Consider the following 256,960-nt stretch of genomic DNA (forward strand, 5'->3'; position numbering starts at 1 on the left):
CCCTTCCCATCAGCCCTTAGTGGAGGACTGCTTCTGGAGGGTGTTCATTTTTCAGCACTTCCAGCTGTGGGCATGACCACATGGGTTCCAGAGGTTAGGATGCTCCTTGGCAAGACCACCTTGCAAGTTTGACAGCCAAAAGTCGAGCAGGCAGGTTTTGTGGGGCAATGGGCAGATGCCAATAGCAAGCACACACCATCTTTAGATTTCAGGTACATCTTCACTCACTCCTAACAGGAAGCTGGTGTTAGTCTGGGCTTTCCATCACAAGTGATAGAGACCTAACTCAGGCTGGCCGAGACAGATGTAAGAGTTTATCAGTTCATGTCCAAGCATTTGCATCTTCAGGTAAAGCTAGATCCAGATGCTCCAGTGGTGTCAACAGAAACTTTCATTTTTAAGGACTTCTCTGGTGGTCCAGAGATTAAGACTCTGCACTTTCACTGAAGGGGACACGAGTTCAATCCCTGGTTGGGGAACTAAGATCCCACAGGCCAAGCTGCATAGCCAAAATAATAAATAAGTAAACCTCCATTTTTTTAAATGAAATGCTCTTTTTTAAAACAAGTTTTATTTATTAAAAAAAAAAAAAGAAACGTTTTGGCTGCACCCCTTAGCATGTGGGATCTTAATTCCCCTACCAGGGAGAGAACCCACACACCATGCATTGGAAGGCAGAGTTTGGACCACCAAGGAAGTCCTCAGGAACCTTCGTCTTTATTATTGGCACTTGTCCTCAATTCTGGAAACTGTCCAGCCATTATTTCTTTGACTTTTGAAGTTCTCCCATATTCCTTCCTTCTGTAACTCTTAACAGAAGACTGTTGGTCATTCTTTTCATCATTTCTTTCAACCATCCTTTCCCATGCTTCATCAATTTATATTCCTGAGGTTACATTCTGGGTGAATTTCTTGACTCAGTTTCCCAGTAACTGATTCCCAGTAACTAATTCTCTCCTCAACCATGTCTAATCTGCTATTCAGACTGAGTAATGAATTTCAACCAGAAGATTTTTCATATCTGAAAGTTCTGTTTGATTCTTTCCATAGCTCCCTGTTCTTTGTCCAGTCATTCCCACTCTTTCAGAGTAGTTTCTACTCTTTTTAACTCCCTTTAATGATTGTCTTTCATTGGCTAGTTTTTGTTATTGGTTTGTTATATTTTTATTGTTCTGTTATCTCGAATCTTTGTCTTCTGATATTTATATGTGAATTTTTTATGATTCTCTCTCATGGTTGAGCCTTCTTTCCTAGGGATTGATTTTTCTTTTGTTTTCATGGGCACATCTTGAGCCATGGTCGCTTTGCTCTATGTGGTTCCTGAGAAATTCTTGTACATTTTTTTTGCATGTGTATGAGTCTAGCCTCAATTAATATCTTTGCTTGCAGCTCCTGCAACATCAGATGGTATAATTTCAGACACCATACTCAGTTATGGGGAAGGGGTGGGGTTCTGATTTCCAGGGAGACATTTTCCCACCCAGTGGTCAGAGCAGAAACGAGCATCGTTGCTGTGTCTCTGGCCCAGTGGGTAGGTTTTCTCATCTCCCTGTGTGGAGAGGAATCCTAGCTTTATGTTAAAGGTCTCATGCCCTTCGGACACTTGCCCAGGTGGGTATCAACATCGCAGCCACTGGCTGGTGGGTCTTCTGAATAGTTCTACAACCCCTCAAGCAATCTCAGTAACAGTTACCTATGTGTATCACTGTAATATGTCTTCTTTTTAATTTCTGATTCCTAGGAATTTGCATCTCTTATTTGTATTTTTTACCTAGTTTTTAACTAGTTTATACTCAGTCATCTGTTGAGTATGACATTCTCTGTTGTTGTGACATTCTCTTAAGAGTCTTTCTCTCTCACTATGTCAACTTTCTCTCTCCTGTGCTGGCCTCAGATTCCAGCAGCTTGCTTAAGATTGCAACCACTTAGGTGGTGCAGGAGGGCCACTCCCCATTCCAGGCTTGCATCCCAACTCAGTAGTCACAGAGGAAATAAAATTCTTCTCTAATTTCAGCAAGAGCCCAGAGATCACATCCCATTGGCTGGTTTGGATCATGTGCTCCTTCCTGAGCCAATCACTGGGAGCCGAGGAGTGGAGTGTTGTGATTGGCCAGAACTTGGTCACATGCCCACTTCTGGAACTGGAAGGGTGGGATCCATCCCACCCATGCTCCTTGGACTTGGAATGGAGGAGAGACATGGGTCTGAAAGGAAAATTAGTGTCCTAGCTCCCATCAGAAAGGAGGAATGAAAACTGGATGGGCCAAGTAGATGTTCATCTCAGAACCTTTAGGTACTTTAGGTCCCCTGCACGTGAAGCTTCAAGTTTTAAACTTTCAAAGATGCAAACCTGTGTTTGCATGTGCAATCACATAACTTAGTTCGTGTGTCTGGTGTCCATTGTCACGTGTGCGCCTCCTCTACAAGGGGTTATGCTTTTGTGTACTTTACTGTGCAGTACTGTATAAAGTATAGAAGTGTAGTATCTTTATTTCAAGCCCAGGACGTCTGGAAGCAAGTGTAAAAGCAACAGTGATGTAGCTGATACTGTACTGTACTTTTCAAGTTGCTGTACTGTAAAGTTAAAAATGCTTATTTTTTGTGTTTGTTTGCTTTTTATGTGTTATTTGTGTGAAAAGCATTATAAACCTACCACAGTACAGTAGTATATAGCCAATTGTGTTTGTTGGGTACCTAGGCTAACTTTGTTGGACTTATGAACAAATTCACTCTTGGGACTGAATTTGTTTTTATGTAGGGGACTTACTGTATTCACATTCCCACTTTCAATCGGGGGAAACTGAGGCCCAGAAGAATTGGTTTAAAGAAAGATGTTCCCAGGGAAACAGTGGATCTATGCATTTAGTTCAAAACTCTCACTTCAAACTCTCTGCCTTTTGTCATGGGGTCCAGCGGCCAGGATTCGAAGAAACACTGGATCCTTTATCCATAGCAGACCCCTTAGAGTCCATTAGCTCTTCCCAACCACAAGATCACTGCCCCTTTCCTTCCCTACTCTGCTTCTTGCTTCTCCTTCGTAACATCCAGTAGACTGTCCAGTCGGAGTGATCCTAGTCATTTCACAGCCAGAGCCCACACATCTCTCTCCTGATCTCCAATCACCTTCCCTTCTCCCTGTCATTAAACCAAACATTGAAAGTAAAACTTAGCACATCAAACTTATGCAGAACTAACATCCCAGCCCAGCTCCAGGAAACATCCCAGCCTGCCATGATAAACAGCTGTGTATTGCTTTTTTTTTTTTTAATTAATTTTTATTGGAATTTAGTTGCTTTACAATGCTGTGTTAGTTTCAGCTGTAGAGCAAAGTGAGTCAGCCGTATGTGTACATACATCCCCGCTCTTTTGGATTTCCTTCCCGTTTAGGTCACCACAGAGCACTGAGGAGAGCTCCCTGAGCTACACAGTAGGTTCTCATTAGTTAAACCACTGTGTATTGTTTAGTATCTGTCAGTTTTCTCTCTAAAGACTATTCAGTGACTGGCACGTGGCCTGACACAGAAGAGGCTTTTAATACATGTCCCTGGAATGATCAGATGAATGAAAATTGGGCCACTCAGTGCCTGTTCTTAGAGGACTGGGAAGAATTCCAGACACAACACAATTGTCTCCTGTAGTCCCTGGCCTGGTCAGTGACCTCAGAGTCAAAGGCAGCCGGGAAACTTTTAACTAGCAACCATGGTTAAGACTCAAGCAAACTGCCTGGACTCAACCCCAATTCTGTCAGTTAGCTCTGCAAACTTGGGCGAGCCTCGGGTCCCTGCCGTGTTTCAATCTACTCACCTGCAGAAATATGGATAATAGTATCTACTTTGTATATTGATGGGAAGATTAAACGAGTTGCCAATGAAAATGACTTAGAACAGTGGCTGGTACCCAGGACTCACTATGGACATCTTAGCTACCATCACCCCCATGGTAGGTAGAATAACGGTACACCAAAGACTGCCACGTCTAGTTCCTAGACCCTGTGAATAAGTCACCTTTTGTATCAAAAGGGACTTTGCAGTGGTGATTAAGGATCTTGAGATGGAAAGATTACCATGGATTATGCAGAGAATGGAATACACTGGACTCAATGTCATCACAAGGGTCCTGATGAGAGGGAAAGGTGGTACATCAGAGTGAGGGGCAGGAAATGCGAAGGCTCCAAGGACACGCTCAAGTGAAGTCTTCCCTAATAAATGCAATGGAGCCTTAATTCAGTGAGGGCTTTTTATGGGGTCTTTTCCCCCGGTAAGGATTATGCCGGCGCTGTTATTGCCTATCTGCGTTTGTTCTTGTTTCAGTTAAGCTGACTCTCAGATCTTGATATAAACCCTGGATGTTTTTTCCCCCAGCTTCATCAACCACCAGGTCTGGATTTTTTTTTTTTTTAGGTCTGGATTTTAAGTCCTGCCCCTGAGTCTTTGGGTTCTCCTCTAGGATTGGTAGGGGTAGGGGCAGGATGCAGGATCCTAAGAGAAGAAGGGTCTCCCCCATTCTCACCTCCTCCCATCCCCCGTGGATTTTCTAACTGCCTCTCTCCCCACAGGAAGCTGTGGTCAGCACTTGGCTCCAGTTCAGTGATGGCTCCGTGACGCCCCTGGACATCTACGACACCAAGGACTTCACCCTGACAGCCACCTCCCTGGACGAGGCCATTGTGTCCGTCCCCCAGGCCCGCTTGCCCAGGTGGCCCACTGTGATGGCCGAAGGCGAAGGCCAGGGACCCTTGGTCCGAGTGGATCTGACCATCGCAGAGGCCTGCCAGAAATCCAAACGGAAGAGCGTCCTGGCCGTAGGTGTGGGGAGCATCAGGGTCAAGTTCGGCCAGAACGACGCCGACTCCAGCCCCGGCGTGGACTACGAGGAGGCTGAGATCAAGAACCACGCCAGCGACCGGCGCCAGAAGGCCCAGGAAGGACCCTTCTACGGCAGCTCCTCCGCGGAGCGCGAGGAAGGGGTCCTCCGGCGGGGCAACCCCACGGCCAAGTCGCTGCTGGACAACAAGGTGGGCAAGAACAGCCGGCTGGACGGGGGCCGGCTGGCGGGGGAGGGCCAGCTGCAGACCATCCCCATCGACTTTGCCAACTTCCCGGCGCAGGTGGACCTGCCCCAGGCGGGGGGCGGGCGCGGGGCCGGCGACCTGGTGCAGACTCCCCGCGGCCTGAGCGATCTGGAGATCGGCATGTATGCCCTCCTGGGGGTCTTCTGCCTGGCCATCCTCGTCTTCCTCATCAATTGCGCCACCTTCGCCCTCAAGTACAGGCACAAGCAGGTGCCCCTGGAAGGCCAGGCCTCCGTGACCCACTCGCATGACTGGGTGTGGCTGGGCAACGAGGCGGAGCTCCTGGAGAACGTGGGCGATGGGTCTCCGCCGCAGGACGAGCACACGACCGTCATAGACCGTGGGCCGGGGGGCTTCGAGGAGAGCAACCGCCTCCTGCTCAACGGAGGTTCCCAAAAGCAGGGGCAGAGCCAGATCCCCAGGCCGGCCGACTCGGGGGGCAAGCAGGGCAGGGACCAGAAACACGAGCCCCTGCACTCGCCCACCTCCAAGAGGAAAAAGGTGAAATTCACCACCTTCACCACCATCCCCGCCGACGACGGCTGCCCCACCGTCAACTCCATCCTAGGCGGGACCGAGGAGGACATCAAATGGGTATGCCAGGACGTGGGCGTGGGTGCCCCCAAAGAACTCAGAGACTATCTGGAGAAGTTCAAGGACAAAGTGTAAGGCCCTCTGGTCGAAGGACCAGCGCCTGGACGCCCTTCTTCTAGCTCCACAGTAGATCTGGGGCTCAACAAGGACTCTTTGGGGCCCGTCTTCAAAACTATTCATAGTTGGAAGTTCTGAAGCCGGGAAGGGACAGTTTTGTGATCAAAAGTTGATGATGGCAGACTTTCTCAAGCCGGCAGAAAAAACTCTGGGAAAGGAGCTGATGGAGACATTTTAACTGCACAAGGCCAAATTAGGAAGGTTATTTTATGAGTCAAAATATAACCCAGACAAGCTACCAAAAAGTATTTGTTTAAAAAAATGCAAAAAAAAAAAAAAAAAGAGACAAATAAAAAGAGACAGAAGTAATCATGTTTATATTTCTAATAAAGGATCGAAAATATAAAACTAGGGCCTGCTTAGAGACATTTTCCATTTTAATTCAGTTTTCTTTTTCCAAGGACAGCCTTTGACTGTCACCCTGGGCTTGGGGAGGAGACATTTCTGAATATGGGTTGTCTGTTGGGATAGACTTGAAGATTTTTACATCTTTACTTAATAATCTTTTCTTTTTCCATATTCTCTTTTTTTCCCCTTCTTTTTTTTTTCTTTTTGTGCCTTAGATTTCCATTTGATTTATGTTTAATGTTTATTCCTGAGGATCAAATGGTATATTTTCCTAAATTAAACAAGTTATATTCCTATACAGCAGATAAATTTTTAGAAACGTCAGTTAATCCATTCTTTAAGTATTATGTTTGATGCTTTGCTTTATCCCTCCAGCCTTGTTGATATCTGTTGGGGTTTCTACAATTAGAGAGAGTTCTTAGAGCCTTTTGGGGGATGGGGGAAGGTCACCTTCACCCTCCACAGGGCCAAACGCAGTGGGTGGGACAGTGGCAGAGGCCAGTTACCCAGAGCCCAGCCAGGGACCCCTGACCCCTCAGTGACTCCATCAGCAGTGCCCTAGGGATGCTTCTGTCAGAGGAAGATGAGGTCAGAGCCACAAGCTGGAAACCATCCACACCAGTAATCAGCACCAACCTCCAAGGGCAGACCTAACCCAAGACACGCTGATACCATGAAATGAACAGGGATCAAACAACTGTTGGAGGGCTTTTCTGTTGTTTTTCTTACTTTGTTGGGCAGGGCATTCCAGCATAAAGGGAAAAGACAAAAATCTATGTTAGATTGTCAATCAAATGTGTTTTTTTAACAGCCTAATTGTGTAGCAGCACATTGCAAAATGCATTCATCCAAAGTGAAGCGTGATCCCATGGACAGTGGAGCCTGGCAAGCTATGGTCCATTGGGTCACAGAGAGTCGGACACAACTGAAGCGATTTAGCACACACAAAGTGAAGCCTGTGAGGCAGAGAGAAACTAGGGTCATAAACCCTCAGAGTCCCGTCTGCCTGCAGATGCTGGCAAGGAAGACTCCAGGCGGTCACGTGATCCTCTCAACGTAGCGGTGCCTGCAGCTACTGGGGTTGCTTCCTGTTTTTGTTTTTGTTTTTTAATTACTAAAAGTAATAGCTAAGAAAGGGTCCTGGAAGCCTCATAACCTAGGCTGGACCTTTTCAAAGGATATTTTTAGCACATACTATAGACAGTAAAAAGGAGCTATTTATTTATACCTGTGATGCCAATTGTCATTAAAACATTTTCTGTGGCTTGACAAGTCCGTGTCTTGTGGGCTGTCTCTTATTTCACTTAACTCCTATTACGACTTCTCCCCATCAAATGTACAACGTGTTGAAGAAATAAACCTGTCTGCTAGGCAGGAAGGAAAACAATACTCTGTTTGTTGGCTTGTTTTCCTCTTGGTTTCTTGGCTGAGCCACAGTAATTCCTCATAAGGGAAACATTCAGTCATCTGTCCGCTGTCATCTACACCAGGGGTTCTCAAGTGAGTGTGCTTAGGTTCACCAGGGGAAAATGTACATTCCTCAAGAGTTCCTGAGTGATGCTGATACTGTTGGTCAGAGGTGCCACGCTTGTGAACTTCCAATTTACATCAAACATGAAAGAGAGCCTTGACATCAAATGGGAAACTGTTGAAGCTCTCATCTGGGGAAAAGGTGTACTTTTATTTTGATTGGTTTTGCATTTGTTGTTGCTTGAAGTTTCTGTGGGATTGTGGTGGCTGTTGGCTGGTTGAGAGAAGAGAATTTTTTGGTTGAAGATGAGGTATTTTTTAATAGCTGTTTTATTTTTCAATTTTTAAAAAAGTTTGAATAACTTTTAAAGATTACTTTCCATCTGCAACTATTACAAAATATTGGCTACATTCCCTGGTGTTGTAGAATATATCTTTATAGCTTATTTATACCCAATAGTTTGTACCTCCTAATCCCCTCCCTCTATATTACCCCTTCCCACTTCCCTCTCCCCACTGGTAACTACTAGATTGTTCTCTCCAAGTCTGCTTCTTTTTTGTTTTATTCACTGGTTTGTTGTGCTTTTTAGATTCCACATATAAGTGACATCATACAGTATCTGTCCGTCTAACTTATTTCACTAAGCATAATACCCTCCAAATCCATCTATGTTATTGCAGGTGGCAAAATTTCAACCTTTTTCATCTCTGGGTAGTATTCCATATATACTTTATCCATTTATCCACATCTTATTCATCCATTCATCTGTTGATGAATACTTAGGTTGTGTGCATATTTTAGCAATTATAAGTAATGCTACTATGAACATTGGGGTTCACTCATCTTTTTGAATTAGTTTTTCTGTGTTTTGCAGATATAAAGCCAGGAGTGGAATAGCTAGGTTATAGGGTAGCTCTATTTTCAGTTTTTTGAGAAAACTCCATACTAATAACAGCTTTATTTTGACATAATTCAAGTAACATGAAATGGACTCATTTAGAGTACACAATGGTTTTTAGTATATTCACAGAGTGGCATCACATCAATTTTAGAAAATTTTCGTCATCCCCAAAAGAAGCTCCATACTCATTAGATTCACTTCCCATTTGCCCAGAACCAAATTCTCAGCCCCAGGCAACCACTAATCTACTCTCTGTCTGTATGGATTTGCCTGGGCTCGGGGGCTGGTGTCTATATCATTATGGGGGAGTCTGTGAGAAGCCAGTGGAATTAATATGTTGTGACTATTTCTTAATTGAGGCACCAGATAAGTTCTATGCTCCCTCGGTGTGCCTGTACATAGGCAGCAAAAGAAAACCCTGCAAGACCTTTGTGTGGGAACCACATCCGCTCCTAAATCAAGCTGTCTACCTAACTAGCTGATGTTTTGCTTTAAAAAATTCAGGCTTTACATAAAGAGAAAGAGGTCCGTGGTTGACTCTAATGCTAGTTGCTTCATTTCTGCCCCAAGTTAACACTCTGAAAGGGCCAGCTGCTGGCCTTGGGCAGATACCTTTGTGGTCCACTCAGTTCAACTGAGTGACCCAGGTTCTGAGCACCCGAGTCGATGAGGATGGATGGCAACTTCTTCCCTCAGGGAGCACTTCCCTCAGGGAGCACCCCTCAGGGTGCCAGAAGAGCTAAGAGTTCACTGTGGGGCCAACGGATCCCATTGCCCCTGGAACCGTTCTGGTTTTAAAACTGGAATCTCACCAGAATAAATGGAGTGCTTGGCTACCCTGGTCTACATTAGTGACTCCAACAATCATTAAAAATTTTCTGTTGATCATTTCAGGTGATCAGGGTCTCATGGCGTCAAATGTCTCTTTTATTGCAAATGTAAGACTCAAATATGACTGCAGCTAGGGAGGGACACAGCTCCAGTATTGCCAGACTCTGAAACAAAGTAGGACAGTCATCAAGGGTGTCTACTCCCCTTCCTGGCTGAGTAACAGCACTGCCCCACCTGCCAAGCCCTTGAGACATGAGCCTGTGACCCCACCAAATGAGTCTGTAGGTGTCTGACCGCTGATTGACTGCCCTGGATGGGTGTCAGCTCTCTGCTGTGAATAAGGTCACAGGTGAGATGGGTGTGTGCCATCTCAAATAGGTGCTGCTATTTTACAGTGATGTGAGCCTGTCAGACTAGGAGATGGACAAAACAAGAGCAAGACCGTCCAGATAGGCTGTAGTTCTTCCTTCCTGTTAAAATGATCAAGTAGAACAAAGGTGGCGTGGCTCTTGCATGTTGGTCCCATGATTCATTTCTCACACATTTGCTGAGCACCTGCTGTGTGCCTGGCCCTGAGCAGTACACCAAGGATGGATCATTAACAAGACTTCCATGTGCTGCAGAGGGAGGCAGTTATGGCCCAGAATGGCAAGGGGCAGGGGGAGGGGGGCAGCGCCTTCACCCCATTGCTCTTACGTTCCCATCAGCTCGTCCACACTCATCTGTAGACTCCAGCCAAACTGATGGTGTCTCAGAACACAAGACTGAAAAAAGAAGCTGTCCTTTCTCATATGTGAATTGTTTTTGCTGTTTATTCTCTAAGTTATGTCCCACTCTTTGTGACCCCCATGGACTATAGCGCACCAGGCTCCTCTATCAATGGGATTTCCCAGGCAAGAATAATGGAGTGGGTTGCCATTTCCTTCTCTAAGGGATCTTCCTGACCTGAGGATCAAACTTGTGTCTCCTGCATTTCAGGCATGTTCTTTACTACTGAGCCACTAGGAAAGCCCTCATATGTGAATAGATCTTAATATTACAAGTAACCCTACACAACTCGGGGATTAGGGCACTGACCCTCCCTGAAGTGAAAAATCCAAGTATAGCTTATACTCTGCCCTCCTTAGCCATGATTCCTCCTTATCCAATCAGTAGATTCAACCCGCCTGTCAATCCTAAAGGAAATCAACCCTGAATATTCACTGGAAGGACTGATGCTGAAGCTGAAGCTCCAATACTTTGGCCACCTGATGCAAAGAGCTGACTCATTGGAAAAGACCCTGATGCTGGGAAAGATTGAGGGCAGGAGAAGAAGGGGATGACAGAGGATGAGATGGTTGGATGGCATCACCAATTCAATGGACATGAATTTGAGCAAACTTTGGGAGATAGTGAAAGACAGGGAAGCCTGGCGTGCTGCAATTCATGGGGTCACATAGAGCTGAACACAACTTGGCGACTAAACAACAACCATGGATCTTTCAAGACTGTAGCATTCACTATTGGAAAAATCATATACAAGTGGACCCTCGCATTTCAAACCCATGTTGTTGGAGGGCCAACTATAATATTTATTAGCATTAATTCTTTATTAGTGTCAATAATATGTTATGACAGTAATTTAATAATATTAACAATAACTACAAGGATAATAATAATGAGACTACATTTAATAAGTCTGGGGCAGACTCAGTGTTAGACATCCTAAAGTGTATGTTGTTATTCATTTACAATGCCTCTCCGAGGCAGGTGTGTTACCCCTCCCCCAATATTAGAGATGAGGAAACAGACTCAGACCATTCTTCTCAAGGTCAAGACTGGGACTAGCAGAGCCAGGGTTCAAACCCAAGGTCATGTCTCCAAAGACTGTGGTCTTAGTTATTACACTAATACAAGCTTCATGTATGTTTTCTTGTGTTAAGAATGTAATAAAACTGCCAAAAAGAGTAATTCAGGGTCATGACACAAAATCCAGAAAATGAAGAAAAGTAGAAGAAATAAATAAATAAAAAGGCCTTTGGTCCCTCCTCCTAGATAAAAATTAATATCTCATGTTTCAGTGTTTTTTCCAAATAATGGACATAATTTTCCATAGTTCTATTCATATTTTGAAAGTATATCATTATCAATATGACTTTTAAATTATCTTTCTGATTTTAAAAGTAGCCCAAGAGTACTGTAAATCATTTGTAGAAATGACCCAGTTCACCCCTGTTGGAGCTTTGCTAATGTCCTCCTAATGTTTTTGCCCTCACATTTCTTTTTTCTTCCACGGTTGAGATCAAAGTGCAAATATTGATTCTTAAGTATAATTAACAGGAAAGTTTCCACAGCCCTCGATTGGAGGTGATCAGGCTCCCAAGTGGGTAGAACAGACTGTGGGCTGCAGAAGAGGACCCCTCGGGGGAGGGGGAGACTGAGGACTACAATCCAGCCCAATTGTTGCTCATCTATATGCTCCCACCTGGAGGAAAAGCTTCAGCTCTCCTTTGAACGAGAGTACCATTTGTTTCAAGTGCGCAGCCTCCGCTGCACTTTCCAAAAGGAAGCTGCACTTTACAACTTTCCCCCGAGGGCAAACCTGGAAGACGAGTTGAAAGGAACTGAGGTTGGCCAGCTTGCATCAGTGAGTAGCCGGCTTTCTATGATGGTGATGAAGGACTTGCTCTCACAGAAGAGCTCTTCTGGACTTGCCTAGTGGCTCAGTGGTTAAGAATCTGCTTGCCTGTGCAGGGACTCGGGTCCCATCTCTGGTCCGGGAGGATCCTACCTGCCTCAGGAAAGCTAAACCCATGTGCCAACAGCCACTGAAGGTCTCGCGCCCTAGAAGCCCATGCTCAGAGACAAGAAAAGCCACCACAGTGAGAAGTCCGCACACCACAACTAGAGAAAAGCCTGCATGCGGTAACAAAGAGCCAGTGAAACACAAAAATAAATAAGGAATTTTTTCTAAGAAAAATAGCTCTTCCATAGATAATAATGACACAAGTGGCCAGAAGCCCAAAAACCAGCTGTGTCAAGGCACTGGAGAACAACTGCGCTTGAGACAAGCTTCAACCTGGGACCTGAGACCCTTGCTGCAGTGTTGGTACCTGGACAAACAGTTTCTCTAGCAACAAAATACAAAGAAACTATAAGGGACTAAAACTAACTGCGTGCATGTGCAGTTGGGGCAAATTATGGACCACAAGACACAAGAGACCAAAAAAATCCAACTGCTGCTTCGGAAAAAACCAGAGCAAATACAGGGTGTCGGGAGCAAAGCAGGGTACTTCTTATGCCCCCTGCACTCGATACCACCTAAGGGGTGGGCAAACCACCTAAGCCACCCCTCCAGCCTGACGTCTGAACACAGCCCTACCCTCACCCCATATAAGGAACCGGCTCACTCCCAACTTGGGAAGGTGGTGAGCAAGGAACTTGTTGCTTGTTCTCACTCCCTCCTGTTGTAGCAGGGGCTGCAATAAAGCCTTGTTTGAATTTCTTGTCTGGCCTCTGATCAATTTCTATTTAGTAAGGAGGCCAAGAACACTGGTCCGCATCACAGGTAATTGAGAGAGGAGGCAAAGATCCCAGAGAAGGGGGCTGGGTACTGAGGCTAGGCCCACATTGGCCACACACTATCTCCTTCGGGTGTTATCTATGCATACTATGTTGTTCAGAGACTGCAGGAGATGTGACATCCCAAAGCTTACAGCAGGCTCACTGGGCTGAGCTGACAAAAACTATATCCAGGACGTCGGAAGCAGCAGGGAAATAAGGGTCTGAAATTCCTGAGATAAGAGACTTGCAGGGAACTGAGCCTAGCGTACCATTTCCTCTTCAGGCCTTTGCCAGTTCCTCCACTGGACATGAGGTGGCTCACTGGTAAAAAAAAAAATCTGACAGCAATGCAGGAGATGCAAGAGACGAGGGTTCAATCCCTGGGTGGAAAGATCCCCTGGAAGAGGGCATGGCAACCCATTCCAGTACTCTTGCTTGGAGAATCCTATGGACAGAGGAGCCTGGTGGGCTACAGTACATAGGGTCACAAAGAGTCAGACACAGCTGAAGCAACTTAGCACACACACCGCTGGACAGGAAACTAAGAAAGCAAGATAAGGAGGCATTCAAGGCTAAGCTGTGATATGAGTGAGCGCCTATAACTCTGGGTAAGGGCCACCCTGGGAGGATGTAGATCCCAGGCATATTCTGGCATCTGCACAGGTAGGCAAAGTGGGATTAGCTAAGAAAGTCTCAGGTGCTGGACCTTGGAAGGGAAAGCAGATGGAAATTGGGCATGTGGGGCATGATACCCAGAGATCTGGATCTGGGCACTCTTCATTATGAATATTAATCAAATCTTCACATAAACCTTTTTTATTTTTAAAATTTTTATTTATTTATTTTGGTTGTGTTGGGTCTTCTTTGCGGCTCATGGACTCTGTAGTTGTGGTGCACAGGCTTTGTTGCTCCGAGATATGTGGGATCTTAGTTCCCTAATCAGGAATCAAACCTGCGTCCCCTGCACTGCAAGGCAGGGTCTTAACCAGTGGATCACTGAGGAAAGTCCTCATACAGACCTTTGCAAAAGTTTCAACTGTGACAAAAAAAAAAAGTGTTCAGTGGGGCAAGGACAGTTCTGATGGAACACTCAAGGTGACCATGGAGGTCAAGGAAGGCCACTCTGAGGACATGAATCCTGAAGCATGGGATGCCCTAGAGGCACTAGGATGTGATCCAGATAAAGCACCAGGCAGAGGGAAGCACAGACTCAAGGACCCTGCACAGAGAGACAAGCGTGCGTCAGGGACCAGCCATTGAAAAAATGCGTGGCTGGGAGAGATTGATTTCCCAGAGACATGAAAATGGATTCACACAAATAAAAAATTCACCCTCTCTTTCCTCACAACAGTGGAGGACACAGGTCTACTGGGGATGGAAGCCAGAGGTCCAGATAATATGTTGGCTCTTAAAATGGGCATTTTTTTCCAAGTGTTTTGTTCAAGCCATTGGTCAAATACTAGTGTTTTGGATTGGTCTCTGCAGCTCAAAACTTCCAGCTGGAAGAAGCAAAAATTGGGTGGTTTTCCTAAGTGTTGGTTCAGAAAGGTTTAGTAAGCCCTTCTAATCAACAAACAAATAAACAGGAAGAAAACCCAAAGGCTCTGAGAGTCAAGTCCTATTTCAGGAATTCTCTGAGGTGGAGATGTTTGCTTAAAAATTTGGATCTACAAATGAACTTATTCACAAAACAAACAGACTCACGGGCACAGAAAATGAACATATGGTTACCAAAGTGGAAATTGGGGGAGGAATAAATAAGGAGTGTATGTTTAATAGATACACATTACTATACAGAAAATAGATAACCAGCAAGGTCCTACTGTATAGCATAGGAAACTATACTCAGTATCTTGTAATAACCTGTAATGGAAAAGAATCTGTAAAAGAATGTGTGTGTGTGTGTGTGTGTGTGTGTGTGTGCACGCATGTGTATGAAGGCTTCTCTGATCACTCAGCGGGTAAAGAATCCACCTGCAACACAGGAGACACAGGAGACGTGGGTTCCATCCCTGGGTCAGAAAGATGCCCTGGAGGAGGGCATGGCAACTCACTCCACTAATTTTTGCCTGGAAAATCCCACAGACAGAGGAGCCTGGTGGGCTGCAGTCCACGGGGTCCCAAAAAGTCAGACACGACTTAAGCAACTGGCATGCACTCGTGTGTATATATAAATATATGTATATATGTATATGCTGTATATATGCATATGTGAATCATTTTGCTGTACATCTGAAACTAACACAGTATTGTAAATCTATGATAATTCAATTAAAAATAATAAAAAATAATAAATTTGGATCCAGAAGGCTTTGCAAAGTAGAACTGTGAAGAAGAGGAAAGTCAGGTTATCCTGTTACCATTTTCTTTTAGGGAGAACATTAGATAATGTTTCAAAGAATGAAGCAAATTATGACATTTCTTTTCCAATTTATAGTCTACCAACCAAAATGTTCTGTCCAAAAAAGCCTTTTTGTCCTGCCTCAAAGAGGGCATTTGGGTGGAAAGAAATTACCAGACTGTGAAATTTCATTGATTTAAAAAATTCAGGTTAAGTTCAGGGTCCAGATTTGCATTTTCTCTCTTTTATGTGGTGCTCTGAGTGAAGTGTGGGATTGGAAGAGCTGGGCCAGGTTGCATGGCAAGAACACAGTCTCAGGATGCTGTGGCTTTCAGAGTTTCAGCCCTGGAAAGAGAGAGTCGTTACACAAAATGTAACAGTCTAGGGTTAGCCTTGATATAGTCAGGAAAACCAGGGCGCCGACAGGATGAAATTCACTCATCTGTTCATTCAATAAATACCTACTGAGAACTTTGTGTAAGACACTCAATAGATACACATTAAGTAAGACACTTAATAGATACACATTACCATATGGAAAATAGACAACCAGCAAGGTCCTACTGTATAGCACAGGAAACTATACTCAATATCTTGTAATAATAAGCTGTAATGGAAAAGAATCTATAAAAGAATGTGTGTGTGTGTGTGTGTGTGTGTGTGTGTGTGTGTGTGTGTGTGTGTGTGTGTGTGAGGGCTCGGCAACCCACTCTAGTATTCTTGCTTGGAGAATCCCAGGGATGTCGGAGACTGGTGAGCTACAGTCCATGGGGTCACAAAGAGTCAGACATAACTAAAGCAACTTAACACGCACTCATGATCTATTAGCAAAGCCTGCTGGTCTTGCATCTTAGATTGAGTTCCTCCAGAAGCAAAAGCTAGGACAAGGATGTAGGAGGAGTGATTAATTTTGGGAAAGTTCATTTGAAGGAGGCACATAGCTAATAGATACATATCTATTAAGACTTCAAAAAAAAAAAAAAGACTTCCCTTGTGGTCCAATGGTTAGGACTCTGTGCTTCCACTGCAGCGGGTGCAGGTTTGATCCTTGATGAGGTAAGTAGAATCCCATATACTGCATGGTCAAAAAAATAATAATAATAGCACTTGTCTACTTTGAATAATAGACAAGAGGGTTGGTATCTTTATCCACAAGGAGCGTATAGTCTTGTAGGGAAAACAGGTAAACAAACATGAGCTAAATCTGAAATGTTGCTGGTAAAGAATCCGCCTTCAATACAGGAGATCCCAGTTCGATTCCTGGGTCGGGAAGGTCTGCTGGAGAAGAGATAGGCTACCCACTCCAGTATTCTTGGGCTTCCCTGGTGGCTCAGCTGGTAAAGAATCTGCCTGCAGTGCAGGAGACCTGAGTGCGATCCCTGGGTTGAGAAAATCCCCTGGAGAAGGGAACAGCTTCCCACTCCAGTATTCTGACCTGGAGAATTCCATGGACTATATAGTCCATGGGGTCGTAAAGAGTTGGACGCGACTGAGTGACTTTCATATCAGACTGTGAAAATACAGTGCTATGAAGGAAATAAACAGAGTGGTGAGGAATCACTGGATGCCAGACGTGAAGGGTACCACTTCCCACAGGGTAGGCATGAGACGACACTTAAGTTGAGAATTTAGTATTAAATCCAGCTATTCCTGGGTAACAAGACAAAGAATAGTAGGTGGAAAGTCCTGAAGCAAGAATGAGCAGATTGTTGTATTTGAGAACTAGAGAAATGCCAGTGTGTCTATGAGGCAGAGAGTCCAGAAGGAGAAGGTGGAGAAGGATGCCAGCCCAGAAGGGCAGAGGAAGTGGATCGGGCATCATGGGAGGCCTCTGGAAGGTTCTAAACAGGAGAGTGAGTTTCCCTGAATGGTGCCAAAAAGATCAGTAGCATCACAGGAGAGGAGAGCTTCAGGGAGAGATTTCCATCAGAACAGAGCTCATCACTCCCTGCACTGGCTCCCTTCCTTGTCTCCTCTCGCTTCCCCAGCTCCACTTGGGTGCCTCCTTTGAATGACCTTTCACAAAATTAATCACTCCTCCCACATCCTTGTCCCAGCTTTTGCTTCTGGAGGAACTCAATCTAAGATGCAAGACCAGCAGGCTTTGCTAATAGATCATGAGTGCGTGTTAAGTTGCTTTAGTTATGTCTGACTCTTTGTGACCCCATGGACTGTAGCTCACCAGTCTCCGACATCCCTGGGATTCTCCAAGCAAGAATACTAGAGTGGGTTGCCGAGCTCTCTTCCAGGGGATCTTCCCAACCTAGGGATTGAACTCACATCCTTCATGTCTCCTGCATTGGCAGGCAGGTTCTTTACCACTAGCACCACCCTAGAGTTAAGAAAAAGGAAAGAATGCTGTGACTCTTACTTGTGCGACTGGCCAACAGCCCAACCATTTACTAAGATGATGACTGATGATTTAAAACAAACAAAAAAAAACCTCCAACAAACGGCTTCTCTAGAAATTCTGTGGAATTTTCAAGCCCCTAATCAGCAGAATGCCAGTTCTGTGTGGAATCAGGGTCAGAATATCAGGGATGTGGGGTCATCATCCTTCCTCAATGTGTCACTGTTTGTGTTGTGCATTTTGTGTGTATTTTTAATAAGCTGTCATCTTATTTCTCAACATTTCCTGTGTCTTTCTACCTGGTATAAGTGAGGTGCCTTATTCAAGGGGAGTCTACGATCATTTCATACCCAGGAAAGTAGACATAAATTGCAGCAGACCCTGCGATTATATACAAATTTGAGGACTAGGATTACTGGGATGCAAAGCATTGTTTAAAAATCGACCAGCCGTTTCCCAATACAGAAAGATCAATTACATGAGAAAGAAAAGTTGTAATCACTCAAAGTTCAGAAGCAGCAGATAAGATGCTGTTCCTCATTTCTACCCTAAATTATTACTATTCCCTGTCTGTATCATGGACACTCATGGCCTCGAGCTGGCATGGAAAGTTCTAGAATCTTCTACTTCTTAATAATTGACTTAAATAATAAATAAATGACTTCAGTAAAAGCATATGGGCTTCCAATTTAAACAATCTCAAGATATGAAAACTTATTTCTGATGGAGTGGCTTTTAGGCCACAAACTCAGTATGTAAAAAAATATATATCATTTCCTTTTTTTTTCCCCCTCTGTAACTGAAATTAATTTTTCTTATGAAGTCTTTTACCTTTAGGGACAAAAACTTAATTTCAAGTAATTCAGATTTTCCTCCTTGCTCCCCAAGGATGCCTCTAAGACTCAATAAGCTGAAGTATTACCAGGGGAGTGGAGGATGGGGACCATGTCGATTGGGGCCACGTATCCATATAGGCATCTGCTGAGTCATTCCTCATCCCAACACAACTTTCCTCTAGGTCCAGCTCACGTTCAGCTTACTCCCAGGCTGCTCTAGGATCCTCCAGGATTATCCTAATGCATCCACTCCTTACCAGATCTGAGGAAAACTTGATGGAGCTAGGGAAGACCATTCCCCACTTCCACACTACTCCTACATGCAACAAAGTCCTTTGCAACATATCATGTTGGTGGCTAAGGAAATTCTTTGAGGTAGGTTTTAGGTATTTCTGCCTTAACAGAGCGCTTCCCAGGTGGCGCCATGCTAAGGAACCCACCTGTCAATACAAAGACTGAAGAGAGATGGTTTCAATCCCTGGGTAGGAAAGATCCCCTGCAGGAGAACACTGCAACCCACTCCAGTATTCTTGCCTGGGGAATCCCATGGACGGAGGAGCCAGGAGGGTTATAGTCCATAGGGTCAAAAAGTTGGACACGAGCAATCCCACTCCTGGGCATACACACAGAGGAAACCAGATCTGAAAGAGACACGTGCACCCCAATGCTCATCGCAGCACTGTTTATAATAGCCAGGACATGGAAGCAAACCTAGATGCCCATCAGCAGGTGAATGGATAAGGAAGCTGTGGTACATATACACCATGGAATATTACTCAGCCATTAAAAAGAATTCATTTGAATCAGTTCTAATGAGATGGATGAAACTGGAGCCCATTATACAGAGTGAAGTAAGCCAGAAAGATAAACACCAATACAGTATACTAACGCATATATATGGAATTTAAAAAGATGGTAACGATAACCCTATATGCAAAACAGAAAAAGAGACACAGATGTACAGAACAGACTTTTGGACTCTGTGGGAGAAGGCGAGGATGGGATGTTCAGAGAGAATAGCATTGAAACAAGTATACTATCAAGGGTGAAACAGATCACCAGCCCAGGTTGGATGCATGAGACGGGTGCTCAGGGTTGGTGCACTGGGAAGACCCAGAGGGATGGGATGGAGAGGGAGGCGGGAGGGGGGATCAGGATGGGGAACACATGTAAATCCATGGCTGATTCATGTCAATGTATGGCAAAAACCACTACAATATTGTAAAGTAATGAGCCTCCAACGAATAAAAATAAATGGAAAAAAAAAAAAGGTCTCTCCTAAAAATAAATAAATAAATAAATGCACTGAAGTATTAAAAAAAAAAAAAAGTTGGACACGGCTGAGCAACTGAACATTCACGCACTCCTTAACAGAAATCGAATGATTGTAGAAAAACTAAGATGTGTGTATCACAGACTTGAGTTGAAATATTGCAATCTGTATTTGCTACATTTAATTTTTTAACATGGCATTGATCAATCTCCATCCTCAAAGCTTTGCTCCACTAAAGGACCCATAGAAGAGTCTTTAAAGAGGAAACATATGCGCTATATTTCTAATGTGATTTTTGCTCAACACATAATATTCAGGAACATACCGGCATATAGAGCAAAGTACACAGGGTTACAGGAGGCAGGGTTAAAGATAAAGCGGATTATGAATAGGCAGTGCACTTTGGGATTTATACCCTTAGCTCAACATTTAGGACTTAAGATGCCTCTGGAGACCTCACCTGAATTCGGGCAAAAGTCAAGATGAGAAGTGGCCTGGGTGAGCTGTTGGTTTCCAACTAATTTCATTTGTGTGAAGGATTCAATATATCCTTCTTTTCACAGATGGTGGTCAAGGCAAGATTCAAGAATCAAACAGACCTTGTGCCAATCTGATTCCACCACTTGAATGAGTTAGAATGTCTAACTCAGTCCTATAAGAAAGAATTCTTCGGAACAAACTCTTAAATTCCACCATTATTTACAGAATACTGTATGTATGGGAAAATGTTGAACAATATTTAGTTAGTAATAGCTAGTTGCTCAACTTTAAATTGAATTTTGTTGAGGCATAATTTACACTTAATAAATAAAATGCACTCATTATTACTATTCATTGTGATGAATTTTTATGAAAGGTATATATTTGTGTAACCACTATCACATTCTGATTTCTGTTGTTTCCCATGATGTATTTGACTTTTATCCACATTGTGTGTATCAGTAGTTCATTCCTTTCAAATGCTGAGTAGTATTTCATTGCACGACTACACAGTTTATCTGCTTACCGGATGAAGAATGTTGCTTCTAGTTATTGTCAATAAACCTGCTGTGAATATTGGTGTAAAAAAAAAAAAATTCCACCATTGTGTTTGTAATTTCAGTTGGGAGTGGCCCAAATAAACCTTCCAAGTTATTTTTAAGGAAGACGTACTGATGTTTCAGGTATAATGGTGATGATGATGATTAGAATAATAATAACAACAACAACAATTTCTGGTAGTCTGAATAATGGCTCTCCAAAGATGTCAGCATCCTAGAAGCTGTGAACTTTTCCCCTTTCTTGGCAAAAGGGACTTTCCAGGGCTTCCTTGGTGGCTCAGTAGTGGAGAGACCGCTTGCCAGTGCAGGAGACACGGGTTCGATCCCTGATCTGGGAAGATCCCACATGTCACGGAGCAGCTAAGCCCACAGCTATCAAGCCTGTGTTCTAGAGCCCAGGAGCCGCAACTGCGGAGCCCAAGTGCTGCGACTACTGAAGCCCGCATGCCCTGGAGCCCGTGCTCTGCAACAAGAGAAGCCACCGCAATGAGAAGCCCGCACACTGCAACTAGAGAGTAGCCGCCACTCACCACAGCTAGAGCAAGCCTGCACAGCAACGAAGAGCCATCGAAACCATAAATAAATAAAATTTTAATTAAAAATAAAAGGGACTTTGCCGATGTGATTCAGCTCAGGGTCTGGAGATGGAATGATTACCTGAGATATCCAAGTGGATTCAGTATCATGACAGAGGTCCTTCTAAGGGAAAGAGGGAGACAGGAAGGAGATAAAGAAGAAGATGTAACAAGGGAAGCAGACCTCAGAGGAATGCAAACGAAAGATCATAAGCTAAGGAATTCGAGGCTTCCTCCAAAAGGCAAAAGAAACAAGGAAACAATTCTCCTCTGCAGTCTCCAGAAAGAAAGCAGCCCTGCCTACACCTTGATTTGAGGACTTCTGAGCTCCAGAACTGTTTTTTAAAGTTGCATTGTTTTAAGCCACGGAGTGTATCATTCCTTACAGCAGCAAGAGGAACCTCAAATCCTACTTCATTCCTTACAGCAGCAAGAGGAACCTCAAATCCTACTTCATAACGGTTGTTACGAAGATTTGATGTTCCTAGTAACAAAGAACACTGAGAGAACTATGTATGTGCTGGGTCTGTTTCAAGCCCTTTAAAAATATTTACTCCTTTTATTTTCTACAACAAACCTATGAAGTAAGTAGTAGAATTATTAGTGCTACCCTTTTGCATATTAGAAAAGTGGGTCAGTGAGAGGTCTCACCGCTGTATCTAGCTATTTATCATCTAGCTATTTATTAATGGAAGGTGAAGTCAGCCCTGGAACAGGGCAGCCTGGATCCAGCACCAAGCCCTAACCACTGCGCTTCACTGCCCCTCACACAGAGCAACACGAGAGTCAGCTATTTAGCACTGCATACCTGGTGAGTGTTCAATAAATGCGAGCGGTTCATGAGTTTGCTCTGATCTCTCTGAATCAGGGAAGGATGAGGCACTGCCAATTGGACTTTTCTTGGACCTGAAGCACAAAAGCAGCTTTGAAACGAGGAGTCAAGGGACTGCCCTGGTGGTCCAGTGGTTAAGATTCCGCCTTCCAGTGCAGGGGACACGGGTTCAATCCCTAGTCAGGGAACTAAGATCCCACAGGCCGCAGAACAGCTACGCCTGAATGCTGCAACTGCCAAGCCCATGCTGTAACTAAGACCCAACACAGTCAAATAAATAAATGCATGAATAAAAATTGTTGAGAGTGGAGTCAAATCCCCAGACCTGCAGACCTTACTCTCACTCCCTCTCCTGACCCTGCAGATTTCCAGCTGCAGGTTAGGAGACACTCTGCAAAAAGAAGGTGAGCCATTCTCCCTGCCTGGAAGGCCATGTAGCAAAATCCTAGTTGAGGACCACTGAGTCCATTGTTTGGGAAAGATCTTAAGCTCCATTTCAATTCTGAAATGAAAGGTCAGAACCAAAGAGTCAGCCATAGAGAGACTAAGCCAGATTACCTGTGAAATCTCTGAGTAACTGCCCACTGGGACTCTATCCCATCTTCACTCCCTCCCCTAATCTAACACCCTGTGTCATCTGCTTGGGTCTGTTTTCTCTTTTTGGTTAATTGAAGAGTCCTGCTTCTTCTTGAGCAACCAATGAGATAACCACTCTTCCTGGCCATCAAAGTGCAGCCACCTTTTGCACTTTCTTGTCCCCCAGGGCTGCTAAGGTCCCTAGGCTGCTCTGGCCAGGTGGGCAGGTATTGGGTCACTCCCCAGATGGTGAGGGAGTGAGAAAGGATTTGAGAAGTTGAGGGCTCTGTTTTCTAGACAGAGCCCTCTGTAAGCGTCTGAGAAAATTCTGTGTGTCCAGAGGCTGGGCAGACCACACACAGGCACATGGCCACCCACGCCTGCTCTGACACACGCATGATGATCACATAGAGCCAGTTGCTTCCAGCTCCAACCTGCTCAGGACAGACTCTTTGTTGGGAAAGTACAGACGATGGATTGGGGTAGGGACAACTGTCCTGATGAGATGGAGAGGACGTGGAATTCTAATGATAGATCAAGGAGAAGGTGATGGGGGACTTTGTACAATTCAAAAGCCTGGATTTAAAGCCGCATCTCTTACATATCCTGTATTGCCAGGTGGGTTCTTTACCACTAGCACCACCTGGGAAGCCAAACACTGAGAGCACATCTCAATTTGGACTCGTCATGTTCCAAGGGCTCCGTGGTATTTGAAAGAGTTCAGAGTATGCCACTCCAATTATTTTGAGCTGAAAACAATTAAAAAAGAACTTAAACATAAGCAAAACTTGCTGTCCTCTCCCTTCGGGAACAGCAGGAAGACTCTGAATCACCAGACATGACTCTAAATAGAATCTTATCAGCCCAGAGACAGCACCAGGGGAATTTACATAATAAACCTTACTAACTAGTCCTTTCCTCCTATTAGTTTCCCCTGTATATTCACCTTCAAACAATGTGCTGTCTCTAGAAGCTCAAAGTCCCTTTCTTTTGTCACATCACTTCCATACAGAATGACTGTCTTTTTGTTAAGATGCTTTATAAACCTGGACTTTCCAGGTGGCTCAGCGGTAAAGAATCCGCCTGCCGATGAAGAAGACACAGGTTCAATCCCTGATCCAGGAAGACCCCACAAGCCACAGAGCACGTTGGCCCCTGTGCCACAGCTATTGAGCTTGTCCTCTAGAGCCTGGAAGCTGCCACATGAGAAGCCCAGGCACCGCAATTAGAGAGTAGACAAAGCCCATGCACAGCAACAAAGACCCAGCATAGCCACACATAGAAAATAAATAAAGAATTTTAAACATTTTATTTATTTTTTAGGATAATTGCTTTACAGAATTATGTTGTTTTCTGTCAAACATCAACATGAATGCTTTATAAGCCCAAGTTCTAATCACCCTTTTGAGTTACTCATCACTAAGTTCTTCCCGGTGTATGTGCAACGCACACACGAATAAACTTCTGTGTGTGTTTCTCTTGTTACCCTGTCTTCTTGCAGTCTGGTTTGCAAGGCTCCCTCCAGCAAACTGAGGTATCTGCAGTCATGTCCCATTTGTTCCTGACCCCGATTGGTGTGCCCAGGTCTGAATAATTTTAAGCATGCCCAAATAATGAGGGCTTTTTATCTTATCCAATGTGTGCCTGCATTTCTAAAGAGCTGGCTTTATGACTTCCAAAGAGGTACCTCTGGAACTTGGTGATTTCTCCTCATTTGGAGCAATTAAATGAAAAGGTAGAAATTCCAAATGCAATGGCAAGAATAGATCAGAGAAGACAAAAGAGAACAGCAATCAAAAGAGCTCCTTTCTCACTAGCTGAGCAAATTCTGCAGCTTTAGAGAAGGCATTGTCTCCTCTTTGGTCTTGATTAATTTGTCTCTCTTCCCATTTGAATAGAGTAACTCATCTCGCTTACTTATTATTACTTATCATTGAGGGGAAGTGAGAAGAGGTAATGCCAAGCAATTCAGACTTGGGGAGCAGGGAAAGAAGAATGAATTTTTTTAGTTTATTCAGTCTTTTATTCTATATTAAAAATTCAAATAAATGTGTTTTAAAAAGCAGGGTCATACCACACTGTTTTATAATCTGCTGTATTTCAATAATGACAGTTTTCTTGGAATCATTTTAAGTAGCTGCATAGTATTCTATTATGTGGATATAGTACAGTTCATTTAAATCAATATTTTTGATACTTAGGTAGTTTCCAATTTTATGTTGCTATAAATGGCATTTCAGTGAGCATCTTGAGGCTTTACAATACAAATAGCATACACTTTTAGTGTCTTAGGTATATACTGTCAAATGGCCCTCCAGAAAAATATATCAGTTCTTGCTCCCAAGAGGGATGGTATTTAACGTGAACTTAGGGATGTCAAAGAATTTCTCTTCTGACCCTCTCTTCTTTGCCTCCTTGCTGTTTTATTTATTGACCAGTTACTTAGGGCAAAAGAAGATATATAAAGAATCAATAAACATCTCGAAAATGGTCGAATGATTGCAAACGAAAGGAGTCTATCATCTGTCCTCTTCCACATTGGTAACGATTATTATTGTGATTGCTTTACTGAAGTCACTCCAAATCGGGGAGAGTGTGGAGACAGGAATGTCACCCAACAGGCTGATGGGTGTTTCAAAGTTGTAAAACATCTGGAGAGCAACTGGCCAATTTTTTAAATGTGGATAAGCTGTTCCCAGTGATGGACTGACTGCCAAAGAGAAACAGACACATAAAAAAAAGCAAGGATTATTAAGAGCAAGCAGATGAATTGACCAGGTAAGAAACCAAGATGTTTCAGAGAATAGAAGAGAGCTTAAGAAATCCTAATTACCATTTTCAAAGCAACTACCTAGAAAATAAGACTATGACAAAGAAGCAAACAGGTAACAACAACCAAAAAATTGCTCTTGAAAATTTAAAAGTAATATTGCTGAAACTAAACTAAAAATTAAGTTGAATGGCTGGAAAAAGAGCTGGAGGAATTTTCCCAGAATATAGAGAAAGGCAGCCACTATGAAGAGCTGCTAGAGCTAATGGAAGGAAGGGAAAATATCAAAGAAACAATAAAAATTTCCAGAGCAATAGAGAGACATGAATCTTAGAATAAGAGTGTTCATCTCTTGGAAAGAGAATACATTTTTAAAACACCCACATTATCCTCATGAGATTTAAGAGCTCTCAAGATGAAAAGAATGTCCTAAAAGCTACAGGAGGGAGAAAATTCACCTAGAAAGGAATTTAGAATCAAGCTTGCATCAAACTTCTCATCAGCGATGCTCAATGCTACAAAACTGTGGAATAATTCTTTCAAAAATCTAAGTAAATAGATAACTAACAAGGACTGAGTGTATAGCACAGGAAACTATACTCAATACCTTGCAATAATCTATAATAGAAATAATATGAAAAAGAATATATATGTGTGTATAACTGAATCACTTTGCCATACACCTGAAACTAACACAGGAAATCTTTTGGGGGTCTAGTAGTTAGAATTCAGTGCTTCACTGTGTGGGCATAAGTTTGATCACTGGTTGGGGAACTAAGATCCCCTAAGTGTGCGGGGGAAAAAATTAATCGATTAATTTAATTAAAAATTTTAAAACCCTAACACAACATTGTAAATCAATTTCAATAAAACTTCTTTTAAAATTCTAAGAAGAAAGTCTCTTTGGATTTAGATATTTAAGCCTTGCCAAACTATCAGATAAGGGTGAGGGTAAAGTAAGGTCATGTTCAAATATGAAAAGACTCCTAAATGCAGCATATTATTGATGACGTAAGTTGTGGATGAAGATGAGAGTGAAACCCCAAAGACAGAGGACCCAAGAGAGGACAGAACCAACCTAGGCATCCACTAGAAAGAAAACTGCTTATCTCTGCCATAGGGGAGGGAACAGTCTCTTAAATTAAGTGAGAAGTCAATGCCTCACTGGGGAATTTCCTCAGGAAGAAAAATGGAGGGATTTATTTTAATATTCCAGGAAAAGGAATGAGGGGAAAACTGAAAGATCTTGGCAATGATATATCCATGAATGGATATATGTGTGTATATATATATATATATTTTAAGTGTCAATCATACCTCAATAAAGTAGTTTTAAAAAAAAAAAAAGAAAGAAATGAAAATAGGTATTCACACAAAAACTTGTATACAAATGCTCACAGTATCACTATTTACAATAGCAAAGAGACAAAAGCAACCCAAATATCCATCAATAGATGAACAAAATGGCCATGCAATAAAATATTACCCAGCCATGAAAAGAAATCCAATTCTGACACATCCTATGATATGGATGAACCTTGAAATTCTGATGCCAATTGAAAGAAGACAGGTTCAAAATACCTATATTGTTAGATCCCATTTATACGAAGTCAAGAATAAGCAAACCCAGACTTTCCTGGCAGTCCAATGGTTAAAACTTTGCTCTTCCAATGCAGGGGACATGGGTTTGATCCCCAGTTGGGAAACTATACCAAGTGCCCAGCCAAAAAAGAGAGGAAAAAAAAAAAAAGGCCAAGCCATGGAGACAGAAAGTAAGTCGTTGTTGCTTGGGGCTGAGGAGAATTGGGACAAGAAAATCAAGGGGTATGGGGTTTCTTTTAGGGATGATGCAAATGTTCCAAAATTGATTGTGGTGATGCTTTTCCAGTTCTGTGGATATACTGAAAATCACGGAATTGTACACTTCTTAAAAAATGAGAAAATCTGATTTGCCCAGGTCACGTTCTATCTGAGCTGCTGTTGTTTAGTCACTAAGTCCTATTTGACTCTTTGCAACCCTATGGACTGTAGCCCACCAGGCTCCTTTATCCGGGGGATTCTCCAAGCAAGAATACTGGAGTGGGTTGCTATTTCCTTCTCCAGGGGATCTTCCTGACCCAGGGATTGAACTCATATCTCCTGCATTGGCAGGGGGATTCTTTACCATTGAACCGCCTGCCACAGTTTAGCAAATTCCTCAATGACTTTCATCCTCAGTTTGCTCAGCTGTGAAATGGGAAGATGCCTAACTTCAATGTCACTGGAAAGGTGTTCTCTTTTCAAGCAGCAACACATGTAGCCCAGGGCCGGCTCATTTAAATGACTCAATGAGGAGGGGTATTATTAGTAAAACTCCTAATTTCAACAAGGAGGAAACATGTGTTTGTTCTTTTGTTTTGCCATGTTGAGACTGGATCAGAAGACACAAAGGTGCATCCTGGGGATATAGGCATGTGATAAACTGGGAATTTTCTACGATGATTTGTGTCCAGCAAAATCTACCATTTTTGTCTTTGTTCCTGGTCAGAAAGATTGAAGCAGAGTTATCTCCTGTGAGACTTGTCAGACCACAGGACCCAGCTGGAGCAGGTTGGCAAGTGCAGCACATGTCTGCTATACCGGTTTCCATTTTGCAAGGAGCCTGCAAAGGGGGGTTGACTGTTGGCTAATTTTTCCATTTTCTCTAATGATCAAACTCAGCTCAAGAGAGAGAGCAGAAACATCAACCTGAGTTCTATGCACCCTTGGCCCAAATTGTCACCTCTGGATCTTTAGATCAATCAAAAAGAGCTTTTCCACCAGAAATAGTGGTTTCCGGCGTCTCCCTGGTGAAGAGAACTATACCCTCTTTGAGTAACGGCTGCTTTTGCCATCAATAACACAGGTCGATTTCTTCCCCTCTTTCCTTTAGTTCTGAAAATGATGAATCCTGCAACAGATGTGTGATTTTCTATGAACTGACCACTTTCTTTCTTTCTTGTAAAATTTATTTATTATTTTAAAATTTAATTCATCTAATTAATTTTTATTTAGTAAAGATCTTAATTCTCCCACCAGGGATGGAACCTACATTCCCTGCATTTGAAGATGTATTCCCTTTTTTTGTGTGTGGTGGTGGTGGTGGAAGAGGCATTCTTAACCACTGGATCACATAGGAAGTCCTGAGTGGACCACTTCTTTTTTTAAAATTTCTTACTTTATTATTTTTTTAACACCTTAAACCGTTTTTATTGAGGTATAGGTGATTAACAATGTTGTGGTAGTTTCAGATGAACAGCAAAGGGACTCAGCCATGCATTTACACATGTATCCATTCTCCCCCCAGACCTCTTCCCCCGACCATCCAGGCTGGCATATAGCATTGAGGATGGCACATGTACTATACCATTTTCAATTGGACCGATAGCCCCTTAATATTAGCAAAATGCCACTACATCCCAGCCATGCTCATCATTGAATGAGTGTGACAGGCAGATACAACAGTGTTCTGCGTCAAGGAGGACCTGAGACTAGCATTTAAAGGATCCAGCTGTGAGAGGAGGTCACAAAAACCAGGGGACCAGACCATTAGCTTTAGCAGTGAGCACACAGGAAGCCCAGCAGTACCCTCCCACCTGGACACAGGGTGGGGGGGAGGGCCCACACTGCAGGGGGGACTCTGATCTGGCTCTCCTCCACCTGGGTATTATTACGGACCTGTGTCCCTCCCAGGAGAGGAGGCTGCTATGTGATGAAATATAATCTCGCTCAGTTTTGTATGTTGAAGCCCTAACTCCCAATCTCTCAGAATGTGCCTGTATTTAAAGATAGGCCCTTTAAAGAGACAACTGAGTTACATTAGGCTATGAGAGTAGCCCTTAATCTAATGTGACTCGTGTCCTTATAAGGAGAGACGATTTGGTCATAAAATGAACCGCCAGGGTTTCCCTGGTGGCTCAGTGGTAAAGAATCTGCCTGCCAAGGCAGGAGCTACAGGTTCAAACCCTGACCCAGGAAGATCCCACATGCCTTGGAGCAACTAAGCCGGTGGGCCACAACTACTGAGCCTGTGCTCTGGAGCCCAGGAGCAGGAACGACTGAGCCCATGTGCCCTAGAGCTTGTGCTCCGCAACAAGAGAAGCTACCGCAATGAGAAGCCCACGCACTGCAATTAGAGAGTGCCCCTGCTCGCTGCAGCTAGAGAATAGCCCACGCAGCAATGAAGACCCAGCACAGCCAAAAATAAATACATAAAATAAAAAAGGGACACCAGGGTGGGCACACACAGAGGAAGACCACATGAAGACGGGGCAAGAAGGCGCCCATCTGCCAACCCAGGAGAGGGGCGTCTCAGAAGAAACCAAACCTGCCGAGACCTTCATCGGCCTCCAGCACCATGAAGAAATCAATTTCACTTTTTAACCACCCCAGGTGGCTTGTAAGATCTTCGTTCTCCATTGAGGGATCAAACACGTGCCCCCTGCAGTGGAAGCACAGAGTCCTGACCACTGGACTGGCAGGGCATTCCCAAGAAATTAAATTTTGTACTTTATGCCAGTCAGCCTTTGGTATTTTGTTAAGGCAGTCAGAGGAAATTAATGCCCATGGGACATGTCCACTAGGAGTTTGGGGCTCCTCTCTGGATCATATTCCATGTATCTGGACCACAGGATCCCCAATATGACAGCGCCAACCTTACTTCCAGGCCAGCAAGGGCCTCTTCTAGAGGCCAGCCTCCAAAGAGGGGACAAGAAAGCCTGCATGCCCAGCCCTGGGGGCCAATATCTGCAGGGGGTCTGAGGAGAGGATGCTTCTGCAGGACAGGTGGTACAGGTAAGTCCTCTGCAAGTTTGGGAGAAAGATGTGGGAAGGAGGAGGTTGGGGGTGGGGGTACTGTGGGCCAGCTGTCTGGGGCCAGATTTCCTTGTTCAGACATTTTCTGCAGGTGACTATGAAGAATCTTTAGGCTATCCAGTCAAGCCTGACGGTCTCGGTTGTCATGAAGGCACAGTGTCAAGGTCGAGGGATGGCACACATTTCATTTAACGATTAGCCTGATCAGTGCAGAGATAGAGACATAGAAATCAGACATGGACCTCAAGGGGGAAAAAGGGGGTGGAATGAACTGGGAGACTGTACTGACATATATATATACTATCAATACTATGTATGAAATAGATAACAGTGAAAATCTGACGTATAACTCAGGGAACTCTACGCAGTGCTCTGTGGTGACCTAAATGGGAAGGAGATCCAAAAAAAGGGGGATAATATATATAGGTATGGCTGATTCACTTTGCTATACAGCGAAATCTAATATAACATTGTAAAGCAGCTATACTCCAATGAAAATAAATTACAAAATAAAACTACATAAGATTAAAAGTAAATAAAACTATATGCAATAAAAATACATTAAAAAGTAAACAAAACTATAGACAATAAAAATAAAATTTTAAAATAAATGAAACTATACACAGTAAAAATAAATTTTAAAATAAAGCTATATATAATAAAAACTATATGCATAAATTTATACATATAAATTTATTTATCACTTCAGTGGTGTCCAACTTTTTGCATGCTCATGGACCATAGCCCACCAGGTTCCTCTGTCCAAGGGATTCTCCAGGCATGAATACTGGAGTAAGTTGCTATTTTCTTCTCCAGGGGATCTTCCTGAACCAGGGATCGAACCTGCATCTCTTGAGTCTCCTGCATTGACAGGCAAGTTCTTTACCACTCGCGCCACCAGGGAAGTCCTATATACAACATCAATTTATTTATATACAACAAATAAAACTATATACAATAAAATAATTAGTTGATCAGTAACATTTAAATATTTACACATAGTATGTGGGCCTCCATAAACGCTGCTCCTGACCCCTGCAGATGTTGGGAGTCAAGCCAATAGCATCCAGCTATTGGAGTTGAGCTGGGGACCCTCCCCCTGGCCTTGGGCAGCCACGTTCTCATCCTTCTGATGCTTATTGAGGGTAAGTGGGGCCCAGAAACATTGGTGGATTCTCCCGCTTTTTCCATCCTCTTAAAAAGAAAGTCGGCCTTAATATAACCAAACTCTGGTGAGTTACAAGTGATATTAACAAAGGTCCATCTAGGCAAAGCTATGGTTTTTCCAGTAGTCATGTATGGATGTGAGAGTTGGACTATAAAGAAAGCTGAGCGCCGAAGAATTTATGCTTTTGAACTGTGGTGTTGGAGAAGATGCTTGAGGGTCCCTTGGACTGCAAGGAGATCCAACCAGTCCATCCTAAAGGAAATCAGTCCTGAATATGCATTGGAAGGACTGATGCTGAAGCTGAAGCTCCAATACTTTGTCCACCTGATGTGAAGAACTGACTCCTTGGAAAAGACCCTGATGCTGGGAAAGATTGAAGGTGGGAGGAGAGGGGACAACAGAGGATGAGACGGTTGGATGGCATCACTGACTCAATGGACATGAGTTTGAGTAAGCTCCGGGAGTTGCTGATGGAAAGCCTGGTGTGCTGCAGTCCATGAGGTCACAAATAGTTGGACGCAACTGAGCAACTGAACTAAACTATTTGAAAATATGAATGGGAGATCCCCATTTGGGAGCAGGGAATAAAAGCAGGATTTCAGTCAAGGAGGTGGATCTTGTTCAAAAGAGCTAGCCATTCATTTGTGGTCTCTGTGGTTGGCGTTATCAGCCAAGCAGGGTTGCCATGGAAACCCCTTTCTGGCCCCATGGCCAGTATTCTGGTCCTTGTCATCCATGATGTCCAAGTGCTCATTTGATAAAAATTGTAATGTATTCTAATTAATCTGAGGCTGCCCCTGCGTAATTGCTCTCCATTTAACAGTGCACAGTATGCCCTGAGCTTCTAGTTCAAAGTGGAACTTTGCCTTTCTCAGGAGCAAAACTCAGTTCAGCCACATGTTCAGAGACATGGCCCCCAAAGGGAAGGTCAAAATTCTTTTTCCTCTGCTTCTGGGTATTGTCCAGCTGGTCTCTAGAGTAAGGCCATAGCTTCTGCGTTATTCACTCAGTTGTGTCTGACTCTTTGGGACCCCATGGACTGTAGACTGCCAAGCTCCTCTGTCCATGGGATTCTCCAGGCAAGAATACTGGAGTGCATTGCCATCCATTCATCCAGGGGATCTTCCCAACCCAAGGATTGAATGGGTCTCCTGCATCGCAAGAAGATTCTTTACTGTCTGAGCCAGCAGGGAAGACCAACAGCTTCCACGGGCTTCATTAAAGGTTTCCTTCTGTGAGAAGGGAGGACAGATTATAAAATGAGATTTCTTCTACCAGCAGAAATATTTATTGCACAAATGCCAGGGGTCACAGTGGAATCTGTTCAGTTCCAAGTGCGGGCTTTCAGGATTGCAGACTTATCATTCAGTTTTGTAAGCATCGTAGAAAACAGGGAAGTGAAAACAATGACTTTCCCTTAGAAGCACAAACTTGAGTGTAAATATTAAACCTTTGGTGAATTGGCAAAAATAAAATGAATTCCCAGATCGCACAGAGCCCTTCAGTCCATACCCCCGTGTGTAAAAAATCAGGTTTCAAAGGAGATATCTGAGCTTAGAAAAACAACGCTCAAAGTGGCCACCTCCAAAGCAACGTTGGACCAGGGACAACTTTGCCCAAGGTGAAGTCCAGGTATGTCTTCATGTGTGTGTGCTCAGTCATTCAGTCATGTCCCACTCTTTGTAGCCCCATGGACTGTAGCCTCCTAAGCTCCTCTGCCCATGGAATCCTCCAGGCAAGAATACTGGAGCGGGGAGCCATTTCCTTCTCCAGGGGATCTTCCTGACCCAGAGATCAAACCCACATCTCTTACCGGTCTCCTACATTAGCAGGCGGGTTCTTTACCCCTTGAGCCACCTGGGAAGTCCATGTCTTCATTTGGATGGTGCTTAATAACACCAGTGCCTGATTCATTCATTATAATCCAAAAGAAACACGACAAGATTGCTAGCAGAGAGCTGAGAATTTGAGTGGAAGGAAAAACACATAAGAACAACAGAATTTGAAATTTTGAGGGTCAACCAAGATTAAAAAAAAAGAAGAAACAAGGAATGAAGCAAAGAATGGAAAGTATGGCATTAATTTCTGAGGCAGAAATTTTTTTGGTTCTGAGTAACGAGAAATCCAATGCAAAATGGTTTAAGAGAGAAAAGGAGGGCTGTGACTAGATACAATGAAAAGCTCATCAGCCTTCAGGTATAGCTGAATCCATGCTCTCCTGTGAAGTCCTCCAATTGCTGTCACCCTCTTGGGTTCTCAGTTCTTCCTTTTTCTGCGTTAATTCCAAGCCCAGGCAGGCAGAATGATGGCCCCCAGAAGCGTCAGACTAACTCTATAATTTCTCAGTTGTTCTTGTTTAGTCATTAAATCATTAAGTCTTCGTGCCCCCATGGCCTGTAGCCCGCCAAATTCCTCTGTCCATGGGGATTCTCCAGACAAGAATACTGGAGTGAGTTGCCATTTTCTCCTCCGGGGGATCTTCCTGACCCAGGCATCAAACCCAAGTCTCCTGCATCTCCTGTACTGTCAGGCAGATTCTTTACCACTGCGCCACCTCAGAAGCCCATCATCTCTCAGGACCTCCAGTGAAAAGAACCATTCTTTTTTGGTAACCATTCAAACAAAATGCTCAGAATCGAATTTCTTTAGATCACAGTATTATGTGTCTATTTATCAAGCCACTGCAGGGTCTAAGCATATTTGATGCTCTAGTTACCTGGGTCAAATGCCTACCTCCAGAGCCAAGGAAAACTCAGATTAAAAGTGGGCTTACTCCCCTCCTCCACAAAGTATAAGGTTTTGTTAACAGAAGGACAGAGATTAGATGCAGACCAGATGAAGATGGTCCAGATTTACCAAACATCTTAGCACTCAGAACATCAGTGCCCTTCAGGGGCCGTGACAGTGCTCACCTGTGAAGCCAGCACTGCTCATAAATGAGTCCCACTGTGCTCACTTCCTCTACCCAACCAACACCTGGAGAATGGACAGTTTTGAACATCTGCATCTTATTCACTGCTGGCCCTGTTCTCCACACACAGGCATTAAAAAAAATAATGCTTGTGTGTCTAGATAGAGGATTCAGAAGTTACTGAACAGAAGTGAACACACGTTTTGTCATTTCTTGCCTTCGTTAATATTTTTGTGGTTTTGACAGCCAGTCTTTAAGAAAATGGCAAATCCCTCTTTTCACTTTCCTTTTCTTTGCTCCCTCCATCCCCGCACCACCACTCTGATAGCCAGCGATGCTGGGAAAAGATAACAAGATCTTGGGTATGCTACAGATGCATGGGGTTTGGGGCTGACAGCTCTGAGATGCTGTTAGATCTCTCAGGGGGAGTTCTGCACGTCCTCACTGGGGCAGCGCTGAAACAACTGATAAAGTTGCGTTCAGCCTTCATCGGAGCAAGTAACAACCTCTCCAAACAGAAAGTAAATCAATAGCACTTGAAGGCTGGGTTCCTGGTTCAGAAGCGGAAAATGGTAATCACGTTCTCCTCTCTGATTCCCTTTTGCGTCTCTGCAGATATCCACGTAGAAGAGTCAGCAGAGGAAATGGTGAACCGGGAGATGAGTATATTTAAGGAGGTATTTTCACTTACTGAACCAGCAGGACCCTGAGACACATTTTATACCATATTTTTACAGGAGTCAAAAAAGCATAAAATAGTGCTAGCTTCTCATGGTTTTCCTTTGCTAAGTTCACACACACACACACACATCCCAGTTCCCAGATAGCAGAGCCTCCGCAGTGCCAACAAAATAACAGATAAGCAAAAGAAGAGACAACAGTCCATCAGCCGAAAGTAATATTTTAAGAATATCTTCCATTGGGAATTTCCCTGGGGGTCCAGTAGTTAAGACTTCATGCTTCCAGTGCAGAAGGTGCAGGTTCAATCCTTGGTGAGGGAACTAAAATCCCACATGCCTACAAGACCAAAAAAAAGCTTTTGTTAAGATCGAGTTTCTTGGTCACAGGTATCAGGAGTTGACTAGCTACTGAGCTCAAAAAAAGTGTCCTCCACAGCTGTTGGGGAACTCACAGAACCCTGGGCAGGACAAGAGAAGCAGTGTGGAGGCTAAGATTCCAAGAACCACATCCAACGTCACACAGCAGACCCAGTCAGACATGCAGAAACTGACATTGCTATTGCTAGTCCACGGAGCCCTAGAGAAGACCCCCCAGCTGGTACAGAACTCCCCCTCCCCCCAGTGATCCCACCTCTGCCCCAGGAGCATGTCCCTGCATCACTGAGAGAGGACCAGAGACACTCCCACTGCCAACAGCTACACCCTGCTTCAGCCAACAAAAATGGCAGTGCTAGGCTGAGCTTTATTCATGGTGTCCACGTTAGAACCCAAGTAGCATCGAGTAAATCCCAGTGATTCAACTCAGGTGCTTGCCCTTGTTGGGAGAGGCAGTGCCGCAGCCCTGGAGCATCTATCTCTGTGCGTCATTGCTACAAGAATTATCATACCCTGCTACTGAGTACTCTCAGTAGCTAATCGTGTAGGCAACCAAGAAGGTCATTATATACATGACCTTGGTGAAGAGGGTAAGTGCAGCCAGGCACCCATTTTGGCAGAAGATGGCTGCTGGTCACAAGGAACTGTTGTCTCCATTCATAATCTTAGTATTTTTCTAAATATAAGAAGATGGAAGAAATTGGACTCCTAAAGTCTTCTCCTGAAAATGTCTATCTGAAGGCCTGTTCTGCCAGTTTTTCACAGAGTATTTCCCTCCTGATCTCCACTCTGAACTCCTTTCAGGGTGTGTCGAAGGTCAGTGGCTGCAGTGACCAGTGACTTCATCCCTGTAGAACCAGATGGTGAGTGACAATTTGTAGTCACTTGCTGTGAAGGGAAACATTAAGAGTAGACCCCAGTAGGGAGGACTCAACTCCTCAAAACTGAGTTCCGAATCTCCTCTCTGCTCCATCTCTGTACTGTACCCTTCCACCTGGTTAGCTCCTCTAAACCTCTCTACCCGCACCCCCTCCTCTGAACCCCACAAACTTAAGTCCCCTCTACCTTGCCCTGTTCTTTTCCAACCACCCTTCTGATGCCCTCTGAGACTTTGGCTGGAAAACATAGGACTTAAATGGAAGATCATAGGGGTGTTTCCAGCCAGGGTTCTTGGCCTTTCCCAATCAATAGAAATTGATCAGAAGGCAGACAAGAAATTCAGATAAGGTTTTCCTGGGGCTCCTGCTGCGGCAATGAGGAACAAGAACAAATAACAGGTTCCCTTGCTCACTCCCAGTGGAGGGGAGTAGTAAGTTGGTTCTTTATATGGCGTGAGGGTATAGGTGTGTTCAGGGGTCAAGTCCGAGGGGAAGCTTAGGTGGTTTGCCCACCCCTCTAGTGATGTTGTGTGTAGGGGTTCTGTACAGTACCCTGCTTTGGCTCCCAACGCCCTATTTTTGCTCCCAGCTCCTCAAAAGTGATAGTAGGGTTTTGGGGGGGGATTGTATCTTTTGGGTTCAGAATTTGCCCCAACCGTGCATGCATGCAGTTATCTCTAGTCCTATATAGTTTCTTTGTTTTGTTGCTCAAGGAGAGGTGTACCCAGGTACAAGCTTTGCAGCAAATGGTCCCAGATCCCAAGCCTGTCTCAGGGGCAAAAAGCAACAAAAATTATTTATTTGGAGATATGGGTGAGAGTCATGATCTGAAAGGTTTGAAATACATTTTCCTTTGCTTTGTGGAATTGAGAAAAGTAATAAAATAAAAAAATATATTACTCTATGGTTATCACATTAGTCAGGGTTGTCCAGAGAAATAGAACCAATAGGGTCTATAAAGAAAGAGATAAGAGGAGATTTGTTACAGGAACTGACTCAGGCAATTACAGAAGCGGAGAAGTCCCACAATCTGCCATCTGTTAGCTGGAGATCCAGGAAAAGGCGTTAGTCACTCAGTCGTGTCTGACTCATTGCGACCCCATGGAGCGTAGCCCGCCAGGCTCCTCTGTCCATGGAATTCTCCAGGCAAGAATACTGGAGTGGGTTAGCCATTCTCTTCTCCAGGAGAACTTCCTGATCCAAGGATCAAACCTGGGTTTCCCACATTGTAGGTAGATTCCTTTTTTTTTTTAATTTATTTTTAATTGAAGGATAATTGCTTTACAATATTGTGTCTGTCTCCGTCATACATCTACATGAATCAGCGATAGGTGTACATAGGTCCCCTCCCTCCCACCTCCCACCCCATCCAGGCAGAATCTTTACCATCTGAGCCACCAGGGAAGCTGGTGGTAAAATTCAATGCAGATCAAAAGGTCTGGAAATCGAGAGACTGATGGTGTGGGTTCCCAGTCTGAGGGCGCTGACCTGAGCAGGAGAAGATGGATGTCTCAGCCCCCCAGGGAGACAGAATTTACATTTCCTCTGCCGTTTTGTCCTTGGTGTAGGCGATGAGGCCCTCCCACCAGGTGAGGATGATTTTTTTAAAATTTTTTTGCCACAGCAGATCTTAGCTTTGGCCTTCAGGATCTTCAGTCTTTGTTGCAGCACATGAAATCTTTAGTTGTGGCATGCAAACTCTTAGTTGCGGCGTGTGGGCTCTAGTTCCCTGACCAGGGATTGAACCTGGGCCCCCTGTATTGGGAGTATAGAGTCTTAGCCACTGAACCACCAGGGAAGTCTCTGGTGAGCGTGAGTATACAGATTCAAACGCCCATGTCATCCAGAGACACCCTCACAGATGCCCCTAGAAGTAATATTGACCAGATACCTGGGCATCCCCTAGCTTAACCAGTGAGCACATAAAATTACCCATCATATTGGAATTCCCTGGCGGTTCAGAGGTTAAGACTCTATGCTTTCACTGCAGGGGGTACATGTTCGATCTCAGTCGGGGAAATAAGATCCCACAGGCCTCGAGGCTTGGCCAAAAATAATAAATAGAATTAAATTAACCATCAGAGTGATGAGACCCACACTTCTTCTTTTTTTTTTTTATTTATTTTTTCAGTGGGTTTTGTCATATATTGACATGAATCAGCAATAGATTTACACGTATTCCCCATCCCGATCCCCCCTCCCACCTCCCTCTCCACCCGATTCCTCTGGGTCTTCCCAGTGCACCAGGCTCGAGCACTTGTCTCATGCATCCCACCTGGGCTGGTGACCTGTTTCACCATAGATAATATACATGCTGTTCTTTCGCAACATCCCACCCTCACCTTCTCCCACAGAGTTCAAAAGTCTGTTCTGTATTTCTGTGTCTCTCTTTCTGTTTTGCATATAGGGTTGTCGTTACCATCTTTCTAAATTCCATATATATGTGTTAGTACGCTGTAATGTTCTTTATCTTTCTGGCTTACTTCACTCTGTATAATGGGCTCCAGTTTCATCCATCTCATTAGAACTGGTTCAAATGAATTCTTTTTAACGGCTGAGTGATATTCCATGGTGTATATGTACCACAGCTTCCTTATCCATTCATCTGCTGATGGGCATCTAGGTTGCTTCCATGTCCTGGCTATTATAAACAGTGCTGCGATGAACATTGGGGTGCACGTGTCTCTTTCAGATCTGGTTTCCTCAGTGTGTATGCCCAGAAGTGGGATTGCTGGGTCATATGGCAGTTCTATGTCCAGTTTTTTAAGAAATCTCCACACTGTTCTCCATAGCGGCTGTACTAGTTTGCATTCCCACCAACAGTGTAAGAGGGTTCCCTTTTCTCCACACCCTCTCCAGCATTTATTGCTTGTAGACTTTTGGATAGCAGCCATCCTGACTGGCGTGTAATGGTACCTCATTGTGGTTTTGATTTGCATTTCTCTGATAATGAGTGATGTTGAGCATCTTTTCATGTGTTTGTTAGCCATCTGTATGTCTTCTTTGGAGAAATGTCTGTTTAGTTCTTTGGCCCATTTTTTGATTGGGTCATTTATTTTTCTGGAATTGAGCTTCAAGAGTTGCTTGTATATTTTTGAGATTAATCCTTTGTCTGTTTCTTCATTTGCTATTATTTTCTCCCAATCTGAGGGCTGTCTTTTCACCTTACTTATAGTTTCCTTTGTAGTGCAAAAGCTTTTAAGTTTCATTAGGTCCCATTTGTTTAGTTTTGCTTTTATTTCCAATATTCTGGGAGGTGGGTCATAGAGGATCTTGCTGTGGTTTATGTCGGAGAGTGTTTTGCCTATGTTCTCCTCTAGGAGTTTTATAGTTTCTGGTCTTACATTTAGATCTTTAATCCATTTTGAGTTTATTTTTGTGTATGGTGTTAGAAAGTGTTCTAGTTTCATTCTTTTACAAGTGGTTGACCAGCTTTCCCAGCACCACTTGTTAAAGAGGTTGTCTTTTTTCCGTTGTATATCCTTGCCTCCTTTGTCAAAGATAAGGTGTCCATAAGTTCGTGGATTTATCTCTGGGCTTTCTATTCTGTTCCATTGATCTATATTTCTGTCTTTGTGCCAGTACCATACTGTCTTGATGACTGTGGCTTTGTAGTATAGAGACCCACACTTCTAAGTAAGCTCAAGATGGAGATAGGTGTCTGTGTTTTGAGGTATGTGTGGTGGTGGTGGTTTATTCGCTAAGTCGTGTCTGATTCTTGTGACCCCGTGGACTGTAGCCCGCCAGGCATGTGTAAAATTGTTGAAAATACATCATGAAGATTATATTTAAAAGATGAGGTGTGATTACAGATTTTATAATGTTTTGCTATGATTTTTTCCTGAGAATGGGCATTCCCTATCTTCAAAGTGCACTTATCCATAAGCCTATTGCTTGACGATTTTCAGGAATTGGGCAGGAAAATGAAGGGACTCTTTGGGATCGAATGATGGAAGGTTCTGGAATCTAGCAGGTCTGTTCTTCCATCGGGCTCCTTGAGTCTCTAGTTACATTAAGAGAACTTAGAGCTTAGGCTGTAGTTAATGTGAATTTGAAATATGTGAAAAATTTTTTTAAAAATGTGGCAACCATAAATTGTCAATAAAATTTCAATTATCAGCAAAATTTAAAATAACATGGATCTCATAAATGTTTGAAAAATCACATACATTTAAAGCTGTCAGATAAAGTCAGTTGTGTGCTGTAGGCTGTCCAATGACATATTTTGCTTCCATATGTTTTACCAGGTAAACAGAATTAACCACCAACATCTGTTAGGAATCTTGAACTGAATGTCAGGGTACTCCAGGCCTTTGGAAATGCATTCTCTTCAAAGAGCAGTTTTCCTAAATTCTCATGCATGTAGTCTCGGGCTTCCCAGGTGGCTCAGAGGTAAAGAATCTGCCTGCCATGCAGGAGACACAGGAGATGCAGGTTTAGTCCCTGGGTTGGGAAGATCCCCTGGAGGAGGGCATGGAAACCCACTCCAGTGTTCTCACCTGGAGAATTCCATGGACAGAGGAGCCTGTGGGCTACAGTCCATAGGGTGGCAAAGAGTTAGATATTATTTAGCTAATAAACAACAACATGCTTATCGTCTCAAATGCAGAAATACCCTGGCCATTAAATCTTTGAAAACATTCTCAGTTGCAGTGAAGATGGGGAAAATATACAAAGGAAAACAAAATATTTTTGACTTCTCAGATAGTAAAAGATGATGACAAGATAATATGCCGGGTATAGTACCTACATTGTTTGCAATCACGTAAATGGATCGGATTCATTTGGAGGGCAGCTTAGGAATGGCTCCAAGTGTGAAAGGGTACAGGGAGTGACTACTGATAACTTGGTTTCTTTCTGGGGTGGTGAAAACTTGCATTGGTTGAAATGATTGCACAATTATGTGAATGTACCAAAAACTGTGCATGCATGTGCACTTGCTCAGCCGCTTCAGTCATGTCCAACTCTTTGTCAACCTATGGACTATAACCCGCCAGGCTCCTCTGCCCACAGGATTCTCCAGGTAAAAATACCGGAGTGGGTTGCCATGCGCTCCTCCAGGTGATCTTCCTAACCCAGGGGTTGAACCCACATCTCCTGCATCTTCTGCATTGTGGAAAGATTCTTTGCTTACTGAGCCACCTGGGAAGCCCAACAAAAACTATAGATTGTCAGTTCTACTCTAAAAAGTATAAAAAGGTATTTGAACACGTGCAGCTTTCCTCCACTCTTCTGTATCACAGAATATAGTAAGTGGCTACTTTATCAATTTCCCCAAAAGTGCGATATACACTAACACCATTTTAGATGCATGGGAGAAAAGTTAATTTATTACATACAATGGATGCCTTAGGGCAAAGGGTGTAATTCTCGTGGAAACCCTAGTTGAGAAAGCTGTGGATTTCTAAAATGCTGGAAAATTGGAAACAGCCTAAAAGTTTCAGCAAAGGGATAATGGTTGAACCAACACATTCACCTAATGCACTAGCCTGAAGCTATTCAACAGAATAATAGAAGTAGCTATACTGACCTACTAATATTTCCATGAAAAACTGCTAAGCTTAAAAGAAAATTGTACCATAATGAGATACAGCTTCACACCCACTAGAATGACATTTATTTTAACAGGCAGAGTAAAACAAGTGTTGGCAAGGATGTAGAGAGGGTGGAACTCACACACTGCTGGTAGGAATGTATAATCGGATGGTCTCTTTGCAAAACAGTCTGACAGTTCCTCAAAAGTTCAAACATAGAGGTACCCTTGTGCATGCATGCTCAGTAGCTCACTTGTGTCTGACTCTTTGCAACCTTACAGACCAGAGCCCACCAGGCTCCTCTGTCCATGGAATTCTCCAGGCAAGAATATTGGAGTGGGGAGCCAAGCTCTCCTCCATAGGCTCTTACCATCTCAGGGATCAAACCCGAGTCTCCTGCTGTCTCCTGCATTACAGGCAGATTCTTTACCACTGAGCCCAGAGCTACCCTTGTGAACCAGCAATTCTGCCCCTTGGTATATACTCCACAGAGACGAAGACACACGTCCTCTTAAAACTTTGTACATGAATGTTCATAGCAGTGTTTTTTATGTTAGCCCCAAAGTGTAAATAACCCTAATGTCTATCCACTGATGAATGAACAAAAAGTGGTATAACAATACAATGGAATATTACTCAGCCAAAAAAAGGAATGAAATGCTGATACATGCTATAACACATGTGAACCTTGCAAATGTGATGCTAAGTGAAAGAAACCAGGTGCGGGGAATTCCCTAGCCATCCAGTGGCTAAGACTTTCAGCTTCCAATGCAGGAGGCAAAGGTTTGATCCCCGATTGGGAAGTAAGATTCCACACTAGCCAAAAAGGTTTGTTTTTTTTTTTTAATTAAAAAAAATGAAAGAAATCAGGTGCAAGAGTTCACATACTGTATGATTGCATTTATATAAAATGTCCACACAGGCAAATCCAAAGGGACAGAGACTAGGTTAGTAGTTACCTGGGACTTGGGGGAGGGCAGTGTTGGGAGTGACTATTGGTGGCTACGGGGTTTCTTTCTCAGCTGGTGAACATGTGCCTTGATTGTGGTGATAGTTGCACAATTCTGTAAACACACCAAAAGTCATCAAACTGTACACTTTAAATGGATGCCTTGTATGACATATGAAGTGTCTCAATAATGCAAGCAAGAAAGTTGCAAGTGAGGGATTTCCCTGGTGGTGCAGTGGTTAGGACTCCAAGCCTCCACTGCAGGGGGCACAGGTTCAATTCCCCAGTGGGAATTGGAATCCCAGCATGTGGAATCCCACATGCTGCACAGCACAGTCAAAAAAAAAAAGTTGCAGGTGAAAAAGACGAGGCCCGGGGAAATGAAGGTTCAGAGGCAGGACTGGGCTTGGTTCTGTGCTGAAAAAATGCTGGAGTTGGGAAAGGAATGCATGACAGCCCACACAAGTCTCTTTACCATGCATAAAAAAACAATCAACATATACATATATGTATGTGGTAGATCAAACCAGCCTGGCAGAGTGTTGATTCCTGGAAGCTGAACGATGAACCCATGAACATCACTGTACTACTCTACAAAATTTTTTTATTGAAGTACAGATTTTTTTAAACTGAAGTACAGTTGATTTAGTACTTCCAAGGTGGCGCTAGTAGTAATGAACCCACCTGCCAGTGCAGAAGACATAAGAGACACGGGTTTAATCCCTGGGTTGGGAAGATCCCCTGGAGGAAGGCATGGCAGCCCACTCTAGTATTCCTGCCTGGAGAATTCCATGGACAGAGGAAGCTGGTGGGCTATGGTCCATAGGGTTGCACAGAGTCGGACACGACTGAAGTGACTTAGCATGCACACACACGCACATAGTTGATTTACAATGTTTCAGGTTTACAGAAAAGTGATTCAGTTATGCATATATATATATGTATATTCATTTTCATATTCTTTCCCTTATAGGTTATTACAAGATATTGGATATAGTTTCCTGTGCTATATAGTAGGTCCTTACTGTTTATCTGTTTTATATATGGTGTCTACTAATCCCAAACTTCTAACTCATCCCTTCCCCTCTTTCTCCTTTGGTAACCATAAGTTTGTCTTCCTTGCCTGTGAGTCTCTTTCTGCTTTTTAAATAAGTTTATTCGTATCATTTTTAAGATTCCACATGCAAGTAATATCATATATTTGTCTTTCTCTGTCTGCTTTATTTCACTTAGTATGACAATCTCTAGGTTCATCCATGTTGCTGCATATGCCATAATTTCATTCTTTTTGTGGCTAAGTAGTATTTCATCAGATATTTGTACCACATCATTTTTATCCATTCCTCTGTTGATGGACACTTATGTTACTTCTGAGTCTTGTAAGTAGTGCTACAATGAACACTGAGATGCATGTGTCTTTTCAAATTAAGGCTTTAGTCAATTTACTTTTTAAATTTTGTTAGGAAATTCCATATTGTTTAGGAAGATTTTTTTCAAGTAAGACAAATAACAACATTAAGATTATAATTTCCTCTTAGCTAAAGTAATCACAATAATCCATATATAACTAAAACATGCAAAGAAGGTTGTAATCAGTACCAGTGGTTATCTCTGATGTGCTGGGCTGGGTCATAACAAGGTACCCTCATTTTGTAATTTATACATTTTTTCACTGTTTGAATTTTTACAACTAGTAGGCACTGTCTGAGAACAAAAATAGAGATTGGGTATTTTTAAATTTAATTTTTATTTTATACTGCAGTATAGTTGATTTGGGCTTCCCTGGTGGCTCAGATGGTAAAGAATCCACCTGCAATGTGAGAGACCTGGGTTTGATCCCTGGGTTGGGAAGATCCCTGGAGAAGGGAATGGCGACCCACTCCAGTATTCTCTCCTGGAGAATCCCCATGGACAGAGGAGCCTGGTGGGCTACAGTCCACGGGGTGGCAAAGAGTCAGACACAATTTAGCGACTTAGCATAGTACACACACGGTTGATTTATAATGTTCTGTTAGTTTCGAGGGTACAGCAGAGTGATTCAGTTATACATATACATATATCCTCTCTTTTTTAGATACTTTTCCCAGATAGGTTTGCACAGAATATTGAATTCCTTGTGTTATAAAGTAGGTCTTTGCTGATTATCTATTTTATATATAGTGATGTGTATCTGCTAATCTCGAACTCCTAATTTATCTCCCCACCCCACCGAAGCTTTCTGATAGGGGATATTTTTACTTGCACAAATAAAGCCGAGAGCACCCCAGCTCCTAGTCCTCCTGTGCTGTGTCCTCAGCTGGACCACATGTGTTCAAAGCACCTTGCAAAGTTCTTGTGTGGTTGAAACGGACTCACACACCCAGGCACTTGGCCAAGAGCAGCAGAAACCATCTCTTACCTCCCCCCAACCTTCCTTCACAGAGGCAGCGATCCTGCACAGAATTTTGACTTTGGTGAATGGCCTGCCATTCACCCAAATACCACATCACCATCTTTCTTCCTTGTGATGTGTCCTCTTTGCCCTAGCCCCTAAAAGTCCTTCTCACAGGAGTGAGTCAGGTGCATCCATTATATCTGGGAAGTGCATCTGGGAAGTCATAGCACAGGTGACCCGTCAGCACTGGAACACCAAATGGTTCTCCAGGGGTCTGAAAATTATGACTCTCCCCAGGTGTCTGCCCTTCAACAAACCAGCATCCGTACAGACAGGCTCTGACCTTCACAAGTTTGCTGAGTGCCAGGGAGGGTCAGGAAAGTACCTCGGGCTGACACAGAGCCCAAGGCCCTGATGTTGACTCAGACGTGATTATATCTTACAACTAGAATCCTACCTGGGTGATTTGTGGCTGGACCTGTGACTCTTCTCCAGCCTGATAAAACGATGCCGATAAAGGCTTTTCCAATCCCATCAAGGAAAACAGATCACAGCTGGACCCACCGCCGACAGCGAGTTTTGAAAATGAAGGACATTCTTTTTCTTTAAATGAAAGACTTTGTCAAGGTTTATGGTGAGGCAGGTCTAAATCACCTTGTAATTCATTCCCACCAGGGCCCTGGAATTAAAGTAAACGCGTGGATAGCCAGGGTGGAGCATGGCCTCCATCATTCCCGAGAATGTACTTAGAGATGGAAAGTGATGAGCAGGTGTGGGGAATATTTTGCACCCAAGGCAAAACTAGTCTCATCACCAGGTAAGGAAATATCCCTCGTCTTCCACTGTCAATTTCATCAACATTGCCAGAAGCAAAAGAAGAGATTTTCTTTTTGTTGTGATTGTTGTGTGTTCATGATCAGTCATGTCCGATTCTTTGCGACCCCCTGACCTGTAGCCCACCAGGCTCCTCTCCATGAGATTTTCCAGGCAAGAATACTGGGGTGGTTTGCCATTTCCTGCTCCAGGGGATCCTCCCAACCCAGGGATAGAACCCAAGTTTCCTGTGTCTCTTGTGTTGGCAGACATATTCTTTTACCACTGAGACACGTGGGAAGCCCGTTATTGTTGTTAGTGTCCAACTGCAAAAAGCACTGTTGCTCCGTTAAAGACTGGATCCAAAAGGGATGAGGCTTGAGAGGAAAATAGCTGCTCCTTGGATTTGGTGAGACATACAGGGTGGCCCGATGGGGATCGAGGTCCTTGCTCTGCCACCATGTGACAATGACATCCTGAGACGTGGCCTGGATCAGACAAGCATATCCCTCAGTAAAGCCCCCAGCCCTTCAAATACTCACTCAACACTTTAAAAACTTTTCTGTAGGGACATCCTGGCAGTCCAGTGGTTAAGACTCAGTGCATCCACTGCAAGAGGCGTGGGTTCAATGCCAGGTTGGGGAACTACAATCCCACATGCCTCAAGGAACAGCTAGAAAGTAAAAAAAAAAAAAATAAAATAGAGAAATTAAAAAAATAAAAACTTCCCTATTAATCCATTCATTCATTGAAAGAGTGTTCTGTGTGTAATGCTCATTTCTAGGCAATGAGGGTGCTATAGTAAACAAGACAAGCAAACTCTCTGAATTCATGAATCTGACATTTTCTGGGAAAGACAGATTGCTAAGGAAGCAACTAAGTAATACTCTTAATACAAAAAAAAAGTTATATTGTTAGCTATACCACCAATGTGAAAGAACTTCAAAAATATTATGCCAAGTGAAAGAAGCTACGCACAGAAAGACATCTGTTGAATGATTCGACTTATATGAACTGTCCAGAGGAAGCAAATCCATAGGCAAAGAAAGTAAGTCGGTGCATGCCAGCAGCTGGGGGAGGGGGAATGGGGGACCGCTGGTGGGTCCTACTGTCTTTCTTGAATGATGAAAATACTCTGAAGTTGGTGTGGGCATGAGATACATGTATATGTATGACTTTGATGTTGGCATGAGATACACGTGTATGTGTGGCTGAGTCTCTGCTGGCTACCGGAAACGATCACAACGCTGTTGATCAGCTATACACCAGTACGAAGTGAAAAGCTTCATAAAAAAATAAATAAAAATAAAATTGAAAACAATTTTTAAATAAAATTGATATGGACATGGATACGCAAGTCTGTGAATGAAAGGAAAAAACCATTGAGTTGTGTACTTTAATAAGGTAAGATGCAATAGACATGAACTATGTCTCAATAAAGCTGTTAAAAGAAAGTGATGCCCTGGAAATAGGTTCATCTGTGGTGACCTAGACGAGTGGGATGGGGGGGTGGGAGAAAGGCTCAAGAGGGAGGGGATATATGTATCCATATAGCTGTTCACTTTTTTGTACAGTGGAAACTAACACATTGTTAAACAATTATACTTCAATTTTAAAAAAATCTATATACCTGAAAAATAGAGAAAGACGGTGGTGATGGCAGCTCTATGTCTTTGCTGAGTAAATGCTGCCCCAAGACAATGTGACTTAATAACTGCTTATTGTTGATTCTGAGCTTATGGGTCAGTTCAGGGGTTCAGTTGATCTTGGCTGGCTGCCCGTGAGTCTGCAGGCAGCCAGAGAGGAGGCTGAGGGTGGCGATGGCCTCACTCACCTGTCTGGTCGTTGGCATATTCTTGGCTGGGCAAGGAAACACGAGTGGGCCATGTGTCACCTTCCACCAGTCTGATCGGGGCTCATGGTGCCCACAGGATTCTGAGAAACAGTGTGTGAGGCTTTTAGAGACCTTGAAACGGACAAATATCACTTCCTCTACATCCTTTGGACCAAGGCAAGTTCCCAAAATAGCCCCATATCAAGAGTGGAGACTTTTTTTTTTTTTTTTTTTTTGAGAGTGGAGACTCTTTATTAACAGCTCTATTTGGCTATAATTCACATACCGTCTAATTCATTCATGTAAAGTGTCTCAGTGGCTTTTAGTACATTCACAACTCTGCATCCATCACCATGATCACTTTTAGGACATCCTTATTAGCCCCAAAAGAAAATCTTCACCCTTTAATCTGACCTCCTAACCCTCTAATCCCCAATCCATGTCTGTGCAAGCCCTAATCTCCTTTCTGTCTGTATGGATTTGCTTGCTCTGGGTGTTGGATAGAAATGGAATCTAACAAACAGCACTGGACCTTTTGCATCTCATTTCTTTCACTTTACACGCTTTCAAGGCTCATCCATGTTGCAGCCTGTATCCCTACTTCATTCTCTTAAAAAAATTTTTTTTTATTTATTCATTGCTGCATGCTGGCTTTCTCTAGTTGCAGCAGTGGGGGCCACTCTGTAGTTGCAGGACATTGGCTTCTCATTATGGTGGCTTCTCTTGTTGTGGAGCATGGGCTCTAGGCATGCTGGCTTTGTTAGTTGTGGCACATCGGCTCAGTAGTTGTGGCAGACCCTGCTTCCCAAAGGACTTGCATAGTGGCTCAGTCGGTAAAGAATCTGCCTCTGATGCAGGAGATGTGCGTTCGATCCCTGGGTCGGGAAGGTCCCCTGGAGAAGGGCATGGCTACCCACTCCAGTATTCTTGCCTGGAGAATCCCATGGACAGAGGAGCCTGGCAGGCTACAGTCCACGGGGTCACACAGAGTCAGACATGACTTAGCAAACTAAACCACCACTGCTCCCCAAAACTAGAGAAAAGCCTGAGCAACAACAAAGACTCAGCACGGCCAACGGAAATAAATCAAATTATTATTTTTTTTAAAAAACAAGAGGGAAATTCAGACACAGAGACATGGGAGAAGTTGAGGACAGCAGAGACCCGAGTGATGAGTTTACACTCCAAGGATTGTCAGCATCTGGTTGCCAGGACCAAGCCTACCGCCACCTTGACTTTGGACATTTAACCTCCAGACTGAGAGGGAGTGAGTTTCTGTTGTTTTAAGCCACTGTGCTGTGATATTTTGTTACGGCGGCCCTAGGAATGGCATGCACCACGAATTCCAAAATTTTGTTTTTTAATTCCTTACACCATACACAGGGACAGGAACGAGAGCCTGTCCGGAGATCAGAGGTGGAGGGGGGAAGGCTTGCATCACACCCTCCCAGCCTCACTCTCAGGCCCTCCACTCTCAGAGCATCGCTCACCCCCCCCCCCAGCTCAGCTCACCTGTGACGGGACAGCGTGTTTCTCTGCCAGCGAGTAAGTGACCTTCGTTGTGATGACTAGAGCAAAAGCCGCCGCACGCTCATCTCTCCTGCCAGGACAGAGCCTTTTTATCGTAGGAAAGAAAATATACGGTTTCTCATTTTAAAGGATTATGGGCCGTGGATGCCCGCTTTCTGTACCTTAGAAGCATATAAAAATGTGAGAGCGATGAAAGTGAATAACTTGAAGTCTGCATACGATAAAGTAATTTTATTTTTATTATAAAGCAGTTTGGCTTCAGGTGACAAAAAGATGTTAATATTTGGGAGGGCTGGAGTTTTTCCTTTGGTCAAGGACAAGGGTTGGTTTTAGGGAGGGCATTCAGTTACCGACAACTGAAGCTTTGGACTGACTCTTCAAATACAAACTTGGATGAGCTTGGACATCTTAGGGAATGGAACCCGTGTATCGTTATTATCACACAAAACCCTGAGCTTGTCATATGCTATCACATGATATCCTGAGATTGTGTCTCCAGGGTTGACAGTTGATCTGTGCCCATGTATGCACACACACACAAACACCTCACAAACATGCCCCCATGCAGATACACACACACATTGCACGTGAATTCACATACATACACATAGATATGAAAAGATACATGTGTATACATACACATAGGTGCATGTGTACATGCAGACGCACAAACACACGTGCACACACATGCGCACATGTACAGACAGAGTTGTTTAGTTGCTAAGTTGTGTCCGACTCTTGCAACCTCATGGACTGTGGCCCGCCAGGCTCCTCTGTCCATGGGATTTTACAGGCGAGAAGACTGGAGCGGGCCACACACACAAACTGGACAGTCATAGTCCGCACACACACATACATACAGATGCACAGACACAGGCACCCATAAACACACATGAACAGTCATGTGCACACTCATATACACACACTGACACTTGTGCACACACACAAACATAGATGTGCACACACGCGTGCACACAACTCTCCCTACAGACCACGTGCTCCCAGATCTCACACCCGGTAGGTGTGTTCAGTGTGCGGTGGTATGGCGCTCTTCTTGGGATCTTTACTGGAGACCCCAAGAAAACGTGGACCTCCTGAGGCCCTGTTGCTTCTCCTCTGACTATGTGTACATCTTCTTTGGGAAGGGTCGGAAGATGGAATTCCAAATCATGATAAATCACGTGGATTCAGCCCCCACTCCCCACCACCACCCTTCTTCCTGTAGCCCCGTCACCTGGGAAACTTGCAGGCAGGGACCCTGATGCTGCGACTGGGACCAGGAAGATCAAAGAAATCAACAGGACACGGTGCCCAGAGGCCTGCGGAGAAGACGCCTCCCAGCGGAGTAAGCCTAGGAGATGGGGCCCTTCCGCCTCGTGGAGTAATTGCGTGCATGCTCAAGCGTGTCCGATTGTTTGCAACCCCATGAACTGTAGCCCGCCAGGCTCCTCTGTCCATGGGATTATCCTGGCAAGAACACTAGAGTGGGTTGCTGTTTCCTCCTCCAGGGGATCTTCCCCAATCAGGGATCAAACCCACATCTATCTTCTGTCTCTTGCATTGGCAGGCGGGTTCTTCTATCACAGAGCCGCCTGGGAAACAAACGCTCCCTTATCCACCGTTAACTCTTCTCATCGCGAGGGGGCGCTCAAAACATTGCCTTCTCCTGTGGAGTTGATGCTGACTTTGTGATGTGATGATGCAGTGATGTTCAGTCCATTCACATCCTTGTGCGGCCATCACCTTCAACAAATCCAGAGGAATTTCAGCCCCTAAAAGAGAAACCCTGTGCCCACCCGTGCTCACACCCCCCTGCCTCCCCTTCCGGCCCCTGGCACCCACTAGTCAGCTTTCTGTCTCTTCTCTAGACATTTCACATAAATGGAATCATACAGAATGTGGCCTTTTGTGTCTGGCTGCTTTCACTTACCGCCACATTTTTGAGACTCATCCATGCAAATATTTGTATGAGTACTTCATGCCTTTTTCTGGCTGAATACTACTCCAGTGTGGATACATCACTGTGTTTATCCACTCATCCATTGATGGATATTTGCACTATTTTCACTTTTTTCTGTCAAGAATATTTGTGTAAAAATGTTTTATATGAACACTTGTTTCCATTCTTTTAGGTAGGTGGTTCAGCAGTGAAGAATCAGCCTGTAATGTGGGAGACCTGGAGATATAGGTTCGATTTCTGGGTCAGAAAGTGCCCTGGAGGAAGAAATGACAACCTGCTGTAGTAATCTTGCCCAGAAAATCCCATGGGGGTTGCATGACTGAGTGACTAAACAACAATAACAACAACAGGAACGGAATTGCTGGGTCATGTGATCATTCTGTTTAACACCTTTCTTTTTGTTTGGCTGTGTGGAGTCTTAATTCCCAGACCAGGGATCAAACTTGCATCCTCTGCACTGCACGATGGATTCTTAAATACTGGAATGCCAGGGAAGTCCCTGTTTAACTTTTTGAGGGTCTGCCAAGCTGCTTATGCCTTTTTTTCAGTTTATACTTTTTAAATAATTAAATATAACAGAAATACAGAAAGCTGAAATGATACATTGGAATCTATTATTAAATTATAATTTATATAAATTACTACAATAATAAAGAATTCTAAGATGAACACCCTGTAACTAGCACCTATACCATCTAACCCAGAAGCTCCCTGCCCCGTCTGTGGCCCCACAATTGTAATCCCACCTCTTTCTTACGGATAGCCACTACATTGACATTTAGGCATCCTTTTTTAAAGTAAGTGAACACTATAGCTTGGTGATCATTTCAACCATAAAGTTCATTCCATTTAGCAGCTGCCTATGGTGGTGCAGTGGTAAATAATCTGCCTGCCAATGCAGGAGATGCAAGAGACCCAGGTTCAATCCCTGGGGTGGGAATATCCCCTGGAGAAGGAAGTGGCAACCCACTCCCGTATTGTTGCCTGGAGAATCCCATGGACAGAGGAATCTGACGGGCTTCAGTCCGTGGGGTCCCAAAGAGTCAGACGCGACTGAGCTCACATATATACACAGCACTGCGCTGTGTGGATGAGCTATCGTCTGCCTAACAGTACCTGTCCTTGAACATGAGGATTGTTTCCAGTGCTTTACTATGACTTTCAGAGGACTCCTCATCCCTCTAAGACCCTTAGCTCCTCTTCTGTGAAAGAAGAGATGGGGTGATGATAACTTCCCTATTTGAAAGAAAGTCAGGAAAAGGATTTGACAAAGCATAAAGCACCATGCAAACATAGGTCCGGGTCTTGTGCTAGATCCTGAAAGAACCTAGGTCTCCAGGGGACGAGTGTGGAGTGGAACGTGTTCCTTAGGGAGCGCCTTGCTAAATCCGTGCAGCCAGGTGTGCCTGCATGTATGCTAAGTTGCTCAGTCGTGTCTGATTCTTTACAACCCCGTGGACTATAGCCCGCCAGGCTTCTCTGTCCATGGGATTCTCCAGGCAAGAATCCTGGAGTGGGTAGCCATGCCCTCCTCCAAGGGATCTGCAAGGTGAATTTTCCTAAATAACCACACCAGTTCCCACATTCCACCTGTTCTTAGAATGTGACAGAGGCTCCTTTCCCAGGGAGGTAGTCTCAGTTCTTCTTCATGAATCTTGAGGGGACCCAACAACTGCTCCACTGAGAGCATATGGCGGAAGTGATGCTACATGACTTTCAAATTAAGGTCTTAAAAAGAATACCATTTCTACTTGTGTTTCTCTCATAATGAATGATGCTGAACACCTTTTCATGTGTTTGTTGGCCATCTGTACATCTTCTTTGGAGAAATATCTGTTTAAGTCTTCTACTCATTTTTTTGATTGGGTTGTTTTTCTTTTTATATTGAGCTGCATGAGCAGCTTGTATATTTTGGAGATTAATCTTTTGCCACTTGCTTCATTTGTAAATATTTTCTCCCATTCTGAGGGTTGTCTTTTCATCTTGGTTATGATTTTCTTTGCTGTACAGAAGGTTTTAAGGTGCTCTGTGATGACCTAGGGGGTGGGATGGGAGGTGGTTGGGAGGGAGGCTGAAGAGGGAGATGATATGTGTATACTTGTAGCTGATTCACAGTGTTGCGCAGCAGAAACTAACACAACACTATAAAGCAATTGTATGTTAAATAAAATTTTTTAATGAAGAAAAAAAAGAATAGATTTCCTGCCTGTCTCTATCTGGGAGATGCTCACTCCCTGGAATGCTCTGCCATGCTGTAAGGAAGCCCACACACTGAAAGGGATCTCCACGGAGAGACCACGTAGAAATACCACATAACACACCCATGTGGAGAGAGTCACGTGGAGCCTTCCCTGACCTCCCTCTGTCTGGAATGGTTTCATATCCTCATTCCCAAACCAGACCTGCTCAGCAAAACGAGATCCTCGTGATGGGTTTAGGAAAGCATACAGCTCTGTGGAGGGACAGTCATTAACACAATAATGACGGGTGTTGTTTGCAAGAAGGAAGGCAGGTGAACGTTTGTTTTTTCCTATTTATTTATTTATGGCTCCAGTGCAGGAGACCTGGGTCAGGAAGATCCCCTGGAGAAGAGAATGGCAACCCACTCCCAGTATTCTCGCCTGGAGAATCCCATGGGCGGAGAAGCCTGGTGGGCTACAGTTCACGGGGTTGCAAAGAGTAGGACACGACTCAGGAACTGACACTTACACTATGGCTGTGCTGGGTCTTCATTGCTCTGTGCAGCCCTTCTCTAGTCGTGGCGAGTGGGAACTACTCTCTAGCTGCGGTGCTGGGGCTTCTCGTTGCGGTGGCTTCTCTTGTTGTGGAGCACAGACTATAGGCACTCAAGCTTCGGTAGTTGCAGCACACAGGCTTGGTAGTTGTGGCACATGGGCTTAGTTGCTCTGTGGCATGTGGGGCCTTCCCGGACCAGGGATCGAACCTGTGTCCCCTGCATTGGCAGGTGGATTCTTATCCACTCTGCCACCAGGGAAGTTCAGCAGGTGAATGGTTTAGGGAGATTCCTACAGTATCTGCTGGAAGGGAGGAGAGGGGAGGCCGAGTGCAGGTAGAGCTGAGCTGGCCTTTGAAGGATATGATGAACGGTGGAGAAAAGAAAACATTCTTTTGTACAAATGAGTTCTGTTGAGACTTTTTAAGGCTAAAAACTCCTAAATCTTCCTTCCAGACTTGCGAGCTTCAATCCTTTTACCTGACCAGCATTTTAAGACGTTTGTCCGTGTTCAGCATTTTACCACTTGGATCAGATGTCCACAGACTTCTCAGCTGTTTAAATACCCAAAGAGTGGCACTTTCTTATCTATTAGCATCCTCAGCAGGGCGGCAGAATGCGTGAACCAGATTGAATTTCCCATCAGCCTTGAGCTTCCCCTTAGCGGCAATCCACTCGCAGGGAGAGAAATCGATGGAGAGGTAATTAAGGATCATGTCGTATCGGGGAAATAATTACGGGGGGAGGAGGACCCCAGACAGCAGTTCTCAGATGTTGTGTCTTGCCAGGTGATTCATCAGCAAACAAAGACGTGAAGATTCCTTTGTGGGGAGGAAGAAAGGTGTTCTCAATATGGCAATCACCGGGATTGAAGACGGTAATGGAGGTGTCATCCTTCTAGGAAAGAAACCACCCTTCTTCACAGAAGGTACGTTGGAAACCTCATAGGCTTCGCTTGCTGTGAGTGCAGCAGGGTGGGGTGGGACTTAGAAATATCTTTCAGATATTGGTAGAAAACAATCTACTATGTGTTAAGCTCATTTCACTTGGAATCCAGGGAGCAGCTGAGCCACTGTCCTCCAGAGCAGAGGTTAAATTTGACCCCAGTCCTTTTTCTTGATAACCATAAAAACTTTATACATCATTTCAGAAAATTCTTCATCTGTCATCCCCCAATTCCCCAGACATACAGCTCTGGCCCTTCCCTAGAGAAAGCTAGTCATGTGAACTTCTTGGATTTCATCTATGTCTTAACAAACTACTATTATGGTAGCAAATCTCCAGGTCTTGGTAGCTTGAGTGGTCAGTTGCTCAGTCATGTCTGACTTTTTGGCCCCATGGACTGTAGCCTGCCAGGCTCCTCTGTCCATGGAATTCTCCAGGCAAGAATACTAGAGTGGGGTGCCATTTCCTACTCCAGGGGATCTTCCCAACCCTGGGATCGAACCTGTGTCTCTTGAGTCTCCTGCATTGGCAGGCGGATTCTTTACCACTAGTGCCGCCTGGGAAGCCCCCTGGGTAGCTTAGTGCAGCTCAGATTGGTTTCTCACTCACATTCCCATCCAAGGCAGGACGGGAAGCCTTCGGTGGACACACTCATGAAGCATGTGACTTCCAAGATCACTGTGGCAAAAGACGAGTGTGGTCACCTGAATAAGAGACCCTTGAAAAGTCAATATTCGAATCCCAGAAACCCTTGAATATGTTTCATTCCATGGCAGAAGGGACTTTGCAGACGTGATAGGATTTAGCATCATTGTTGAAGAGATTATGTGAGATAATGTGTGCTGTGCTTGGTCACTCAGTCATGTCCAACTCTTTGCAACCCCATGGATTGAGCCCACCAGACTCCTCTGTCCCTGGGAATTCTCCAGGAAAGAATACTGGAGTGGGTTGCCATGCCCTCCTCCAGCGGATCTGCCCAACCCAGGGATTGAACCCAGGTCTCCTGCATTGCAGGCAGATTCTTTACCATCTGAGTCACCAGGGAAGCCCAGATAGTGAGGGTACTATTACCACCAAGGTCCTTGTAAGAGGGAGGCAGAGAAAACGGATGGCCTGAGAGAAGTGTCAGAGAGGAGTCGGATGGCAGAAGCAGAGATTAGAATGAGATGGCTGGACCACTGCAATATTGTAATTATCATCCAAATAAAATGAAAAAAGAATGAGATAATAGGGAGCCAAGAAATGCCAGCAACCTCTGGAGGCAAAGGACAGAATCTCTCCCCTGGAGCCTGTAGAAGGAGCCAGCCCTGGCTGCCATCACGTGTCCGTTTGTAACTGCACCCATGTTACAGTACACACACACACACACACACACACACACAAACACACACACACACACTCACACTGTGGGGGGAAGCCAATGCGAAGATACAGGGAGAAGACAGCTATCTACAAAGCCAAGGAGACAGCCCTGGACAGACTCCCCTTCACAGCCTTCAGAAGACATCAGCCCTGGGACTTCCCTGGTGATCTAGTGGTTAAGAATTCACTTTCCAATGCAGGAAACTTGGGTTCCATCCCTGGTTTCAGAAAAGCCCACATGTCCTGGAGTGACTAAGTCCAAATGCCCAACTACTGAGCCTTTGACCCACAACAAATGATCTCACGTGATGCAATGAAGATCCTGAGTGCCACAAAGTCCCAATGAGCCAAATTAATAATAAATAAATATTTAAACGAAAGAGAGAGAGAGTGGACAGCCTGCTGAGACCTGGGTTTTAGACTACTAGCCTTCAGAATTTCAAATCTGTACATTTCCGTAGTTAAACCTATTTTTTTTTTTTGCCACTTCTGTGTCATCAAGGAGACTTGTTCCAAAATTAACCAGTGATCATAGCTTTTAGAAATGTAGTCCTTTAACCAAAGTTCTGGTAGTTGAGAAATCTTTAGACTGTGGACTCTGAGTTTCTAGATACTTGGAAGACGTTTCTTGGAATGGGAATGGCTGGGCAGTTTTTCAGTTAGGGATCACCTATCCCCAGAGAGGTGCTGCCAGAGAGAATCAAAACATGGGCTCCACTGACATTCAGCCATATTCATCTTAGTTCCCTGTTCCCACTTGGGGTGGCTGGAGACTGTCTCTCCATCTCCTGAAAGGGGAGGGCACAGAGGGCACTCCATGTAAAGAAATCCCACCAGGAAGATTCAGACCCAGAGAGGGGCAAGGACGGTGCTGACAACCTGTGCCTTGGTTTCTCCATCTTATGACGAGTCTAACAGGGACTTTCCTGGCAGTCCAGTGGTTAAGACTTCACCTTCCAATGCAGTGAGTGCGGGTTCGATCCCTGGTCCGGGAGCTAAGATCCTGCATGCTCCACGGCCAAAAAAACAAAACATAAAACAAAAATGATGTTGTAACAAGTCCAATAAAGACTTTAAAAATGATTCATATATTTTAAAAAAAAGCAACTTAAAAAAAAAATGAGTCTAGTAAAAGGATGCACTGTGCAGGGTTGCTATGAGTGTTCAGTGACTTACGGCCAGGCCAAGAGTTTAGATCCATGGTCTGGCGCTTGGCTGGCATTCAACAATGAGAGCTTTGCAAACAAGAATTGTGGGCATTTGGAGACCAGTGCATCAAAATAAGAGAGGAAGGGGAAAAAAAGCTCTGCAATTAATTGCAAAGTCATAACAACATGGGTAAATTTCATGTTTCTTTAGAAATTTTTCAGACTTCCTGATTCGTTTTTGTGGATCTTTGCCATTCTGGTCTAGCCCAGATTATAGCATAAAGGCATATTACTGTTGGCGGATACTGGTATGTATTTATACTCTGGACATATGAAAATGCTCTGTAATGAAACGCTACCCATCCTTGATTTATAAAAGCTAAGAAAACAAACCCAAAACACAAGGGACTTACTTGGCGGTCCAGTGATTAAGACTCTGCACTCCCAATGCATGGGGTCCAAGTCTGATCCTCGGTGGGGAACTAAGATCCCAAATGCTGCGCAGAGCAGCCAGAACACACACACACACACACACACACACACACCCCAGCAACAAAAATAGGGCTTCCCTGGTGGCTCAGTCATGGAGAATCCAGCTGCCAATGCAGGAGAGTTCGTTTCGATCCCTGACCCGGGAATATCCCACATGCCACACAGCAACTGGGCCGGTGCACCATAACTATTGGGACTGTGTTCTGGAGTCCCGGAGCCACAACCGCTGAAGCCTGAGCACCCTGGAGCCTGTGCTCCAAAACAGGAGAGGCCCCCGCAGTGAGAAGCCACATGCCGCAACTCGAGAGTGGCCCCTATCGCCACAACTAGAGAAAGTCCACACCCAGTCGGAAGACCTCGCACAGCGAAAATCATAAATAAAAAAGTAAAGTAAAAAATGTTGTAAAATCTGGCACAAATTAAGCACTCGTGAATATTAACTCCCCAACACCAGCTGGTCCTTGCTCAGCTATGGGATTTTTGAGGTGGTTTTGTCATTTCTCTGAGAGAAACCAGTGTCTGCTGCAGCCTTTTTGCCAAATGATTCTCAGTTCATTTAAAACCACCTGAATAGCAAGGTCTGGCCTCGTGGGCGGTGTCCCCTCACTGACTCCTCCTGTTTATGGAGAATTCAACCAATCTCACTCTCCCAGGCTTCAAACCCACAGAGTTGCCACAAAGAAGAACCCTTCAGAGTATATCTTGTTTCCGTTTTCACTCTCCATGTACTTGGACAAAATATTTACTCTCTCCTTCCAGGAGTGATTGGAAAAAAGATTCTGAAGTTTGATCCAGTATCTGCTGCTTCCAGAGAGAATCAATATTTAGATAACACCAAAGCCGAATGAAAATAACCTGGTAACAATTCATTCGTAGCTCTGGAGAGAAGGCAGAGGGGCTGTGGGGAGTTTCCCTCTGCTGGACTTGAAAACTGCCTGTTGTAGGAAGAGGCAGGGTTCTGGCAGGGCCTCCAGGCTCTGAGGCAGCCCAGGTCCTGTGGGGTCTTCAACATGTAAAGTAGGACCAGGACTTCCTTGGTGGTCCAGTGGTTGAGAATCCACCTGCCAATGACGGGGACATGAGTTCGATCCTTGGTCTGGGAGGATCCCACATGCCGTGTGGCAATTAAGCCCGTTCGCCATACTATTGAGCCTGAGCTGCAGAGCCGGTGCTCCACAACAAGAGAAGCCAACGCAATGAGAAGCCATCGCACTTCACCTAGGGAGTAGCTCCTGTGTGCCGCAACTAGAGAAAGCCCACACACATCACCAAGGACCCGGCACTACCAAAAATATAAAAGATAAAATGATAAAATTTTAAAAAATTAAAATATGACTAAAGCAAAGATCTGGTTCCAAAGAAGGACAGTGGAATGATGCCGATGCTCGTGGATATTTGTGCCTTTGTTTCTGGGAATTCTTCCCCCTCTTCACCAGGAGGAGGCGCTGTCTTTAGGTGGAGACTCACCTCTGTCCACTCTCCTTCCCATTCTTTTCAGGGAACACCTCTACCTGCCTCCTCCCTTCACAGGGTGAATTGTGGTGTTCCTTCTTAAGGCAGCCAGTAAGTGCTCTCGCTCTGGCCCTGGGCTTGCTTCAAGGATAAACCTGTGGACTGAGTGTATCTCACACCAGCGGATCTCAGAACTCTTACAGAAGAAGCTGAAAGAAAGATGTTCACTCTCCCTGCTGTCCATGGAGCTGGGAGGATGTGAGGCTCTGGGGTACCATCTTGCTAACTCTTAGAGCATGAAAAAGACCCCCTCAAAATGCCATGTAAAACTTGAACCTTGAATGGAGGTGGGATTGTGGGACCTGAATGAAAGGAGAAATAGAGAAAAAAAATCCAGAAATGAAATAAGGATGTTTGTCACTCAATGGCAATGCAACTTTATATGGAACTTGACTCAAACAAACTATAAAAATGAATGTGTGCATCAAACACTTAGGAGTCCACTGAAAATCTGAACAGTGGCTGGGTCTTTGATGACATTATGGAGCTACAGTTAATTTTTTTAGGTGTGATCATGGTGCTGTGTGTGAGCTAAGTTGCTTCAGTTGTGTCCAACTCTTTGTGAGCCTGTGGACTGTAATCCACCAGGCTCCTCCGTCCATGGGATTCTCCAGTCAAGGATACTGGAGTGGGTTGCCATGTGCTCCTCCAGGGGGTCTTCCTGACCCAGGGATCGAACCCACGTCTCTTATGTCTCCAGTATTGGCCAGCGGATTCTTTACCACTGGTGCTACCTGGGAAGCCCGTCATGGTATTGTGGAGTTTTTAACAGCTCTGATGTTTTAGAGATACAAATAAAATTTTTATGAACACCATGACATGAACAATGTCTGGGATTTGCTACAAAATAATATATGTATTAATGTGAAGGAGGCAGATAAGGTTATAAAGGAACAAGAGTAACCAGGAAATGATCATTGTTGGCACTGGGTTTGTATGTTTGCCGCTTTCCATAATAAAGATGTTGAACAATTAGTAGTTCTTTAAATGCTCTTTACCCCAGATGGAGCTGTTTCATTGTGAAGTATTACTTTTCTGTTAGATCAAATAACTGCTCTGCTCTGTTAAATTTGTTCATTAAAAAAAAACCAAAAAACACGTTTACTTGGCTGCACCGGGTCTTAGTTGTGGCACGTAGCTAGCATCTTCATTCTTTGTTGCAGCATGTGGGATCTAGTTCCCCAACCAAGAATCAAACCCAAGCACCCCACATTGGAAGTGCAAAGTCAGCCACCGGACCACAAGGGAAGTACCTAATCTTGCTCATGTTTGATTCCTTCCTTTCTTGCATATGTTCAAACAGTGGACCAAAAGGTATTGTATTGGCATCTCCAGTAGAAGATGAATTTCTTAAGCAGATAAAAGATGACGATTTTACATCATATTTTGAATAAAAATCGGTTTACAATAATGGTTCAAATTTTTTCACCCAGTTCACGAAATCAAAGTTTTTGGAAGTTCGTTCAGTTGAAGATCTAGGATGATTGTCAATGCTACTTTAAATTCAGCGAGAAGTTCAACACTGAAGACCAAATAGTTATTTGTTTTTATAAGAATAACATGAATACAAATTTTAGTGTAGTACGAGGTCCTGATTTAAAAAAGCAACCTAAATGTCCATTGACAGATAAATGGATAAAGATGTAGTACATGTCAATGTATGACAAAAACCACTACAATATTGTAAAGTAATTAGCCTCCAACTAATAAAAATAAATGGAAAAAAAAAGATGTAGTATAGGGAGTTCCTGCTGGTTCGGTGGTTAGGAATTTTGGCACTTTCATCGGCAGGGCCTGGGTTTGATTCCTGGTTAGGGAACTAAGATCCTGCAATCATAGCAGTGGGAAAAAAAAAAAAAAGATGTAGCATATATATATATATATACATACATATATATATATATATGTGTGTGTATATATTCCAGGGCTTCCCTAGTGGCTCAGACAGTAAAGAATCTGCTCCTGGGTCCAATCTTTGTATCAGGAAGATCCCCTGGAGGAGGAAATGGCAACCTACTCCAATATTCTTGCCTGGAAAATCCCATGGATGGAGGAGCCTGGTGGGCTACAGTCCATGGTCACAAAGAGTTGGACATGACTGAGTGACTTAGACTATATGTATCCCATTACATATATATATATATGTTCCATTACATATATATATATATATATATTCCATTACATATGTGTATATGTGATGGAATATTACTTAACCATAAAAAAAGAATGAAATGCCACTTGCAACAGCATGTATAGACCTAGAGATTATCAAGTGAAGTAATTCAGACAGACAGAGACAAGTATTATATGATATCACTTATATGTGGAATCTAAAAAATGACACAAATGAACTTATTAACAAAATAAAAACAGACTCACAGACATGGTTACTAAAAGGAAAGAGGGGGAGATAAATTAGGAGTTTGGGATTAATATATGTACACTACTATGTATAAAATAAATAAACAAGATCTTACTGTATAGCACAGGGAACTATATTCAATACCTTGTTTTTTGCTTTTGATTATGCCTCACAGCTTGTGGGATCTTAGTTCCCTGACCAAGGATTGAACCTGCGCCATTGGCAGTGAAAGCACAGAGTCCTGACCATTGGACCACCAGGAAATTCCTTCAGTATCTTGTAATAATATATAAGAGAAAAGAATCTGAAAAATGATAAAGATATAGAAGACATACAGATAGCTAATAAACACATGAAAAGATGCTCAACGTCACTTGTTATTAGAGAAATGCAAATCAAAACTACAATGAGATATCATCTCACGCATAATGGCCATCAGAAAAGTCTTCAAACAATAAATACTGGAGAAGGTATGGAGAAAAGGTATTGCCCTATTGGTGGGAATATAAATTGATGCAGCCACTATGGTAGACAGTATGGGGATTCTTTAAAAAACTATGAATAAAACTACCATATGACCCAACAATCCCACTCCTGGGCGTGTACCCTGAGAAAGCCATAATTAAAAAAGGCACATGTACCCCAGTGTTCATTGCAGCACTATTTACAATAGCTAGGACAAGGAAGCAACCTAGATGTCCATCAACAGGTGAATGGATAGAGAAGCTGTGGCATTTATGCACAATGGAATATTACTCAGCTGTAAAGAGGAATGCATTTGCATCAGTGCTAATGAGGTGGATGAACCTAGAGCCTATTATACAGAGTGAAATAAGTCAGAAAGAGAAAAATATCATATATTAACGCACATACATGGAATCTAGAAAGCCGGTGAACTTATTTGCAGGGCAGCAATGGGGACACACACACAGGCTTATGGACCTGGGGGTAGGGAGGGAAGGAGAGGGGGGAACGAAGGGAGAGAGCGCATGGCAATACACACACGACCATATGTAAAATAGACGGCCAGTGGAAATATGCTATATGACTCAGGGAACTCAAACCGGGACTCTGTAACAACCTAGAGGGGTAGGATGGGGTGGGAGGCGGGAGGGAGGGTCAAGAGGGAAGGGACACCTGTATACCTACGGCTGATACATGTTGATGTGTGGCAGAAGCCAACACAACTTTGTAAGGCAATTTTCCTTCAATTAAAAAATAAATTTTAGAAAAAGACTATAGATAAAAAACTGAATTCACTTTCCTGTACACTGGAAACTAATACAACATTGTAAATCAACTATACTTCAATTTTTAAAAAAAAAAAAAAAAAGGAGAAAAAAAAGCAATAGTATACTAAATTGAAAAACCTTAGGAAGTAGAACGTGACTTGATGACACTGCATAAGCAATCCATAATGGTGTATAATCAGGTTGCATATTTAACAGTATTACACAGCAGGTTATAAAGCAGAGACACCACTTTGCCAACAAAGGTCCATTGTCAAAGCTATGGTTTTTCCAGTAGCCACGGCTGTGAGCATTGGACCATAAAGAAGGCTGGGCACTGAAGAATAGATGCTTTTGAACTGTGGTGCTGGAGAAGATTCTTGAGAGTCCCTTGGATGGTAAGGAGATCAAACCAGTTGATCCTAAAGGAAATCAACCCTGAATATTCATTGAAAGGACTGATGCTAAAAACTGAAGCTCCAATACTTTGGCCAGCTGATGTGAAGAGCCGACTCAAAAAAGACTCTGATGCTGGGAAAGATAGAAGGTAAAAGAAGAAGGGGAACACAGAGGTTGGGATGGTTACACAGCATCACCGACTCAGTGGACATGAATTTAATCAAGCTCCGGGGGAGCCCAGTGTGCTGTAATCCATGAGGTGCAAAGAGCCGGACATGACTTGGAGAGTAAACAACAGCAGAGGTTGCAGTGATCTAGCAGAACAAGCAAAAGCTGAGGCAGGCAGCCTTTTCAGCGGACCCCAGTGATCCCTGTTCCCACCAAGTCGTCAACGCCCTTTTAATTCTTTTCCCTGAGTGTGGGCTGGATGAAAGGACTTCCATCTAATTGATGGAATATAGCAAAAGCGCCTCTTACTTTGGTTTTGCAGATTCTGTTTCTCTATCTCTGCTCCATCTCCCTGATCTCCGTCTCTTGGAGAAGCAAGCTGCCAGGTTGGGACACCCTACGGAGAAGCCATGTGGCAAACATCTGAGGTCCTGCCAAGAGCCGCATGAGTGGGCTTAGAAGTGGGTCATCCGCCCATCCAACCTTTGTTTCCACCTGACAGGAGGACCCAGCTAAGCTCTGCCGGGCTCAAAACTGTCTCGTAATCACTGTGTTAAAGCGCCTCTTGATGAGGGTGAAAGAGGAGAGTGAAAAAAATGGCTTAAAACTCAATATTAATAAAACTAAGATCATAGCATCTGGTCCCATCACTTCATGGCAAATGGAAGGGAAAAGGGTGGAAGCAGAGACAGATTTCCTTTTCTTGGGCTCTAAAATCACAGCTCTTGGTGACTGCAGCCATGAAATTAGAAGACGATTGCTTCTTGGCAGGAAAGCTATGACAAACCTAGACAGTGTATTAAAAAGCAAAGACATCACTTTGCCCTGAATATTCACAGGAAAGACTAAAGCTGAAGATCCAATACTTTGGCCATCTGATGCGAACAGCCAACTCGTTTGGAAAAGACTGTGATCCTGGGAAAGATTGAAGGCAGGAGGAAAAGAGGGCGACAAAGGATGAGATGGTTGGATGCATCACCAGTTCGATAGACAGGAACCTGGGCAAACTCCTGGAGATGGTGAGGGACAGGGAGGATTGGTCTGCTGCAGTCCATGGGGTTGCAAAGAGTCGGATATGACTTGGCTACTGAACAACAACAAACGACTGTGTTTTGTTTTAAATAGTCCAGTTTGGGGGGTAATCTGTGACACAACCCTTGATAACTAATACTAAGCTCTAGTTGTAAGCGCTCAGCTATATTTCTATATATTCAGTGTAAGCAGACATCAGTGACATCAAGCTGAGTAAGAACAATTCACCAATGCAAAGTACACGGTCTATTTGGTGCTATTTCATCCGATGTTAGGATGTCTGAGTCTTTGGAGAAAGTGAAAATGAAAGTCGCTCAGTCATGTCCAATTCTTTGTAACCGCATGGACTATACAGTCCATGGAATTGTCCAGGCCAGAAGAATACTGGAGTGGGTAGCCTTTCCCTTCTCCAGGGGATCTTCCCGACCCAAGGATCGAACCCAGGTCTCCTGCATTACAGGCGGATTCTTTACCAGCTGAGCCACAAGGGAAGCCAAGAAAACTGAAGTGGGTAGCCTATCCCTTCTCCAGGGAATTGAACTGGTGTCTCCTGCATTGCAGGTAGATTCTCTCCCAATTGAGCTATCAGGGAAGCCCTGGAGAACTGCTCGGTCAATTCACCTGCCTGTCCTATGAAGGCCTTAAACTGTTTTGTAAAAATTCGAGATTCTGTTCAAAACCAGATGCAACTCTGGAATCAGAGTATTCAAACAATTGAAGCATCACAAACTAGCTTTTAGCAAATTGTAGTCACTGGAGGGGGGCGGGGGGGAGGAGAGCGGTGCTGGGAAGCAGGAAAATGCCCTGTGAAAGCACATGATTAGCAGAGCAATTGAAACAATAAGGGTGCAACCCCACAGGCAAGATTTAATTTTGAAACATTGGAGGATTTTGCTTTGAAGGATCCTGACCTGGAAGGAGAATCTTGTGATAGAGTTCCTCTATTTAATTAGAGAAATTGATATTCTGTGTCACAACGGAGTACAATTGAGAAAGCCTGCAATTTTGCAGGCTCTAAATGTGGGGGAATATTAAAGGAAACCTTAAGGAGAGGTCATTCATTTGATAGGTTTTGTGTGGTAAAAATATTTCTCAAAGAAAGGTCTTCCAAAGGGAGGCGAAAAGGACATTGCCTGTGAAAATATTTGGACTGAATATTTTATTATTAATTGCAATGTTCAACATCTTAGGGGGAAAAAAAAAAACACCTTTATGTAGCAGCTTTGTTTCTGAGCTTGGATAGATTATATTAAAAAATCTTTGTCTTCTTTAGAAAACTAACTGGGCCATAGTATTCAGGACACATGTGACAAAGAAATGAATGAAAGGATGTGAGTATGTGCTATGGTCTCAATGTCATGGGTCAGTTTGACTGGGTTTCCCAGCTACCTGGTTAAACACTTTCTGGGTGTGTCTCTGAGGCTGTTGCAGAAAGAGGTTAACATTTGAATGGATGAATTGAATAAGGTGGGTGGTTCTCTTCAAACTAGGAGGGCATATCCAGTCCACAGAGGGTCTGAATAAAACAAAAACACAGAGGAAGGGAAAATATTCTTTCTCTCTCCCCCTCCATCCATCCTTCCCTCACTCCCTCTCTCTCGGCCCCCTCTCTCTCCCTCTCCATCTCTCTTTTTTCTTTCTTCCTCTCTCCTTCCCTCTCTCTTCCTTTGCCTGACTTTTGACCTGAAACATCCGTTTTCTTCTGTCCTCAGAATGGAACTTCCACCATCTGTTCTCCTGGTCCCCAGGCATTTGAACTTGGACTGAATTACATCACCGGCTTTCCTGGGTCTCCAGCTTACAGATGGCAAATCGTGGGACTTCTCATCTTCCATAATCACATGAGCCAATTTCCCGTAATCAGTTAGTGAATATATCAATCAATCATCGGTTCAATCAATTAATATATCAATCAGTCATTGGTTCAATCAGTTAATATATCAATTCCATCATTGGTTCTGTGTCTCTGGAGAACCCTCATCAATACAGGCACCAAGAATAATTCACCTGCTTGTGTTATCTTTCAGTTAATGTAAAGCATTCATACAAAATGTAATATACATTTTTAAAATGTATATTTATTTTTGGCTGTGCTGGATCTTCGGTGTTGCGTTCAGGCATTCTCTAGTTGTGGTGAGCGGGGGCTACTCTTCCATCCTGTGCTCAGGCTTCTCACGGTGGTTGCTTCTCGTGTTATGGACAGAGCACAGGCTCTAGGCCGTGGGCTCAGTAGCTGTGGCCCATGGGCCCAGCTGCTCCGCAGCCTGTGGAATCCTCCTGGACCAGAGATCGAACCCGTGTCCCTTGCACTGACAGACAGATTCCAATCCACTGTGTCACCAGGGAAAGCCTACACTTTTTAAAGTTAATGTAGCAAATTTAACATTTTTTCCTGTCATGGACATGGACATTCTCATCCGTATGTTTTAGGCAGCATTGTTATATTTTCAAAAATAATTTTTGAGTGGATTTTATAACAATCAATATAACATCAATATAACAAAGTGCATCAATATAACAAAGGCAGTCTTTTCTAGCTCTGCTCACAATTACAAAACATTGGGACCACCCAAATGCCACTAACCGGAGCCTGGATAAAGAAATCCTGGCAAATTAGTCTAAAAGAATACAAAGCATACTATAGAGAGCACAGAGAACTGTATTCAATACCTAAAATGGAAAGGAATCTGGAAGAGAATATTTACATATATGTATAGCTAATCACATTGCTATACATATAGGTGTAACTATTCACTTAGTTATACATGTAACTAATCACAGTAGAAACAAATGCAACACTGTAAATCAACTATACTTCAATTTTTTTAAAAAAAAAAGGAAAAAAAGAATACTGAGTGAAAATGAATGAACAGCCACATCAACAGAGCTGAATCTCATATGTGAAATAACTGAAGCACGTCATCAAAGGATGCATATGGTAAATCTACTTATGCAAAACTTAAATGCTCATGAAACGAAAAAGCAATGCACGTACATGTGCAGACAAGAAAGAGTGAGAAATACAAAACTGACAGTGGGGGAGGACCAGGGACGGGGTCCGTGGGCACACAGATGCTCTGAGGGTTTTGGTAAATGGGATGGAGGGGACATGGGCGCTTATTTTATTCTTCTAAGTTTATGTGTTATTTTTTAAGTATGGAATTTTGTATAATTTGTGTAATTTAAAAGGGAGGAGCCTTCCATGTAGAAGGAATGTATGTATGCTTAGTAGCTCAGTCATGCCCGGCTCTTTGCAACCCCATGGACTGTAGCCCACCAGGTTCTTCTGTCCATGGGATTCTCTAGGCAAGAATACTGAAGTGAGTTGCCATATCCTCCTCCAGGGGATCTTCCCAACCGAGATCAAACCCCTGTCTCTTATGTCTCCTGCATGGCAGGCCAATTCTTTACCTGCTGAGTCATCAGGGAAGCCCCTTATGGAGAAGAAAGCATGCATGAAAAGTTTAGGAACCCAAGGAAGGTGAATTATTAGAGAAAAGGGTAACATCTTCTGAGACCCAAAACCAGTGCTCAGCTCCACCCAGTCTTCATGCCTTCCCTTCTCCCTTATCTGCTCTTCTCCAATCGCCTCCCACCAGATTCAGGAGGCGTGCTCTTCACCTGCTTTTCTGCTCCTGCTCCAGGCATGGCCTCCCTTATGGGGAAGCTGGTGGGAGTCAGAGGCTAAAGCTGACATGAGGTTTCTGAACACTTAATTGTGCACATGTGCATGCATACAGGAGATTGTTGTGTGTGTGTGTGTGTGTGCACTTGTGTGCATGTATTTATGCCTGCATACATGTGTGTATTAATTCATGAATGTGTACACACACATGTGTGAATATGTATATGTATGTATGCAAACATATGAGCTTGTATTTGCATGCACATAATTGTATTGTGTGCACACATATGTGCATACATGAGTTGGATGTGTGTAAGTGCATGTATTTGTGTATATGTATTCATGTATGCATATATATGTGTTTTTATTCATGAATCTTTACATGTGGGTTTCCCTGGTGGCTCAGATGGTTAACAATCTGCCTGCAATGTAGGAAGACCTGGGCTTGATCCCTGGGTCAGGAAGATCCGCTGGAGAAGAACATGGCAACCCACTCCGGTATTCTTGCCAGGAGAATCCCATGGACAGAGGAGCCTGGTGGGCTACAGTCCATGGGGTCACAAAGAGTCTGACATGACTGAGCAACTAATACACACATGTGTGCATGCACACATGACTGGGTGTATGCACGTGTATCAGCATATGCATGTGTGCGTGTGTGTGTGTGTGTGTGTGTGTGAGAAGAGGCAGTCGCTAAGCTCTGCTATTGGCAGGTCCTGCTGTCCATGCAGAATCTGGAGACAAAGACAGCCTTTGTTTTACAAGCTCCAACAGCTGACATCACCACCAGGGCTGCCTGGGGCCTGAAGACCAAACACCCCCACCCGTCTGGGGTGAGCCAGGTCCACCCCTTCCTGCAGCAGCTGGACCATCTCCGGGGAGATGGCTGAGCGGGTCCTGGCATGTGGGCATGCTGCTGGTCTGGCGAGGCTGCCCCGAGGCTGTCTGACCCCATTCTCATAATCCCTGGAATGAAGCCTGTGGGGGAACCTCACCACAGCCCCTGCTTACCACCAGCCCAGCCCTGACTGACCCAAGGCACCAAACAACATTGACCCAGATCCTGAGAAAAGTGCTGCTGCCTAAGTCCTCCCTGCGGGTCCCAGGCGCAGCCTCGGTGGGTGCTGGCTTGCTTGACTTTGCTTTACCTCAGCACACTGCCTTGTGTTAAGGCCTGAGCCATCGACAGGCACCAGTGTGCAGCTGTGTTTGTGGAATCTGAAGGTTCTCCTTTTTCTTGCAGGGTGAGGGGGGGCTTCCCTGGTGGCTCTGACAGTCAAAATCTGCCTGCAATGCGGGAGATCTGGGTTTCGATCCCAGAGTAGGGAAGATCCCCTGGAGAAGGAAATGGCAACCCACTCCAGTATTCTTGCCTGGAGAATTCCATGGACAGAGGAACCTGGTGGGCTACAATCCATGGGGTTGCAAAGGATCGGACTCAACTGAGCGACAAACACTTTTCACTTCACGTTCTTTGTTTAAAGTAAAAAAAATATCTTTATTTATTTATTTGGCTGCATCAGGTCTTCACTGAAGTGCGCACAGGCTTCTCTCTAGTTGTGGCACTCTGGTTTTGTTGCCCCACAGCTTGTGGGATCTTATTATTACTCCCTGACCAGGGATCGAACCAGCATCCTCTGCTTTGGAAGATGGACTCTTAACCACCGGACCACCAAGGAAGTCCCAAAATTGTGTTTTCTTTATTTCAAATTAATTTTGGCTTCACTGGGTTTTTGTTGCAGTGCATAAGCTCTCTTTGTTGAGGCATGTAGGATCTTAGCTCCCCGACCAGGGATCAAACCTGCATCCCCTGCACTGGAAGGCTGATTCTTAACCCCTGGACCACCAGGGCAGTCCCTTGATGGTTCCCTTTCGTTGGCAGTACCAGGCTGTGGTCTGCCATTCGAGGCATTGATACCACTTCCTCTTACAACAAATCCTGTGATGACCAGATCTCTCCTCTCCTGTGTGTTAGGCACCAGTCAGGGCCTGTGTATGCATTCCTGTATTTAATTCTCATTACCAGCTTATGAGGCAGACGCAGTTATTATATCGAAAAGGATAGAAGCACACAGAGAGAAAGTGATGTGTCTCTTCCCTCACCTAGAAAGTGGAAAAGTGGGATGTGCCCCACCCTCAACCTGCAGGGAATCTGTTTTAAAAATCTACTTCCCACCAGCGCTCTGCCCACTCTCACTTAGGCAGGAGAAAGAGTTGGCTTAAAAATATATTTTAAATAAATAATACCCAGTGTCATGAGTTGGAAGGTGTCCCTCAGAAGAGATACCCAAGTCTTCCCCGCTAGGACCTGTGAACATGACCTTATTTGGAAGTAGGGTCTTTGTAGATGGAATCAGGCTGAGGAGAGGTTTTTCCAGCATGACAGTGGGCAATCAGCTCCTGGGTTGAGCCTCTATGTCATGTTGTTTTAATTAAAAGATCTCATTTAGTTCTGATGACAACTCGAGAGATGGATGAAAGGTCAGTTTTGGGAGATCTTGTTTAGACAGTAAGATAAAGCAATATAGACCAGACTATCTGTTAATAAAATGGGTAGGAGACTTGCCTGCTGGTCCAATAGTTAAAATCCATCTTCCAATGCAGGGGATGTAGGTTTGATCCCTGGTCATGGAACTAACAGCCTACATGCCTTGGGGCAACTAAATCCACACGCCTCAACTACAGAAACCCCCATGCAACAACCAGAAATAAATAAACGTATTTATTTATAAAGACCTGGTGGAAACAAAAATAAATAAATAAATATTTTAAAAATAAATAAAATGAGTAAAGTCTTTGTAGAGTATTGACTGCTGAACTTGGGTGAAGGGCTGAAGTCCTAAAAGGGTCCAAACAGATAAATTGCGTTAACAGTATATAACAGTTATTAGTTTGCTAAATTTGTTTTCCCTTCCTGTGGAGACCATCTCCCAGACTTTCCGTGGAGAGTCACACTCCCCCAGTCCTTATTTGTGTGGTTTGGAGGAGCTGAGCCTGACCTTGTCTCCAAGGTGGCATGAGACGCAGTCCTGGGCAATCAAAGCGCTGTACCATCCCGGCCATGGTGATGGACATATGTCTGTAATCCTGCTAGTAGAGCCAGTGATATCAACTCTAAGACTTTCACTGGAGTTTTGGGAAACAGAAACCCTATTTTCATGGGACTTAAAGTTGGTAGAATGAAAGCATATAGCTCCTAGGGATCAGGAACTCTTGCAGTCCTGTGGGGAAATATGATCTGAGAGGGAGGCCAACACATATAAAACCACATCCAAAAAATGGGAAGACTTGGAGTCCTGACAACATAATGTGAGCTGCTGGATCCAGCCATACCTGAAATTCATGTCTGGGTTTTTCATATCCTTAAACCAATGAGTTATGTCTCTTATAACTTCATGACAGTAACATATTTATCCAGGACTGAATCTTTGCAGGATAATGGGCAACATGAGTCAGATTCCCTCTTATCAAGGACAAAAAAGTAAGACCACACAGAATCTGTCTCTTGGATGGACTTTCCCTCTCCAGGAGGTAGGAGTGATCTGGGTTAATGAGTAAGATAAAGAGAGTAAAGCAGTGGCTTTACTTCGTTGGAATGATACAAATGTCCATAATGTGAATTGTCTGCCCCAAACAGAAAAATCCATCGAGGGACTATGTTCTAACTTGTGACCCACTGTTATGAAGATTCTGAAGACAGAAATGTGAATGACTACTTTTTATACCGACGTGCTGTTTGAGAGAGGCGGTTTTGTTTCATTTTGGCCACTATGAACCATAATAGTCATTCTCTGCTATCAAGTGAATTCTGGGACATGGAGGACTGGAAACGTGCCCGATCCAGGCAGATGATGTAAATGCAGTAACCAGCCTGACCAAAGGTGTGTATGTGTGCCTCCTCGGAGAGGCAGGTACCATGACAAACCAGAAATCATCCCTTCCAAAGGAGGCGGCTCCAGTTTATACCCCAGGAACTGGAATCCCATCTTGACCTATTTCCAAAGGTATGGAATTTTTTAAATGGAAAAATCTCATTTTCCAATGCTGGGTGTAGTGGTTTGAATAGTATTCCCCCTAAATTCGCATCTACTTAGAATTACAGAATCGGATCTTATTTGGACATGGGGTCTTTACAAACGTAAGCAAGTTAAGAATGGAGATAAGACCATACTGAATGAAGGTGGCTCTAAATCCAATGAGTGTCCTTATAAGAGACAGAAGAGAACACACGGAGAGACACACGAGGGGAGGCCATAAAGACTGAGATTGAGCCTGGAGTGATACAAGCCAAGGAAAGCCAAGAGCCCTTCCCTGCTGGTCCAGTGGTTAAGAATCCACCTGCCAATGCAGAGGACACAGATTCGATCCCTGGGCTGGGAAGATTCCACTGCCACAGGCAACTAAGCCTGGGAGACACAGCTACTGAGTCTGAGCACCCTGGAGCCCATGCTCCACAACAAGAGAAGCCACTGAAATGAGAAGCCCCTGCTAGAGAGTAGCCCCCACTCATCGCAACTAGAGAAAGACCACGCGTGCAAGACCCAATGCAGCCTAAATAAATAAATAAAATTCTTATTTAAAAAAGAAAAAAAAAAAAAAGAATGCCAAGAGCCCCAGGAGCTGGAAGAGGCAGGAAGGATCTTTCCCTGATGTCTTTGGGAGATTCATGGCCCGGTGGACACCTTGATGCTGGACTGGTGGCCTCTGGAAGAGTGAGAGAATTAATTCCACTTGTTTTAAGTCACAAAGCTTGTAGCGATCTGTTCATAGCAGCCCCAGGAAACTGATACACTGGCTGAATTTAGAAAAAAGTACTGAGGACCTCGAGCCATTCTGATCTCCCTCCAGCACTCAGGGAGGACCACCTCCAAGAGGCCAGCAAGTGGCTTTGGACACACGGCTCTCGAAACCTGCAGGAGTAAACACGGGTCCCTCGAGACCCTCTTAGGAAATGTTTTTGCAACTAGAAGAGGAGAAGACCCCCACACAGAACACTGCAGGGAAGGCTGTTTCTTGTTACCAGGTACTTTTCTTCTTGAGAAACATCCGAGTGTAGCTAGGAGGGGTTTGTCTACTCCAGCGCCTGCCAGCGCAGTCTCCTTGCATCTTCACTTGTGGGAGTTCCCTTGGTCCCTGAGATACCTTCCTGGAAGACTCCCAGGCTAGCTAGCATTGCCTCCCAGTGCCCTGGACACTTCCCATTTTAAAACTCTCCCATCCCCACTAGGTGGGCCAGGAAACCTCTAGAAAACCCTGGGATCTTTCTGTCTCCACTGGGGTTGGGAAGCTGGGGAGTGATGCATGGGGCCCTGCTCAGCAGTCATCCTCGGCAGCCCAGAAACAGTCAGGGAGTGGATGCGGCTCTGCACAAGTGGGGACGGCTGGTCCCTGTGTCCCCAGGCAGACAGCTCTGAGATGCACCTCAGGTCGTTGTTCAGTCACTCGGTCATGTCTGACACTTTGCGACCCCATGGACTGCAGCACACCAGGCTTCCCTGTCCATCACCAACTCCCAGAGCTTCCTCAAACTCATGTCCATTGAGTCAGTGATGAAATCCAACCATCTCATCCTCTGTTGTCCCCTTCTCTTTCTGCCTTCAATCTTTCCCAGCATCAGGGGTTTTTCTAATGAGTTGGCTCTTCACATCAGGTGGCCAAAGTATTGGAGCTTCGGCTTCAGCATCAGTCCCTCCAATGAATATTCAGGGTTAATTTCCTTTAGGACGGACTGGTTGGATCTCCTTGCAGTCCAAGGGACTCTCAAGAATCTTCTACAACACCACAGTTCAAAAGCATCAATTCTTCGGTGCTCAGCCTTCTTTATGGTCCAACTGTCACATCCATACATGACTACTGGAAAAACCATAGCCTTGATTAGATGGACCTTTGTCAGCAAAGTAATGTCTGTGTTTTTTTCAATATGCTGTTTAGGTTGATCATATCTTTGCTTCCAAGGAACAAGCATCTTTCAATTTAATGGCTGCAGTCACCATCTGCAGTGATTTTGGAGCCCAAGAAAATAAAGTCTATCACTGTTTCCATTGTTTCCCCATCTATTTACCATGAAGTGATGGGACCAGATGCCATGATCTTCGTTTTTTGAATGTTGAGTTTTAAGTCAGCTTTTTCACTCTCTTCTTTCACCTTCATCAAGAGGCTCTTTAGTTCCTCTTCATTTTCTGCCATAAGGGTGGTGTCATCTGCATATCTGAGGTTATTGATATTGCTCCTACAATCTTGATTCTAGCTTGTGCTTCATCCAGCCTGGCATTTCTCATGATGTACTCTGCATATAAGTTAAATAAGCAGGGTGACAATATACAGCCTTGACGTACTCCTTTTCCAATTTTGAACCAGTCCATTGTTCCATGTCCGGTTCTAAATATTGCTTCTTGACCTTCATACATACATGTTTCTTAGGAGGCAGGTCAGGTGGTCTGGTATTCCCATCTCTTTACGAATTTTCCACAGTTTGTTGTGATCCACACAGTCAAAGGCTTTAGTGTAGACAATGAAGCAGAAGTAGGTGTTTTTCTGGAATTCTCTTGCTTTTCTATGACCCAACAGATGCTGGCAATTTGATTTCTGGTTCCTCTGCCTTTTCTAAATCCAGTTTGAACATCTGGAAGTTCTCGGTTCACGTACTGTTGAAGCCTACCTTGGAGAATTTTGAGCATCACTTTGCTGGCATGTGAGATGAGTGCAATTGTGCAGTAGTTTGAACATTCTTTGGCATTGCCTTTCTTTGGGATTGGAGTGAAAACTGACCTTTTCCAGTCCTGTGGCCACTGCTGAGTTTTCCAAATTTGCTGGATTATTGAGTGTAGCACTTTCACAGCATCATCTTTTAGGATTTTGCAATTGCTCAGCTTGAATTCCATCACCTCCCCTAACTTTGTTCGTAGTGATGCTTCCTAAGGTCCATTTAACTTCTCCCGCCAAGATGTCTGGCTCTAGGTGAGTGATCACACCATCATGGTTATCTGGGTCATTAAAATCTTTTAAAAGATGCATTCCTGGAGGACCCACCAAATCCAGTGCCTGGCATCATAGTGGCAGCATCCAACTCAGTAACTTCTGTTGCCTGCTCTCTCTCTTCTCCTGTTTCTCTTCCTCTCCCTCCTTTCCTGCTCTGGGATCACACTGCAGGCTCTCCCCAGGGAGGTGCAGGTTCACAGTCATTTTACAAGAAAGAATCCCATGTGAGAAAAAGTGAAATAAAGTCAAAGACAAAGGCAACTTAGCTCTAATCAATTCTTCCCCATCGGCTCAGCTGTAAAGCAGTACAGCAGATGGGGCTCCATCCCTGGGTCGGGAAGATCCCCTGGAGGAGGGAATGGCCACCCACTCCAGTATTCTTGCCTGGGAAGTCCCACAGACAGAAGAGCCTGGCTTGCTACCATCCATGGGGTCACAAAGAGTTGGACACAACTGAGTGACTAAACATACAATGCACACAATAAATTCTAAGTAGGTCTCAATACTTACATAGACTCTAAGAGGTTTGGGGGGAAAAAATGACTTGAGGGATCAGGATTCATACATTTTGGTGGATTCTAACTATTTTTCTTCTCTACACAATTAAAAAAGATTATTTGTAACTCAAATATAATTAACACATGACATTGTATCAGTTTACGGTGTCCATGCTGATTTGATACATTTATATGCTGCACTATGATTACCCCAGGTGCTTCTGTTAAGATCTCATCATTACGTAATTATCATTTCTGTTTTTGTAGTTGGGATCCATCAGGAACTGGTCTCTTATCAGCTTTGAAGTTTATATCACAGTATTGTCGACTATAATCACTATGCCATGGATTTGAACTCCAGGACTTATTAATCTACCACTTTGTACCCTTAATCAATGGGATTTTTTTGTATCAAAAATTGTCTTGGCTGTTTAGGAAAATAACCTGTAGTTCTATTTTCAGCCACTAGATGGCAGGGCAAACAAGAAATGGCAGACAATTGACTAGCTTATCAGTAGCTGGACAGGAGGAGGTAGGAGGTCCACCCTGAGAAGTGTTTTAAGCCCAAATCTTGCTCTGCATCCAGTTGCCTCATCGTGGGAGATGATGCTACCCTATCATCTTATACTGTTTTCAGCAGAACCCTTATGCTTTCTGCAGTGTTATTGTTTGCTTACATGTTTATTGTCTCCCTCATTAAGACATGAGTTCCAAGAGAACGGAGACTTCGTTTTGTTCACTGTTGCTTCCCCCCAGGTTTATAACAGAGCCAGCACACACTAGGTGCCTGGGGGTGGGGGGTGTTTGTTGAATGACTGAATGAAAGGGCTGAATGAATGAACAAGACCTGTGATCCATGCGAGCAGGCCGATTCTCCTTCTCTGACTTTGCTGTTTCCAGCAGCATCGTGGTTCCTTGTGAATGATGACTTGCACTTAACACAGTATCCAGGACATTAGAAAACTGCTGAATTCTGTGGTTTGGTTTATGTCTCTGAAATATCTGAGCCCTGAAGAGCAGTAAGCAGGAAGTCCTCTGGGTTTAACTAGCTTGCTTCGGGTTTAAAATTTAAAATGGCACACATAAATCCACTTGGAGGCTTTTCCAACCATCCCTGAAGTGTGTCCATTCCCTTTCAGCTCCCGGAACGACAAACGGCTTAGACGGGATGGAAGCTGTAAATTCTGGTGCATTGAGGTCGCTTGAGATAAATCACCCATCTGCAATTAGTCAAAGCAGGCAGAGGTTTTGCTGGACTCCCGGGGAACACTGGGGATGCCCCCATCCTGGAAATGAATAAGCTGCAGGCTGAGAGATGTAGTGAATTCACACAGCGGGGCCAGGATTAAGGGTGAGGAGAGTGAGAGAGTGAGGTTGAGTCTTGTAACAAAAAGGGGCTCGTGGGGGACTTCCCTGGTGGTCCAGTGGTTAAGAATCTGTCTGCCAGTGCAGGGGGATGTGGGTTCGATCCTTGGTTGGGGAACTAAGATCCCACATGCTGCAGGGCAACTCAGCTTGTGAGCCTGGTACCTGTGCTCCACAACTAGAGAGAAGCCTGCACTCCAACTGAAAGATCCTGCAAGCCGCCACTAAGAAAGACCCAAAGCAGCCCCAAATAAACAAACAAACCCCAAAAAGAGCTTGTGGTCCCTTCCTTCCTCTTCAAAGCCAGCGACTGTATCCTCTGCCCCCTCCCTCTGTCCTCACTTCTCCTAGTGCTGAACTCTAGCCTCCTCACCTATAAGGACCCTTGTGATTCCAAAAGCTCTCCCAGATAACCCATCTCCATCTCAGGATCTCTAATCACATCTTCATCTTTTGCAACATGAGGGAACATAGCTTAAGTTCCAGGGATCTGGATGCAGACATCTTTGGGGGAGGGTGGTATTCAGCCTAACACAATGCTGACCCGAACTTCTTTTTCTTTTTTGCCTCTGTTGGGTCTTAGCTTCCGCACACAGGCTCTTCGTTGGGGCACATGGGCTTCTCTCTGGTTGTAGTGCACAGGCCCCAGAGTGAGCAAGTCAGGAGTTGCCAGGCACGGACTTAGTTGCCCAAGTCATGTCGGATCTTAGTTCCCAGACCAGGGACTGAACCCTGGTCCTCTGTAGTGGAAGTGCAGAGTTCTAACCATTGGACTTCCAGGGAAGTCCTGAACTTTCAGTTGATATAAATGGCCTGTTTGGATTTGCTTGACTCCAAAAACACACTACTTTTGTGTCCAAAATGTAGAAAAATTAAAATCCTGGACCAAAAATGAAAAGGAGGGTCTTCCCTGGCGATCCAGTGGTTAGGGTGCCTGGTTCTTGCTGCCAAAGTCTCAGGTTCAATCCCTGATTGAGGAACTAAGATCCCACAAGCCACATGGGAAGGTCAGAAAAAACAAGGAAACAAGATGACGTGTCCACGGCTGTTCTGGTTTTCTGACCAGCATGCCGTGCTAGGTGGCTTGGACGGATGACTCGATGGGACCAGTGTGTGGCGGAATGTCCCACTTTCTAATTCAGTTCTCTACAACAAATTCAATTTTCCATATGCACATCTGTACCCATCAAATGAATTTATGCCATAATACAAAGTATAAAAATTCATGTCTGGATCTGTCCAAAAAAAATTAATTTTGTTGGCTATTAGCACTGCCAGAATAAGAGAAGGCGAGTTTAGCATTTTTACCAGCTATGTGTGGAAGGTAGTTTTGATTGATGATGGGCTTCTCCTGTGACAACATGCCTCCTCACACAGTGGCTTGAACATTCGAAATTCTGACTGTGGTCGGCCACAGTGATGGGCAGAAGAAAGGCCCCCAAAGATGTCCATATCCGAACTCTCGGGACCTGTGATTACTTTCACCTTATCGGGCAAAGATAACTGCATTTATTAGCCGACTTGAGATCAGCCTGGGTTATCTGTGTGGTCCAGGCATCATTGCAAGAATCCTTAAAAGTGGAAGAGGAGGCAGAGGTCAGAGGGATGTGGGTGACTCAGCGTGAAGACACTGGCTTTGCAGAGGGAGGGACGGGGTCCTAGCCAGTGGATGCAGGCAGCCTCCTGAGGCTCAAAAGGGCCAGAAAACTCATCTCTGGTTAACCCCCTGGAGGCCCAACGGTAAGGAATTGGTCGTGCTTCCACTGCAGGGGGGCCGGGTTCAATCTCTGGTGGGGGAACTAAGATCCCACAAACCGCGAGGCACTGCAAAAAAAATAATAATAATCTTTCCTGGAGCCCCCAGAAAGGAACACAGACCTTGACTTTGGCCCAGTGAGAACTGTGTCAGATCCCTAACCTGCAGAAGCCTGAGAGAATACCTTTCTATGGCACTTGGTGAAGGCAGTCCTGGGAAGGTGTTAACAGAATTGTTTCTTCTTGGGACTTCCTTGGTGGTTCAGTGGCTAAGACCCCATGCTCTCAATGCAGGGGGCCTGGGTTCCATCCCTGGTCAGGGAACTAGATCCCACATGCTGCAAGTATTAGTAAGTGTTTGCACACTGCAACTAAGGAGCCCATGTGCTGCAACCAAGATCCAGCACAGTCAAATAAATAAATAATAAATATTATAGAAAGAAAGAATTGTCTTCTCTCCAGGTCTAGAGGCCAGAGGTGCGGGTGGGGCCATGCCCTCTGAAGGGTCTGGGGAAGGGTCGTTTCTGGCTTCTTCCAACCCTGGAATTGCCGTGTCATCCTGTGTCCTTGGCTCGTGGAAACACCGCTCCACTCTGCCTCCATCATCACATGCAGGGTGTCTCGGGCCGAATTGCCCTCTTCTCGTAAGGACACCAGTCATATTGGATTTAGGGCCCACCTTGCTGATTTGATCTTACCTTGATTCTGTCTACAAAGATCCTATTTCCCAACAGGGGCACAATCACAGCACAGCAGCTGTATCTCTACAGGGATGGATCAGAGGCAGGTCTGGTACAAGGAGGGTGTCTGGCCTTTCACGCTCACAGCTTTGAGTCTGGGGGCCCATCTGGCCACGCTGTGCAGAGTTGTGCTGGGTGCATGGTTTTTTGTGTCCTTTTCTCTTCTCCCTCCCAAGTTTGTGGTTCCGAAGGCTTTGATTAACAGTGTGAGGACACCGAGGCTGTGTCCCCCACACAGTGGGAGAGGCAAGTTCGGGCTCCTTCTGTGGGGAAGGGGCCTTGGAAACCCCCCACCCCCTTTACTCTCTTCTCTTCTGGCTCAGCAGACCCACGCCCGGCTCCGCCACCACCCCCAGCAGCGAGAATGTCACTTCGGGCTTCCATCACTTTCCCAAGACACTCTCCCAAAGTTCACTTTATATAAACGCTGGGATTTCACAAAGCTTTCTCTTTTCTCCATTCTCAAAAGCAGAAGGAACGCAAAGCCCTCCCTTGCCCGTTTTGGTCCCTGGCTACCACCCATCATCTCTGGTTCCCTTTAGGGTGAAGTTAGCGCGATTTTATGGGTTCCTAGCTCTCCCCTCGGCTGTCTTGAGACCCTCCTCTCCAGCACACCAGCCCTCGACAGTGCTCACTAGGGTCCCCACCTCTGACTCATCGCTCAGCGGGAGACACTGGTGTCTGTCTCTGCTTCCTTCTGGAGACACGCCCACCGCCCATCCCCCTGACCTTGGAACATGAGAGCAGCCAGGTTATGTCCCTTCTTTCTGTGCTCTCACAAACCGAGGCTTCAAGCATCACCTACCCACCTAGAATCTCCTGCCTACATTCTGTGGTCGGTCAGGCAGAAGCCACTTTGGTTAGGATATTGGTCTATTTTTAAGAACAGCTCATGACTGCAGCTCCGAGTGTTAGGGGAGAGTTAGGGGAGGATTCGGAGAACTTTGTGCAGGTGAGAGATCCTGACTGGCCCGTCCACCTCCAGCTCTGCTGCTGGTGTCCCCAGACCAAGGGCTTCATCATGCGTCTCTTTAAAGCAACAGGTCGGGTGCCTTCCTCTCCACTCCTTACCCAACCTGTTTTGCCGGGACCCATAGCCGCTAGAAAATCAGCCTGGCACGGGGAAGAGAATGTGGTTCCTGGCAGGTCTTTGTCACTACGGAGTCCTGGCTGCGGTGAAGTCGCTCCTGTCTGGGCCTGCTCACCTGTCAGCCCTAGACCCCCTTCCCTGCACTCGGGTCTGGAGGAGGCACTAACAGGTCAGACTGCAGGTGCATCTCCCTGGCCCTAGCCTGGCTTCCTTTCCAAGGTGCGTGCCTCTTTCAGCCCGTTTGGAAAATAGCAAATGCTGATGTTCCAGTTACACAGTCTGGTGGTGGTGTGTTTTTTCCTTTGCATTTTGTATTGCTCCCTTAATTTGTCCTAGTTCCAGAAGCACTTTTTAAAAATGTATTATTTTCCCTAAAAGGCCTTCTTTTCAAAAGAGCAAGGTGTTACAATGAACATTTGAAAAGTATCTGCTCAAATGATTTCATTCTACTTGAAGATGCCCGTAAACTGTGTGGCGATTTCAGATTATTACAGAGCTCTGCTCTTCTTTAATGCACTTTGATTTGCAAGCGATGGGACTGTTTTGCGCCGAGTTGAACAGTTCACTAATATTGAAGATCATCCATTTTTTTTATTACCTGAACTTAAGTGATCAGGGTTTTCTAAAAGGCCCCTGGTAATTTTGCAAGGACTTGTTGCTTTGGAACTTTGCAGTGTTATATATATCATGTTGTGTTTTCCCTGCTCTCCTGAGAAGAGGCCACCTCCACATCTGGATGTTAACGTTGGGGGGAGATGCTCCGGTGGCCCATGGGACACGGTGGGACCCCCGCCTGTGAAGCCAGACGTATGGACAGCAGCCTGTGTGCTCTGAGAAACCAGGAGACTTGTGAGCTCCTGAGAAAGAACTCAGCCTAAAGACAAACCTTCTCTTTAAACCCGCCCACGAGACTGTGCAGAAATAAAGCACTCAGTTCCATCCACCTCCAAGGAAGAGAAAGCAGGGACGAGTGCCTTCCAATGGAGAACACAAACCTGTGCGCTCGGAGGCCAACGAACACTGGCTGCAGACCCACATCGAGGTCTCCAGGGCAGGCGTGTGTTTTAATGAGAGCCCCATGACAGCATACTGGTTCTGTGGATTTGTTTATTTAACTGCTGTTCAGCGCCACACAGCGACCACAACTGTACACTCTCTAAATGCAGGTGGGAAGTTAAAAGGCCGTCAGTTCTCTAACCGGTTGGCTTTCTCGACAGCTTCCCCTTGACAGGAGAGCGTGTACCCGGCTCTCTACCTGTACAGATTCCCAGCCCAGGTAAGGCCCGGAGGCTGGGCAAGGACTTGGCCCCACATGCCGCCTCCATATGCCCGGGGCGCCCTACCCAGGGACAGGCTGGGCTCTCGTCACACAACCCCTTCCCTTTTGTGCCCAATCCCTTACAGAAAAAAAATGTGATTTTTTGACAACATGGGTTAATGGTTTTCAATATGTAATAGATCCTGAAGGCTGAAACTATACCCCTGGAGGATGATGTGTTTATTTCCTAGAGCAGGGCTTTCCAACCCTTATTTATCTTTAACACAAACTCACACCCAGATGAGTAAGGTGTTTGCCTTTTGTTTTCTCCAAACAAAATAACAGAAATAATATAAAATTGTATTTTAGTACAGAGTAGGCGCAAGGATCACTCTCCTAGAAAGTCAAAGACTTGCAACAGGAGCAGGCATTTTATTGAGACTTCTCATCAGTTCCTGCCTGAGGACCCCTCACACGGTCTCCATGACAGCTGAGGAACCCACACATAAAACGCAGATACGTGACGATGGTGGACAGAGCACACAGTCAGTGGGTCTCAAAATCAAGGTGTTTTTATAATAAAGTTATACCAAAAGCACAGCAACAAACGAAGAACAGTTTATTAGACAAAACGAGAAACCCCCCATCACGTAACACCCCCGGCCCAGAGCCAGCGACTGTCGACACTCCAGGTTCACACCGAATCCTGCCAACCGTCCCCAGCCGCGCCAGCGCCGTTCAGCGGAGGGCCCTCCCCCTCCAGAGCGGGTCTTCAGTCTCAGTGGTACCACAGGGAAATCGTACACGGGCACTGACTGGGCGAGGTTTTAAAACACACGTCAGGCTGCTTCACAGGCTGAGATGAACACATGGTCTTAAATAGTTCTTAGTACAACATCATGTTCTTAAGGAAACAACAGGAAAGCAATCTCAACGGTTTAAAAAATTAGCACTATTTGAAGCAGCAGATAAAATGTATTCACCACCAGCCTGTACCGAGGAACTTGGCGTTGGCAAGATTTGTGGCTTAGGAGAGAAACCATGAGCAGGACTTCTCTATAAAACCTTCGCGGCACTTGACCACACTCTCGTTTCTTAACAAATCCTCCTGTTCCTCAATGGAAACAGATGTCTGTTCATCAAGAAAGAAGAAGAAGGTGAGCGCAGGTTTTACAGGAAGGAGATGAGATTCTTGTTTAAAATACTGGGATGCCAACCCACATGGGTGCCGTCTCCGGAGACCGGTGTCAGCATCTGCGGGTGTTTGCCAGAGGAGACCAGCTGCAGGGTGAGCCAGGGTCTTCGGTGGTGAGAAGCCCACGGCAGCCTGTCCATCTGCTCCAGGAAGGCCCGGGCGGCAGGAGGTGAACCGCAGGAAGGCACTTACCTAGGTCACCGGGTGAGACGAGAGACCAATCCCGGTGTTATGCCAAGTCTCAGGAAAGTCAGCCATCCACTCTCCCAGCCCCTGCAGGCCCCTTCCCCCGGATCCGTCTGTCCATCTGTCCGTCCACCAGACCCGACAGGGCTGCGGGAGCGTCAGGTCCTCCTGCTGGCGGGCGTGCCGTTCGCTCTCGACCGCTGCCGGTCGTATTTCACGGAAATGATAAGGAAAAGCAGGAGGGTGGCTCCTTGAATGGCCGCCAGAAGGAAAAAGTAATAGTTCAAATAGCAGCCGTTGATGTTGCCTGGAGAGAAGGAAAGGAAAAAAAAACAGAGTTTAGAGAGACAGTTTACAAGATTTTATTTCTTTAACTTGGTTCCTAGCAAGGTCAGGGTGACTTTTAAATGTGGTCATTAAAAAAAAAGAAAGAAGGAAAAAAGGACCCTATCCCTAACTTGAAGTACACAAGTGCCTTGCTCCCAGAGCCACCGTGAAGCTGGCTGTACGTCAACACCAGCTCCAGCCTGGAGCCCCGTCGCCAGCCTCTCCTGCTCCACAGACAAGGAGCCCAACTGTCCCCGAGTCAGCTCCGGAAGCGGAGGGTCTTGGTATCCTGGGTGCAGAGTCTGTACATTGATCAAGACGGCGCAGTGGGCCAGGACACAGCCTGGACGTCACGTCTCACAGGACTCCTGCATTCCCGCATTGTCACCCAACATTAGACACGCGCCAGCGTCCCCTTCACAGGCCAGGGCAGGTGGCTGAACACACAGCCGCACGCTATGGGAAGACACAAGTCTGCTTTTTAAATTTCTCCTTAAAAACTTCAGGCTTCAAGTCGATATACAAGCACCTTACTTTAACCCAAAGAGCTGACATGCTGAATGCCTGAGCACCACACAGGCATCCTATGCCCAAGGTTCCATTTCACGGACCTCAGAGCTCAACCAGCCAGGCTCAAACCCAGTGTCATGGTCTCTGGGCCCAGTTTCCTCATTTGTAAGATGTGACATGGTGGCCAGCCCCCCACCCCGCCCCCAGCCTGGGACAGAGCTGCCGTGAGAAGCACCCAGGGCCTCTTATAGCGCCCAGAGCATCTTACAGCGCCCAGGGCCTCGGACCAGCTCCTCGGCAGAACCCCTGTCAGGACCCCCAGTCTTCACGGAGGTCTGGGGTACCCGGTCTGCACACCAGTTGTCTCTCCATGGAGGACTGAGGTTTCACAGAACCACCCACCACGGCCCCTTGGCGTGGAGACGCAGGGCTGCGGGTGAGGGACCATGCCATCCCAGCTCCCTGCAGACGGCTGTCCCCACAGGCCACAGGTGGCCTACCGCTTACACTGCCTGTCACCAGCTGAAAAGGGCCTGGCACACACTCAAGAGAGGGGCGGGAGACGCGTCCACCAGCCACGCGTCCAGAGGACGCCGCCGGCTCGGAGGGAAAGCGCGGTTCTCTCCGATGGGCTTCACATGCATTTCCCCTTTGTTTACTTAGAACACCAGACTTCCTTCCCTCTGACGGTCTCCGTCAGGCTGGGTTATTCTGGAACTTCCTTTTTCTATCTGAACATACACTCATTAAAATTAGAGATTCAACACTGCTTTTATTAAACAGAATGAACGAATAGATACAATACACGTGTTTGTATAATAATCATTCACATGTTTTTAAAGAATTCTCACTCAGGCTGTAGAAGACAACGATTTCCTATGTTTACTGCTTCAGGAAGAAACCCAGTAATACCTAGAATTTCTACTAGACTGTGCTTTTTACTCAACAGATACTTAAAAGCCGTGGTTTGGTCCTTACTGCCTGCGGGGCTCCACCCTGGACAGAGACCCCCAGTCCTGGAGTCTGGTGTGCCCGCGCCCACGTGGCACTGCTGGGTGGTGCCGAAGTGCCAACCCTGAAACATCCTTCTCCCCAAATGACACAGGCGATTAAAACTAGCAAAGGGGAAAGCCGGCAGGCCGCGCGGACTGCACACGGTGTTTTCCCCGTCAGGGCGAGTCTCAGCCTGGCGTTAGGAAGGGTGTTCAGAACTGGGTCCAGCACCTAAAAGCGATCACAGTCAGCCTTTGCTTTCTTGGGCCTCTTACCAGCACTGCATACGAAGGTGGTAAACTCTGGGTGTTCTTTCTTTGATAAGACAGACTCCTGGGCCCCAAGGAACAAGCTCACGTGTCACCAAACACATGCACGCAAACATTCCCAGCTGCTCTATTCATGACAGCCTCCAACTGGGGACGCCTGCAACACCCATGCACAGCACAGCAGATAAATGAACTGTGACTTATTCGTACAACAGATCCTCCGCAGAAATAACAAAAGAACCGGTTACTGGGGACGACTCGGAGAACTCAGCGCTGAGTGAAAGACGACGGCCACAGCAGAGGCCTGGGAGGCAACAGGACTCAACGGGCTGACATCATAGCAATTCATCCTGCTGGGACCTGGGGGCTTAACTCAGCAAGGACGGGAGGAAGGCTTCTGTCCTGCATTTGGGTCGGGATGAAGAGCGCACTGAGCCGCGCGCTTCAAGACCAGCGCCCCTCACAGCACAGATGTGGTTCCCAATCTAAACACAACAAGGACAAGCAGGCCAACAGAGGACAGGGAGAGAAGGACGGAGGGAGGGGATACTCAGACCACAGCCAGGGACCCGACAGGATGCGATCACACGTCGGTCGGGAAGCACTGAGCCAGCACCCACCGCCACCTGAGCCTGGGCGGAGCAGGAAGGAGCAAGGAGAGTAGAGAAGCTGGCCTGCTGCTCCTCCTCCAGAAGAATCTGGCACGGCTTGGGGGTGGGAGTGGGGTGTCCCCAGGCCCACCCCGTCCCCCAATCACTGCCCCCAACAGCCCCTGCCCCTAACCGAGAGGGAGCCCTGCCATGTCCTCCTACGCCACCGTCATCTCACCCAGCACCCGGGGCTCCAGGCAGAAGGGGCACAAGCTCTCTGCACTAGAGGGAAACAGGGGAGACCACCTGCGCTCCAGAGGGGCGGCCGATCCAGGACACACGACCCGGTGCCTCCCTCTCGTGGAAATAATATCAACACACAGGACCCAGGTCCAGCACCGGTACCTGTGTGCATCAATACTGGAGGTGACCCTCACAGCTACAAGTATTAAAACCACCTGTCAGAAGGAAAGGATGGATGACAGGCAAACTACAAGTTATTAAAATTAGTAGTGGGGGGATTAAATCACTGGAAAGCAACAAGGATGACCAAAGCCAATCAATCCCTTATGATACATTTAAAAATGAAACAAAAACTAAGAAACAGCATCGACATCTGAAGAACTACGGAGGTTTGCTCTCTGTAGCAAGTCTTTGAAGGAGGTCTGTTCCATGACACTAGGAACCCAGGAGGGCTTTCAGAACCCCTGTGTAACTGGACCTTTCCCTCTGGGAGGGGGGCAGCCCCTCCTCACCACAACCAGGCTGGGCCTGCCCGCCCCCCACAGTCCCGGCGCTCACAGCTGGACCACATCAGCCACGGTGCCCAGCGGGTACTGGGGGCTCTGGTTCCTGTTACATCAGGGCTTCTCGGGCCTAAACGCTCAGCTCAGCACAGGAATTTTAACTGAATCATGGGAGGGCTTTTGGAATTCTGCCATTTCTGGAGAACAGTCTCTAAGCTTTCATCAGGTTCCTAAGGGGATTTACAACCTAAAAGTACCAGGGGACAGCAAATACCACACAACTACGCAAGGAAAAGCAACCAAAAGCAGTGGTGGTTTTTACTGGTGAAACATACAGAAGGAAGACGCCTCCATCTCCAGGTCCACCTACAGGCGACGTCAACCTACAAACAGCAGAGCTCTTGTCTCTCGCCAGTGATTTTGCTCAAGATGCCACCTACTGGCAGTGGCTGTAAAACTCCATTATGATTGATCACGAGTCACATTTGTTTTTAAAAAAGCAACTTAACTGTCTATCTTTTTTTTAATCACAAGAAATTAAAAGGTACTGTCAGGGAAAGAAAATACAAAACTAAGATAAATGAAGGGAAATTTGTGATACAGATTTTACCTGCCTCCTAATAAAATAAAGACAGTGCTGGACCTGGCTGGACCTGAGAAAGAAGGCAGTGTACCCATCACAGATGTGGGAATAAATAGCGGCCACTCAGCTGCTGGCGGCGGGTGTGGCCAAGGCTGACCTGGGCAGGAGAGGTACACCTGTCTCCAGGAGATCATGTGTGACATGGGTAAACGGGGTGAGGTGGGTGGTCTGACGCAGCTCGGGGAGCAGGGTGGGGGCTCCTGGCCCAGCCCAGAGACACTGATCGCGTCCAGTCCCAGGTGCCCCATGTGACCTAAGGGCTGGGGCTCTGGATTCTGGTCACTGCTGATGGGGTGGGCAGGGGTGGGGTGGTCCTTACCGAAGTCTGTGTGGCTGCTCATCCACCCGATGGCCTTCAGGGACACCAACGCCAACAGTCCTGAGCCCACGAAGGACCCGACGCCGGAGAAGAAGAAGAACAAGCCCATGATGGCGCTCTGCATGGACTTGGGGGCAGCCGAGTATGCAAATTCCAGGCCTGGGGGGGTGGGGAATGAAGGGTGTTTTTGGAGAGGACACAGCACTGCCTCAGTTCAGTACGGCTGCCCTCGGAGACCTGGGACTCTGGGCTCGGCCCCTCCCTGCTCTGAGACAGCTCCTGGCTGGCTGCTCATCTCCCACCACAGCCCCTGGAAACCCCAAGAGGTGGTGGTGACCCCCACCCTCACATCGGAGGGCAGCATTTGACTTGCCAGCTCTTGGAATTTCCAGTTCCTCATGGAGAGAAGTTGAAGAAGCCAAATTTCCTACATTCTTAACTGATTTGAGTTTGCAAATGAACTAGTGACACTAAAATGTGGAAATCTACTCAGGAATTCTACCTGAAAGGCAAGGTGTTTGAGAACAGTTTTGGGAGGCACATCTATAACCCAGTTCCTACCATGATAACCAGACATGGAGATGTGCGCTGGGCTCTAAAGGAAGGGCCGATCCCTTTGATTTATTCCTTCCCAAGTTCATGAGCCAATTCCGCGTGAGCACAGGGGGAGGGGAGGAGAGGGGAAAACCAGCGCCTGCAGCCCGGCCAGCTCTGGTTATCACTCATTCTCTCCTTCCCTCACTCCCGGCAGCGAGAAACAGGCCCACACAGAATTCACTGTCCACATGCCACCACGGGATCTCACCAATAGGGAGGAGAGGCCTGTGAGAACACGCTTTACAAATGAGGTTTCTCCCTTACACATCTAAAGGCAGACACTGCGAGTCGGGCAGTGAGGGACCCCGAGGCCTGGCCGCGGCGGGACTGGGGAGCCAGTGGCCAGGCCAGGAAGCCGAACCCCCCACCCCCGAAATGGGTTCTCCTTTCCTGTCTCCTGTGGACGCTCTACAGCAGGTGACTTTCATGTTGATGTTTTGGGAATCCTACTTTTACACCAAGAAAGGGGAGCCTCAGCCATAACATCATGCTTTCCTCACTGATTCACGTTCTGAACCACACCCGCCCACCAACACCCACCGTGCGCTGTGCAGTTCTCTCAACACAGCCTAACAAGGGAGGAAACAGCACGGCCTTAATCGTGCGGCCAGGGGACTGGACACAGATGCCCCCGACAGGAGACCTCACCTGCGATGCTGGCGAATATCTCACTGACGCCGATCAGCACGTACTGCGGGACCTGCCACCAGATGGGCAAGTCCGCGGCGTAGTACACGACGTGCCCGATGGTCTGGTTGATGGTCTTCTCCTTCACGAGGTCCAGCCTCTTGCTTTCCAAAATCCCTACAATTCATAAGTAGCTTATGAGCATTTATTCATTAACATTTGTAATTAAACTGAAAAACCAGATCCTTAGGACAAGATGCCTGTCGATGATTCTGAGAAATGCATGAAAGGTTAACACCAGATGACACATATCCCCCCAAACCCCCGAGCTCAGGAATTTCCCTTTCCCCCTTTCAGCTTCCCAAGTAGGTCACTGAAAAACAGAGGTCACGTCCTTCGTTATCTCACGCAGGTGTTCTGCAGTGACTTATAAAACCAGCGTTCAGCGTGCTTAACACAATCCTCAAAGCTCTGGATCGCTCACCTAAACGCCTTTTGCTTCCTTCAAAAAGAGGAGCAAGAGAAAGCTACACTGTCCTGCAATAAAAAGATTAATCACACTATTTACTTACCAGAAGGTAATAAATCTGGAGATGCTTTTCCCTTCAAGGTAACATATTTACGCTGATTCACTGACTGATTATCATGACTACAATGACTACCACTATTACTACTAAAGCCAGTTTGCCCATGCAGATGGGCTCAACCTTACCAACAAACTACAGTAGTCCCCCTTATCTGTGGGGGATACGTTCCAAGACCCCAGTGGATGCCTGAAACCGAGAACAGTTCTACATCCTATATATATGTATACACATACTATTTTTTCCCTGCCCACACAAACCTGATAAAATTTAACTTATAAATCCGGCACAGTAAGAGGTTAAGTTAACAACAGTAACTAAGAATAAAACAGAACAATGATAACAACACACTGTAATAAAAGTTATGTGAAGTTGGTGGTCTCCCTAAGTATCTCATTGTATTGTAGGTATTTCCAGACTGTGGTTGATCCTGGGGTCACAGAAACCATGGAAACCACAGCCAGGGACGAGGGGGTGACAGCAAACTGGGCTTCACCCGCCACCAGCGGCCTTCTGCCCTCAGCGGCACCAAGGACTCCCTGGATTATCAGTCATCTGTCAGGTGGGGCAGAAGGACATGGGAAAATAAGCAAGATCATGGGAAAATAGCTATTCTACAAAAAAAAAAAAAAAAAAAGCAGATCGAAATGAAGTTTAAAACAACAACCTGTAGGACCAAGTTTTTAGAGTAAAGATGCTTTTAAAGAATTCTAGTGGCAAATGAAATAATGGACTCTAATAGCTAATGTATTCATAGTAATTATGTGTTTAAAACAGTATGAGGAAGGACAGGAGTCTGGGTAGAGGGATAGTGGAATATATATACACAAGGGGCTTCCGTGGTGATTCAAGTGGTAAAGAATGCTCCTGCCGGCCTTGTAAAGCAAGCCAGCTGTGCCATGTTGGGAGGAAGGGCAGGGAAAGCTAGGTCAACAGAAAACTGAGCTAACTATTTATGTTAGATCCAGCTTTTAAAACACAAGTCGCCCAAATTTTCTGAAGGCATACTTTCCTAGCTACCCTTCAGCCTTATGTCTGGCACCTGTGTCCTTGATGACTGTTCTTTTTGATCCCTTCTGGACTTTTTTAAAAAAATAAATAAATAGGAAAACCATCTTGATCTTTTTGTCTGAGGACCTGAAATTTAGCTTCAGAAATATATGACATGAATTACATTTCCCAGTTCCCCGACCTGTATACTGGATTTCCTAACACTAGCCAGTTTAAATCTCTAACAAATTGAGGAGAAGGCTGGTATGATAATCATTATCGCTGCCCTCAGACTGGACGATCACCGCACTGCACTGGCCACCCACCCTCTAGCTTGGAAGGGTTAGATTCAAGTATAGAGCGAGGGAAGAACTCACTCAGCCTGGTTTAGGGGAATAAATGCTGAAGCTGGATAAGACTCTCGCCCGTCACGGGAAAGACAAGGGGGAGTGAAGACCACACTGGGCGTGCCTGCGTGTTTACGGCGGGGAGTTACTGGTGGGGACAACACACGGATTTAGAGAAAAGATACTGCTGACTTCTGGCAAGCTGGCAGACAACAGGAGTAAGCTGCAGGACAGATGTCATCCGTTAGAAAAACACAGCCTCCTGTGGAGGCTGAGGGGGGAGAGGTAACAGCAACCAAGGGGCCCGTAAACAAACAAGGACCACGCCCTAAGGGACAAGAGCACGAGAGGTCACAGAGCGCCTCTCCGGTGGGGACGGGAGGACGGAAGGTGTGGCGCGCGCGGCTGACACTAGGAGACAGGGGGAGGAGCAGGGGCCCGAGAGAGGCCGACGGAACCAGAGCGGTCCTCGGACAGCCGCGGCCCTGCGGGGTCTGGGCACGCCGGCCCCGGAGAGGCCGCAGGGCTCATGACGGAAGAGACAAGAAGCGCGGGAACAAACCAGCATAAAGACAGAAGCTGGGAGAACCAAGGCAGAAAGAAGAGGGGCAAATTCTTCATTAACCACACAAACTCCCATCAGGTCAAACACAAGAGAAAACCCAACACTGTGGGTGAGGAGGGAATGGAGTGTGGCAGCAGCAATGGTCGGGTAAGAGGAGGGGCAGGCAGTCACCGGGAGGAAGACGTGACGACGGCAACACAGGGCAGGAAGGGGGCATCCAGGAAACACGCCGAGGGGCAGGAGAGGCCCCGGTGCCCACCCGGCCCCGCGCCTGCTGCTCCCCGACGCCAGCTCATCCACACTCACCACGAGCCGCAGAGAAAACGTGGAGCCAGAGCACCGACCGGGGGAGCTGGCCGGGCTCTCGCTGGGCCTGAGAGCTCCCGTGTGCGGCCTCCCCGCTCAGCGCCGCTCCCCCACGAACCTTTATGGGCAAAGTACCAGCACAGGCTACAAGTGCAGCGAGAGTCTGAGGCACACCAGCCCTGCTGGTCATCAGAGAAGCGGACGGAAAGGATACGGCTGTGCTTTGGCTTCCCAGGTAGCGCTCGTGGTAAATAATCCGCTTGCCAATGCAGGAGACGCAAGAGACGTAGGTTCAATCCCTGGGTCAGGAATATCCCCTGGAGGAGGAAATGGCATCCCACTCCAGTATTCTTGCCTGAAGAATCCCATGGACAGAGGAGCCTGGCTATAGTCCACAGGATCACAAAGAGTCAGACACGACTGAAATGACTTAGCACGTAGCATGTGCTAGAAGTGCAGTGAGAATCTGAGGCACATGAGCCCTGCTGGTCCTCGTCAGAGCAAGCAGACGGAAAGATACGGCTTTGTTTGGTGACGGGTTGCTAACTGGAGGAGACCCAGGGCAGACCCAAGTCCTGTACTTTAGGGACACTATCATCTGTGCCCCCTCGGGGCTGAGTTCTAACAGACTCATGCTGCCTAACAGAGAACAGTGCCGCTCTAAGGACGCTGTCCCCTGGACCGGACAGTGCCTCCCATTCACCAGACCCTGCACAGACCATCGCATCCCTGGACACACGTCATCCCCGTGACCCCAGGCCCCGGGCAGCACTGGACTCCAGGACTCCTGCTACACGGGATCCAAAACTAACGCAGCTGACAGCACTACAGCCATCGGCCATCCTATGCAGCACCCCACAAACATTTTTAGAAAGTAATACTGGCCAAAAAGGAAGCCCTGAAATGCATGATACAGGAATTATAAAGCCATGATCTCTCTCAACTCAACTAAAGCTTTCTTGGTAGCAAATGGACAAACAACAGCATCAACTATTAGGAACTGAAATAAGTTCTCTAAAAGTACTCTTGGATCAAAAAGAAAATTAAAACCACAGTTTCAATATTCTCCTGGGGAAAAAAAAAGAAACCATTACAACAAACCAAAGTGCAACAGACCTTGATAGAAAGGCAGTACCAGGCCAATTAAAAGAAGAACATGGTCTTTACTGTTAAGCGGGAACAAATAAATGGAAGTGAAGAATTTAACTCAAGCAATGAGAAAAAGAAATCAACAAAACACACTGAAGGTAACACAAGTTAATATCTTAATTATTCACCAAGAAAACATAAAAACAATCAAATGATAAATTCAAGAGACACATCTAAGGGAAAATCATAAAATACAGTTTTGGCCAATCTAATAAAAAAGAAGACATAAAAAAGTGAAACTAGAAAAGAGGAAGGAAATGCAACAGATTTATTTAAATAACCATTTTTATCTCCTTTCAATTTCTCTAACTCAATAAATTATATTCTAGGGACACTAAAAGATAAAAAGCTTAAGTGATTCAACAAAAAACAAGATCTGTACAAAACTGAGGAAAAGGTGGGAAAATGATCATATTTCCTTTCAGAGAAGTGATGCACCCTTGTAATTTTCTAGGTAAAGACTTGGAAGTTCCTGAGAGCAGAAGGAAATTTCTCATCCTGTTAAACACACCCCGCCTCCAGAAACAGGGCATTTACCAACCCTTTAGTGAAGCTGTGTGACCCGGACACCAAACCAGACTGCTGCTGGTTAGACAGGGATGCACAGTCACCCAGCAAAAGAGCAGCAGACTCCAATCAGACCATCAGGGCCAGCCCTTTTAACAAACAGGGTTTATTTATTTCAACAGTTAAACACCAGAGGTTAAAATAAATAAAAATATGAGCTGCCAAAGGTTGGGGAAGGTGGGAAGGGCACGTCATCCTCCTGAAAACGAACGTAAGATATTTGAGGAAAACTCAACATTCATTTCTGCCAAAAATATTCAGTAAGTTTGAAATAAAGTTTAGATATTTAACATCACCATAAACACCTATTTCAAACGAGGAGGTGAGCGTGAACTTTGAGCAGTGAGCAGCTGAAGGCACTCCCATCAAAGTCTGGGATAAATGGAGGGAGACTAGGACTTCTTTGGGGGATTCGAGAAGGAAAGTAATTTCACTGGGCGTGGCAACCCACTCCAGGATTCTTGCCTGGAGAATCCCATGGACAGAGGAGCCTGGCTACAGTCCACGGGGTTGCACAGAGTCAGACACGACGGAAGTGACTTAGCACACATAGACGCATGACGGTAACAGTGAGAACTAGAATCCTGAATACCCAACAACAAAGGACTGCAGGTGAGTGTTTGACATGGAAGGATACTTTAGTTTTTTTTTGTTGTTGTTGTTGTTGTTTTTAATAGCAGGTGACAAAGAAGTACACACACAGACATCACATCATATATAATTTTTCCCATGCACTTGCAGGCTGATAGCAGAAGACATCCTTGGGTGGAATTATGAGTGCTTAAATCTGTGTGTGTGAGAGACACACAGAGGGAGGGAGGAAGGAGGAGAGAAATGGGGGGAGATGTTCATCTGTGTTTGGTGGATTTTTTTTTTACCTGCCTACAGTTAATAAGTGTTTCTTTATACCTTTAAGGGTTTCTTAGGTTTAGTTTTTAAATCAGGCTCAAATCATTGTACACAACAGCCTTTCATTTCTGTAGAAACACAAAAAGTGTATGTGTATGCACACACAGATACACAAAGTTTGACACACACCATCACAGCAGTGAGCATCTCTGGGGAAGTTACAGCTGATCTTATTTTCTTCTTTATGTTTCTAAGGTTCCCTTTTCTCCAGTGAGCATCTGTTAGTAAGTTAAGAACACATACAATTTTGAAGGGGAAAGGAAACCTAACAAACTAGCACTCTTCTTTTTTCCTCAAGCAGGATGGGAGAAAACCCGCTGGCTGTGCCTGCTTCTCACCTGAGAAACTTTAAAGACAGAACTGTTTCCAGCAGGGATGGTACTAAACAGAAGATTCTGATTTATTATGGATGAACATAGAAAGTTAAAAGGCAAAATCATCTCTTTTCTATTAAAATGTTGGTCTGCTCTCATGACTCCTGGTTTCCATTCAAAGCTCATTAATGTCCCAGTTAAATAATATTCACTAGAGCTGGAAATGAAATGGCATGAAACACCAGTCACTGCTTACATTAAATTTAATAAACTGTGCCTAAGTCAAGTTATGAGACATGTAAACTCTGTGAATCAGTGATGGTTAAGTTCCTTCCTAATATCTGGTCACTCAGCAAAGAAAGCCTCTTTAGACCGTCGGCACTGGAAGCGGTTTCTGTCTAAGCACGTGATTTGGATGCTGACACTCAGCGCGGCCGTGGTCACAGAGGGGCCTGCGGCCACCTGATGGCAGCCCGACCCTGCTGAGCAGGAAGCGAGCTGCTGGCACTGCTTGTGCTTTTAGAAGGCGGCACTGGGACCCCTCGTGGGCCCGTGGGTGAGACTTTGCACTCCCAACACAGCGGGCCCAGGTTTGACCCCTGGCCGGGGAACTAGATCCCACATGCCACACTAAAGATCAGAAAGACAGAGAGAAAGAAGGAAAAAAAGGAAGAAAGAAATGGCAGCGCTGCCCGCCCAACTGGACCCGCTCAACAGGCTCCCGTCTGCCATCATTTCCTACATAAACAGGCACAGAAACCATCGGGAGGGATGACCCCAGGGCTCTCAGGGCACCCGAAGAAGCTACTCAGCCATAAATGAAACTGAAAGAGAAGATGGTGTGTTAAAGGAACCAAACTCAGAGTCTGCTAGAAGATGCCTGGGAACCTAGCAATCTCTCCTTTCCCACAGGCAGCTGACAAGGATACCTTCCCATGGGGTGCGACTGGCTGGCTGGGGTACAGAGGGGGGCTCTCCCATCCAGCAAGAGAAGAGGTGCTGAGGCTGAAGCTGGGCTCACGGCAAGTGCCCAGGACACCCGCGCCCCGCCCCGCCAGCACGACCGCTCTGCTCCAGGGCACCCTGCCCACCGCCGATTCCGCATCAGGAAACCTGCCACCAGAGCCCTGCTGTGACCCCGCTCCTGCTCGCTCAGGCCTACGTGCCCACCTGCACGGAACTGGAAGGGAAATGGGTCACGTGGCTAGCACATGGCAGGAACTTCATCCAGAGACGACCTCCCTTTAATCACCTATTTCATTAAGAAAGAAACGTAATTGTCCTCCACGATGTCCCAGCGTCTAGAATATAGATTTCTTAGGCCTAGAGACTCATTTCCGTAAATCTGTTAAGTACTATATCAATATGTTCACCTGGGTGACAGCGGATGGAGGCTGCAGTGAAGCCTTGTCAGAGAATATTAAATTCCACCTCAGCAGTGCTTAACATTAAATTCCTCTTAACGGAGATGATATATAGGTGATTCAGGAATATCAGCTTTTCTTGTCTTGTTATATAACTAAGCTATTTTACGGTTCAATAATTTTCAAATATTAATGAAGGAAGAGTGCCAAAGCAAGGTGAGAAAGTCAGAAACGCCTCAGCCTTATCGGCACAAGATAGTTCAGCTTATACTTCAAAATCTAAGAATTATGAACTCAGAACGGAGCCCCCAATAGATGTTAGAATACCTGGGCATTTGTTCTTAACTGCCTTCTTTTTTTCCTGGGGGATGGAGCCTGGTTCTAAAGCTGTATTTGATTTTTAAAAAATAACAAAACTTTCTCTCCAGAAAAACGCACATGAAATTTTACACAGAAGCGCAAAGGGCTCAGGGCATTTGACACTGATTAATGGACCTGACATTAAGACTCACAGTCTGAGGATTATAACACCTTTAATTTATAAAATTTCCTCTATCTAGCAATTACGAGTGGTCTAAAATCTAAGTCAGTAGGAGACAATACGTCTCCCTTGATTCAACCCAAAAGTCATCTCCCAGAGCATTTCACTGGTTACAATTCTTCAGGGAAAAAAATAAGGACTCGCTGGTGGTCAGGTGGCTAAGACTCCACGTTCCCAATACAGGAGGCCCAGGTTTGATCCCTAGTCAGGGAACTAGAATCCCATGCTGGAACTAAGAGTTCACACACCACAACCAAAAAGCTCCCACAGCCAAATAAAGAAAATAAATATTTTTAAAAACCTAAAAGATCAAATCCTTAGAAAAAGCATCTTAAACTTCATATAACAAAAAATGAACACCACTCCAGTTTAATAAAATAATCCTTATATGTTCTTTGAAGTACACACGCTTCTTGAAGAACCCGAGTGACTACCATATTCCGAATCACCCACAACGGGAAGCAGGAGGGAGCAGAAACGGAGCCGGCTTCTCACCTGCGGCGAAGGCTGAGCACATCACGAAGAACATCCCCACGGCGATCCTTTTCAAGGATGATGGGAGCAGGCCGTGTCGTTTCAAGATGGGATCGACTAGTTTATCTTTCAGGGGAATTAACAGGAGGATGAGCACAGCATCGAACATGGTCAGCCAGGCTGCCGGAAACTAGAATTTGGAGATGCAGAAGACACGGGCTTATTTTTCTACAGTGCCAGCAGTTGCTTGCTTGACAACTAACGTCTAAATGGGAAAAGCTTACTTCAAAAATAGTTCATTTGTACAAGTATGACCTCCCAGGAAAATAGTCTGTCTCAAGACACTGGATCTGAGGAAAGGCTTTCATTTCTAAAGGGATGTGATTTGGGTTTTCTGTGCTTTCTGGGGGGAAGAAGAATCAGGTCAAATATTCATGCTTAATTGACAGTAGCAACTTAGTATGGCCTTGCCAGATGGCTCAGTGGTAAACAATCTGCCTGCCAAGCAGGAAACACGGGTTCAATCCCTGGATCGAGATGATCCCCTGGAGAAGGAAACTGCAACCCACTCCTGTATTCTTGCCTGGAAAGAGCCTGGCAAGCAACAGTCCATGGGGTTGCAAGAGTTGGGACATGATTTAGTGACTAAATAACCACCACAAAGTCAATTTAATCTACTAAAGGACATAACCAATGGAAAGACAGTTACAGAAGTGAGTAAAAATTTCATTTCAAAAGGAACATGTTTAGTTCAAGCAACCTAAGTCGTTTACAAAGTATCTGTGATTGGCAGGAGAAATTCATTTGTCACGTAAACCCCCAATGACAATTTTCACATCATTTCAATTGTTCTCACCGTATGAGGATTGGTTGTAATACTGGAAATTTCTGGAATCTTCAAATGAAGACTCTGTAAAACATACGTCGTCTGCATCTGGGTGTAAAAAGCAGTGTCATTACATGTGGACAGCTGTCACAGGCCTGCAGCGAGCCACCCCTCCCCCAGACTACTCTGTGATGAGACTCGCAGAGGTCAGGTTGGAAAACAGGCAGGTCAATCTCTTGGTCACCATAAAAGTCGTCTGGAGATGAACTTTGGAAAAGAAGTAATGACTACCCCAGTGAGAAATCAAATTAAAAGGTGGAGCCTGGAAAAACAGAGGTATGCCCATTCTTAGCTTCATTTTTAAAAAGATTTTCAAAACATTTAAGTCCACAAAAATGAGTCCGTAACTAACAGCAAGATTCCAAGATCCTGGAGACTTATGGCAAAGAAAGCAGGGAACCCAGGCACTTGAGTGCTGGGGCAGAGTTCACGGTGGGGGGAAGAGAGGAAATGAGACCTGAATATAAAACTCACTTGAAAATACACTGTCCAGTAAGGTATCAAAGCCAAGAAAACGGGGACAATCTTGACAAGGGCTTTCACATCTTCCACTTTATCTTCTGGGAATGGCCCTCCTCGAGACATCTTACATGAATCAAACAGACTGTGTTTAGAAGATTGCTGAAAGACTCCAATGCCTTCACTTTGGGAAATAAAATGAAGGAATTAGTTTTCTTCCACTCCCAGAAATCAGTTATTTGGTAACAAATTAGGTTTGGGGATAGGAAATGAGCTTGCTGCACTCAATCTGCTCAAACCCCTTCCACTACCTACTAACTGTCCCCCACCCAATATGGCCACCCAGATTACTCCTCAACATGGGGAGACGTCTAGAAACGGCAGATGGTAGCACTTCCTAGCCAGATGCAATGCTGGCCGCCATCACGGTGTGATCACCCAGCGCTGTCTGGAAGGTGGCCGACCTCATCCCCAGCTTTGTCACGCTGGCCACTGGTCCTGCGCTGTGGAGGAAGCCGGCAGCTTCATCTGAAGCTGGTGACACCTACATCAGTTACATCACTGGGTGAGCATTTGAAAAGACGACTGCCCTGGATTGTTTGGACCTTAAATTAGATTATCTATCAAATGTCAGGAGTCGATGACCAACACTAAACTCTTACAAAACCGAGCTGGTTTACTGTACTGCAGTCACACTGGTGTGACTGGGAGGGAGGGCTCTGTTAAGGCAAAGTAGACATCGGCTCTTCACTTAAGGACGAGCCGAGATGGGGCAGGGGTGATGCTCCGGGTGATAACCTGACAGCGTCACCTGGGGGCAGATGACAGCGAGTGCCCACTGGTGGGCCCTGACCGCCACCCTATCAGGCACCAGGACACTCACGCTGCACCCCCACCCCCGCCGCGAGGAGGAGGAAGTCAGGGCGCGGAGGGTACGAAACGTGCCCAGCGCAGCACACCCAGAGCACGGGCCGGGATCTGACCCCAGGCGGTCCTGGCTGCAGGGCCTGAGGTCCCTGTCACTGTAGGGCCACCTGTCCTTCTGCTCCCGCCCTCAGGCCTCCCCTCCATGCTCGGGCCCGCTGGTCACAGTCCAGAGCTCTCGGCTGGCTCTGGCACCAGGAGGCCTTCCGGTCCTGGCTCTGGGGCTGGCAGCCCTGCCCACTCGCTCACCCTGGCCTGCCTTACTACACTATTTATAACATGCACAGGTCCCAGGTCTCAGGGGTAACTCCAAGACCTTTCCCAACCCAAAACACTCTTAATGGAGAAACACGCTCTAAGGCCCTTTGTGATAAAATAGGGGGGGAAAAAGTTTTAATTGCATACCCTTCTCTAAAACCAGAAATAAATTACCATTAAGAATGCTTGCAATTCTGGGACTTGGACATAAATGGTAGCTGTCAGCTTTCTAGTTCATAAACTCCTGTCCCATTTGACTGAGTCACCAACTACTGTGAATAATTTTTGTCTTTTAACATTGACATTTTAAATCTTAACTTTCTGAGCAGGGAAAAACTGAAAACTATAAAATTTAAACCAAGTTGTGGACAGAAAAAGTAAATTCAACAGATATTTATTGAGCACCTACTATATGCCTCATTCTGTTTCTAACTGGGTGCTGAGTATACATGCATACATTAAAAAAAGATAAATCTCCTGTCCTTATGGAGCTGAGTCCGGTGGGGAAAAATACTCAGAAAAACACACTTAATGTGAAAATATTAAATTCCAAGCATATTATCATTCATACTTTTACTTGAAAAAATTCATAGCTTCTCCTTTTTTTTGGCCAAAGACGTAAAGTCCCTATAAACCTAACATAGACTCTATCAGTGATTACTACATCATACCGCCGACGCTTCTCTAAATACATTCAAATGTCAAAGAGCAAATTCACTTCACACACAGAGTCATGCACACAGGTTGCTGGCTATAATGCTTACGTTTTCATATCATTAAAGTATTTTAAAAACTATTTTAAGTCACTACACATCTAAAACTTTGCCCAGGTCACACACATTGTTAATGTTATTATTCTGTAACATACATGGGTCCAACATGGAGCCACAAGTCACGAACAACAAGGCACGCAGACCAGCGCTCCCCGAGCCCCCGGCCGAGGCTGCATGTGCAGCCGTGCACGTTCTCCCGGGAGCAGGGGCGGGAGGTGGGGCTGTCAGCGCTCAGATCCTCAACTAGCAGAGGTTAAGGCTCTCAGAAAGGGTGTAGCATTGTTTCCACTCACCGATGAACTGAACTGACAGGCATGGATTTCATGTCTAAAACAGCAATAAAATCTTCAAAACAGACCCCCCCCCCCCAAAAAAAAAAAACCCAAAACAGAGACCCCCTAGATCAGAAAGAAACTGGGACTGGGCCAGATGAAATCAGCCCCAGTAAATAACGGAATGCTGGGTGATACTGCACTTCCTTCGCTTCTAGAGCAGACATTCTGCAAAAGCATCCTCATCAGTTAGTTACCACTGACGGGCCTCTTATCAGCTTACTAGGCCTCACAATGATCCTATGAGAGAGGACCTCTCCAGCTGCACAAGAAGGAAATGAAGTCTCTGCAAGGCCATTGACCTGCCCAAGATCAGACAGCCCCAACCCGTGCATAAGGAGAGCACAGTCAAGAGAATTTGCCAGACCATCAACTTCTCTGCAAGCTGGTCCTCTTTGAATTGTGCCAAGGAAGACTTCAAAAACCAACGTAAAGGGAAAATCGATTCCCAAGTCCCAACAGTCTTTACCGCACCCTTTGTGCATCAAAACCCACATGTCCACAAAGCAACAGTGTCCTCCTGCACAGGTGTACCAGGCATCACCCAGAAAGACACTCTGAAACTTTAATGATACATTTTGCTAGTGGACATTTAATCTATAGGCTAAACATCTGGGATCTGAAACCACGCTTTGCCTGAATTAAAACGAGGCCCCGGTAAAGCACTACTGCCGGCTGCAGAGGCAGCGGGGCTTCAATCATTAAAAATTCTTCAGTGTGGTCCCACCAGCAGCTGCTCTGCACTGTGAGTCTGAATGGACACTGAATGCACTCAGGAGCCTGTGGAGCCCCGCCTGGGGACAGTCAAAGCAACCAGAGGCGTTTAGCCTGGAGCCAAGGGGCAGGGCTGTCTGTGGGAGCTGTTCTGGTACAGCTTCAGATCTACCACGTGGGAGAAACACGAGACATCTGTGATGGCTCCAAGGACATAAATAGCATACAGGCAGACAAGCCACGAGGAGGCAGACAGACGCAGGTCAGTCTGCGGAACGTTCTTTCAACGGGGGCCCTCCTTGAGGAGGGGCAGGAGGCTCCCCAGACTGAGCAGTCCCTCTGCGATTCAGGGACTGAGCACCCATCTCAATGCCCCCGTCTTGATCAAAATACTCCCCGAGAGGCTCAACTCCAAATGGCCCCGAGGACTTCTCTGGGGTGATGGACATATTCTACATTCTGACTATGGTTACCTGACAGAATCAATCTGTCATAATTCCCAGAATAGTACAGGTAAAAGGGAAGTCTTTTATTATATGTAATTTACACGTCAATAAGTAACACCAAAAATTTCTGAGGTCTTTCTGTGAGCTAAGTTCTGGACTTTTCTTCACTACTCTGCAACTAGGGTGACCGACCTTTCACCAGAGCTTGCCCGGGACTTTTGGCTTTAAAACCTCAGGTCGTGGGCAGACAGTGCTCCCCCTGGGAAGTCCCGTGTAAACGGGACGATGGCCTTACCCTACCTGCATCTTAGTTCTGCTACCCTGTCCTCCTCAGAGAGCGGCTGACGTGACCACTGCAGTACTGCCCGCGCTGACCTGCTCAGCTGCTGGCCCTGAAGTGGGAGGCAGCGGCTTACTGCTTACGGAGCAGAACATGCATCTGCACCTACAAACTAAGCAACTGCTCGGTTTCTGAGCCAAAGGACTGTCAGGGCCTTTTAAAATAAAGAGAAATGTATCAAGTTTAATACTGTCTCTTCGATGCCCTTGGCAAGCCTCTGTCTTCATCCTCTTTACACAGCTAAGCAGTCGGGGGCCTCTGTCTACATCAGCAGTGAGAGGAGGGTCAAAGTGCAGGTTAGAAATGAAAAAGTGCGGGCCGGGGAAGGAGGCAGGCCTCTGGCTCATCTTTAAGATGGAGACGGGACACCTCACCTCACTACGGGTGCTGCTGTGAGACATTTCAACTCCAGCCCCATGACCCCCCCAGTGGTGAGCACAGGACAGACAGACGCGAGCACTTTATTTCAGAGTGGTTAGTAAGTCACGTGGAACAGTCTGTGATGAGAAAAAGCCACTCACCCGTTAGGACTGTGCTCCCCGATGCGCTTCTGAGGGCGGCAGGAATATACCAATATCCTGAACATGTCGGTGAAGGCGCTGCCGTCGGGTGGCTTGGTGATGAAGAAGGTCTGGCCGCACAGGAAGACCACGAAAGCAACACCGATGCAGACAGCGGGGATGGCGTAGCCGGTGACAAAGCTCACGTTCTGCTGGATGTAGGCAATGCCCCCCAGCGAGACGATTGCGCCCAGATTAATGCTCCAATAAAACCAATTAAAAAATCTTCGCGTGGCTTCTGGACCCCGATCTTTAACCTAAAATAACATGGAAGAAAAAGACTTAAACCCGTGTGATCACCTTCAAGGATGAAAAACATATATGATGCTTTTATATACATTGTTTCATGTATGTGTGTGTATGTGCATGCTCAGTCATGTCCAATTCTTTGTAACCCCATCAACTGTAGCCTGCCAGGATCCCCTGTCCATGGGCTTCTCCAGGCAAGAATACTGGAGTGGGTTGCCATTTCCTCCCCGAGGGGATCTTCCCAACCAAGGGATCGAACCCAGGTCTCTTGCATCTCCTACACTGGCAGAAGGTTCTTTATCATTAGCGTTAAATGGGAAATCCATTTTATATATATATATATATATACACACATATATGTAGAATAGTATGATAAATTGATACAACTTTCTATCAATTACTGTTGTCATCATAATCTTTAAGAAATGCAGCACATGGGAATTCCCTGGCAGACCAGCGGTTAGGACCTGGTGCTTTCACTTCTGGGGCCCAGGTTCAATTCCTCTTTGGGGAACTAAGATCCCACACGCCACGGCCAAAAAAAAAGGGGGAAAAACAGCAGCACAGTCAAATGGTGTTTACAGATAAGCTCAAGGGTCCCTTGACAAAAAATGTGTTTTACACTTCCAATTACTAAAGATTTCTTCAGTTCAATTCAGTCGCTCAGTCTTGTCCTACTCTTTGCGACCCCATGAATCGCAGCACGCCAGGCCTCCCTGTCCATCACCAACTCCCGGAGTTTACTCAAACTCAAGCCCATCGAGTCAGTGATGCCATCCAGCCATCTCATCCTCTGTCGTCCCCTTCTCCTCCTGCCCCCAATCCCTCCCAGCATCAGGGTCTTTTCCAATCAGCCAACTCTTCGCATGAGGTGGCCAAAGTATTGGAGTTTCAGCTTCAGCATCAGTCCTTCCAATGAACACCCAGGACTGATTTCCGTTAGGATGGACTGGTTGGATCTCCTTGCAGTCCAAGGGACTCTCAAAGAGTCTTCTCCAACACCGTAGTTCAAAAGCATCAATTTTTCAGCACTCAGCTTTCCTCATAGTCCAACTCTCACATCCATACATACAGATTTCTTAAATATACTTAAATCCAAGAAATCCTAGAGCATTTCTCAAAGTAGCTCCCCATGGACCACGTGCTTTGGGAATGCCCGGAATGCTTCTTCAAAATACAGATTCACAGGACCTATTATTATCCAGGACCAGCCACGCATCATCTCTGGGGTTGGGACCCAGAAGTCTGCGTTTTAAACAACTTTCCAGAGGACTTCTATTCAAAGCTATGTAGCTCCAAGCCTTGATACATCTGGAACCAGGGGAAAATTATAGAGAGTGCAACTAAAACTATGTGCTGTTTCCAGACCAGGAAGCCTCTCGGGGAATCAAGAGAAGTTCTGATAAGGACAGGATTCCTGAAAGGTTGAAAGATCACCAACTCCCTGAATGCAGACACACAGAAGAACCAGGTTACACAAGTACTTTCCTCACGAGCTACCCAGTGGGGGCCTGTCCTGGTGCGGACAAGACGATCTGTGTGGGCATGGGTGCCCCGGAACGTCCCTCCCCGAAGATGGCTTTTCACATCTACATGACACCCCGAGAATGTGCTTGAGCCAGTCATTTCTAGCCAGTTCCATCTCATAAAATGTTTAAACAAACCTCCTGGTTTAAAGGCTGATGCTGGATTGTGTACAAAAACTGCCAGGTCTTGCTGTCTCGGGAACCTCTGTTTTCTTGTCCTTACATTACAGGTTATGAAAAGGTTGGACACAAATCTCACATCCATACATGACTACTGGAAAAACCATAGCTTTGACTAGACAGACCTTTGTTGGCAAAGTGATGTCTCTGCTTTTTAACATGCTCTCTAGGTTTGTCACAGCTTTTCTTCCAAGGAGCAAGCATCTTTTAATTTCATGGCTGCAGTCACCCACTTCAGTGATTTTGGAGTCCAAGGAAATAAAGTCTCTCACTGTTACCATTGTTTCCCCTTTTATTTGCCATGAAGAGATGGGACTGGATGCCATGATCTTAGTTTTTTGAATTTTGAGTATTAAGCCAGCTTTTTCACTCTCCTCTTTCACTTTCATTGAGAGGCTCTTTAGTTCCTCTTTGCTTTCTGCCTTAAGGGTGGTGTCATCTGCATATCTGAGGTTATTGATATTTTTCCTGGCAATCTTGATTCCAGCTTGAGCCTCATCCAACCCAGCATTTTGCATAATGTTATCCACATATAAGTTAAATAAGCAGGTGACAATATACAGCTGTGATGTACTCCTTTCCCAATTTGGAACCAGTTCATTGTTCCATGTTCAGTTCTAACTGTTTCTTCTTGACCTGCATGCAGGTTTCTCAGGAAGCAGATCAGGTGGTCTGGTATTCCCAGCTCTTTCAAAATTTTCCACAGTTTGTTGTGATCCACACAAAGCCTTTAGCATAATCAATGAAGCAGAAGTAGATGTTTTCTGGAATTCTCTTGCTTTTCCTATGATCCAACGGATGTCGGCAATTTCGTCTCTCACTCATCTGCCTTTTCTAAATCCAGCTTGTACATCTGGACACTCTCAGTTCACATACTGCTGAAGCCTCGCTTGAAGGATTTTGAAAAAAAAAAAAAGAAAAGGTTGGACAATTTCTGGTCCAGTAACAGATCTGAATTCTGATCCACAGAGTACTCTCTTCTAACAAAGGAGGTCTCACTGGGGGCCTAAACAAACAGTTATGATGCACAAAAACCATCTTTTTGCAGCCATATTATGTGATATGACATTTTAACTTCTATTTCTTAAGATCAAAGTACAGGTGTAAATACAAAATCAGAATCATGTGGCCCTCCAAAAAATTTTAATCCAAAATGATTAAATATGCTGTTAAGTCGCTTAAGTTGTGTCCGACTCTGTGTGACCCCATAGAAGGCAGCCCACCAGGCTCCTCCGTCCATGGGATTTTCCAGGCAAGAGTACTGAAGCGGGTTGCCATCACCTTCTCCCGATTAAACATGCTATGGCGTGGCAAGAGAGTCGGATACAACTTAATGACTAAATAGCAACAACATGGTAACAAGTAATATGCATTAAGTAATTATCTGGTAATCACTGTCTAAAACTGAAAATCTGAGTTTTAAACCTCACATGGTCAGGATGAGCTTAAACTTGACTCCCTTCCACGTCAGAAATGAACAGAGATCCAAGAACAAATGATGGCAAGACTAATTAATGAGTGAATAAATGATTTGTATGGAGGATGTCTTATGTTTCTAAGAAGGACAGCTCCCCCTGAGGACACAATGCACTTGTTTGTTTGTTTAGGCTGTCCCATGTGACTTGTGGAATCTCAGTTCCCCGACCAGGGGCTGAACCCATGTCCCTGCAGTAGAGGCGAGTCCTAACCACTGGAGTACCACGGAGGTCCCCATAATCCATTCAAATGTCACTAAAATGGACTCAAATATTCGTTATCTCCTGGGAACAAACCAGAGGGAAGAAAAAATTCTAAGCAGCCAATGGCTACAGAGAAAATGTAACTAAAGATAAAAAAACAAGTAATTAGGGTGGGGGACAAACTTAACAGGGAAGAGGGCCAGTAAACAGAATATCGAAAATTAACACAGACAACTTATGTATTTACTGAAATATACCAGGGCCCTTCCCACTGTCTATAGAGGTGCTGCACACCTCCTGGTGAACTTGGCAATCAACTTATTTGAACCTCCAAGTGTAATGCACCCAAATTACTTTAAATAACCACATACCAGTAATTTTCTGGAACAAATGGGAAGCTGCCCTTGTAAACCGCAGATCACATGCTTCTGTGCTCTGGACTGACACCCTCCCTTCATGTCGGTCACATTACATCACCATCTGTACCCTCGCCTCCCGCCCGACCAGATCAAGGGCAAACAAGACCATCATGTGACTGGTCAAAAGACACCATGGCTGCAACTCAAAGAGCAGCTGGAAGAACAGGATCCTGTGCAGTGAGTCAAACAGTAGGCTGATTTGGAAAAATTCCTTTAAACACACACAAGGGCAACTTTTCTTTCCTCTAGGTGAAATGTATCTTTGCTCTCATTGTAAAATAAGTTCTTTCAGTCTGCTATTTCAAATACAGGATCCATCCATTAAGAATGATTGTGACCTCTGAGAAAGGTTAAGTACTGGGGGAAAGGTGGGGCTGACAATCCACATCAGCATTGCCCTTGGACTCTGTGGTGTAAGTCTTCTTTCCAAAGCCAGCCAAGGCCTCCTTCTCAGAGCTGCACAGCCTGACCCCATTCATCTTTCCCTCAGACTGTTTCGAAGAAGCCCTGTGTCACAAAGGCGTGAGTGATAGAGAAGCCTAAAAGGTACCTTCTGCGTACCACTCAGCCACAGAAAAGAAAGAAATCATGCCTTGTGCAGCTACATGGACGGACCTGGAGATTATCACACTAGGTGAAGTCAGTCAGGCAGAGAAAGACAAATACTATGTGATATCACTTATATGCGGATAAATCAACTTATTTATAAAACAGAAACAGACTCACCAACATATAGAAAACAATCTTATGGCTACCACAGGGAAAAGTTGGGGGTGACATAAATTAGGAACTTGGGATTAACAGATACACACTACTATACATAAGACAGATAAACAAGGTCCCACTGTATAGCATAGGGAACTATATTCGATACCTTGTAATAGACTATAGTGAAAAGAAATGGAAAAAGGATATGTATAAATGTATAACCAAATCACTTTGCTATATACCTGAAACACAACATTGTAAATCAATCATATTTCAATTAAACAAAAAAGTTCCTGGGAGCTCCCTGGTGGTCTAGTGGTGAGGACTCAGCAGTGTGCAGTGGCCCGGGTTCAATCTCTGGTAAGACAACTGAGATCCAGCAAGCTGCTGGGCACGGCCAAGATTTAAAAAAAGAATCCTTAAAAATACAAATAGATTTCCTCAAACTCAGACAGGCCAGGAGATGTCAAACTAGCTCCTCCTGAAGAACAGACCACAGGCCTCATGCCTAGAGGGCAGGCTCCTGGCCATACCTCCCTGCACCTGCGGGGGAGGGAGGGGAGACTTCTGAAATCCCCTTCAAAGACCAGCCAGCACCTGGCACAGAGCTAGCACTCCAGCTGAAGGGTACTAACATTTTCGTTTCCACTGAGATACAATTCTCACACTATAAATTCACCCTTTTGAAATGTACCACTCAGTGTTTTTCAGTCTTCACAGATGTCTAACCACCACACCACTGCTTTCCAATTCTACCTTCTCATCACACCAGCAAGAAACCTGATTCTGTTCACAGTGGCTTCCCCTCCCCCATTTCCTGACTCCCCGGTAACCACTCATCTCTTAAGTCTTTATTGCTCTGTCTATTCTGGACATTTCATACAAATGGAATCCTATGATATGTGGTGTTGGGTGCCTTGCATCTTTCAACGGCATGATGGTTTCAAGGTTCATCCACAATGAAGCAAGTACTTCATCTCTTTTCACTGTTGAAGCATATTCCGCATATGTCCATCCATCAGTTGATGGCCATCTCCTTGCTGCTGCTGCTGTTTAGCTGCTAAGTTGTATCTGACTCTTGCGAACCCGTGGACCGTAGCCCACCAGGTTCCTCTGTCCAAGGGATTTCCCAGAAACAATACTGGAGTGGGGTGCTGTTTCCTTCTCCAGGGAATCTTCCCAACCCAGGGATCAAACCTGGGTCTCCTGCTTGGCAGGCAGATTCTTCTTAACTTTAAAAAATGTTTAAACATACAGAAAAGTTGGAAGAACAGTAAACCACGCACACCTATAGCTTTCATCTATATCCTTAGTTCTTTTTCTGTACATACACAAAATACTCTTTTGGCTGAACTATTGAGTTGCAGCATCGTATTTCACCCCAAAGATTTCATCGTGACTCTCCTAAAACTAAGGCTGTTCTTCTACAAGACCACAAACCATCATCTAAGAAAATTAACATCAATGCAGCTTTACCTACTATGTGGTCTGTAATCAAGTTATCCCAGTCATCCTGATAAATGACTTTTAAAAAAGATGGGTTACAATCACAAAGCACATGCTGTGTGTGGTGGTCAAATCTTTGATACCCCTGAATCTGTTCTCCATGACAGTGTCATGTTAGAAGAAACTGGGTCAATTCTCTTGCAGAACAGAACATTTCTTTGTAATGCCCACATCTACATATCAAAAGAGTCCAAATTCTGTCATGTCTTCTAGAGTACTTCTATGGGACCACTCATTCTTTTAAGGAGTATTGATCACTTGTCTATTACCTACTGTAGAGCAGTCATTTCTGAGTCAGACTTTCTGGGTTCAAACCCAGCTTCCCCACTCACTTGCAGTGGACCAGGGCTGGTCAAACCTGCTAAGCCGCTGTTTATTGTAAAACAGGGATAATTATGGGATAGAAATTGTTGCGGGGTTTTATATAAGATAGTGTAGGAAGAGCACTCAGTACCGTGGGGCATGACCTACACACTCAGCACGCACTGGTCCTATGGCCTGGTCTCTAGAGATGGAGCGACTTCCCTGGTGGTCCAGCGGTTATCAATCTGCCTGCTAAAGCAACTACGGAAGCCTGAGCACCACAACTACCAGGGCGTCCTAGAGCGTCTGCTCCATGATAAGAGACGCCACCACAGTGAGAAGCCTTTGGACAACGAAGAGTATAGCCCCCAATCCCTGCAACTAGAGAAAGCATGCGCGCAGCAATGAAGACCCAGCATAGCCAAAAAAATACTAAATAAATAAAATAAATTTCCAAAAAAACCAGAAACACAAGATGAAGAACTCCCAGTCCTGGGCCTTGGACGCTGGCAGAACCATCACAGAATGCCCATCTCAGCTAAAGTATACATTAAGAAATCAAACCTGCACCTAAACCATGGTGTGACCACTCACTACCTACAAAACAAAAGAAATACATCTTTTTGCACCTCCATTTCCTCATTTTAAAAATAGGTCTAGGATTCATAAGAGATTCAAATGAGTTCAGGTATGTAAAGCACATTCCATGGTGCAGAGGAAGGAGGTTAAGAATTCAAGACATTAGGCAACTATTATCTCCAGCATCGTGAGAAGGACTCGCCTTACCATAACAGCCTTTCACAGGTGTGACTAATGTTCAGATTCAAAGGATGCAAGTTGTTGCATCCTGGCTCAGTCACGTACTAGCTCTGTAACTTTGGGCAAATGATTTAACCTCTTGAGTCTTCACTTCTTCATCTGCCAAATGAGCACAGTAACAGCAGAGGCGTCCTATGAACTGGCGAAGTACTCAGAACAGGGCCTGATGCACAGTAGGCCCTCTGTAAATGCTGGCAGTCACATGGCTACTTGGCCCATAAACCTAGGAGGAGCCTTCTCTGTTGCATAAGATCAGCCGGCAATTCTGGCGCCCTCTCTGCATGCAATGCAGGAGACCTGGGTTCGATTCCTGGGTCGGGAAGATTTCCTGGAGAAGGGAATGGCTACCCACCCCAGTATTCTTGCCTGGAGAATCCCATGGACAGAGTAAGCCGGGCGGGCTACAGCCCATCGGGGGGGTCGCAGAAGAGTCACACACGACTTAGCCACTAACCAACAACCACCACCTCTGTAACATCCTAAATCCACCACTTCATTCCTTGTCCATTGCCCCCGTTCTAGTGCAAATCTCTAATTTCTCACCTGGCCAGTGCAACAGACTCCTACCTGATCTGCCTGGTGTCAGCGCTTTCCATACAACTTAGGCTCTATACCAGACTGCAAACTTTTTTCTGTGAGGGGGCAGCTTACATTGTAAGTAACATTCAGTCTGTCACAACTACTTGATTCTGCTATCCTATTGTGAAAGCAGTCCCAGCATAGCTGATAGGTGACCAGGTAGGTGCAGGTCTGTGGTCCAGTAAAACTATTTATGGAGGCTAAAATTTGAGTTTCCTGTCAGTTTCATTTGTCACACCCACAAACTTTCTTTTTTTCAAAGGAAAAAAAAAAAAACCACTTACGAATCATTCTTAAGTTGCGGGCTCTCCAAAAACAGGAAGTAGACCAGATTCGGCTGGCAGGCCACAGCTGCCAGGCCCCTGCTCTACAGAGACACTGGATATTTTTGAAACGTAAATCAGATCACATTACCCTAGGCTCAAACCCTATAAAAGGCTTCCTACTGTATTCAAAACAGACCTCAAACTCTTTACAAAGCGTCACATCACGAAGCCCCGACCTGCCACCTCTGTCCCCATTTCTTTTCTGTCTGAGACAGACCTGTCGACAACCTTCTGTAAGTTTAAGGCGTACAATACGTGTACGTGTTGTAGGTGTTGTACACAATACGTGTACTGATGTGTTCCGTGCTGCAACACGACAGCTACTGCTATGACAACCGGAGCAGCCCTCTCCTCTGGCCCCAGGGCCTTTGCACTTGCGGATGCCCAGTACAGAAACGCCTCTGTACCCTCCCCCAGGTCTCAACTCCAAAGGCCCCTCGGTTGGAAGGAGGTCCCCTGAGTTTGCAGCTCCGCTCGCCAGCACCCACCGCAGGCAGCCCGGGTGGTAACCTGGGTTACCGGGTCCGTGGCCAATCCCGCCCCCTCGCCTCCCACCTGCGGACCCCTCACCTGGTCTGCGCCAAAGGGCGTGATGTTGGCCTTGACCGCGCCCACGCCCAGGCCCACTAGAGCGAGCGCGGACAGCACTGCGGGCGCGCAGTAGCGAGCGGGCGCGTCAGTACACGGCGGCGCCGAGCAATTGCGGACGTTCGTAGGGCCTGGGGCCCCGCAGAGCGCCGAGCGTGTGGCGGGCGCGGCCAGCAGCGGGAAGGCCAGCATGCCGAGCAGGTAGAGCGCCAGGCTGAGCAGGATGGCGCGCGCCCGGCCGAGCCGCGCATCGGCGAGCCAGCCCCCGAACGGCGACACCAAATAGGTGAGGCCCATGAAGAGCAGCAGCGCCTGGCTGGCCTCCGCGCCCTCCCAGCCGAACGCCGTGCCGTTGAGGAACAGCACCAGGTTGGCCGTGATGCCGTAGAAGGCGGCGCGCTCCAGCAGCTCCGTCAGCAGCACGGCCGCGCACGCCGCGCGCCGGCCCTCGAACGCCGTCCGCCGCGCGCCCAGCAGCGGCGCCCGCTCGTCGCCCGCACCCTCCATGCGCCCACTCGTGCACCGCCCGCCGGGCCGCTCTGCAGGGTTATGCCCGGCTCTGCCGCCACCGTTGCCGTCGCCCTTCTCGCGAGACTTGCCCCGCCAGCCTCTTCGGCCCGCCCCACGAGCGTCCCCATAGGGCGAGCCCGCCGCGAAGGCCGCCCGGACTTCCGGTCGCGCCCAGGAAGTCTGCCCTGGAGGTGGCCCGGCTTCCGCCAGCTGCAGTGCGGGGTGCGGGAGGGCGGGGGCGTGACTATATGGAAAGGGTTTTAAAAGTAAAAATCAGAGTCTCGCGCTTGGAGGTTCCCAGATTTCTTGCAGTGACCTCAGCCTTTCCTTGCCCTCCAGGCTACTGTACTCAGGCTGGCCCCTGCATCCGCGCCCGGCTTCCTGGCCCTGGAATGTTGTCTCTCGTCTCTGCTCTGTTGACTCTGGGAGCAGGTAGTTCTTTTGGCGGTTTGTCCTGTGCGTTGTAGGATGAGTAATGGCATCCCTGGCCTCTGCTGCTGCTGCTAAGTCGCTTCAGTCGTGTCCGACTCTGTATGCGACCCCAGAGACGGCAGCCCACCAGGCTCCCCCGTCCCTGGGATTTTCCAGGCAAGAACACTGGAGTGGGTTGCCATTTCCTTCTCCAATGCTCGAAAGTGAAAAGTGAAAGTGAAGTCGCTCAGTCCTGTCCGACTCTTCGCGACCCCATGGACTGCAGCCTACCAGGCTCCTCCGTCCATGGGATTTTCCAGGCAAGAGTACTGGAGTGGGTTGCCATTGCCTTCTCCGCCCTGGCCTCTAGTCTCCACTAAATGCCCGTTCCACTCTGTTCCCCACTTGTGACAATCAAAGCTGTTTCCAGATGTTCCCAAATGAACCCTGAGAGCAACTGAGAGCCACCACCTGAGAACAAGCTCAGAGCCGATTTCCTTGTCACATGGCTGGCATCCTGTTTTCCTTCAGCCCTCAACTAGAGTGGTGACTCCTTGTAAACATTTCTTGACCAACCCATCTAAAATGGATTCCACGCCCATCGCATTACCCTGTTTTAGTTTCCACATACTATCCGCCGCGTTTTTATGCTTATTCCTTTGGCCCCGGCTTGTGCGTGGTCCCCACAAGTATGAACTCTATGGCGGCAGGGTTCTTGTGCGTCTTTTTCTTCACCGTGCTTCATCTTCGCCCCCATCCTCCCCACCCCACCGCCGGGCACCTATGCCAGACACTGTCACAGTGCCACGGGCACCATGTGGGACACTGCACCAGTGGTGGAACTGGAGAGTGTCCTGCAGAAACAGTCCTCAGCATGCTTCAGAAACCAGGAAACGGGGCTATAATGATTCAGTTCGAGCAAGACCACATCCTCTTCTTCCTCCATCCTTAACTCCAGCTAGGATGGAGCAATTACCTAAGTTGTGGCCTTGCTGGTAGGTCATCTGGGTAAGTAGGACTTCCTAAAAGGCTTGAAGCAGCATGTATTAACTTTTTTATTTTTCAAAATGTCTGACATCTTGACTGTAGCAGAGCAAGATGCTGGCACACAGCGGGCAGTAGATAAATATTTAGTAAACATTTAATGAGGAATAACTGAATGCCAACATAAAACTTTACCCATCATATCCGTTAGTGCTAATCATTTTAAGCTGTCAGTTCCAATGTCCCTTTCCTGATCTTCCCAGATTTGAACAGATCCCCCTTTTATATATCATTAGAACACAGGATACAATTTTCTTACACACCACCCATTATAATTTATGCTTATTTGTTTTGTGAAGATGTTTAGTAGCTGTCCTTAAAGCTCAGAGTGCTGAGATTTTGTTTTCTCTGCTACTATATTCCTAGAATCTTGGACCTGCCAGTGATAGATATGTGTGGAATTAAATAAATTATAAATGAATGATTATTTGTTGAATTGTAAGTGGTGTTGGAAGAACTTGTTATGTTCACCTATTTTTTTTTTTTTTTTTGAGACTCTTGTGATGTTCTGCAGCATATATTAGTATCCAAATTTTGCTAGTGGAAAAAGCAACTCTCTCAAGATTCCTATCCCAAATCATACATTTAGTAGGCATTAGAATTTAGACTTGAGTAAAAGGCTCCAAAGCTAATTCCTAGTCCAGTGCTTCTTCCACACTCCAGCTGGTAGATAAGTCAAGAACTATGAGTCTCTCTTTTTTTTTTTTTTAAAAATTTATTTATTTATTTATTTCAGTGGGTTTTGTCATACATTGACATGAATCAGCAATAGATTTACACGTATTCCCCATCCCGATCCCCCCTCCCACCTCCCTCTCCACCCGATTCCTCTGGGTCTTCCCAGTGCACCAGGTTCGAGCACTTGTCTCATGCATCCCACCTGGGCTGGTGACCTGTTTCACCATAGATAATATACATGCTGTTCTTTCACAACATCCCACCCTCACCTTCTCCCACAGAGTTCAAAAGTCTGTTCTGTACTTCTGTGTCTCTTTTTCTGTTTTGCATATAGGGTTGTCGTTACCATCTTTCTAAATTCCATATATATGTGTTAGTATGCTGTAATGTTCTTTATCTTTCTGGCTTACTTCACTCTGTATAATGGGCTCCAGTTTCATCCATCTATGAGTCTCTTTTTTAAAGACTGACAGCATGATACACTCAGACAAAGCACAGAATAATATTAGCATTAAACATGGAATGAAAATAAATCTCTTCAAGTGGAATCACATGGTGACTTAGTTTTGAAGCTCTGCCCAAAATGTGGGCAGATGTGCCATTTTGAATGACAGCAAACTAACCCAGTTAGATTGTCTCATTTAAGAAGGATAAAGCCAGGCAGAAAGGGGGGCAGTGGGGTTGAAGGGGAGGGGAGAGGAGGCAGTTACAGAACTCAAGAAGTGCACCCAGGACTGGTGAGCCCTTGTACCTGGTCCTCGGGAGGTCTGCTGTGCACCTCAATCTCTGTACCCAGAGACTGCAACATATATTCTGCTGGCAGAAATGTTTTCCTTTGATTGTGGTGTTTAAAAGAAGTGAGTCAAAACCACATAACGCAAGATTCAGTTTCTGTGAAATGTCCAAAATAGACAAGTCTATAGGGACAGAACTTAAGCTAGTGTGTGATACCCAGGTGCTGGGGGGATGGAAAGAATGAGGAGTGACTGCTAAAGCCTGTGCATTTCGTTTTGTAGTAGTGAAATGTTCTGAAATCATGGTGATAGTTGCACAACTCTGTGAATATACTAAAAACCACTGAATTGTACATGTTAAATGAATGAACCGGATGGTATGTGAATTGCATTTCAGTACAGCCATTGCCCCAAAAAGTGAGCCAACAGCTAAACACTGGGAGGTTTCACATGTAAAGTTAGATGCCCTGCTGCTCTTGAAAAAACAGGCAGAAGCCCCGGCAATACTGGGACGTGTGACTGCCTGTGACACGAGTGACCACTCCCTAAACCCCCTACTTGAACTGTGATGCTGGTATTTGTGTCTTTACATATTCTTTGCAGGCCACAGTGCCAGAGGGCTGTCTGTGACCTGCCCTTGGTGAAGGAACTGTGGTAGAAGAGTCCCTGAGCTAGGTCTCAGGGTAAACCTTGAGAAGTTCTGGCAGCTTCCACTTTTGTGCCTTGGGAGTACTGGACCAAGCTACCTTGCTGGAGAGACCATGTGTTGGGAAAGATTCTGCAACTCCATGGAGAAGGAGTCCCAGCACCCCAGCCTTCCAGCAGGCCTTCCCGCTGAAAGAAGACACATAAGTAACCACCAGCAAGAGCAACAGGAAAAACTGCCCCGCTGAACCTCCACCCAGATCATGGAATCATCAACAAGTTGAATATTTATTATTTATTTTTTTAATATTTGTGTCTCTGTGGCATGGGAGATCTTAGTTCCCCAGCCAGGGATTGAACCAGCAGTCCCCAACATGGAAGTCTTAACCACTGGACCACCAGAAAGTGAAAGTGAAAGTCACTCAGCAGTGTCCAGCTCTATACAGTCCACGGAATTCTCCAGCCCAGAATACTGGAGTGGGTAGCCCTTCCCCTCTCTAGGGGATCTGCCCAACCCAGGGATCGAACCCAGGTCTCCCACATTGCAGGCAGATTCTTTACCACCTGAGCCACAAGGGAAGCCCAAGAATATTGTAATGGGTAGCCTAGCCCTTCTCCCGAGGATCTTCTCTATCCAGGAATCAAACCGAGGTCTCCTGCATTGAAGGTGAATTCTTTACCAACCGAACTATGAGGGCAGTCTAGACCACCAGGGCGGTCCCTAAATAGCTGTTACTTTAAACCACTAAGTTCTGCGGAGGTTTGTTAGGCAGGATGCAAAAATGAAAACACGCCTGCATTCTCCCATGGCCACCATCTGCGACTCCAGGTAACCATCCAACCTTTAGATGGAGCACACACAGTCTAGCTCACACATGTCATCCCAACTCTCCGTTGTCTTTATTTTTTTCACAGTAGAGAAATTATTCCCCATATCTACACTGACCGCTGTCCAACTGAAATTAGTTCAAATTGAATAAAATGAAAAATTCTGTTTCTCAGTCACACCAGCCACTTTTCAGATGCGCAGGGGCCCCAGGTGGTGGATGGCTGCTATTGTGCACAGCACAGTCAAGATCACTCCACTGCTCTGGAAGTTCTACTGCTCCATAGGAATGTGCAGCAGGCGTGGTTGGTTACTTGTTACCAATGTCCACACCCTCTTTCTCCTTCCAAACAATCCTGATCCCACCCTGCTCTCCTCCAACTACCCGTGTAGTTCAGGAGAAACTAACTTCATCTTTGTTTCTGGATCTGACAAGTTCATACCAGTGCTACATCTCTGATGCTTCTTCCTTTTTTAATTTAGTTTTTATTTTTTATTCCTTATTTTTTTGTTTTCACTGTGTGGCATGTGGGATCTTAGTTCCCTGACCAGGGATCAAACCAGTGCCCCCTGCATTAGGAACGCAGCGTCTTATCCACTGGGCCACCAGGGAAGTCCTTCTGATGCTTCTTCACAGCTTTCAGAAACCCAGACTGTAGCCATTCAGGATGTGAATTTCCACCAGGGCCCAGGAGAAGACAAGTGACATAGATGGGCCCGGTCAGGCTAAAGGAAAGAACTCTTACTCAATGACTGCAAGAGAAATACACTCTTCCAGGGCGTGAATGAGAATGCCCATAGACCTAGTTGCCACGGACAGCTGTTTCACAATCATGTGACAAATCGGTGTAGGATGAAGCCAGCTTTGTGGATGGCACAGTGATGAATCAGGGAGACGTCACATAACCAAAGAAACAAAAGATAGTAAATCTGACGTTGTTTAAGCCACTGTGCTGGACTTTATGTTAGTATGACCCAAAACCACCTGTTGTGATTCGATCAGAACATGGGAAAACTGGGATTTCCCTGGTGATTCAGTGGCTAAGACTCTGTGCTCCCAATGCAGGGTGCCTGGGTTCTATACCTGCTCAGGGAAGTAGACCCCCACATGCTGCAACTAAGAGTCTGCATGCCACAACTAAAGATCCTGCACACTGCAACGAAGACCCAGTGCAGCCAAATAAATAAAGAGATTCACGCTGGTGTAAAGCAGAAACTAATACAACATTGTAAAGCAATTGTGCTCCAATTAAAGTAATAATAATAATAATAATAATATTTTTTTTAAATGGGAAAATAAAAAATAGAATAAGGGAAAGCAGCCTGATTTCCTACTCCTTTCCCCCAACACATGGTCCAATTTGCTGTTAGAGTTTTCCACCTGGTCCTTGTAATCAGTGACTTTGCAGCCTGCATACTAAGCCCACAATGATTGTATAGCTAAAGGGTTGATATACATTGACTCTCACCTCTTTGTTGGGTACATTTATGATCCATGCCCTCTTCATGAAAGTAATTGCATAAGTCTCTCCCCTGCACCTAAAACAAATAAATATGTAAAGGACCAAACTCATGCAGCAGGTGTCCAGGGATAGGTGACATCATCTTATTATTAAGGTCTTTGGGCAGCTTCTCCCCCTCCAGGGCCCTCTGGGAAAGAGGATCTTACTGCAAGGATGCTTGTGGTATAAATTGACTTTGGAAATGCCCCGTTTGCTCAAAACACAGGGCCCTTCCTTCTCCACCACCACCCTGCCCCTTGTGCCTTGCTCAATGCAGAGCTCAGAGTAGATGCTCTCGGAAGGAAGGTGTTTAGAAACCACCCAAGGCTGAGGCCATTTCAGGGACTGCCCAATCTTTCTGACTCTTTTTCATGACGTTTCTGCTTCTTGTTTCACATCTATGTGGCTCACCCCTTGCGACCAGGCAGTGGCATGTACTTACTCAGTTTCAGCTTCCTCAAAGTGCTGGTTTACAAACAGTCATCACAGACTTTCTGCACATCCATACATCACTCATTTGTTCAACAGACTGCCGAGCACCTTGCCTGCACGTCACGGTGGCTCAGCATCAGCCGATCCTTCTGCTTTTCTGGTTTCCCAGTTCCCTACAGAGGAACTCAGGCCCAGCTCATCTTTTGTGCATCATTAGCTTTATTAGACTAACGGGTCATGTCATCGGTCTTCCAACACTCCACGGAGAGCTGTCAGAAGTTCTCTTTATTACAGGGAATCCCTATTGCAACAGTTCTATCTGGCTGCAGATAGTCTAGGTAGAAGCAGAAAACAGGACTGAAAACAGAGTCAACCAACAGAGTGGAATCAAGTCTTATTTTCTGAAGCCAAAACCAAAGCTACCCTAACCTGCCTCAGTGGGAATTAATTCAGCTCTCAGAATGACCTGTATTTTATTTTTACAGAGGATGTGAGAGTGTGTGACCAGGAAGATGGGTTTTGATTTGACTTTTTTGAAACACTCACTATGTTGGACCTTTGGAGTAGCAACCTCTGCTTCTTGGGTTATTTCCGTCCTGGCTTTTAAAAACCTGTGGGACATCTGCAAAAGTCAGACATTCACCAACAGAAACGGGGAGGTAGAAGAGGGAGTGAGAGAGTAAGTGAAAGAAAATGAACTTCTCTTTCCTCCTATTTGAAGAAGTAGCAGATGTGAACACATAACAGATGTGGACCAAGCCTAACCATTCTCTTTGCACTCCCACTTTAAAAAGTTCCTTATAAATATCTTAATTTATGTTGCAGTTGTAAAATAATTGCTAGTTTTAAGTGTATTTATTTTTTAAATTAGGCCTTACAGGAAAGATCAATGGAGATGAATCCAAAGGACAAAAATTGAAGCACATATTAATACATAAAGTAACTCAGCATGTGAAAATTAAAGGCATTTCCAATCCATTGGGAAAATAATAGATTATTCAGTAAAGTTTGTTGGCAGAGACTAAACATGTGTGGGAAATAGGCTTCACATATTGTACTGACATAAATTAGAGATAGACAAAATAGTATCATGGACAAATTGAAAAGATAAAAGCGTTAAGAGAAAATATGGGCAAATATAAAATCACAGGGTGGAGAAAGCTTTTCTAAGCCTAATGCTAAAACCATAAAGGAAAAGTTAATTGATTTGACTCCATAAAGATTTAAAACATACTTGTAGAAAAGAAAATTGCAGTTGACAGCAAACGAACTGAAAAAAAAATTGAAATACATATGACCAAGTTATTGTCCTATTATACAGTTCTTTGGGATCCTATGAAATGTATTGAATGAGCATCTAATAAATAAAAGTGGCAAAGTGAATGTCCAGGCATTATTGAAGAGAGCTGTCCTTTGGGCTTTGCCAATCTCTGGTCCTGCTCTGGCAATAGTCCCTGGAATTTCTAGGGTCATCCATGCTCCCTGTGGTTCTAGTAGGACTGTCTGAGAGTGATCAGAAGTGGTCGTGTGATCTATGCCCATCCAATCAACAGTAGTTCATCTATTGCTCTACAGTGATTGGTTCAAAGATAGACATGTGACCCAAGTTAGTTTAATCAGAGCTAACCCCATGACTTATTTTGGAGTAACCAGGATGAAACATTCCTATTTCTCCTGGATTTGGAATTGTAAGGATATAAGCTTGGAGTTGCTGGGGACCATCTTATGAAACCTAAGGATGAAGCAACCAAGAAGAAGGCTGAAATGAAGAGAGAAAGCCCTTGTTTCAACGTGGAATTTTCTAGGTCTTACCTAGTTCTGACCTTGACTTAAAGTAGGTCCCCCCCACCCTGGACATTTCAATTTTGAGTCCATAAATTCTCATTTTGATTAAGCAAGTGTGACTTTCCTTATTTGCAGTTGAAAAAGTCCCAGTTAATACAAGCAATACATACACAGAGGGAAAAGCAAAAATGCAAGTGCCCTTCATGGAAGAAAAAAAAAAATCACATTTCACCAATACTTTAAAAATGCAAAAAGAGAGAATGTTTCATCACTCAAACTGAAAGATACCCAGTATTACCAAAGTTTGGGGAGATGAGTATTCTTGTAAATGACCAATATAAAATCAAAATTGTGCAACTTTTCTGGAGGAGAATTAGTCATTTGTATCAAAATCACATTCCCATACACTTGGAATGTGCAATTACATTTCTAGGAACATAAGAATGTGGCAGAGACTTAGCTATAAAATGCTCATTGCAATGTTGCTTAAAATAACAAAAAGATTAGAAACAGCAAAGATTTACAATCAGTTCGGTTCAGTTCAGTTCAGTCGCTCAATTCTTTCCAACTCTTTGCGACCACATGGACTGCAGCACATAAGGCTTCCCTGTCCATCACCAACTCCTGGAGTTTACTCAAACTCATGTCTATCAAGTCACTGATGTGATCCAACCATCTCATCCTCTGTCATCCCCTTTTCCTCCTGCCTTCAATCTTTCCCAGCATCAGAGTCTTTTCAAATGAGTCAGCTCTTTCCATCAGGTGCCCAAAGTACTGGAGTTTCAGCTTCAGCATCAGTTCTTCCAGTGAATATTCAGGACTGATTGCCTTTAGGATGGGCTGGTTGATTTCCTTGCAGTCCAAGGGACTCTCAAGAGTCTTCTCCAACACCCCAGTTCAAAAACATCAATTCTTCGGTGCTCAGCTTTCTTTATAGTCCAACTTTCACATCCATATATGACTACTGGAAAAGCAAAGCTTTGACTAGATGGAGCTTTGTTGGCAAAATAATGTCTCTGCTTTTTTATATGCTGTCTAGGTTGCCCATAGCTTTTCTTTCAAGGAGCAAGCATCTTTTAATTTAATGGCTGCAGTCATCATCTGCAGTGATTTTGGAGCCCAAGAAAATAAAGTCTATCACTGTTTCCATTGTTTCCCCATCTATTTGCCATGAAGTGATGGGACCAGATGCCATGATCTTAGTTTTCTGAATGTTGAATTTGAAGCCAACTTTTTCACTCTCCTCTTTCCCTTTCATCAAGAGGCTCTTTAGTTCTTCACTTTCTGCCATAAGGGTGGTGTCATCTGCATATCTGAGGTTACTGATATTTCTCCTGGCAATCTTGATTCCAGCTCGTGCTTCATCCAGCCCAGCGTTTCTCATGATGTACTCTGCATATAAGTTAAATAAGCAGGGTGAAAATATACAGCGTTGACGTACCTCTGTCTCGATTTTTAACCAGTCTGTCATTCTATGTCCAGTACTGACTGTTGCTTCTTGACCTGCATACAGATTTCTCAGGAGGCAGGTCAGGTGGTCTGGTATTCCCATCTCTTGAAGAATTTTCCACAGTTTAATGTGATCCAAACAATCAAAGGCTTTGGCATAGTCAATAAAGCAGAAGCAGATGTTTTTCTGGAATTCTCTCGCTTTTTTGATGATCCAGCAGATGTTGACAATTTGATCTCTGGTTCCTCTGCCTTTTCTAAATCCAGCTTGAACATCTGGAAGTTCATGGTTCACAAAGTGTTGAAGCCTGGCTGGGAGAATTTTGAGCATCACTTTGCTAGCGTGTGAGATGAGTGCAACTGTTCAGTAGCTGAGCATTTTTTGGCATTGCCTTTCTTTGGGATTGGAATGAAAACTGACCTTTTCCAGTCCTGTGGCCACTGCTGAGTTTTCCAAATTTGCTGGCATATTGAGGATAGCACTTTCACATCATCATCTTTTAGAATTTCAAATAGCTCAACTGGACTTCCATCACCTCTACTAGCTTTGTTTGTAGTGATGCTCCCTAAGCCTCACTTGACTTTGCATTCCAGGATGTCTGGCTCTAGATGAGTGATCACACCATTGTGGTTATCTGAGTCATGAAAATCTTTTTTGTATAGTTCTTCTGTGTATTCTTGCCACCTCTTCTTAATATCTTCTGCTTCTGTTAGGTCCATACCATTTCTGTCCTTTTTTGAGCCCATCTTTGCATGAAATGTTCCCTTGGTATCTCTAATTTTCTTGAAGAGATCTCTAGTTTCCCATTCTGTTGTTTCCCTCTATTTCTTTGCATTGACCACTGAGGAAGGCTTTCTTTCTTTTTTTTTTTTTTTTTCATGGAGAGTTATTCAATTTTATTTTATTTTATTTTATTTTTAGGCTTGAAGTTTATTTATTTATTTATTTTTTCAGTGGGTTTTGTCATACATTGACATGAATCAGCAATAGATTTACACGTATTCCCCATCCCGATCCCCCCTCCCACCTCCCTCTCCACCCGATTCCTCTGGGTCTTCCCAGTGCACCAGGCTCGAGCACTTGTCTCATGCATCCCACCTGGGCTGGTGACCTGTTTCACCATAGATAATATACATGCTGTTCTTTCGCAACATCCCACCCTCACCTTCTCCCACAGAGTTCAAAAGTCTGTTCTGTACTTCTGTGTCTCTTTTTCTGTTTTGCATATAGGGTTGTCGTTACCATCTTTCTAAATTCCATATATATGTGTTAGTACACTGTAATGTTCTTTATCTTTCTGGCTTACTTCACTCTGTATAATGGGCTCCAGTTTCATCCATCTCATTAGAACTGGTTCAAATGAATTCTTTTTAACGGCTGAGTAATATTCCATGGTGTATATGTACCACAGCTTCCTTATCCATTCATCTGCTGATGGGCATCTAGGTTGCTTCCATGTCCTGGCTATTATAACCAGTGCTGCGATGAACATTGGGGTGCACGTGTCTCTTTCAGATCTGGTTTCCTCAGTGTGTATGCCCAGGAGTGGGATTGCTGGGTCATATGGCAGTTCTATTTCCAGTTTTTTAAGAAATCTCCACACTGTTCTCCATAGCGGCTGTACTAGTTTGCATTCCCACCAACAGTGTAAGAGGGTTCCCTTTTCTCCACACCCTCTCCAGCATTTATTATCTCTCCTTGCTATTCTTTGGAACTCTGCATTCAAATGGGTATATCTTTCTTTTTCTCCTTTGCCTTTGGCTTCTTTTCTTTTCACAATTATTTGTAAGTCCTCCTCAGACAGCCATTTGGCCTTTTTGCATTTCTTTTCCTTGGGGATTGTCTTGATCCCTGCCTCCTGTACAGTGTCGAGAAACTCCGTCCATAGTTCTTCAGGCACTCTGTCTATCAGATCTAATCCCTTGAATCTGTTTGTCACTTCCACTGTATAATTGTAAGGGATTTGCTTTAGGTCATACGTGAATGGTCTCGGGGTTTTCCCTACTTTCTTCAATTTAAGTCTGAATTTGGCAATAAGGAGTTCATGGTCTGAGCCACAGTCAGCTCCCAGTTTTTGCTGACTGTATAGAGCATCTCCATCTTTGGCTGCAAAGAATATGATCAGTCTGATTTGGGTATTGATCATTTGGTGATGTCCATGTGTAGAGTCTTCTCTTGTGTTGTTGGAAGAGGGTGTTTGCTATGACTAGTGCGTTCTCTTGGCAAAACTCTGTGAGCCTTTGACCTGCTTTGTTCTGTACTGTAAGGCTCAATTTGCCTGTTACTCCAGATATTTCTTGACTTCCGACTTTTGCATTCCAGTCACCTATAATGAAAAGGACATTTGGGCGGGGGGTGGGGTGGGGGGTGGGTGTTAGTTCTAGAAGGTCTTGTAGATCTTCATAGAACTGTTCAACTTCAGCTTCTTCAGCATTACTGGTCAGGGCATAGACTTGGATTACTGTGATACTGAATGGTTTGCCTTGGAAACGAACAGATCATTTTGTCATTTTTTAGATTGTCTCCAAGTACAGCATTTCGGACTCTTGTTGATTATGATGGCTACTTCATTTCTTCTAAGGAATTCTTGCCTACAGTAGTAAATATAATGATCATCTGAGTTAAAGTCACCCATTCCAGTCCATTTTAGTTCGCTGATTCCTAAAATGTTGATGTCCACTCCAGAAGGCATTGATTAAATGAATTACAGTGCATACATACTCTGTAATATTTTGTAGTTATTCACACGATACTATAGAAGTGGGTTCTAAGTATTGCTGATATGTTTTTGTATTACTTTTCTATGAGTGAAGTTTGCTCAGTTGTGTCCGAATTCTCCAAGCCAGAATAGTGGAGTGGGTAGCCTTTCCCTTCTCCAGGGGATCTTCACAACCCAGGGATCGAACTCAGGTCTTCGACACTGGAGGTGGATTCTTTACTAGCTGAACCACAAGGGAAGCTGCATAACAAATGACCACAACCTTAGCTGCTCAAACAACACTGACCTATTATCTGGAGGCTTTGCAATTCAGGAGACTGGGCGGGGCTGACTGGGTTCTCAGCTCAAGGTCTCACACAGCTGACAGTAAGGTGTGGGAGGGGGCTGAGAGGTCACCTAGAACTCCCCTACTAATGGTTGATTCTAGTTCTTTGAGGTGGTGGTGGGAGGCGGGGAGTAGGGCTATCCATTTCCTGCTGGCTGGCATCTACTACCTTCTAGTACTTCTTGTCATGGGGACTTCATTTATTCCCAAAGCCATCTTTAAAGAATCTCCCTGACATCAAATCCTCTCTCCTACTTTGCATCTTTCCAACATCAGGAAATGCCCAGTCTCTTTAAAGAGACAGATACTGGGTTTGACTTAGCTTGCATAATCTCCCTATGGAGGGCAACTGATTAGTTTTGTTTGATTTTTTCTGTTTGGTTGTTTTGTGGACTATAAGTCTTTATTAAATTTGTTACAATATCGCTTCTGTTTTGTGTTTTGGTTTTTCGGCTGCAAGGCATATGGGATAGCTCCCCGTCCCCGACCACAGGTCAAACCCCCACCCCCGGCATCGGAAGGCTAAGTCTTAATCACTGGACCACCAGGGAAATCCTATGGGCGACTGCTTTGGGGATTTGATCACTTTTGCAAATTCTCTTCATGGCATCACCTGGATAAGTGTTTAAATTGGAAGAATGTGAAACAGGAGGTGGGAAATCTTGGGGGCTGAGGTAGAATGTTGCCTATCAATTGTCGAAAGAGCAGTTACTGCCTCCCCGCCCCCCAAAAAGTGTAGAGTGTTTCTACATTTTGTAACAGTCACGAACACAAAACAGAATAAAAATCAGCCACAATAAAATAGTGAGTCCAAAGCAGAGCTAAAGAAAAATCACAGTAAGAAATCCAGACTCCTTGTGTTACTTTGGGAAGTTTCTATGCCTGTTTCCTCATCTGGAAAGTGGTGAGAACCATAGTACCTACCATCTAGGACTGGGGGAAGGTCCAGGAGTATGCTGAGTGCGTAGAATGTTGCTAAGCTCAGGGCCCACAACCACTGCTGGGATGATTATATTTACCTGTTAAGTCTGGAAAAACCTGCAAAAGTATTAATAGGGCTGCTCTCAGATAGTGGGATGCTGTGAGATTTTAAAAATCCGTTTACCTGTATGGCTATGTAATAAAACTTGGTCATGTAATAAAAAATAAGTTGACAACCTGAAAGAATAACTATGGGCCTCTGCAAGCAACAGGTTGATACTGGAAGCAGTTGGAACATCTTCCCTTTAGTAAAGCTCCAATGTGCCCATAATTGAACCTGTGTCTCTTGTGTAATTAGAAATAGGAAGCCGTATAGCTGTCAGACTCACTGTCCGCTTCAGCACTGATGAGGATCTTTAGGGTGAGCATCCTCCTGCTGAAAAGTTATGAAAAGAATCTGCTCAGCCATCAGAACAGCAGTGGGAATCAAAGGCCTGCTTTCTTGCCCAAAGCTATAAGGGAAAAGCACTTAGTCCTGGTTGACTTCCTCCTGTTCATTAAACAACACTAGAAGGAATTAGTTACTTTCAGACTGACAGCTTTTTTTTTTTTTTTTTTTTTTGTCACTTTCAAATGCTGTCAGTGAAAGCCAGGAAAAGGAAACATAGTCAGCACACTTAAACCACAGTTCTACATGTATCTTTTTTTTTTTAATGAGGATTTCTCACTTGCCTTCCCTCTCCATCTCTCTCTCTCTCTCCCACACACACACACCATTTGTAGTTCTCAGTACTAAGGAGAGGCATGAAGATGCAAAGATGGAAAACTCTGGGGACTTCCCTGGCCATCCAGTGGTTAAGACTCCACTCCTCCACTGCAGGGGGTGTGGGTTTGATTCGTGGTTGGGGAACTAAGATCCCACATGTCAGGGTGCAGCCAAGGGAGGGGGGAAAAAAGGAAACAAAAAAAGATGGAAAACTCTGATGGAAACCAAGAAGCAGAATACCCCATTTATTAATGTCAAGAAGGGCAGGGGGAGGGGAGGTGGGGGGAGGGGGTGGGGGGATGTAAGCGTTGACTTTTTCTCTTTTTTTAAGTCACAGAGCCATTTTAAAAGCCAATATGCCCACAGTGCCCTCCCTTGAAAATGCTATCACTTTTATGCAGGGTAGATAATAAAGTTTCATTTTCCCCTGCCCAGAGCTAGGAATTAGAGAAATAGTCTGAACAAACACTATGATAAAAAAAAAAAAAAAACAAAAAAACAAACACACACACATTTTGCATTATGTATATTTTAAGACCCTTATGTTAGAAGCATCTGGAGAAAACTCCTCCGAGATGCCAAGTTCTACCTCCTCACCCCCTCATAATTATTTCTACATTATTCAATAATAACACAGTTGTCTTCGTACCCTTTTATATTACCTACCTGGGAAAATCATAAAAGACTTCATCAAAATGAACTAATTAACTATGATACTGTTTATAGCTTTTCTCATTTTACAAATGGGTAAATGAAAGCCATGAAAGGATAAAGTAATGGTCCCCCAAAGACATGTCAGAATATCTTACCTCATGGAACAGATGTATTCCAGGAAAACTGAATAAAAGTGAGTTTCAGCCTAGCAAAGCCTACCATGGCAGCACTGGCTTTCACTAAAAAAATCAGAAATGCATTCTCAAGGGAATAAAATCTCACAACAGAGCAAATTCAGTGATTTTATTTAATTCAACAAACATCTATTGCTGTCTATTGTCTGGTGTTGGACAAGCAAAGGTGAGAGCATTGAATAAGCTCAGGACCCAGGTGCTGGGTGGGGCTGACCACTCCCTGATCACAAAACAAAATGAGGTAAGTAGAGAAGAGACAGCATTAGGGGTGGGGAGGTACAGAACAATTCCAGGTGAGTCATTGGGGACCTTCATACATGCAGCCATCTGTGAAAAGGAGCCTCTGAAATGGATTAAATGGTGGCCCTGAAAAAGAATATTTTTGGTCACCTGAGATCACCATTTTATTCAGGGTGGCAATATACCCAGCTAACAGACTGCATTTCCTAGTTGTCTGGGATGGATGATGCACACAGTAAGATAAAGTCATAAAGGCTGTGTGAAATTCCAGGAGGAGCCCTTAAAATGAAATGCAGCATTATATCCTTCCTTCCTGCTGACCTAGAATGTGAATATGATGGCTGGAGCTCCAGCAATCATATTACACCTAGAGACTATCTTAAGAATAAAGGCCAAACACTATGATGCTGGAGAAGAAAGAAAGAGGTCTCTGTCCTTGGTGACTATGGAGCCAAGATAGAAACTTCAACTTCTTCTAACAACAGGAATACAAATTGAGCTCACAAAGAAATTGAAATGCACCTACAACCACTGTGATGAAGTGGGGAGCTCAGGTCCCATCTGTTACACAAGGAGGCCACTTGACTGAGGGCTTAAATGCTCTGCTGCTTCCTTAATCACACCAAAAGAGAAAAAGTGAAAGTGTTAGTGGCTTAGTTGTGTCCCACTCTTTGCGACTCCATGACTGTAGCCCACCAAGTTCTTCTGTCCATGGAATTCTCCAGGTAAGAATACTGGAGTGGGTATCCAGCCATTCCCTTCTCCGAGAGATCTTCCCCACCCAGTGGTGGAACTTGGGTATCCTGCACTGCAGGCAGATTCTTTCCATCTGAGCCAATCAAACCAAAACCTAAGCTGTAAATGCCTCAAGGTTACAGAACTGAAACCTAAGGATAACCAATCACAGAAAGCCAACTAAGCTTTCAGCAACAAGAGAAGACTCTACACATGGACATCACCAGATGGTCAATACCGAGATCAGATTGATTATATTCTTTGCAGCCAAAGATGGAGAAGTTCTATACAGTCGGCAAAAACAAGACTGGGAGACTTAAATTGAAGAAAGGAGGGAAAACCACTAGACCATTCAGATATGACCTAAATCAAGTCGCTTACGATTTTACAGTGGAAGAGACAAATAGACTCAAGGGATTAGATCTGATAGAGTGCCTGAAGAACTATGGACGGAGGTTTGTGACATTGTACAGGAGGCAATGATCAAGACCACCCCCAAGAAAAAGAAATGCAAAAAGGCAAAATGGTTGTCTGAAGAGGTCATAAAAATAGCTGAGAAAAGAAAGACACAAAAGGCAAAGAGGAAAAGGAAAGATATACCCATTTGATTGCAGAGTTCCAAAGAATAACAAAGAGATAAGAAAGGCTTCCTCAGTGATCAGTGCAAATAGAGGAAAACAATAGAATGGGAAAGACTAGAGATCTCTTCAAGAAAATTAGAGATACCAAGGGAAATTTTCATGCAAAGATGGGCTCAATAAAGGACAGAAATGGTATGGACCTAACAGAAGCAGAAGATATTAAGAAGAGGTGGCAAGAATACACAGAAGAACTATATAAAAAAGATCTTCATAACCCAGATAACCATGATGGTGTCATCACTCACCTAGAGCCAGACATCCTGGAATTCGAAGTCAAGTGGGCCTTAGGGAGCATCACCACAAACAAAGCTAGTAGAGGTGATGGAAGTCCAGTTGAGCTATTTGAAATCCTAAAAGATGATGATGTGAAAGTGCTGTCCTCAATATGCCAGCAAATTTGGAAAACTCAGCAGTGGCCACAGGACTGGAAAAGGTCAGTTTTCATTCCAATCCCAAAGAAAGGCAATGCCAAAGAATGCTCAAACTACTGCACAATTGCACTCATCTCACATGCTAGCAAAGTAATGCACAAAATTCTCCAAGCCAGGCTTCAACAGTAAACTGTGAGCTTCCAGATGTTCAAGCTGGATTTAGAAAAGGCAGAGGAACCAGAGATCAAATTGCCAACATTCCCTGGATCATTGAAAAAGCGTGAGAATTCCAGAAAAACATCTGCTTCTGCTTTATTGACTATGCCAAAGTTTTGACTGTGTGGATCACATTAAACTGTGGAAAATTCTTCAAGAGATGGGAATACCAGACCACCTGACCTGCCTCCTGAGAAATCTGTATGCAGGTCAAGAAGCAACAGTCAGAACTGGATATGGAACAACAGACTGATTCCAAATTGGAAAAGGAGAATGTCAAGGCTGTATATTGTCACCCTGTTTATTTAACTTATATGCAAAGTACATCATGAGAAACGCTGTGCTGGATGAAGCACGAGCTGGAATCAAGATTGCCAGGAGAAATATCAATAACCTCAGATATGCAGATGACACCACCCTTATGGCAGAAATGAAGAGGAACTAAAGAGCCTCTTGATGAAAGTGAAAGAGGAGAGTGAAAAAGTTGGCTTAAAGCTCAACATTCAGAAAACTAACATCATGGCATCTGGTTCCATCACTTCATAGCAAATACATAGGGAAACAATGGAAACAGTGAGAGACTTTATTTTTGGGGCTCCAAAATCACTGCAGATGGTGAGTGCAGCCATGAAATTAAAAGACACTTGCTCCTTGGTAAAAAAGTTATGACCAACCTAGACAGCATATTAAAAAGCAGAGACATTACTTTGTCAACAAAGGTCCGTCGAGTCAAGGCTATGGTTTTTCCAGTAGTCATATATGGATGTGAGAGTTGGACTATAACAAAGCTGAGCACCGAAGAACTGATGCTTTTGTTTTTTGTGGTTTTTTTTCTGAACTGATGCTTTTGAACTGTGGTGTTGGAGAAGACTCTTGAGAGTCCCTCGGACTGCAAGGAGATCCAATCAATCCATCCTAAAGGCAATCAGTCCTGAATATTCACTGGAAGGACGGATGCTGAAGCTGAAACTCCAGTACTTTGGGCACCTGATGGGAAGAACTGACTCATTGGAAAAGACCCTGATGCTGGGAAAGACTGAAGGCAAGAGGAGAAGGGGAGGACAGAGGATGAGATGGTTGGATGGCATCACTGACTCAATGGGCATGAGTTTGAGTAAACTCCAGGAGTTGGTGATGGACAGGGAGGCCTGGCATCCTGCAGTCCATGGGGTCACAAAGAGTCGGACACCACTGAGCAACTAACTGAACTGAGCTGAATTTCCTTACTTTGCTTCTGCCTTTTATGTATAATAGCCTCTCCCCTGCTCCTATCTGTGGAGTGCTCCTGGCCTCTTCTGGTTCAGTGCTACCCAATTGGGATAAATTTTTGTTTAAACTTAAAATTTTGCTTCAGTTTATCTCAACACCTCCAAAGGGGGCAACGGCTTCTTAGCTCAGGCAACTGTGGGAATGATGGCTTCAGTCAGTTCAGTCACTCAGTCGTGTCCGACTCTTTGCGACCCCATCAACTGCAGCCCACCAGGCCTCCCCGTCCATCACCAACTCCCGGAGTCCACCCAAACCCATGTCCATTGAGTTGGTGATGCCATCCAACCATCTCATCTTCTGTCCTCCCCTTCTCCTCCTGCCCTCAATCTTTCCCAGCATCAGGGTCTTTTCAAAGGAGTCTTAATATTGCAAGAGCTCTCATTTTCAAAAGATGTCAGAAATCCCTGGTGGTGGCACCCATGGCAGTGGACATCAGGTCAATCTGATACCCTTGGGAGTCCACTTATGGCCTCCTCTGGTTCCTGTAGGAGGGAATTGGTCATCACCCCTTGTGCCAGGCAGTGGAAAGGGACTCACGACCCTTGGTCCCCAGGGGAGCAATGGGCAGCCACCCACCCCTCCTCGGCTCGGAGGGAAGGGACCTGTTATCATCTCAGGTTACAGTCCACGTGGACGCGGACCTATGGTCACTCTGGGACCACCAGAGGAGCTTCTTCTGGTTCCCATGGAAGGGACCCCCGGATGCCCCGGTGCAGGTCCCATGGGAGGGACCTCGCGGACCACCCCCACCCCCACCTTCCCGGGCACGCGCCCCGCTCGCCGCCCCGCGCGCCCCGGACCCCCGGCGGCGGAACCGGCGAGCGCGGGCGCGGCCTGGGGAGCGGCGGGCGGACTGACCCAGCCCGGCCGCCCGCCGCCCGGGTCCGCGTCCCCGCCCCCGCCCCGGGCCCGGCCTCGGCGGGCGGTGGATGGCCGGGCGGCGGCGGCGGCATGCGGCTCCTATTCCTGGCGGTGCTCCGGCGGCACACGGGCAACGCAGTCACGGCCCAGCGCGTCCGGTAGGTGCGGCGGCGCCCGGGTCCTTGGCGAGGGCACCGGGAGGGGCCCGGGAGGGGGTCGGCCTGGCTTCCCTGAACCGCGCGCCCAAACGGACCCGCCGGCGGGCGCGGGGCCCGGGGAGCGCGGGGCTGCGAGGCGCGCGCTGGCTCGGCTCCGGCGCGGGGGCCCGGGCCCCTGCCTGGCGCTCGGATTCTAATGCGTCCCCCGGGGCCGCTCGGCGGGTGATCCCAGTGATACCCAGCACCGGGATGGCCCCGCGAGGCAGCGCGGCGGAGGCTTCTCGGCACTCTCCGCGCGCATCTCGCCGGGGCCGCCTTCAGGGATGCCCCGTATTGCTTTTGAGTGCCTTAGGTTTGGGGAGACAGCAACGAAACCCCAAGTCGGGGCTTCCAGACGCCACATTTCAGTGGGGACGCTAGAGAAAGAATAAAACCACATGGGTCCATGTATACAATGATACCTATAGACCCGTATAGACACAGGCCAGGGGCCGCGTGTGCTGTTTCAGGCAGGATGCTCAGGGAGGCCTCCCTGTTAGAGTGACATCTGCGCAGAATCCTGGGTGCCAGGAGCGTTCCCTGAAGCTGGGGCGGTCTGGCGGGGTGTGGGGGGGAGGGCTGGTGGCTAACCAGGATTTCCAGGCAGAAGGCGCAGCCAAAGTGCAAACCAGTGTTCCTGCATCCTGCCATCCTAAGTACCTCCCCTTGGACTTCCTGGTGGTACAGTGGTTAAGAATCCACCCTGAAATGCTGAGGATGGAGGTTCTATCCCTGGCGGGGGAACTAAGATTCCTCAAGCGCTGTCACATGGCCAACATACCCGCTTCACCCACCCACCCACCAAGAAATAAACTTGCCTTCCCTCTTCCTTACCTACCCCCCTCCCTCCTTGTTATCTTCTTAACATTTATCTTCTAATGCAGTTGCAGTTTTCTTGTTTTCTAGATTTACCCCTCTACATTTTCTCTTCTCCCTGCTGGAAGGTAAAAGTCCTCAGGGCAAGGAGGGAACTGATTAGTGCCTGAAGTTCAGTTTAGTTTAGTTCAGTCGCTTAGTCATGTCTGACTCTTTGCGACCCCCGTGGACTGCAACACACAAGGCTTCCCTGTCCATTACCACCTCCTGGCGCTTGCTCAAACTCATGTCCGTCGAGTCGGTGATGCCATCCAACCATCTCATCCTCTGTTGTCCCCTTCTCCTCCTTCCTTCAATCTTTCCCAGCATCAAGGTCTTTTCCAATGTGTTGGCTCTTCACATCAGGTGACCCAAGTATTGGAGCTTCAGCTTCAGCATCAGTCCTTCCAATGGATATTCAGGACTGATATCCTTTAGAATGAACTGGTTTGATCTCCTTGCTGAAGTTTCATAGCAGCCTTTTTTTTTTTTTTTTTTTTTTTTTTTTAAGGCAGAGTGACTTGCTTCATGTAATTTCTCAGTTGACTTCCCCTCTGTGAACCTGCTTCCTCATCATGGGAATGAGTGATGGGGCCACGCCTACCCCTTCCTGTCCCCACTTTCTCCTTCAAATGTGTTAGTTCTCCTGAAGTGCATCGGTGAGAATGGCCCACCGGATGCATCAGTGTTCTGAAGTTTATGGTTTTTCCCATGAGAATTTTCACCATGCAGGTTTAAGATAGTGACACTGCCATCACTCATTTGCAAGGCAGCTATGCTTGCCACTATTTTTTTTTCCTATGCTGTGCCACATGTGGGATCTTACTTCCCTGACTAGGGATTGAACCTGTGCCCCCTACAGTGAAAGTTTGGAGTCTTAACCCCTGGACCACCACAGAAATCCCAGTCATCACTCATTTGGACACAGGTAGCAAGGAGGCACAGGCTTCCCTGGTGGCTCAGACAGTAAAGCATCTGCCTGCAATGCGGGAGACCTGGGTTCGATCCCTGGGTTGGGAAGATCCCCTGGAGAAGGAAATGGCAACCCACTCCAGTATTCTTTCCTGGAGAATCCCCATGGACAGAAAATCCTGGTAGGCTGCAGTCCATGGAGTCACAAAGAGTCGGACATGACTGAGCGACTTCACTTCACTTCAGCCAGAAGGCACACAGTGGTCTTCACCCTCATGGAGCACATTCCATGAGGGAAAGAGAGATTTGGGGATATTAACTAGAAGTAAAGGAGGTGATTGAGGCTGTGGGTTCAGAGAAGGGCTCTCTCAGGAGGTGACATTCAAATAAAGACCTCAGTGACAGAAGGAGGCAGTCTCTTAGGGATCTAGAAGGGTGGATGGTCCCAAGATAAGGTACTAGCTCAACACAGGTCCTGGGACCAGAATAGGCTCTTGAGAAGCAGAAAGAAATCTGTGCTCCCTGGACTGTGGTGAGGAAAGGAGGTCAGAGAGAGTGGCCAGCCCAGCAGAGCCTGCGCGCATAGTTTATGCTTTGGCAACTAGAGAAAGCACCCATTATTTAACACTCCACTCCTTAACGCTAGCCACACGTGTGTGCAGGCTAAGTCACTTCAGTCACAACCAGCTCTTTGCAGCCCCATGGAGTGTGCCCAGCAGGCTCCTCTGTCCATGGGATTCTCCAGGCAAGGATGTTGAAGTGTGTAGCCATGCCCTCCTCCAGGGGATCTTCCCGACCCAGGGATCAACCCCTGTCTCTTATGTCTCCTGCACTGGCAGGCAGGTTCTTTACCACTAGCAGCACCTGGGAAGCCCCTCAAGGTGCACACATCAAGCCAAATCGCCCAAAGGCCCTCACCCACCAAAGGGCTTCCGGGGCACCAGACGGGCACTGCCACAGACATTTAGCAAGGGTGCAGGGCCCTTTAGTTACAGTGCTCTTTTTTTTTCCTGGTTGTACAGGTCATAAAATATTGTTCTCTGCTTTGGTCTGTCTCTCTCATCAGAGCCAGGCTTTGGCCTCTCCTTCACTCACTCAGGAAGATTGCTGGGGATGGGAATAGAAAAGGGAAAAAGCAGAAGTTGCGGGAAGATATCTTTTGTCTTTTGAAAGCCTGGGTTCCTTGAGGAAATGATGCTGGGTATCCTGAAGGGGAGGGGAAGTAGTTTTCCTTGGCAACAGACTTCCCTGGGAGCCAATTACCAGAAAGCAGTGAGAGCCAGAGGCTCAGACTTTCTCTGAGGGAGACTCCTGTGATCCTCCAGTGACCCTGGGCCATGGGGGAGGAAGCCCCCCCAAATGAATAAGATTGGGGTTCCGAACCATCAGTCTACCTGGGCAGGCTGAGTTGGATAAGACTGGGCTTACAAAAAGGAAAAATGGGTCCATTCTTGCACACTCAAGCTTGTAGTTGTGAATGAACACCCGATGTATAAATAGTGATGCTGATTTGCGGTAGATACATCCTCCGGGGACAGGACAACATACAGGGCATTCTGGGAAACTCTCCTGGGCTAGACTTAGGCTGGTTCAGGTCGCCTGCCTTCACTTGCCAGCTTCCCTGCTTAAGATCTCTGAGATCTAGGCCAGGTTACATAATCACAGCTCAAACCTGCCCCATAGGCTTGTTATTAGGATCAAATGTGAGTTAATGCATTTTTAGTGTTTTGAAACAGGGCTTGGTACTTAGTAGCACTCAGTACACATGGGCTAGTCATGAGAATATGTACCTCAGTTGGCAAAGCAGGGACGGGTCAGTGTGAAAGGGGTGGTGTCTCTGGTTGAGGGGCAAGCAGGTGGGATGTTGGTAAAGTGGATCCCTTCTGGACCAAATTGTGCAAACCAAACAGTGTAGAATATTCTAGGTCAGTGATTTTTTTTTTTTTTGGGGGGGGGGCTGCATCTTGAGTGATGCAGGATCTTAGTTCCCTGACCAGGGATTGAACTGGTGATCCCTGCAGTGGTTAAGCTCAGAGTCTTAACCACGGGACTGCCAGGAAAGTCCCATAGGTCAGTGCTTCTTGATGGGAGCAGAGGTCAAGAAAATGTGTGAAGGAGGAGGGAGTGATTTTGCCCCCAGGGAACATGGAGCAGTACCTATAGGCATCTTTGATCCTCACAGCTCCTGGCATCCTGTGGGTAGAGGCCAGGGATGCAGCTAACACCCTCCAATGCACAGGACAGCCCGTGATGGAGACTGAATGAGCTCAAAATGTCAGAGGTGCTGAGGCTGACAAACCCTGCTCTTGGTGGAGTCAGCAGATGTGGCTGGAGGGGTAGACCCAAGTCACAGAAGACCTTCAGTTATTCATTTATTTTTGGCTGTGCTGGGTCTTCATTCCTTCGAGGGCTTCTACTCTTTGGTTGCAGTGGACTGGCTTCTTATTGCCGAATTTTCTGATGTTGTGGAGCAGGGGCTCTAGGACACATGGGCTTCAGTAGTTACAGCTCACGGGGTCTAGAGCATAGGTTAGTAGTTGTTCAAGGGTTACTTACCCCATGGCATGTGGAATCTTCCCAGACCAGGGATCGAACCCGTGTCCCCAGCATTGGCAGGCGGATTCTTATACACTGGACCACCAGGGAAGTCCTGTTTGCAGAATTTTAAATAACCCTAATCAAGGCCTACTCTCTGGGATTGTCTCCTAAGCCCTGTGAATGTTAGAAACCTGCATCAGAGGTTTGTTCACCAGCATGCAGCGTGTCATAAAGAAGCGAAGTGTTTAGGGTGCGTGGTTTTCTGCACAGTTATGGGGGCCTTTGTGTGGAGGAGAATCAAGGAGCCCTGCCCACCCAGCAGCCCTGCTGTCTGCATCTCCCTTTGGTCAGTGTCCCCACTGTGTCACCTGGCTCAGCCAGAAGCCAGGTCCAGCGAGGGGATCCATGGTTCCCTCCTCTCACGTCTAATCCCCTGAGGCTGTCAACAATTTCCAGAAGAACCCAAAAATCCTGAGGATCTTCTGAGCCAGGCAAATAGGTTCAGGTCAGTTTCTCACATTAAAGGTGGAAATTTAAATTGCACAAGTGAAAAAAAAAAAGTCATACCGTTCTCTTCGGGACAAAGTAACGGGAGATGAGGTCAAAGGACACCTCCTGTTAGGCTAAAATCAATAGCAGGGCTGGGTAGTAGGTCAGAGATCCTCCACCTCTAAACTCAAAGGTATTTACTCTCTGGCCATTTGCAGGGAAGGTTTGCTGACCCCTGCTCTAAATCAGACCATCAGAGACTTGATAGATCACTGAGTCCCATACCTAGAGTTTTGTCTGCAGTGTGGCTAAAGGTTTAAGGATGTCAACTACAAATTGGCACTTGCCAAGAGCACTGCCAGTGACTGAACAGGGGCATTTGCCATCTGCCTCCGCCGAGATTGAACCCTGCACTGCTGCAGCTGTTGACCTTCAATACCCCTGAGGGAGTTTAGGGTGGAGAGAGGCACTCTGCTCCAGGGAATCTCGTGGGACTGGTCTTTAGATAGTTGGATATTTTCAGGAGCAGATTCTATGATCCCAATCCTTTTTGTTTGTTTTGTTTAGTTGCCCAGTTGTATCTGACTCTTTGCATCCCCATGGACTGTGGCACACCAGGCCTCTCTGTCCCTCACCATCTCCCTAAGTTTGCCCAAGTTCATGTCCATTGCATTGATAATACCTCCAGCCATCTCATCCTCTGACACTCTCTTCTCCTTCTGCCCTCAGTCTTTCCCAGCATCAGGGACTTTACCAATGAATCAGCTGTTCGCATCAGATGACCAAAATCCTGGAGTTTCAGCTTCAGCATCAGTCCTTCCAACCCTGAGTATTCAGGGTTAATTTCCTTTAGGATGGACTGGTTTGATCTCCTTGCTGTCCAAGGGACTTTCAGGAGTCTTCTCCAGCACTACAGTTTGAAGGCATCAAATCTTTGGTGCTCTGCCTTTTTTACGGTCCAGCTCTCAACAGCCATAAGTGACCACTAGGAAGACCATAGCCTTGACTGTACAGACCTTTGTTGGCAGAGTATAGTCTCTGCTTTTCAACACACTGTCTAGGTTTGTCATAGCTTTCCTGCCAGGAAGCAAATATCTTCTGATTTCATGGTTGCAGTCACCATCCACAGTGATTTTAGAGCCCAAGAAGAGGAAATCTGTCACTACTTCCAGCTTCTCCTCTTCTATTTGCCATGAAGTAATGGGGCCAGATGCCATGATCTTAATTTTTTTAATATTTCGTTTTAAGTCAGCTCTTTCACTCTCCTCCTTCAACCTCATCAAGAGGCTCTTTAGTTCCTCTTCTTTTTCTGCCACTAGAGTGGTATCATCTGCATATCTGAGGTTGTTGATGTTTCTCCCGCTTATCTTGATTTCAGCTTCTAACTCATCCAGCCTGACATTTCTCGTGATGTGCTCAGTGTATAGGTTAAACAAACAGGGTGACAGCAGACAGCCCTGTCATACTCCTTTCTCAAGCTTGCACCAATCGGTAATTCCATGCTGGGTTCTAACTGTTGCTTCTTGACCTGCATACAGGTTTCCCAGGAGACAGGTAAGATGGTCTGGTATTCCCATCTCTTTAAGAGCTTTCCACAGTTTATTATGAACGACACAGTCAAAGGCTTTGGCACAGTCAATGAAACAGAGGTTGATATTTTTCTGGAATTCCTTTGCTTTCTCTATGATCCAGCAAATGTTGGCAATTTGATCTCTGGTTCCTCTTCCTTTTCTAAACCCAGCTTGATCCTTGCATCTCCTCACGTCTAGAAAAGCACGAAATCCCTTTATGGTGACATCAGATGCACATGACTAGCAGAAAACCTTTTGTACAATGAATGCTTAATGGTATTGAACTCTGCCTTCACCAAAACCTTTTATATAATCTTCCCCCACTGCCTCTTTGGAGCAGTCTCTTAGAGCTATCTGAGGTGCTGCCTCCCAGGCTGCAGTCCTCATTTTGCCACAAATAAAACTTAACTCGCAACTCTCAAGCTGTGCATCTTTTTTCAGTCGAAAAGGAAATGCAAGAAAAGAGATGGAAAAGAAGGAACTTCCCTGGTGGTCCAGTGGTCAGGGCTCAGCACTTTCACTGCTGAGTGCCCTGGTTCAATTCCTGGTTGGGGAATTAAGATCCCACTAGCTACCTATTTCGGCCAAAAAAAAAAAAAAAAGAAGAAGAACAAGAGATGGAAACAAGAAAAGGTGGTGAAGGATTGAGGCTTCCTAGGTCCACAGTTCTGGGACTTCCCTGGGTGTTCAGTGGTTTAGACTCTACACTTCTAATGCAGAGGGCAATAGGTTCAATTTAATTTTTATTTTTTTTTTGGTGAGGCCAAAAAATTAAAAACAAAAAACCAGAATTACACAGCAGAGTAGGGAGTTCTAAAAGTTAGTGCTTGGGCCAGGGCTCTGACACCAGAGTGAATGCAGTGTTCCTGTGTTGAGAGAGCCAGACTTCTTACAGGGGTGTGTGGTTGTGTGTTCTCTTTTTCCTCCATCTGAAACACAGCGTGAAGTGATTTTATTTGATGGGAAGTAGTTCAGATAACAGAAGCAAACAGAAGACTTTGTGGAAATGCACTGGAGGGGAAAAAAAAGGAGGAAAGTAAATATCATCACATCTAGTACAGCCCTGACCCTACTGCCCAGGGAACCCTCTGCTGGTATAGGTCTGAACTCTGCTGTAACCATCAAGTGTTGCTGGGGGTTTGGCTCTGCAGAAGAGCTCAAAGATACTGTTCTGTGAACCCCTTGACATGGAACCAGGACCCTGTCCCAAGGCTGCAGTATTGTTTCTCGACTGCTCTTCCCTTGTCTCCGCAACCCCTCCCTTCCCTGATGAGCAACTGTTTGAACCTGCTCTTTGGAACTCAGGGAAGGTCACTGAGTCTGTATGAAGCCTATTTCTTGTAAAGGCTTCCATACCCAGAAGCCCCACAGGGTCCTGCCCAGTTTCAGAAACTGCAGGTATACATTAAGTCAGTGGGAAGAGGCTCTTTCATCTTCTCCTCTGATAAAATCATTGTGGCTTATTGTTTTCATTCAGCAAATATTTATTATTGAGTATCTCCAGGGGCACAGTGCTGGGAAGGCTCTGGAACAGAGGAGGACAGGTGAACCCTGCAGAAGCCAGCAGCTGCTCAGCCAGAGAATTTTTAGCACATTAGCTCAGTGCTATGCCCTGTCATTTGAAAGAAGGTTTCAGCATTCTAGCACGAATGTACAATCACACAGATTCTTTAATTACAATATGATCAGTGCTAGGAGGAACTGCCAGGTGGTAAGAGTGTGTTCCACCTGCCAATGCAGGAGATGCAAGAGATGTGGGTTTGATCCCTGGGTTGGAAAGATCCCCTGGAGTAGGAAATGGCAACCTGCTCCAGTATTCTTGCTTGGAAAATTCCATGGGCAGAGGAGCCTGGCAGACTACAGTCCATGGGATTACAAAGAGTTGGACATGATTGAGTGCGTGTGCACACACACACACACACACATGAGTGTGTTCAAAGGACAGACCTATTTCTAGAGGGTCTGGGAGGCTCCCCAGAGAAATAGCTTTTCCTTTCTCATGCAGTTTTTTTTTAATTGAGATATAATTCACATACCATAAAATTCACCCTTTTAAAGCATCCAATTCAGTGGTTTTTAGTATATTCATAAAGTCACACAACTATCACCACTATCTCACTTCAGAACATTCTTAGCCATCTCAGAAGGCACCCCAGACTCATTAGCTGTCATCCCCACACTATCCCCCAGTGCTCCTCCCCAAGGTCCAGGCAGCCAATAATCTTTTCCCCATGAATTTGCCTCTTCTGGACATCTCATATAAATGAAATCATACTCTATATGGTCCTTTCTGAAGACTCTGCAGAATGCATCAGTACTTAATTCTTTTATAGCAGAATAATATATTGCATTTATGGACATGTCACATTTTGCTTGTCCATCCATCAGCTGAAGGACATTTGAGTTGTTTGCACTTACTGGCTACTGTCAATAGGGCTGTGGTGAATGTTTGCATATGAGAAAAAACTTTTTATTTATTTACTTTTTATTATTTATTTACATTGGCCACACTGCACAGCACGTGGAATCTTAGTTCCCCAACCGGGGATGGAACCCACGCCCCATGCCTTGGAAGTATGGAACCTTAACCACTGGCTCACCAGAAAATCCCAAGAGAAATAACTTTTTAAGCGGGAGCTTAAAACCTGTGGGTTAGCTGGGTGAAGAGGGAGAAAGGTTGGGAACAGCATTTCTGGCCAAGGGACCCGCCTGTGGGGATGCCCCAAGACAGGAAGCAGCTTGTGGAGTTGAGAAGTGGAGGCATTTGAAGAGTTAGCAAGAGAGAGCAGCTGGCCTGGCAGTCGCTGCCTGGTGAAGGTTCTGGATTGAATGCTAGCGGGATTTGGAGTGAGGGACTGAGGTGGCTGACATGGGAACAAAGGGAGAGTACAGGCTTGAAAACAGTTGGGAAGGACCTGGGATGATGTAGCAGAGGAGACAGATGATGTAAGAGATGTGAAAAATTGAATATTTCCTGCCATATCAGTAGACAAGGACGACACAGTCATTGGCGATTGCAGCCACCACTGATGGTGAGCTGGTGAGCGCTGAGGAAACTCAGGAAGGAAAGAATACCTGCCGTCTATTAATAGCAGACATTAGACTGCAGCCTGAGGAATCTCAGGATGTGAAAACCCAGGATACTGGCCCTGGATAGCTGAGGTGCATACCAAAGGAATGATTTCAGCAAGCCCAGACTCTTGCATCTTCCCAATACATAGAAAAGTCTTCAATTCCTTCCCTTGAGATATCTGGTTTTCTTTTTGTTGTTGTTGCTGTAATTTTCCTTTTTTAAAACTTTTTATTTTGTGTCGAGGCATAGCTGATTAACAAGCAATGTTGTGATGGTTTCAGGTGAATAGTGAAGGGACTCAGCCGGACATATCCATGTATCCATTCTCCCCTAAACTCCCTTCTCATTCAGGCTGCCACATAACATTGAGCAGGTTCCCTGTGCTATTCAATAGGTCCTTGTTGACTATTCATTTAAAATATGTGTGTATAAGTCAATCTCAAACTTTGGAACTATCCTTTCCCTTCATCCATCCTCTTGGCAACCTATAAGTTTGTTCTGTATGTCTGTGAACAGGATTTTTGCTTTATCACTAAATTATCCTTTCATATTTTCTATTTTTGGGAGTTTGTTTTTCTTTTTAAAATTTTTATTTATTACTTTTTTGTTTTGTTTTGAACAATTGGTGGTTGCTTCTATTCTGTTTCTATGTTCCCTCCCTTCCTTAATAAGTAACTGCTTGAGTCTGCTCTTTGGAACTCAGGGAGGGTCTAGGAAAGCCTTTTTCTACAAACAAGAAATAGGGGACAGGGAGGGGCTTTGTGACCCTCTGAGGTCAGAGTACTGTTGCTGTGGAAGGGATGAAGGGCCTTGGGGAAAGGTCACCTCTGTGATTAGAGATCCTGATGGTTTATGAGAAGCTAGGCAGGATTTTAGATCAAGAGCAAGAAAGTCTCTAATCCGATGGTCTATAATAGTAGCAGAGATTTGCAGCCTCGTGTCATTGAAAACCCAACCCTAATTGCATGGACAAGGAAAGGGATTTAGCTGCTTATCCTGTAAAAAGTCTGAGGGTAGGGCAGACTTCAGACATGATATTACTGTTAAGATGGTATGGATGGGAGTCAGTTGCTCTCTGTGTCTTGGATCCACTTCCCATTCTTGTCAGCTTTTGTCTGCTGGCACCTCCCAACTCAAGCCCAGCAGGAAACACAAGTCTGAGTGCCTGAAGGTGCAGTCCCGAGTCCCAGAGTGCCTGCCCCAGGCTGGTTGTATGCGTAGGTGGCATGCTCTGATTGGATCCTGGAGTTGAGTGCTTCACACTGAAATGAGCAATGGGGATGTTCAAGGCTGCAGGAAGAGGGGAAGTGGAAATGGATGTTATCGAGGTGTCGACAAAAAAGATGTGCAACATGAGAGTTGTGAGTTAAGTTTTATTTGGGGTAAAATGAGGGCTGTAGCCTGGGAGACAGCACCTCAGATAGCTCTGAGAGACTGCTCCAAAGAGGCAGTGGGAGGAAGGAAGGTCAATAGGGGACTTAAATGCAATTGAGTGCTTACTTTACACAAGGTTTTCTGCTAGTCATGAGGAGCTGATGTCACCATGAAGGGATTTAGTGCTTTCCTAGATATGAAAAGATACAAAGTTTGGGATCATGAAATCAGTTCCTGGAAATATCTAGCTATCTAAAGACCTGTCCCACCAGATTTCCTGGAGCACAGTGTCTCACTCCACCCTGGATTCCCTCAGCAGATATTGAAGGTCAACAGCTGCAGTAGCACAGGGTTCAATCTCCACAGAAGCAGATGGCAAATGCCCTTGTTCTTGTTTAGTCACTGGCAAATGCTCTTAGCCAGTGCCAATTTATAGTTGACAGAGGTGACACATTTCAGAGTGAAAGCTTTACTGATACTTATCAGTAAAGGAAAGAGGAAAAGCAGTCCTCTGAACTTTTGAAGTTTTAGTTCAGTTCTGTTGAGTCACTCAGTTGTGTCTGACTCTTTGTAACCCCATGCACTGCAGCAAGCTAGGCTTCTCTGCCCATAACCACTCCCCAGAGCTTGCTCAAACTCATGTCCATCGAGTCAGTGATGCCATCCAACCATCTCATCCTCTGTCATCCCCTTCTCTTCCTGCCTTCAATCGTTTCCAGCATCGGAGTCTTTTCCAATGAGTCAGTTCTTCACATCAGGTAGCCAAAGTATTAGAGTTTCAGCTTCCAATGAATATTCAGGACTGATTCTGTTTAGGATTGACTGGTTTGATCTCCTTGTAGTCCAAGAGACTCTCAAGAGTCTTCTCCAACACCACAGTTCAAAAGCATCAATTTTTGAAGGTTTAAGGGAAAAATAAATGTTGTAGGTATCTCTTGACTTCCTAGTTTTGCATTCTAATCCCCTCTGATGCAAAGGACATCTTTTTTTTTTGGTGTTAGTTCTAGAAGGTCTTGTAGGTTTTCATAGAACCGATCAACTTCAGCTTTTTCAGCATTCGTGGTTGGGGCATTGACTTGGATTACTGTGTTGAATGGTTTGCTTAGAAGTGGACGAGATCATTCTGTCATTTTGAGATTGCACCCAAGTACTGCATTTTGGACTGTTTTGTTGACTGAGGGCTACTCCATTTCTTCTAAGGGATTCTTGCCCACAATAGTAGATATAATGGTCATCTGAATTAAATTTGCCCATTTCTATCCATTTTAGTTCACTGATCCTTAAAATGTCAATGTTCACTCTTGCCATCTCCTGCTTGATCATGTCCAGTTTACCGTGATTCATGGACCTAACATTCCAGGTTCCTATGCAGTATTGCTCTTTATAGCATCAGACTTTACTTTCATCACCAGACACATCCACAACTGAGTGTTGTTTCCACTTTGGCCCAACCACTTCACTCTTTTTGGAGCTGTTCATGAGTGCCCTCTGCTCTTCTCCATTAGCATATTGGACACCTTCCAAACTGGGGGGCTCATCTTCTGGTGTCATATCTTTTTGCCTTTTCATACTGTCCATGGGGTTCTCTTGGTAAGAATACTGGAGTGATTTGCCATTCCCTCATCCGGTGGACCACGTTTTGTCAGAACTCTTCACTGTGACCCGTCCACCTTGGGTGGCCCTGCATGGCATGGCTCACAGCTTCATTGTTATGCAACCCCCTTCTCCATGACAAGGCAATGATCCATGAAGGGAGTCTAGAGCTGAAGAGGATGTAATCCCATCTGTTTAGACACAAAGGGAGCCACGTGTGTCATTTAAAACATTCTAGGAGTCACTTTAAGCAAAGCAGAAACAGATCAAATTAATTTTAATAATATAGTCTTATGAACTCAGTATATCCAAATAATATTTCAACATGTTGTCAATACAAAAATTATGATTGAGCTGTATTTATTTATTTGGTTGCATCGAGTCTTAGTTGTGGCATGCAAGATCTTTAGCTGTGGCATGAGAACTCTTAGTTGTAGCATGTGGGGTCTAGTTCTCTGACCAGGGATCGAACCCAGGCCCCCTGCATTGGGAGTGCAGAGTCTTAGCCACTGGACCACCAGGGAAGTTCCTGTATGTATATTTTACACTCAGCACATCTTTTTTCAATTTGCCACATTTCCAGTGCTCAGTTGGCTTTGTTATTAGACAATGTAGGACTCACCCTGAAGATGGGACCTGTCTCTTCCATTTGGTGTAGGACCCCTCATTTCTTGTTGTCTCCCCTTCTCCCCAAGTTCATTTACTTCATTAGTCTGAGCTCAGAAGTCTTTTGGGTTCAGGAGACTTGATCTAGATGCTGTACCTGTTTTGTGACTGTATGTTTGCATTCTTTTAAAAAGAGTGACTTCCTAACAGTAATCTCTCGAGTACAAGACTCTGCTAGAATCACATTAAAAAGTAGATTCACTTTACAGTTTGCAGAACTCACCCAAGGAGATAATATGCAAGGTAACACCATATCCCACAAGTGTGCTGTTATTATCTCACTGCATTTATGGAGAGGCAAGGGGGTGGGCAGTGTCCTCTCCAGTTTACTTTCCTGAGCTAGGGCTCACGGGTTTATGTGGGCATTGCCTTGACAGGTCTTCATCTTGCTGAGCTTCATCATGGTTTCAAGACCAGCATGGTTTCTCTTATCAGAACTTCCTTTCTTAAAAAAGCTTTTATTTACTTAATTATTTTTGGCTGCACTGGGTCTTTGTTGCTTCACATGGGCTTTCTCTAGTTGCAGTGAGCAGGGGCTATTCTTCATGGTGGTGCACGGGCTTCTCACTGTGGTGGCTTCTCTTGTTGCAGAGCTAGGGCTCTAGGGTGCAGGCTCAGTAGTCGTGGCTTGTGGGCTCAGTAGTTGTGGCACACAGGCTTAGTTGCCCCGAGGCATATGGGATCTTCCCGGACCAGGGATTGAACCCATGTCCCCTGCACTGGCAGATAGACTGTCAACCACTGGACCACCTGGGAAGTCCCACATCTCAGAACTTCTTGAAATATTATCAGAGTGTGACATCCTACACTTCAACACAGGTGACTTCACCCCACCAGTGACACGACGTTCTTTCCCCCCAGGCGAACCATAGTTGAGCCAGGTTGACATCACGGGACATTAATGTCAACACCAGGTTGGCATTAGGTGCAATGTTCTATGAGAATCAATGGGCCCAGCCCACTGCTCACACTTAGAGGCCCACAAGCTGAGATGGCCTTAAGGAATATTAGATTCCTGTTTCCTGTCTCAGGATCATGCAGGGGCTCCTGGCTATGGAATGGAATGCAGTCTGTGTTGCCTGTCCTGTATCAGTTTTTCTTGCTATTTTTTTTTTAATGGAGACATCATAGTTTATCAAAATCCATATAGGTTAAACACACAAATGATTAAGCTCTGTTTGTGCACTCAATTAAATAGGATGGCTTTCAGCCAGGTGGAAGCAAGTAGAGTCCTACTGAATCTTTGAATCTTGAGTCAGGGGTGTGCAAGGAGGTTCAGTCAATTTCTGGAACATGCTCAAAGTCTCTTAATTTATTGGAGATGCTTTTGTTCTCAAAAAAAAAAAAAAGCTGTCGCTAAGCCAAATAAGCCAGAGTTCCTGGGACATAACAGGTGCTCAGGGAATTTATTAGTTGAATCAAGTTATCACTCATGGAAAGTGAAAAGTGAAAGTCATTCAGTCATGCCCGACTCTTTGTGACCCCATGGACTATGCAGTCCATGGAATTCTCCAGGCTAGAATACTGGAGTGGGTAGCTGTTTCCTTCTCCAGGGGATCTTCCCAACCCAGGGATTGAACCCAGGTCTCCCACATTGCAGGTGGATTCTTTACCAGCTGAGCCACCAGGGAAGCCCAAGAATACTGGAGTGGGTAGCCTATCCCTTCTCCAGTGGATCTTCCCGACCCAGGAATTGAACCAGGGTCTCCTGCATTGCAGGCAGATTCTTTACCAGCTGGGCTCCTGGGGAAGCCCAGGGATGCTGAAAGATCAGCCTCTGTGTACTGGTGCCAAATCTGTTGCAGGAAGGGGGACCCCTTCCAGGGCCTGAGAGTGGGCTCTTGTCTAACACTCGACAATGAATTGTTGGAGGAAATACACGTGCTGGCAAAGCAAGAGACTTTATTGGGAAGGGGACTTGGATGGAGAGCAGCAGGGTAAGAGAACCCAGGAGAACTGCTCTGCCACGTGATTTGCTGTCTCAGGTTTTACGGTCATGAGGTTAGTTTCCAGGTTGTCTCTGGCTGATAATTCTGACTCAGGGTCCTTCCTGGTGGCGGTTGCATGGCTCAGCCAAGATAGATTCCAGTGAGAAGGATTCTGGGAGGTTGGTAGGACCTATGTACTGGCGTCTTCTCTTTTCTTTTGACCTTTCTTTAATTCTTCTGGTTGATGCTAACTTGTTAGTTCTACATTCCTTTCGAGGACCTCCTGTTTAACATAACTAATGCAAGTGGTTCCTATCGTGCCTGGCCAGGGCAAGTGGTTTCAGTCCGTGGTTCCCCTAACGAATCAAATCTCGGAGACAGAGTTTTGGGTGAAGTAGAAAAGAATAGCTTTATTGCTTTCCCAGGCAAAGGGGAGCCCTTGAAACTGTGTGTCCCAACCCTGAAGAATTTGGTGAGGATTTTTATAGCAATGGTCCAAGGGTGGTGTTGCTGATAGGATTAGGGTGTGTGCACGGCCTGCACTCAGGTAATCTTAAACCAGGACCCTGCCCCAAGGCTGCACTATTGCTTCTTGGCTGTTCCTCTCCTGTCTCTGTATCCCCTTCCTTCTCTGATTAGCAACTGTTGGAACCTGCCTTTTGGAACTCAGTGGAGGTCATGGAGGCCGAACAGAAAGGCTCCTGTGCCCCGGCGCCCCACAGGGTCCTGCTTCGTTTCAGAAGGAACAAGGACAAAGCAGTTTAAAGGTGTTATTTCCTTAAGATCTTATGGAAAAACCAGAAAGAACTTTTTGGCCAACCTGAAACAAATCAGCAGGAAACAAGGCTCAAGTCTGGGTCCATAGAGAATTAAGATTAAAAAAAAGACTATTTTGAAATATTTATGAGATCATAAAGCTAGTGTTGAAATGCCATTTGAAAATGTGTTTAATAGACGAAAAACAAGGCATTATCTGTACCCAGTCACCCAATCCAATGTGCCCTGCTCAATAGATTCTGCAACAGCCAGAAATCTCTCAGGTATAAATTTCCTAAGTAGAATTCAAACTGTTTCCTTTCCATTTCCCAACACCTTTGGTTTTGGCTTCTCATTTTAGAGTTTTAAAGATGGAATAACAGTCATTTCACAATTATGCTCTGAAGTTCGTTGTGTCCTTATTTTTGCATGATGTGTATTTTTAGGCTGAAGTGAGCAGATAACTAGACAGCCTGCAGGCTTCTTTCCCGGTCTGCTTAACAGTTGCCATCAGCATTTCCAAAGGAGTGTGGGGCGGGGGGAGGTTAGGTGGGGGGGGGGTGGGCGGTGACGGGGTCAATCAGCGTTAACAGTGGAAATGATAAGAAAAAGATACTCAATAAGTTGTAAGAGCAGAGCTCAAGTCTCCAGACCTTAGTTTTTCTTTCTTGGCAAGGTGATAGCTGCAGCCTTGTGCATTTAATTTACAGCACAAAAGAGAAAACAGAGAGAGAGAGAAAAAAAATTTATCATTCACGTAGTAGTATTGGTGATCATTCTCACCATATTTCCCAGAGTGAAGGTGGGCTGGAAGATTTGATGTATCTTCTAAAGACCTGAGTTCTGCTGAGGCTCCCACTGTGTTAGGAAGTTGATCATTTTATGATCATTTGGATTGAATGTTCTAGATCCTTGTTCTTCTATGTTTACTCTTCTTATTTGATACAATATCGCCCCTAAGTGCCACCCAACTAACTCCTCTCTTGTTTAGCTGAAGAATAACCATCTTTATTATCACTGGAATTAGGAAGGAAATGGCTATGTTGGGTTTGAACTTTGTACTCCAGTACCTTCTGGATGATTTAAGAACTTTTCAAGAGTAATTTTAAGTGTCCTTGATTGCCACCAACGTGCTGATTTTGTGTTTTTCTGTTTGTTCTTTTCTGATTATGTGTTTGGAGTATAGTTGATTTACAGTGTTGTGTTCATTTCAGGTATACAGCAAAGTGATTCAGTCATAGCTGTATTTTCTTTTTTCAGATTATTTTCCCTTATAGATTATTACAAGATATTGAGTATAGAGTCTCCTCTGCAACTGTCCCCTACCAACAGTAGGTCCTTGATGGTTTTTCTGTTCTGTAATAGGAACTCTAAGTGTGATGTGACTGCCTTGCTCATGTGACTGCAGCCCAGAGGGATGGTAGTAGCGATGGGCTTGGAGCACAGTGGAAATAGTGAGGAGACAGCTACATTAGGAGCAGAGGCTGTCAAGTTTCACTGAAGGGAGCTGGAGTTGGGGAATGTTGGGGCCGTGTCAGGGGGCTCAGAAGGCATGATGCATTGGACATCCTCCAGATGGAAGGCAGGACTGGAGCTAAGGGTGGCAAGAGTGGGGTGCGCTTGGCCTTGTGGGGGAAGAGGGAGATGAAGGGCGCTGTGTGCTAGGCTAGGGCGCTTGGACTTGGTCCCAGAGACACATCCAGCCATCACTGCTTGCTATATTCGGGAAGCAAGACAGATCCATGCCCCATTCTCGCAGAGTTGACAATTGGGCTGGCTACTCTTAGCCATTTGAGGGTTTTAAGCAAGGGAGAGGCCAAGTTGGATTGGCTGTGCATTCACATACTCACACACATACATCTCAAGCAATTACAGTAAGTTCCACTTATGAACATCACAGATTTTTAAAAATGCAGAATGTGCATTCGCATGTCTAACCATAGAAGTCAGTCCTGTGTCTGGCATACACTGTCACATGTGTGCATTGTCTACAAGTTGTTTGTGCTTTTGTGTATTTTACTATGCAGTACTGGATAGAGGACAGTGGTGGGGTATCTTTATTTCAAGCCCAGGATATCTGGAAGCAAGCACAAAAGCAGCGGTCATGTAGCTGTCACTGCTGTACTTTTCAAGGTTCTGTACTGTAGGGTTAAAAATGTTTTCTTTATTTTTGTGTGTTTGTTTCCTTTTTATGTATTATTTGTGTGAAAAGTGTTATAAACCTATTAGAGTACAGTAATATATAGCTGATAGTGTTAGCTGGGTACTTAGGCTAACTTTGTTGAACATACCAATAAACTAGACTTGTGAATGAGCTCTCTGAATGGAACTCATATGTATGTTAGGGATTTACTATATTATTTTTAATAATATAGCACCTGGTCAAAGTATCTAGCCATGCAAAAGGGTGCGTGATGAGAAGATAGTCTCTCCCCAGCTCTGGTCCCTGGTTCTCTTTAGACAGAATCATTGTTATCTATTTCTTCTGTATCTTTCTACAGATATTCTATGCACACATGCTCTATATACACAGGGTTCTTCACTTGCTCTCTTTTCATTAACAGTGTGTATTGAGTTCATTCTAAATAACTTCACAGTGATCTGCATTTTTTTCACAGCATCGGGCTCGATTGCCTCATCTGCACTGTAATATGACCGGTCCCCTACTGTTGCACATGGAGGTCGGTTTAAGTTTTTTGCTTCCTCGGTGCTCACTCCTGGATGCCTGTTTTGCGCTCATACCTGAGTGTGCTTTTAGAATCAATTCTGAGAAGGGAAGTTATTTGATCACAGAGTTTGTGCATTTTAAATCAGCTAGTGGTTGCTACTTTGCCCACAGAAGAGCTTGTGCCTGCTTCCCCAGTCTAGTATGTTTATTTCTTGAAGCCTATGGCAGACTTTCCAAATAGTCTACATTGAAAATATGATTACATTAAAAAGTTGATCACCATTTCATGTATTTAAAAGCCCAATTGTATTTTGAGGGGTATGGACTGTAATTTTATACTGATCTCTATTTGGGTTGATGAAACTTCCCTGGTGGTGCAGATAATAAAGAATCTGTCTGCAATGCAGGAGACCTGGGTTTGATCCCTGGGTCGGGAAGATCCCCTGGAGAATGGAATGGCAACCCACTTTAGTATTCTTGCCTGGAGAATCCATGGACAGAGGAGCCTGGCGGGCTACAGTCCATGGGGTCACAAAGAGTCAGACACGATTGAAGCGACTAACATTTACTCTTTCTTTTCTGCTACCCTTGGTCCCAGTCCTGTTCCCAGTCCCAGTTCTGGTATTTGAGGCTGATAGACGAATATATTTTGGGTGGATTGCTTCTAGAGGACAATTCAGAAGATATGTATCATTAACTTTTGATTTAATGAATGTTTTGATTGATTTAAAGTTTTGACCACAGCAGCAACCTGTTCCATTTTAATTTTTTGTTTTCCTATCTTTTTTCTCTGTTTATTTTTTGATAAAGGGACCATCTAGAAGCTGCAGGTCATGTGTGTATTCTGAAAGATGCCTTTGACTTTGAAAATCCATCTGAAATCTCAAACTTCATCAAGGCAGAGAACCTGGAGGCAGCTGTGGCTCTGCATCTGTATAGAGGAGGCAGACTTTTGCAAGGTAACCCCCTCTCTGCAGAGGTGATACGCTAGCAGTCAGGAAAACCAGGAGTGCCTATAATTTCAACTTGAAACATAGATGAAACAGTTTATCCCATTTATCCGGCTCCAAAATGGAAGGAACACAGTCATCTTTTCAGTTTGCTCTTAACAGAGTGATTTTCTAAAATGATGTAACCGCACCAGTTGAGATTGGATGTATACTGAAGCTGTTTTTACTACATTAAGAGTCTTATCGTGAATGTTCTTGATGCGTTTTTCTTCACTCAAAATCTAATGTTCAAAAGTTAAAAATGGGACTCTTTCACAAAATGTAGAAGTGAGCACATAGGAGAGAGTTTATTCAATTGTTTTAGTAATGAGGGAACTACTAAGATGCTAAAGCCAGTTTAAAGAGCATTTGGGGAACTGAGACTGGAGTGGGCAATTTAGTAGAGAATATTAGGATGAGGACTTCCCTGGTCCAGTCATTAAGAATCTGCCTGTCTATGCAGGGGACACAGGTTCAATCCCTGGTATGGGAAGATTGCACACACCTTGGGGCAGCTAAGCCTGTGTCCCACAACTGCTGTGCTCGAGTTCTACAATTACTGAAGCCGGTGCACCCTGGAGCCCATGCATCACAGCAGGAGAAGCCACTGCTGTGAGAAGCCTGTGCACCCCAACAAATAGTAGGCCCCCACTTGTGGCAGCTAGGGAAAGGCTGCACTCGGCAATGAAGACCCAGTGCAGCCAAAAATAAATAAATAATAAAAATTTTAAAAAAGGATATTAGGATGGGGTTGGCTGTAGAACTGGTTAATGTCTAGCAGGGCGATCAACTGTAAGCTTTGGGGCTGAGCTCCCTGTCTACGCAGCAGCCTCCCACTAGCTATCTGTTTACACACGGTAGTGTATATATGTCATTGCTATTCACCCAGCTAGTCCCCTCGACCCCCGTCACCCCACCCCAGTCCACATGTCCGTTCTCTATGTCTGCGTCTCTATTCCTACCCTGGAAATAGGTTCATCTCTACCATTTTTCTAGATTCCGCATATGTAAATTGATACAGCCACTGTGGAGAATAGTATGGAGGTTCCTAAAAAAACAAAAAAATAGCACTATTACATGACCCAGCCATCCCATTACTGGGCATATACTCTGAGAAAACCATCATTCAAAAGGCCACGTACCCCAGTGTTCATGGCAGCTCTATTTGCGATAGCCCCGACAAGGAGACAACCTAATGTCTGATGACAGATGAAGGATAAAGTTGTGGTACATATATATACAATGGAATATTACTCGGTCATAAAAAGGAATGAAATTGAGTCATTTGTAGTGATGTGGCTGGATCTAGAGTCATCATACAAAGTGAAGTAAGTCAGAAAGAGAAAAACAAATATTGTGTATTAACGCATATATGTGGAATCTAGAAAAATAATCCTGATATCTTTCTTGAGTGCTTATTAACTTACAGTGGTCTCCCAAAGTTCCCTAGGTGTCCCTCTCTATCTATAATTCCCTACTGGGAACTCTACAACTACCTATATAACTATCTCAGTCTATTCCTGATTACAACTTCACAGAGTAAGTACTTTTAATTAATAGTAAATACTGAAGTCACACAACAGTCTTAGAAAGCTAATCCACAGGGAACCTTTAAACATTGCTTTCTTGGACCTTGAAAGGATGTGCAGGCAATCGTTCTCTTGGCTTTATCTACAGTTTTTGGATATTTCTTCTTTTCCCTTCCAAGGTCAGTTTGACTTCACCGAAAGCCCGGTGGCTACCGAGTGGAGGCAGGACAGATAATTTGTTGTTGAGTCACAAGTGGCTTTTTCCAAACATGAATTAAATGACTCGGCAGTGGCAGCTTTTCAGGAGATGGTATGTCACTTGAGGCCCCACATTATCTATAGTAATCATCATACGGGGTGACACTTCACTCAGCAAAATGTATCAGCTCCTGAAATGTTCAGACTTTTCATTGCTAAAGGTGACTTCCTGTTTCCCTGCACTGTATCAAGCCTTATTAATCTTCTAGCTCTTTCTCCCACTCCTGCACCATAGGAAGTTGGACCCTCTTTTCCCATATAGGTATCACTTAATGGTGCAGTGGTAAAGAATCTGCCTGCCAAAGCAGGAGATGCAGGAGACAAAGGTTCAATCCCTGGTCCGGGAAGATGCCCTGGAGAAGGAAATGGTAACCCACTCCAGCATTCTTGCCTGGGAAATTCCATGAACAGCAGAGCCTGGCAGGCTACAGTCCGTGGGGTTGCAAAGAGTCAAACACGACTGAGCATGCACACATACATATGGTATATTTAAGCACACAACTTAGCGATCTTTCCAAATCAGTGCTTATGCTGACCATTTGTCACTCCCAATCGTCTGCTGGAGAAAAAAAAAAAAACTCACTGTTTCCTGAATCTGGCTTCTTAAAGCCACCTGATATCTGCTCCTTGCTAGATTCAAGCCTAAAGCCTATTCTCAATAAGAAACAAAGGGAAAGATTTGCCAAAACCTTGATTTCTCCTTCCTGTGTAACGTATTCACAGATTCCGGGAATTATGGATGGACATTTTTCGGGGCCATTATTTTAACTGCCTCAGACCTTTTTCTGGTCCCCAAAGGTTCATGTCCATCCCATGTGCTAAAATCTGAACATCCCCCAAAGTCTAAGCCCCTGGCAGAAGGTAAATCATCTCTACATGGTGTGCTTTTCCATGTCTGGCTGTATGTATTTTTGGAAAAGGTCACTCCTGTCAATAGTAATAAAGGCAAGCAATATAAAATGTTATAGAGAGAAAAAGTAAGTTTCTTTACCATCCCAGATCTGTGTTCTTCTGGGTTCCTTTTTTTTTTTTCTTCCATACCGAGCAGTTTGTGGGATATTAGTTTCCTGACTAGGGATTGAACCCATGCCCCTGGCAGTGAAAGCATGAGTCCTGATCACTGGTCCACCAGGGAAGTACCCTGGGTTCTTTCCATAGAGGCATTGGTGGCTAGGTTTTTCTGTTTATCTTTTCAAAGATATTCTTTGTACAGAGAAATGTATGTTGATCATTTTACTACACACATTGTGTTCATCAAAATGCTCTTGATTTTTTTTTTAACTTAAATTCCTTTTTAAAGTTTTCATTTGAATTTTTTACTTACCGCCTTTCTGTACCTCCTGTGTGTTGTCAGAGTGCTTAGTATCTAAAGGCTGTCAAGTGAGAGGCACTTCACCAGAAAGAAAAAAGATAAAATCTGCTCCTTTTCATGACAAAAGACTTCTAAGGTAAATACAAGGAAAGATCACTACCTTTTCGCTGCAATGTTGAAATCTCTGTAGCGATGGTTTGTTTGAGAAACCCCAGTATGAACTCAAATTAGATCTGGTCTGTTTAGTGATTTGCTTTTGCTCTTTTGAAATTTTTACTGACCTTTGGAAGTCCTTCTGGGAAGCCCTATTTGATGAGCACGTTGTTTAACTTGATCTGTGCATGCTCCATGCCTTTTGAGATTACCAAGGCAGGAAATGTGCCTTCCATCAGTTTAGGGCTCATCAGTCAGAATAAATATGCTTCTGGGGGGAGGGGGTGGAATCTTTTTGCACTTGACATTCGCAGCATCTCAGATATTTTTAGTTCCCGTACATTTGTGCCCTCCGTGATTTATCATACTGCATGTTCCTGGAAGATACAGTCTATGTCTCTTTCCTTTCCCTCCTGGTTCCTCGCTGTCATGGTGGCTGATCTCATGAACAGCAGGTCTACATTTGAAGCCTTCTTTTTCCATCATAAACACCAGCAGTTCCAGATTAACCCATTTCCCAGGGACGGTACCCTTGGCTTTATTTGTTTATTTTAATTTTAATTTTTAATTGGAGGACAATTGGTTTACACTGTGGTGTTAGTTTCTGCTGCACAACAAATGTGAATTACCTGTTTGATATACGTATACATATATCCTCCCCCTGCTGAGCCTCACTCCCGCCTCCCCCATCCCACCCCTCTAGGCCATCACAGAGCACCAAGCTGAGTTCCCTGCGCTCTTCAGCATAGTCCCACTAGCGGTTTATTTTACACCTGGTAGTATACATATGTCAGTGCTGCTCTATCAATTCATCCCACCCTCCCCTTCCTGGCTATGTCCACGTGTTCATTCTCTACATCTGTGTCTCTGTTCTTGCCTTGCAAATAGATTCATCAATTCCATACTTCTAGCTTCCAGATATTTGAGTTAATATTGCTGTTGTTTAGTCACTAAGTCATGTCCAACTCTTTTGTGACCCCCACGGATTGTAGCCCATCAAACTCCTCTTGTCCATGGGATTTCCCAGGCAATAATACTGGAATGGATTACCATTTCCTCCTCCAGGGGTTCTTTCCAATCCGGGGATCAAACCTTCATCTCCTGCATTAGCAGGCAGATTCTTTACCACTGAGCCATGGGGAAACCTCATGCATTAACAGACAATATTTGTTTTTCTTTTTCTGACTGACTTTACTCTGTATGACATACATACACAGATATGTATGTCATATGTCATATGTATGTACATACATACATACTCTGTATGACATACACACATACATATGTCATACCCTGTATGACTGACTTTACTCTGTATGACATACATACATACATATGTCATACTCTGTATGACAGACTCATCCATATCACTACAATTGACTCAATTTCATTACTTTTGTGGCTGAGTAATATTCCATTATTATATATATGTATACATATACATATATATATATCACAACTTAAAAAAATTATTTTAATTGGAGGCTAATTACTTTACAGTATTGTGGTGGTTTTTGCCATACACTGACATGAATCAGCCATGGGTATACGTGTGTCCCTCCCATCCTGAAACCCCCTCACACCTCCCTCTCCATCCCATTCCTCTGGGTTGTCCCAGTGCACCAGCTCTGAGTGCCCTGTGTCAAACATTGAACCTGGACTGGCGATCTGTTTCGCATATGGTATATGTATATTACATGTATATTATATACATGTTTCAATGCTATTCTTTCTAATCATCCCACTCTCGCCTTCTCCCACAGAGTCCAAAAGTCTGTTCTTTACATCTGTCTCTTTTGTTGTCCTGCACATAAGGTCATCATTACCATCTTTCTAAATTCCATATATATGCGTTAATATACTATATTGGTATTTTTCTTTCTGACCTACTTTACTCTGTATAATAGGCTCCAGTTTCATCCACCTCATTAGAACTGACTCAACTGCGTTCTTTTTAATAGCTGAGTAATATTCCATTGTGTATATGTGCCACAGCTTTCTTTTTTTTTTATTTTTTATTTTTTTTAAATTTTTTAAAAATATTTTTAATTAGTTGGAGGCTAATTACTTCACAACATTTCAGTGGGGTTTGTCATACATTGACATGAATCAGCCTGCCACAGCTTTCTTATCCATTTATCTGCCAATGGACATCTAGGTTGCTTCCATGTCCAAGCTATTGTAAACAGTGCTGTGATGAACACTGGGGCATACGTGTCTCTTTCAATTCTGTTTTCCTCAGTGATATCACAACTTCTTTATCAATTCATCTATCAGTGGATACCTAGGTTGCTTTCACGTCCTAAATATTGTAAATAGTGCTGCAATGAACATTGGGGTACATGTGTCTTTTTGAATTATGGTTATACTTGACTTTGATAGATGGAGGCTAACAACATTTTTCATATGTTAAAATTTAAAGCATGTTGATTTAAAATGGCCTCGTCTCACATGATTAACCCCATGTCACGTTCACAATGGTGATAGCTATCCTATTCAGGAGAGTTAGATGTAATTGAACAAGCAACATGACATAGTCCATATACGGACTTTGGGAACTTTGGTTTTTTCTATCAATGCTTGGGGATAATTACTGAGAGGGTGTTTTAAAGGTAAACTGTTTTGTTAAGTGTCCCCTAATTTTGCAGGTAATGGAATTCCTTTTGGGATCATCTTTGGTGGAACTGATTTAAATGAAGATGTTAACCAGGGAGATAAAAACAAAGTGATGGGAAAAGTCCTTGAAGAAGCCAGGTAATACTTAAGAGAATTTCACAGGAGTTAAGCGTTTAACCCTTTTGGATGACCCTTTTGGATAACACAAAACAATGGAGTAAACCAGTAGTTTGGGAGGTTTATATCTTACCCTAAAAAACCAATTTCTTTCTTTCATTTTTTCATTCAGTCAGCACATGTTCATTTTACCAGGAATAGTCATTGTAAACAAGTTACTGGTCTTGAACAGTTCTTTGACTTGAGTTAATATTGGATGAATGTTCTTAGAATGTTTGTTGCGGTGGAAGAGAGAGAATTATTGCAAAGAGTGAATAAGGGTAAACTCAAGGTTTATTAGCACACAATTTAGGGTCAACTTTGCATCGGGTAGAATGCAAATGCCCAAGTAGAATGTTTTCATTTTTACAGTTTTATTGAGATATAATTGACATGCAGAACTGTATCTGTTTAAGGTGGTGGTTTCTTGCTAAGTCCTGTCTGACTCTTGTAGTCCTGTGGACCTTAACCTGCCAGGCTCTTCTGTCCATGGGATTTCCCAGGCAATAATACTAGAATGGGTTGTCATTTTCCTCTCCCAAGGATCTTCCCAACCCAGGAACTGAACCCAGCTTTCCTGCATTGCAGGCAACTTCTTTACTGACTGAGCCATCAGGGGTGAATGGCATAATGATTTGATTTGAAATGATTATCACAGCAAATTTAGTGAACATCCATCATCTCATATAGCTACAAATTTAATTAAATAGAAAAGAGATTTTTTTTTCCCCTTATGGTGAGATTTACTTAAATGCTTAAGATTTATTCTCTTAGTTCCTCAACCAGAGATGGAACCAGTGCCCCTTGCAGTGGGGAGCATGGAGTCCTAACCACTGGCCCACCAGGGAAGTTCCTGAAACTTTGTGCTCTTTGGCTAATGCCTTCCTGTTTCTCCCTCCCCTACCTTCTTTCATCTTACTCATGCTTCTTTGAGTTTGCCTATTTTAGATTCCACATATTGGTGGAGTCACCACCCCCCCCCATTTGTCCATCAACGTCTGGCTTGTTTCTCTGAGCCTAAGTATGCCCCAGGTTCATCCATGTTGTTGCAGACGGCCGTATGTTCTCCTTCCTAGAGGCCGAATGGTATTCTACTGTATGTGCATGCCACGTTTTCTTTTCTTTTTTAAAAAATTTTATTTATTTATTTTTGGCTGCTCTGGGTCTTCCTGGCTGCACACAGGCTTTCTCTAGTTGGGGCGAGCAGAAGCTACTTTCTGTTACAGTATGTGGACTCAGTGGTTAGAGCGCATGGGCTTTGTTGCTCTGTGGCATGTGGGATCTTGCCCCACCAGGGATCCAACCCCTGTCCCCTGCATTGGCAGGTGGATTCTTCCCTGGACCACGAGGGAAGTCACATGCTACATTTTATGTATCCATTTGTCTATTGATGTGTATTTAGGTTGTTTCCATGTCCCCAGTATGTGGCCAGCCTTGGATTTTTTGTGGCTCATCTGTAACTCTTCTGTGGCTAAGGAACTGTGGTTAGGGAATCCTGGCCTCTTCAAAAATAATTGTCCCATTTCTGATCCATACCAAGGACAGAACTCCAAGTTCTATTGTACAGCATAGTTCAGTTCAGTTCAGTTCATTTGCTCAGTCGTGTCCGACTCTTTGCGACCCCATGGACTGCAGCATGCCAGGCTTCCCTGTACATCACCAACTCCCAGAGTTTACTCAAACTCATGTCCATTGAGTCAGTGATGCCGTCCAACCATCTCATCCTCTGTTGTCCCCTTCTCCTCCTGCCTTCAATCTTTCCCAGCATCAGTGTCTTTTCCAATGAGTCAGTTCTTCGCATCAGGTGGCCAAAGTATTGGAGTTTCAGCTTTAGCATCAGTCCTTCCAATGAGTATTCAGGACTGATTGCCTTTAGGATGGACTGGGTGGATCTCCTTGCTGTTCAAGAGACTCTCAAGAGTCTTCTCCAACACCACAGTTCAAAAGCAACAGTTCTTTGGTGCTCAGCTTTCTTTATAGTTTAACTCTCATATCCATGCATGACTGCTGGAAAAACCATAGCCTTGACTAGATGGACCTTTGTTGGCAAAATAATGTCTCTGCTTTTTAATATGCTGTCTAAGTTGGTTATAACTTTTCTTCCAAGGAGCAAGCGTCTTTTAATTTCATGGCTGCACTCACCATCTGCAGTAATTTTGGAGCCCCCCCAAATAAAGTCTGTCACTGTTTCCACTGTTTCCCCATCTATTTGCCATGAAGTGATGGGACCAGATGCCATGATCTTCATTTTCTGAATGTTGAGTTTGAAGCCAACTTTTTCACTCTCTTCTTTCACTTTCATCAAGAGGCTCTTTAGTTCTTCACTTTCTGCCATAAGGGTGGTGTCATCTGCATATCTGAGGTTATTGATATTTCTCCCGGTAGTCTTGATTCCAGCTTGTGCTTCATCCAGTCCAGCATTTTGCATGATGTACTCTGCATATAAGTTAAATAAGCAGGGTGACAATATACAGCCTGACATACTCCTTTCCCAATTTGGAACCAGTCTGTTGTTCCATGTCCAGTTCTAACTGTTGCTTCTTGACCTGCATACAGATTTCTCAGGAGGCAGGTCAGGTGGTCTGGTATTCCCATCTTTTTAAGAGTTTTCCACAGTTTGTTGTGGTCCACATAGTCAAAGGCTTTGGCATAGTCAATAACGCAGAAATAGACGTTTTTCTGGAACTCTCTTGCTTTTTTGATGATCCAGTGGATGTTGGCAACTTGATCTCTGGTTCCTCTGCCTTTTCTAAAATGAACTTGAACATCTGGAAGTTCATGGTTCATGTACTGTTGAAACTTGGCGCCCCCAGTGTCTTTTGGTTAAGATACGTGTCAGTCTTGCTCCTTAAAACTAGGGTCACAGTTGGATGTAGTTGCGTTGCAGGACCCAACTTCTTCCTGAAGACTTCCTGGAAACAAATGTGGCAATACAACCTTTTTTAACATAAGGAGTACCCTCTGTGTTTGTGTGTGTGTTTTACAATAAATAAAGGCATGAAAACAGTGCTAGCTCGCCTTGAAAGGTGATGTATCTCTGTAAGTTTTCTTCTTGTTGTTGTTTTTACACCCTAAAATTTTAATGTCTTTAGAGTCCTTCAGTCTGTAATGCATTGTCTTTTAGAAGGAAAATCATTCTTCTTGGGAGAAACAGTATGGAATGAATCATCTTATGATATTAGCATTATTCATTGTGTTAGTACTAAAACACACATTGATTTTTATTTGGGAGCTATTGATTGAAGTTAGTGGGCAGGGAAGTTGCATGAATCATAGATTTTTTGTCTGACACGATACAGCACAGTTTTCTATAGTACAAAGTATTGAACTTGTCTAGCTTTATGACAGGTGTTTATGTGAATACTTACATTTTTTCTATAAGGTATACTTTTCAACTTTTAAATTTTATTTATTGATTGGCCTTGCCATGCAACAAACAAGATCTTAATTGCTAGACCAGGGATCAAACCTGTACCCTCTGCAGTGGAAGCTCGGAGTCCTAACCACTGGGCCACCAGGAAATTCCCTCAACTTTTTTAGTATTTAAAACTCTTTTTCCAAGAGACACAGTTGTACAGAACAGACTTTTGGACTCTGTGGGAGAAGGCAAGGGTGGGATGTTTCGAGAGAACAGCATCGAAACATGTATATTATCTAGGGTGAAACAGATCACCAGCCCAGGCTGGATGCATGAGACAAGTGCTCGGGCCTGGTGCACTGGGAAGACCCAGAGGAATTGGGTGGAGAGGGAGGTGGGAGGGGGGATCGGGATGGGGAATACTTGTAAATCCATGGCTGATTCATGTCAATGTATGACAAAAACCACTACAATATTGTAAAGTAATTAGCCTCCAACTAATAAGAATAAATGACAAAAAATAATAAAAGCACATTATAAAACAGCAGAAAAAATAAAATAAAACTCTTTTTCCTGTATGGTATAGTATGCGAACTTATTTTAGCACCCACTTTTTTGGCTTCTGAACACTGTAATAAGTATTTGGTAGTTATAAATACGAAAATTAAATAAGGAGTATTTGAAACTAGTGAAAATTGCTTAGTGAAGGCTCATCCAGGTGCCTATTAGAAAAACTTAACCTTGCAAGAAAATGCAGTTGTTTGTATGGAATGAACTGCCTCATAAATACTTCCACGATTATGAAATCTATAGCACATTAGTAGGTTAAACCACACGAAATTACTGTTTTGTAGGTCAAAAATGGTTGAATGCCAGTAATTTCATATGGCTTTTGAGCTACTTAGTGTTACTGAAGATGTTTTTGACAAACAGAATTCTTTGTCAATGTAAATATGTTTTGAAATGGCAGTATTCAAAAAAAGTGCAAAAGTGGTAGTTTTTACATTTTTCCTAAGATATGTGTTTCTGTTTATGGTTACCTCAGATAGTATTTCTTTTATTTTTTACTCAAGTATAGTTGGTTTCCAATGTTGTGTTAATTTCTGCTGTAAAGCAAAGTGATTCAGTTATACACATGTACATCCTTTTTAATATTCTTTTCTGGTATAGATTATCACAGAATACTGAATATAGTTCCCTGTGCCATACAGGAGGACTTTATTGTTTATCCATTTTATATATGATAGTCTGTATCTGCTAAGCCCAACCTCCCCATCCATCCCTCCCCCTTGGCAACCACAAGTCCGTTCTCTATGCCCCTGAGTCTGTTTCTGTTTCATAGATAAGTTCATTTCTGTCAAATCTTAGATTCCACATAAAAGTGATATTACATATTTGCCTTTCTCTGTCCGACTGACTTCACTTAGTATGATAATCTCCAGGCCTATCCATGTTGTTGCAAATGACGTTATTTCATTCTTTTTTGTGGCCAAGTAATATTCCAATATATGTATGTACCACATTTTCATTATCCATTCATCTGTTGATGGATGTGTAGGTTGTCTCCATGTCTTGCCTATTGTAAATAGTCAAAATGAGGAAATAACCCACTCCAGTATTCTTGCCTGGAGAATCCTATGGCTAGGGAAGCCTTGCAGCCTACAGTTCATAGAGTTGCACAGAGTCAGACATGACAGAAGTGACTTAGCACATGTTATTTTAAATGTCTTTTTCTTCTGAGGATCTTTGGGCTAGGAACTCTTTTAAAAGGTTATTTGTTAGGTGAGTGTAAAGCCAGGGCTACTGTTTCTAAATAAGGGGCCACAATAAAGACTGTTATCTGCAGCTCTGAAATAAATGACATGTCTGGCAAGTTAATTCCAGTTGACCCTCCTGACTCCTGGAACATTTTCCCATGCACCTTTGATGAAAACCCTCCCAAGAATCTCATCCTTCCCTGTTGTCTTAAATATGCTGTAGCTCCTACTGATGCCTCATCCTGGGTGTTGAATGAGCAGGATGTGATGGTGGGGACCATTATGTAGGTAGGAACAGTCACCGTCAGCCTCCGGGCTATGATGCACAGAGTCCGCTCTGCACACTTCGGACATTTTTCGTTTCTTTTCTCCCTCTCTCCACTCTTTTCTCACCCTTACCTGTTTCCTGTTGGAATTTAGGGCAACACTGTTCGTTCTCTTGCTTAATCATTCATTCAGCCGGCAGATATTTTTGCCTTCTGGGTGCCAGACGCTCCAAGGGGCTGGGGCGGTGGATGTGAGCAGAGCAGTGTTCCATCACATGTGGAGCTGACTTTCTCACAGGAAGGGAGAGCGTCAGGCTTGCCAAAATGAGTGGATTTCCCTTTCCACAAAAGCCTGAGGACTGCACTTGTGCATGTATTCATCAATGCTCTTATGGGATACAATGCAGTCTTAGCGTCACTGACCTCGTTCTCTGTTCAATGGCTCTTCTCGGTTCTTGGGATCTTTTCTTTTTTGACAGTGTGAGGCTGTCACTTGCCATGTGGGGTGCCCTAACATCTTGCAGACGTTCTGGTAGTTGTGTGACTACTAGTGGAAAATAATATTAGCAGATGTGAAATGAACTAGGGACCCGGAAGTGTGGCAGGCAAGATGTTCTTTGTTTGGTTCTTAAGTTTCTCATTTTTGCAGTTTTTCCACCATTGAAGGTTTCTACACTCCTTGTAACTGCTGTTTAGCTGCTTGTCTCTCCTTTTTATCCTCATTTTTTAAAAAAAAAGTTGATGGCCTTAGAATACAGTTGATTTTATCTTTTCGTCAATGTTTGCGGGGGGCATAGAGAACATCTCCCTGGATTCTCCAATGCCTACTGGACTCAGATGCAAGATTTAATGTGGTCTGGTCCTCTTCGCTCATGTTTAACATACACAAAGGGAAGGATTCCATATTTCTCCCTTAAGTAAGGGGCATGCGATTGGCTATGTCTGGGATCGGTTGCTGGTTGTAAAAGTGGGAGGGGAGAAGGGAAGGCTTGGAGAAGACACAGACAGGGGAATACAAGCTCCCCTTTCTGGGTCATGCCACAGGGGAAGAATCACATAATAATGACTGTTTTTGTTGACTATGCTGTGTGTGCAGCTTGCAGGGCTTTAATTTTCCAATCAGGGATTGTATCTGGGTCCTGACCACAGAAGCACCAAGTTCTAACCACTCAACTGCCAGGGAATTCCCTATTAATGGCTCTTTGCTGCAACATTTTTTACTGTGCTGTTTTGTATAATAATGATTTTCTATTTTTACCACTCCTACACTGGTTAATTGGAATTCTACTACAAGGAAGGGTTGTCTGTTTGACCCTAGTTACTTGTTAAATTATTTATGCAGTTACATCAACATGGACTCATGGCTATTTATTTTATTTTATTGGGTTGGCCAAAAAGTTTGTCTGGGTTTTTTCGTGCCATCTTACAGAATAAATTTTTTAAAATAAATTTATTTATTTTAATTGGAGGCTAATTACTTTACAAGATTGTAGTGGTTTTGCCATACACTGACATGAATCTGCCATGGGTGTACATGTGTTCCCCATCCTGAACCCCCCTCCCACCTCCCTCCCCATCCCATCCCTCTGGGTCATCCCAGTGCACCAGCCCTGAGCACTTGTCTCATGCATCCAACCTAGACTGGCAATCTGTTTCACACTTGATAATATATATGTTTCAATGCCATTCTCCTAAGTCATCCCATCCTCACCCTCTCCCACAGAGTCCAAAAGACTGTTCTATATGTCTGTGTCTCTTTTGCTGTCTCGCATATAGGGTTGTCGTTACCATCTTTCTAAATTCCGTATATATGTGTTAGTATACTGTATTGGTATTTTCCTTTCTGGCTTACTTCACTCTTACAGAATGAATTTTTGGCCAACTCAATATTTGACTCTGTAGCTCCTATTACTTTTTTTGGTGCCCAAATCACCCCAGCTATGGCCATCGGAGATATTTTGAGTTGACTTCTGCATCCTCTCGACGAGCCCTCTCTATATTTTGAACTCTCTTACTTTCTGGCTCCATACCTGGTTCATTCTGTGGGTACCCAGTCCTTCTTCTGGAAACACGCAACTCTCAGTGAGTGGGGACATTCACATTCTTTGTCCATGAACATTCAATAAATCTTGAGCACTTCAGCCTAGTCTTCCTTTAGCAAAGTCAGTGAACCACATATCCTGCCCCTGAATATTAAGAAGCTCCTTGCTTCTCTCATCCATCTTGCTTTCTATCGTTATCTCTGCTTCTCTCTCCTTCCATAAAGGAGCAAGAAAAATAGGAAGCTTTGAGCTTCATTTGTTTATTTCCTGCCCACACAACTTCTTTTTTTGGATGTGAGTGGAGATGAGACCTAATAGCCAACGACCATGACTAATAAAGATTGATTGCGCTGTAAATTCCACTTCTCACCTGTCTCTCACCATTTGTTCCAGAGCGCTGTTTCTCAGTTATGTTAATTAGATTCTGCCCTAATTGTTATCATTCTTTTTGTTCACTTTCCTAGATTTGCTGTCGCTTTCACGGAGTCGATGAAGGAAATGGCACAAAGACAGTGGGTAGGTGTTCCTTTCGTGTTTTGATTTGGGCAGTGCTGGCGAAGTTGCAGGATTGGAGAACAGGAAGGCAGTTTTATTAAAGATCTGACAAACTTCCTATCGGCACTGCCCGTCCGTGGAGGCCATCATGGTGTATTATATTTCTCATATATTGACTTTTTTTTTTTTAATTTGCGTAGGTACTCTTAAACCTTCACTGATTTTTTTTTTCTGATGTTCTAATTGAGTAGCAAAAATAGCCCAATACCCAGTTTTCATGCTTTGTCAGTTCTTCTTTTGTGTGCTCAGATGCGATGGTTTACAAATCACACTGTAAATGTTGCAGCATCCTCATACACATTGAGAAAATCTGATTGCACAAGTAGCCCCTTAGGTGGCACCTGGAGTTTCCTAGGCTGGGCTCTTATTTGATGAGCATTAACAAGCAGAGGGCTTTGTCGCTCTGCAAGTTAATGCCCTTATTGACTTTCTGAATTCATTACAACTTAGGGGACAGGTGAGAGGAGCTGGCAGGGGTCTAAATCCTCTGTAGAGCCCTGGTGGAGCCAGTGTATGCAAAACTAGAGAAAAAAGCCAGCCAAAATGCCGCTTTCCTTGGGTGGACCGTAGGCACGAGGCTGTTTTCTCAGGTGGTGAACCCCTGCAGTGTGCCTGGGCCACCAGGATTGCTGGCCCCTGGGCTTTGCCAGCCAATCATTGTGCACAACACTTACACCCTTGTCATCTGGAGGCATTATTCCTGTCGGTGGCATTTTGCTGGCTATGTGCATTCTTTATCTATAGGATTTCAACTCATAAAACCTTATGCTTGGAAACGGCTACAATGCAACAAGGGCAAACACAGTCTTTTGTGGGAATGGTGGTCCTTTACCAAAGCCCAGAGTACCGCATGCACTTGAAGATCCCCTGCAGCCAGAGTGGGGAGAGTCTTTTTTTTCTTCTTCTCCACCTCAAACCCCCCAGGCAGAGAATCCGAGGGGGCATTTTTCAGCGCAATGTAATGAATGAAAAATAGCAAGCTTCCTGGCTGCTAGTTGCATGTCTGTATCAGTTTGACTATTCATCGGCCTTACAGCAGTGATATACCAGTGGTTCTCAAAGGGCTTTCCCCGGGACTCTCTCAGGATCTCTACAGAGTCAAACCGATTTCCTTCATAATGCTCAGACTTTATCAGAGGCATGATGAAAGGCAAAAACCTTTTTCACCATGTGGAGAGCACAGGTGAGGAAAACACTGATGCCTTCATCCTCATGAAGGCAGGGGTACCCATGGATTATTCACCACCACCCACTTATAGTTAAAAAACAAGAGCCAGTTTCGCTTAAGAATGTCCTCGATGAAGCGTAAAAATTATTGATTTTCTCAAATATTAACCTTGGAATACATTTTTAAAAATGTTTTGTGTGATGACACGGGAAGTATACATCAGCTCTTTCTGCTGGGTCTGAGTGAAGGATGGGGTTATCTTGAGCAAAAGCCCTGGTGGGATGTTGGGGTTGTAGACTGAACCAGTTACTTCTTCATAGGATTTTTTTTTTTTTAATCTGAAAGACTGGTAGTCAAATTATGTTTCCTCAGACTTGGGCATCTGGCAGTCATTTAGTCATTTCCTTAAAAATAAGATAATTGAGTGAAGTCGCTTCCAGAAAAATAATGAGTAGTATTTATTGCCAGTGATACCATTTGAATTTTCAAGCAAAAATTAGAATTTGATAGAAAATCCCAGGACAGAAGAGCCTGGCGGGCTATAGACCTCGGGATGGCAAAGTGTTGGCAGTAACTGAGAGGCTGAGCACCCACACAAACTGCCAAGAGGCAGACCGCTTCCCTGTGCAGCCTTTCTGGATGAGATCAGTGGTCATGTTAACAAATGAGACTTTTTTTTTTGGATGCTGTTTAATGAAATGGTTCCATGTTAGGAAGACCTCTGTCACTCAGTCAATCAATATTTTTCAAAAGACGAATAGGTGGCACTACAGAACGATACATAGATAACAGAACCATCAAAGTGCAAGATAGACCTTGGATTTTAATGTATCAGAATGTGATGTAATTTCAGGTTCCGTCTTGCAACTCACATTTGAGAAATAACCATTTGTTGCATTTTGGTGCCATCATTTCAGTCGCTCAGTCGTGTCTGACTCTTTGTGACCCCATGGACTGCCGCATGCCAGTGGACTTCCCCATGGACTTCCCTGTCCATCACCAACTCCCAGAGCTTGCTCAAACTCATGTCCATCGAGTCAGTGATGCCATCCAACCATCTCATCCTCTGTCGTCCCCTTCTCCTCCTGCCTTCAATCTTTCCCAGCATCCAGGTCTTTTCCAATGAGTCAGTTCTTTGCATCAGGTGGCCAGAGTATTGGAGATTCAGCTTGAGCATCAGTCCTTCCAATGAATATTCAGGACTGATTGCCTTTAGGATGGACTGGTTGGATCTCCTTGTAGTCTAAGGGACTCTCAAGAGTCTTCTCCAGTACCGCAGTTCAAAAACATCAATTCTTCAGTGCTCAGCTTTCTTATAGTCCAACTCTCACATCCATACATGGTTACTGGAAAAACCACAGCTTTGACTAAACAGACCTTTGTCAGCAAAATAATGTCTCTGCTTTTTAATATGCTGTCTAGGTTGATCATAGCTTTTCTTCCAAAGAGCAAGTGTTTGGTGTCATATCCAAGAATAAAACCCATAATGATCTGAAAAAGGCTCAGGAAAGGCTCAGATTAAAATACTCCTCCCCATTTCAACTACCTATCAGCAGGAAGCAGAATTTTCTTTCTATACTTCAGCCTAAACAACATATGGAAGCAGATTGAATAGAGTAGCAAATATGAGACTCCAGCTGTCTGGAGTCCTTTCCCTCTTAAGCTTCCCTTCCATCCTACCCTCCCACCCCTGTAGGTCATCACAGAGCACCAGACTGGGATCCCTTAACTTCTTAATTTAAATGGCACCTTTGTCTGTAAAATCTATGTGTCTCCAAGATTGGCAGAGATCTGTTCACTGCTCTGTCAGTGATAGTTTCAGGTGCACACAGAGTGACCATTCCATTTACCTGAGCTTATGTGCCATTTACCTGCAAATACGGTTTTTCCAGTAGTCGTGTGTGGATGTGAGAATTAGACTATAAAGAAAGCTGAGTGCAGAAGAATTGATGCTTTTGAACTGTGGTGTTGGAGAAGACTCTTGAGAGTCCCTTGGACTATAAGGAGATCAAACCAGTCCATCCTAAAGAAAATCAACTCTGCATATTCATTGGAAGGACTGATGCTGAAGCTGAAACTCCAATATTTTGGCCACCTGATGCGAAGAGCTGACTCATTTGAAAAGACCCTGATGTTAGGAAAGATTAAAGGCAGGAGGAGAAGGGGACGACAGAGGATGAAATGGTTAGATGGCATCACCTACTTAACGGACATGAGTTTGAGTAAACTCCAAGAGTTGGTGATGGACAGGAAGGCCTGGCGTGCTGCGATTGATGGGGTCACAAGGAGTCAGACACGATTGAGCTACTGAACTGAACTGAACTGAACCTGCAAATATTCCTTGGGTAAAAGCCTTTTTTTTTTTTTTTTAACATAAGCTGCCTGTTATGGATCCACTTGTTGGCAGGAAGATCATAGTGTGTAAGGAAGAATAAAAAGGGCCTCAGGGATGTTAACATTTTATGAATAAGTTGGAAGAACTTGAGTCAGGGAGTTTAGATGAGGAAAGGGAGGGGTATGGCGCCTTTGAGTTACAGACACATTGAATTAGAGACAAAGATGGAACCTGAGGCGTAACTATCCAGCTGTGGTCAGAAAGGAGTGCAGCTGGAGATAACATATGTAGGAGGCAGCAGTGTCAAGTGATACTCCAAGCGTGGAAATGATTATTCTTAGATGGGATTAACTTTTAGACGTGATGATGAGAAAGCAGTGGTAAACGCATAGTTCAATTACATTTGGGGCCGACTTTGCAGTCCTGGTGATAATAGCTAGCAGTGTCCTATATGAAGAGTCATCTCTTTTTTTTTTGGCTGGGCTGAGGGGCTTGCTGGATCTTAGTTCCCCGACCACTGCAGTGAGCCCTGAGCCACCGCAGTGCAGTGGGAGCACAGAGTCCTAACCACTGGACCACCAGGGAATTCCTGGAAGGATCATCTTTCATTTCAAGATCAAGTTGGCCATTTGCCTGTCACCCAGGAGGTCAGTCACACTCTAATCCTGGGTTAGCAGTCTTTGTTTTCAGAAAGATACTTTCCTGAATATAATAACAAGGCATTTGAAGAAAAATGGGAGAAGTCAGCAAAACTTGTTTGGTTTTGGATGATATCAGAGGCAGTATCCTAAAAACTCATAGCAGAAAGGATGACTTTATTTTTATAATTTAAAGTGGTGGAGTTAGTTATTAAATTCTAATGTGAACCTGTTTTTTTTTTTTAAATACAGCTTTTTGGAATTTTTGTTTGTTTGTTTTGGTGGATGATTTTTCAGTAAAGTTCAGCTCAGTATCTTTATTTGATTAGTTTTTAAAAATAAAGAGTATATAGAAATAATATAAAGGTTCACTGTTCAGCCATATCTTTGGAATTCTTTGAGATGGGTTTTTGTGGAAAGATTGTTTGTAGTTATGAGTTCTGAACAGTGATGCAGTTTTTGAATAATTAAGGTTTGGTCTTCATTATTGAACTGCCAGCTTTTGTTTTTAATTCTTTCTTCTTTATTTTGGTGAGCAGGCTTGGCTCAGGTATAAATATAGTTAATCCTTTCTAATTACTATCAGACCAGAATCAAGTTCCAATAATCCCAGATTAGAAAGAAAGATTTACAGCCTTTGTTCCTTACTGCTTTTGTGATTTCATTAGAGTCTGTGTAGATAAATACAGCTTTGAGCATAAAAGCTGGCCTAAAACTTATATTTTCTCAAGCTTCATTTGTATAAAAACACATGCATGCTCTTAAAAAATTTTAATTTTATTAAAAAAAAAGTCTAATTTTACTAAAAAAAATTTTTTTTTGCCTCTGCCATGTGGCCTGTGGGATCTTAGTTCCCTGGTCAGGAATTGAACCCGTGCCCCGGCATTGGCAGTGTCCTCACACCACTTAACCACTGCATCCCCAGGGAAGTCCCCACAGGCATTCCCTTGATACCAGTACTATAGGAGAAGTTCAGTGCAACCTACAAAGGTGGGCCATGGATCTAATTTAAAATTTTCTGGTTGCCACATTTTAAAAAGTAAGTGGAAACATGGAAAATCAGTTTTAATGATCTGTTTTACCTAATCCACCTCCTGGAGTTAGCCAACCTGTGAAAGATAAGCCAGCCTGCACAGACTGCCCTCACTTTTGATACCAACTGCAAGTTCAGGGGGTCCCCAGAACCAGCCTCAAGTTTGAGAATTTATTCAGAAGTCACTGAGTGTTATTATACTCACAGGTTTATTGCTGGGAAAGGATACAGACTAAAATCAGCCAAAGGTAGAGACACAGGGGCTGATCCTCCATGGCTTTCTCCCTGGTGGAGCCAAGACTGTGCCCTCTGGTTATCCACCTGTGGTCATGTTAATCTCCAGTCATTTTAAAGCAATTTTTCCTGGTGTATAGTCGCTTTACAATTTTGTGTCAATTTCCACTGTACAGCAAAGTGAGTCAGCTGTATGACACATATGTCCCCCCTTTTTTAAATTTTGTTTCTGTTTAGATCACCGTAGAGGACACAGTAGAGTTCCCTGAACCATACAGTAGGTTCTCATTAGTTACCTATTTTATACATAGTAGTATAGATACACCAGTCCCAATCTTCCAGTTCGTCCCACCCTCCTTCCCCACCTTGGTGTTTATTCTCTACTTCTGTGTCTCTATTTTTGCTTTTCAAATGGGTTCATCTGTACCTTTTTCTAGATTCCACATATATGCATTAACATATAATATTTCTCTTTCTGACTTCACTCTGTGTGACAGACTTAAAATAGAACTGCCATATGACCCAGCAATCCCACTGGTGGGCATATACCTGGAGAAAACCGTAATCCCAAAAGATACATGCATCCCAATGCTTATCGCAGCACTATTTGCAACAGCTAAGACATGGAAGCAACCTAAATATCCATAAGCAGAGGAATGGGTAAAGAAGATGTGACACATATATACCATGAAATATTACTCAGCCATGAGAAAAAGAAATTGTGCCATTTGCAGAGACATGAACTAACTTCCAGTTATTGATCTGAGACAGTATACACTGAGTTTTGCTAGCCCAGGAAGCTCACTTGTTTGGTGTCCAAAGTTCATACTGGGGCTCGTTACATAGACTTGATTGTTTGACTACATGGTTGAATCCAGTCTCCCAAGTGGATTGATACCACTTGACCCAAAGTTTCCACCTTCCATCACATGGGTGGTCTTCCTGGCATGCCAGCCCCCACCTAAGACTATTAGCTGTGACTGGCCCCACCCTAAGCAATACATGCCCTTAGGAATCACATAGATTATTTCTAGAAGCCTAGGGCATGAGCAGTACCTGTCTTGGCCAAGGCCACATTCTTAATTTTTTTTTTTTTTTTGGTTGCACCCGACCTTAGTTGTGGCACACGGGCTTAGTTGCTCCATGGTATGTGGGATTTTTAGTTCCCGGACCAGGGATCAACCAGTGTTCCCCGCATTGGAAGGCAGATTCTTTACCTCTGGACCACCTGGGAAGTCCCCAAGGCCACGTTCTTAACTGCATGCCTACTATATCCAAAATATGATTTCAACACCTGAGCAATATAAAAATAACCAATGAGATATTTTGCATTTTGGGGGGGATATTAAGTATTTGAAATTGAGTGTACATTTTACACTTGAGGGGCACACTTTCATCCAGACCAGCTCTACTTCAAGGACCCAGTGGACTCATGTGCCCAGAGCTGCAGTATTGAACAGTGCAACATACCACAGACATGCGTGTGCTGAGCACCTTGTTCAAGATTTCTAAAACATATTCTTCTACAGTATCTGGTAGTGGAAGAAATAATAACAAAAATGAGCAAAGAGAGAGTTTATTTTGCAAACCAGCTAATTTCAGCCCTCTGAGAAAGCTAGGATATTCCTTTGGAAATGTTATTTTGGGACGTACAGTATAGCACAGGGAACTGTCTCAATATTTTGTAGCAACCTAAAAGGGAAAAGAATCTGAAAAAAAATATATGTATGTATAACTGAATCACTTTGCTGTATACTTGAAATGAACACAGTGCTGCTAATCAGCTATACTTCAATTTTTTTAAAAAGGCAATAAGAAAAAAAAAAAGAAACATTATTTTGGAGGTTGTGTTTATGATCATCTACCCGCCTCTCTCTGACTCTGCACAAATTAGTTTGATTGGATTTCGATAAAGAAAGTTTTATCTGTTTTAATTGGAATGGCTTTGTTTGGGCTGGTCATTATTTTTTTAGTGTTGTTTTTATCAGTCTTAATGTGATTTCTGCCTACTTTGTAAGGGAGCACTGTCCCAGGGGGCCTTTTACTAGGTTTGCTTGCTATGTCATTAGTATTTATCACCCAAGTTCAACATTGGTTATGTTTTGGGATAGTATTACTCTGTTGTTTTGTGATATTTTACCTTTGATTTGGTGTGTTTAGAAATTTGATTCATCACACATGTCTAACTGTGATCTAGGCATAGTACAAATTTAAAACTAGTCTAAAAACAACTTTGCTTTCTTGCCACAGTAACAGACCTTCAGAATGCAAATTTGGGTACTTGTAATTCTAGTCCGTGTTCAGAATGCTTTCTCTAAACTCACCAGGGTTTTACCAGAAATTGTAACTATTTCATCAGAATAATTAAAAACAAATTCGGTATAGATATAATCTTAACTGAAGCTTTTTCTCTCTGTAGAAGCAACGAGTGTGGTTTAATTTGTCTCCATTGGGCTCAAAACCCCACAGTCCTGTGTAAAGTCTAACTGCACTGTTCATATGCCTTTTTTCTAATAAGTACTCAGCTAAGAGAACTTATTCTAAATTCAAATATTTATTTGTTAACTATTTTTGCAAAATTGTGAGCTTGAGTCAATATTGCTTGATGCAATTATCAGATTCAGAACAACCAACATGTCACATGGGTACTCTTTGCTGAGTTTAGTGCTGAGCTAAGCTTCCTGGCATTGTTACTTTTTAGTGGTTTTTTTTTATTTTTAATTTGGAAACTGAGTCACTGCCTCCAGAGCCCTGATGTATCTACCCTGCCTTGGCACTCCTTAAAGAAAAATAACTTTCTGGAAGCAGTTAGGCGATACTTAGAGTAAATTTCCTTTCATTGTGTACCTATACTCATCACAGTTCTTTTGGAAGTTGACATACAGAAAGCCAGACAGATCTCATTGGCTGTCATATGCCCGGTTCATGGCACAGGTGAGCTCAAAAGGCCAATGTCTGTGTTAGTTCTGTTCTAACCTGAATGGGCTGCCTCTTGCCTAATTGTTGAAGTTCGTTGTCCTGAGAATTGCTTATTACTTCTTCTTCCTGCATGGCCCACTGCTTTATATCTGATCATCTTTGAAAAATCACATTGACAGAAGCTACACAGACCACATCTTTTATTAGAGCTTCTACTACAGTGGAAACTTAGGAAACATTAGCTTTCTTTGTTTCATCTTTGGAAACCCTAGTTTGTAATGCTGGCCTTCCCTGCAAATAGGCTGCAAAGGAAGCTCGGGGAATGGTCATATCCTAGGGGGCTAATCATTTCTAATAATTTCTATTAAGATTGGCTTCCTTCAGAGATTTCTTGATAGAACTGCAAGTGTTCTTTGCATTTTTCCCCCCATGTGAGATCCCTGGGAATTGAAAAGTTTTAAAGTTTTTCCAAAGGATGGAAAAACTCATCAATTTCAAAGTATAGATTCTAAGTTAACCTTTCCCATGACCTGGGGCACAAACTTTTGGCATGATCTGAAGCATTGCTTCTAATTCAAAAGATTGCTAAGGCACAGAATGGTAGGGGAAGCTCCTGAATAAAATCAGCAATGTGTGCATGAAAAAAATCATCTCTGCATACATGCTAAGTCGCTTGAGTCCTGTCCGACTCTTTGCAACCTTGTGGATTGTAATCCACCAGGCTTCTCTGTCCATGAGCTTCTCCAGGCAAGAATACTGGAGTGGGTTGCCATGCCCTCCTCCAGGGGAATCTTCCCAACTCAGGGATCGAACCCCAGGTCTCTAATGTCTCCTGCATTGGCAGGCAGATTCTTTACCACTAGCGCCACCTGGGAAGCCCCAGACCACCAATGATTCCACGTTATTTACTCCATAGATTTAACTGTATTTTTTTTTTTTTTAATCTTCATGGGGATTTTCCTGTTGGCATTCCTATTTCTTGAGTCACTGGACTACATTACCTGTTACACATTCATTTTGCCCAGGGTTATTTTAGTTTCATTTTTATTGCCTGTTCCAGATTGGATCCCCTGAAATCGGACCCCAATTTAGTTCTCAGATTTCCCCCTCATCTCATTCATGGATTTTTTTTTTTTCCTTTTCTTGAAAAGTCTTGGCTTAGTTCAGTTGTAGGAATTCCGTGAAAATGTCGTGTTCCCTCCTTTTTATTTTTAACTTTTAAAAAATTTTTTAGCCTTGCCTCTCAGCTTACAGGATCTTAGTTCCCCAAGCAGGGATTGAACCCAGGGCCCTGTCAGTGAAAGAGCTGAATCCTAACCACTGGATCATCAAGGAATTCCCTGGGCATTATTTTCTTTCCTTGCTTAAGAACAATTTCTAGGGAGAAAAAGAAAAAGGAGAAAAGAAGAGACCTGTGTCACCTGAAAAGTGCCCAATTTCTGTGTTTTGTGATATATTTTGAGAGTTTTAGATTTCTTTGAACTCATTCATAACTACTTTAGAGGACTTTTAACAAATCCATCATCAGAAGTTGTATTGAAATTAAAAATAAAAATTAATGTTTTTTCCATCTGTAGAGGATGAAACTGTACACAGATTTTTTTTTTTTTGAGTGTACACAGATTTTTAACAATAATATTTATCATGCTTTCCACTTGGTGTAAAGTTTAATTTCAAAGAGTGGGAAATCTTTTTGTTGTTGTCATCTGTCTGGTATTCCATTAGACAAAGACATAAATGAGTATTTAAGTTTGTTACAAAGTCCCATATATTCATAAGTATTTATCCAAAAGGGCCTTGGCTTTTTATATCTAGTAATGGGTCAAATTAAGTTAATGGTTTCTCATAGACATTAAAAATGGAGGAAAAAAATGGAGAATATTCCTTCTCCACCCTTCCTACACACACACACATATACACAGTCTTCTTTATCATTTTATGCACCGGTGAGCTCATCTTGCAAAGGAAATGATATATATGTAAGGACTTCAACTCATGTTATTTCAAGGCAAGTGAAACAGCAATAAATATTGAGCAAAGAATGCTGATTTGTATTTAGAATATTTTAATATAGAGAATGATTTTCAAAATCTATATAAGCCAAATGGCTTTTGCCGGATCACTTTTTAGTGATTGAAAATAACTCAGATGCAGATTTTTTTTATACTGTGCCTCTATTTTCTTGATTTGCCTGGGTAAGATCTTCAGATATCACTTATGACATGTTTTAAAAGCCTATGTCAGACTTGAGGGGGTTCAACAGATTCTGGGGAAATAATCCTCATAGACATAGGTAAAGATTAGCAGATACACCCAGAAGTTTCTAGATAGAGTCAATTTATTCTGTTTATTGAGTTGAAATACTCATTTAATTAATTAATCTTGTTTGTGCTCAAAAGAGCTTTCTTGAGAGGAGCTTTTGGGGTTTATTTATTTATTTCTAAAAATCCTGCATATCTTTTTTAAAATAAATATTTATTTATTTATTTGGCTGTGTAGGGTCTTACCTGTGGTGTGCAGGCTTAGCTGCCCCACGGCATGTGGGATCTTAGTTCCCTGATCCCTCAGCAGGAATCAAACCCATATCCCCTGCATAGGAAAGTGGACTCTAATCCCTGGAACACCAAGGAAGTCCCCAAAGGGATTTTATGTATTTCTAACTGCACAGCACAGTTCTAACAAAAACAGTAGCAAGGCTATAAACTCCATGTTGCCGGACTTTCATGAATCGAATTTTTATAGAATTATATTGAATCTGTTTTTGTCAAATACATTGTATTACCTTTAAAGTTAAAATGCCATCTGGGTGTATTTTTGGCCATACTTCAATATCCTTCTTATAGACATTTTCTAAGCCAATGTTGTAGCCTTTAGGGCTGGTTAAAGAAGAGGTGTTCTTAAGCCTATACTGCATTCCAATACAATTTTCTTCAGTTTTCTATTGAAATTATAATTAAACAAAAAGGAATGTTTTAGGGCTCTGAGCTAAATTCTGACATCAAGTGGTTACTATTATACATTTTTTTTCCCATTTAAGTTAACATCTTTTTTAACTAGTAGAGGTTCTTGAAACTTTTTTTTTTTTCTTTTCGGTTTTTTGGAGGCTTGCTATTTTATGGGTTTTTTTTTGGTTTGTTTGTTTTAAAGGATGCCTCTCCTCTATGATGAATTGAGAAGGATACGCAAGACTTTTAGAGGTCTCAGATGCCTCTGATGGTTAAATGTAACATGTCATGCTAAGGTGAAAAGCGAAATGAGACTGGTCTCCCTGTACCAACTTCTGATCAGCCGTTGTCCTAGCATGGCTGGAAGGTGCCTCTGCCAGAGACTTCCCGTCCAGCAGGGACAGGGCAGGGTAACTTCTACTTCTCCTCATCAATCTCTCCCTTCTTGGGACTGCCTCACCTTGAATTTGTTTCCTAAAACACAAAACTGATTTGAGGATGAAGGTCACAGTGGATCAGCAGATCACATGCCGTACATGGTCTCCAGGTCACCTTAAGGACCACTCAGAGCACCCCCCGCCACACACACACACACACACACACACACACACACACATTCAGAGCTCAGGGTAGCGGACAACTTCTGGGATGGCCGCTCTTTACCTAGTTTAGTCATTTCATGCATGGAGCTGATATTTAGGCCTCCTGGCCAAAAAGTGCACCTTTTAAGACTTTCTCATCCAGGTGACTATATCTTTGGCTACTTACGAGAAACACCCATTGGAACCTACTTGACCCTGCTGTCCTTTACAAGTGGATTTCTCACTCGGCTCCTGCAACTTCTGTCTTGCGGGTCTAACACTGATTTTAAAAATATTTGTGTCACTGTTTCAATATGAGCTCGAGAAATGGATTCTTTTTCTCTCTAGCAGTTTTGTGAAGTTCCACCAGAAAACATCACCAGGAGTAGTGAGTTTATCTCTGAGGACCCATATCTAGGTTATCATGCAAGTATCACCTTGATGTCAAAGAGGATTTTGGGGAGATGCTTTACAGGGTCCTTCAGACCAGTCCATTCACCTCCTGGAAGAATCTGTCCCCTGATGCCTGTCCTCCTGTTTCTCAACGTATTTGGTACCCTTCCTCCATCTCTTCCTCCATCTCCATCTTCTCCTCCATCTTTGTCTTCTTCTCCTTCTCACTTCCTCCTCCTCCTTCTCTTCTGCCCCTTCCTCCTTTCTTCTCCAGAGGTGGGGAAAGTACTCCCTCTTATTCAAGGACTTGTATCGTCAAACCACATTTCCCAAAAAAACTTGGACCTTCAGCCTCAGCTCCTGATGTGCACTTGATAGGCTTTGTCCCTGGCGTGTTTTCTGTCTGAGCTTTATGACTTTTTGACTAACATAGCAACTATATTACAGATATTTGTAATATTGCATAGTGCTTGATTTAAGGGACATCTTTGTGCTTCTTATCTTAGAAATGCTGCATTTTTTAATGGGCTAACCCCCATTAAAAATAGAGGTAACTCTTTGCTCTTATAAAGTAACTAGTCTATGAGCAGCTGTGTAGATGATTCTTTTCGATGTTTTCCAAGAGGATATTTTTATGACTTTCATTTTATGTCTAAGAAACAATGGGAATGGATTATCAAATTTACTTTTTCTTTCTCCCCTTTTCAAAAGCCGCATGCAAAGGATAAGATCTATGTCCAGAGTCAAGGTAAGAAATTTAAAATATATATATTTGAAAAAAAAAAGTCTTTTATCTTTTAGAGACATGCACTGAAATGGAATAATATGATGTCTGGGATTTACTTGAAAATAGAAAAATGGGTACATTTTTATTATTTTTATCATTAAGATCAAAAAGGAGAACGTTATAAAAGAATAATTTAAAATGCAGATCTCAGATCACTTAATAGAGTACAAATACTCTATCAGTGATATGTTTACAAAAGGAAAAGGATGAGCTTCTCCATATAAGTTGAGTTGAGATGGGGGCCCTGGAACCCTCTGCCTCCATTCCAACTCTTCCTGCTCTCCCCAGGGTCCTGCCCTGGTTGTGATTTCTGACATCCTCTCCTGAGACCCTCAGGATCTCCTAAACACACCTAGTAAAACACTGACCCACACAATAGAAATCAGGGAATCAATAGTTCCAGGAAGAACACAGCTTAGTCCAAGCTGAGATTAGAACCAAAGCTGAGCCCAGGGTCACAAGTTCAATTCCACATTATACACATCACATTGTTGTTATTGTTGTTGTCATTCATTCACTAGGTCCTGGCCGACTCTTTGTGACCCCATGGCCTGCAGCATGCCAGGCTTCCCTGTCCTTCATCTTCTTCCAGAGTTACACATCTTGTTGTCATGGTATAAACACAGTAGTGGTGAAAGGGATAATTTCAGCAGCAGAATCATTCATCAAATGCGCTTTTTCTTGGAGCCCCCATTTAAAAATGATGCGCTGACTCAGTGTGTATAAAAGGAGTGTGTCAGTGTCAGGGCAGGCCTGGAGTTGAACCTCCCATTCCTCCTCCATGGCCCCTGGTTTATAGCCACAGAAGACAGTGGTGCAAACACACGGGCTTTGATGTACCACGTGGGTTTGGACGCAGCCTCTAACACCTACTCACTGAGTCATTTTGGATCCGATTAACCCCAGTGAACCTCGGTTTCCAGCCGGATAAACTGGAGGAATCAACCTGCTTAACAGGGCTTCAGGGTTTCCAGGAGGGCATGGAACATACCCACCCAGATTCTGTGCCAGGGCCAGCTTGGGGTGGGCACCCCTTAACTAGCTACTGTTTGTTTAGTCAGTGTGAATGGCCAGCTTAGAGGTGTCTTGGAGAGGTGGTTCGATGACGTCATTTATACTCCATACATTTTAAAATCTTTTCTACTCTCAAGATAAATTGTTAAATGTTGCCTCTGGATTTTCAAACGTTTTACTGTTCTTTTTTTCGAGCATTTTAAACGAAAATCTGTCTGAAGAAGTGACACAGCTAGCAGGCAGTCATGTATGATTTAGAGGGATGAGATGAGGAATTTTAAATACAGATATAATTTCTGTGTAATTTTTTTAAAATATAATTTTATTTATTTATTTTTGGCTGTGCTGGGTCTTTGCTGCTGTGAGGTCTTTTCTCCAGTTAGGGCAAGTCGGGGCTACTCTCTAGTTGCATTGCACGGGGTTCCCGTTGTGGTAGCTTCTCTTGTTTTGGAGCACGGGCTTTAGGGCAAGAGGGCTTCAGTAGTTGCAGCTCCTGGGCTCTAGAGCACAGGCTCAATAGTTGTGGCATATGGGCTTAGTTGCTCCATGGTGTGTGGGATCTTCTTGGACCAGGGATTGAACCCATGGCTCCTGCATTGGCAGACGGATGGTCCACCACTGAGCCACCAGGGAAGCCCCGATAATTTCTTTTAGAGTTTAGTTGGTAGTGGTTTGGATACTTGTTACCTAAGCGAATTTTTTTAGGAACTCAAGCTGTCTGTGTTCTAGAGACAGCTTGACCCAGGAATGGATGGTGGGGTTGAAAGCGATGTATCTTTTCTCCTTGGGAGCTGTGGGCTCATTTTATCTTATTTTAAATTTAATTTAATTTTTTTTTGGCCACAACATGAGCATGCGGGATCTTAGTTCCCCTAACAGGGATCAAACCTGTGCCCCCCTGCAGTGGAAGCATGGAGTCCCAACCACCAGGGAAGTCCCTCAGAGGCTCATTTTAAACCTCAGGGGCTTGGAGAGATCAGTGGGAATTCAGTGAAGCTCTCGGAGCTTTAATTCTGTATGAGAGCTGAGTGTGACAGTTTTTAAAATGTCAACGCAAAATAACTGGCTGTGTTTCAACAACATGAACTTTCTTCTGTCCTCTTTCCTTTGACCCAGGAATCGCAACAGTGCCAAACACCGCCTTTAACTGGAATACTTTTCTTCAGTGTTCAGGTAAGACAGATGAGACCTTCCGGTAGGACTTTGACACGTGCATCTTGTCAATGCGTCAGTTTCTTGCTCGGTTCACGTGGTTTTGAAGAAGGAGCTGTCAGAGTCAAAGAAGCTGGGTGAAACAGTGGGAAGGGGCAAGGCACAGATAGAACAAGCTTTGTTTCTCCACATCAGTGGTCTCATCCCCATGAACCTGGGGATGCAGATGGAATGCAAGAGGAAGAGTAGCACCAGCCTTTCTGATGCTGCTCTTGGGACAGCCCCTCAGAGGTTTAGTATCATGTGACAGCTGCTCTTATTAAGGATGCTGACCTCCTGTGTTCATTTGATGTGTCTTTATTAGCTACACACACAGTAAGTCACTGCGACAAAAAATTTTTGAAAAGAGTATCAGATTGAGAAACAAAATGTTAAACCACTTGAAATCTCAGCACCCAAAAGGAAATATTAGTGTTTTATCTTTTTATTTTATTTTCTTTTTTTTCTTTTTTTTTTAATTAGTTGGAGGCTAATTACTGTTTTATCTTTTTAAAAAATTTATTTATTTTTCAATTGAAGGATAATTGCTTTACAGAATTTTGTTATTTTCTGCCAAATATTGATATATCTTTCTCAACAGTTTTATATATATATTAATGCTTTTCATAAATTTATGTATAATGCCAATATTGTGCTCTGTGTGCTGTGTCCTAAGTTGCTTCAGTGATGTCTGTTTCTTTGCAACCCTATGAGCTGTAGTCCTCCAGGCTCCTTAATCCATGGGATTCTCCGGACAAGAATACTGGAGTGGGTTGCCATGCCCTCCTCAATATCAATGTTATAGCTGTATTATATATTTTAATGCATTAATATATATCAATGTATTAATATCATCATATGTATTATGATGATATTATCATCATATATTAAATATATAAATATGTGATCTTTATTATACATACATAATTATGTGTGATTATATCTCTGGGGTCGCACAGAGTCAGACACGACTGAGGTGACTTAGCAGCAGCATTTATATTATATTGATAATATATGAATTATATACAACATAGATATGGTTTTGTATTTTAATGTTTAAATAATACATGTGTACAAATAACCCTATATATAATGATTTTTAAAGACAAAAGTACAGTCAAGCTATATTTACTGCTCTAACATACTGTATTCATTATGTTAATAACAATATGCTCTAACTTACTCTTTTTTAAAAATTTCTGAAATAAACTAATATTTACACAGAATGAGATATAGACTTCTCATGTAGATTAGATGATTGCTGACAAATATATACATACCCTAATCCAGACAGATCACCATTCCATGACTCAAGAAAGTTCCCTCTTGTGCTTTTCCATATTTTAATTCCCATCCTTCTGTAAGGGACTCTATTCCAGTTTCTATCATTCTCAGTTAGTTTTACCTAGCCTTAAACTTCATCTTGGTGGAATTATACAGTAAATACTGTTCACGTCTGGCATCTTTTTTGCTCAACAAAATGTTTTTGAGATTCATCCATCTTGTAGGATGATGTATCTGTAGTTCTTCCTTTTTTATTGTTGAGTCGTATTCCACTGTCCGTTGTATGGATATGTCACAGTATGTTTCTCCATTCTCCTATTGATGGACTTTTGGGTGGGCTTCCCTGATAGCTCAGTTGGTAAAGAATCCCCCTGCAATGCAGGGGACCCTGGTTTGATTCCTGGGTCAGGAAGCTCCCCTGGAGAAGGGATAGACTACCCACTCCAGTATTCTTGGGCTTCCTTTGTGGCTTAGCTGGTAAAGAATCCACCTGCAATGCGGGAGACCTGGGTTTGACCCCTGGGTTGGGAAGATCCCTTGGAGAAGGGGAAGTCTATCCACTCCAGTATTCTGGCCTAGAGAACTGAATTAAATTAAATACTAAATTAAATTCTAGTCATGGGGTCTCAAAAAGTCGGACATGACTGAGTGATTTTCACTTTCTTTCACTTTGGGTTGTTTTCCATTTTTAGCTGTTATAAATAAAACCACTGTCCACGTGTTTGTACAAGAAATCTGGTGACCTTTGTTGGGATTTCTCTTGGATAAAGCCTGTAAGCTCAATAGCTTGAGTATAGGGTGGATACATGCTTAACTTTATAAAAGAACAGTCAAGCACTTTTTGAAAGTGTTTCATACTTCACACTTTGAAAACTATTTTACACTTCCACAGACACTGGTGAGAGATCTAGTTATGGCACATCCTTGCCAACAATTGGTGTTTTCAGACTATTCAACTGTAGTTATCCTGGGTGATAATGAATTGGTATCTGACTATGGTGTTGGCCATTCATGTGTCTTCTTTGGTGAGATGTCTAGCCAAGACTTTTGTCCAAGTTTTTTAGCGTGTTGTCTTTTAATTCTCGATCTGCAGATAGTTTTTTAATTTATTTGTTGTTGTTGTTGTTCTGGTAAAAGCTTGTTCTCTCTTTCTCTCTCTTTTTTAATGTTGACAGATTTGTCCTTTTTTTCTTTTTGGTTGTGCTGGGTCTTGATTGCTGGAAGGGGGCTTTCTCTAGTTGCAGCAAGTGGGGGCTACTCTAGTTGCAGTGAGCAGGCTTCTCATTGTGGTGGCTTCTCTTGTGGAGCACAGGCTCTGGGTGTGCAGGCTCAGTAGTTGTGGCACGTGGGCTTAGTTGCTCTGCAGCTCGTAGAATCTTCCCGGACTAGGGGTTGAACCCACGTCCCCTACATTGACAGGTGATTTCTTAACCATTGGACCACAAGGGAAGCACATGGGTACAAGCTTTCTGTCAGATACATAGATTGTGAATATTTTCTTTCATTCTCTGGTTTACCTTTTTGTGTTTTTAACCATGTCTTTCAAAGAGCAGAGGTTTTAAATTTTGTTGAAGTCTAGCTTATCAATTTTTTCTTTAATGGTTAGTCTTTTGGAGTCCTACCTAAGACATCTGCTTACCTTAAGGTCAAAAAAATATTTTCCTAATTTTCTGCTCCAGAAGCCTTAGCTTTTCCATTAGGATTGTAATCCTTCTGAAATTAATTTTTGTGTTGTGGTAGGAGACAGGGATTGAAATTCATTTTTTTCCCATAAATTCCAATATCACTGAAAATGCTTTTCAACGAATTGCTCTAGTCCCTTTGCTGAGAATCAGTTTACTGTATGTGTTCCTTTTATGTACCTGTATGTTGTTGTTAGTCACTCAGTTGTGTCCGACTCTTTGCGACCCCATGGACTGTAGCCCACCAGACTCTTCCGTCACTGGAATTCTCCAGGCAAAATACTGGAGTGGGTCGCCATTCTCTTCTCCAATGTATCTGTATATACCCACTCTTATGTCAGTATCATGCCGTCCTGTTGCTGTAGATTTATGGTACATCTAGAAATCAGGCAGTGTTAGGCTATGACTTTGTTTCAGAATTGTTTTAGCTCTTCTAGGTTTTTTGCATACCCATATAAAAATTTTAGAATCATCTTGTCAGTTTCTATAAAATCTTGTTGCACTGAATCTATAGATCATTTTTTTTAATAGATCACTTTAGAAAGATTTGATATCTTAGCAATAATTTGTCTTAAAATCTCTGAACATGATATATCTGTCCATTTGCTTGGGTCTTATTTATCATCATAATGGTTTGTACAGATCTTTCATGTCTTTTAAAAATATTTGTAAGGAAATTATTATTTTTGATGTATTATGAAGATTTTTTTTATTTCAGTTTTGAATTTTAGTTGTTGCTAGTATATAGAAGTACATTTGTTTTTTGCACAGTGGCATTGTATCTTGAAATCTTATTATTTATTGATTCTAATTGCATCATGTTCTTAATTCCTTTATTGTATTTAAAATACTATAAATGTATCCAAAGAATCCTTTTTCTTGGACATTTAGATTGTTATTATTTATTTATTTGTTAAATAATTTATTATTTTTATTTTTGGTTGCCCTGGGTCTTTGTTGCTGCATGAGGGCTTTCTCTAGTTGCAGTGACCGGGGGCTACTCTTCATTGTGGTGCACGAACCTCTTGTTGCGGTGGTTTCTCTTGTTGTGGAGCACAGGCTCTAGGCACACGGGCTTCAGTAGTTTCAGCACTTAGGCTCTAGAGTGTGGGCTCAACAGTTTTACATGAGCTTTAGTTGTTCCACAGCATGTGGAACATTCTCAGACCAGAGATAGAACCCATGTCCCCTGCGTTGGCAGGCAGGTTCTTAACTACTGTACCACCAGGGAAGTCCAGGGCATTTAGATTTTTTAAAAACCTTTTTGATATGCAGTGATGAAAGTGCTAAGATTTTAATCTTCATTTGTCTGCCCAAGTGTTTTCTTAGGAGCAATTCCTAGAGAAAGAATTCCTGGATTAGATTATGCATTTAACCAGAACTTTCATACATTTTGTGTGATGGTCACTTGGAGAGATGCCATCAGGGTGCGTGACCATCAGTGAAGCTCTGAGGGTTCCATTTTCCCTACGTGTGGTGCCGCTGTATTTTCTGTGCATGGTATGATCCAAGCATAATCATGGTGTTTAAGCAAAATTTTATTGTACAGTATCTTTAAGTGTAGAAAGTTAAGTTGTCCACAGATAAAGCCCATAAGTGTAAACTGCTTGGGATTATAACTGCCTTTCAGGCTGATCAGCCCAGTAATTCTGGTGAAGGTGCTAGAATAGCTATAATAATCTCAGCAAGGACTTCCCTGGTGGTCTAATGGTTTAGAATCCACCTTCCAATGCAGGGGACATGGGTTCAATCCCTGGTCAGGGAACTAAGATCCCACCTGCCACAGGGCAACTAAGCCCATGTGCCACAACTAGAGAAGCCGGTGTTTTGCAACCAAGACCCGAGGCAGCCACAAAATTAAAAAAGAAAAAAGAATTATCTCAGGAAATGCAATTTGAAGCCTAAGGATTCATCTCTTTTAACGTGAAATGCTTCTCTTTAAAGACAACAATGCAAGGGTATCTTTAGAGGGAGCTGAAGTTGCAGGTCCTCCTGTAAATGTCAGAGTGTGAAAATGCAAAATCAGTGCCCTACCCACAGCAAACAGGAAGACACCCCGGGCCTCTTTTTGCTCCAAAAACTTCAAACAGAACCTCCACCACGTACTCCATTCCGTTCCCTTGAAAAGAAGAAATTTTCAAGCATTTGATGAGAAATAATTTTCCAAGTGTTTTACATCAATCTCAGCTACAATGGCAGAGCTGTTGTCAGCATTACAAATGAACCCATGTGGTCGGATTGCTTTATCATGTCAGGAAGTGTAAGCCGTTATTCAGAACCTGGGGGCCTGTTTTAAATCGCCTGCTGTAGGTTATTCCATCATCTATATATCACAGGGCATTGTTGCGGGGTAACTAAGATTCATAATTTCCAAAAAGAGGGTGATTTGTCATCCAGTTCTGTAGCCTGATGTTTGCTTGTTTCATCGGTCTTACTGTTGGGTGATTAACGGAACAGCCAGGAGATTTTAAATACTCCTTAGACAACATTCCCTCTGGAGACCTGCTCGGCTGCAGTCCATTCTTAATGCGTGCAATTAGAAGCTGTAAATGTATTCAGAATAGATGGGCTTAGGGGAGCTGCGGTTGTGGCTGCGGGAGCTGACTGTTGGATAATGGCTTAAGGACAAGATGGAGAATTCAGCAGCGACTCTGGGTTTTATGATCAGGTGTCTATTCTCATTTGTATGGTCATTCATCTTTGTCAGTTCTGGAGTTCAGACTCCAGAGATGGACCATCTTTCTCACCCATCTTCTGTCTTAACGCTGTCCTCTGGAGAATTCGAAATCTGTGATTGTGTTTTGTCACTTCTACCCTGAGACAGTGAAAACAGAAGTTACAGTGAGGGACTTCTCTGGTGTCCAATGATGAGGGCGCTACACTTCCACTGCAGGGGACGTGGGTTCGATTCCTGATCGGGGAACTAAGATCCTGTATGCTGTGCAGTGCTGCCATTGAAAAAAGGTTGTAATGAATTTGATGAAGGCTGTTAGTGATCAGTTACTCATCTTCTGGATTCCTATGAATTATTAACCTTGAAATAAAGGTTTTTGGTTTTTTTTAAACTCTTTATTGTATATGGGAGTATAGCCGATTAACAATGTTGTGATAGTTTCAGGTGGACACCTAAAGGACTCAGCCATACATATCCATGTATCCATTCTCCCCCAAACCCCCCTCTCATCCAGGCTGACATATAACATTGAGCAGAGTTCCCTGTGCTATACAGTAGGTCCTTGTTGGTTACCCATTTTAAATACAGCAGTGTGTACATGTCCATCCCAAACTCTCCATCTGTTCCTCCCATTCTTCCCTACTGGCAACCACAGGTTTCTTCAGTAAGTCTCTTTCTGTTTGGTAAACAAGCTCATTTGTGCCATTTCTTTTCATATTCCTCACATACAGGATATCGTAGTTCTCCTTCTCTGACTTACTTCACTCAGTATGGGTGGGTTGGGAAGGGTCTCAATGAATACTTGGTATAAACAGGCAGATAGCTGATTAATCCCCAGGGTTTATAGTCACCTTCTTAAACATCTGATGTCAATTTCAGGATGCCTTCTCCTTTAAGGTACACCTTAGGTTTGCTGAGAATGTTGTTATATTTCTAAATCTCCTTAGTTTAAAACGTTAAATCAGTTTTATGCCAACCAGATTCCGTGTTCAAACAGGTCAACTAGGAACAAATAGAGAATAAAATAGATTAAAGGTACTAAAGAAAGTGAAATGCTAATCGCTTAGTTGTGTCCAACTCTGCTACCCTCATGGACTGTAGCCCGCCAGGCTCCTCTGTCCATGGGATTCTCCAGGCAAGAATACTGGTGTGGGTTGCCATTCCCTTCTCCAGTGATCTTCCCAACCCAGGGATCGAAACCAGGTCTCCTGAATTACAGTCAGATTCTTTACTGTCTGAGCCACCAGGAAAGCCCAAAAATGCACTAAGTGGCATTGTTATAATTTTTCACATGACAGTCACAATAGCACTTCTGATCTAGAGGTATGTGTTTAGACATCAAGTTAGTGACCTGGTCTTTGAGTTTTCAGGCATGTCTTAAATGTTGTTATGGTTCCATCATCCATGATTTTTGCTTTTATTTTTATTTTTGTTTGGCTGCACCAGGTCTTAGATGCGGCATGTGGGATCTTCGATCTTGGTTGCACCATGCGGCTTAGTTGCAGCATGTGGGATCTAGTTCTTTGACTAGGGATTGAACCCAGGCCCCTCTGCACTGGGTGTGCAGTCTTAAGCACTGGATCATGGGGGAAGTTCTAATTTTTGTTTCTAAATACCAGTAACTAATGCATGTAGAGTAATGGTGCCTCGAAGGCCATCAATCCTGAAACTGTAAAAACTTAAACTTGACCTGGCTACACCTTCTTGGGTTTTAAATTCTCACTTTATTTCTATTTTCATTGTTTATTTGATTTTCTCTCTCCTTTAAAACTCCGTATTCCTATATGGATACTCTAATATGCCAGCTCAGATGGTCATATTTTCCTTCCTCGGGCTGATCTGAGGAAAAATCACTTTTTCAGATGGAGCATTCCTGTTATTAGATCTCTTTCGGCATTCACAGACCCCCAAAACAGATTTTTCAACTTAACATTCACTAAGTCTGATCACTCAGCAGAAGTTCTTGAATTTTTTTTCTCCTTATAATAACACACAAAAAAACCAACAAAACAAGCGCTGCTGGAATAGAAAGCAGCAAAGAAAGTGACTTTAAGGAGGATTGGGTTTCTATTCTAGAACAAACTTGGAGTGTGGTACTTAGTCTGTCACGACCGATGTGGTGTCAGACCATGAAAATGACACATTTTGTTTAGAAGATAAAAATACCATTCTCCAGGAAATGGTAATATCGGAAAGGCACGTAAATGGGTGTTTAAAGGATGAGTTCAAACCTTGGTTCATGTGAAACCTGGATCTTAGGGGAAAAGTCAAGAGAAGAAAAATAAGTTTCGGGTTAAAATGAGGAGATGAAATCCACCAGAAAAGTTTAGGTGGGTCTGTGCCCGACCTCCAAGCCTCTACAGGCGAGTCTGTTTTGTTCTTTTTTAAAATCTGAGAATGAGCATAGTACATTTCCCCAGGAGAGGCTGAAATGGAATTACTCCAGATTGATCCATTCCCGAGGTGGGCCTGAGACCTTGGTTGTTTGATCAGGATTTTTGAACTTCATTTCCTGAAAATGATATTCGTATATCTGAAAAATGCACATAAGCTCTCAAACCCAGGTGCTGTCTCTGCATTTAATTTAAAATTTGTTTTTTAAAAATTCCTAAAATAAGACAAAGCATTTGGTTCTTTGTTTGATCCTGTTCTAATGTCCTTTTCTAAATTCCTGTGACATTAAATCTCCAGCCCAGGAAGAAGTGGGGGAAGAGAAGCAAGGGGATATGGGATTAACTCTGTCTCCTTCTAGAGTCTAGTAGGTCGGGGAGGAGAAGGGCAAGGAGGATCTCAAACTCAGTTTAGTGAGTTGGGCACCAGCGCTTTTAATAAAAAATGAAGTGAAATGGAATAGAAAATATCAGAGTGCCTGGCATGTAATAAGTCTAAGTTATTCTTTGAGACTGTACTGTGTATGTGTGTATCTGTGTGTGTATGTAAACAGTTATCTCATGTGTGCAGGGTGGCAATATAAGTCACAAAACATTCTAAAGATCAGTGTTATCGATTATGGACTATATTCATACAAGGTTGTCTTTCCTAGGGATCCTGGGGTACAGATATGTTGAAGATCACTTTTCTCCAAGGATCTTCCGAACCTGCTTTTCTTAGGAGGTTTAACGGTTTTCTAAGAGGACATCTGAATCTTAACATTTCAGTAAAGATTTTCTCCAGAGCTAGTTATGCATTATTATTATTATTAGCTTTTGTGATTGTGTCAGAGTACTCTCAATGCGTTATATTACATTTATTCTAATTATGTTACTAAAAAAGCACAGAGGAGGAATTTCCCTGGCAGTGTACTGGTTAAGACTCTAAACTTCCAATGCAGAGAAAGCGAGTTCAATCCCTAGTTGGCTAACTAAGATCCCACATGCTTCAAGGCGCGACCAAAAGATTTAAAAAAAAGAAGAAAAGTCATAGAGGAAATGAACTTGTTTCCATTGAGAATTCAATGAATGAGGTGATTTCCCTGGCAGTCTAGTGGTTAGGACTCGGTGCTTCCACTGCAGGGGACACAAGTTTAGTCCCTGGTTGGGGAGACCCCAGCCATACCCACATACCCATACCATACCCAACCATACCCACATACCATGCAGGATGGTCAACGAAACAAAACCAAACCAGAAGAATACAACAAAAAAAGAACTGGATGAATGAAATTAAATGTATGAATGAACACTTTCTCCTTTCATGGTTTTATGTCCAGTTATATGCATTTGCAAATAGTGAAGTTTTAGGTTCACTTGGGTTAATGATATTAATACTGTTTATTGACCCTGCGATACAGCTGTATAGTAAACCACCTCAGCATATGATGACTTAAAACAATCACAATGTATTTTCTCATGATTTTGTGGGTCAGTGGTTTAGACTTGGGGCTTCCCTGGTGGCTAAGACAGTAAAGAATCTGCCTACAATGCAAGAGACCTGGGTTTGATTCCTGGGTTGGGAAGATCCCCTGGAGAAGGGAATAACAACCCACTCCAGTATTCTTGCCTGGAGAATTCCATGGACAGAGGAACCTGGCAGGCCACAGTCCATAGGGTCACAAAGGGTCAGACGTGACTGAAGCGACTTAGCACACATGCACAGTTTGGACTTGGCTCATCTCTGCTTCCTCTGTGTGTATTGGGCTCACTTGTAAGTTAGGCTGAGGCCTAACAGGTCCTGCGTGAGGGCCTGAGTCTCTCTCCATCAAGTATACTCTTAAGGAGGCAGCCCAGCCTGACTATGAGGCAGCAGTGTCCCAGTGGGTGGGGGCTTCCCAGGTGGCTCAGCGGGTAAAACATCTGCCTGCAACACAGGAGACGCAGGTTCAATTCTTGGGTCAGGAAGATCCACTGGAGGAGGGCATGGCAACCCACTCCAGGATTCTCGCCTGGAGAATCCCATGGACAAGAGGAGCATAGCAGGCTACCGTCTCTAGGGTCACAAATTTGACACATCTGACGCGACTTAACATGCATGCACACATGTCCCAGTGGGTGAGGGCCCTGGACACCAGCCTTCAAGACCAAGACTTGGGAATCACTTTCACTTGCTCTGTTATTTTTGGTTTAATATTATTTCTTTATTTGGCTGCACTGAGTCTTAGTTGCAACATATGGGATCTAGTTCCCTGACCAAGGATCAAACCCTGGCCCCCTGTACTGGGAGCTCAGAGTCTTAGCCACTGGACCACTAGGGAAGTCCCTCCTTGCTGCGTAATTAATGCAAGTCCCCAGGTGAGCCCAGCATCTAGGGGTGGGGAAATGGGTTCCACCTTTTGTTGAAAAGGACCACAAAGACTGTGTTTTACTGTGTGTGTGTGTGTGTGTGTGTGTGTGTGTGTGTGTGCGCTCAGTTGTGTTCGACTCTTTGTGGCCCCATGGACTGTATCCCTAGGAGCCTGGCAGGCTACAGTCCATGGCATTTTCCAGGCAAGAATACTGGAGTGGGTGGCCATCCCCTTCTCCAGGGGATCTTCCTGACCCAGGGACTGAACCCACGTCTCTTAAGTCTTCTGCATTGGCAGGCTGGTTCTTTACCACTAGCACCACCTGGGAAGCCCCAGTCTTACATGACAGCTTTCAAATGGCAAACCAGAACTTTTATCTATCTATGGGTGTGTATATGTCCTAATATATGAACTTAAGAGGACATTCCTATATAAACCATCTTTCTGGTTTTATAAAGAAGACATTCTTCTTAACTGGAATTTCACTGAAATATTTTCTATGACCAATGGCTGACATTTCAGTAATAGCTGAGTCAGTTCTCTGTTGCCCCCTCCCCCTGCATTGCAGTGGGAAGTACCTTTATGTTTATTAGGCCAGGCTCAGCTCAGGTTGAGCCATCAGAAGAACTGTTAGTTCATGCAGGGAAATGAAAATAAAGGTTTGGTGTGGGCACAGCTGGTTGAAAGTTCAGAGCCGAGCAGCCTCTGAGCTCTGTGGGGTCATTGTCATGGAGCTGCGTCCTCTCCTTTCAATATACCCCGAACTCTTCTGTTGCAGAGATTAACCAAAGTGCTGACAATCTACACATGTTTCTCCTGATCTGTGGACTCAGACAAGTGAAAGACCCTCTCTATTTGGTGGATGCATTCTCCGGTATGTGTTCTTGGGTGACCCCTCGCCTGCGGGATTCCAGTGCGGTTCCCATCTTCAAAGGTCTCTCCTTAGGACTTTGAGATTTCTCATTTTTTTTTGCCCACCAGCAGAACTGTTTCTAGATTGTTGCTTTGGAAACAACCAGAAAAATAATCACGCTGTTAGTCATTTCAGTTGTTTCCTATTTTCCTGTGCCCTCAGCTTCTGTTTTGCTGTTGTTCTTTAGTCGCCCAGTCATGTCTGACTTTTTTGCAAATCCCATGGGTTCCTGTAGCCCACCAGGCTCCTCTGTCCATGGGATTTCCCAGTCAAGAATACTGGAATGGGTTCCCATTTCTTTTCTCCAAGGAACCTTCTCAGCTTCTGAGAAAATCGTAAAAAATAGCCAATAATGATAAGGCTAAAATAATTTTACCTGGAAATAATTTACACATGCCAATTTGTATGATACACTTGGAGTTTTGTTGCACTGCTTAAGTTAGACTATAGACTCCAGTGTATACTAAAGTCCATATTGAGTTACGATGGCATATGCATCCTAACTACCTAATAAATTAGATATCTGAATAATGTGCAATGGTCTAGAAAAAAAAGTTTTCCTTAAAACCATAAAAAGTCCAATACTTACATTTCAAGTAATTGTGAGTTGACTAACATGAAAGCAAAATGATATGAAAGAATTTATATTAGCACAATTAATACTGAACTGACTTATGTTTTCAGCTGTGACTTAAAACCATTTTAAAAGTCTTTTTTTTTTTCTTTTTTCTCCTCAAGAATGGCATCAAGAAGAGCCCAACGTTTACATGGTTATTGTTGGTCCTGAAGTAAGTTGATTTGCCATGAGCCTTGATCTCATCTCTGTTTTCCTCCATTCTTTTTAGACATTTTGTAAAATTAGTTCCTTTTCACACTCATTTTTTATTTCTTTTTAAGCAAATAAAGCCTGTTTGCCTTTTAAAAAATGAACACCAGGCTGAGGTTAGAGATGATGATGCTTTATAAGTCTTTACAATTAATTTAATGCTACAGAGGGTAAGTAATGGATCCTCTCAGGACTAGAGGCATATAAAGAAAGTTTATCTAAGTTGGTGTATAAGATAGATGTCACATGTGGTCCAGATCATCTTTGAAACTCGTTGGAAGTGCTCAGCAGATATGGAACTGTTCATCCAAGCACTGGATTAGGTAATTGACATACATTTAGAAGCCAAGTGGGGTGGAGAATAAGTGCCTATAAGCACGAGAAATAAAGTCTTCACTGGGGGATGTCCTTGGCTGACCATGGCCATTGTCTGGGGAACAGAGGTCAGTGGAAGGGCTTGGAGGTGCTGCCTCTCAGCTCCCTGGGATTCTGGACACCCCCGCTCCCCCTCGGCAGATCTGGAGCAAGCAGGTGATCTGTTCCAGAGTCGATTCTTTTTTTTTTTTTCAATTGCTACCAAGGCTGTGTTTTTGTTTTTTGTTGTTGTTTTTTTTTTATTTTTGGCTATGCTGGGTCTTTGTTGAGCTCTTCTTTCCTGCATGGACTTTCTCTGGTTACTGTGGACAGGGGCGCCTCTCTAGTTGCGGTGTGAGGGCTTCTCACTGCGGTGGCTTCCTTTGTTGCAGAGCACGGGCTTAGTTGCCTCATGGCGTGTGGGATCTTAGTTCTAGGACCAGGGATGGAACTCACGTCCCCTGCATTGGCAGCTGCACTTCCAACCACCGGCCCACCAGAGAGGTGCCCCCCAGAGTCAATTCCAAGCACTCAGAGAGTCTGGGTGGCAACACTGGTCATCTCGTGAAAGCAAACGCTGATTGGCTCTGTCCAAGCAGTTTAGAAAACAGAACCCTCGTCCCGCCAGTCAGGATGTAACCCAACGCCAGTCGGGATGTAAGGATGTCTTGTCTTCTCTTCCTGGGGTGTCTGTATCAGGGCTGTGTCTTCTGTTCCCATGAACGACATCTCCCACTGCCTTTCCCTTCCACCCAGCAGGGATGGCTGAGTCTGGGCATGTTAAATGCCTCCGTGACATCCTTGTTCTATTCTGTCATTTCTCATCTTGTCAGTTTCCTAGTTCCCTAGAGACCCATGAGGTATGCAATAGAAGTGGCAAGCTTTTCTCAGGATTCTAAAGACCTCTGGAAACACTACATTTACCTGGAGAAAGGCCCCCTAGCCTAAAAAATATACCAGGAGCTAGAATTTGTGGGGCCACATTGGTTGTCACATGGAAGATGAGTCACCCCACTGTCCATGTTGTTTGTTGGTGTAACGGGCCCTCACATATACACACTTGCACACACATACACACATCACACACAGGCTCAGGGCAAGCCTTTTGATGGTTAACAAGATAATTCCCAGTGCACTAAAGAATGTTAAGTCACATAGGCAAAGCTATTACTAATATTATTTTAATTCTCTTTCTGTCCTTCTGTTTGAGCAGCATGATTGAAAAAGCTTTAATTTGATACTGAGATTCTTGCTAACCAAGAGAGAAGGCTGCAAGCTTAGAGCCGTGGCAGCAGCAGTTATCTTGAAAAAAGTTAGTAATGTGGCTTTCCTTTTCATTGCTTTTGTTTTTATGGTTTGGTTCCATTTATGATGCATGATACTGGTTTTCCAACTCTGAAAATTTCCTTTAAAAATCAGTTGATTAAAAAAATGAATTTATTTCACAAAAGTATTAAATAGACAATAGTAGAGAGGGGGCACAGATGTGATGAATTGCAAAAGTACGCAAATAGCCACTTTGGGAAACAGTTTTTTTGAAGACTCAGTGTGCCTAGGAGGTGCAGGTTTGAACCCTGGGTGAGGAAGATCCTCTGGAGGAGGAAAAGGCAGCCCACTCTGGTATTCTTGCCTGAAAAAAATCTCATGGATAGAGGAGCCTGGTGGGCTACAGTCCTTGGGGTCGCAAAGAGTTGGACACGACTGAGCGCGTGTGTGCACGCGTGTGCACACACACACACACATACATGCACACACAGTGTATTTGGAGGCAGAAATACCAAAAGAACAATACTTGGTGGAGAAAAATGTTCACGAACAACTCTGGCCTAATGATGACCTGATTTCTCTGTTTGACTTTTTCTGTCACGCTTCCTTTTAAGGAAACCTGGAGAGAGGTGGCAAGCTTCAAAGTATAGCATTAAACATGTGCCAGAAACCCTTTTCCAGGAACATAAAGCCTGAAGCAGCATTTTAGCTGGTACTGGAGTCAGAAAAGAGGGAGCGACTAGGGTACGTGTTGTTTTCCCGCATGCATTAGCACCTTCTTGCTTAACTCACTTGCCTACAAGTGAGGAAAGCCATTTGTTTCATAAAGACTTCCTAAGTCATGGTCTCTTAGAAGAGGCACTTCTTTTGTTTTTGCTTTCTTTTGGCTGTGCCAGGTCTTAGCTATTGGGTCTTTGTTAAGGTGCTTGGACTCTCAAATTGTAGTGCAGGGCTCCGTAGTTGTAGCGAGAGGGCTTAGTTGCTCCGAGTCATGTGGGATCTTAGATCCCCGACCAGGTATCAAACCCCACCTCCTCTGCATTGGAAGGCAGATTCCTAACCACTGGACCACCAGGGAAGCCCCATTTATTTTGTTTTCTAAACAATTAGGAAGGCTTTTCCGTCCCCAGGGGAAAGAAACTTATTTTCCCACTTGTTTTTGAAACATACAAGCTTCCCTCTAACTTTAGTTTGCCTACTTTTGAAAGAACAGCAATTGTGAAAAATGTGTTTCCTTCCTCCTAATTTCACTGCAAAGAAATTAGACTCTTGGGCTCTGGGTTGGGAGGCAGTAGGGGAGGGTGGAGACTGTGGCAAACTGTGGCAAGCCTGACTGGGAGCATGATCAGCCACAGCAGGATTTGCATCCAGAGATGCAGGCTCCCTTGTCAACCTTCCAAGAGAAGCCACAGCCCAGAGGCCTTTTTTTTTTTCTCTTTTGAAAAAAAAAATGCATGTGTGTGTGTGTGTGTGTGTGTGTGAAATTTTTTTTTTAAGTGCTGGCAATTAGCTAGACAAACATTCATGTGTGTCCATGCTCTGACTCTCTTTCTCTCTTTGTTTGCCTTGTCGGTCCTACAAAATGAACCTCTGTAGTTTCTTTCTTTTTTTTAAAGTTGTGTTTATTTATTTATTTTGATCACGTGAGTCTTTGTTGCTTCACTCAGGCTTTCTCTAGTTGGAGCAAGCGGAGACTATTCTCTTGTTGCAGAGCATGGGCCCTATAGGCCTGAGGGCTCAGTAGTTGTGGCTTGGGGGCTCAGTTGCCTTGTGGCGCATGGAATCCTTCTGAACCGGGGATGGAGCCCATGTCCCCTGCATTGGCTGCGGATGCTTAACCCCTGGACCACCAGGGAAGTCCCTGTATTTCCTCTTTTGTAACTTCCAGAGGGAGGCAGTCCTAAGTGGTTCTGAGCAAGGTCTCTCATGACTTTGCCTGATGAGAATCAGGAAACAGAGGGTGACTTGAGCTGCACCCCCGAGACAAAGCAGGTTTATAGGGACCCTGGGAAAGTTGTGCCTTGGGAAGCTTTGGTGCTTCCACAGTTTCTAGTGGAATTTCTCCTTTCCCCTTTCCTCCTCCCCTTTTCCAAGCTAGTCTAATACATCTCTGACATATCTGAGGACATATTTCTTCCTGAGCCAATGCAGGTCCAGAACAAGTCTCGTAGAATCCTCCACCCCTGAGGCCTAGAGGTCCCTTCTGAAGCTTCATCTTCAGCCACTGACTTAGTCTGTGTGGGTGGAGCCAGGAAAGCAAAGCGGCAAGGGAATGAAAGAGAAAGAGGAGCCTGGAAAGGGAACTCTTGAGTGAAGGGCCGTGAAGGGTTATGGTCTGAGAGTTGCTGGTCCTTAAGTTCATTGCCATGAATTAGTAATAATTCTCAAGCACTTCTTCCACACGGCCCTCCACTATCTGTAATTAAAAACCCTCTAGGAAACGGAGAAAGGCATCTTGGGTTGCAAATTTGCCACTTGGAAAAAACCAGTTATAAGCACCTGGCACAGTGCCAGGGCCACGCTCAGTCTGGAGGTTTCCTGGGATCTGCTCACTTCTCCCCCATCCAGAGAGACTGGATCTTCCAGATCTAACTCTGCCTGCGGGGATGTGGCTGCCTTCTCAGGCTTGCACAGACCTGAATGCAGAAGCGAGTGTTTGGGACCTGACTCCTGTTTCTTTGTCTTGGTCCATCTGGGCGGCTGTAACCAGGTACTGCAGACGAGGTGGCTAAGAAACAGCAAATTTATTTCTCAGCTTCTGGAGGCTTCGAGTCCAAGGTGAAAGTGCCAGGTGGATCATTTTCTTCTGAGGGTACTCTTCCTTTATCTTTTTTTTCCTTCAGTTTTTGGCTGTGCTGGATCTTCGTTGCTGCATACAGACTTTCTCTAGTTTCAGCAGGCAGAGGCTACTCTCTAGTTGCGGTGCCCGGGTTTCTCACTGTGGTGGCTTTGCTTGTTGCAGAGCATGGCTTCTCAAGCGAGGGCTCAGTAGCTGTGGGGCACAGGCTTAGCTGTTGAGGCATGTGGAATCTTCCCAGACCAGGGATCGAACCCATGTCCCCTGCATTGCAGGCAGATCCTTTACCACTGGACCACCCAGGAAGTCTAGAATGCTCTTGCTTGCTTGCTGAATCCTCGGAGCTCTCTGGCATCTTTCATCAAAACACCAATCCCATTCATGAGGTTCCTGCATCACTTCCCAAAGACCTACGCTCCCATATATCATCACCTTGGGGATTAAGATTTCAATGTGTGAATTTTAAGGGGGACACAAACATTCAGCCCCTAGCAATATCCCTGCCTTCTAATGGGTCTTTATCAAATCTAAAGAGAATCAGTAGCCACCATCACAAACACCTTAGTGTCGTCTTAGTAGACAGAATAATTTGATTTTCTGAAATACTAAGGCAGCACTGAGTATAATTTAATTAGTCACAAATTCAAGCCACTTGTTTCCTTCTTGGCTCCCTCTTCCCTACAAAAGTAGGCTTTTTTTTTTTTTTTGGTTACACTGCCCTGTTTGTGGGATCTTAGTTCCTCAACCAGGGATTGAACCTGAACCCCTAGCAATGAAAATGCAGACCACCAATGAGTTCCTCAGAAGATTTAAAACCAATAGATTGATATGTAGACACACATTTCATATCCTCCAATAATTCAGATAAACTAGTATCTTAAGTGTCTTATGTTTGTTTGCTTTTTCTCCATAACCAGTGGTATGCTGGTCAGTGTTGAACAACTGGCTCTGTTAGGATGGGCAAGGTGGTAAACCCAATTTTTTTAATCTTTTTGATGTTGACCATTTTTAAAGTCTTTATTAAATCTGTTACAGTATTACTTCTGTTTTATGTTCTTTTTTTTTTTTTTTTTTAAGCTCCCTAACCAGGATTGAACCTGCACCCTCTGCTTTGGAAGGCGAAGTCTTAGCCATTGGACCAACAGGAAAATTCCAAACCCTGTTTCCTAAAAGCCCTATTTGCCTATTTCTGTAAAAAACATTTTCCCATGGCCAGTTTCAAATTACCAGACAGCAAGTAAAGCCAACTCCAGCACATTTTACATGGTGAACCACCACACACACACACACATGCCAGAGACAAGCTTAATTAAACAATCCTCTTCCTTCATGTATTTCACACACTCTGATCTTTTTTTAAAAACCTGTTCCATGCCTCTGCTTTGATATTTCATGTCATTAAAACAGTGCCTAGTTTTATTCCAAGGTTGATTTCATGATGTGCTTCAAGATTCGAAGTCTGGAAAACACTGACTTGGACCACACTGAATGGTTGTGTGTGTGTGTGTGTGTGGCTACTAAACATACTCCTTCTTGAAAGCCAGTGTGTTGGCTGCTTCCTTAATGAGATTCCCTCCCCAGATCTTGGCCTGGCTTTGATATGCTTCTCTTGACCACTCAACTTAAACAAGCTCTTCCTTATTATCCTTACAAGATTTCTAGGCATCTGTCAGTTTTCAGTGTCAAGAATTCAATTTAACACCACTTTTGAATACAGAAGTAGGAGGAGATTAAAAGGGTTTTACACTTGACATTGAATCTTTGCTAAAATGTTATGGGTTAATACACTGATCTTTTGGAAATGGATTTGAGAAGTGGGTCAGAGGTCAAATCTTGGGACACATTACAATTCATCTTTTAACCATTATCTCTTAGAGCGGATTAAACACCCCAAGTACTATAATTATTTTTGACATCTGATGTGAATACACTCTTCTTCCATTCATTTTTTTTTCTTTGTTAACTGCTAAGCTCAATGACTGAATAAACACTTTAAGTCTAAATTGCACCCTTTTGGAGGACTGTAGCCTTTCTGGGTCATGTGCAGGGCCTCTTAGAACAAAATTTCATTGACTTGGTTAGTGAATATGTCTTGAGAAAGAGCTCAGTCTGTTTTTAGGGTGTGCTCACAGTGCACACAGCAGTGATTCCTGCTGTCTTTGTCCGTGTCTCTGCATGGAGCCTGGTCAGATAGGAGACCCCAGTGAAGAAACTACACAGCTCAGCCTGTGCCCCTGGGCTGCAGCCTCAGACCAACTTCTGCGCAAGGACATGTATTAGGAGATGATAAGAGCTTCTAAGAGAATTTTTGGGGAGGCTGAAGACCAGGTTTGACTGCATCCATTTCTTAGTCTCTGGGTCATTCCCTTGAAGGTCCATGGTCTGCCGTGGGTTACCTCTGCCATTTTGTAAGGAGAGGACCAGGCACCTAATTCCACTTCCACCGGACCACACCCAGTGGGCGGAGGTGAGAAGATGCTCAGGGGAAGCAGAATAGGTGAAATGGATGCCAGATATTCAAAGCAGAAAATTGATGATCATGGCATCTGTGAATTACTGATTTGTTTGTATGAACGATCAGACAAGAACCGAATACTTTTGTAGGTCACTTAATGGATATCAATGTGGCCCTTATGTTTAGTCCCAGAGAATAGAATAGACTTGGCCCCTGCCTGGGTGGACATGAGGTCTGGTTAGGAAGAGAGACAAAGACAGGTAACTCTAGACTGGAGGTGTGTCTGCCAGGACAGGGGAGCCCAGGGGCTGGGCTGCATGCAGCGTTCATGTTTGTTCCTACCATGTTCCATGGTCCAGCTCAGAAGGCAGTTATCACCCTCCTCTTTGGAATATTATTGCTCTCCTTTTTAATCGATACTCATCTCTCTACCAACCATTTATAAAATAGCAGAGAGAATGGTGGGCTTCCCAGGTGGCGCTAGTGGTAAAGAACCCACCTGCCATTGTAGAAGACATAAGAGACGCAGTTTCGATCCCTGGGTTGGGAAGATCCCCTGGAGGAGGGCATGGTAACCCACTCCAGTATTCTTGCCTGGAGAATCCCACGAACAGAGAAGCCTGGCAGGCTATAGCCCACAGGGTCGCAAAGAGTCGGACACGACTGAAATGATTTAGCACGCACGCAGAGAGAGTGTTCTTAGATTGCTTTAAAAAAAATGGTGGTGCTGTGTATGTTACACATCTAAAAAATAAAGTGATCATTCTTAGCAAGAACATTTCAAAAAGCGAGATCCCAGTCCCCTGTGAAATCTACTTAATGCTTCATTACTGCTTACTGCTGGCAAGTTCATTAACATCTTTGGAACAAGATCGAATTGTCCCTGTCAGACAAAGGGTAGTTCTGCATGGCTGTGTAATAGAGTGATTGCATGCTAGCTGGGTACCCCTTACTGCTCTGGGCCTCAGTTTCTTCATCTGTAAAGTGGGCATGACTCAGAAAATGCTACCTGCCTCATAGTTTCCTATGAGGTCAAAATAAGCGAATACTTGGCATAGCAGCTGGTTCATAGGCAGCATCATATGGGCGTTTAACTAAAGAATGAAAGAACTTTCTGTGCTAATGTTTCCTTTTTGTGTTGACAGGCTAAGATTCTGTTTTAGCTGCAGGATGGTTTGAGTTAGGCGCTGGTTTTCTATTAAAGCTTCTTTGATCTCTCGATCCAGCCATCTTGGCAAAGCATGTGGTTTCTGCTTGCAGGGGCGTATGGAGTGGGTGCATTTTATGGTTCTCTTTGATAAGCAATGTGGTAGGAACATTCAGCTCGTGCGTGACAGCTTAATGACTTTCCACTATAATTTCTTATATCTAAGATGATTTTCCTTCAGCCTGGGAATTGAGACAATGTATTTTGCTAGAAAGTAAATAAGCTTAGAAGGAGGAAATGAGAATTTTCTTTGCTGCTTGCCATGCTCTCGCTTCTTAAAGTTTCATAACATGCGCTTTCATTAAATAAAAATATCTACCCTTCTTTTTTTTCCTTCTTTATCTTGTGTTTTGTTCCCCTTGGCTTCACTAAGAGATTTGAAAATGAACTGATGTGGAAGGCAAGCCCAGAAAAGTTTAATGCAGTTTGTACTTTCAACTTGAAAGTTGCTGTTATACCTTCGGCTAAATTTTAGTTAAAGCGTTATGTTAGTTGCCCAATCACGTCCAACTCTTTGTGACCCCATGGACCATAGTCTGCCAGGCTCCTCTGTCCATGGAATTCTCTAGGCAAGAATACTGGGATGGGTAGCCATTCTTTTCTCCAGTTAGGTACTTCAGCTGTTTTATAAAATTTTTTTTCCTTGATGAAATCTTTTCCCCTAATCATGAGAGAAGAAACATGTTTAAAAATTAAAAACAAAAGGAATTTCTGTTTTTTCCTAATAAGAAAAAAAATTTTTTGGCCACACCATGGAGCATGTGGAATCTTAGTTTCCTGACTAAGGATTGAACCGCCTCTCCTTGCATTTGAAGCACAGAGTGTTAACCACTGGGCCACCAGGGAAGTTCTGAGGAATTTGTAACTAAAAATTATTATAAATAAAACATGTATGTCAGAATTCATGGTGGTAGTTTAGTTGCTAAGTCATGTCTGATTCTTACAACCCCATGGACTGTAGTCTGCCGGGCTCCTCTGTCCATGAGATTCCTCAGGCAAGAATACTGGAGTGGATTGCCATTTCCTCCTGCAAGGAACTGAACCTGGGTCTCCTGCATTGCAGTGGGATTCTTTCCTCTGAGCCACCAGGGAAGCCTCGTCAAAATTCATAAGTAAGTGTTAGTCGCTCAATCATGGCTGACTCTGCGACCCCATGGACTGCAGCCCACCAGCCTCCTCTGTCCATGAGATTGTCCAGGCAAGGATACTGAAGTGGGTTGCCATTTCCTTCTCCAGGGGATCTTCCCAACCCAGGGATTGAACCTGGGTCTCCTGCACTACAGGCAGATTCTTTACCGACTGAGCTAGTCAAAATTTATATGTAATGCCAAAAGAAGGTTTTCATGAAATTGTTTACCTTTTCATGATGAGATATTAGGGTTATAATGTAATCAAATGGCTTAGGATAATTCAAGTGAAAAGAATCAAAAGAGGGAAACAGAAGGGTAGAACCAGTTGGAAATCATTCATTTAGCAAATACTATCCAGTACAGAACTAGCAAGACCTTGGGAGGAAAATGAAGATGTATAAGGAGAAGAGTTGGACACATACCCAGCAAGTACCAAAAAAAGTAGGTCCGTGTTTTGTAGGAGGTGGTAGAAAAGTTTGGGAGGAGACTTTACTTCTTGTTTGGATGATCAGACGAAGTTTCTCAGAGGGAACATTTGCCCGTGCAGTGGGGGATGAGAGGATTTTAGGGATTGAGGTTGGCCTTCCTGGTGGAGAAGAAGACATGTAATTAGGAGGGAAGTGAAAAGTGGAAAGTAAATGTTACTGAGTTAGAGTTCATAATGCCTGCTGCAGGGCAGGCCAATAAATCAAGAAATGAGTTGTTGGGGCAAGAAATAGCAACTTTATTTTGGGAGGCCAGCAGACTGAAAAGGTCGTGGACTAGTGTCCCAAAGACCCATCTTCCATACAGATCTGCACCTACAGAGCGCAACTATCCATGCTTGGCAAGAGACAAGTGAGGCATCTGGTTGTCTTTTTAGAAGACACCAGTCTGTGGGCGATTCATGCCAAATGTGTCACAGTTATGCCAAAGGACATTCAGCCAGCATGTTGCATACACCGAGAATATCCCTAAGACCCTACTAGGACAGAAAACATTTCACTCTTTAAAAAAAAAATTAACTTCTTAATTGATAGTTCTAAATGTTACATTTTTACTCCATGGGGTCAAAAGCTACCTGTGTGATTTCAAGTGGAAAAATAGGGGGCAGCAATCAGGGGTTGACAATTTCTATTTCCATTTGTTTGAGAATAGTATTAAAAGCAGAGACACTAACACAGGTCAGAATGTTTCAGCAAGCAAGTTTCAGAAGTTGAATTTTGTAACAATAAACCTGTTAAAATATTGCCAGCATTTGGACTTTCTTAAAACAAATGTCTTTTAAAAAAATTTTTGTTGATATGGGTGTACCTATGGCTGATTCTTACTGATGTATGACAGAAAACCACAAAATTTTGTAAAGCAGTTATCCTTCAATTAAAAAAATAAAGTGGCAAAAAAAATTTTAGTGAGATATAGTTGATTTACAAAGTTGTATTTCAGGTGTACAAAACAGTGATTCAGTTATATATATTTACATATATGTGTGTGTGTGTGTGTGTATATATATATATATATATATATATTCTTTTTTAGGTTCTTTTCCATAATAGATAAGTGATTCAGGTATACACACACACACACACACACACATTTCCCTGGTGGCTCAGACACGACGCTGCCTGTACTGCAGGAGACCTGGGTTTGATCCCTGGCTCAGGAAAATGCCATGGAGAACGGAATGGCAATCCACTCCACTATTCTTGCCTGGAGAATTTCATGGACAGAGAAGCCTGGTAGGCTACAATCCATGGGCTTGCAAAGAGTTGGATACAATTGAGCAACTAACATACTCACACAAACACACATTAAACATATATTCTTTTTAAGGTTCTTTTCCATTATAGATTAAGTATTCTTCCCTGTGCTACACAGTAAGACCTATTGTTTATCAATTTTATATATAGTCGTGTTTGTGTGTTGGGCTTCCCTGATAGCTCAGTTGGTAAAGAATCTGCCTGCAATGCAGGAGACCCCGCTTCGATCCCTGGGTTGGGAAGCTCTGCTGGAGAAGGGAAAGTCTACCTACCCATTTCAGTATTCTGGCCTAGAGAACTCCATGGACTGTATAGTCCCTTGGGTTGCAAAGAGTCAGACACGACTGCTCTTACTCTATCCCTCTCTCCACGCCTTTCCCCTTTGGTAACCATCACTTTGTTTTTTTTGTCAGTGAGTCTATTTCTGTTTTGTGAATAATTTCATTTACATCATTTAAAAAATTCCAAATATAAACAGTATCATATGATATTTAAACAAGTCCGTTTCTTCTTGATGGCAACTAAATGGCCTTTGCGGTATTTTAATCATATGGTAGGTTCCATCTGTTCAGTACACTTTTGAGTTGCTTTACATACATGTGTCTAGTGGTGTGTATCTTCTATACTGTTCCTGCAAGTTTGCTATTAAAGTATATTAAGCTTTTTAAAAAATCTAGGAATAATTTCCACTTTGTTACGCACCCAGATTTGCTGTGTCCACCATCAAAGTGATGTCATGACCTCAGGGAAATGAGTGAGCTTTGCATTACTGGTTCTTTGGGATACATCTTCAGCATGTGAATAGTTTAAAGGATCTGGGCTCCACCACACACACACACACACACTCACACACACACAGCATTTCCTCACCAGAGGAAACCAAAATGAAGTTTTTGGAAAACACAAAATTATTTCAGTATGACAAACTCTAGGGATATCATCATATTCATTAAGTCGACTTGGTTTGTAATTCCTGATACCTACTGGTGAGGTGTGAATGAGAATAGAAATTGAATCTGCCTTCACTTCTAAACTCATCTGCAGTAATAGGAAGAGCTGGCAGACACTGTATTTGTAAAATGTGCTTACACCCTCATCTACCTCTATCTTTGAAGACATGTTTAGAATTTTGTCTTACACTTGCCTAAGTTTAAGAATATTTTCTCAGTTATTTTAAAATTGTATTCATTGTTAATAAAACCTGGGAGGGATGCAGGGTAAAACCTGTCTACTGATTGTTTCATTTAATAGTTTGCAGTTGGATGAAACAGATGCAATAAGCATGCACTGCAGCTTCATCCTAATAGGCTTGTAGGGACCCTATGACAGGTGGAAAGTTATCCATTAAGATCCTCTTGATACTGCAGGAAGTAAATTTACCTGAGGAGAGGTCATTGTGCATAAAGAGTACATTAGTTTGGCTTCTGATCATCAGGAATAAGGTGTGTTTTCTGTGGATTCTGTGATGACCTTCAGGTGTAGGTGTCTTGCTGAGAACTGTGGCAGTGTCACTGGGAAAGTACACATTTGAGATGAAGTGTATAGATATTTTTGTATTAGTGCTGCAATCTGCAGCTCTCATTCTTATTCATTCTAGCAAGGCTTTGATATTTAACTGTTTTCTTCTACTCCTCATAGAGCAGTTACCGTGTTTCAGAAAAAGTTGTAAGCACTGAATGTCTTTTAACTATTTGATCCTCCCAACAATCCCACGGTGCTGTTATCATTCTTTTCTTATGGATGAGGAGCCTGACGCCCAGAGAGATCCATTAATGTGCACATGGCCATGTGGCTAGCAACTGGTTTGGGAAGGATTTGGCCCAGGTGGTCTGTCTCCAGAGCCCCACTCAGTCTGGACATCTACATATGAGTTTTCTTAAAAGCATGTGGAGTCAAACATGTTGGTGTAAGAGACCAGTTTAAGAGACATTGCTATTAATGTTTGCATTAATTCAGCAAACATACTGACTACCAGGGACATGATGGGACAAAACAGGGGGCCTGGGAGCTCCACTAGTAGTCCAGTGGTTAAGAATTTGACTGGCAATGCAAGAGACACTGGTTCAATCCCTGGTCTGAGAACATCCCACATGTCACAGAACAACTAAGCCCGTGAGCCACAACTATTGAAGCTTGTATGCCTGGAGCCTGTACTCCTCAACAAGAGAAGCCACCTCAGTGAGAAGCCCATGCCCCACAACTAGAGAGTAGCCCCTAATCTCCACAACTAGAGAAAGCCCACATACAGCAAAGGAGACCCACCACAACCAGTAAATAAATCTTTTAAAAAAAAAATGGCACCTGTCTCATGGGACATATTTCCTCTAGATATGAAATAGGAGTGAAGTGCAGACTTAAGAATATCACATTGCAACTAATTAAAAGGCTGGACTTGGCTTTTTAAAAATGGAAATATAATTTGTGTGTCATACAATGCACCATTTTTAAGTATTTAATACAAAGTTTTGCAGTCATCACCCCTATCTAGTTTTGGGGCATTTTCATCATCTCCCCCAAATCCCATACCCATTAGCAGTCACTCCCATTCTCCCCACCTTCCAGTGCCTAGCAACTAATCTACTCTCTTTCTTTATAGATTTGTCTGTTCTGGACATTTCATATAAAAAGAGTCACAATTTAGGGCCTTTTGTGTCTGACTTCTTTCACTTAGCATCATGTTTTCAAGGTTCCCCCATACTGTAGCATAAATCAGTACTTCATTCCTTTTTTTTGGCTGAATAATATTTCATTGTATAGATAAAACCCCGTTTTGTTTTCCCATGTAGCAGCCCATGGATGTGCCTTTGCTTTAACATTGTGTGTCTGGAAAGGCTCCCTGTTAAAAATAAAATTTTAATTCAGTCAGATCTTTTATTTTAGATCTACCAAGGGTTCCAACTCCTTCTGCCTCAAAGGTTTTATGACAAAATCCACCACTGTAATCAACCAGGCAAAACTTTCATTGAAGTATTATGTTTTTGTCAGATTTTCCCTTGACTGTAAATGACTTCTGTTTTAGGACTTTGAGTTGAGTGGATAGCTCTTGGCCTCCCATACCTGGAGCCTCACCAAGCTCTTATCTTATAGACCAAACAGAAAATAGGAATGCAGTTGGCCCTGTGTATCATCAGATTCTGTATTCTCAGATTCAACCAACCATGGACTGAAAATATTCAGGAAAAGAGATTCCAGAAAGTTCCAAAAAGCAAAACTTCAATTTGCTGTGCATTGGCACCTATTTACATTGCATTTATATTTTATTAGTACTGTAAATAATCCAGAAATGATTTAAAGTATACAGAAGGATGTGTTTAAGTTAGATGTAAATACTATACCATTTTATATAAAGGACTTGAGCATCCACAGATGTTGATATCTGAGGGGGTCCTGGAACGGTGGATACTGAAGGACAACTGTGTGTGTATGTGTTTGTGTCTTTAAATTTTCTCTCAAGTCCTTCTTTTCCTTATTACTTTGCAGTAGCTGGACTCAGGGGTATTCTTTTGCATTTGATTTACCTTTTCCCTTTCTGAGTTGTTACGTCTGGCTCGGTTGCCATGATCTGCAATACTCTTGAGACATAGATTCATTTCTGGCTTTTCCTAAAATTCATCTTTGTCAATTTTCAGGTTGATCCAGTCTTCACAAGGGAAGTAAAAGCCAAAGTAAAGAGGTAAGTATGGGACTTTCCTGGTGGTCTGGTGGTTAAAACTCCAAGCTTCCAATGCAGAGGATTCGGGTTTGATTCCTGGTCAGGGAATGGTAAAGAACCTGCTTGCCAATGCAGGTTCGATCCCTGGGTCGGGAAGATGCCCTGGAGGAGGGCATGGCAACCCACTCCAGTATCCTTGCCTGGAGAATCCCGTTGACAGAGGAGCCTGGTGGGCTACAGTCCATGGGGTCACAAAGAGTCGGACATGACTGAAGCAACAGAGAACTGAGGTCCCACATGCTGAGTGACATGATGAAATACATTTAAAAAAAAGAGAGAGATAAGGGTAGGGAGTGAACAGGTGTTTTGCAGGAGAGGAAGCCTAGTGACTGATAAATAATCTCAGTTCCCAGCATTCACCATGTCCCAGGCTTTGTTCCCAGCACTTCATTAATAATTCCTCCTTTAATCTCCTGATGATCCTGTGAGAATCTGGGCGCTATTCCTTTCCCCACTGACAAGCCAGGAAGCTGACATGCTGGGAGCATCAGCAGTTCCCTAGGGAGCAGTCGCGTGGATGCACTTGTGAAGACAACCTCACTAGGTCAGGAAATGCCCAGGAAACCTGCTTTGAGGTTATAATTGTCCCTGACCTCATGGGTCAAAACCAAAAAAAAACTAAAAAATCTGCTGGTGAGGGTGAAAATTGCAGCCATTCCCCTGGAAAGCAATTTGCCAGGGTCTTTGCTATCAATTGCATTTGTCTGCCCGTAACAGAGACCAAGGCTTCCCTGGTGGCTCAGTGGTAAAGAATCCTCCTGCCAGTGCAGGAGATGCAGGTTCGATCCCTGGGCCAGAAAGATCCCCTGGAGGAGGAAATGGCAACCCCCTCCAGCATTCTTGCCTGAAAAATCCCATGGACAGGGGAGGAGCCTGATGGGCTACAGTCCACGAGGTCGAAAAACAGTCAGACACGACTTAGCGACTCAGCAGCAACAACAGAGACCCAACAATGCTGGCTTACACACCCAGAGGCTTTAACTGCTCCCATCAAAAAATCTGAGGACCAAGTAAGACTTCAGAGACATTGTCTCCTGTCTGTCTGTCCTGTGCTCCCTACCTGTGACTTCCATTTCTAAGATGACTGTAGCTGTAGAACTCACACATCACTTTCCGTATTCTAAGTGGGGAGATGGGGCAGGACGAGAGCCAGAAGGATCCTCTCCCATGTGGGTCGTCCCCCTTTTATGTGTATATCCTCACCCTCCCAGGATCCCACCTCCTCCTCCATCACCCCGGAGGACTGGGAAACACTGATTTCACCCCCATATGCAATCAGGTGTCTTTATATTGCTCACAGATACAGAATGCATGTATGTAAATGTATAACCAGTTATGTGAAAGGATAACCTCAAAACCATGAGACTGGAGAGGGTTGGGGGAAGGGGGAAGAATGTCCATACTGTTGGGTGAGAAAAATAAAACAAGGCAAAACCTCTGTGACAAAGTGTTGGGCACAAGGGTATTGGTTGTGTTACACTCTTGGTTTTACTACTTCTAGTTCTCTCTGTTTATGATACGTCTATGATTATCTCTTTGAGTATCTTTTCTTCTATTTATCTTTATTTATTTATTTGACTGAACTGGGTCTTAGTTGCAGCATGTGGGATCTAGTTCCCTGACCAGGGGTCGAACTCAGGTCCCCTGCATTGGGAGCACGGAATCTTAGCCACTGGACCATCAGGGGTACTTACCCTCTCCGAGTGTCTTTTAAAAAGCATTGGGAAAAAGGCTGCATTATTAGGAAAGGTCTGTTTTCTAAATCATTCAGAGAAAAATGGCAAGAGCCACATCTCTGAAGTCCAGTATCTGAGAATCATGTGTCTCATAGGTCAGAAGGATTCAGGATGGAAGCAGGTGTGTTTACAGGCTTCCTCCCTCCCTTATCAGGGATGGAAATAGGATAGATTCTCACTCCAGTATGGTTTTCTGTACTGAACCCTTTATCAATCATGCTTCCCCGGTGATCTAAAATATTTCTCCAAAATTGTCATCTCTCCTCCCATCCTCTCCCTGTAAGATTCCCAGCCACAGATGCACTCTGCTCCCTGTTGTTTCAGGACCCCTGGGGTACAGCTGATCAGAGAGATGGCTCAGGAGGACCTCCACGCGGTCATGAAGAATTGCTTCGCGGTGGTGAATAGCTCTGTCTCTGAAGGCATGTCAGCCGCAATTCTGGAGGTGATGATCTAACGAGTCCTGAAAGTGGAAATATGAAATTGTCGATCACCCCTTTTCTTAGTTATGGAGGTGATGCATTTGTCAATAAAGCTGTGTGCTTCTTAAAGCTAACAAGCACAGCGGCGTCTCTTCGGGAGTTCTAAAGTAGTTTTGAAGTTCTAGCTGGGATTTAAAAATACTATTTTCTTTCTCCTTGCCATTTTTCCTTGCCAGTGACAAAATGAAATAAAACTAGGATAGCGTCCCCTCTCTGACTCACCTAGTAGCTTCAGTGGGAAGGTGACGGAGACTATGAAGGGCTGGGACAGGATGTGGATAAAGGTGTGTTTTGCAGGAAGCCTTCTTTTGTCTGGATTTCTTCTCCCTCTTTTCGGTGTGTGCAATGATCCCAGAATTTAGGGGATAAGAAAGGGATGGGCTTGTGCACATGACAGGGGGTGGGTGTGGTAATGCAGAGAAGAGTGGTTACAGATGCACAGGAGGACCGGGATGGGGGTGGACTGAATCTCTCCATCTAGTGCTCAGCTCTGAAAAATCGCTTCCTGGACCTTCCTGGTTGTCCAGTGGTTAAGACTCCACCTTCCACTGCAGGGGGCGAGGGTTCAAACCCTGGTTGGGGAACTAAGATTGCACACACCGCCGTGCTACACAGCCAAAAAGAAAAGAAAAGAAAAATTGCAAAAGTACTCTCCTTGGGCTAACTATGCACATCCCAGCCCAACCTTGCAGTCCATTGCTCGAGTTTTCTGCACTGAAATAAAAAGCTGCTGCTCTTGAAATCCTGGCAGGCTCTAGTTTGACTTTATCAACTCTTGGGTGGAGGACTTAATCCAACACTGAAGCCCTCTGCAATCTCTTCTTACTGAGCATTTTCCACAGTTGGGTGTTTACCCAGGATTTCTTTATTTCTTTTTTAATTTTGGGATCTTTAAAAAAATTTTTTTGGCTGTGCAGCATGGCATGTGGGATCTTAGTTCTCTGACCAGGGATTGAAACTGTGTTCCCTGCATTGATAAAAATGGAGTCTTAACCATTGGACTGCCAGGGAAGTTCCAACCTGGATATCTTTTAAAACTTCTTTTTTTTTTTTGGCCGTGCCCTAGAACTTCAGGGATCTTAGTTCCCTGACCAGGGATTAAACCCCGGGCCCACAGTAGTGAAAGTGTGGCGTCCCAGCCACTGGACCATCAGGGAATTCCCTTACCCGGATTTCTTAATGGCTTTGTGCCAGTGACTTGAGGTCATCATCAGTGTGCACTTAATACAGAACGATTTTTCTTTTCTCTTATTTTGCTGTTGGTTCATGGCATGCTGAGTTCCTTTAAGAGTGATATTAGTAAAGAGGACATGCCATCCATCCCGTCATAACCAGCTTTTGGTGCTGAGAGGAGCAGCACCATTGAATTTCCAATGAATGTGTGGAATTTCCTATAGTTCTCTACACATGCCTTGCAGACAATGGATGCCGCACAAGTCCTATGGATTAGCACTTGATAAAACCCCCTGTTCAGTTCAGTTCAGTTCAGTCGCTCAGTCGTGTCCAGCTGTTTGCGACCCCCTGGGCTGCAGCACACCAGGCCTCCCTGTCCATCACCAACTCCTGGAGTTCACTCAAACTCATGTCCGTTGAGTCGGTGATGCCATCCAACCATCTCGTCCTCTGTCATCCCCTTCTCCTCCCACCTTCAATCTTTCCCAGCATCAGGGTCTTTTCTAATGAGTCAGTTCTTCACATCACGTGGCCAAAGTATTGGAGTTTCAGCTTCAACATCAGTCCTTCCAGTGAACACCCAGAACTGATCTCCTTTAGGATGGACTGGTTGGATCTCCTTGCAGTCCAAGGGACTCTCAAGAGTCTGTCTCCTCCAACACCACAGTTCAAAAGCATCAATTCTTTAGCCTCAGCTTTCTTTACAGTCCAATTCTCACATACATACATGACTACTGGAAAAACCATAACTTTGACTAGATTGACCTGTGTTGGCAAAGTAATGTCTCTGTTTTTTAACATGCTGTCTAGGTTGGTCATAGCTTTTCTTGCAGGAAATAAGCGTCTTTTAATTTCATGGCTGCACTCACCATCTGCAGTGATTTTGGAGTCCCCCAAAATAAAGTCTCTCACTGTTTCAGTTGTTTCCCCATCTATTTGCCATGAAGTGATGGGACCAGATGCCATGATCTAGTTTTCTGAATGTTGAGTTTTAAGCCAACTTTTTCACTCTCTTCTTTCACTTTCATCAAGAGGCTCTTTAGTTCTTCGCTTTCTGCCATAAGGGTGGTGTCATCTGCATATCTGAGGTTATTGATATTTCTCCCAGCGATCTTGATTCCAGCTTGTGCTTCATCCAGTCCAGCATTTTGCATGATGTACTCTGCATATAAGTTAAATAAGCAGGGTGGCAATATACAGCCTTGACGTATTCCTTTCCCAATTTGGAACCAGTCTGTTGTTCCATGTCCAGTTCTAACTGTTGCTTCTTGACCTGCACACAGATTTCTCAGGAGGCAGGTCAGGTGGTCTGGTATTCCCATCTCTTGAAGAATTTTCCACAGTTTAATGTGATCCACACAGTCAAAGGCTTTGGCATAATCAATAAAGCAGAAGTAGATGTTTTTCTGGAACTCTCTCACTTTTTCGGATGATCCAACGGATGTTGGCAATTTGATCTCTGGTTCGTCTGCCTTTTCTAAATACAGCTTGAACATCTGGAAGTTCATGGTTCATATACTGTTAAAACCTGGCTTGGAGAATTTTGAGCATCACTTTTCTAGCATGTGAGATGAGTGCAATTGTGCAGTAGTTTGAGCAATCTTTGGCATTGCTTTTCTTTAGGATTGGAATGAAAACTGACCTCTTCCAGTCCTGTGGCCACTGCTGAGTTTTCCAAATTTGCTGGCATATTGAGTACAGCACTTTCACAGCTGTGTCTTTTAGGATTTGAAATAGCTCAACTGGAATTCCATCACCTCTACTAGCTTTGTTTGTGGTGATGCTTCCTAAGGCCCACTTGGCTTCGAATTCCAGTATGTCTGGTTCTAGGTGAGTGATCACACCAATGTGATTATCTGGGTCATGAAGATCCTTTTTGTATAGTTCTTCTGTGTATTCTTGCCACCTCCACTTAATATCTTCTGCTTCTGTTAGGTCCATACCATTTCTGTCCTTTATTGAGCCCTTCTTTGCATGAAATGTTCCCTTGGTATCTCTAGTTTTCTTGAAGAGATCTCTAGTCTTTCCCATTCTGTTGTTTTCCTCTACTTCTTTGCACTGATCACTGAGGAAGGCTTTCTTATCTCTGCTTGCTATTCTTTGGAACTCTGCATTCAAATGGGTGTATCTTTCCTTTTCTCCTTTGCCTTTTGTTTCTCTTCTTGTCACAGCTATTTGTAAGACCTCCTCAGACAACCATCTGGCCTTTTTGCATTCCTTTTTCTTGGGGATGGTCTTGATCACTGCCTCCTGTACAATGTCATGAACCTCCGTCGTCCATAGTTCTTCAGGCACTCTGTCAGGTCTAATCCCTTGAATCTATTCCCTTTGAATCTAATCCCTTGAATCCCTTGAATCTATTTTTACCCCCTGCAGAGAAGGAAATGTTTGGCCATTTGTCCTCCAAGTCTTTGAATCACGTTTCACATCTCCGTTCTCATAACCCCAGTTTTTTACTTCAGGGTCTACTTACTTAGCGATGCTATTATTGTATCATAAGTATCCATTTATTCCTTTGGGCACTAGTTGAATTTACTGGCCAAAGGTACAATTTGTGAATTTTGATGTTTCAGAGGTCATGGTAAATAATTAAAGCAGGAAAAAAAAATCATCTCCATAAACTTAAGAAATAACTGATGGTGTATGCCTAATATTTTCTTTGAATATGGCAGCATTTAAAAAAGCAAACAAAGAAAACCAAAAATAAAATACCATGGGCTGGGGTAGAAGTTATATACCGATGCCTGAAATTCTCGTGTATGGAAGCTTTTAGAGCACAGAGCCTGGATTTGTGACATGTTCTTCTTCAGCCAGATGTTGAATGCCTCAATATCTCAATCTGAGCTTAATGATTAGCATTAATCTCAATTGTGGTTTAAAATCAGCTCTCAACTAGAGTCACTGGAGTAGTATATTGTACTCTTCATATTAGCTTTAAAAATGTACATTCTTGGAGTACCAGTCCTTAAGCCTTGCTGAATCGCTTCTTTGTATGTAAATACACATTTCCTCTCCCCCACCTTCTTAAGAAAAGGTAAAGTGGATTTCGGGAATGATTTTGTAGCCAGCACATACAGCATTTCATTGCAGATGAATTGCTGTCAGATCTCATTTACTTCAAAGGAAAGGCAGCTCTGAGTAATTCTGTCTGCTTTCAGATGCCGACACTGTGTTCCTTTAGAAAACTCCAAAATAACCTTTGGGATGAGGGTTTTGAATGAAACTGATTTTAGAGGAGCCGTGGAGGGTGGATTGCATTAGAATCAATTCAAAGACCCAAAGTGGTTAATCACAGAATAAGTGCATCTCACTTTGGAGGGAGGGGATCTTTTGACCTTTTAGAATTAGCATTGTTTTGTCATGCATGGGTGCATGCTAAGTCGCTTCAGTTATGTCCCACTCTTTGCGGCCTTGTGGACTGTAGCCCGCCATCCTCCCCTGTCAATGGGATTCTTCAGGCAAGAATTCTGGAGTGGGTTGCCATAACCTCCTCCAGGGGATCTTCCCAGTACGAGTATCAAGCCCAGTTCTCTTACGTATTCTCCTTTGGCCGGCAGGTTCTTTACCACTAGTGCCTCCTGGGAAGCCCTTGTTTTGTCGCAGAGGCATGTAAAAAATCCCATTTGATAAGACACATTTCTTTTAAACATGGACTATCACCCACCAGGCTCTTCTGCCCATGGGATTGCCCAGCCAAGAATATTGGGGAGGGTTGCATTTCCTCCTCCAGAGGATCTTCCAGACCCAGGAATAGAACCTACGTCTCCTGCATTGGCAGGCTGATTCTTTACCACTGAGCTACCTGGGAAGCCCAATATCAACACCTATATAAGACACCCTTCAAAAGCTCACTTCCTGTGTTGATACAGAACCTTGGTGGCTGTGTTTCCAAAGACTGTTCTGCAGTGTAAGACTGGGGAATCATATCTCTGAAAACCCTTATCAGCCCTGCTGAGGATGGTGCACCAGAGACAGAGCATTTAAATCTATTTTTATTTATTCATTTTTTTGGCCACAGTGCCCAGCAAGTAGAATCTTAGTTCCCCAACTGGGGATCAAACCCACACTCCCTGCAGTGGAAGGTGAAGTCTTAACCACTGGACCACCAGGGGAAGCCCCAACAAAGCTTTTTTAAAAGTTCAAATGTGAAGCTTCCACCCACTTGCTGAATGCTTGAAGAGCTCATGGTGGGCAAGAGAAATCCAGTGACTGCAAACGTAACTAAGTGTTTGGTACCTTTTGAGCTCTGATGTTTCCTGTTCTTAGTCCCCAAATGGGGCCCCAGATACCAGATTTGAGCTGATTTTCTGCTCCAAGTGTCCCTCCCCAACACTGCCCCTTTCCCGGATCATGACCTGAAGGGGTTCAGAGGGTCAGCTAGTTCACCTTCAAACACCATCTCCCCAAGACATGCCCAGGCACTGTGCTCATCAGGACCAGCATCACAGCACAGTCATATTCTGAGACTTTGCCTTTTTGAAGAGGTAACTTTACACCTAAAGAAAGTGACTTGAGAATCAACCATCCTTAATGTCACATCTTGGCTGAATGAAAATAGCATTTCCATATGCTTTTTAAATGACATTTTTTTTCTTTCTCTTTTATTGAAGTATAGTTGATGTACAATATAATATTAGTTTCAGTGTACAGCAAAGCGATCCTGTTATATGTATGCATCTATATTCTTTTTTTCCAATTCTTTTCTATTATAGGTTATTATAAGATATTGAATATACAGTTGCTTGTGCTGTACTGTAAATCCTTGCTGTTTAAGATGAACTTTGTCTCCCCAAAATGATGGTGATGAGCAATGGATTTGAGACCCCCTGTGTTAGTTGAGAGCAAAGCCCCCACCAGGGCAAGGCCACAGTTTTGCAATTCCTGGCCTGTGACCTTTTCCAAAATGCCAGATGGTGCTCACTGAAGGTCAGAGCCCAAGGCCCAAACAGTGGGCTCATAAGGTGCCTGTGACCCTAGTGTTGACATGTGGAGTTACTTTCTGCTTGTGCTGCTGAGTTTTCTTGTTCCCAAGTGCAGTGGCAATTGTTGTTGTTCAGTCGCTAAGTTGTGTCCAACTCTTTGTGACCCCATGTACTGCAGCATGCCAGGTTTCCCTGTCCTTCACTATCTCCTGGAGCTTGCTCAAACTCATGTCTTGAGTCAGTGATGCCATCCAACCATCTCATCTGTTGCCGCCCTCTTTTCCTCCTGCCCTCAATCTTTCTCAGCTTCAGGATCTTTTCCAATGAGTTGGCTCTTAGCATCAGGTAGCCAGTGTATCGGAGCTTCAGCATCAGTCCTTCCAAGGAGTATTCTGGGTTGATTTCCTTTAGGATTGACTGGTTTGATCCCCTTGCAGTCCAAGGGACTTTCAAAAGTCTTCTCCAGCACCACAGGTTCAAAAGCATCAATTCTTCAGCACTCAGCCTTCTCTATGATCCAGCTATCACATCCATACATGACCACTGGAAAAACCATAGCTTTGACTCTAATGACAGTGGAGGGTCCCAGTCTTTACCCTACAAGACAAGACTGGAAATTCATGACTTGGAGACTTTTATCATAATGAGGAGCCCCATGCTGGCTGATCCCAGCCCTTTGGGACTGGAAAGGTGGTTTAGTGGGTAATCAGGTGATAAATCTTGTTCCTCCTTACCTCTGTGTCCATGTCAAAGGGATGTGTACGGACCTGGTGGCATTTGTATGGCTGGTGCTGAAAGAATATTACCCATCAGGGAAAGTGAGAATGATGGTAATTAAAAAATGTATACTCCAGGAAGTTGCCTGCTGGTCCAGTGGCAAAGTCTCCATGCTCCCAATATAGGGGCTGGGTTTCGATCCATTGTCAGGGAACTAGATTCCACATGCCAGAGATAAGAGTTCACATGCCACCATGGAGATCCTGCGTGCAGCAACTAAAACCCGGTGCAGCCAAATAAATAGGTAAATATTTTCAAAAAGTGTACTCCAGGCTGCCACTGAAGAAGTGTGAACTGAACATTGGAGAGAGAGAAGGTTTCTTTATGACATTGCAGTAAGACAGGCCATTACAGTATATTGTTTCCCAGCACTTGCAAATACAGTCAGTCATTAAGATTCAGCGTGTAGTTGGAAAATCCTGGGTTTGTGTTGGGAAACCACTTTGGGCAAAGTTTTGGGGTGATTTTTGGGTGATGCCAGAGCTCCAGTGAAACTAAGGAGTCATTCTGTCACAAATTGGCTCATCTCACCACACAGACCCTGACAGTGATCACCCACCTGTCTCCTTTGCTCTTTACATCCTTTCAGGCAATGGATTTGGAAGTCCCGGTGTTGGCGAGGAACATCCCCGGAAACTCCGCGGTGGTGAAGCATGAAGTTACAGGATTGCTGTTTTCAGACCCTCAGGTAAAGGAGAGCGATTTCCCTGTGTTCACCTGGTCTGAGTCGTTTTCATCCGCCTATGGTTCAGAGAGTCTGTAATTTACATCTTAGTGATTAGCTCTCAGTGTTCCCTTTATACAGTAAATCCCTTACATACAAACAAGCCCAATTTCGAGAGCACATTCATAAGTCCAGTTTGTTTAAGTCCATGAATGCTGGACATTCATAAGTCCAGCAAAATTAGCTTAGGTACCAAACTAACACAATTGGCTATATAGTACTCTACTGTAATAGGGTTATAATACTTTTCATACAAATACTATATAAAAAGCAAACAATTAGGAAAACAATCTTACGGTAGAGGACCTTGAAAAATACAGTAAGACAATGGGCATATATTGAGTGGACAGGTGAGAAGAATCACTGGCGAGAGGAGGGAGAGGAGACGGGAGATGGTAGAGCTGAAGGATCGTCAGCAACAGGAGACGGAGGGCAAGCCACAACTTCACTCACGCCTGGCGTTGATGGCTCAGGTTCTGGTTCCTTGCTGGACTTAATTCTATCGACCCTCTTGTTAAAACAGTCCAGTGATGTCTGGGTAGTAGCCCTTTTTTTCTCGTCATAGATGACACGGTAGCACTGGATTGCTTTCTGAACGGCTGCTGCAGCCTTCATGTACCAGTCTACGTTAGGGTCCTATGCCTCAAAACCTACCAGTGCCTCCCCAAGTAAAGGAAATCTGCACTCCTGTTCTCTATATATTGTGCGGTCAGGGACACAGAAGCACAGCCCCTGGTAGAGGAGGCAGGCACGTGACAATGTGCACCAGTGGTGCTGGTTTAGTCGCTAAGTCCTTTCTCGCTCTTGCGACCCCAGGGACTGTAGCCCACCAGCCTCCCCTGTCCTTGTGGTTTTCCAGGCAAGAATACTGGAGCGGGTTGCCACTCCCTACATGACTGGACTTGCGAATGTGAATTAACATCTTCGAAAGCTAGCAACTTGAAGGTTTACATGTAGGGGACTTACTGTAATCAGTGGAAGAGTATATGGAACACAGGGTCACTTTGTCACATGGGCAGCCTCCTGGACATGTGACTCAAAGAAACCTCGGGACTTTCCAGAAACATGAGACCTGGGTTCTATTTCTGATGCTGCTGGTGTTGATTACTGTGACCTTGAGCAAGTCACTTCCCCTCTTAGATGCTTGAATTTCTAGTTTGTTTTTTTTTAAGTTTATTTTATTGAAGTATAGTTGATTTGCAATGTGTTAGTTTCTGCTGTGTAGCAGAGTGATTCAGTGATATATGTGTATATATGTGTGCATTCTCTTTCATATTCTTTTCCATCATGGTTTATCACAGGATATTTAATATAGCTCCCTGTGTTCTACAGTAGGATCTGGTTGTTTATCCATGCTATATGTAGTAGTTTGCGTCTACTAACCCCAAACTCTCAAATAGATTTCTGGTTTCTGAAGCAGGTACTCTTCAGGTATAATCCTATGCTTCTGGAATATCCCCTGGTGTTCAGAAGATCACCATTTATCTGATCCCTTGCAGTTCTTCAAAACAATGTACAGAAGAGGCAGCATAGTTGTGTTCCTACATGTATGTGTCTGATACATGTGTGCATCTGAAATTAAAATAAAGGCCAGTGCAGCTGACAGTGGGCATGGATGATGGGCACAGTGTCATCCGGGGCACACATGTGTGCCAGGACCTTCCTGGACATGCGTGAGGGGGCCCCAGTCCCAAGGTCTAAAGTTCCAAGGATGCGCCTGCCTTTAAACCTCCAGGACCGTGTGCAGGGCGAGTAGCCTTGACCTGAGTCTCCAAGCTCTGTCTGCTCCTCCGTACAAGTGGAACTAATTATAACAGCACATAGAGGTGTGTGGTGGGCTAAAGGGGCTGATATACAGGGCTGAGCCGTGGGTACGGCACGCAGCCCAGGGCTCTGGGTACGGTTATCAACAAAAGAAGAGCCCTTGATGCCCTACAGCTCATGTTGTTGTTGTTTAGTCAGTAAGTTGTGTCTGACTCTTCGTGACCCCTTGGACTGTAGTCCGCCAGGTTCCTCTGTCTATGGGTTTCTCCAGGGAAGAATCCTGGAGTGGGTTGCCATTGCCTTCTCCATTGGCTCATGTTCAGTTCAGTTCAGTTCAGTCGCTCAGTCGTTTCTGACTCTGCAACCCCATGAATCACAGCTCGCCAGGCCTCCCTGTCCATCACCAACTCCCGGAGTTTACTCAAACTCATGTCCATCAAGTTGGCAATGCCATCCAGCCATCTCATCCTCTGTCATCCCCTTCTCCTCCTGCCCCCAATCCCTCCCAGCATCAGGGTCTTTTCCAATGAGTCAACTCTTCGCATGAGGTGGCCAAAGTACTAGAGTGGCTCTTGTTAGGTGGCAATAAAAAAAAAAAAACAAAACAAAAAACCTGAAGTCTTTAGATTTAAAAATAGGTTCTATCTAACATCATCTTTATGAAAGCATATATTATATGCAGAAATAAAGGCAGAAATAAAGGGATTTATACTTAAAAGCATGGGTCAACTGCAATATTTGAAAATTCAGTCTTTCAACTATCATACAGCAGATGTTTAATCCCAGATCGCTTTTCCTTTCCCTTGGAAGAATCACAGGTGACCTGGTTTCACTGCCCATTGACATAGAGTCACACAAACAAGATGGGACCGGCTCCCTGGGGGAGCGGCGGGGTTGTGGGTAGTCTGGCATCACCAGGTACCGCGTGGGTGCAGCTGTTCACCTGGGAAGCCACCTGAAAAAGCAGTGGTCGGGTCCAGGGCTTATCTGTTACGGTTTAACAAAAGGCACGTCTCAACTAACGCCTTTCCTTGGAATGTTGTTGTTGGTTAGTTGCTCAGTTGTGTCTGATTCTTTGCAACCCCATAGACTGTAGCCCTCCAGAATCTTCTGTCCATGGAATTCTCCAGGCCACAATACTGGAGTGGGTTGCCATTTCCTCCTCCAGCAGACTTCCAGATCAGGGATCAAACCCACATCTCCTGCGTTGCAGGTGGGTTCTTTATCACTGAGCCACCGGGAAAGCCCTTTCCTTTGAATGTTGTTGTTTGAGGAGGGCATGGCAACCCACTCCAGTATTCTTGCCTGGAAAATCCCATGGACAGAGGAGTCGGGTGGGCTACAGACCATGGGGTCAAAAAGAGTTGGACACGACTGATGCAACTTAGCACGCACGCAGTGCACGTGTTATTTTTTAGTTGCTAAGTCTTGTCTGACTCTTTTGTGACCCCATGGACGGAGGAGCCTGCCAGGCTCCTCCGTCCATGGGGTTCTCCAGGCAAGAATACTGGTGAGGGCTGCCATTTCCTTCTCCAGCAGATCTTTCCGACCCAGGGATCGAACCTGCGTCTCCTGCATTGCAGGCAGATACTTTACTGCTGAACCACCGGGGAAGCTGAGCCTTCGGGGAAGCCCTTTCCTTTGAATAGTAACCCCTAAAAGCCAAAACAATACCAGGAAATGAAGAGTGTGTAGTGGTTCCCTGCTGATTCTCTAGACTAAAGCGTATTGCTTTTTACCACATTCTGCATCTCTCTGCATCAGCACCAGCCATGCCGGAGGTCATAGGATATTGTCTCCCCGTGGGCAAAGAGATTTTATTTTCATCTTCCCAAACACACTGTCTATTTATTTTATAGCTCAATTTCAAACCACTGCAGTTTTATCAGCAAGTGTCTGAATAGCCATCACTTATAAATGGGTGTATCAAGTCCAATGTTAGAACAAGAGCAGTTTGGCTCTCCTGACTTCATTTCATGTTCCTTGTAAGACATTCCTTTTAATATTTGCAAATAATGATCCCGTCGCTGACACATCCAAGTTATTTCTGCTGGTTACCGGCTTCCTGTGAGTTACCAGACACAGCCCCAAAACACTGACAAAATTAAGGCTTGGGCTTATTTTGATTCCAACCCTTTAATGTTACTTTTACAAAGGACGTTAAAAAAAAAATAGAACTGCTCTATGTTTCATACAGGGGGAGGCTGTGTTGGTTTTTTTTTTTTTTCCTTTTTAATATCACATTTTGAAACATGTGCTAGACACAGATATCACACGTGGCTTTACTTCATAGTCGTGATCAGACTCGACCTAGCAAGGAGTGGGAGCTGTTGCTTTAAAAACAAATGTGCCTTTTCCACAAGTCAGTGGCTGTGGTTGCTGTCATCTCGGTTCAGGAGCTCAGGTGAAATTAACCACTGATTGATTGTCAGTGTTTGTGAGATTTATTTCGAATGTGTATTCAAATATGTCCTCGAAGCTCCATCTCACTTACTGAGAAGGGACTTCCATGCAAGGGTGTCAGCCTCATGAAGTTAATATAGATAGATACATACATAGAAACATAGATACATACACACATGTGCATTTGCTCTGTCCTGTCCAACTCTTTGCAACCCCATGAACTGTAGCTTGCCAGGCTCCTCTGTCCATGGGATTTTCCAGGCAAAAATACTGAAGTGGGCTGCTATTTCCTACTCTAGGGGATCTTCCCGACCCAGGGATCAAACCCTCGTCTCTTGTGTCTCCTGCATTGGCAGACGAGCGGATTCTTTACCACTGAGCCACCTGGGAAGCCTACATATATACATATAAAATGCAAAAAGTCATATTTTGGATTTTTAACAAAATGATGATTAAAAATATTCAGCTGTGGTAGGAACAAAATAACCACTGTTTTTATACACCTCAGCCACGGAAAACCTTAATTTACGTGAAGCTTTCCAAACCTACTAAACATTGATTTTTTTTTGTTGTTACCACGACAGTCTCATTCTTTTTCTTTTTAGGAAGAAAAGAGCTGAGCTATTTTATGGCACCGTTTTATAGCTTCAGAATTAAAATCCATTTGACATTTAGTAGAAACTGTGAATCCGTATTCTTTCTCAAGGACAGACTTTTGAAGTGTGGTCCAAACTAATTGTGCTGGGAGGTTCTGTTTGTTTTTTAGGCAACTGTAAAGAAAATCATAGCATTTGGAATAATGATGATGACAGCTCACATTTATCGTGTGTGTAGTTTGTTCTGGCCTCTCTCCTTTGTGTTCACCATACACTTTTACTAAGACTGATTTTCAAATTTTGATAGTCAATCAAAAGTTTCAGGTTTGGAAGAAGTGAAGCATGTCGGAGACATAGCAGCCTCCTTCAGGCTGTGTTTGGAACTTGTTTTCAGCTCGAAATATGAGTGATCCTGGACACATTTCTTCTTCCTGGGCTCATCCCTTGATCCATAAGATGGAGATAATGATGCTGGTCTTTGGGGAACAGCAGAAAGCATGTGGGGTTGAGTTCCGTCCTTGGTCACAGAGGAGAGCTGTGTGGATTCAGAGTTAAATCGTATTCACGGTACTGACCGCTGGGTGACGTCATTGGCTGCCCCCTGGGAGATATATAGTCTGCAGAGCTCTTAGACTTAAGCACTGGAATTAGGCTCAATACAGCGAGACGTTCTCCTTGTGAGATCTGGCCAGCGTCATGCAGAATATCATTTCTCTTTTTATTCAAAATGAGTTTTTAACTTTTTAATTCTATTTATCTATTTTTGATTGATGATTGCTTTACAGTATTGGTTTGATATCTGTCATACATCAGCATGAATTAGCCATAGGTGTACATGTGTACCTAGGTGTACGTATTAGCCATATGTCCCCTCGCTCTTGAACCTGCCTCCCACCTTCCACTATTTCCCACCCCTCTCGGTTGTTACAGAGCCCCGGTTTGAGTTCCCTGAGTCATACGGCAAATTTCCATTGGCTAGCTATTTTTCATGTGTTCATGTATATGCTTCTGTGCTATTCTCTCCATTCATCTCACCCTCTCCTTCCTCTCCCCCACCTTGTCCACAAGCCTGTTCTCTATGTCTGTGTCTCCACTGCTGCCCTGTGAATAGTTCATCGGTACCATCTTTCTAGATTCCATATATGTGCATCAATATATGATATTCGTAAAGCAAAATTTTAACTTTTTAGTCAAATATTTAGGATTCTTGGATATTAAATAAGCGGTGCTGGAGGTAAAGAACCCGCCCGCCAATGTAGGAGATGTAAGAGATGTGGTTCAATCCCTGGGTTGGGAAGATCCCCTGGAGGAGGGCACGGGAACGCACTCCAACAGTGTTCTTGCCTGGAAAAATCCCACGGACAGAGGAGTCTGGAGGGCTACAGGCCGGGGGGTTGAAAAGAGTCAGACACGACTGATTGAACTTAGCACTAACACATGATGTATAAGCTCCCAACCAGCCCTTCAAAATGTAAAATCACAGATGACTGTTAAGTGTTGATTGGATTTCCACTGAAGCCCAAAGGAAACTCAGGGCAAACTCAGTTCAGTTCAGTTGCTCAGTCGTGTCCGACTCTTTGTGACCCCATAGACTGCAGCACGCCAGGCCACCCTGTCCATCGCCAGCTCCAGCAGTTTACTCAAACTCATGTCCACTGAGTCGGTGATGCCATCCAACCATCTCATCCTCTGTTGTCCCCTTCTCCTCCTGCCTTCGGTCTTTCATCTGGGTCTTTTCAAATGAGTCGGTTCTTAACATCAGATGGTCAAAGTATTGGAGTTTCAGCTTCAGCATCAGTCCTTCCAATGAATATTCAGGACTGATTGCCTTTAAGATTGACTGGTTTGATCTTCTTGCAGTCCAAGGGACTCTCAAGAGTCTTCTTTGGTACCATAGTTCAAAAGCATCAATTCTTCAGCACTCAGGTTTCTTTATAGTCCAACTCTCATCCATACATGACTACCGGAAAAACCATAGCTTTGCAAGATGAACCTTTGTTGGCAAAGTAATGTCTCTGCTTTTTAATATGCTGTCTAGTTTGGTCATAGCTTTTCTTCCAAGGAGCAAGCATCTTTTAATTTCATGGCTGCTGTCACCATCTGCAGTGATTTTGGAGCCCCCCAAAATAAAGTCTGATACTGTTTCCCCATCTATTTGCCATGAAGTGATGGGACCAGATGCCATGATCTTAGTTTTCTTAATGTTGAGTTTTAAGCCAACGTTTTCACTTTCCTCTTTTCACTTTCATTAAGAGGCTCTTTAGTTCTTGCTTGTTTTCTGCCATAAGGGTGGAGTCATCTGCATATCTGAGGTTATTGGTAATTCTCCCCGCAATCTTGATTCCAGCTTGTGCTTCCTCCAGCCCAGCGTTTCTCATGATGTACTCTGCCTATAAGTTAAATAAGCAGGGTGACAATATACAGCCTTGAAGTACTCCTTTCCCTATTTGGAACCAGTCTGTTGTTCCATGTCCAGTTCTAACTGTTGCTTCCTGACCTGCATACAGATTTCTCAAGAGGCAAGTCAAATGGTCTGGTATTCCCATCTTTTTAAAAATTTTCCAGAGTTTGTTGTGGTCCATATAGTCAAAGGCTAGGGCAAACTATGGGTGAACTAAATTGCAAGTCAATACAACATTTATTTACATGGATTTGCCCTTTAGGGTGACCATATTATTCATTGTGCAAAACCAGGATACCTTTGAGAGTGAAAGTGGTGTTATTATTAATTGTGTTTAATCTTTTGGCCAAACGTTGCAGCATGTGGGATCTTATTTCCCTGGCCAGGGATTAAACCCATATCCCCTGTATTGGAAGTGCAGAGGCTTAATCACTGGACTGCCAGTGAAGTCTCAAAGGGAGTGCTATTGATAATTATGCTGAGATGACAGCTTTGAACCTGAACCAAATGATGCAGGTAAGGACTGTCTGCTTGAAAATCTGGGATCAGGTGCATGGCTGGTATTTGACCTGGGACCAGGGTGAGTCCAACCACGTGTGGGAGTTACAATTTTCTAATAGTCATGTTCAAAGAAAATAAAAAGAAACAGATGAAATTCATATCAATAATACAATGTGTTTTATTTAGCTCCATCTAGCCAAACTTGCAGGGCTTCCCTGGTGGCTCAGAGGTTAAAGCATCTGCCTGCAATGTGGGAGACCTGGGTTTGATCCCTGGGTCAGGAAGATCCCCTGGAGAAGGAAATGGCAACCCACTCCAGTATTCTTGCCTGGAGAATCCCATGGACGGAGGAGCCTGGTGGATTACAGTCCACAGGGTCGCAAAGAACAAACTTGCATCCTCTTAACATGTAATTGATATAAATATTTTTTTAAAAGATTTATTTGTGGTCGCTCTGGTTCTTCGTTGTTGCATCTGGACTTTCTCTAGTTTCAGTGAACAGGGGCTTCTCTTTGTTGCAGTGAGCAGGCTTCTCATTGCAGTGGCTTCTCGTGTTGCAGAGCACCGGCTCTACGAATGTGGACTTTAGTAGTTGTGGCACACAGGCTTAGTTGCTCTGCACCATGTGGGATCTTCCTGGACCGGAGATCAAACCCGTGTCCCTGCATTGACCAGTGGACTCCCAACCACTCGACCACTAGGGAAGCCCGGTTTGAATCATGTTTAGTGAGATCTTTACATTCTTTTTTTTTTTTTAAGTCACTGAAATCTTGTGTGTATTTTACACACCAGCTCATCTCCATCTGGAGATTAAATTTGGATTGAACTACTTGGTTTGCATTGAGACTCCATACCATTTGCAGTTGGGAAAGTAGATGCACGTATGCAGGCTGTTGAAAAGCTTTGCAATACCTGACTTGAGCACCAGTTTTAAAATTTAAATGTAAGTCCACTCAAGTGAATAATTAAAAACGCGGTTCCTCGGCCGCACTGGCCACACTTCCAGAACACGGAGTGGGTGATGGGGCTGTGGGCCTGGTGGGATTGCTCTTAGGAGGGGGAGTGAGTGATGGGGCAGGTGGTCCCTGCCTGACCTCCTCTGTGTGCTGGGTGCCCTTGGAGGGACTTTGCCCATTTCTCTTATTATTCTCATGAGCACCCCACACAGGCGTTACCATGATGCAACCAGAGAGGGTAAGTTGTTTGCCTTAGAAGTTCAGCTGGAGGCGGTAGGGCGGGGACTCGAACTTGCAGCCTGATGGCAGAGTCTGCTCAGCCGGGCCTGAGAGCCTTTGCATAAGATTCCTCCTGCAGCCGCCTCTCCGCCTGTCTCTGTCTCTTCTTGTCTGTCTCTGTATGTCCTTGTCTCTCCCTTCGTCTCTGTCTCTCCGTCTCTGACCCTCCCTCTTCTGTCTGTGTGTCTCTCCATCTCTGGGTCTGTGTCTCTCTGTCTCTCCTTTATCGCTGTTTCTGACGTTGCCTCTGTTTCTCTCTCCTTCTGTCTGTGTCTCAGTCTCCCTGCCACCTGCCTGTGTCTCTCTTTCTGTCTCTGTCTCGCTCCCCATCTCTCTCTCTCCCCCTCCCTCCCCTTCTCTCATTTGGGGAGAGAAGGGACACTTTTCTACAGGACCGTCCTCTAAAAGGATTCTGCTCACGATTTTGTCCAAGTCCCTGGGGAGAGCGGACGTCTTTCTACGTCCCCGTCCTCCTTGGCTTCTCCGCCTGTGGCTGGTCTGTGCGATCAGAAAGACACAGATGGCAAGGGATGCCCCGGGTGGGCATAGCGCCGAGTGGTGCTGCATGGAGCCAGACTTGGCCAGGTGAAGACGAGTGCAGAGCCAGCAGGTGGGGCTCACTGCTCAGGAAAGGCCCGGCCCGGCCAGGCAGCGGATCAGGGATGGAGCGCAGGGCCCTTCCTGGCTCTGGCCCAGGGGCTTGCACTTCAGACCAGCAGGCAAAGTCTGACATTCCCCTAAAATCGGAGGAAGACAGGACAGTTTTTGTTTTTGTTTTTGTTTTTGTTTTTCCAACTGTAGGGTCTTCACTCACGTTTCCAGGGCAGGAGAAAGCATCTCAGACTTGACCTTCTGGCCTGACCTCTGCCGGTGGCCTGCTTCTCACAGGCTTCATACGTGCTTCTGGGACCCGCCCACTGTGCAGGTCCTCTGCTTGTGAACAAGCACATTATAGTTTGGGGCTTTTTTGTTTTTTGAAAGTGAGAGGTTTTAGATACTTCATTAAATATGAATATATTCAATTTCAAGGCTTTGACCATCCCTAGTCACCATGGTGTAGAATATGTGTCCTTGTGTAAAAAATACCCATTCAGCGTGCTTTAAGAGGAATAAGTGTTTTGCAATCTATGCGACATGCAATAGAATTTGATATTTTTTTTGAAAAAACAAGTAACTGGGGACTTCTCTGGTGGTCCGGTGGCTTAGACTCCATATATATAGGATATATATTGGGATAGGCTCCAATATAGGGGTTCAATCCCTGGTCAGGGAACTAGATCCCACATGCTGCCGCTAAGAGTTTGCATGTCAGAACTAAAGATCCAGTGTGCTGCAACTAAGACCTAGCACAGGCAAATAAATAACTATTTTTTTTAAAAAAAAGTCATTGTAATTAGGGGGCTTGCAATTAGGAGAGTGTCCTTCGTGACCTGGCCTGACCACACCGAAGGGACCCTCTGTCCCCACTGAGTGAAGTGAAAGTCGCTCAGTTGTGTTCAACTCTTTGTGACCTCATGGACTATACAGACCATGGAATTCTCCAGGCCAGAATCCCGGAGTGGGTAGCCTTTCTCTTCTCCAGGGAAGCTTCCCAACCCAGAGATCGAACCTAAGTCTTCCACATTGCAGTCGGATTCTTTAGCAGCTGAGCCACAAGGGAAGCCCAAGAATACTGGAGTGGGTAGCCTATCCTTTCTCCAGCAGATCTTCCCCACCCAGGAATCAAACCAGGATCTCCTGCTTTACAGGTGGATTCTTTACCAACTGAGCTATGAGGGAAGCCCATCTGTCCCCAGAGCTGCCAGCCAATTCCCTGCCCATGACTCTGTGAGTTCCTCTTACCAGGGGCCTGGTGGACTCTTCTAGTGACTAGATGTCAGGACAGCAAATGCAGTGCACAGCTTGCTCTAGCAATCAGCCTTGTAGGTGCCTTTGAAGTTGATCCTGGAGTTCAGAGCAAAGAGGTGCCGGTGACTTCTTAGCACTTGTAGAATTCAGGCAGGTGGCCTGTTTAGGATCTTTGGGGACTGCAGCCACGAGGGGTGATGCTATAGGAGAAGGAAGGGGGGCCCTGGCAGCCGACTCAAGCCCCCTTCCGAGGGGCTTCCGCCCTCGCGGCAAGCGAGGCAGTGCACACCGGGAGCCCCTCACCTCCGTTCTGGGCTCTGGATCTGTGCGCTGCTTCTGTCTGTCTCTCGGGGGCTCTGTCCCCAGAGTACTGCTCAACCCAGGCATGACTGGGTCTTGTCTGGATGGTTATAACAGCCTCCACTATTCCACCCATGCACTCTTCTCTTGGCCGCCAAAGGGACGTTCATACAATGCAGATCTTGGGACTTTCCAGGTGGTCCAGTGGTTAAGAATCCGCCTTCCAATGCAGGGAACATAGGTTCCATCCCTGGTCTGGGAAGATCCTACATGCCGCAGAGCAACTAAACCCATGTGCCACAACCACTGAAGCCAGCGCACCTAGAGTCCGTGCTCTGCAAGAGAAGCCACCGCAATGAAAAGCCTGCGTACCACAACTAAATAGCCCCCTCTCGCTGAAACTAGAGAAAGCCAGTGTTCAGCGATGAAGACCTACCATGGCCAAAATATAAAATAAATCTTTAAGAAAAGAAATTAAGAAAAAAACGCAGATCCTGTCTATCCATTCCAGTAGAAAAGCCCTGGGTGACTTCCCGTGGCTGCAGAGAAAATGCAGCTCCCGTCTCAGTTCCCCGGGCCCCCATCAGCCCCCTCATTCCCCTGCTCTGATCTCCCTGCCACTTTCTCCTGCCTGGTTCCACCCACATCCAGGCCCCCAAGAGCATCCTTCCCTCTCAACTTCACTGTCTCTTTCTCAAGAGGCTTTTGGTGGCCCCTCATCTATCACCCCATTCCCCACACCATATTCTCTATCCCCCCACCCTGTGTTTTTCCTCCATAACCCTCTGCGCAGGTCAGACATGCGCACTTGCTTTTATTGTCCACAGCATCACTCCCTCACCCCCATCCCAGACTGGATGCCCCCCAGAGTGGCAGTCATGCTGGCTTTTTCATGCAGCCCCCTCGTGATGGTCCTGGCACAGATGGGTGCCCAGCAACTAGTGGGAGATGTACTTAGACCAGGGCATTAAAGGGATTCTCTTTCTGGTAAACACCTTTGGTTATTTAAGTGTGATGTGACCCTACGCCGCGTGCTGTCCAGGTATGACTGAACTGCTGTCTTTCCCTGTTTTCTTTGCAAAGTAGCCGATGACAGCCTCGGCCCCGGAGCTTTGCCTGGACTTTGAGGTGTCCCTCCTTAGGTGGTTCTTTCCACGTCCTCACTGAAGGCAGCGATCCTTGGGTGACACTGTCAATGTCATGCTCACGGCATCTCCCCAAAGCATGACCAGGATGACTTAATTGCAGACTTACTTGCACATTTCTTCTGAGTTTTGCTCTTTCCCTCTGACGTTTGACTGCTGGTAACGTGTCCACCAGAACCATCTCCCGAGTACACCTTTTCTCTCCAAAGCCGTTCCTCATTTTCTTCCCTTCCCTTTCTGCCATCCTCCTCTTCCCTGCCTCCGGAGCTGCCAGCATAGCACAGGCAATGTTCTGCCAGCTCATATATTGGAGCTGATGCTCTGAGAGGAATCTGGGAGGCAAGAGAGAGAGAGAATGTCCACCATCCTTGCCTTTAGCTTCATCAGTAGGTCCCAAGTCCCGTAGATCCGTGCAGTAGCTTTGTGGACTTACTCCATCCTGCTGTGAAGTAGCCTTGGCTCTGGGGCTGCTTCACCTCTGCACGGCCCGAGGTTAATTCCCATTTCTGATACTCCCTGCTGTGTTACCTCGGGCAGGTTCCTGGACCTCTCTGTGCCCCTTGTTTCTGTGAAAGGAGTTGTAGTCATAGCACAGAGTTGGTGCCCTTTTTCTGCAATTCCAAAATCCTAAAAAGACTTGAAAAAACAATTTTACTTTTAGTCAATTGGGTGCCAAAACTCCCTTGGCAGCAAACTCGTATCTGAGCTGATGTGAAGTCATTTGTGGCTTTGTTTGTCCTACTGCGTGGGACTATTCATAGTTTGAGTCGGAAGTTTCATCGTGTTGTTTACGGGGCTCTGTCTTAGACCTACTGGAGGGTATATGCTAATAAAAGGGTACTTAAGCATCTTATTGGGCTTCACGGGTAGCTCAGTAGGTAAAGAAGTTGCCTTCAATGCATTAGGCGCAGGAGACAAGGGTTCAATCCCTGGGCCAGGAAGATCCCTGGAGGAGGGCATGGCAACCCACTCCAGTATTCTTGCCTGGAGAATCCCCATAGACAGAGGAGCCTGACAGGCTACAGTCCGTAGGGTCTCAAAGAGTTGGATACGACTGAGGCAACTGGGCGCACATGCACGTAACCCAAAGTCCTGAACGCTGAAACATGGTCAATGTTGGCTCTTGTCATTGTCAAATTCTGCCTGATTCTGGCCCCCTTGGAAGGCTTTTGGCCACAGACATCAGGAGTCATTGTTGAGAAATTAGAGAACAGGCTGGCACCTCACTGAGGTTTTCTGCCTGACTCAACCAGGCACCAGAGAAGGCAATGGCACCCCACTCCAGTCCTCTTGCCTGGAAAATCCCATGGACGGAGGAGCCTGGTGGGCTGCAGTCCATGGGGTCGTGAAGAGTCGGACACAACTGAGCAACTTCACTTTCACTTTTCACTTTCTTGCATTGGAGAAGGAAATGGCAACCCACTCCAGTGTTATTGCCTGGAGAATCCCTGGAACAGCAGAGCCTGGTGGGCTGCCGTCTGTGGGGTCGCACAGAGTCAGACATGACTGAAGCGACTTAGCAGCAACCAGGCACAGAAGAGAATCAAAAGGCAGTTCACTTTCTCACCAAGTGGTCCATGACACTCATGTATTTGAAAGGATACATGTACCCCAATGTTCATAGCAGCGCTATTCACAATAGCCAAGACATAAAAGCAACACGTGTCCATCAACAGATGAATGGATGAAGAAGATGTGGGTACATATATACAGTGGAATACTACCCAGCCATAAAAAATATTGAAACAATGCCATTTGCAGCAACATGGATGGACCTAGAGATCGTCATAATAAATGAAAAGTAAGTCAGACAAAGACAAATACCATGTGATATTGCTTATATATGGAATCTAAAATATGGCACAAATGAACTTCTTTATGAAACAGAAATAGACTCACAGACATAGGAAACAAATTTATGGTTACCAAGGGGAAAGGGTGGGGTAAATTAGGAGTTTGGGATTAACAGATCCACAGGACTATATCTAAAGTAGATAAACAATAAAATCTTGCTGCTGTATGACACAGGGAACTAGATTCAGTATCTTGTAATAAGCCATAATGGAAAAGTATATCAAAAAGAATATGTATATATATGTGTAACTGAATCACTTTGCTTACACCAGAAACGAATGCAAGATTGTAAACTAGCTACACTCCAGCTTATCTTTATAAGCTGGAGGTTTGGGCTTCCCAGGTGGCGCTAGTGGTAAAGAACCTGCCTGCCAATGCAGGAGAAATAAGAGATGCGAGTTTGATTCCTGGGTCAGGAAGATCCCCTGGAGGAGGGCATGGCAACCCACTCCACTATTCTTTCCTGTAGAATCCCATGGACAGAGGAGCCTGGCGGGCTACAGTCCATGGAGTCGAAAAGAGTCAGACACTACTGAAGCTACTTAGCACGCACACAGGCTGGAGGTTTATGCTGAGTGATTCCAAGACTATTTGTATGTTCTTATGAGTGGCCCTCACTTTACTTAATGGCAGGAGTAGAGAGAATAGCTAATATATGCAGATAGTTGGGAGTATTATGTGGCCATGTTTACATACCCATCATTGTGAAATGTGGCATTTAACTAGAGCTTAACACTAGACCAATGAATGGTGTTGCACATAAGAAGAATAGACTTTTTCTATATGGATCTTGAAGTGGGATTCTCACTGCTGGCAGTTTCCAATAAGATCCATATATTCTGTGGCCTAAAAACTTGTGTAAAATAAGTTAGGCACAGTGGTCCATCTTAGGCCAGAATCACCTGGGGTGGGGGGAGAACTATTAGAAAATACACGTGTATTATGGACCAAATGTTTGTGCCTCCACGCACTCACGCCCAAATCCAGATGTTGACATTCTAACCTCTCCTGTGATGGTGTTAGGAGGCAGGGCCTCCAATAGTCCATTAGGACATGAAGGTGGGGTCCTCATGAATGGAGTTAGAGTCCTAATAAAAAGGACCATACATGGACTTCCCTGGTGGTCCAGTGATTAAGAATCTGCCTGCCAATGCAGGGGACACAGGTTCAGTCCCTGCTCTGGGAAGATTCCATATTTCAAGGGGCAGCTGAGCCCATGTGCTGCAACCACTGTGCCCTTGCTCTCTAGATCCTACAAGCTGCAACTCCTGAAGCGCCATGTGCCTACAGCCTGTGCTCGGCAACAGGAGAAGACACCTCAAGGAGAAGCTCTCACACTGCAGCAAAGAATAGCCCTGCTCAATGCAACTAGAGAAAGCCTGCATGCAGCAATGAAGACCCATCGCAGCCAAAAATTAACCAATTTTTTAAAAAAGACCCCACAAAGATCTCTGATTCCTTCTGCCATAGGAGATTATAGTGAGAAAACGACCACCTATGAATCAAGAAGCAGATCCTTTCAGCCTCCAGAACTGTGCGAAGTAAATGTTTGCTGTTTATGAGCTCCCCACCCCAGCCTCTGGTATCCTATTGTTGTTGTTGTTCAATCATGTCCCATTCTTTGAGACCCCATGGACTGCAGCATGCCAGGCTTCCCTCTCCTTCACTGTGTCCCAGAGTTTTCTCAAACTCATGTTCATTGAGTCCATGATGCCACCCAAACATCTCATCCTCTGTTGCCCCCTTCTCCTGCCCTCAGTCTTTCCCAGGATCAGGTTCTTTTCCAGTGAGTCAACTCTTTGCATCAGGTGGCCAAAGTGTTGGAACTTCAGCTTCAGCATCAGTCCCTCCAACGAATATTCAGGGTTCATTTCCTTTAATTTGAACTGGTTTGATTTCCTTGCAGTTCAAAGGACTCTCAAGAGTCTTCTTGAGCACCACAGTTCAAAAGCATCAATTCTTTGGCACTCAACCTTCTTTATGGTCCAACTCTCAGATCCATAATGACTACTGGAAAAACCATAGCTTTGACTGGATGGACCTTTGTCAGCAAAGTGATGTCTCTGCTCAAACAGACTAAGACAACATTCCTGGACCCCACCCCCAACCTATCCAGTCAGAATCTTACAGCAAAGTTTGAGAACCAGAGGTACAGACAAAACCTTAATTAATTGCAGGATTCCATGCAAGAAAGCCCCGGGGAAAACCACAATCTTAATGACAGCACATCTGTCAGTCTTCAGAAAGCTCCTTGTCAATTTCTCCCATCAGTGAGTTGTATTCAAAGCATCTGCGGAAGCGGCTTTGGGGCTGTTTAATTGTACATACACCCTGAGCCTGAAATGCAGAGTTTTTATGTGATTGACTTTCGCTCTTCCAGTAAGAACTAGGATGTATCACTCACAGAAGGTTGCCAGAATGCAGTGTTCTTTAAAACCATCCCATGTTCAGCCTACCAGCTCTCGTGTTCTCTCCTGCATGGGTCATTTGTTTCCTGTTAAGGGGTTTCCCTCTGCCTCGTGGCTTTCAGCTAACATGGTTACCTGAAGGCTCCCAACAGAGGTCTAACTATCCATCCTGTGAAATGGACAGCTTCTCATGCCCTGGATCTGGTTGTTGCCTCAGGGCAACAAGGCAGGTTGAAAGGATTCAGTGAGGAAAAAAAAAATTAATTGAAATACAGTTGATTTAAAATATTACATTAGTCTCAAGTGTACAATGTAGTGATTCATTATTTTTACACATTATATTCTATTTAAAATTACTATAAAATATTGGCTGTATTTCCCGTGCTGTACAATGTATCCTTGCAGCTTGTTTATTTTGTAACAGCTTGTACCTGTTAATCCCATACTTCTATCTCTCCTCTCCCCATTTACCTCTCCTCTCTGGTTACCACTGGTTTGGTCTCTGTGAGTCTGTTTTGTTATATTCATTCCTTCGTTTTATTTTTTTATATTCCACTTGTAACTTTTAACATACAGTATTTATTGTCCTCTCTCTGACTTATTTCTCAGTGAGAAGTTTTTCCACGAGTTTTTCCACCACTCAGAAAGGAAGAAAACTCTGAAAATGGTCAATAACTAATTGAATAATTATGAAAGCAAAACTCTACTCATTTGCATGATTTTTTTAAAGAACTTTTGAAACTTATAACCTATGCCAGAGTTTGCACACTGCTAATCCTGGGGTGGATTTAGTCTGCAAACATGTTTTGTTTAGTTTTGCTGTATACTTAAGATTTTGAATTAGCTGTTGATATTTAACATGGAGTGCTTTTACATAAATACTCGGAATTTTGACTTCTCTTGAAGATCATAGGAAATGTGGAGACAAGCAGAGGCCTCTATTCACCCAGGCAGCTGGGGTTTGACTTCCCTGCCAGGGCCCAGGAGGCAGGCACCTGAGTTTCCAACTCTGATTTTAAGATGTGGGATCCTGATACTTGGTTTCTATTTTCTTTTACTTGTTTTAGTGTTACAGTTACAGTTCAGTTGCTCAGTCGTGTCCGACTCTGTGACCCCATGGACTGCAGCATGCCAGGCTTCCCTGTCCATCACCAACTCCTGGAGCTTGCCCAAACTCATGTCCATCGAGTCGGTGATGCCATCCAACCATCTCATCCTCTGTTGTCCCCTTCTCCTCCTGCTTCAGGCCTTCCCAGCATCAGGGTCTTTTCCTGATGAGTCAGTTCTTCCCATCAGGTGGCCAAAGTATTGGAGTTTCAGCTTCAGCATCAGTCCTTCCAATGAATATTCAGGACTAATTTCCTTTAGGATGGACTAGTTTGGTCTCCAAGGGACTCTCAAGAGTCTTCTCCAACACCACAGTTCAAAAGCATCAGTTCTTTGGCACTCAGCTTTCTTTATAGTTCAACTCTCACATCCATACATGGCTACTAGAAAACCTATAGCTTTGACAAGATGAACCTTTGTCGGCAAAGTAATTTCTCTTCTTTTTAATATGCTGTCTAGATTGGTCATAGCTTTTCTTCCAAGGAGTAAGCGTCTTTTAATTTCATGGCTGCAATCACCATCTGCAGTGATTTTGGAGCCCAGGAAAATAAAGTCTGTCACTTTCCATTGTTTCCTCATCTATTTGCCATGATGTGATGGGACTGGATGCCACAGTCTTAGTTTTTTGAATGTTGAGTTTTAAGCCAATGTTTTCACTCTTCTCTTTCTCTTTCATCAAGAGGCTCTTTAGTTCTTCTTCTCTATGCACCCTTTAATGCCTCATAACTTATTATCATGAATAATTTTCAAGACTAGATCATTGCATGAGTGATGAACACGCCCCTTCCTAACCAGGATTTGGCAGTCAGATGGTGCGTGTTCTGGCTAGTTCTGCAGGTGACGGGTATATAGACGCTATGGGGCTTTGGTTGGGATGATGATACATTGGCATTTATACTTGTTTCCTGGAATTTTTTTGGAAATTTTTAATTTATTTACTTTTGGCTGCACTGAGTCTTTGTTGCTGCCCTTGGGCTTTCTCAGGTTGTGGCCAAGAAGATCTACTCTCTAGTTGTGGTGCCTGGGCTCCTCACCTGTGATGGCTTCTCTTGTTGCGGAGCGCAGACTCTGTCCGTGAAGGCTCAGTAGTTGTGGCGCATGGCCTTAGTTGCTCCCCTGCATGTGGGATCCTCCCGCACCAGGGATCGAACCTGTGTCCCCTGCATTGGCAGGCAGACTCCTAACCCCTGGACTACCAGGGAAGACCCCGGAAGTTTTGCTACAGCTCTTATAGCATGGTTCTTTGGTCCACTGGGTGAGTGACTGGTTGTGATGCAGATGGTAGCCAGGCATCTCTGTCGAAGTGGTCTTTTGTCTTCAGGAGGCTATCTCAGGCTTCTTTGTGGGGTGACCTCAGGGTCCCATGATGGCAAGGTTGGGAGCTCTAGGGCCTTTTGAGGCTTTGCTTGCAAGTCAGACAACAGACCTAGTCTGTTAGTCAAAGCAAATTCCAGGACCAGCCTAGATTCAGGAGATGGGGAAATAGACCTCCTCCCCACTTTATGGGAGGAGTGGGCAGGTCCTATTGCAAAGAGACGTTCATGAAAGGGGTGGCAGGGCCATGGCCACCGTCTCGCACAGAGTGAATGGCAGAGTGTGTCAACATTCTTTTCTCATTGTCCACACGAGTGTGTTCAGAATATTGCTTTAGTTGTCATGGGGGAGCTGTTTCAGCCCAGAAGAAAATAATTTCAGGGCCTCAGAGAGTCACTCTCAACATTCCCGAGTGTGATTTTCTTCTTCTTTCTTTTCTTTCGGCCAGTGTCCAGGGTTCTATGCCAGCGGCGAAGATGTTTCTCACTCCTCACCCGACTCTCTCTTGCTTTATTTCAGTCTGTGGTTTTTTTTTTTTTTTTGTTCAGTCTCACATGCAGAGAGGAATAAACAGTGTGCTTTATCACATCCTATTCCTAGAAACTCTATCATTCAGGACTCTGTTGTAAAACGGTCATAGATTCTATAGAAATCATAAGCAAGGGGGTTGAGTTTTAGCCAAAGTCTCTGTATCAGGTAAATCAAAGATACGAGCAGCATCTTAAAATAATGTACCAAAGCTATAAGCCTCTAGAATAACTTTAATAAGGATGTTGTTATCCTGTGAGATGAGAATAAATATGTTATATTTTTATTATAAAAAGAACACCAATTTACCATAAAGTGTATGCATACTGCTTAAAAATATAATTCTACTCTATTGTAAATATTGCTATTTATATTGCTAGCTATAAAAATCATCCAACGTTTAATTAACAATAATTTTGAGAGTACGTGGATGTTCCCTGCAAACAGCAAAGCACTGTGTATTAATCTCTGTTGTTTTATTGGAATTTACACAAGTTGGTGAATCATAATAATGATAGCTAAGTCTGTGCTAGGCTCTGCCCTGAATCATTGTATTAATTCATTAAATCCTCTCAACATGCTACAAAGCAGGTACTGTTTGTTTTAGTTGTTTAGTTGCTAAGTCGAGTCCAACTTTTTACCATCCCATGGATCATAGCTCTGCCAGGCTCCTCTGTCCCTGGGAGTCTCCAGGCAAGAATACTGGAGTCTTTCCATTCTCCAGGGGATCTCCCGGACCCAGGGATTGAACCCACATCTCCTGCCTTGGCAGGCAGATTCTTTACCACTGAACGCCCTGGGAAGCCCTGGGTCCTGTTATTATTCTTATTTTAAAGATGAAGAAACTGAGGCTCAGGTTACGAAATGCATCCAGCATCATTTCTGTGATTTTTTTCATTCATTTGTATTGGAGTACAGTTGCTCTGCGCCCTTGTGTTAGTTTCTGCTGTACAGCGAAGGGAATCAGCTATATGTTTACACACATCGCCTCTTTTTTGGATTTCCTTCCCATTGAGGTCACCACAGAGCACCGTGCACGGTTCCCTGGGTATACAGTAGGTTCTCGTTAGTTACCTATTTTAACCACATATGGTATATATGTCAATCCCAATCTCCCAATTCATCCCACTCCTCTTCTCCCACTTGGTATCCATACATTTGTCCTGAACATCTGTGACTCTATTCCTGCTTTGCAGATAGGTTCATCTGTATAATTTTTCTAGATTCCACATACACATTATATTATATGATACTTGTTTTTCTCTTTCTGACTTACTTCATTCTGTATGATAGCCTCTGGGTCCATCCACATCTCTGCAAATGGCACCGTTTTGTTCCTTTTTAGGGCTGAGGAATATTCCATTGTGTATATGTACCACATCTTCTTTATCCATCTCCTCTTGGACATAAATTACAACACAATCTTTTTTTGACCCACCTCCTAGAGTAATGAAAATAAAAAAAAAAATTAAACAAATGGGACCAAATTAAACTTAAAGACTTTTGCACGGCAAAGGAAGCATAAGATGAAAAGACAACTCTTTGAATGGGAGAAAATATTTGCAAGCAAGTTAACTGATGGCTCAGACATTAGAAAGTGTCTGCCTACAATGTGGGAGACCCAGGTTCAATCCCTGGGTTGGGAAGATCTCCGGGAGAAGGAAATGGCAACCCACTCCAGTATTCTTGCCTGGAAAATCCCATGGATGGAGGAATCTGGTGGGTTACAGTCCATGGGGTTGCAAAGAGTTGGTTTCACTTTCACTTTCTTTAACTGACAAGGGATTATTCTCCAAAATATACAAATAACTCATGCATCTCAGTATCAAAAAAACAACCAACCCAACCAGAAAATGGTAGGGTGTGAATTTAAATGCAGGCCTCATGGCTTATGAGCACTGCTTTGACTTATGTGCAAGCATAATAAATAATGCATATTCCCTTCCTCTCTCTGAATACTCTTTAGCAATCAAAACAATTCTAATTCTTTCCAGTTATGAAGGGTTCTGATTAACCTCTTAACCCTTAAACCCTTTAAATCCTTATTAAAAAGTGGCCACTTTGGGATTTCTCTGGCAGTCTTACTTTATTTTGGGCTTCTTTGGTCGCTCAGGTTGTAAAGAATCTGCCTACAAGGCAGAAGACCTGGGTTCAATCCCTGGGTTGGGAAGATCCCCTGGAGAAGGGAATGGCAACCCACTTCAGTATTCTTGCCTGGACATGGACAGAGGAGCCTGGTGGGCTACAGTCCATGGGGTTGCAAAGAGTCGGACACAACTGAGCAACTAAGCGTGCACTTGGGGACTTCTCTGGCAGTCCACTGGTTAAGACTTTGTGCTTCAAATCCAGGGAGTGCAGGTTTGATCCCTGGTCAGGGAACTAAGATCCCACCTGCTCACAGTGAACTCCAAACAAAAAAAATTATTTTTAATTATTAAAGGAGGTGGCCACTTTCTCATTACATCAGTGTCTACAAAAAGTATGGGTAAACATAGAGCAATGTAGACTTCTTCACTCTGAAGCCGAGCACCAGAAGCAAAGTCTAGAAAATTGAGGCTGGTTTAATCCCCTCTCCCCTATGGAGTCAGGGGCAGGGCAGGGCTTATCTGTCACATGCCCACTGCCCCTTGGGAGATGATCAGCGTGGGCCTCAGAGAGGTTAACTAGCTTGCCCAAAGCTGCATAGCTAAGTTACGTGTTTCAAAGAGGATTTGCTCCCAGATCTGGGCCAGTAGAAGCCTGACCTTTTCCACTCTGTCAGATGATGTCCATGATTTGAAGACATGCTCTGTGCCCAGGAAAGATGAAGGAATATAATGAAAAAACAAACAAAACAAAACTGGGCAGAGGTACTATGGTCTACAATATAGGAGCTCAGATCCTGGAGTAAGACCTGACTTCATCTCCCAGCTGAGTACAAAGGAGGGGAGAAATTGTGGATCTAAGAGTCACTGTAGGGACTCAGTTACTATAAGAAACAGCAAGTTTGGGTAATTGAGAAAAGAAAGATGGAGGAAGCATAATTGATGGCTCCAGTATTTTTCTACGATGTTCACCCTAGCGTGTGTGTGTGGGTGTGGGTGTGGGTGTGTGGTTTGTGTATGTAATTTCTTACTCAGTCCCAATGTTTGCACTAACTTGCATCCCTCTGAAGGGCTATTTTTTTCCAGAATAAGGGAGGTGGGCAAGAGGGACCGGGAGCAAAGGCCGACCTGGGCTTTCATATGTGTTTGCATCCCCCGTTTCACCAATTACTTACCTCTCTTTCTCCTCCACCTCCTTCTTTGCAGGAGTTTGTTCATCTGGCAAAGAGACTGGTGAGCGATCCGGCATTGGAAAAAAAAATCGTGGCCAACGGAAGGGAGTACGTGAGAAAGTATCATTCGTGGCAGGAGGAGAGACAGACCTACAGGCAGCTGGTCAGGACGCTGGAGAGAGACACTGGGGACTAAGAGTACCTGTCTGATGCTGTGAGACGCTCAGCCGTGGGCGGATACCCTTGGACAGAGCTCTGGGCAGGGGGCCTGGCCAGTACAAACCAAGCCTGGTTCACTGGAGTCGTAGATCTATCAGTCATAAGACAATTCATCCAAAACCTCTCTGTGCTTCCAAGTAACATCCCAGATGTGCTTCCGGATCATACCTCATGGAGATGCAGTCCTCACTGGGGTGGGGGCAGGGCCACTGGTTTTAAGGGGAGTCAGAGAGAGAGTTGGAGTAGCTGCTTTAGGACGTTCCTAGGGACAACAAGGACTTATTTTGTAAGCCCTCACAGGGTAGACATCGCTCTCCTGTCTTCTGATGACCTGTAGCCCATCCCTGCCTGCTCAAGGAGCAAAAGCAAACATCAGAAACATTAGCTGAGAGGGGTCCTGGCAGCAATTTTTGACATGGTACAGACCCTGCAGCCAATCTGGAGCTGACAGATGTCTGGCTGTGCCCCCAGGCTCTGCAGGTTTGCTTCCCTGAACACCAGAAGCATGGCTGTGTGTGATCAGTCGTGTAACTGTAAGATAGCCAGGACCTCTTTAGACAAGAAGGCAGCACCACCCCCACTCCCCCACCCTCTAGGCTCCACCTACCTCTGGCCAAATTGGGGTGGAAAATCAGTTGGCACTAAGGCCTCATCACCCATGGCCTGCAAGATGCTGGGACTGACTCTGGGTTCAGCGTCAGGCACTCAGCCTCAGAGACCCAGCAGTGAGTGGAGATGAAGTCACCAGCCTCCAGCCCATCTCAGGACTGGCACGTGGGTCCCAGTGACCTCATCCAGCACGGGGTGAGTTTAACCAAGTGTCGCCATCACTGTAAGGACACCCTGACCACACCAGGGGCACCCCCAAACCCAGTGCTTCTTTTCCTTGGTGGCGGCATTTGCCTCTGTTGGATCCTGAAACCCCCTCTTTCCAGTGGACATTCCATGATGACTGGGGGTGACACGCTTGTTTCTTGTGTAAAGTTGGAAGCCACAGGATCCAAAGGAGGAGATGAAGCCAGATCTGAGTCCATCCAAGGAAGTGTTTCCTTAGGGCTTGTTCTGATGCCCGCAGACCCTGGAGGGGGCAGGAAGACCCATGCCATCTTTGCTTCAAACTTCACAACATCTTGGGCTTTTTTCTTTCCAACCATCCTGTTTAATAAATAGCCAAACCTAAAAGAGGAAGGCTCTGACTGAACACCTTAAACTCTGGTGCTGATGACATGGAGATGAGAACAGCATATTTATAGATTCTGTCCCATGTCATTTCCAGTTTAATTCTACGCCTCAATCTCACAACAGAGTACCTTCCCAAAGGCAGTTATCTGGTAAACCTGCTCCTCATGCCCAGGATTCTCTAACAATACCCATCACCATCCTCCTTCTTTTTTTTTTTGGTGGCATCTGAGAGTCACAAGAGTTGGGGTCCCCTATGGCAATAGAGAAGAGAGGAAGGGAGAAACAGAGTCCAAACCCCTAGTGGACAGATCCATCTGAATCTGGAATCAGTGATGCAAACCTAAGAAAAGGCCAAGTGTTGTCCTGGGCACTGACCAGGGATGCTGCTGTTGAAAAAATACTGGTCATTGGGAGTCTCTGCTCTCATCCTGGTTGAAGGATATTGTATGTGCTTGGCTCCGCTGAACCTCAGCGTTGTTGTTCATCCATCTCTTTATAGAAACATACACACATGCCTCATGCCCTTTAGGGAAGGGCATGTTTTTAAATGAATAAAGTGTCACCGTCCGCTGTCCAGCCAGAGTCCCTGTGTGTTCCTTTTGTGAGCCTGGTTCAGCAAGAACCAGACCCACCCCACCCTTTAGTTCTTGCACTTTAAAAGCAGATGTTAGTCCACTGACGCATCTCATTAAGAGGGGTTTAAGATGCAATTGCTATTTTAATACCAAAGTATAGATGTAAAAAGAATGCTTTTCTGTAAATGTTCTAGATGCTCTCAGTTTCATACTCCGTTAACTTTATGTTTAAACATTTTGCATATAGTTTCCAATTTGCTGATGTACAGGTTTGGATGACTCAACGAGTCAATTTCCAGATAGAACTGAGATTCTGTAACCTTCACACGCAGAGGGAAATTGCATTTAACGCAGCACGGTGTTCTTTTGCAAAGAGGCACTGCTCGTACCTGACTTGCAATTGGTGTGATGAGCTGGCTGGCACTCACCGCTTCTGCCAGAAGAGCCCTCTGCACCCCTTCCCCACACTTTTTTTTGCAATGAAGTTAAATAGGATAGCTTTGTTTTGATCTGAAAGGTTCATCAGGTATCTTCAGGTTTCCAAAGGCAGACTGTGCAGGCTCTCCATGCAGATGGGAATGGGTGGTCCACACGGTGCCTTGAGCACCCTGCAGACTAGAATGTGCCGCTAGCTGGTCTCTGTTCTGATGGCTTCCCTCACTGTGGCTCAGATGCTAAAGAGTCCGCCTGCAGTGCAGGAGACCTGGGTTCGATCCCTGGGTCAGAAAGATCCCCTGAGAAGGCAATGGCCACTCACTCCAGTATTCTTGCCTAAGGAATGCTGTGGACAGAGGAGCATGACAGAGTGACCAACACACTCACACACACTATCAGTTAGGGATGGGGTTTGGAAATCCTTTGTACTCTCAGCCGGCATGTGGCTTCAAGTGTCCGTTACATTTCTATGTCATCTTCAGTAACAATACTTGGCACAGCTGCATAAACTCTTCCCTAGAAGTTTCCTGGTGCTGGACCTTGCAGTTCGTTAATTGCAACCTGTTAGGAGATGGAGAGAGCCAGCTCTTGTCCTCTTCCTCCTCCCACCTCTCTCCCCTCCCCCTTTCACATACATCTCCCATACCCCACCTTCCCACCTCCCTTCCCCTTTCTGACCCGGTCTCCTCTTGGAGAGTCAGGAGCCTGATGTGGGAATGACACACAGGAAGTCCTCCCCAGCCAAAGCCAGTCCTCACCAGGGAGGCCAGGTAGTAAAAGCGGCAGTTCCCCAGCCCAGCTTTTATTTTTAAATTTTTTTAATTTTTAAAAGTAATTTCATTTATTTATTTATTTTTAGCAGTTGCTGCACGGGCTTTTCTCTAGTTGCAGAGTGTGGGCTACTCTAGTTGCCGTGTGTGGGCTTCTCACTGTGATGGCTTCTCTTACTGCGGAGCACAGACTCTAGGGCATTCGGGCTTCAGTAGCTGTGGCTCCCAGGCTCGAGAGCACAGACTCAATAGTTGCAGTGCATGGGCTTAGTTGCCCCGCAGAATGTGGAATCTTTCCAGGACAGGGATCGAACCTGTGTCCCCTGCATTGGCAGGCAGATTCTTAACCACTGGACCACCAGAGAAGTCCCCCGTTTCACTTTGAAAACTCCTTGTGCTTGGGCTGCCTCTCAGACTGATTACATCAGAGTCTTGGGGGCGGAGGCACCCAGGCCCGAAGTTTCCCTGATCCAATGTGCAGCCACAAGGGACAAGGACCGACTGAAAACATCCACTTGAGTACGGACCAGAATTTCAGGGAAAACAAGGACCATCGAAGTAAAGGGTGTTTGTGACTTTGTATTCAAAAACTGAATCCCAACATTAAGAACATAGAGTACATTTGTCTAATGTTTACTAAGATTTATTTCTGCAGATAGAATTGAAACTCTCAGCGTAGTGCCAAGAAATATTTCACACAAACAAATAAACAAAACCCATCCACTGGGACTTCATCAATATTCCTCTGAGCTTCTTTTCTTCCTTTGATGTTGTGGTTTTCTTTTGCAGTGTCTGCCCTGTCATCATCCTTAAGTCACTCATTACCTGGTTCCATCCTGCCAGAGCCTCCTTTGCCTGGGTTTTAGGTAATTTTCCAGCATCCATTTCATCCATTTCAGGAAAATATTGCATCTTCTGCAAGGTTGGCTATTTCACTTTTTAGCTGACTTACACTGTGTTGACATTTAAACATGTTGAATGTGGAACCATCATTAAGAGGGGCCAACTCTATCCTGGGTATGTGGAGTGGAAGGGTATTATTTAGAATTAACATTTGGCTATGACTGACAGAAAATCCAAAATAATAGTGGCTTAAGCAGGAGAGAAATATATTTTTATCTATCAAGTAAAGAGAGTAGTTCAGCTCAGATTGTGCTTCCCAGGGTCAGGGACCTTCCATCCTCAGCAGGTGTTCATCTCCACCCCCATGGTGTAAGGTGGCTGCCCAAGCACTGCCATCATGCCTGAATTCCAAGCTGCAGGAAGATGGAAAGTGGGAGCAAAGATTTATCCCTTCCCTTTCAGGAAAATTCCTGTTTCTAGTTATATACTGTGCCCACATCCTATTTTAAGGGAAGCTTAGCATTGCAGTCTTTTCTCCCAGCAACTGTGTGCCCAGGTAAAAACCAAGGGTCTATTATTGAGACTTCCCTGTGGTCCAATGACTAAGACTCTGTGCTCCCAACGTAGGGGGTTCAGGTTTGATCCTGGTTCGGGAACTAGATCCCACACGCTGCAACTAAGACTCAGGGCAGCCAAATAAATAAATAAAGTTTAAACAAAACAAAACAATGATCTACATTCAAAAGAGAAGGGGATGAACAACCAGAGCAGACTATCCTAGAGCTATGGGACAATTTCAAAAAGTGTAACATGCATAATGAGAATGCCAGAAGGAAAAGAGAGAAACAGAAGAAATATTTGAAACAATAACTCCGATAGTTCTCCAAGATCAAGGTCAGACATCAAACCACAGATTCAGTAAACTCAGAAATCATCAAGAAAGATAAGTGCAAGAAAAATATACATGTAAGCTTAACACATTCAAACTACAGAAGGTCAAAGATAAAGAAAATAATACCTTGAAAGAAGTCACAGGGGGAAAAACCCCCACTTATGTAGAGAGGAAAAAATTTATAAGAATTATATCTGACTTCTATGGAACCAGAAAACAAGATGAGAGTGGAGTGAAATATTTAAAGTTTTTTAAAAAGAAAGAGGGACTTCCCTGGTGGTGCAGTGGTTAAGAATCCACCTTCCATCTAGAAAGATGGTACTGATTAACCTATTTGAAGGAGAGCAAATGGGCATTCCAAGTGACGCAAGTGGTATAGAACCCACCTGCCAATGCAGGAGACATAAGAGACGCGGGTTTCATCCCTGGCTCGGGAAGATCCCCTGGAGGAGGGCACGCCAACCCACTACAGTATTCTTGCCTAGAGAATCCCATGGACAGAGGAGCCTGGCAGGCTGCAGTCCATGGGTTCGCACAGTCAGACACAACTGAATCGACTTAGCACAATGGCGATGCAGACGTAGAGAACAGACCTATGGACGGGAGTTTGGGGGAGGAGTTTGGGAGAGGAAGGAAAGGGTGGGACGAAAGGAGAGACTCACATGGAAACATATACACTACCATATTTAAAATAGATAGCCAATGGGAATTTGCTGCACGGCTCAGAGAGCTCAAACCAGTGCTCTGTGACAACTTAGGGAGGTGGGATGGGATGGGGTGGGAAGTGGGAGGGAAGTTTACGAGTGAGGGGTCATGTGTATACCTATGGCTGATTCATGCTGATGTATGGCAGAAACCAACACAATATTGTAAAGCAATTATCCTTCAATTAAAAATAAATAAATTTTTAAAAAAATCCATCTTCCAGTGCAGGGGCACAAGTTCAATCCCTGGTGGAGGAATAAAGATCCCACATGCCAGGGGGCAAAAGCTCATGCGCTGCAACTACTGACCCTGTGCACCATATTTACAGAGAAACCCACAGGCTGCAGTGAAAGATACCGCACTTTGCGCTGAAGATCCTGTGTGCCATAACTAAGACTCGACACAGCCAAATAAATAAATATTAAACAATAAATAAATAGAGAGAGGAGGGGAAAATGCCTATTTGGGACAGCTTGCAGTACAGTAGCCATTGTGAAAAACTGGTTTTAAATTCTGTGGTCTTACTAATCACTGAAGACCTTTAAATGCCAAGAAAAGTGTTTCCCACAAGGTTTCGGTTAAGCTTTGAAGGCCATCCCAACACAGTTCACCTTTTCTTCCCAAGATCTCATTTGTATACAAACCCTCAGCTGGGGCCATATATCGATTATCACCTCAAACCCTGAGTACAAGAGTCTCCATCTGAATCTCCTACAATGTGTCTTTGTGTGAGGCAAGACACAGTTCTGGAAGACATAATAAAATGAAATGTATTGACTCGATAGGTAATCCCAGTCTTTCTACTGGTTGTTCTCCTGGTTCCCCTAAATGAGTAAGCATGGCAATGCTCATATTGGAAGGCCTTGGGAAATAGAAATAGTTTCTGAAATGATCCATGAGTCAGTTTGACTGAGACAAAATAAAAATTTGGACTAAAAAATAAGATATCATGCAGTATTTGTCTTTCTCTGACTTATTTTGCTTAGCCTGATGCCCTCCAAGTCCATCCATGTTGTTGCCAACGGCGACGTTTCACTCTTTTAGAGAGTAGTAGTCCATTGCATAGGAGAAGGCAGTGGCGACCCACTCCGGTACTCTTGCCTGGAAAATCCCATGAATGAAGGAGCCTGGTAGGCTGTGGTCCATGGGGTCGTGAAGCATCGGACGCAATTGAGCAATTTCACTTTCACTTTTCACTTTTATGCATTGGAGAAGGAAATGGCAACCCATTCCAGTGTTCTTGCCTGGAGAATCCCAGGGATGGTAGAGCCTGGAGGGCTGCCATCTATGGGGTCGCACAGAGTCGGACACAACTGAAGCGACTTAGCAGCAGCAGCAGCAGTCCATTGCATGAGTTAGTGATGGACAGGGAGGCCTGGCGTGCTGCGATTCATGGGGTCTCAAAGAGTCGGACACGACTGAGTTACTGAACTGAACTGAACTGAAGTCCATTGCATATGTGTATCACGTCTTTATCCATTTGTCTATAGATGGGCACTCAAGTGGTTTCCATATCTTTGGTCAGTATTTCTTTCTTTTTTAAAATTAAAAAAAAAAAATTACTTTTTGGCCATGTCACTCGTGACATGTGGGATCTCAGTTACAGAACCAGGAATCAAAACCATATCCTCTGTGTTGGAATCATGGAGCCTTAATCACTGGACTGCCAGGGGAATCCCCTCAGCCAGTATTTCTTATAGCAGTTGAGACAGACACTGCTCTCTAGTATGGATACCATAATGAATACTCCTTACCCTATCAAAGGGGTCACGTCCTAGCTCAATCATTCACACAGACATGGATGGATGATTACAATAGTCAATGAGCATGCAGCCAACACTCAGGAAGGGATCAGATAAAAGTCCGTGAGATTATGATCCATAAGGCAGTTATGCCTCCAAAGTTAGAATGAAAACCCCAGCCAAGGCACTACAGGTAATTGCCAAGAGAATTGTATTAGGCTTTAAAGGAACTTCTGCTAAAAATGAATACAAAAAAAAGTCTGTTGGGGGGAGGGTGTCAATTTGAAAAAAATAAAAATGACTTCATCTTTATCTGTGGCCACAATCTATTTTAAACAGATTTTTTACAATCTACTTCTTTCTTCAGACTCATTAATAGTCCTTAAAAATTCAGGCTGAAAGAAATATCTTCCCTCCAAATTACACAATTCTGCTAAATTACAAAATCTTTCTTCTTAGAGGAAAAAAAAAAAAAAACTTCATGGTGCCATTCTCAGTAGAAGCCTTCGAACTCTTTCTACAATCTTTAGAAAGCCCCAGCTATTAGGAGAGTCATGCTTCATTTAAAGTGGATTTTCTTCTTTAGCATCTAATATAAAAATATGCTAAGTATTTCCTCCAAATCAGAAAGGTTAATAACCAGGCATTTGCAAGAAGGCAGAGAATGAGGAACCAAGTAACACTAGGAGACTAGCTTTCTGACTTGGTATTTGGTGCAAATTCCCCCATTTTAGAAACAGTTGGAAAAACAACTCACAGAGTCTAAAGATTTTTTAGATTTCTGCTTGCTAAGAAGGGTTTCTTCTCTGTATTACAGAGTCTAGGCTCATGTTGCTCACTGTACAACAGGTCAGTTTATCAAGAGGGGTGATGCTGGGGCAAAAGATAGTGACTTCATTTAAAAAACCAGCAGATTGAGAAGATGGTGGACGAGTGTCCCAAAGAACCATCTTCCCGAAGTTAGAATTCTTTGATACTAGAAGGGGAGAGGGTGTGGCTGGTTGTTGCAAACTTCTTGGTGCAGGAATCTTTTGTTCTTGCAGCTGTCCATGTAGGTCAGGTTACCATGCTCCTATAAAAGTCTAACAAGACAGACATTATTCTCTGTTCTGAAGCATTTTATCTCTGTATGGATGGAAAAGTTTTATACCTTTAAAGGTCAGAGCCTTGAGAAGGGCTCTCCTGTATATTTCAGGCTCTAGGGAACATTCTTTTACAAAAGGTGCGTGACTCAGCCCAGGCAAGAGAGCACAAGAGTTAGAGCTAAAGAAATAGATCCAACATGGAGTCAGATTTGCTCTTCTCTGTCGTATTGTTCCTTTCCTACCCTGTCTCTCCCAGTGTCTAATTTAGACACTATCCAGTGTCTAAATGAGTTTAGAGGCTCCGTGGGCATATAAAAAATGATAATACACAAGGTGATTGAAAAAACATCTGTGTTTATGACTTAAAATAGTGTCATTACTCCAATTTTGTCAGTTATCACAAACATTAATTGGACTCTGTGTGACGGGCAGGGTGCTCAATGCTGACGACCTTGAACTTTACCGGAGCTCTGTGTTCCTGGAAAACAGCAAACGTTAAGAAATGCATTCCCCACGTTTATGTTCAGGGAAATGGTTTACTGCAAACGACTTCCCTTCCCCACATGGCTTATATGAACTCACAGATTGCCTACTCCCCCCACTTCCCATGCACCTCTCCTTCCTCAGGTTCTGGTCCAGCCTTAGTTAGAAGCAGCAGAGAGCTCATCCATCACAGCCCTCCACCCCCACTCCCAAAAGCCTACTCTCAGGACACAGACATCTCCCACACATCCCACTTCCCCATACCCAGCTCTTTCTAAGCCCTGTTTCCTCTTCCTAGATTTAATAAAAAATCCACTTTGCAAAACACAGGAGATGCTTGCAAATCTTATTGTCAGAGAGTCCTCTCAATTGCAAGAAATCCTCACAATTTCCAAAAAATCCACTCCAATAAAATCTCTCTTTGCTAACTCAGGATTTGCTTCTTTTTTGACAGTGCCTTATCTGCAGTGTCTCTATCCTCACACCAACCCCATGACTTAACAGATGAGGAAACCGAGGCTCTGAAACTGGTCCTGAGTCATGGGGGTGGAAAGAGATGGAGCCAGGAAGCAGACTCAGGGGGCTGCTTAGGCTGTTTTCTCGTCTCTCTCATTCTCTCTCATTCCCTACCCTCCCACATTCTCTCTCTCTCATATTCTCTCTCTCATTCTCTCCTTGTCTCTCTCTCACCAACCCTAAGTGCGATTGTCTCCTTATCCCATGCACTTAGTTGTCAGCTAGACTCTAAGGAATTTAGTCTGCACATGAACTAGACAACTGTTCACCCCAAGTCAAAGGAACTGAAAAGGATCAGAGTATGTGACACCCAAATATGCCTCTTGGTCATACAGATTATTTTGAACTGAAGTCGGTGCCAAGATGAGTGACTGAAAGTGGCAAAGTTGTGTCCGACTCTGTAACCCCATTGGCTACAGCCCGCCAGGCTCCCTGGTCCATGGAATTTTCCCAGGCAAGAATACTGGAGTGGGTCGCCATTTCCATCTCCAGGGGATCTTCCCAACCCAGGAATCAAAACCAGGTCTCCTATCTTGCAGACAGTTTCTTTACCATCTGAGCCATCAGACAGACAAAGTTTACTAAGTAACATTCATCTTCCATTAGTTTCCCTATCTGTTTATCTTCCCATAACTGATTGCCCTTAGAATCTCAAATCCCTTTTCCATTTGAGGAGGTAGATGCCCGCCTGCCATTCCAGGGTAAAGCAATTGGAGATTCAATCCTTGTGGACTGAAACTCCAAGACGAGAATACCAGAACCATTAAGAGAAGGCTAGACCCCGCCCAGATCACATGTTTCTCATTCTTGAAGTCAGGAGACCTCCCTGACCACACGTGTGCAGAAAGTCTCCTTGAGGGTCAAAGGGGAGTGACGTTAGCTAATGCCAGTCTACCCATAGGCCTTTGCAGTAGAATCCATCTTGGCTAAGAGATGCATGCACACACATGGGAGGATCTGGAGAGATACCAAAAATGGACCGAGAATCAGGCAAATCAAAATGATTGGCCAAAGGAAGCCAGAAGAAATGCCTGTATAAGTGATTTAAACACGACTGAGGGACTCTCCCTCGGAGTCTAACACATCCTACGCTCTTTTCTTCCTAATGAATACTTGCTTCTCTACTTTCCGTCCTTGTGGAAATTCTCTGCAGAGCTGAAAGGCCAGGGCCCTTGTCATTGACCACTGGTCTAGTGGCTAGGATCTGGTGTTCCCGCTGTGTGACCTGGCCTCTGTCTCTGGCTGGGAATCCGAGTCTTGCTTCAAGCCGCTGCAGGCTGAGGATACCAAAGATCACTTTGTCTTTTCGCGTCTCCACATATATCTTGCCCTTTGTAGAAACTATATGTTAGTCTCTGCCTCTGTAGGAGTTTCACTTCTGTGAGCCTTCATATGCATGTGAATAAACTTGTTCCTCCTATTCATCTGTCTTTTGTCAGATTTGCAGTATTCCGGCCACTGAACCAACAGAGTAGAGGAAAGAGATGTTTTCCCTCATGTAAGTTTTAATATCAATGTGTTTATTTTGAATGAATCACATAGTTAGGAGTATTGGTCTTGTAGAACCGAGATAGAATTTTGATCAATAGGTCTTAAATATGTGTGAAAGCATGCTGAATTCCTTCAGTTGTGTCTGACTCTTTGCAACTCTATGGACTGTTGCCCATCAGGCTCCTCTGTCCTTGGGATTCTCTAGGCAAGCATACTGGAGTGGGTTGCCATGCCCTTCTCCAGGGGGATCTTCCCAATCCAGGGATCGAACCCACGTCTCTTATGTCTCCTGCATTGGCAGGCAGGTTCTTTACCACTAATGCCATCTAGGAAGCCTAGGTCTTAAATATAATAAGACTTTATGGTTTTTAGAATGGTTTTAGCAGCCTGAAAACAACTGTTATCATAAACTATGATATTGCCTTTATTCAAAATTTTTCCTATTTTGTGGTGGCAGAATACTATACCAATATATTAACTAAGCATATATTTTTTGCACGCACCCATACAGGTACACACTTACATTAATTCTTTGTGAAAATTAGGCCATTTTGAGCTTATTGTATTTGGGACTAGCGGTAGGCATTGCCAGAGCAGGTTCAGATACAAAAGAGTCAGATTCTTGGCGTTGAGTTGTTAAGAAGCCTTTGGACTTTCCAGAGAGAGAGAACAAAGAGTCTTGAAAACCAAGGCTTTTTAATTGCAAAGCAGAGGTTTTTGAGAGAGACAGAAAGGTTCTGTTGGTTCAAAACAGAAGGTCTAGACAGTTATCAGAAGCAAAGTTCTGAAGGACTCAAGGCATGATGTCTGTGCTTTAATGATCAGATTAGAAAGAAAACAGATGAGGACTTGGGTCACCTGAGCCTTGAAAATTGGAGGTGTAGCAAGGCGACAAATCAGCTGCCGTTCAAAAACAGACTCACTGTTGCCAGGAGGAGGGGGTCATTGTGCCTTGAGGACCATACAGGAAGCACCAGGGCCCATCCGGAGGCAGAGGGAGCTGGTGAAGGGGATATGTGCATTAAGCCCACATTTTGGCCAGTTATGAGGAGCAGAACCCTCCATTAATGATTTTTTAAAATTGGACAATAGTTTTTTTAAAATATTTTTTTAATATTTATTTTAATTATTTATTTGCCTGCTGCGGGTCTTAGTTGAAGCACACAGAATCTTTAGTTTCGACATGTGGGATGTCTCAACCACTGGACCACAATTGATTTACAATGTGGTGTTAGTTTCAGAGGTACAGCAAAGTGATTCAGTGATATGTGTATATATTCATTTTCAGATTCATTCCCCTTACAGGCTTTTACAAAATATTGAGTGCAGTTCCCTGGGCTATACAGTGGGTCCTTGGTGGTTATCTATTTTATATTTAATAGTGTGTTTATGTTCATCCCAAGCTCCCAATTTATCCCTCCCTACTCTCTATTAATGATTTTGGTGCTTTTCTAGGTATGAGAAGATGTAAAAAACTGGGCTTATAAAATCTTCTCCTGAAAAGGTCTAATTATCTGAAGGCATGTTCTGCCAGTATCTTCCAGAGCACAGAGGGCCTCCTTCCTGGCTTCTGCTCTGAATTCCTTTCTAGGTGTGTTGAAGATCAGTGGCTGCAGTGGCCAGTGACTTTGTTTTTGTAGAATCAGAGGGTGAGTGACAGCTTTCAACCATCAGATCTAGGACTTGGAACTCAGGAATACTTCCAATTCAGTGTCTATTGTCCAAACTAAGGCAGTCCTATGCCCCATTTTGACAGGAAGTTATCACAGTTATAGTTGCCTAGTTCCCTAAATTAAAACTGAGCAGGTTTCTGTGGGTCTCTGGAGTACAGATCTGTTCTGTGTTCTGCATTTCTTGTCTGCATGATATAGGCTTCATTCAGCCTCCTTGACCTTCCCTGAGTTCCAAAGGGTGGATTCAAACAATTGCTAATCAGGGAAGGGAGGGGATACAGAAACAGAGGAGAAACAGTCAAATGGGGGTACAGCCTTGAGATAGCGTCCTGGTTCCTATTCAAAAAATATGCATAACAATATCTTTGAGTTCTTTTACAGAACTGGGGCCCCCACCTAGGTGGAGGATGGTAACTTCAGGCTGAGCACAAGATTCCTGGAGCACCGCTCTGTTGCCTCACCACCAACCCATCAAAGTTACAAGCTCTGCAGCCCTCACCCCAAATGCTGCCTTGTGTTTCTGGGGACCAGTGATGACCATCCTGTTAGGTCTCCTGTTTGGCCCCTGTCTATTTCATCTCTGAGAGGAGCCAACAGTTTCAAACTAAATCGTTGTTATTACAAGGGTGAATGCTGGTTTCAGACAAAAAATACCTTGACTTAGATCAGGTAGAGAGAGACTTCTGTTCTGCTAGGCAGGCCTACGCCCATGCACAGCAGGAAGAAGTTATAGAAAAAAGAGACCTTTGCCTCAATTCCCAAGAAGTATCTTGAGTATGAAGTCTCTTAGGGGGGAGTTGTTAGGGGAAGCACACTGACTGAAACCGCCCACCCTAGCTGGGCACCATAGTAACCATTTGCGTGAGTTGTTTTACTACGAGAGGTCCTGGTAAGGAACACGGAACTAATCAGCCATCACCAACAGGAAGAGTTTGGGAAAGGTCAAAAGGAGACACCACATGTCTGACCACCTCCCAGAATCCTTCTCTCTGGCATCCACAAGGCGTGCACCACCATGAAGGACTCTGAGTCAGAATGATTGGCTAAAGACAACCCGGAAACTAATCCCACCACCATAAAACCTGGGACTACAAGCCGTGTGACAGAGCAGTTCTCCTGGGTTCCCTTACCCCACTGCTCTCCACCCGGGTGACCTTCCCAATAAAATCTCTTGCTTTGTTAGCACATGTGTCTCCTCATACAATTCATTTCCGAGTGTTAGACAAGGGCCCAGTTTCAGGTCCTGGAAGGGGGTCCCCCTTCCTGCAACATTTCATATTTATATGTTCATCCCAAGTTCCCAAATTGTCTCTCCCTACTCTCTATTAATGATTTTGGTGCTTTTCTAAGTATTAGAAGATGTAAAAAATTGGACTTATAAAACCTCCTGAAAAGGTCTAAATATCTGAAGGCATGTTCTGCTAGTATCTTCCAGAGAACAGAGGGCCTCCTTCCTGACTTCCACTCTGAATTCCTTTCAGGGTGTGTTGAAGATCAGAGGCCAGTGACTTTGTCTTTGTAGAATCAGAGGGTGAATGACAGCTTTCAGCCATCAGAGTAAAGTCAGGTCCCTGCTACTGGGCCCGCCTGTGCAGGTAATGAGAAAGAATTCCCGAGGTGTCACCTCCTATCTTTTTTTTTTTTTTTTGCGTCTTTAAAAAAAATTATTTATTTCTTTTTGGATGTGTTGGGTCTCCACTGCTGCACGTGGCCTTTCTCTAGTTGAGGCAAGTGGGGCTACTGCCTACTTGCAGTGCTTCGGGTTCTCACTATGATGACTTCTCTTGTTGCGAAGCACGGCTCTAGGGTGTAAGGACTCAGTAGCTGTGGCGCATGGGCTTAGTTGCTCTGCAGCATGAGGGGTCTTCCCGGATGAGGGATCGAACCCATGCTCCCTGCATTGGCAGGCAAATTCTTAACACTGGAACACCAGGGAAGTGCCACCTCATCTCTTTCATTCTCTCTGTTGGGGTTTCCTTTCTTACATTTATTTATGATGACCCAACACATGCAGGTGAATTTGTACTGAGATGGGTGTTTTGCAGTTACCCACTCTCCATCTTCACAGCTCTCTAATAATTGTCCTACTCTTGCGACCTCCAATCACGGGCACGGGTAATATCACAAATAGAATTTTCAAGGTGTTAAAAACATAAATCTACGAGTGAGACTATGTCAGGTTTCATTTAACACATTAGTGAGGGAACCAGTGGGAAATCAAAACCAGTTTAAAGGACATGAGAAACTGATGTCTGTGCATCAATAAAATTCTAAAAATTATAAAATAGGACCATGTCAAATGGTAGGTATAGTGGTTGGCTTCTCTAAATCATTCGCGTTGCACTTTGACAAAAATTATTTTTAATATCTAAATATTGAAACTTGTAACATGTCTGACTCCTAATCTATTACACACACACACACACACACACACACACACACAGTCTCTTAACGCTGGCTGTGCTTAGCTGGCCTAGGAATGAACATTCAATCCAAGATAGGCAATCAATCTTTCTCTGAGAATTTTGAGCTGGAAAGAGAGAAAACTGCAACAAATGTTACAGAAAAGAGCAGAATGTGAAATGAGAGAGAGAGAGAGAAAGAGAGTTTTAAAGAATTCAATTACCAGAATTTGGTTGTTCAGGCTATATTTCTTGTCCTTTGTTTTAAAGGGACACCTCTTATCTTTAAAATAAACTCTCTGTTTTGCTTACATTAGTTTGGGTTGAATGGAAATGGCATTCTTGTAACTACCTGAGTGCTGTTGCTGAATGAGGCTGCTTCCATGGCTGCAGAGTCATTAGTGCAGGACACCAAAAGGTCAAACTGAAAAGCACAAAGGTGGGTCCAGCCTTTGTGGCTCCTGGCATTGCTTGGCTTTTAGCATCACTTCAGTCTCTGCCTCTTGCTTCACAGGACACCCTCTGTTTGTCTGGATGTTAGGAACTGAAATGTATCAAATCCGTATGTCGAAGCCCCAACTCTGAATGTGACTGTATTCAAAGATAAGGCTTTTGTGTGTGTGCTCAGTTGCCTCAACTGCATCCAACTCTCTGCAACCCCACGGACTGCAGCCCGCCAGGCTCCTCTCTCCATGGGATTCTCCAGACAAGAATACTGGAGTGGATTGCCGTTTCCTCCTCCAGGGCATCTCCCTGACCCAGGGATTGAACCTGAGTCTCTTGTGCCTCCTGCATTGGCAGGTGGGTTCTCTACCGCTGAGCCACAGGGGAAGTCCTTTCATAGATAAGGCCTCTAGGGAGAGAGTTAAGAATAAATAGAATCATCGGAATGGGTCTCTACTCCAGTAGGACCAGTGTGGAATATGAAGGAGGAGGGGACACAGTAGGGGAGGAGGAGCAGAAGCCAGAGGAAATACCAGAGACCTCTTTTGCTCCCACATGATCAGAGGAAAGGCCACCTGAGGACACAGCAAGGAAACCACGTGTAAGCCAGAAGATGGGTCTCACTAGAGACCAACACTGGTGGCTCCTTCATCTTGGACTCCCAGGCTCCAGAACCTTAAAAATAAAGGTCCATCGTGTAAGCCACCCCATTTTGTATTTTACCGTGGCACTTGAACTGATACACTATGTCTTCTTTTCTCTCTTCTAAAAGGATTTCTCTTGGATTTCCCCCTCACCTTTATCCAGGGTGGTCTCATCTTGAGATCCTCATCTTATTTACATTTGCAAAGATGCTTGGTCCAACAGAATCATGTTCCTAGGTTCTAGGTGAACATACCTCCTGGGAGCCTGATTCAACCTGTTTCACCAGCACATATTATTTTTTAGCCAATTTAAGACCACTTATACATATGGCAACCCACTCCAGTGTTCTTGCCTGGAGAATCCCAGGGCCGGGGGAGCCTGGTGAGCTTCTGTCTATGGGGTCGCACAGAGTCAGACATGACTGAAGCGACTTAGCAGCAGCATATATAATCCAAGGCAGGGCCTCACTGTTTATAGAATGTAATGTGTCTGGTGCACTTCTGCATTTATGCAGGGCAGTAGCCTCCTTCATAGAGACCTGCAGCCACTGTGAATGTGAGTTATTTAGGCAGCAGGCCACAGTGTGGCTAGGAGGACAGCTCTGGGAAAGGGTGGAGAGTGGGGCTATTTGACATCAAGTCCCGTGAGATCAATCAGAGCACTTGTTAGCTGCCTCATGGAATAAGGAGGCAGGTGCCATGGAAGAAAGGAGAACATCAAAGCTCTAGCTAGAGATGTGAGCACTTTAAAAATCATCAAATTCTTGAGTGCTTATCCTGGAAGTGTAATGGGTGCAATCTTTCTTTAGGACTATTTGGTTTTATATATGTGTGTAAAAATACTGGAGTGAGTTGCTGTGCCCTCCTCTGGGGGATCTTTCTGACCCAGGGATCAAACCCATGTCTCATGTGTCTCCTGAGTTGGTAGGCAGATTCTTTATCACTGTGCTACCTGGGAAGCTCCATATATAAATATATGTACATAAATATATGCACATATAGTGCAGCATGGAGCATGGAGAATGTTTCACCGAAATAAGACTCTAATGATGTTATCCTGCAGCTAGCACTAAGTCTATATGTAGTTTGAATATATGCATATTTAAATATTTATCTAAATCTATATGTGAATATATATTTAATGAATTTGTTTTGATTTGTAA

The 256,960-nt window shown here is 44.3% G+C and overlaps 3 protein-coding genes and 2 non-coding genes across 7 annotated transcripts in view; 3 read left to right on the forward strand and 2 right to left on the reverse strand.

The window, feature by feature from the left end:
- TMEM132C (transmembrane protein 132C) overlaps positions 1-7,897 on the forward strand; it is a 445,343-nt gene extending 437,446 nt beyond the window's left edge. Inside the window, exon 9 of the mRNA XM_043902097.1 lies at positions 4,556-7,897. Coding sequence (XP_043758032.1) covers positions 4,556-5,740 — 1,185 coding nt within the window. The 3' untranslated portion in view covers positions 5,741-7,897. The remainder of the gene's footprint in view (positions 1-4,555) is intronic.
- Positions 7,898-82,548: 74,651 nt separating this feature from the next.
- On the reverse strand, positions 82,549-112,295 carry SLC15A4 (solute carrier family 15 member 4). The gene is made up of 8 exons (XM_043902099.1): positions 111,668-112,295; positions 102,765-103,060; positions 98,472-98,640; positions 97,968-98,045; positions 97,133-97,301; positions 89,023-89,178; positions 87,778-87,936; positions 82,549-83,687 (listed from the first exon to the last, which is right to left on the reverse strand). Exons 1-8 carry the CDS (start codon positions 112,190-112,192, stop codon positions 83,539-83,541), a joined length of 1,701 nt encoding a protein of 566 aa, XP_043758034.1. The 5' UTR covers positions 112,193-112,295; the 3' UTR covers positions 82,549-83,538.
- Positions 112,296-131,637: 19,342 nt separating this feature from the next.
- On the forward strand, positions 131,638-243,000 carry GLT1D1 (glycosyltransferase 1 domain containing 1). Of its 3 annotated transcripts, none has more exons than XM_043902100.1 (13): positions 131,638-131,772; positions 151,045-151,193; positions 157,124-157,229; positions 165,135-165,186; positions 173,496-173,567; positions 178,183-178,219; positions 180,389-180,445; positions 191,602-191,697; positions 192,475-192,524; positions 207,140-207,183; positions 209,283-209,403; positions 216,902-217,000; positions 239,731-243,000. In XM_043902100.1, exons 1-13 carry the CDS (start codon positions 131,705-131,707, stop codon positions 239,890-239,892), a joined length of 1,113 nt encoding a protein of 370 aa, XP_043758035.1. In that variant the 5' UTR covers positions 131,638-131,704; the 3' UTR covers positions 239,893-243,000. The 3 variants fall into 3 exon arrangements, with proteins under 3 accessions (XP_043758035.1, XP_043758036.1, XP_043758037.1); XM_043902101.1 differs by having other exon boundaries at positions 173,508-173,567; XM_043902102.1 differs by lacking the exon at positions 173,496-173,567.
- Positions 138,660-138,732, forward strand: TRNAE-UUC. The gene has a single exon. It is a non-coding gene; the product is annotated as a tRNA-Glu (tRNA).
- Positions 144,668-144,740, reverse strand: TRNAG-CCC. Its single transcript has one exon. It is a non-coding gene; the product is annotated as a tRNA-Gly (tRNA).
- Positions 243,001-256,960: the final 13,960 nt, after the last annotated feature.

Source organism: Cervus elaphus, chromosome 5, assembly GCF_910594005.1.
Source record: "Cervus elaphus chromosome 5, mCerEla1.1, whole genome shotgun sequence".
Taxonomy (NCBI): Eukaryota; Metazoa; Chordata; class Mammalia; order Artiodactyla; family Cervidae; genus Cervus; species Cervus elaphus.

Coding starts and splice junctions, on each gene's coding strand:
- GLT1D1 (XM_043902100.1), top strand. CDS start 131,705: ATGCGGCTCCTATTCCTGGCGGTGCTCCGGCGGCACACGGGCAACGCA. Junction 131,773..151,044: donor GTCACGGCCCAGCGCGTCCG/GTAGGTGCGGCG, acceptor TTTTTGATAAAG/GGACCATCTAGAAGCTGCAG. Junction 178,220..180,388: donor GATCTATGTCCAGAGTCAAG/GTAAGAAATTTA, acceptor CCTTTGACCCAG/GAATCGCAACAGTGCCAAAC.
- SLC15A4 (XM_043902099.1), bottom strand. CDS start 112,192: ATGGAGGGTGCGGGCGACGAGCGGGCGCCGCTGCTGGGCGCGCGGCGG. Junction 98,641..102,764: donor GGGGAGCACAGTCCTAACGG/GTGAGTGGCTTT, acceptor TATTTCCCAAAG/TGAAGGCATTGGAGTCTTTC. Junction 87,937..89,022: donor GATATTCGCCAGCATCGCAG/GTGAGGTCTCCT, acceptor CCACCCCCCCAG/GCCTGGAATTTGCATACTCG.